At 45.3% G+C, this 288358-nt stretch overlaps 3 protein-coding genes across 18 annotated transcripts; 1 reads left to right on the forward strand and 2 right to left on the reverse strand.

The window, feature by feature from the left end:
- Nucleotides 1-3117: 3117 nt before the first annotated feature.
- Nucleotides 3118-216905, reverse strand: SAMD4A (sterile alpha motif domain containing 4A). Of its 10 annotated transcripts, none has more exons than XM_050952579.1 (14): nt 216812-216905; nt 214862-215502; nt 83215-83733; nt 50890-51153; nt 39963-40072; nt 37873-37959; nt 33297-33591; nt 29455-29540; nt 21918-22036; nt 15578-15779; nt 14720-14846; nt 9786-9869; nt 6834-6926; nt 3118-5665 (listed from the first exon to the last, which is right to left on the reverse strand). In XM_050952579.1, the coding sequence occupies exons 2-14, from the start codon at nt 215055-215057 to the stop codon at nt 5637-5639; spliced, it is 2211 nt and encodes a 736-aa protein (XP_050808536.1). In that variant the 5' UTR covers nt 215058-215502; nt 216812-216905; the 3' UTR covers nt 3118-5636. The 10 variants fall into 10 exon arrangements, with proteins under 10 accessions (XP_050808536.1, XP_050808537.1, XP_050808538.1 ...); XM_050952580.1 differs by lacking the exon at nt 216812-216905 and adding an exon at nt 215879-216042; XM_050952581.1 differs by lacking the exon at nt 216812-216905 and adding an exon at nt 215826-215898.
- Nucleotides 216906-243139: 26234 nt separating this feature from the next.
- CGRRF1 (cell growth regulator with ring finger domain 1) lies at nt 243140-266266 on the reverse strand. 3 transcript variants are annotated; one of them, XM_050952710.1, is made up of 7 exons: nt 266042-266083; nt 258434-258494; nt 257285-257424; nt 255581-255758; nt 255236-255383; nt 247935-248042; nt 243140-245558 (listed from the first exon to the last, which is right to left on the reverse strand). In XM_050952710.1, the coding sequence occupies exons 3-7, from the start codon at nt 257346-257348 to the stop codon at nt 245283-245285; spliced, it is 774 nt and encodes a 257-aa protein (XP_050808667.1). In that variant the 5' UTR covers nt 257349-257424; nt 258434-258494; nt 266042-266083; the 3' UTR covers nt 243140-245282. The 3 variants fall into 3 exon arrangements, with proteins under 3 accessions (XP_050808667.1, XP_050808666.1, XP_050808668.1); XM_050952709.1 differs by lacking the exon at nt 258434-258494 and having other exon boundaries at nt 266042-266266; XM_050952711.1 differs by lacking the exons at nt 258434-258494; nt 266042-266083 and adding an exon at nt 259878-260743.
- Nucleotides 266267-266457: 191 nt separating this feature from the next.
- On the forward strand, nt 266458-283263 carry GMFB (glia maturation factor beta). Of its 5 annotated transcripts, none has more exons than XM_050952766.1 (7): nt 266458-266516; nt 271946-272042; nt 272681-272730; nt 273708-273757; nt 274596-274678; nt 276035-276108; nt 279001-283263. In XM_050952766.1, coding segments are annotated over exons 2-7 (330 nt in total). In that variant the 5' UTR covers nt 266458-266516; nt 271946-272041; the 3' UTR covers nt 279073-283263. The 5 variants fall into 5 exon arrangements, with proteins under 5 accessions (XP_050808723.1, XP_050808720.1, XP_050808724.1 ...); XM_050952763.1 differs by lacking the exon at nt 266458-266516 and adding an exon at nt 267464-267567; XM_050952767.1 differs by lacking the exon at nt 266458-266516 and adding an exon at nt 267869-268809.
- Nucleotides 283264-288358: the final 5095 nt, after the last annotated feature.

A 288358-nucleotide genomic window follows, 5' to 3' on the forward strand; every position in this document is an offset into this window, starting at 1 on the left:
GGAGCAATTCATAGATTCCAAAGCCAGAATAGAGCACTGTGATCATCTAGTCTGACCTTCTCTATAGGCCAGGCTAGAGAACATCCCAAAATAATCCCTAGAGCAGAGCTTTTAGAAAAACCTCCAATCTTGATTTAACAATTGTCAGTGATGGAGAACCCAGCACAACCCTTGGGTAAACCATCCCAATGGTTAATTACTCTCATCATTAAAAATATACCCTTGATTTCCAGATTAGATATAGCATTTTCCAAATATACATAGAAGAGAAGCTCTGAGCGTCAGGCCAAGCTTTCCAATTATTTTAACTGCTTTGCTAAGAAGTTGGAAAAAATACAGAAAAAAACAGTGGCTAGAGATCTGTCTTGTAGAGGGTGGTAGATCCAATGATGGTGCTACAGAAGACAGGGTTTATAGAAGAGCAGGATGGCTTGTAGACGCAGGTCAACAGAACCAGAGGTTCCTGAGTTCCAATCCTGGCTCTGCTTTTCACTTCTTGTGTCTCCTTGGAAAAGTGGATACTGATTGGTGCCTCAGTTTCTCCATTTGCATATGGGATTACTACTTTCTGCACCTATCTCGCAAGGGATAGTTAGCTAAACATTTGTGCAATGCTTTGGAATTCATAAGCCCTAAAAGACCAGATTCTCAAAAGGTATTTAGGTGCCTAAACAATGAAATCAATGGGAGCTAGGCACCTCAATACCTTAAACTGGGCCTAAACCGCAACCACGGGATTTTTACATAAATATAATAAAACTTTTCTACAAAACTCAACAGCTGTTTTTCTTCATTCCTTTCAGCCACAATGCTGGCTTAAAAAAAAAAGGGAAAAAGGAAAAAGAAACCAGATTTCACCTCCCAAACAAACAAACAAACAAACAAATAAAAAGACTACACACCCCACTGTTACAAAACCTTGTATTAATCATCTCCCTTCACTTTCAATATAATGTTGATATGAAATATAGCCATGATCCTAGTTACATGGGAGGAAATGAGTAATAAATACATTGTAGCAAGTTTAAATCACAAGGGTGTTTCACTGGTAACAACATTTGAAAACTGTACACTTGCAAAGAACAGCATCTTCAAACATTAGTATTTCTTTATATCAGGAAGCTTTTACATGTAACAAACATGCTATTTCCATATATGACAAATTTAAAAAATATGCATTGCTTGGCAACATTAACTAGGCAAAAATATTTCTTTGTGCGCTAACTTTATACAGAAAAAACAGGACTAAATGCATGCATGTACAATAAGGAACTGCCAGAAGATGGCATGCAACAAAAGAAAGTCCAAAGCTTTTTAAAGTAAGCTTACGTTATGCATAAATACATAAGGGTTATATATTAATAAGGGAGGAAGTATTCTGTTTAACATTATTAACATTCCTGTTTTCTTCCTATTCCTCCCAGAGGAATACACATTCACCTTTAAGTAAAGATAAAGGAATACAAAAAATAAAACTCACTTTGCAAACTCTGATGACTTGTATAAAATCAACTTTAGTGTTATCATAACTGTGTGCAAATTATACTTCTGCAGGGTCTACTTTTCATCAGGCACATTCAGAAAGCCTAAAATGGGTCCTGTTTCTGCACCCCAAAGTTGACAACAGACATATTTTTAAGTGCTGACTAAAATCTGAGCTCCGGTTCTCAGTCCTATGTTCTTATATGTGTAGAACAGGGCCTGCATGATACTCGTTCTGCACCATGTGCATGTCCCTGATCTACTTGAACAAAGCAACAGTTCTGTGAAGGCCTGTTGGTGACTGGGGGAAAATCCCCGGACTTCCACCATCTGAGAAAAACAGGCTGATCCCCAGCTCAGGTACCTGCATTACTACTTAGACAAAGGGCTTGTCCGTGAAAGGGTTAGCTCATGGCACCTCAAAGGAAAAGCAGGGTTTCCTCAGTGTCATGAATACTTACTTGTCCCTTACCAGGAAGGTGGGAGGAAAGGGGCAGTTTAGCCCTAATTTGGGATGATTAGAAGGCTGTGTCCACTGCAAAAATGAGCCGTGTTTGATAACAGGGTGACACTGTCAACATCCCACTCTCAACAGGTGAATGCTTGTGTCTAGCTGAAGTGGTCAAAGTGAGCCCCGTTGAGCACTCATTGCATAACACATCTTACTGCTGTTCCTATTCGGCAAAGCATGTGCTTAACTTTAAACCCATGTGTAAGTCCCCTGGAAGTCAGCGGAACTTAAGCACTTGTTTAACAGATGTGCTTTCCAAGAAGGGGTGCCCTGTGGTGAATCTGCCAGGGGCCTGGCACACTTGGCTACCAGTGCTGGACTCTGCTGATCCTGTCCAGCTCATCAGGGCAATCCAATGGGTGGGGCAGCCAAGCTTGACCCGGGGGCAAAAGAGGTTCATTTCTGCAGTGTGAACACAGCCAAGGACACTTGGATAGACGGAATTTGTTAGCTTCTCAGTGCAGACAGCATCACCAAGCAGATAAAAGCTATTTTGTTTTCCTCGTTGGCCGTCATTCAGAAGTGAAACCTGAAGCAGCGAAAAACCATCAGCAGCGTTTCATTCCTTGTATGTCTCAGCCTCTTGTGTTTGTCTGCCCCCTACTGTTAATAACTGTAAGAAACCGCCAAGGATAAAAGCACCAATAAAACTTCATACATGATAATAGTGTAACAAACTACAGTCAATGGAAGAGATGCTTGCAGAGATGCCAAGTACACACCGCTTTAGTGAGAAAACAGAAAAAAACCCATATTTATATGTAGTGAAATATTTCTTACTCTGAGATTTGAAATTATTTGATACTTGATTATAAAACAGTTGCATTTGGGGTAAATGGGTAAATACAAAAAAGAAAGGCACTGCCGCTTTATTACTAAATATTTGGCTTCACAGCCTTATGCATGCAACTGGTTTTTATAAATAAATTTATTTTATTCTAGAATTTGATTTTTCAATTGAGCTCTACACCTGCACTCAACACAGGCTTCAAAACGGAGCTGGGAAGGACTTCCAAAATGGAACCGAAGCTACTTTTTAATTAAAACAAAAAACAGCAAAACACAACAAAGTCTATCATTAACCTATACACTCCCAATGGAAAATAAGCTTTTTTAAAAGAAAAGAAAGGAAAAGAACAGAAAAGAAAAATTGAATTATGTGGTTGTTAATAACAGACATTATCATGGTTACCAGCCATAGCAAGTTAATAAGTAATATATCCAAAATAATATATCTAATAATCAGATAACCTCTGTTTCTATATTCAGCAAAGGAATAAATAGAATTTCAGATTTGTAAATACTTTGTCTTCCTTTCAAAAGATTCATGCTAAGGTGATTGTGTTCACAAGTCATTTTCTGAAGCTGCACATTGTACATAGCTATGAATGCTCAAGATGCAACTCAGATTTGAATACCTTCTCATTTCCTATCCAAGCTGTGTAATACTGCAGTTCATTATCCTCTTCATTAACTTTGTTTTAAGCTCCTTCTAACACATTCCAAAGTCCCCTCCTATCGTCTTCCCTTATTACTCCACCAAATCATGCTCAGTTACATTGTATCATGCATTCTGATAAACAGGAAACCAAGAAATATCAACTTTATGTCAATCAGCATGAAAAATTGCATTTTGGCACTTTTTGTTTTTATAAAGTTAAGTAAAAATGCTGCATCTAAATTGGATTTACAAACCTTATAGTACATGTAAGAACACCTCTTTGAAGCTGCAGTTTAGCCCTTAGTCCCCCCTTTTAAAATAGTCACGTTGAATGTTTGGCACTGAAAATATTTGCTGCTTGGAGCAATTCCGTAACTACTTTCAGAGAATGTCAACCACCCAAACAACGTTAACCGACAGAACTGATTTCTGAAGTATTGTACAGATTCACATAGCCATGGTATGCATCAATATTACTTTTCTTTATATAATAAAGAAAAATTGCACGCACCAAATCATTTCTTACTTACACCAGGGTGAATCCGGATTAACTTCACTAAAGCCAATGGAGATGCACTGGGGTAAAATTGGTCTAAGTAAAAAAAAGAAAAAAAGGAAAAGAACCAGGCCCTCTGTGTGTCAAGCAAGCAATGGGGATTCAATAACCATGTGTTACTGAAATGTTAGGTGAAGATTCTGTTTTCATTTGGGTGTAAATCTGGAGTTAACCCACTGAATTCAGTGGAACAACTATGGATGTAGGCTGGTGTAAATGAGACTTGATTCTGGACTCAGATCTCAGTTTAAACACTTGCTGGTTCAAAGTTATATCAAATTCATGTATGAAATGAACCAGGGCCACCCTTAACTAAGTTATAAAAAGCAAGGTGTGATAGTTACAGTTCTGGGATGACATCAGCACAGAGATAGATGTGCATCCAAACGACTGGCTCTTAACTCTTTAATCCACCCACATGTTGACCTTCCTTCCCTTACATTTATTGTCCAGTTTAGCCTGCTTATTACTCTCTGGCCACATGCCCGCTCATTATCTGTCAGGACCAAGAAAAAGGCAGCAGTGTTTGTGAGCCAGTATAAACACTGAATAGAGCGTATTCACTATTCATACTGAGAGCTGCAGTCCAGCACTGCTTACATTTTGCTGCTCTCCCGCATGGTCCCTTAGCACAGGAAGCCCATGCTTTCCCCTTTAATCCTTCTCTACCTCCGCACATCAACTTGTTACCTCCCAGGGCAAGAATAGGCCCAGCCCTCCACCCCCTGTAGTTTAGCTGGCAAACTGTAGCTAGTTCTGAAAATGATCAAGTCAGTCTGGGATGTAGTGGCAGGTCTGTAAAAGCCACGATGCAGCATCTTTTAGGTATTCACATACACAAGACAAGAAACAAGAAACTGATCCCACTTGATCTCCATGCCCAATCACATATAGTCCCGCCCACTCCACGACATCCCTCCTCTCTTCTCTGATGTCCTCGCCATCCCAGCTGATAAGATGAAAATCCAAGGCCTGCCCCTAGAAGCATAGCTTGGTTGCTATGTAAAATGCAAACCTGCTGCTATTAGCAGAAGTAAAACAAAAATATCCTTTACAACAGGAATATGAGACAAAGGCTTACCAGACATTTTTACACACTTATGTACCCTTTATATCTGCTCTTATGTAAACAATATACAAATTGAAATTTAGTTGTTTTAAATTTGGTTGAAAGGATGTTTGGTGGTTGTTGTTGGTTTTTACTTTCCTTTTTGACTGCACTGCAGCTCCAGTAGATGTTTGAGCTCCAGTGAAATACAAGAGTTGTAAACTTTGAACAATAAGTTACCCCCTCGTTTTTTGGTCACACATGTGATATTTGTTAATTTCCTCCTTCAGAAACAGGGTTTGCCTGGTGCTCTCCATCCTCCCCAGCTGGAGATTAACACCTCATTTATCAGCACTTTGCCTTTCCCCCACACTTTCCCTCTAGAGAGGATGTGTAATAAATGACAAAACAAAGTCCGATTCTAATGATATGTTCACAAGGACAATCTACACATTCACAAAATTAAAATGAGAGCAAGAGGGAAAAAGAGCGAATGCAAAATCTCTTTGAGAATCCTGTGCACGTCTGGAGACTGTTGCCACTGGACCTGCAGCAGTCATTCTCACGGCCAGCGCTGTCACCGGTACACATTCATCTTCTATATCGTAGAGGTTCTATCAACGCCGTCTGAAAGATTTAAGTCACAATCAGAAGTAGCCACATGTCACTTTAAATTGCATTGCCTCAATACTACCATGATGGGCACGTTACAAATACCCAATTTAAATAAAACACAGCAGATTGGCCTGAATCCAATCGGTAGATCCAAATGTTGGGGAAATTCAGCTCTGGATCCAAACTTGGTGGCTCGGATCCACCTACCTACCTTCCATATCTGTGTGCCAGGGCACTGCCATACCCTCTCTAGTTGTGAATATAATTTCTATGCTGGTATGCAGTAGGGGCTCAAATTTATCTTTACAATCTGCTCTGAGTAAGGCATGTGGAGTTCTGCTGCTTCAGGAGTAGCCAAGGGAATGCAGAGTGACTCAGAGTCACCATGCATGACCTGGTACCTCTTGCGCACCAGGAAGGAAGCAATCTGCTTCTGGTCTGTTGCCCATTTCTTCCCCACCCCCATTTGGTGTGGGTCAGGGAACAGTGGCCATGCAGAGCTGTGCAGTGACCTACAATGTAGAGGGCCCATGCAAGTACTTATTAGCCCCTGGCTCCACGTACCAGAATATAGCAGAAGAGACGGTGTTGCCCTAAATTAATAGGCAAGGGTCAGAGTTGGAGGTGCACATCTCTGTTATCGTGTGCACTCTGAGCAGGCAAAACTCCCCTTTATGGCAGAGTGAGAGGGACTGCAGGATGGGACCCAGTTCTAGGAGCGTTTGGAAATGCAGCCCTGCCCAGAGGAATGGCAGTTGCTGAGTGGCCTGGGGTTTAGTTTGCTTTTAAAATGCAACAGAACTAGGACAAGGAAGTGAAAGGAACAATTAGAAATAGAGGCCAGTAATGTCACAGAGGAAGCTTTAATGCCATATCTGGGGCACGGACTCCATCTCATTTCGGTGGAAGCCAATGGGGCTCCCTCAACAAGTCACAGGGGCCAGGACTGAGGCGTCTGGAGCTAAATTCCCCTCGGTTCATTTCTGGCCTCCTCTTTCTAAGGCTTCCTGACAGCCTCCTGGTAACATACTGTTCCTGACTCTTTTCACCTGGGGCCCTATCCCATCACAGCCCAGGAGTCAGGATATCTAGAGACTCGGTGGTTTGGGATGAGGGGTTGGAGCAGAAAACTTCTCAGATAGGGGTGATGTCTCAGCAAGGCCTTAACGAGCCAACTGACCAGTCAGAAAGCGCTGAGAGGTGTGCGTGGGCTTATCATGCCTGCTCCCGCCAATGAAATCCACAGTGCCTATGACGCTCCATGCACAGCTCTCTACAAGGGGACGAAGTACGGAGAGAGAGAACAACAATGAAAAGCCTGGGTGAGGATTAACGCTGCAGAAGGGTTTTTAACCAGACATGAATTATGACAAATGCATTCAGGGTGCAAGCTTTTTACACAGATTCACTTCTTTGAACACGTATTCGTTGACATGGCTCCTCTGTGCTCAGTTGTGCACAGGCTTGTGAATGCATTAGGGTGGCTTTTAGAAACACAATAGCAGGCTTTGGGCTATGGAGAGGCTTCATCAGAGATAAAAACATTGTATTTCCAACCCTACCTGGAATTATGGATGTAGGCCAAAGATGGGCATGATCTGAAACATCAGATCAACCTGCCACTGCACCCCCACCCTTCAGACTTGGGGGCAGAGTGGATCCAAATTCAGTGGCTGGCTCATCTCTAGGATGGGCTGAGCCAAAACCTGGATCCAAACACCTGCAAGGCTCTGGGAAGTTCAGACGCTGTTCCTGGCCCCTCCCCGGCGTAGGCACAGTAAGATGGATAGCCCAGCTCGGATGTGCCCCTGTTCGGGGAGAACGACATGAGCGGTAGGCTGTGGGGTGGCTCCTGCTGCAGCGCTGTGCCCAGTGCAGCCTGAGTGTCAGAGGTGGAGCAGAGTGATGCAAGGTGACCTAGAACGATGACCCTGGGAGAGCCCACCCCTGTTGAACATGGAGAAGGGTATCAGGCTGGTGCTGCGAATGGCAGAGACGCTCAGCCCAGAAAAGCGGCAGCTCCCCACTTCCCACCTTGCCCCAACGTCATCCCACATAATGCAACCCATTTAGCGCATGAGCGAGGCCTAGGAAGTACCTAGGAGGGCTGCCGTGATGGTCCGACTTCCAAGAGACACAGCAGCAGCTGGTGTCAAGACACTGGTTGTTTTGTTACAAAGCTAGAGCTACGTGTAAGGGCAGCAGCCCTGCATGCCACAGCCCACCACGTTACTGCCTTTGGCAATCGTCGAGTGAGCTATTCCCAATGCAGGGCCCAGCACACTGCACTCCCTGTTCCCCTGCTCAGCTCCTCATGGAAACCGCCTCAGACACACGCTTCAGTTCCTCCTCTTGGAATGGTAAGACTAAAACCAAACAGGTTTGTTAAGCTCTGCTTTGTCTGTTTATTTAAAGCTATTTATAGCACTTTTCATGTAGAGAGGCCTGGGCCAAGGCAATGCGGGTCAAAACCTTAAGTGGCCTGGCCCCTCCCAGCCTGAGCATCTGCCTCTCTCCCCACAATATACTGCCAGGCGGGGGCTGCTGACAGGATGTTCTCCACCCTCAGATTCCCCTCTCCTCCCTGCCACAGGCCACGGATTTCTAGGCATGCTGCACAAACTCTTTGTGTGAGGGGGTTGGAGGAGTGGTTTGAACAGTTGCGATTGGCTGACTTGATTCATTCTTTGTACATGGATAGTTTTTTCATAGCTGGGTGGCCCTGCTTTGGGAGAGTCACGGCCAGTTCATTGCTAAGGGCACCTGGAGCGTTGCGCAGGGATGTTTCGTTTTGTTATCTACATCGAAATAAAACAACTCACAAAACCTACGTGTGCTGTGATGCAGTCAGATCTTCCTCTGGCTTTTGCCAGACCCTGACCCAGCTGAGACGTCCATCTTTTTGCTAAGCCGTTGGTTCTGGTACCTGCTGCGTCCGCCCACCTCCACCCCATTTGTCTGTTTTGTCCATCAGCTGTGTCCTGTCTGACATCAACACTGTGAGCTCTGTGGTATTTATGGTATCTAGCACAAGGGGCCCTGATCCTTGACTGGGGTTCATAGCCGTTATCCTGATACACAGTAACAGTAGTAACAGTCAGGGTTTTCTCAGTCGAGATCATGGGCCTCACATTCCCCAGAGCTCAGCCTGAGACAGAATCCTTAAGGGCCTGTGGAAGATGCATCTGTTTAGAGTTAAGTTACCACAGTCGACTATGTCAGACAGCTAACGTGGCTCTCCCTGTAATAAGCTCCTGGCATCCGATCCCTGAGGAGAATTCTCCCTTCTACTGGGAAACTGACAGCTATCAGTCCGTAGGGCACTCACACGATGATGATGAGTGTTTTCAGAAAGGCACAGGCTAAAAGAACCATACCTGTATTCGGATTTACACTGGATTTAGTGGTACTAGAATGGAAAGGTCTTTTGGGAAGCCCAAGTTTCACTAACCTGCCTCTCCCCTCCATGATGGCAGGCTCTTGCAGTGATATAGAAACCGCATGCTCAGGTCAGATGCCCAAGTCCACACACAGGGCCAGCTCCTCAGCTGTGTAAATCAGCCTACATCTATTGACTTCCATGCCAGTTTACACCAGCTGAGGGTCTGGCCCTTAGAGTTTAATCCAGCTCCAATTTTAGTCCATATGCTAAAGCTCCCACCACATGCCCTTAACAATAGTCTCCTGATTTTCAGGGGCGCTCAGCACTGTCAGTGCCCATTAGCTTCAAGCGGGAGCTGCCGGTGCTCAGAATTGTTGAAAGGTTCTCTCATCTTGGTGCCTAAATTGGTCACCATTTTGGCCGGGGCAGCGTAACTCTCCTTCGCTCCTCACCTGCTTGTTAGCGGTGAGCATGTTCCAGAACATGGCTTGGCTGCTGGCTAGTTCCCTTTCATTCTATTTGCTCCCTTTTCAGACAGAAGTGCCCCTACCTGCACCTCAGTAACTTAATGGGCAGCACTGATTAGTTCCCACCACAGTCTTGTCCTGCCTCCTTCTGTCAAGGGGATGGTGGCTGTGACAGACAGCGTCCAGGAGATGAGGAAAGAATTTAAATGGGGAATCCTCCTGGCTGTGCCAGAGACAAGGTGGCTGACAACAGAATGGAGGGAAGGGAAAAGAGTGCACTCACCCCCCAGGGCATGTTCGGTCATACTCAGGCACAAGGACTCCAGCCTGTTGTTGATGTCAGGTTCTGTCACTGCTACCTGGAACTCTGCAAAGGAAATCGAACAGACTGTTACTCCGGAAACCCACAATGGCAGAAGCAAAGTCACAACAAATCTAAAGGGTAAATACAATAGCTGGGCAGGTGGGAATCTGTTCTGCACTGATATACGCCCTGTGTAAACCCAATGACAGGAACCTTACTTCACTTGTGTCCCTCTTACAGCTCCCTCTAAAGATTGCAATCGAGCTTTCATTCCCAATATTGGATGTTTTTATGCTCATTTATACATGCAAACACATTGACTTTCTTACACACACATACACTCATGTAAAACTGTTTAATATCAGTTTTTATTTGCAAATACCATCCCACCCGCTAACTAATGCCACTGATGGAGAGTCACACGTTTGCAGTGATGTAGTACAGAATCATGAAACCCAAACCTTAGATTTGTCTACAGTTTTATACAGACTGTAAGCTCTTCAGGGCAGGGACTGTCTCTTTGTTATGTGTTCATACAGCACCAAGCCCAATGGCCGCTACGTGCTACCATAATAATTGCTGATGATTAGAGGCTTGGGTTCAGACTCGCCATTGCAGGGCAAGGTGATGAGCTGTAGGTTAGGAGGCAGGAGTTTAGAAGGAAATAACCCCAGCACAATTAGGGCAAAACACTCAAATCCATTCATAATCCAGTAACTTTGTTTTACTCCTATGAACTGAAACAACAAGGCTAACTTCATCCTTTGCTTGAAGATTTAGGCCTAGGCAGAGAGACAGAAGCCTAAATACCTTTGAGGCTCTGAGTCTAACTTCCATTAATTCCTCAAATACCCTTGAGGATCTGGGCCTTGGCCTATATACCATGGGCCTATAAACTGTTTTATTGGACTACTAAACCAGGACTGAGATTTCAACCCTACTAACTTTCTAGCAGGGACTGTTTTTTAAAAATGGGGCACACTTTTCTTTAGCAGCACTTTCAGCATGAGAAACGAAGGATCTGAACCTCTGTTAGCGTACACCCGGAGGAATTCAATGGAGCTCCACCAGAGATGAACTGATGTAAGTGAGAGGTTCAAGGTTTGTATCAGAAAGATGCTCACGTGGTTTGACAATACCACAAAGAAAGGGCTTTGCAAGGCCAATGAAGGAAGACAGTCAAATGTCCCTGTTATGCAGGTGCTGATCCACGGGTACTCAGAGTTGCTAAAGGAATTGTGAAATCCCATCGCTGGGCATTACTGAAGGAGCACCAGTGTCCTCTAAGCCGTAGGTCTGCCAACAGCTGAACAGAATGGTACGTGTGCATTGTAAGGCCTCAGAGCTGCATAAATCAAAACTCCCTCATCAGATCATCTGTAAACACAGCTCCGGAGTAAAAAGGCAGTACTGAGGCATAGCTGCCTGAGGATGTATTCTATCTGCGCCTCTTATCCCAAGGTCCCTAGAGTTTTGTGGACTGGGTCAGCAGTGACAGTGCAGTTCTTAAAGGAAACTCTCTCCAGGCAATAGCTGAGCTGATTTTCCCTGGGGAAATACAGGGCATGGGGTTTGCATGAACGTAACTGTTGCTATCAGATGAGGACAGATGGTCTTGTAAGGCCCTGGAGCAGGATTCAGGAGAGCTGGGTTCACTCCCCGCGTGACACTGAGCAAGTCACACGGCTCCACATCCATGAAGGTAGTTAGGCTCCTAACTTCTGCTGAAATCAATGGGCTTTGGAACCCTACATGTCTCTGAGGATCTGAACCCCAGCTGCACAATGAATACAAGAGTACTTCCTTTGTCTACCTTGTCTAGTTGGACTGTATGAGGCAAAGCAGAGACCCTCCCCCCCCTCACCCCAGCCAGGACTCTGCTCTGCCCCGCTAACACTGCAGCCACCAGACTAGGGCGCACTGGCATACAGAGCTAATCCCCAGGACAGCCAGCAGGAGGCGCCGCAGCAGTGGACCGAAGCCCATCACACGGGGTTTCGGATAAAGAGGCGTATACTGTAATTGATAATATTGTTATGATTATGCTCTAGAACTAAGTATTTTATGCCTAAAATAAAAGTGAGGCAAAATATTGGCTATTCCCTGTTTAGATGTAGTTTGCGGTCAGGCTGATTTCATTTGCCATAATGTGTGTAGAGACCAGGTCTTGATTTTTTTATGAACTTGAAAGTTGCACGTAGGGCAAAATCAGAAACTCCTCTGTGCCAGGGACACGAGGGCTGTAAAACTTGTCTGTACAAATGACAGAAGTGAAACTAAAAATAAGCTCCATTGCTGGGGTCATTTGAAACCATGCTGGACAAAGCCCTGGAGAACAGACGGTGTAGGTGCCTGATGAGGGATCTTTTTCCCTTCCTCTGACGCATCCTGTGTTACCATGGAGATCTGGGCTGGTCCCCAAGGGATGACCGAGGCGTGACCTAAGAGGTCTTCTCCATTTTTAACTTCTCTGATTCATATGGAGATAAATATATCCAGCAGGAGAGACGCCCACCACACAGCTTAAAAGGAATGTGATCTTACCCCAGACATCTAAAGAAACATCTCTTGAGTTAAATGGATTGAGGATATCTAGCATTTTATGGGAGCAATATCAAGATTATTTTCTTTTCACCCCCTCCATGCACAGCAGGTGGAAGGAAAGAGCTTGTTTATCTGAAACCATCATTTGCAATTTAAAAATGTGGCATGCTGCAGCCGCGTACCAAGTAAGGTTGTGAGCTAACTGGGAAAGTTTGTGTTTTAGGGATACAAATCAGCCATCAGATGACTGGAAATTAAAGGCAGGTGGTGTCCCCAACAGGTCTGAAGATGAATTAGTGGAATAGCCCACTAATTTATATGACCTGCTTCCCCTCTTTCTTCCAGATTGCCTTTTAATCCGGGCTTAATGCACATGAGATGAAGACGCAGGCAGTATGTCCTTAAATCCCTCCTGGACAGTCATCGACGTGCATTCCTAGTTCAGGTGATATTTTAATCCCTGGTAGAAACAAGTTTTGGTGCTAGTTTTAAATAGCACATAAATTTAGAGCCAACATTCTGCTCTCAGATGTTTGCGCCCAGCTTGCAGGAGCTGGGGGACTGTTCTAGGCAAGAAATTGGCAGCAAATTCTAAGAGCTAAGTATTATTATTATTAAATTTAGCATTTCTGGGATGGTTTTGCCTCACTCTTATGGCTTTATTCTTAATTTAAACAATCCCTTTAGATTCCTCTCCTCCGTCCTGTCACCTGGGTTAGGTCCCTCCTGCTGGATTCTCTGCAGGAGGGGGCTAGAGGATCAGAAAAACTCCCCGAAGCTCCCCTCTTTGAGTTCTTTGCAAACAGTTCTCCTCAAGGGAGAGAGGTATGACACCCTGTGGAGTTTGCAGGATCCCACAGATCCATGGTAAGGGAACTGAGACTGAATGCTACAAAGCCAGCAGAGTTAGATCCGCTATGATTTCTCCCCATGCAGCATTCTGCTTGAACAAAGAGACCAGCTTTGTTCTGACTGAACAGACATTCACATTAAATGCATCTCAAGTTTACATTAACGAGATGTAAGAAGTAAGGCTGACTAGATGTGACTGTGCAGTCTAATATTCAGAGCAGAGACAGAGTCAGGATTCCTGGGTTGCAATTCTAACTTCACAATCAACTTGCTGTAAGACTTTGGGCAACTCAGTTAATCTCTCTGTTCAGTTTACCCCATAAGTATAATACTTTCCTACTTCACAGGATTGTTGTGGGGATTAATTCATTAGTGTTTACAATGTGTTTTGAGATCCTCCAATGGAAAGTGTTGTATAAATGCAAACTATTAATAATAATATCAAATAAATGCATCACTTTCTTGGGTACGCTACAAATATTTTTTCCGGCAATGCCACTTTCCCGTCCTCTAGAGTCCTCATCACTTGCAGGCTAACATACAAGAACTTATTTCTTATTCTGTAACATTTACTGAACTTTGCCATTACACTGGGCTCTGGATGATACATAGAGGGAGCCGCAGTCCCTGCAACAAGAGGCTTGTAATCTAGGACGGTCAAAACCATGCGGACACATAATACATGAGAAGGCTAGATGGAGGCCCAAGCTGAAACAAGGGTGTAAGTTTCTGGTGCGGTAAACTTCTTTTGAGTGTGATTTGTTTCTATGGTGAATTATTGCTGGAACAATGCAGATGATGAATACAACTGTACATTGACAGAAAGGCTGCATTAAAAGGATAGTGGAGCAACATACATAGTTAAGATATACTAGAAAAAACACACTAAAGTCTCAGAGCTTTTCTTTCTGGATTCAGATGGACACTCAGCAAACCAAAATAATGACAGGATGTTCTTACACATGGAAGGCTATTAAAAGTGTGCAAGGAAATAATTAAAATCCCCGTGTGTTTAAATTCTGCCTCAGAATGTCTCTCTCGAAAGAATTTCCCTAAAACGCATGAAGTCATTTCTCTTCTGCACTGGATTTTCCAGTCCATGTAAAAGCAAAAAAGGTGATCCAAGAGTTGCAACATTCCCCATGTAACACAAAGCCTTGCAGAAGGAAGCTATGTTGGGCACTAGCACAGTCAGTCTGTTATTTATAGGGTCAAAATCCCTCCAGTGATGTCTCTGGTTTAATCAATCCAGTAATCTGACTAGTGTCAAAAAATATCTTGGTCGGATTGCGACAGACAGTGAGCTTGCAGAGTCTCGCTTGCTGCCAGCCCACCACTGTTCATGCTTGCAATGCACAGTTTAAAAAAAGAAAGCTTCCTATAAGCACCCAAGAATGTATGGTGACAGTTGAGGCTAAGCATTTATAGGCAGGGTTCACTAGTGCAGCTATTTGAATATACTGTACTCTCAGATGACAAGTGGATGAATAAGCAAAAGACAAATGACTTCTTCCTACCTGGCTGCTGAAACATCAGCATGGTCTGTGGGGATGTGTGGACAGGCAGGGAACGCGTCCTCTGCACTGAGCTATGGGTCCGGCTTGGCATGCTGTTACTACCCCCGGGGTTTGCGAACCAAAGATTCTATGGAAAACAAACACACCAACGATACTGTAAAACAAATGCCAGTGCCATGCTAATGTAAGACAGTCTGGGTGTGTTAAAAACCTCAGCATGGTCTGTATGCTAATGCTTTCCTGATCTCCTCAGTCTTGCACCTTCTAGTCACTGGGGTCACCCTCTCCCTGCGAAGGGCTTTTTCTGCGAGTGACACTTACTCTCCGAGGGATGTATTTATAAAAAACCCTTGGCTCATTTCTCTTCCTCCATCCCTCTCTGAAGCCTGATTTGTCCCTCTCTCCAAGCTCTCCTTGTCCCTTTTCAGTACCCCGCTACACCGAAAAGAACAAAAACAGGAAATGCCTGCAGACTGTTCTCACTGGGTTCGCGTGTAAAATAGAGTATCCAGACACATTAGTCAGATGAGGAAAATCAGAAAAATCATTCCACGCTAACCTTAGCAAAGAACCAATTAACGTGTTTTCTTTAGTAGCAGTTTTCTCTTCAGCCATGGGGAAGTAAATAGCTACATTTGGACCAATCCCTTGTCATGTATATGGGCCTGACCCTGCTAAGTCCTGTAAGCCACCCACACCTGACGAAACTGGCAATCAGGGGTGCTCAGCATCTTGTTGGATCAGACCCAAAGTATTTCTCAGCAGGCACAAAAAAATATAGACCCTCCCCTGCAGCTAACAATCGTCCTGCAGCACTGGTGGTCTGACATGCAACAACACAGACAGACTGACACACACCTGTCTTCCTTGTTTCAAGATGGTTGGGTTGGCAGCTGCGCTGCGTTGTGCAGCACCTAGGAGTCCACTGGGGCCCAGCAGACCCAGCCGGGTGGGGGGGAGATTCCGTGAGGGAATCTGGAACTGGCGTGGGTTCCGTCTGCCCATTCCTGCACCGACAGATCCAGCTGTTGGTAAGGAGTTTGACTGGCCAAAGCCTCGACTGGAAAGAGGAAAAAATAACAGGTCTGAACATTCAGAATCTTACCCTTTTAAAATGCAAGCATGAGCTGACTTCTAAATACTTTAAGAATATATTCAAATGGCACGTGGTTAGTAGTGATTAAAGATGGGTTTGGAAATCAGCACAGCCTAACAAGCTTCAGCCTTGACCCTTCTCCCACTAAAATCAATGGAAAAACTCATACTGACTTCAGTGGACAGGGCTCTCTAATGCCAAATTAGCCCAAGTGTCTTACCGAGGATCGCCACAAGAGGGAACAGAATTGCTTTCATTGGATTCAGAGGACAGCTGCATATGTAAGCCCTGTGGCTAGCATTAAATTTTGGTTTAGCCCCTTGAGGCCCTATCCTGCTTACCATACTCCTGTGAGTGAGTCAAAGCAGAGTCCATGGAGAGAGGCAGGAGGGATTTGCTTGATGATGGCTGGTGAGATGTAAATGACCTTTTAAGTGCTAAACAGGGAGAAATCCAGAAACTTAGCCTGGAGAAGTATATGGATTCTGGTGGTGCGCTGGGGGTTTTGATATATTCTACAGAATGTCAGTTTGCACTGATATATTGGCACTCAGCAATCCGCGGCTTGCAAGCCCCATGCAGCCTTCTCAAGATGCCTGTGCTGCTCTGCATTTCCCACAGTGACAAAGAAGGGTCCTAAGCTGATTCTGGGTTCCTCTGTGAGCTATATTTGCTTCCTAGTTTTCTCTTCTCTTGTGGCTCTTTACTTACTGAGGACCTGACGCCGTGAGTTGCTGAGCGCCTTTGCCTCCGATGAAATGAGAGTTGACAGTGCTGAGTGTGGTGTATGGAAAACAAAGTTAAAATTTTAAGCCATCACTTTAATTTTTAAGGGTTTCCTGGTCTGGTTTGCAAGCTAGAGGGCTCTGTAGGAAAGCACCAAGCACGCAGATCTGTCAGAGTCAGTTTGCAAGAAGGCAGCCTAGAGCAAGTGAAGTGAGTTGTGCCTCTGTGTTAGGGAGCAGCCTGCTTTCTCTCTCTCTGTTTTTGGTTCTTGGGTGTTACCGCTCTAAATTCTAAGAAATAAAGTAGTGTTATGTTGCCACCATCCAGCACAAGTATTTTATGTTTTTAACCTAATTTCTCTGTGTGCATGGTGTGAACATAACACTCAGCATCTCAAGCTTCGGGTCCACAGGGCCAGATCCAAGCCTCTTTGAAGCCTCTTGCATTCCTGCTTGTTTCTGGTGTGTCCGTGTTTTTCCTTTCTTTGGCTTACTTAAAGCTTTAATTTCCCTCATTTCTATATTTGGTTATGTATTAGGAGTTTGAGGTTTACATTTTTGATTTATTTGGCTGGTTTAAAATTTGCTCATTTTAAATGAAAACTTAAAAAAAAAGAGAGAGAAAGAGAGAGAAAAGAAATGATGAATGTAGACAACTTCTGCACAAAAAGGGACACAGGCATTGCACCTGGTATCAGATCTTCCTGTGGATTGTTTGTGCTTGTGTGGGTGACAACCATTAGAAAAGGGCTTGTCAGTCTCAAAGGCTCCATCCACACTAAGATGTCCAACTGCATTAATACCTCCCGAGCAAGAGCCTGGTTTAAACACAGTTCTTTAGAATAGTGCTAACACAGTTTGAAAACCCAGAGTAAATCGGGCCAGAAAGTTTGCAGATCTCTTAGCCCATTTGGTTGTGAAAAGCACTTTCTCTGTAAACCAGTATGATGCAGTCTTGGTTGGGTTGGCAGCCTGACACTAATGGAGATGGGGAGCAAGTGGATAACAAACGTTACCTGCTTAGAACCAGATTCCTATCTCAGTTACAGCAGTTTGAATCCAGAGTAACTTCACTGAAGTCAGAAGATCAGTGGCTGCTCCTTAGACTATGTGTAACCACATATAGTCAAAATGGGTTGTTTTTCTAAAAGATCTGCTCTAGTTCAAACAGGAATTATTCTGGGGAAGTTCCCTGGCCTCTGTTATGCAGGAGGTCAGACTAGATGACCACAGTGGTCCCTTCTGGTCTTAGAATCCATGAATAAAAGTTCCCACGACAAGTTGGGTTCATGATTCTGACTCTCAGGGCCTGCTTCTCATCTCCCTGATTCGGATGATACACCAGTGTTAGTTACTTCACTGATTTTAGCAGAGTTATTCTTGATTTGCACAGGGGAAGGGAGTGACCAATCAGGCCCTTAAATCTCATTCACTCACCTCCCTCCACATGTATGGCAGGAGCAACAGCCCAATAAACTCAATTATTTTACTTAGGGGTAACAGGGCATGATGATGAAAGTGAGGGGCGGTCTGCACAACAGATGAACGAGGAGTGGAATTTGTTTTCATTTGCCATGTGAAAAACAAGTGTTTGCAGATTCAGTTTCTCCCACAGTTTGATGGCGCTAGCATGGAGGCATTTTGCAGTAGTGAAGTTGAGGGAATTTTGGTTAATATGTCTTTTAAACACACGTCTCTAGTGGCAGGTCATTCTTGGGTTGTAATTAGGACATTTTACCCATTTCTATGTAACACCGTTGGTTACTGGTATGCCACATTGTGCGTTGTTTCAAAGCAACAGCACCAAAAAAATAGAAGAACTGGTTGATCCCACAGAACAAATAGATCATGCAGATTTCACTGCAGTGTAAAGTCTTCCTCGTGTTCTTGCCCAATTGTTTTAAATGATTACACACAGAGATGGGTAGTTTTGCTGTGATACTTATTATTTACCGGCTGATGTTTGAAACATGACAAATTTAGTTGGGGATTGGTACTGCTTTGAGCAGGGGGCTGGACTAGATGTCCTCCTGAGCTCCCTTCCAACCCTGATATTCTATGAAATGAGAATACCTATTTGGAGATTAACAACTGCTATCACTTGTGCAGTTCCTGTATCGCCCTGCCCCTTCTCCAACCCTTGACGTTTCAACTCACCTTCCTCTTAGCCCTAATCTCTCCTGCCTGTGCATGCTACAGTGAACAAGGCTTCAAAAATAATACGATTATGTGATCCAGACCAGTATAAATCTACCCATCATGACACACAACCAAGTTTCTTTAAACCTCATGCAGGAAGTGATTTTGCCATTATACCTATGGAACTACGTGAAAGGCAGAGCTGCACCGTTGCATTCTTAGCCTGCAGCTTCACCCAGACTGGAAGAGCAAAGAAAGTCTAAGAAAATGACACACTTGATCTAGATCAGCAAGGGTGAATTTCACACCTTCCAGTCTCGGTCGATACCCCACTTATGCCTTATTTTGAGCATTCAAGGCATGACATTAGGTGGCACACCTGCTGTATGCTGCTGTTCTGCACAGGGGTGAATCTCACCCTAATGAAGTGTCTCCTGCTAAGTGGCTCTCTAGCCACGGCGCTGGTCTGTGGTGTAGCGCTTCTCCAGCCACAGTGGAGGAGCAAGTCTCAGTCTTCAACCAGTGAAGATTCCAGTCATTTGTAGCCCTCTACAGGGCCCTCCTGAGGTCTTCTGATCAACTAATCTAAACAAGCCCAAGACCCTCGCTGCCCCCTTGTTGATTGCTTTTTCTGGTATCTATCCAACAGTGATTAATCGGCAGATGACACCAAAACTGGAGAGGCAGCAAACACAGGCGAGAAAACCAAACTGCCGAGAGGGACAGTGCTGTTATTACTTTTTAACAGGGCTGTCGATTAATCATAGTTAACTCATGCGATTAACCAACCAAAATTAGTCGCGATTAAAAAAATTAATCGTGATTAATCGCACTTTTAATCGCACTGTTAAACAATAGAATACCAATTGAAATGTATTAAATATTTTGAATGTTTTTCTACATTTTCAAATATCTGATTTCAATTTACAAATAAATAACTGGAGATATACCACTCTCCTAGAACTGGAAGGGACCTTGAAAGGTCATCGAGTCCAGCCCCCTGCCTTCACTAGCAGGACCAATTTTTGCCCCAGATCCCTAAGTGGCCCCCTCAAGGATTGAACTCACAACTCTGGGTTTAGCAAACCACTAAGCTATAGTGCTCACTTTAGATTATTTTTTATTACAAATATTTGCACTGTAAAATTATAAACAGAAGAAATAGTATTTTTCAATTCTCCTCATACAAATACTGTAGTGTAATCTCTTTATCACAAACGTGCAACTTACAAATGTATTTTTTTGTTACATAACTGCACTCAAAATCAAAACTATGTAAAACTTTAGCCCCCATAAGTCCACTCGGTCCTACTTCTTGTTCAGCCAATCACTAAGACAAACACATTTGTTTACATTTGCAGGAGATAATGTTGCCCTCTTCTTACTCATAATGCCACCTGAAAGTGAGAACAGGCATTTGCCTGTCACTTTTGTAGCTGGCATTGCAAGGTATTTACGTGTCAGATATGCTAAACATTTGTATGTCCCTTCATGCTTCAGCCACCATTCCAGAGGACATGCTTCCATGCCATTGATGCTTGTTAAAAAAATAATGCATTAATTAAATTTGTGACTGAACTCCTTGGAGGAGAATTGTATGTCTTCTGTGCTGTTTTACCTGCATTCTGCCATATATTTTGTGTTATGGCCCTCTCGGATGACAACCCAGTACACAGTGTTCGAGTTAAGAACACTTTCACTGCAGATTTGACAAAATGCAAAGAAAGTACCAATGTGAGATTTCTAAAGATAGCTATAGCGCTTGACCCAAGGTTTAAGAATCAGAAGTACCTTCCAAAATCTGAGAGGGACAAAGTGTGGAGCATGGTGTCAGAAGTCTTAACAGAGCACAGTCAGATGTGGAAAATGACCTATCAAAAAAGAAAATCAACTTTCTGCTGGTGGCATCTGACTCAGATGATGAAAATGAACATTGTCAGTCTGCTCCGTTTCGGATTCTTATCAAGCAGAATCCATCATCAGCATGGAAGCATGTCCTCTGGAATGGTGGGCGAAGCATGAAGGGACATATTAATCTTTACCGCATCTGACACATAAATATCTTGTGACGCCAGCTACAACAGTGCCATGCAAACTCCTGTTCTCACTTTCTCCTTAAACAAGAAGGAGAGAATGCCTGTTCTCACTTTCTTCTTAAACAAGGAGTGGACAGTATTATCTCCTACAAAGGTAAACAAGCTTGTTTGTCTGAGTGATTGGCTGAACAAGTAGGACTGAGTGGACTTGTAGGCTCTAAAGTTTTACATTTTTTTTTGAGTGCAGTTATTTTATTGCACGTAATTCTACATCTACAAGTTCAACTTTCATGAAAAAGAGATTGCACTACAATATTTGTATTAAGTGAATTGAAAAATACTATTTCTTTTTTCTCTTTTTTACAGTGCAAATATTTGTAAATAAATATAAAGTGAGCACTGTATACTTTGTAGTCTGTGTTGTAATTGAAATCAATATATCTGAAAATGTAGAAAACATCCAAAATATTTAAATAAATGGTATTCTAATATTGTTCAACAGAGCAATTAATCACACGATTAATTTTTAAAAATCACTTGACAGCCCTACTTTTTAATCTTTTCAAGTGCTCCAATTTCTGTGGGGAAAGTGTAGGCTTGGGAGATGGGCAGGTCAATCAGAAGCCCCAATTTAAGGAGGGAGCCACATAGAGGAAGCACTGTCTTGTTGGTAAGCCACCAAAGTGGGACTCAGGAAATCTGGGTTCAAATCTCAGCACCGTCACAGGCAGCTTTTGTCACCTGGGGCAAGTCACTGAATCTCTCTAGACTTAGGTCACCATCTGTAAAATGGGACAATGGTACGTTTTACCCACCCTTTGGTTTTGTCTATTAATACTGTAAGCTCTTTGGGGCAGGGACTATCTCTCTGTTTAACATCTAGCACAATGGAGCCCTGATCTGAGCTGGAACCTCAAGGTGCTAGTATAATGCAAATCAGAGCTAATAACTAACAACAGGACCCACTGCTCTAAAGTGACATTTGAGAGCTGCCCGTGACATACAGAATTAAAACAGAACAAGGTGAAATATCCCAGCCCTGCCTGTACTCGAGATAACTGGCCTCATGAATCAGACGCATCGACAGTTCCAGTCAGCACAGTGTGAATGTGAGTGTAATTATCCCCTTTGGTGTAGTCTTGTCCAAGATACCAACCCGCAAAGTACAATCATTGCATCAGAGAGATGAAATCCCAACGTACTTTCTTTGCTGCCGATATCCTGATATGTCTAGAAGGGATTTCCGAGGGAAAGACCTGAAGAGTTTTTGCACCTGCTGTTTCCATGACAACAATCTTTTCTTCTGTGTCTCTGTAAATGCCTGCCCCCCAAAAAAAAGGAATTAAAAAAAAGGTAAACATCTTATGGATGATGCAGTTGGGTATAAAAATAAAGAAAACAACAGGCAGTTAACATTCACCCAGAGTAGAGAGCTGAGCGAGCCAAGCTTCAGGCTGCAAACACACAGAAGCCCTGAATGGCAGGTTTAACTCCTAGAAGAATTGGCTCAGCCCATGCACTTTTGAAAAAGACAAACTGAGCACCAGGCAGTTTCCTATGCGTAGCTCTTTCCAATGAAATCTTAAGAGCAGAGATCCTGCTGTGCCTGGGTGTTAAAGATCCCATGACACTTCCTGAAAGAAAACAGGTTTCCCTGGAGTCCTGGGTCCTAATTTCTGCTCTCGACATCACTGTGAGGCATGCTATACTATTGCCTGGCTGCCCACAACCCCTACAATTCAGTGGTACTGTGTATGTGTGAAGTGCTGTGGGTTCGCCAGGATGACAGATACATAAAGGTCCGATACAATTATTATTATTATTCCTACGTCATTATGGATGCCAAAATGTACAACACTTAGGTGATGCTACAAAAAAATCCTACTGATACTACGAAGTCAATTCTTTTTACTTCTTTCACTAACTTTTAATCAAAATTCATGTTTATTTAAAAAACAGAAAAATTAGCAAAGTACTGAATGTTGCCTATGAGAAGAAATTCAGTTATACTGGAGCTTAGGGACAGATAATGGTCATAATTATTTCATGAGGGTTCCTTCTGACCTTGAAGTCTATGATTCAGATCATAGTATGTATATAAAATTCCCTGAGTGCTCAGTTTACTGATAAATGAATGCTCCTGATCGTTTAATAGCTATGCTCTATTGAGCAACTTGCATTTTCATCCCGCAGTGCAGACCCTAAAATTTTCAAGAAATCTCCAAAAAGAAACACAAACATCCGAGTTCTTTAAAAACAAACACACACCCAACCTTTTAAAGTAAATGTTCATGAAAGGCGCTGGCTTGAAGCCCTGGGAACTGATGGCTTCTGGCTCAGGTACTCAACAGGTCCAGTGTTAGCGTTTTGGAGCGCAACATAACATATGCTGTCCTGACAGCGTGCCTTGGCTGGACCTGGAGGGACCTTCTCCCATGATAACAACAGAGCAAAATCCTCAATCTCCTTATTGACGGGAGCTGCCAGCCAGAACCAATTGCAGTGGTTTCTGAGGATTGGACACTTGTTTCCCAGGAAATAGATTGAGACCTTCCATTTATTTTCCATTCCGTTTGAGGTTTTTATACCACAGTCTATTTCACTGAGACCAAAGTGCCTTGAGATTATAATGGCATTTGGTGCTACTGCCCCAAGTTGGAGTTAACTTGAGCTTGGCAGTGGAAGTCCCCTTACTCCACCTACCAATATCCTGAGCCATCTGGGCCCCCAGAGCTCCTAACACATTATTATGTGACTGTTTTCATGTGCATGCCCCACGATAGCAGAGACCGACAGACAGTTATTAACTATAATAAATATATTTATGGGCAGCTTAACTAATACTACATGAGCCATTTTAATATTATCCTTTTGACTGTCACATTTAACGATCAATCTACTTACCTTGCATCCCAGTGATATTAACATATTCTTACATAACGCAAATGAAAAACTTTGTAGACATGTTGCTGTGGAGCAACTCACTTTAGCTCTGGTTGGAAACCAATGAAAAACTGTTCGCTTTGGGAATACATGACTCAATCAATGTTTTCTCTCCAGTGTCTCAGATTCTGACCTCTTTTCAACTTATCTAGAGAGAACTGGGCTGGGTTTCATTCCTGGCTCTGTCACTGACCTTGCTGGGGACCTCTGGCAAGTCAGTTTGCCTCTATGCCTCAGTTTTCCCAACTGCAAAATGGGGATAAAGATACCTCCTTTGTAAAGTGTTTTGAAATCTATGGCAGAAAAGTGCTAGCTAAACAAGAGCTAAGTAGTGTTGTTATTACCTGTCACACACCCATCACCACGGGATCTGAGCAAGAAGCCTATCCAAGATTCACCTGCATAAATCACCTCCCCCTCCGGCAGCTAAGACTATGCCCCTCCCTTCCCAATCCCTTCACTGGCTTCCTCTCACATGGCACATCAAGCTCAAGCATCCAGTCCTCATCTTCCAGGCTCCCCGTTTATATCTCTTCTCTCATGACTTCCTGCTCCCTCAGCAGTACTCCGCACTACCTTCAGGAGTACCGGGCACCATTTCCAACGCTGGTCCCACCCCATACGTCAGAGACCAGGATAGATTATGGAATCAATGTTCTCATCCCTCCAACCTGGCGAGGAGCCGAATGTCACAAGCCATTCCACAGCTCCCACTCTAGCTGTTACAGCGATGGCTCTGGAGAGTCTGGTCATTTGCCCGGGCTACCAAGATGGTGACTTGCCACACGGAACCTCACAAAAACCAGTTACTACCTTTCTGTAACTGTTGTTACAGATGCCCATTCCAACGCAGGTGTTTGTGCATCCCGAGTGCAGCTGCCGGAATTTTTTCCCTTCGTGGTATCTGTTGCCTGTGCTCCAGCGCCCTCTCGTGTTGTACACTCATAGCACTGGTATAAAGAGCCCTGCGACCCTGCTCCCCTTCAGTTTCTTCTTGCTGACCACCTCTGACAGAGGGTGGGTTTTGGAATGGACATGTGCAACGCATCTCAAACAACAACAGCTACAGAAAGGTTAGTAACTGTTTCTTCTTCTTGTAAAAGCAGCAAAGAGTCCTGTGGCACCTTATAGACTAACAGACGTTTTGGAGCATGAGCTTTCGTGGATGAATACCCACTTCGTCAGATGCATGTGCTTCTTGTGCTTGTACATGCCCATTCCAACGTAAGTGACTCGCAACAATTGCCCCGGAGGTGGGTTCGGAGATCAAGGGCAGGCTAAATGTAACGCCGCACTGCTGAAGCCGGCATCATCTCTAGCCTGCTGTGTAATGGTATAGTGCGTTGTGAACCAATGACCAGGTTGCCCCCCTGCAGATGTCCTGAACTGGAACTTGTGCTAAAAAAGCAGCAGGGGAGGCTTGAGATCTTGTAGAGTGAGCTGTTAAGTGAGCAAGTGGTGAGATGTTCGCGAGGTCGTAACAGGCCCTGATGCACCAAGTGATCCACAATGAGATTCTCCATGCAGAAATGGGGAGAATCTTTCATTCTTTCCACTATCAACACCTAAGTGGATCCGCAGAATGCTTTGGTCCTTTGTATGTGGAAGGCCAGGGTCCTGGCATATATCCAACGAGTGGAATATCCTCCCTGTTTGCATGTGGTTGCAGGTAGAACACTGGCAGAAAGATTGCTGGACTGCAATGGAATGGTGAGGCAACTTTTGAAAGGAATGACAGGGTGGTCACAACTGGACTTTGTCTTTAAAAAAGACCGTATATGGAGGTTCCAAAGTGTTTCTTCCTGGGGACCGGGGAAGATGATCAGCACCAAGAGTTCTGGGGTTTTGGAGGTGCACTCTGCACCGAGGCTGAGGTACTCGGTGCCAAGTCCGAGTGCAGCTCCGAGGCTGATCTTAAGGCTGTCTCTAAGAGGACCATCAAACGTGCAGCATGGTTCGGTCCTGCTTATTCTGGGGCTTAAAATCCCTGCAAATTTGGCAGTAATCTTTCCTGTGAGCTTCCCTTGAGGCAGCTTGAGTGAGGGTTGCTCAAAGGCACAGACCTACTGCACGAAATGCAGAGCTTGAAACCCGTTGACCGACGCAAGCCCCAGCAGTGGGATGGTGGACCACTCTGCTATCTAAGAGCGGAGGTGTTCAAACTAATGACACTAACTACTAAAAACGACACAAACTATTTACACTGCATTTGTCAGAAAACCACTAAGAGAACGACTGCCTAAGTGATGAGGAGTTCCAGCCGCCGTAAGAGGCGGTAAGAAGGAACTGAAGGAGAGCAGGGCCCTTTATATCAGACTTATGAGCGTGCGGCACCAGAGGGCACTAGAGTTGACCCAAGAGCTACCACTGAGGGAAAAAATTCCAGCAGCTGCGCTTGGGGTGGGCACCTACATTGGAATGGACATGTGCAAGCACTCGAAGAAGGAGGTATGTGTCTGAAGTATGAGGGGAAAGGAACTGCCCCTTTCCTCTCAAGGTCTCCAGCTGGAATCAAGCTTTGTGACTGAAAACTATCCTCAATCTGATGGCGGTGAAGTAGCAAATGTGACATGAGTTTGGTGCTCTCTCCCTAGCTCCCTGGGGACCAGTGTCCACCAAAAACCCCACCACTGTGACAGCTGGCAGTCATTGGCACCTCGGTGGGCAGTCTCAACCCTCCAAGAGCTGAACGGAGATGAAGAGTGAACTATCCTCTCCCCCATAAAAGGTGGTCTTTCCAGGGGAAGGTTTAGCCACACTGGCTGGGTGGTGTGGGGAATTGTGCACAGCCACTGCCTGTGCTGGGTGTGGTCAGAGGGTAAAGAGAGGTCTGCGGTCTCTCTGCCTCTCAGTCCGGCACCTTTCACACTCTACATTTTATGTATAATATGCAAGGAAAAAGCTGGGGCTTCATAGGGCATGGAGCATCTATCCCCTTCCACCCCTACTTTGCCTGGGAGGAAACGCTGTTCCACTTAAGACATTTCTTGAAAATACCAACAAGCACTTCCCTTATACCATTGCAGCTAGAGCAGTGTAACACTGTTTATATCACCCAGAAAATGAGTTTGGAGTTGCACCCTCCTGTGCAGCTGGGATGTGCCCAACCGGAATCACATTTCAAAGGCCTAGTCACATTCTGATAAAAGCCTGATCTTTCTTTCTTAGTGATTTGGTTAATCTCAGAAATATAAAGAAAACAGGAGGGAAAAGACTAGGCTAGGATGGATGCAGTTCATAATGCTGCATTGACTTCAAGACTCATCATGAAGCAATCAAGGGGAAAAAAATCTTGCTATGTCTGGAAATACTTGAAGAACTAAAGTGAAAGGAGCTTTTCATGTGATCTCCGTGAACCTGGACTTAGGTGGAAGAGGTCTTGTACACTCACATACTAGAAGCTTTGGTTATATTTAAACTATGTGACTGGCTCAGACAGAACCACTGCTGAGGTGGGAAAGCAAACTAACCACTCACTTCATAGTAAAATTAAATTTCCCAGTGCAGCTGCTGTATATTTCAGGTGGCAAACTGTATGTTGACAATGTATGCTGACAGTTCACTACCATTTACTGAAAACTCTTGGCAAACTTGTAACTATTGTGGACAGAAGCATTCTGGGAGAATAATGTTTGTTTTTTTAAACCATGAATGTCAGTGACTTCCCTTCAGAGCTGGAAATCTCTGTCTTTGTCTCAGATTCAGGAAAACCCTTCAGAGATTCCAGGCCACAACAGACCATTGTGATCATCTTATCTGACCTCCAGTATATCACAGGCCACAGAACTTCTTCAGAATAATTCCCTTTGAATTAGAGAATATCTTTTTAAAAAAATCCAATCTTAATTTAAAAATTACCAGTGATGGAGATTCCTCCATGGCCCTTGATAAATTGTTCCAATGGTTAATTACCCTAAGCAGATACTTAGTGCTTTCCTGAATCGGAGCCTTTGTGAGAATGGGAAATGCCCAAGAATCAGTAGAGAGCTCTATTATTTAGGCAATAGCTTCTCACATGGTCACAGTAAACTGGAGGATTCAGAACTCTGTAATTTAATCCTTTTTTCTCCTAGCATACTGCATATACCTATGTTTACAGCAGTCAATGTACTTTTGCCAAAATGCTGCCACTCCTTTTCCTGTAGGATAGTACAGATTTCTTAGTGATTCTTGACTCCACTTTTATACACAAGTGACCATGTAAAGACAGTGAAACTATAGATCTTTTGACACTGGAAAACATTTACCGATCCATCCAGATCTCAGATGTATGTCCATGTAATGCCATGAATCTTGCAAGATCAGGTGCAGCACATATGTATACAAGGTACTCCTGGGGGAATTCTGCACTACTGCGCACATGAAGAATTAATGTCTCCCGCAGATTTTTTTTTTCCTCCGTAGAATATAGATTCTGCTGGAGAGGCACTGCAGTTACACCTTTCGCCTACCAGGGGCTGCTATGGTACCAGAAGAGATGGCAATTAGCCAGAGAGGCTGCTTTCCTCACAGTGGGGTCATGGGAGGAGGCACCAGACGGACAGAGTGGGGCACGCAGGGCTGCTGGGGGATCACAGACTGGGGTTCAGAAGAGCTAGTGGGGGACAGACTTGGATGCAGGCTCAGGAGCTAGTGGGGTGATAGCATTGAGCCAGGGGCTGGATGGGAGGTGGGCTGAAGGGCCACATGGGGGCAGAGGGTAGAGAGGGGCTGCAGGGACACACGGGGATAAGAGATGTGTCTGACTGAATGGGAAAGGTTAGGGGTCAGCCAGGGTCTGCAAGAGGGAGCTCCCCAACTCCCTCACTATCACTGTCCCCCCAAAAAACTGTCCCATACTTCTCCCACCCACACCCAATAACCCTCCAGGTTTACTCCAGGCTCCTTCCTCTCCCTCAGCTCCTCTGTTACTCCTGAATCCCCCCAGGCCTTTGCACTGCTTCTGAGGGGTGCAGGAAACACATTTCTGTATTGTAGTTTAGATGAATTACTCAGAGTTCTGTATTCATATGCCTAGTAAGGAATCTATTTGTCAAAAAAAAAATTCCTGAATCTTTTTTTCCCCTGTCTGTATTGTTACAGACATACTGGATGACAGGTATTTGAAATCAATTACCAAAATAACTCAAACTGGTGTGATTATATCGTGTTATTCTGACATACAAAATATACAGAATTTTAAAATATTCTGCGCAGAATTTTTAATTTTTTTGGCACAGAATTCCCCCAGGAGTAACAAGTGCAGCAGGAACTTGGTACACGTAAGGGGATAAATATACACAGCAGGGTTTGTGCCCTAGATCTATGGCATATGGAGCTCAAAATATGTTTCAGTCACCCTGAAGGACACATGGTAATATACCTTTTAGAGAAAGTTACAGTGGAAAATAAAAATCCATAAACAAGCAGGTTTCAGGAAGAGGCACACAGAATGGTAGGTGCTGAATCACAGAATATTTGCTACAAAATAGAAGCTGGAAATGCTGAATGATAGTTTAGTCTCTCTGCTAGAAACCCCATGCACATTCATCCTGGGTTTTTCTGTCATCCAGCTGTTGATCATAATGTCACAAGCACCATGAATTTCTCAATTCCAGTTCTTTGATGTTGTACAGGGACAAAGTGACCTACCCTTCTGTGCACCACATTGCATTTACAGTCTGCTGCAGTCTGAATTACTATTAATACCGCCAAAAATATTTGTGTTAGAAACCAAAATGTTTACATAAACAGAAACTTTGGAAACAGTTTCTAAGCAATGAGAACAACAGTTTTATAAGATCTGACACAACTCACCTCATGAATTAGACATTTGTCTATGAGCTGTAAATAGGAACTTATATTCTCCTCATCAGGTCTGGAAACTAAAAGTTGTGTACATACTGCAAACAAACAAACAGAAAAAAAAAAGGACAGCTAGCAAAACACATGGTGACCAGGAAACGGGACTGAAATCAATGTGCTGTTTTTAAGAATGGTCTTAAACTTCCATTACAATTGTCTGAAATGAGTCATCAATGGAGCACTTGTGTATAAAGACACCCTTTTACAATTCCAGCCATGCCAATCTATATTTAGCCATTATATCTGCTCTCAGTTACATTGCTGTGAATCCAGAGTAACTCCATTAGCATTATATTTGTGCAAATCAGCAGGAACAGAGTAGGATCTGGTTCCCCCTATCTTATCCTATTCTCACATGTGAAAAGCACTGTCACACAAAGAGTGTGGTGTTAAAATCAGTTGCTTCCAGGGTCAAATTCTGGTCTCGCTGAATTCAATGGCAAAATTCCCACTGATTTGACTGACAGCAAGATTTTGAAATAACGCCACAAAAGTGTGTGCAAATTAACGTACACAATAAGACGGTGTCTGCATTGGGGGAATTTACCAAAACACTCCCTCCCATTCTAACCCTGGCTCAGCTGAACTGGTGTTAAAGTCCATAGGAGCTGCAGAATTCTAACTGCCATATTAGTTAAAGCTGCTGGAAAGCAAGCATAATCAAAACAACTGGTCACAGGAACCTTCTCTACATTATGGCTTCCATCAATTTTAATCCTCATGGTGACCACTACATTTCCCTAGTTTTCAGAGAAGGCCTGGGAGTGTGCCTCCTAACAATCAGAGGGATAGCCGTGTTAGTCTGGATCTGTAAAAGCAGCAAAGAATCCTGTGGCACCTTATAGACTAACAGATGCATGCATCTGAAGAAGTGGGTATTCACACACGAAAGCTCATGCTCCAAAACATCTGTTAGTCTATAAGGTGCCACAGGATTCTTTGCTTCCTCCTAACAATGCCATTTCCCCAACTTCTACTGATAAATCTCCGTACCACTCAACTTCATGCATTATGGACGTGCTGGTCATGGCACCAGAGTTAGCAGTGAGGTCTGATATGGGCTTAAAATGGGGCACAAAGAACCATCTTTCTCAAAGTAGGTGGCCAATCAGTGTGAAATTACACACTGGGCTCAATTTTCTGCCCTTTTGACATTTCTGTGTAATTTGTATTTTATTTCTATTCATACATTTTAAACAGAAAGTGCTGGAAATGGACTGGGCCTGACATTTCTCCATGGAACTCTGACCCCCCCCCTTTTTTTTTTTTTATAGACTACCCCTCACGTCCCCCCATTACTAAACTACTCCATTCTCCACCCAGCAAGCTGCTACACAGAACAATCCCCACCCAGTGTTGGGAGTGGGCCGACTGAATTACCCAGGAGCGGTGAAGCTCTGGGGAAGTTATGCAGGTCCTCCCAAACGAGTGTGAAGAGAACCTTTCTAGCACCCCATCACGTGCTCTGTATACACCGCTTTTATTACAGAAAAGCTATTTTAGGAACGATTTAGAGATGTTTACATGGTTCAAAAATCAGGCTGAATGGACTCCCCCATCCTTCGTAGATATTCTTTTAAATCATTCCTCAGTTCTAGAAACTAGTTTTGGTTTGTACTGACCATAGCAGGTCAAATTCTCTGCTGGTATAAATGGGCAAAATGCTGTTGAAGTCAATGAAGCCATTACACCAGCAACAAAGGATTTTGCCCGGTATGATTGTTCCTCCTGTATTTCAAAGTGCAGTGACTGTGGTGGGGCAGGGACACACAGAGGCCAGAGGGCCGGGACAGGCAGAGACCATGGGAAGCACTCCTACAGGAGCTCAGACTGCTTGGGCAACCTGCTTTAAGGCCCCAGTTCAGCAAAGCACTTAAGCATGTACAGTCAGGGCCCAAGACACCAAGGAAAGTGTTTTTAAAAACCCAACCCTCCCACAACTTTCACATTAAAGAATGCCAGTCCCAGGCGCTCTCTCTCTATCCGTGTCACATGATCATGGAGCTAAAGGAAGCGACTGCTCTGTACGTGCACTGCCTCGTACTGCAAGTCGGGGCTATAAAAAATTCCACAGGCGTACGTTGGGACCGGTGAGCAGCAGGGGACAAGGGCTGTCAATGAGAGCAAGCAGCCAGACCGAAGGTAACCCCAGAGCAGCCACTCGATTCTAGGATTGTGCACCACAAAGAGAAAGATCCTTCCACGGGCTTTAAAAAATAATGGTGCACAGTCAAACGCTAAAGGCTCATTCTGATTCAAACTTCCAACATACAGGTCTCTCGCAACTTACGCGTATTTAACATGCGCGATTTCAGCTTTACGCTGAAAGGCCTGGAGTCCGGGAGGATGCGTGGCCTTGAGTAGAAGAGGCGTGGCCTCAAGATTTAAAGATCCTGGGGCACCAGCTGTGGCTGGGAGTCCCAGGGCCTTTAAATTACCCAGGTGGCTCCCAGCTGCAGAGGTGGCTGGTAGCTTCTGGGGTGAACTAAAGGGCCTGAGGCTCCAGCCACTGTGGAGCTTCGGGCCCTTTAAATGGCAGCCCTAGCCCAGCTGCCAAAGCTGTGGGCGGGATTTAAAGGGCTCCTCCGGGCTCCTCACTGCGGCAGGAAGCCTGGCGGAGCCCTTTAAATTCCGCCTGCAGCTTTGGCAGCTAGGCCAGGGTGGCATTTAAAGGGCTCCACTGGCCCTTTAAATGCCCTCCCCCTGGCCCCACCGCTGGAGCTGCGGGCAGGATTTAAAGGGCTTAAGGTTTTGACTATATGCGGTTTTTGCTTTACGTGATAACCGCGGAACAGAACTCCCGCCTAAGATGCGACAGACCTGTATCTATTTGTATGGGGCTCAGCTGTACCTGCTAGGGCCGGCCTAGTTATGTCTACCCTGCACCCTAAGCCTGGGTCTGTGGGATCTGCGCTTGTGGACTCAGGGGTTCCAAGCTCATGCCTGAACATCCACACTGTCTTGTAAACCAGGATTTACACTTGCTGGACCTGGTCTCGGAGCCGTGCTAACACGTCCATACTGCACCATTCTGACTCATGTCTGCAGCTTGACCTGTATCCACATTGCAAAATGACAGGACTTGGCCCTGAGTTGCAGTGGGACTTGGACTCTGACCCACCCCTGTCGCAGGATCTGGTGGGCTTGCTGACCTGAGTCAGACTGATCCGTGTGGACAGAAAGGGGTCTTGTTCTTGGGCTCAAACCAGGGTCAGAGCCCAGGCTTAGTGCGCAGTGTAGACATACCCCCTAATGCTGGAGGTGGTGCAGTAGGCTCAGGAGGCTTTGTGACTCAGACAGGCATGATGCCTTCTGGAGCTCCTCAGCACCCAGGAGAAGGAAGGACCCACCCCCCCATAATGAGGGGCAGTGAGCTCACCTGCCTCTCTGGCCAGCCAGCTCTACTGCCTGGGGAGAGAGTGAGGCTACATCCCCATCTCCTCCTGACCTCACCTTTTTGCCAGCACTAGCCATGAACAGTGCCTGAGCACATGTGAATGATGGCAGCAAGGTACAACAGGACTCCGGAGAGCTGGGTGCAGTCCTGTCTCTGCTGTGTCCCCTTGCGTACATCGTTTCACCTCTGTCCGTCTTCCCTACTTAGACTGCATGCCTTTTGGGGCAGGGACTGTCTCTTACTAAGTATTGGTACAGCTCCTAGCACCACGGGGCCCTGAGAATATTATGAGTGGGACAGAAGGAGGGTGGATGGGGACCAGAGCTGCTATGAAATAAACGCTGTTCTTAACCATCCACTCCTAACAGAAGGAATAAAGACAATGGGAGCAGCTGACCTTTCCCCATGACTCTTGTGAACTGCCCAGGAAGATCCCCTTCGGGCAAAGGTGCCCCTCCAGACTCGCTCTCGCAGCCAGGCAAGTGGTGCTGCTGTATGCACCCAGAGGCAGAGTCCTTGCAGTCAGACCCTTGGCTGTCCGAGCCGATCAGAGAAGGCAGGTGGTCGGAATCCAGGTCCCGGCTCTGCTCATCTGTGTTTGAGTTCTGGGAGCAGTAGGCTTTGATCGGGGTGAGGATCATTTGGTGTAGCTCCTGCAGTGGGATGCGCAGGTTGCCACCTTCCAGGATGTCCTGCAGATTCCAGACAACAAAAATGATTAGCAGCTGGTATGTCTGCTATCTCAATATGCTGCTAGCTGCCCTGAGCTCAGCCATGCCGCCTCGGCTCAGCTGGAACACGAGGACATTGCTTCCGGAAAAACAACCTCCGCAGAAGCCTCTTCTATTGTTCCTGCTCCAGGACTTACTTGTACTATGTGTTCCATGTTCAGTAAGTTGGTCCGTTTAATTAACTGAGGCTTTCACAGAACCGTTTCAACAGAAACAGGTAAGAACTAGAACTTCAAGTCTGAAGCCACCTGCAACCTCCCTGCCCCATTTTCAGGTGTGTGCGTTCAGATTAGAACTCCTGAATCTGAACCCACCTCATGAATCAGGTGGGATCCAAAACCGGTTTAAGTCTGGCGTCCAGATCCAGTGCAGATGCAGCCCAAGAGGGGTGAAATCCCTTGAGAACGGCTGATCTGGTGAGATTCCCACCCTTCAAGAAAGCAGAGACCTTGCAATTTCCACAGGAATCATATGAGAACAGCACACAAGATTTCAGCGCTGTCTGCCCTGCACAAGATTCAGTCTCTAACCTAATCCTATCCTGGCTCTGGCTCCAGGGCTGGCGCTTCCATTAGGCGACCCTAGGCAGTCACCTAGGGTTCCAGGATTCGGGGGGTGGCATTTTGTGTGCTCCCTATGGGGCGCGCGGGAGCTCCCGGTTCCGCTCCTGTCACACCGCCAAAGAAGGACCTTCTGCCGACGTGCCGCGGAAAGCAGGGACAGGCAATTGAGCAGCTCAATGACTTCCCCTGTCGCCTGCGGCATTTCAGTGGAGGGTCCTTCTTTGGCGGCGCAATGGGAGTGGAACCGGAAGCTGGCCCCGTGGGGAGTGCACAAAATGCCACCCCCCGAATTCTGCCTGGGGTGCCAGAAACTCTGGTGCCGCTCCTGTCTGGCTCTCAGTACTGCCTTCCTGGCCCATGTCTGGCCCATCCACATACCTAAAGCCCTTCTCCAGGTTCTTATCAACTTGTGTCTCAGATGCTGCAACACGCTTCTCTCTGGACTTGACAAATGCAATCTTGCCCTGCTCATCTCCACTCAAAATGCTGCTAAGATCATTTTCCTACCCAGTTGCTTTGACCATGTTGCCCCTCCACTGGCTCCGCCTTCTCTATCATATCAAACATAAACGGCTTGTCCTCACTTGCAAGGCCACGCGCGGGCTAACGCCAGCTGATCGCTTGTCTCTCATTCGCTGTTGAAAGGCTGGTTTCTGCCTCCCATGATGCCAGCCTCCATCACCCACTTGTTACATTTTCAAGCAAGCGCCTTCCTGTTTTCTCCCATGCTGCCCCTCGCCCTGGCAGGAGCTCCCTATAAACATCCACATCTTCATTCTCCTTCAAACCCCGGCTTGCTTCACAGTGGTTAGGCTGCTGGTGCCCTGCGACCACTACCTGTCATATTGACCCATGCTGTCTCCTTGTCCTTCCCGTCTGTTTCTATCACTAGGTGTCTCTCATCTTACATTTAGACTGTAAGCTCTTTGGGGCAAGGACTGCCTTTTTGTTCTGTGATTGTACAGCACCTAGCACAACGGGTGCTGGGAGGTATGGTAATAATAGTACCATCACCAGATACGGTTTCTCAGCTTTGAAGTGGCTGGGGCAGTATTACTGTAGCCTGTGTGTGAAGGTACAGCTGGTCATTTCTGGTGAAAGAGGAGTGGGTCATCTGGGTCATTTCTGGTATATGACGAGTGATTGGAGAGGGAGGTATTTCACTGGAATACTCCATGGGTGAAATCCTGGCCCCACTAAAGTCAATGGGAATTTTGCCAGTGGAGCTAGAATTTCACCCCATATTTCAAATGCGATCTTACCCCCCCCACAAAAAAAATTTGTATTCCTTCCAGTGGTTCAGAATGAAAAATCTTGGCTTCTTAAGCCTGTCAGACTGCATATGTGTGTGTGTCACAGCTGTTCTCCTTCCGCAGTTCGGGTTCAATCCTTCCTCCCTCTCCCAGGGAAATGCCAGCGAGAAAGGTGAGAAGGACGCATCTTGTTCTTAATATGGGCCAGACTTGTCTCCACTTTCTCAGGCTACCAGGTCCCACTCAAACTGCTCTCGAGGCATTGTTTCCGACACAAAACCAGAGCAGACAAGCTCCCGGGGAAAGCGCTATGGAGGCACATATGAAAGATACATTAAGAGAAAGCATATGTGGTATCACCAGCCAGCCTGAGCTGTGGGGTGATTGTTTATTTTTCCCATCACTCTTCACCATCTGCACTGCCGGCGCCACGGCTCTGAATTACATGGACTCAGTGTGCAGCTAGTTGGGGACCCACTGTGTTAACCGGGTGCAGCTCCTTTATGGGAAGAAGGAAACATACGCAGGAGATGCTTGCCCAGAAGATCAAGTCACACACATGCTCCTGGTTAGTTAAAATAAGGAAGGGAAACTTGAAAACCAGAGACGCATGCTCCTAAGTAATACAGCCCATGGCCAGCTTTTACTCATGGGCCCCACTCAAGCGATCCTCAAAACCACAGCCCCAGAGTCCAGGCAAATCCCACTGTCTGACTAGCAGTCAACAGCAAACTCTACTATTTATCCCATCTTATTGGATAGCCGGTGTAGCTCATTGTGTCAGCCAAACTCAGGTTACATTCCTGTAGTAATGACAGTCAATCAATACCATATTTCAAGCTTCATGAAGAGGAGGGGGAAGAAAGGCTGTGAAATTGCCTAGAAAACACATCTACAAAGCAAACTCAATCCAGTCACCTGTCTCTTGGATGTAATGATTGTTATTAATGTACAGAGGGAAACACGGCTTTACTAACTCCTACAGTTCCATAAATAAAATCCGTAGTTTAAACATGCAAAATACAGTGGTGAGCTAACCAAAACGCTAATAAATAGCAATGTGTAGCATAATTACTGAACAGCTCCTAGTCGAGGCTGTGCACAGAATGATCGATGCAATATAATAAAACAGCGAAACGACAAACAGCGTGGTGTTGGACTGAGTTGATACTGGTGGGTATGCTACGCTGGTGCTTTTCTGATGACTCCATCAGTTTCAGTAGAACTTAAAACTTTCATTACAAAGAACAAAAAAAAGTTTGACCTCTTCTGGCTGCCAAGAGAACCTGCTGAATGTGAACTGACGCAGTGCTGCTTTCCTGAGTCTTCAGCCACCCAGCCTAGAAAACTCACTGTGATAGGCAAGTAATGCTCCTCCTCTGCAATGGGGGCCTGCAGACATCACAGAACCAACTCTTTCTGCTGAGAAAGAGGGGGAGGGCAGGGCTGTGGAATCCCACCCAGGGGTCTTGTATCCCATGCATGCCAAAGCTCTGCTCACGGGGGCTCTCTCCTCCACAGTGTATACGAGGGAAGAGAGCAGCAGAGGGACCTACAGGTGATCATGTGGCTTCATCTCCCGTGTCACATGTGAGGGGTGCAAGTACCAGTGACATGAGTGACGTGGAGTGGCATGCCCTGGCTCGCACAGGGTACATCTACACAGCAGCTGGAAGGGTGAGTCCCAGCTCGGGTAGACATACACGTGTGTGAGCTCTGCTTGAGGTTGCACACTAAAAATAACAGTGTGGCTATGGTGGGACGGGCGGTGGCTCAGGCTAGCTGCCCGAGTGTATAACTAGGGGGTTGGGCACAACGGTTCTTGGGTCGCTTGCCTGAGCCACCGCCTTGGTTGCCATGGCCACAGTAGTATTTTTAGAGTGCTAGCTCAAGCAGCACTAGCACGTGTACATCCACCCAAGTTAGGAATCATCTTCCTCGCTGTTGTGTAGACATACTCACTGAGAGTGGGCAGGCAGGGTCAAGGAAAGGGCGGAGCAGTGGTTTCAACTCCAATTGGCCGGGCAGTGCCAGGGCATGTACGCTGTGCTCGGCACAGGTTACAACCTCCTGGAGCTGGGGAGAGAACCAGGAGGCAGCTTATGCCTCTGTACAAAAGCCAGGCAGTGCCAGGGCATGTACGCTGTGCTCGGCACAGGTTACAACCTCCTGGAGCTGGGGAGAGAACCAGGAGGCAGCTTATGCCTCTGTATAAAAGCCAGTGGGCAGCCTGCTGATAAAACGCAGTGGTTGGTACAGCATTGGGTTTGTGATACAATTAACCAGATGTGGCCAAACCAACAAAGAAAATGCTCAATGAAAAAGATGCACTATATGGGAAATACCCAGCAATAATCCAAAAGGACTTTATCTGAGAATAAATTCCTGGCTATTATTTTAATTAAAAAGCAGCAGAAATAACTTACCCTTTCTAAAGACTTGAGAAGATTCTGTCTCTCTTTCAGCTTTTGGATACTGATGACTATTTTGTGTCTTGCACCTTTGGTAACATTCTGCAAAGATATAGTACAATGTGACATTAACATCTCCCCCAGCCAGAAGGATGCACAAAAATCCTTTCATTCGTAAGTGAAAAGGGCTGCTGTTAATTCAAGAAACCTCTCAAGTCAGGGATTATCAAAGAGGCACAGGGTCTAAGGAAACAGCTTAGAAACCCATTGAAGATATTGATTTCTCACTAGCTTGTGCACCCTCCTTTGGAGTGGCAATATTTATAAGTGATCACAAAGGACGAAAGGTCTTCTCAGCCACTTAAGAAAAATGTTTTTAAATCCAGTGTCAGGTCTGGGAGCAGAACTGCAGCTCTCAGTGACAGCATATGGTTTTCTGTGATTCAAATCAAACAAACACTTGGCCGAAAGTGAAAAAATTGCCCTCTGCCACCTGCTGCCTTTGTTCACAGTTTGTTTGCGGTTGTTCACAGTCCTCTAGGGAGCTGACTCGGCAAGCCTTTCTCTGGCTGAGTAGAATGTACTGTACACTGACACTAAGAGAAGGCCCGCTGACTCTAATGGGACCATTTGTGTCATTAAATGTACAGATCTCACTACAGTTTTCAACTATTTTGCACGAGGCGTGGCAATGCTGAGAAAAGCAATCCTCAAAAAAAACCCTCTCAGAGTTAGGAACCAAAATAGCAGCACCCAGCCTTATTCACTACCGCGGTACTCCAGTTTTATGATGGGGTAACTCGACAGTGTTATCCCACCTCCACATTGGGGTATCTTCACTCGTACCCTGACATAAAACTGGAGTAAGGGTGTGGTGAATCAGACCCACTGGCTTTAAGAGAGGTGTGAGAAGCTTAGGCCTGGCCTACACTTAAAAATGTCATGCCCCAAGCACTATAGTTAGGCAGGCCTAAGATGAGTGTAGACACAGCTAGGTCAGTGGAAGAATTCCTCCATTGAGCTAGTTACCGCCTCTCAGAAGGGTGGATTAACTCTACCAACATGCCCTTAGAAAGCTGCCAGGCCCCTTTCATTTTAAGGAATGCTTGGCTCAGACATTGTCGGTTTCCTTCCTCCAGTGGAAGTCAGTGTTCAGCACACGTCTACACTAGCACTTATGTTGGCAAAACTTTTGTCACTCAAGGGAGTGAAAAAAAAACCCACATCCCTGAGCAACGTAAGTTTTGCCAGCATAAGCGCTCGTGTGCACAGCGCTGTGTTGGTGGGAGACGCGCTCTACTGACATAGCTACTGCTGCTCGCTGAGCTGGTTTTATTCTGTCGACGGGAGAACTCTCTTCTGTCAGCGTAACGCAGCTACACGAGTGATCTTACAGCGGCACAGCTTGTAAGTGTAGACATGGCCCTAGTGAAGGCTCTAGAAAGTTTAGAAGGGGCTGAAGAAACTGGAAGATAAAAAAAAGACCCTGTCAAAAGTCAGCTGAGCAACTGTAAAGGCCTTGAACCCCAAAAGACCACAGAATCCCTCTCCTGCAATGAAAGTGTTACCAGACCATTAATTCCACCAAACTTTTGGAATCATAGCTCAGAGGAAAATAGAATCCATTCGCAACATGGGAGCAGCATTCTATATATAAAAATGCTTATCAGATCTATTTATTCCAGGGATAGCATGGAAAGCAATCTATTAAGGAGATTTTTGAAGGAACAAATAAGTCAGTTACCAAATTCCCATTGATTTTCAATGGATGTTGGATGTCTGAATGCCATTTGTTCCTCTGAAAGTGTATCCTCCTTAAAGTTCAGTGGTAAAAGCCAGGGCATATCTCCCATTGACTTTGATGAGACTAGGATTTCACCCTAAGACTCCGCTGAGAAGCTTTTGGCCAGGTCATTTTTGGGTACAAAGTTTTGTTTGCCCCTCTCCCTCAGCATGGTTTTGGCATTTTTTTGCAATGTTAACTAATGATGCAAGGTTTTCAGGGCAACCTATCAACAAACTGAACAAACAGACCATTTTTAATCGTGACAACACTAGAAAAAATGCAATGTGACTAACTGTTTCATAGCTAATTTGAGACATACTTGTGCCTCGAGTTGGCATTCGGTAAGTGCCATCATTTCTTCGTACGTCATCTGGGAGAAAAGAGCTGCATACTTGTGCAGGCGGAGACTCTTCAGCCAGGCAGGAACATCTGCAGCACAAAGGCAAGTCGACAAAACGCCCTGTTATTTGATGACACTATTTAACAACGTAACATAAAATCAACAACAACATGAGGAGTTTATTAGGCAACGGATTCCTTGTGTTTTCCACAGTACTGTTGTACTGATAGCTCCAAAAGTTTTATTGCACTTTGATGTTAGCAACGAAGGCTGGTACGTGCCTAAGGATATACGTCCCAAGTTCCCACTGATTTCAATGGGGTTTCAGATGTATATTCATTGGCAGGATCAGTCCCTTGATGTGGGGCATTTCCTATTAGATTTGATTGCCGTTTATGAGCCACAATGAAGTCGTTTACTGTCTTTTGAAGATTCTTCTTGATTCCCTGTTCACATTATTGTTTTTTAGATACTAGTGTTACATCTTAGAAATATATTCACAGCACTGAGACAAGACAGAGGAGATGATCAAAGGGCCATGTCAAGAGTCAGGTCTCATAGGGTTGCAAACCTGGCAAATAAATAATTAGACTCAGGGCCGGCCTTAGGGAAAATGGTGTCCTGGACAAACTTATAGTTTGACTCCTGCCCTTAATGCTTCCCTCAAAGTCCCAGTGCCTGCCAGGCCTGGGCAGCCTGGTTAATCCCCTCCACGCCTCCATGACAGCTTGACTTTGGCTGAAGAGCTAAGTGGTGATGGAGACCGCTGACATCACCATGCCCCAATCCCATAATGGCCCCATAGACACACTGAATGGGGAAGGGGCTCCTGCAGTGCGGCACACCCCATTGCAGAGCTTTATGGGGCCACCATCCCCTCCCATTGGGGCACTGAGGGAGCCCAGATTCTGATGGTGCTTGCGGGAGCAGAGAGCCAGCCCCGCAGGGAAGCAAAAGGCAGACCCGGGGGAAACAGAGCTCCATGACCACATGCGCCCATCCGCTGGGTGCTGCTCTGCATTGCTGCTGCCCGCAACTCTCATGCCCCCTTTGTTTTGCTGCTACTGCTGCCTCATGCCTCTTCAAGGCTCACTGTGTAAAGAGGCGGCATGTCTTCTTGTTCCCCTTGTCTTCCTCACCCTCTGCTCCTTCCCTCGTTTGCATGGCACAGGGTGGCCTGTCTCCGCTCACCACTCTTCTTCCTCACCCCCCCAACTCCACTTTCTTTGCCTCTCTCTCCTGCTCAAGGAATCACTAGCTCTTGAACAAAATCCTTTTCCTCGACGTGCCTGTCCAAAAGGTCTGCAGCCCAGAGTCCCATTGGGGCCCCCTGCCCCCAGACTCTCCAGGCCCCAGCCCTGTCCCCCAAACTCACCAGTCCCCAGTCCTGCTTCGCCACAGCACCCCCTTCGGTGGTCACCCACCCCTCAGGCCTGCCCGTAGAGTCATGGGGCCAATTGGGGCTTGATCCAATACTCCCTGAAGTCAATGGAAAGGCTTCCATTAACTTCAGAGGGCTTAGGACCAGACTTGGGATGGGCGTCATCTACATATTGAAACAGCTGTCGAAGCCCTAAATGAGGGCTAAGAACTCATAAAACTCCACTGTTGCACAATGAGAAATCAATGCCCGGATGACCCCCCTACTTTACGCGAGCGCAGGGTGCATCTACACGGAGCTTGTGTTGGTGGAGTTACATCAGAGTAGCTACAATGCTGTAAATACCCCCAGGAAAGGGAGGCCCTTCATTTCCGTATTTTCTGGACTCTGAGAAATTACTAAGTAGGTTTTAATGAAAATGAGCAAGAGTATTTCCACAACCACTTACGCTCACACACACACACACAATGATTGATGAACGGGGGGAAAAAGTTGGAATAACCATTTAAAATGGTATAAGGAATTCTTAATTTTTTTTCTGTGTGGAAGAACCACACGCTGTCACCGCTGGGTGTGTAACAAAATTCAGAAGTGTAGCTTAGTATCAAATCCAATCTCCATCATATTACCTGAAACATGCTTTCTTCCCAGTTCTAGTCTGCTGTACAACATCCTACAGCCCTGGTTCAGCAAAGCACTGAAACACATGCTTAAGTTCCACTGTTGTCAGGTATATACCTAAGTACTTTGCTAAGCAGGGATGAATTTAAGCATGTGCTTCTGGCTACGCATGTGCTTAAATGCGTTGCTGAATTGAGGCCTAACATCAGAACCTGAATCTACCTATTTTTGTTTTAGCATCACGTGTCCTTTTAGACTATTGACATTTCCAACAAACACCCTCTTTACAGAGTTTTTGACAAAATAAAAGGTCGTGATGATTTCTTATTTTACTCTATTTTTTTTTCAAGTCACTTAGAAATGGTATGGTTATAATGGGCGATGGACTAACTCCCAGATCAAGCAATAAATGCACATAGAAATGGTAGGTAAAAAGCCACTGTGGGAGGAGGATACTTAGATCTTTGGGGATTGTTTGCAGTCTATTCCTGTCAAGGGTCAGGGTGAGCTCATCCTCGAAGATTCCCCACCTCCGACATATCCAAATGGCTCCATGTCACTATGATCTTCCTTTGGGAAAGGAGGGCTGGACAAATCTCCCTCTGCAGAGGTGTTCGGTATATTCCTGGATTGAGACACCAAGTGCTCCCCCTACAAAGAACCCGGCACACGCTCAGCTCACAGCAGCCTGGAAGCTGAATGGACTTTTGCTTTGATCCTTCACTTACTGAAATCAATGGGAAAACTCCCTCTGGTCTGAATTGGAGCCACGTGGGCATTCTGATTGCTGCAGTGTTACTAGACCGTCAAGTCTTGTATGCTGGTAGGGGCAAGTCCTCTCCTTGCTGGAACTACTCGGGACGGGTTCTGCTGCTGGTAGCCTGCTCTGGATGGGGGAACACTCCATAGTGCAGACACCCATACTGTGGGCACGCCTTCTGTGCTGCCACATAGGGAGAGTTTGGTGACGGGCTGGGAGAAGATTAGGGTTAGGAGTGAGGGGTCTGCAACTGAGTGGGGATATCAGCCTATTTCCACCCTGGCAAAGAGGGGAGACTCCCACAGCCCTGATGCTGCAGTAAGTATTTGAAGATATACCTAACTCACAGAGCTGGAAGGGATGCTGAAAGGTCATCAAGTCCAGTCCCCTGCCTTCACTAGCAGGATTAAGCACTGATTTTGCCCCAGATCCCTTAGTGGGCCCCCTGAAGGATTGAGCTCACAGCCCTGGGTTTAGCAGGCCAATGCTCAAACCACTGAGCTATCCCTCCCCCCACTAACAGCTGTACAGCGGCTTTGCAGCATGTTGGGAAGGACTCCTCCTTACCCTGGTTGCTTGGACTATTCGCTAGAGTGTGCTAGGCCCTTCATGAAATATTTCTCAGGAGGTTGTAAATTATAAAGGCATGTTACAGCTGCAGACAGTTCAACTTTAACCAGTTCCAGCAGCGTCAGAAGGGCACGTTCCCACAATCTCAGACTCTGAGTCGTGATTCCCTGGGCTGAAAGTTATCTAGTGCTGGCTGTCACTGGGGTTGGAAAGCCTTGAAGTATGTTTCTTACAAAAATGGTTATGAGACGCTCAGTTAACCTAACATTGCAGAAAGATTCAGTGGGGTGAACCTTCAAATGCAGCCACCTAAATTAGGCCCACACCCCGGGTAACTTTGTGCACAAACACATGATGGGGCACATACAAATACGGTGTTTAGGTGCACAATGGACAGAAGAGCAACTTAAGCTTGTTCACTTGACAATTTCGCCTGATATGTCTAACCCACCCCCTGCCTCCACTGGAACAACCATCTCACAGCACCTTCCTCACCATGTCATACCAGTGTAGCTATTTCTCCAGATTTGGGTACATGGAGAAGTTTACTATGTGTTCTGTGCATTAGCCCCCCTTTGAATGTCTTCCTGCTTGACCTTGGCTCTTGCACATAGAGGAGCTGTTTGCTGAAGGTCTCACCCCAAACTCAATTTGAAAGTAAACAGAGGAAATGCCAAGTAGCCCAGTCAGCAGTATTTAGCTCAAGTTCCTTGGCCTCAGTCACCATCTCAGGTCATTTAAATTAAACGACTTAAATGCTAGATTTTGAGAGCTAAGGAAGAAAATGATAATTGCAAAGCAAACACGGGAGACAGGTACACACCAATCCTGGAAGTCTAAAGTAAGCACTATTCCAAAAGCCCTGACATGCAACCATTTTACAAACAGTCCTGTTGGGCCCCTTACCCCAGCTGCAAGCTGGAGTACAGCAACAGAAAGCCTCTGGTTTCTAGTGTAAATGGATGTAACCCAACCCAGCATGAGCACCTTTTTTAGATAGTGGAGCTACATCTGTCCCCATGTCCCCAGTGGGCATCTGTCCTCAGCATACGCTGCCAGTAAAGCATGTTGGGACGAGTCAGGACGAAGGTTCCAGCTTGATGCACACGATTATTCTCCATAAAAGATGGCACTGAACCTCAGGTGGAACCACCCTCATACTCTGCAGAACTTCAGCCCGCAGCTGGGGCCCATCTCTGCCTGTGATGGGGCCCTTCTCACTGGTGATGCTTCCACAGAAGTCCAACATGTAGCCTTGAGGAAAATGGAGCGGGAAGGGTCAGACGGTGCTCACAGCTCTGAGCCCATCGTAAGGGGCTGCAGTGCAGAGTCACACGACCCCAAAGGGGGGCACCAGAGCTCTTCAGCTCCCCTGTGCGCACAGAGAGTGTGCAAACCGCTACTTCCCTGTCGCAGACTCAGCAGACTCCCCCCACCCTGCACGCCAGCTCCAATGGGGGGCCCATAGTGGTGGTGTTATAATTACACCTTAGGGCATCACCTGCTTTCTTGAACTAGGCAGGGGGAATCCTTGAGTTCCTCTCAGTCCAGAGTCTGCAATTCTATGAGCTGGGGGAGGGGCAGAGGAAAGCTCCTTACTCCCCCTTCCCACTGTGCACCGGCAAAAGGGCCAGATAGGCTCTAGCCCCATGAAAGGAAAATAGGATGCAAAGGGCAGAGATTACAAGGTGTTGAGCTCTTTAAGACAATGTAATGGCAGTACCTGGAAAGTCACCATGCAGGATACAGTTCTTACTCTCTAATGATCTGCAGTGCTGCCAAGTGCCGAGTGATTCTGCACACACGCAGGGTTACTCCTGACTCACCAGTTACTAATAGTTCATTACTCAGTCACCCTGTGATAGTTCTGAAACACTGTGTCCAGCTTTAGGGTTTTTTTCATGCCAGATGTTACTAAACAGTTATTCAGAAAACTTGTCATCTACATTTCAAACAGAAGTCTGGAGCTAATTCTGCTCTCAGGCCTCGTCTACACTCCGTGGCTGTGCTGGTATAGCTATACCGGGATAATCGTACCAGAAAACCCTTCTAAAGTAGGTGCACTTGTACTGGCAAAAAAGTGCTTCTGACAGCGCAGTTTATTCTGGCTTGGTGAGCAAAACCAGCTTTAGTCATAAGTTCTCCTATGCCAGGAGAACTGCATCTACACTAGGAGTTTGGCCATAGTTATGCCACCAAAATAATCACACCCCTAACAGACTTAGCTAACCGCACTATGAACACTCATGACTATTCTCAAACCCATACCAACCTCTCCTCTCAACTGCCCCCACCCCCCTAATCCAACCCCGAGCAGAGTTTAGAGCCTGTAAAGGGAGAGGTGCCAGAGACTCCATAAAATCCACTAGAAACTTCACTTTTGCTATTGATTTTATATAGAAGGTACTCAAATGGGCGTCAGTATAAAACCCTAAGATAGACAGATAGGGTATGTCTACATTGCCATTACACCCATGGACATTAATCATGAGCTATGAGTCTGTTTAATTGTAGTGTAGATGCTCAGGGGTCCCAGAGCCTGGGCTCCAGCACGAACCAAAATGTCTACACCACTATTGATCAGTGCTGCAGCCTGAGCCCAAGTCAGCCATAGGTGTTTAATTGCAGTTAGACAAACCCATAGATATACTGGCAGAGATTTTAAGTGTAGACCTACCCTCAGATACATCAGTATAAATCCAGAGGAAATCCACTAACTGCTATAGCAAAGGTAAGATAATCCTATGGTATAAAACTAAAGTAATTCAGGAGAGACCCTGGATTTGCACCAATATATCTAAAAGTAAAGTTTGGCCCACAGCATGTAGTTTCAGAACAGGCCACACCTTCCTTTAGCTGGAAGGCAGTGTCTACTGCAAGGGAAGGGAACTGGGTGGAAGATATTACATTATGGGGCTAAATCAGTGACTCTCACCTGCACTTCTGCTGCAGCTGAATCAATACATATACAGAGACATACCTATCTCATAGAACTAGAAGGCCATTGAGTTGAGTCCAGTCCCCTGCCTTCACAGCAGGACCAAGTAGTGTCCCTAACAGATTTTGCCCCAGACCTCTAAATGGTCCCTGAAGGATTGAACTCACAATGCTGGTTTAGCAGGCCAATGCTCAAACCACGGAGCTATCTCCACCCCCAATTGTTGGCAGCTGCATCTTAGAACTCTGTCTTTTCACAATTTCAAAGCCACTCACGATGCACCATTTTTATTATCCTCAAATATGAAATGGACATCGCTGCAACGAGCTGGGATCCAGTCCTGGAACCCTGATGCACACAAGCAACCCTTACTCACATGGGCAGTTCCACCAGCTTCACAGCTACTCGTGTGAACAAAGTTCACTCAGATGAGTTTGGGTTGCAGGATTTGGCTGGTAATGGAACGCTAGACTTGGAAAATTCACAAGTTGCATTTCTGAATGAATAATGCATCTCATTGTATGTTGCTGATCATAGAATCATAGACTTTAAGGTCAGAAGGGACCATTATGACCGTCTTCTCTGACCTCCTGCACAATGTAGACCACAGAATCTCATCCACTCACTCCTATATCAAACCTATGTCTGAGCCACTGAAGTCCTCAAATCATGGTTTAAAGACTTCAAGGTGCAGATGCTAATCCACTTAATTTTTCTAATTCTTAGGGGGTAGATTTCATGCTGACAGCCCAGTTACACATTGTAGCAGTGCATAATCTGATAGCTTAGAGAGGATAATGGAGAACACTGGTTTGCATCAGCTGAGGATCCAGACAATATTTAGTTCCACCAAAAATATGATCAAAATGCTAGCATTGTAACTCAGAATCTTGACTTCTCTTTTTGATGTCCATTTCAGAACATGCCTAGAGTGCACAGGAGAACTGGCAAGCATATCCTCCTGAACTGAGACTACTTGCACACAAAACTCAGAGACTACGGAACTTGGGAGATAATGCAAAATATCCAGTTCCTAGTGACAACCACTGGAGCCAGTGCCTGGCACTAACATGACGAAAGATGGAAGCCCAACATCAGGATAGGTAGATCTGAACGTGCAGAAAGTTACAAAACTTTTGAACAGCAGTTCTCAAACCACTACAGTATTTTTTATCAGAGGGGTAGCCGTGTTAGCCTGGATCTGTAAAAGCAGACGAAGTGGGTATTCACTCACGAAAGCTCATGCTCCAAAACGTCTGTTAGTCTATGAGGTGCCACAGGACTCTTTGCTGCTTTTACAGTATTTTTGGCAGCTCCCACTGTATGGTTGGTGAGATTCTGGATAAAATATCCATACACGGAGCTTCCTGTTCTGCTTGCCTGTCCTTCATATTATTCTTTTTATTGGTATATGTTTTGCTGCAGCCTGATGATGAGCTCTAGTGTCATATAACAGCTCAAGAATATAGCAGAACCAGAAGCCTATGTTTAAAACACCATCGCCCTGCTGCTGTAGATGAGGAAGCTGGGAGGTAACATGCTGAAGAAAGGAAAGAGCTAACGGGTACATTTACTCTGTTGAGCAGTCGCCATGAAACAAAGGAATCTGAACATCCTGGCTGAATGCAAGAACAACTCTGTTCCTAGACCGTTCTAGGAGAGGACCTTGGAAGAACTAGGCAAGGAAGCAAGGAGTTGAAAGTGTATCTATTTATTCTTGGTCAGTGCTGAATCCAGTGGTTGTACTTGCTGACAAACAAAACAGTCTCGTAAATAATGTTTGCCTTGAAAAAAGGAGAGGGGAAATGAGTTTCCTCTCGCTAAGTTTGTTTCTCTTTGGAGCTGGTAATTTCTTTATTTTTGTGTACCAGACAATGCTGAGCACATTGTTGGTGCAAAACAATGATGATGATGACGGGTGGAGAAAGAGGAAGCAATTTCTACCCCTTTGTCTTTATACTACATACATATATAAATAACTAAAATAGGGAAAGAACCAGTTAAGAATTATTTAGACAAGTTCGATGTCTTCAAGTTGGCAGTGGCTGATGCAATACATCCTAGAATGCTTAAGGAACTGGCTGAAGAGATCTCTGAGCTATCAGTGATAATCTTTGAGAGGAGGATGGGAGAGATCCCGGAGGCCAGGAAAAGGGCAAATATAGTACCTATCTATAAAAGGGTGAAAAAGAACAACCCAGGGAATCGCAGACCAGTCAGCTTAACTTTTGTACCTGGAAATATAATGGAACAAATAATCAAACAATTGATTTGTGAGCACCTAGAATATAATAAGGTGAGAAGTAAAAGACAACATGGATTTGTCAAGAACAAATCATGTCAAACCAACCTAATATCCCTTTTTGACTGGGTAACAAGCCTTGTGGATAGGAGGGAAGCAGTAGATGTGAGGTCTCTCAACTTAAGTAAGGCTCTTGATTCTGTCTCACATGACTTTCTCATAAACAAACCAGGGAAATATAGCCTACACCAGGGGTTCTCAGACTTTTGTACCTGGTGACCCCTTTCACACAGCAAGCCTCTGAGTGCGACCCCCCCTTATACATTAAAAACACTTTTTCATATATTTAACACCATTATAAATGCTGGAGGTAAAGCGAGCTTTGGGGTGGAGGCTGATAGCTCGTGACCCCCCATGTAATAATTTCATGGCCCCTTGAGGGGTCCCAACCCCCAGTTTGAGAACCCCTGGCCTACACGAACCTACTATGAGGTGGGTGCACAATGGTTGGAAAACCATACTCAGAGTCGTTATCAATGTTCACAGTCAAGTTGGAAGGGTATATCAAGTGGGGCCCCACCACACTCTGTCATGGATCTGATTCTATTTAATATCTTCATACATTATTTGGATAACGGCATAGAGAGAATTATATAATTTGCAGACGATACCAAGCTGCGAGGGGTTGCAAGCGCTTTGGAGGACAGGTTCAGAATTCAAAATGATCTCGACAAACTGAAGAAATGGTCTGAAATAAATAGGATGAAATTCAATACGAACAAATGAAAAGTACTACACCACTCTGCTTCCTCAAGAGTTCTTGGCTTGGCTAATGGCAGCACAGCTCCTAAAGGAATCAATAAAGGGACCCTCCTCTGTTGATTCTGATTCGCTGCTCCGCACTGATCTCTCTAGGCTCCTTAGTACGTGCTGTATTTGATTATTACTTAGTGTTCATATTATAAGAACAACTGGAAGTCCTAACTGAGATTAGCATCTCATTTTGCTGGGCACTGTGTGCATCACAGTGGGCTTGTCTACATGGGGAAATTTACTGACATAGCCATATGGGTAATGCAGAATAAGAATGTCCACACAGGGAGTTGCACTGGTGTAACTATACCAGTAAATCTCCCTGTGCAAATAAGCCCTAACACACAGTCCCTGCCTCAAAAAGCTTATAATGTAAATAAACAAGACAGATAAAGGGTGGAAGAGAAACAGAGGCAGGAAGTGACTTGCCCCAGTTCACACAGCAGGGAATAGAACTCGCTAATCCAAAGCAACACTAGTGTACAGAGCCAGTGACAGGAAAAGGTGCATGTCAGAACTAATGTGAAACTGAAATGAGGCCAGCAGGTGATATCATAGCTGAATCTATGAGATATTTCCAAGCATTTGGTGTGCAGCATTCGGTCAAGCTCAGTAAAGTATTGCCATTCTCAAACACAGTATCATTTAAAAATACATTCTATGTAGTAAAAAAACCAAAACCTTACATTTGAGGCCCTAATCCTGCAGGCAGGCCCACCCTGCAGATCTGATTGCCGGGTAGGGGCCTTAATGGGTTACTTAGAATGCTGCATCCTTTCTCAAAGGATAGTTATTTTTATTGCTAAAAAGCAGTTAAAAATGCAGGCGTAGTGGAAAATTCAACTAAACTGCACAGAAGAAATTCAATTCAAACAAATATCCTTTCTCAACTACAACTTTTCCAAATACCTGGTACTATTCTTGTTCCATCAGACGCCACAATGGTAAATCACACATGGCATGCTAAGCTTATGCTATATCACTTTAGACAATAATAAAAAACAAAACAATACAACCCCCCACCACGCCCAAGAAGATCAATTCTGAATTTAAGGCTGCACACTATAGAGATACAACCTAGCTTTTCAAATAGCTGATGGTGTGAAGTGAATTGTGGTAAGATGGCATATTGGCACATCAGAGCATCTTGTAATACACCATGAAGGCGGCACAGAGCGAAGAACACACCTTGTGTAGAGAAATGCCCCCTTGCTACACTAACCCTGTGGTATTGGGTGGCACTCATTTGCTTAGCCTGAAACTAATGATAAAATGAAAATAATCTTTTGCAAAGCAATGTTTATTTCTCCACTCAAATTAAGCTTTGTGCAAAGATCCTGGTATTAAAACATTAATAGCACTAGTACAAAGAGCACATAAATGTATCTTAAGTATACACTGGCTGGATTCTCAATGAAAATGAAGAAACGCTGTCATCTTACGGAAAGTTAGGGGAATATCTTTTCCTTCCATCTATCTCTGTCTTGCCATCTTTTCTTTTCAAACTATGCAACCATATATAATTGGAGCAGAGCCTGTTTCTGGGGGGCGGGGGCAGCAGGGTGTCTCATTTTCACTCACCTTTCATACCACTCCCTTCTTCCTGGAATGTGTTACGAGCAGAAGGCTGATCTTCTAAATGTTCACTCCCACCACTTCCCGAAGAGGCTACACTGCTCTGTGGAGACAGGGGGGCGTGATCGGAGGGGATGCACTGGGGTCCTCTAGCTCGTAAATCCTCATGAGACATCCATCCATGTCCTAGAGGCTGGTTTGGCACATTCATGGGTGGGGTAAGGGACACAGATCGTTTCAAAGGGCTGTGGTGTGTCTGGCCTGAGAGAACTGAAAAAAAATAAAATTAAACAGGTTATTCCCCCCCCTCACGTTGTGGGATGCAGCAGAATCCCCAGTGAAGCTAATTAGTTAATCATGCTGTGTACTGCTTACCTCCAGAACTACAATTTCATGACTGGCTGGCTGCTAGTAACTGAATCATAGCCTGAGCTGTCTTTTGCTTGCTCAGAAACAGAAAGATACAACATCTCAAGCAGGATGGGATCACACGATTCAGATCTAATCGCTTAGGAAAAAATGTTGCATGGATTTGTTTTCTAATTTTTAAAAAACTGGTAAGTTTTTCACTCTAAAATTATTCTTCCTGGCATCAAGGGTACAATTACACGCAGGATAGAAAACACAGGTAGTATGAGGCTACATATATTTTGTTGCTACCATTTGTCTTCATTTCTGCACAGACGATTATCTGTCTTGCATAAAAGATGCAGTGGTGAAGTTTTAGATGGAGCAGGAATTTTCAGACAGCTACATGTAGGAGCACAGAACTTGCCACGCTGGACCAGACGCATACTCCCCCTAGTTCTGCATCCTCTCTAGCGGCCTGCACCAGATGTTTCTGAAGAAGGTGAAATAAAATCCCCATAATGCAATTATGCAACAACTTGCCTATAGAGGAAGTTTCTTCTTACTTCCTTTAGGCAAGTGGTCAGCTTATGCCCCAAAGCATGACCATTTACATCCCTTATAGTTGTTATCCTATCTAATGTAATTGGATGGCTCATTATCCATATAAATGTCTATCCCTTTTTGAATCCTACTAATCTCTTAGACTCAAAGGGTATGACTACACTGCAAAGTATAGCACTGAGTCTTAGACCTCAGGTCAATTCACTTGGATTTGTGGGGTTTGGGCCGCAGTGCTAAAAACAGCAGTGTAGACGTTCCAACTGACGTTGGCGCCAGGCTCTGAGACCCTCCCCTCTTGTTGGGTTTCAGAGCCTGGGCTCCAGCCCGAGCCTGAATATCTACAATGCTATTCTTAGCCTGTCAGCCCGAGACAAATATCCCAGGTTCTGACAGTCCGTGCTGTGGGTCTTTCTTTGCAGCGTAGTCATACCCAATCAATCTATGATTAATAATGAGAGCATCACAACAGAGAGGAGCCCAGCAGGTGGGCTATAAAGTGCACCTCTTTCAACCTTCCAGAAAAAACAGACATCAAACGTTGTGCTATAAATATGCCTAGGTGACAAACAGATTAATCAGATTCCCAAGAATCTCTCTCATAGAAACCTTTGAGGTTTTTCTCTCCGGTTATATACGTATTTACATTTTCCCTGACTGATATATTAACATGACCCAGTTCAATTTGGTTTTGGCAAATAACATTTACAACACTAGGGAAAAGAAGAACAATGCAAACTCCAGTGATTTGGGATTATTTCTTGGAGAGTTTTAGCAACATCTGAGAGATTTCAAAGCTGGGTGTGTATTCACTTGGCTTTGAGTTTAAAGAGCAATGCAGATGCTCTTGCTTGGGAAGTTAATAAAAAAAGAAGTTTTAGGATTTCTGAGACTTTTCTGGAAGAGTGTTTAATTCTGACTATAATTTAAATGCAATTATTTTTATTGCAGGATCTGAGTTTCAGGCTACTACTCGAATACATGTCAACATTTTCTCAGTGCCCTTTCAAGGTACCATCTAATTAATTTTTAGGTACCTGTCAATGAGCCTCTCTCATCAGTTCATTTTGGTTGTAAATAGGGGCAATTTGAAGTGTGTAGGGGAGAGGAGAGAAACTAAGGACTTATCTCTGTTTTCTATGGGTGAAATATATCTGAAAAGATTGCTCTGTTTGCTTCAGAAAATTCAAATTCAATTATTTGTATAGGCATTAATTTGACACAGACTGACAACTACAGAGGCATTTAATGTATTTGTTTTAATCTAGATAAGTAAGGTTTAAATGTCCATTTACACATGTTTTATTAAAGTGCATTGAATGGAATTGGTCAGTCTTGGGTAGTTGGCTCCAAGTCAAAAATACTTCTTGATCAGCTTGCTTGTGGGTTCTAGTAAACTGCTCTAACGCGTGATACTGAGTTCTAATAGCAGTCTCTAAGTGGCACATCTGTTAAAACAAACAGAACAGCAGAAAATTTCAACTGTGCTGGGGAAGTCTGTTTGATGGGCCTACTGACAGACTGGCCAGCAGAGATGTAGTTAACTTTCTTAATATTTAACTACTGGCAATTAGTCTTCTGTGTTTAGAACCTCAGGCACGAGTTCCTAAATTGGTCTGAATACAAACTCAAGACAGGATGGGTTGTGTGGTGATGGCTACCAGAAACGGCTTTTATTTATATATTTCCAGAGGAAAGCTTAATTTGTGCAGAAAAGAGCAAATTCTGCAGGAAGAAGCTAATTACACAACACAGGCAGATTCCTTCACATCCCTGATTTCTGATGGCTGTAGATGTAAGTTTCACCATCAGGATGAGAAGAAGAGATAGGCAGTAAAAATATCCCAGGTTTCAATTTCAGCTATTGCTCTGGTGAAAGCATGTTACCAAAACATTCCTGACTGACCAGAAGCACAGAGACAAGATGAACAAATAGTGGAAAAAGGGGGTAAAGTGAGTGAGAAACTCAGTAACTTTATTTATTTCACGGCTGGTCTTATTTATTAGGCACTCATTTAAAAGTAGCCTGCTACTGTGCACAGTCCAACAGACCACAACACGAGCATGTAGACTCCTCCAACTTCTAAAGAGTTCCTTGGTCTTCAGGTTCGTACTGTAAGAGAATCTGATGCCTCTTGAGAACGTAGCAGAACACTGTGCAGGTGGAATAATAATTGATTCTCTCTTGATTAAACAGTTTCAAGAAAGTGACTCCCCTCAAACTTTTCATGACTCAGTAAAAGACGCGCTAATGGGTACTTGGTATTACTTGAAGAGCAATGATAAATATTAAACTGTTACTTCCTGTTACAGTGGTTCTTTGAGACGTGATGCAGATGTGTATTCCATTTAAGTGTGTACGCACCCAGCACGCTGGAGCTGGAGGTTTTGTCTAGCGGTACCCGCGGAGGGGTGATGCTTGCGCGTTCTGGCTGCAGCCCCCCTCCTCTGGCTATATGTGGCAGCACTGCTCTGAACCCCTCCTTAGTTCCTTTGCACTGAACACCCATGAGAGGGGACTCCGATGCAGAGGAGATAGAGTGTGGGTCGTGGAATACATGTACGCATTACATCTCAAAGAATCACAGTTACAGATACGTAACCATTCCTTCTTCTTTGAGTACATGCAGATGTGTATTCCACTTAAGTGACCTCCAAACAGTACCCCTCCCAAGAGGCGGAGCTCGGACTCTACTGAAATAAGGATCTCCTTCTGAAGTTTGTATCCACTCTGGAAGATGCAGTAATGGTATAATGGCCTGCAACTGTAAGGATAGAGGACGATGCAGCAGGCTTTCAAATATCCAATATGGAAATGTCACTGAGGACCATTATTGACGTTGCTTGCACTCTTGTTGAAGGAGCTTGCGTTCACGGAGGAGGCATTGCCGAAGCTATTTCATATGCAGTCTTGATATAGGATGTTATTTGTCTAGAGATGGCCTGTGAAGAGACTGCTTCATGCGCTTTGCATATGACACGAACAGGCGAGGTGAAGCATGAAATGGTTCAGTCCTATCCAGATAGAAAGCTACACATCTCCTGACATCCAAGGTATGTAGAGGCTGCTCCTCTGGAGATGAATGCAGTTTAGAAAACAACACAGGTAAATACACTGCATGGGGCAAATGAAACTGAGAAACCACTTCAATCAAAAGTTTAGGGTGTGGTCATAAAGTCACCTCGTCTTTAGATAACTGCGTATAAGGAGACCCTGCCATCAGAGCCTGAAACTCTCACACCCTCGATGCGGACATAATCACTATCAGGAACTCAGTTTTCTGACACAAAAGGGGCAGTGGACAAGATGCCAGGGGCTCGAATGGGGGACCCATTAGAGCAGTGTTTAGGTCCAACAAGGGCACTGGCTCTCATAGCAGAGGATGCAGATGTAGATGTAGAAGCCCTTTCAGAAATCTCATCACCATGGCATTGGGGAAGACTGATTTTTCCCTGTACATGGGGATGGAATGCAGACACTGCTGCCAGATGCACTTTCAATGAACTAAGTGCAAGACCCAACTTCTGAAGGTGTAGCAGGTACCCCAAGATGTCCTGGGTAGAGGTCTGCATTGGTTGGATCATGTGGGCCAAAGACCACTCTGAAAACCTCTTCCGCTTTGCTAAGTAGGCCATCCTGGTAGTGGGACAGCCACTGTGCACTGCTCTTATTCATTCAACCATGCAGCAGCCACGCTATGAGATGCCGGGAGCAGAGATGCAATCATGACTCTGCGTGAGCAGGTTGGGATGGAGAGGAAGCAAAATGGGAGGCTGAACTGACAGTGTGAGAAGGTCAGAGAACCAGCACTGACTCGGCCATGCCTGGGCAAGGAGACTGAGCTTGGCCTGATCTGCCTTGAGCTTGAGGATTGCCTAAGAAATTATCGGGATGGGGCAAAGGCGTATAGGATAGTTGACTGTCAACTGCAGTGGAAAGTGTTGAAGGGGGAGCTTGGACTGAAGCCCTCACCCCGAGAGTAGAAGAGGCGACATTTCCTGTTCTCCCTTATAGCAAACAGGTTGATTGTGAGAATGCCCCACAATGCAAAGATGACCCGCAGGACATCTATCTTCTGGGACCACTCGTGATGGTCTAGGAGATGATTATGTACCCCGAGCAAGCGGGCGGCTGTTGGAGTAATGTTCTCCTCAATGCAAAACTGCCACAGATTCATCACCTCTAGGCAGAGCGCCCTGGAGTGCGCTCCCTTTTTTTATTCACATAGTACATCATGGTGGTATTGTCAGTAAGTATGTGAACCACTGCGTGTTTGATATGGTCACGGAAGCTGCAACATGCCTTGTGGATGGCCTGAAGTTCCAGCACATTGATATGGAGTGAGGCCTCCTACTCAGACCACAGTCTCTGTACCTTCAGCGATCCCAGGTATGCCTCCAACCCAGCAGGGAGGCGTTGGTAACAAGCAACTTGGTTGGTGATGGCCCAACAAAGGAAATGCCCTGGCAAACATTCTGTGGATAGGTCCACCAGTGCAAAAAGTCCAGGACCGGTGGTGGGAGAGAAACCAGTCTGTCCAGAGACTGAAGAGTAAGACAGTAGTTTGTCCTGAGCCACATTTGAAGGGGGCGAGGGCACATGCAAGAGGACATGTGGTCCAACAGTCTCAGACACATTTGAATGGTCGTGGAAGGCTGAAATTGCAGACTGAGGCAAAGATGTCGAATTGTCTGAAAACAGTCAGTCAGCAAGAACACTCTCGATGTCATGGAATCTAACAGGGCCCCAATTAACGCAATTTTTTGAGTGCGAACCAAAGATGATTTTCTGGTATTTAGAATGAGATCCAAACACAGACAAGCAAGTGCAAAGTGGGACTGACGTGAGCGAGAACTTCCTCTCTGGATCTGCCTCTTGGTAACCAGTCATTAAGATACAGAAAGATGTGGATTCCCTTTTTTCTGAGATATGCCGTAATCATGATGACACTTTTGGTGAAAACTCAGGGGTGGATGAGAGCCTGAAGTGGTCTCTCATATACAGTCGGTACCTGCATCTCCCTCATCCTTACCAGACTCGAAGGATGCCCGGAGGCCAGAACTGGAGTCAACAGTACAAGGAAGGGTCAAAAGTACCCACATTGTCCTGCACGCTGGCACCAGCTCTGTGCCAGTCCGTGCTTTTCCTGAGGGAGGCAGAATAGTCAGCCCAAGACCTGGCGAGATCTTGATCGGTCTTATGAGATCTCCTCCTCGGCGCAGTCAATGGGGAAACGGCTTCTCCATTTCTTCAGAGAGGAATCTGCTTCAGAACGTCAAGTGACAGAGCTCTCAGAGCCCGAGGGTCACCTTCCACCTGATGAGGGACTCAGTACCGGATCAGGCCACGTGGCCTGTCCGAGGAGGTGGTGCATGAGGTGAAAGTCCCAAGCTACCCGAGTTCTTTTCTTGAACAATCTACAGATCATGAAATGATCCTTGAGGTGAGCTGTGCCGAGACAGAGGAAGCACCGCGTGCGGGGACTGCTCCTCTACAGTAAGGACAATGTTTAACCCTCAGTGAGTGCATCACCGCGGAAACAGACTACTAACACTAACTACTAGCTGTATGCAATAATAAGTGAGCCCAAGTCTATTTAGAGGTTGTGAGGTTAAAACCACACAGAGCTCTGATTCCAACCACAGGCAGAAAGAAGGAACTGATGGGGGTTGGGGCAGTGCCGCCTCATAAAGGTAGGGGAGGAGTCACAACCCCGAGGTGTGAGCGCCACCCCCCTATGCGTACTGCTAGACAAGATCTCCAGCTGTGGCACGCTGGGCGCGTACACATATAAGTGGAATATACATCTGCGTCTATCTCAAAGAAGAATTAAATATTCCTAGGGGTTGTGCATTTCTTGACAGGAAGCTAGATACATTTAAGAAGCTCTGGTTAGACAAGATGGGTCAGTGAGCCCTGATAAAAGTGCAGGGAAGATGAATGAGACATCCTTGCCTTTGCAATCGTATTCTGAAAGTTAGTGACACACTTCAACTCTGCAGTTGTCCTTGTTGAACCTCATCAGATTTCTTTTGGCCCAATCCTCCAATTTGTCTAGGTCGCTCTGGAACCTATCCGTACCCTCCAGGGTATCTACCTCTCCCCCAGCTTAATGTCATCCGTGAACTTGCTGAGGGTGCAATACATTGCATCATCCAGCTCGTTAATGAAGACGTTGAACAAAACTGGGCCCAAGACTGACCCCAGGGCACTCTGCTTGATTCCGGCTGCCAACTAGACATCGAGCCGTTGATCACTACCTGCTGAGCCCGACAATCTAGCCCACTTTCTATCCATCTTATAGTCCATTCATCCAATCTATACTTCTCTAACTTGCTAGCAAGAATACTGTGGGAGACTGTATCAAAAGCTTTGCTAAAGTCAAGTTATATCACATCCACCACTTTCCCCATATCCACAGGCCAGTCATCTGATCATAGAAGGCAATCAGGTTGTCAGGCATGACTTGCCCTTGGTGAATCCATGTTGACTGTTCTTGATCACCATCCTCTCCTCCAAGTACTTCAAAATGGATTCCTTGAGGATCTGCTCCATGATTTTTCCAGGGACTGAGGTGAGGCTTTAGTTCCCCAGATTTTCCTTCTTCCCTTTTTTAGAGATGGACACTATATTTACCTTTTTCCAATTGTCTAGGACCTCCCCCAATCGCTACGAGTTTTCAAAGATAATGACCAATGGCTCTGCAGTCACATCAGTCAACTCCCTCAGCACCCTCAGATGCATTTGATTTAGACCCACAGACTTGTGCATGTCCAGCTTTTCTAAATAGCCCTTGACCACTGAGGGCTGCTCACCTCCTCCCCACACTGTGCTGCCCAGTGCAGCAGTCTGGGAGCTGACCTTGTCTGTGAAGACCGAGGCAAAAAAAAAAAAAAAAAAGAAAAAAAAAAGAAAAGCATTGAGTACTTCAGCTTTTTCCACATCACCTGTCACTAGGTTGCCTTCCCGATTCAGTAAGGGTCCCATGCTTTCCCTGGCCTTCTTCACGAGATACTCATGCATCCTGCAGCAGTACATCCTATCACTCTGAATGCTAGCCAAGATGGTGGACCAGGTTATTGCTCCTCCTGAATCATTCTGGGGAAACTTTCCTCAGATACTCTTTATTTGGAGTACTGGTGTTTAATGGGGCAGGGCCCAGAGCATGTAGATCGTTGTCTGTGGAGAGGTAAACCATTTGTTTGTCAGTCCTAATTTACATCATTAATTCATTTCTCTGTTGCTGCTCTGATCCTGCAACCCACACTCATGCCTTCATGAGGAGCTTAGCTGTGTGTTGTTGACACACCTGGCCCTTATGAGGGTGTAGTGTAGCTTCCTTCCACAGCATGGTGAAGGGATTGGGCAAGGGTGAAAGTAACTTAAAGGACTTACCGATATGTCGGAGTCTTGAGCAGGGGGCGTGGTCTCAACCAGAAAAGGTGGGGCCTTTAAATCCCCGCCCCTTTAAATCATCGCCGGAGCCCTGCCGTCGCTACCCCGGGGCTCCAGCAGTGGGGCTTGGGGAGTGATTTAAAGGGCCTGGGGCTCTGACTGCTGCAAGGAGCCCCAGGCCCTTTAAATCGCCAGCCTGGTAAAGCCGGTCCGGTCCAGCACGGCATACTGGCATGCCATACCAGACTGCACTGGCTTACTTTCACCTCTGGGATTGGGGGCCATAAGCCAGTCTTCCCTCTGCTGTGATTTGTTCTCCAAAGGGTGCTGGCAGGCAGCCATGAGGAAAGCACATGCACTGCAAATGGGCCTGTCCTCCGCACTTGGAAGAAGCTGAGAAGGGTCAGTTCATGCCCCCAAACGCACCCTGAGGTACCTAAGCAAAGGCCAACCACAGTCTGAGAATTAATCATTAATTATGAGAGCCTAGATGGGCTCATTAAATGGTTTGTGTCCCAGGGAAAGTTGCACTAAATGATCTGGAGCCATTTTTCCCCAATGGTGTTTGGAACTGCCAGATACTGCAGTCTCTCTCAGGTTTCAGACCCATTTAGACTTAAAATTAATAGAAACCCGCCCCCCCATGACAATGCCCTGACCTACTCTAGATACTGCTGGGATGCAGAACTCTTCCTAGCAGGGCCAGCATTCTGAACGTACTGTAGCGAAGAGAGGCAAATAACTTCTTTTCCAGAGGGCTGAGGCTATGGTTTACAACAGAGAAGACATTTTCATCTGGTCTGTGGAAACAGGTGCTGGAAAAAGACTTGAAATTTGCAATCCTGTATTCAGGAAAACTGGTGTGTGGTCACTGGTACCCTGTCAAGGCCAGCTCCTCGGCTGGTGTCAATCAGCATAGCTCCTTTGGCACGTTAGATAATACTAACTGCATTACAGTTAAAAGATCGAGGTGCAGGAAGATCCTGAAACGTATTTAGGGCAATTCTGAGGTGGGATGGTTTATCTCTTTGATCGCTTCCTCTGTGAAACAGACTCTGTTCGCTCCTAAACTGACTGTAGCTCTTTATCCCATACTGTTGATCCATGTAGGACGTGGGCCATGCAGACTGGGGTTTGTTTATTCTCTCTCCCTTTTTGAAGTGGAGATGCCGTTTTTTATACACCAGGGCTAATTTCGGAAGCATTTTTCACTAATGACCATGAGGAACAGCAAACGATGTTTATGCTGCGGCTTCTTGGGAGGGCAGACCAAATGTTCAGAAGGCAAAAAGCAGCCACTCCCGTAATCAGAGGGTTCTAGAAATCGGCTCTGCCATCGATGCAATGTGTAGCCTTGGACAAGTGGCTTAACTTTTCTCTGCCTCCATTTGCCCATCTCAAAATGTGGAGAAGAGTATTGTAAAGTGCTGAGTATCAGAGGGGTAGCCGTGTTAGTCTGGATCTGTAAAAGCAGCAAAGAATCCTGTGGCACCTTATAGACTAACAGACGTTTTGGAGCATGAGCTTTCGTGGGTGAATACCCACTTCCTCAGATGCATGTGCTGAGAGATTCTTGGCACAGTACAATGGTGCAGATATTAGTGACTCCATCACTAAGATTTACCTCTAAAATGGAACTAAAAATTCCTCGATGTTACGCTGCAGTGGCTGAATTTGACACAAATGGCCTGATTTATGGTCCTCCCAGGCCCCACTGTGTCTCCCCAGCTCTGGCCCCTGGGGGAAATCCCACGGTGCAAGGAGGTTCGCTGGGTGGTGCGGAGCTGTTGGAATGGCTCTTTGCTTCTCCCATCCTCAGAACGTCCAGGGTAAGGGGCTTGCCAGGGCTATAGCTGGGGTAGGGAAACCTGGCCAGACCACCCTGGGGCGTGACTATTTTCAATTGCTGGACGGCTCCTGAGGGCCATTGCAGCCACGCATAATTTAGAGTGGTCCTGCAATTGCTCTAAACTATGTGGCTACAATGTGAAATACAGTTCTCCAGTTGATGGAGTAAGAAAACACGATCCAAAACACATCTCTAACCCTACTGGCACCTGGGTTGGGTTTTTTGTTTTTGATTTAAGCAGCAGTCTGCCCCCTCAGGGAATGGGTGTAAAACCATGTTTCCTTAGGATATGTCACCAAATGATGTTGTCCTGTTAACTACTATATTTTTTTACTCTGCAACTGTGTGGTTATAAGCTAAATCCCAGTAAAACAGACACATAACGCAGCAGTTTGATGCCAACTAGTTTCCCATTTGAAATCACTGTGTTCTCAGCCCGTCCTGGCTCCCTTGCACCTCTATGCACTGCTCAGTTTGTGGACCAGAATGGGACAATACTGACCAGCTCCTTTTGTTCATTTGCAAGGAAACAGCAAGTTCTGAACAGAACAGGCCCTTTTCCCCTGGCAGCTATTCAAATCATTAGGAAGAGTCTGTTCCAGGAAACGCACTCTGTTAAGGCAAACAAATTGCTTGCCTCTTTCACAGTTTCTCCTACTTTCTCTAATGAAGAACCCAGAAACAAAAGCCAGTATGAATCATACAGGGTGTCCTGCTATTGGTCCCTTCTCCTGCAGTAGTTCATTCACATAACTAGTGGCATACAGACGAACGGAAAAGCTCAGGCTTGTATGAAGCAGATCTTGATGAAACAACTGTGTTGAAAAATACATCCCCTAACCCTTGAGGCCTCCTCTTTACGTTTCATGCTTCGGCTTTTGTTGTTGTGATTGTAACTTCAAACATCAAAACAGCAAACTCTGGTCTCTGAACCATGCCAACAGCTGAGGGGAATAAAATCACAACCCAAAACCCAAGTTAGCATTCCACAGCTCAACTTTTTCAAGCAAACCAAAACCTGACTCTTTTAAACGATGGCATAGTTGCCCATTCAAGATAAAGATTAGTTAGATACAGTAGTGGTAACGCATGTGTTACTAGTACTGCTGATCTTTTCAAGCAGAGCCTGTAGGGCCTAATCCAACATCCACTGAAGTCAGTGAGAATCTTTGAAAATACGATAAGCAGTGATTTCTTACCTGGTAGTTTGGTTTCAGTTGCAACTCACTGCACAACTAGTATTATTATTGTTTGCTTATTCATATGATGGCAGCATGCACACGCCCCAGTAAGGACTAGCACCCTATTGAGCTAAGCACTGGACAAACACATACGCTGACACTACACTGTCATTGACCTGATACATGGAGCAAATCCATAATCACGGCTAAGTCTTTATGTCCTGGTTGCTTCCAAAGGCGATACATCTACTCCATGACTGCAGTAAACAAAAAGTAGCAATCTCTGGAGAGGGACCCTGTAAATCCTACTGAGCAGTAGAGGTCTTGTAATATTCTAATCTACACAGATTCTTAAACCCACACGTATCACTATATATCTAAAAGTCTTCCAGTTGTGCATTAATGTGACTAATATCTGTCAGTTTTAAATTCAGATGATTATTTAACATGTGGGATAAAAGACAACCGAAAGTCTCAGGATGAACTCCTGGCTCTACTGAAAAACTCCCATCGACTTCAGTGGGGCCAGGATTTCACCCTCCACTTTCTGGGTCAGTATTTGGTGACTAGATTATGGGCATTATGGGAGTTTTGCAAGAAGGCTCTATCCCCGTCCCTGCTGTATCTGTTCTGTGGATGAAAAGAGAACCCTAGTCCTCAGGGCTGTGCATCTGGCATCTTATACACACTCAAATCCCTTTAAAATAGAAACTAGAGTTGAACACTGTGCATAAGTGGGGAGTCCCAGTTCATTAACAGCAACATTTCATTGTTAACCCAAGTCTCAATAATTGCTCCACAATTTGTTGATTTTTCTGTTGGTTCCTAGGGAGGGTTCCTACCAGCTTGCTGACCAAGCTCTCCTAATTAAACTGACTGGTAACTCAGCAAGTCTCCTCTCATCTTCTCTTTCCACTTAACAGGTGGAGACTTCAAAGGACAGCAAATTCTGTGTCACTCCCTAGAATAGAATCAGAAACACGAAGAGTTGAAAACTCCTGCAAGGTTCCATATGGAAGTGCTACCAAACTACCTGTTCTTACTTTAACTTCTTCATATTACCTTCCCTTCACGCATGACCTTCCCTCACAGCTGTCACTCATAAGCAACTTGGGGTTTCTCTCTCAGAAAGTTGCACCAATATAACTTGAAGTGTGAATTTAAACTGATACCTAAACTGGTGCAAAAGTCTTTGTGGGTGCTCTTGTTTCAGTATAAAAGTGGCTTATTTTGGTTTAGCTAAAGCTGATTAGGAATAGGTTTAACTAAATAGGGATAAGTCACTCATATCCTGATATAAGAGTGTCCACACAGACTTTTACATCAGTTTAAGTATACCAGTTTATAATATTAGATAATACCTGGCTCTTACATGCACTTTTCATCAGTGGATCTCAAAGCCCTTCATAATTCTTTATATTCAAGTTATACCACAATTTTCTCACCAAGTCCTTAGTCCCCTAGTCACCAGGGGCCATATTTCCAAAGGTATCTAGGTGCCCAAAGATACAGATAGGTGCTCAGTGGGATTTTCAAACGCTTCAGGGCAGGTCAGGCACCTAAATCCCACTGAAATCAATAGAAATTAGGCACCTAACCTGCTTAGATGGTTTTGAAAATTCCACTGAGCACCTATCTGCATCTTTAGACACCTAAACACCTTTGGAAATCTGGTCCCATGTGCTTTGTGCTGACGTGTTCCACACTCGAGCTTACCAGCCCACAAGCTTCTGCTGAGGATGCTACACATCAGGCTGAAGGGACTCACATCACAAAAGAAAGCTGAGGGAAGGCTAGTTTGTTCTTCCTCCTCCCAGAGGGAAGCTTCTAAATCAAATTGTCTTTTCCCGCAACACTGCATCAACATTTAAAAAGCTCTAACCAGAGATGAAGAGATTCTGGGCCACATCTGTGGCTTGTTTACATCAGTGTAGTTTCACTGAAGTTAATAGAGCTGTGCCCATCTATATAGGCTGAAAATCTGACCTCTCGGTTATTAAAGAAACTTGGCAGGCTACTGGTGATGAGGTATTGGGTACCAGTCCCCACCACAGTGGCAAGTGAAGGCAAAGGTGCTGATATTTCATGCATCAATCACTTGCTGGGGACTGCTTAACAAAAGCTCCATCTTTGAGAAAATGTTTCCCCTAGAACAAGAGGTAGATTTGATAGCATCAGCTTCTATACTGGAATACACTTTAGATGGACAGCCCTGCACTGCGCCTCCCCCTGCCCCAGGAAAGCTACACAATCATCCTGGAGAGCACACAGTAGGGTGGAATTTAGAAATGTGCCTGTACACAGCATTGGGCAACCCTTGGTCCATTCCCATAGTGCCTGAGAACCATAAACAGACATTAACATTCACGTAGAAACAGGCTAAAGTGGATGGACTACTTGGAAAATCCACATTTTTGACAGTAATGAACCACTGGAAAAAAATGATGTCTGCATAAGTCACATCATATACAACCATCTAGGAAATACCACACAGGAAATTACATGAATTTAAAAGAATTACTGCCTTTGTCATTTGTCCCATTAAATCATTCTGTCCTCCTCTCTTCCAGTCTACTTGTTAGTTTTTCTTCTTTATTTTGATTCTCACACTCTCACTCTGTCCTGTTCTCTTGCATTCACTAGATCAGTAATTCTCAAACTGTGGGTCATGATCCCAAAGTGGATCATGATCCCATTTTAATGGGGTTGCCAGGGCTGATGTTAGACTTGCTGGGGCCCGGAGCTGAAGCTGATGCCCAAGCCTGGGGCTGAAGCCGACGCCCGAGGGTGGAAGGACTGGGCTTGGTCACCCCTGTCTGGGACAGCAGGGCTTGGGAGGGCTCAGACTTTGGTCTCCCCTCCTTGGGTCGTGTAGAGCAATGATGTTTGAGAACCGCTGCACTAGATGCACTGCCCCAACTGTGTGTGTTCTGTTCCCAGCAGGGTTGTTATCTGTCCTTCCTGACCTGCTGAGGCTTGTTAGATTCCCTTGCATACATCTCCTGCTTCAAAGGGGGCTCTGAATAGACAATCACATTATATAAGTTAGTGTTGGGAAAGATCTGAGCCCTTTCCCTGGCAAATGCAGGATACAGTCCCTCACTAGAGGACGTGAGAGATACTTAACTGATACGACACATCACACTACCCAGGAAGCTAGTCTGAGTCCATCTGTTGTCCCAGATGCTGTCACAAACAGCCCTGGTTGGTAATGCTTCTTGATAATCCCCAACTCCATATTTAACATGGATATTTGGTACTTCCACTGGTAACTCCAGCCCTGCTGTCCGACCTACCACAATACGCGTATCAGTCTGTACTCGGTAGAACCCCAGCCAAACTCATTGACATCCTGCTACCTTCTCCAAAAGATGAGAGTTTACAGGTGTAAAAAGTCTGCCCTAATCTCTATCAGCATTGCAGATTTCCTCACGCTAGAAGTTGACGCAAACATGTATCTGCTGTGTAACAAAACAAATTCTCAAACTATATTGATCGGCCAGTTGGAAAGTTGGAAGTCACAAGAGAACACTGAACATCAACCAGCATCTAACTACATAACAAACGAGAGCAACACACTTAATGCAAATAGTTCAACCTCTTGACTGCCAATAACGAGCCATTAATTGCCGTGCATTTTATCCATTTGCATTTGGATAGCGCTGCTTTGAATCTGAGACAGACATGAAGTCTTAATATAGCTGGAAAGGAAACATCCTTGCTGCAGTCTCCCAACTGCACTTTGATAGGAAGCAGTCAAGGAGCAGATGTTGCTTATACAGAGTATGGAAACATCAAATCACTAGATCTATTATCCAACCCTCTTTTAGCAATTTGAAAGATGTGATATCAAGTAAGCATAACAGCAAATATTTTTTCCCCAAAAGCATCTGAAAAGGGGAAGGAAGCTATAATTATGGGAGCTGTTAAAAGTCTTAGTAAATGAAGCAAAATAACTGTTTTGTACGCTGCTTCTTTAAACCATATGTCAGAGGTTAATTCAGTGTGTGTTACTGAATCAGTGTAATGCAGCCATTCCAAATGTTACTGACAGGCAACATTTGATGGCCAAGATCCAGTTTGGTCAAAACACTTTGAAATTAGAATTTTTTTCAACCAGCTCTAATATTTGTACATTTTTCATGCCTTTTGCTTGCCTCGCAGTTCAGCAAAATACAACATGGGGGGAAGAGTTCCTGGGGATTTCCAACCAGACAAACTGGGATGTGCTGGAAATGTCACAGGAAGCCAGTTCTCACGACATTGCCAGCAGTTTGCTGTCGGAGGGAATGCTAGGGGGATGAGAAAGGTAGCTCTCTGAGGACCAGATTATGCCCAGCTGCTGCACAGGTGTGCAAAGGCCAGGTGTGTGTTCACAAGCCCTAGCACCCTTCATGCACCAGCCACAGATAATCATAGTCTCTGTACTCTGAAATCAAAGAGGCTGCTCCCTCTTAGTGCCCTGAGCATGTCAGCCATTCCATGGGCATCTCACAAGCTAAGATGGTCGATCTGAGCCAGGCCATGAAAGGCAAAACCAGAAGCAGACCTACCTGCTACCTCAGTATAAGGGGGAGACGAACATGGTTTTATTTATTTGTAGGTTTATCAGTCTCATTCATCCAGCATTCTCTGGGTACATTTAAAGAGCTCAAAATATAACATAACATGCTGACCAATGTCTGTTCTAAGCAGCCTCCCAGGATAAATGGAGCATATTCCTCACCCACACCAAAGCCTGGAAAGGAACAGATGAGTGTCATAGCAAGCCTTCTGGCTCCATTAAACCAACAAGGGAAGTGAATGTCCACAGCCAAGGGCCCTCCATTGGGGATGCCCAGCCACCATTCCTCAGATATTCAAATCTAAGGCTACGTCTACACTACAGCCTATGTCAGCAAAACATATGTCACTCCGGGATGTGAATATTCCTCCCCCCTGAGCGACATAAGCGTTTGTGTGCACAGCGCTATATCAGCAGGAAGGCTTCTCCCGCCAACACAGCTTATGCCGCTCATGGAGGTGGTATTTTTATATCGACGGGAAAACTCTCTCCCATCAGCATAGAGCATCTTCACCACATGCACTGCTGCAGCTTAGGACATATAGACATGGCCCAAGACTTAGCAAAACCAGGCCAACAAAACCAACCCATCTGATCTCAACTGTCATGTAACGAAGAAGGAATGAGGTGGTGCTTAGATAGCCAGGACTCAAACATCATCAGGCTTTACAGATCAAAATCATCACTTTATATTGCACAGCAAAGCAAACTGGAAGCCAAGGAGGGATAGCTTTAATGTGCTCCTTATGGCTAGCTGCACTAATTAAGTAGATCCTGAACTCTGCATTAAATTTAGCTTCTGAGTGGAAGTCCAGGGTAGCTCATGCAGAATACATTGCAATAATCTGATCTGCAGCTCAAAAGTGTAAGACTGGTGGGGAGAACATCAGCAATAACTGCAATTTCCTAACCCAGTACAGATGGATAAAGGTGCTTTGAGAGCAAATGAGGACCTAGAAATTTCCCCAGAATGCAGAGAAAAGCCAGGAAGGCATATCCCCTCATTTTCAGGGGCAACAGTTTTATCTGGAGTGAGTCCCACTGCAGCTTACTGTCATCCATGCCACAATTTCTGCTAGTCACCAGAGCAGCTGGGAAAGTGCACCACGGTTCTGAGAAAGATCCATCATCTAGGTGCATCTCAAATATTCTTTTCTCCTTTCCTAGTAGCCTCAGGCATGCACTGAGGAGTGACAGAAGATAAACCTATGGACCCTTGTAAACAGCAGGCTGCTGGGGCAGGCGAGCATACTGATGTCTATGCTTTTTGGGGGCTGGAGAAAAGTTGTGAAAACCTCCTGGTCAAAGGCACCGAAGGCTGCTGAGGGACCTATAAAGAATTATTGTGGATGGCTGACATCTTTCCATTGCTAGGATGTCATCGACCAACAAAACTAACCATATCTGTGCCATAGCCAGATCAAAAGCCAGTTTGACAGGGGTCAAGAAGCCAGAGGACTCAGAAGCAACATCGTTACCTCACTATTCCCTTCTTAGTAACCTTCCCCTGAAAAAGGGAAGTTAAATACTGGGCTACTGGGTGGCAATGCTAACAGACAGTTTCTTAAGCATGAGCTTAACAACCTCTCATTTGAGGGCAAACCGGCACTTTCTGTATTGTGGTAGTGCCCGGAGGCTCCATCCCCATTGGGCTAGGCTGTTTAAACATAAGTCAAAGAGACAGGCCTTGCCCTGAAGAGCTGACAGTCTAAGGCGCTATGAAATCATGTGGGAGTTGGGCACCTACCATGTTTAGGCACTTCTGAAAACACCATGAGGCCTCTCTCTGCATCTTTAGAAGCCTAAATATCTTAGAACTTCCGGCCCAGTGTGACTGATAAATAAACGGCTACCTAGCACTTTGCCCATCCTGTGCTTCCCCAGTCTATTCTCCCCATGCCAGTTTGGAAAGTGACTGGAATAATAACAACCCCTCTCGTCCGTAGTAATTTGTCCAAATCCCTGGCAATTACCATGCCACTTCTTCTGCCACCTGTCACTGGTCATCAAAGCGTTGCAGTCGTCAAAGCTGGAGGCCCGAGTTATAGAACCCCAGAGACAGTAGTGCAAGAACCGGTCTGTTACAGCCAAATAGAAACGCAAACCAGTGAAGCATTCCTCTAGGGAATATGTTTTGTCCACTCCATAATGCCTTCTTTCCTCCATAGCAAACACATACCCCACTCTCACTTGACCTCTTGCCCTGCCCAGAATGGTATTTTCATACAACTCATTACCCTGAACATCTCTCACATGATTAGCTCAAACCAGGGATCCATTCTTGTGCCCATTCTTGGCCAATGAGACCATGAACTGGACAGGGTACAGACAGATGCTGGATACAGTGGGGCACGTTACCCTTTGAAAACATCAACCTTCTAATGGAATCAGCAAGAATCGCGGTACAACTGCAACAACTGAACCAGGGTGGATAACAAGTGATGATTTAAAAAAAAACAAACCAATAACAAATCATATTTTTTAAATTTAAATTGGATTTTTGGACTTATTTTTAATTCAAACTAAATAAAGGTTTATTTTTTTTAAAAAAACCCATTTAAGCTAAAAATGAAATTGACAACTTATCTTGAGGCCTAAACTAATTATAATCATTTAAATTAAATACAGTGAATAATATGAAGAAGTACACAATTAGTGCCAACTTTTAAAGAAAATGGTGGAAGTCACTGGCTAAGCAATTGGAACCTGAGTTTGCTGAAGTGCTAAACCAGCTTCTGACAGCAGTAGCCTCTGCTGGAGGTGCAGAGAGAATATTTTCTTTACTACAGTTTATTCAACTCTATCAGTTCAGTGGCTAGTTCATTCAAAGTTATGAAATCAACTGGCAGTTTAAAAACCTGGAAAGCTTGTTTTCCTCTTTCAGCCTGTGAATGAAAACTAGATGTGAGGGGATGAGATCTACTAGCCCTAAAATCTTGAAGGATGCAGTGACTAGAAACAATCAGTTCAATTCACTAATTACAGATAATGCTTCCTTTGTTTAATAAATCACCTACGCTTTGCTTTTAAAATTGTTTTGACAGACTTTTTTCCAGCACATTTAAAGTAATTTTATCAAATAATTTTAAAAACATGCTGGTTTTGTGCATTTTAATTGAATTTAAATTTCCCTTCAAATAGAACTTGACACAAATCACAAGCAGAAAATGAATCATAATCTAGTAAAAAGTTAAGCTACATAATTGATTAAATAAATGTGTACAGGACATAGTGTATGCTCCTGGATAGCCAAAAGAAGCACCACATTTAGTGTTAAGGCTATGTTTAGCTGCAATTCAACATGTTTTAATGGTTACCAACCAATCAGACCAACTTTTCTTTAGGAAAATAAAAACGTACAACAAACACAAAACATGATTAGAATCCATGATTTAAATGGAGGTTTCTGGCTTGCTGGTTTTAATTGGTGATTTAAATTACTTTGTTTTAAGTCAATCCACTTTAAATAGAACTGATCTGAGGGCAGGGGCAGAGATGCAGTGGACTCCCCTGAGCACCTCTGGTGATGCCAATATAAACTTGGATGTATTATTGTTTATGTTATGAATGCTGCTCATTTAATATTATAGGTTGTGTGGTGTGCCAAGTTAACACTGTAGGAGAGGCCACAACTTTAGGAATTTACTGAGTTCAGTGTTTGGTTTCTCAGCCTGGTTGCATGGAAGAGTCTTTTTTGCATTTATCCTCATATTTATGCCCTCCTTAATAAACCAAACGGACTTCTTGCACGGCCAGGCACTACTCATTGCGAGTGAGGCTGGCAGACATTTACTTTAATTAGAGCATTTGGGAGTAAATTATTATTCTCATTACAGTAACGTCTAGAGGCCCCACAGCGCCAGGGGCGGCACATACACAAAGTGAGACAGTCCCTGCTCCTTCGACCTTACAGCCCACTGCTTATTTTAACACTGATTTCAGTGGGAGCAAAGTGAGGCCAACAATAAGCACTTGTGAAAAATCCCTCCCCAAAAAGACGAAGGAGGCAAAATTATTCCTATATTATATATTGGGAGTAGGGCACTGAGCAACAGGAAGTGTCTGACAGAGGTGGGAACAGAACCCCTAACTCTTCAGTGTCAGTCTAGGGTGTTACTCACCCTTTCTCCTGAAGGCAAAGGGTTTAGAGTAAATTTGCTTCTTAACAGTGAATGTGGAGTTAAACTGTACGATATTTCCAGTTGACAAATGAAAACTCTTATGCAGCAAGATCATTTTCAGGTGGAACCAATTACATAGGCAAAAAAAGTGAGTGCCCGAATGTAATAAACTATTGGTCTGGAACTTTCATTTCTTACCTCCGTCATTCATCTTGAGAGAGGAGCCAAAGGTTTGCACTGGTTTTATTAAATTGAGTTTTTAAAAGACTCTGCTCATTCCATTGCCAGTTGCACAGCAAAATATTTAATGATGCATTAATAACTTTAAAAGGAATTGGGTTTGTGTAGGTACAAGAACAGAGAGTGTAAATTACAGATAGTTTGTCTTCGTGAAGGCTGGCAGAGTAACAATCACACTGAGAAAAGGCAGCTCTTCACAACTGCCCCTTTGCTTTATGCAGAAAGGATCTTTAGTTTTCATTGCTTCATGTTGGAATTTTTTTTAAAGCTCCATTTACACTGCAAATGCAACCGTGATTTTGTAACCAGGTCATTTTATAATTATCCTCTGACTCAGCCGCAACAACCATGGCTGGGTCTATACTGTCATTTTTTTCCATAATGCAACCATGTGTCGAATGAGTTTCCAACCCACATCAATCATCCTGCCTGTGTCTGAACCTGTGCATTCTGGGAAAAACTGGGCATCTACCCCATAATGCCTCAGTGTGGGATAGGGACATGCACACGGAATGGCATCAGCCACAGCCACACATGGGGCAATGCGCTCTGGGGTATTTTATTGCACAGAGAGCTGGGAGGAAGGAGAATCAATCAAACCAGTTACAGAGACATTAACGGGAAAGGGTACACTCCTGTCTACACTGCAAAATAACAGCATTGTGATCTGTGTAGAGGAAGTCAACCATGTACTAGCCCTGTAGGAATGACACATGGAAGGTGCCATGGTTACTAACCAAGCATTAACATGTTGTGTGCAGACAGAAAGCATGCTTAGAGTCAAACATATCATTAACTGGTTAACTTGCAAGCTCAGGTAAGAACTGAAGGATAAGACAAGACCTAAATGTCTTCCATGGTCTGGCATTTGACATGCGATAACTGAAATTTTTAAAACAACAGACTCTTTATAGTCTTGTAAGGAAACTGGGAGACTGTGAGAAAACACAGAGCCAGATTCTGCTCTCAGCTACACTGGGGTCAATCTGGAGTAACTCCACTGAAGTTAATGAACCAGATTCTGCTCTCATTTACACCAGCGTGAGACCACAATCAGACCCAGTGGGTGTGCACTGGTATAGCTGAGAAGAGTCCAGCTCATGATCTCCATTTCTGGACTGCTGAGAAGAATAATCCGACATCATAACTGTCCGATTGTACTGGGACACAAAATTGATGATGTCAATGATCCTGAGAACACAGCAGTGCCTTGAACTATTGTACCTTTAAGAGTCCTATATGGACTACCCTTCCTTATGCTTTGTTCTCTCTTCCTCCGACTCTTCAATTTCCCTTTGGCATCACTTTTCCCTAAAATTGCTATTCAGTCCCCAGGCCAGATCAATGTTCTTCATTCAATTGTATTCAGTCTTTACCCAGGTGACCCTCTGGCCAAAGTCAATGGGAGTTTTTCCTGATTAAATATGGACTTCATAATTTTTCAGTCGCTTTTTCAAAGGGGCGGGTTTGCTGCATGGCATCCTGTCACACGCCAAGGACCGGAGGGAATCTGCACAGTCTGGGAGCCAGGCGGTGACATTCTGATAGCCTGAAACAACAGTGACTGTAGCAAATCTATAAAGAGCTCCCAGCGCTCTATCCACAGTCAAGGGCCCTTTGTTTCTTCCTTCCCTGGGGCCTACTGGAAGTTTTGTCTAATGTCCACGCCTGTTCTCCAGCCATAGAAACAGATGCATCTATTAATGGGACACTGTAAGTTAAGTACAGAGGAAAAACTGTCACCTACTATCCTTCCCACAGACAGTTTGGATTGACCATTGCCAGATTGTTGGGACTGGCTGTTAACATTGGGTTGGATTCTCATAGCATTTACATTGGTGCAAACCTAGAGTAACTCCATTAAATAGAGTTAATCTAGATTTACACCTGTTGGAATGGAGAACAGAATTTGGCCCATAGTTTTTGTACTAATACATGTAATACCCATTACTGGCCATTTTCTCAACTCTGTGATCACATAAGACAGCAACAGTAGTGCAAGAGAGCGGTGTGACGTTCCCAAGCCTGCTGAGCCACTCGAGAGGGCAGAATCTGATCTCAGTGTGTCACTCTGGGTCCAGATTGAATCATGGGGAAGTATACAATATTGGAACACCACAAAGGGGATTCTTTAATGGACATCAATTGATCATATTTAAAACCTGAAACATAGCAGTGTTTAATAATAATAAGCCACGGCACCAGACTAAGTATCCCTAGAGTGAGATCACCACTCCATGGAGAAAGACTTTGACCAGATTTGACATCAGAAACAAGCAGTACCTTTGTAGAGACGGCATGCTGAAGTCTGTGCCCTGGAACACACTGTTTAGACTACCAGCAGGACAGAAGCTATTACGGATAAAACGGGAACTTTAAAAAAAAAACAAACTAAACAAACACTAAGTATTTGAGGGATTTGCTTTGGAATAGAAGATTAATGGGCATATTGATTGAATCGAGGGGCTGGGACAAAGGCTGACTAGCCATGTTTATTTTTTAGCATCTGTTTGTGGACTTACGGTGCTTCATGTCCAAGCAAATATTGTATTAAGGAAGGTTATGGACGAGTGTATGAAGTACAATTGGGTTGTTTCCAGCTGTGCCTGCAAATTGTCAGAACATGTTGCTGTTAAAAAACATCAGCAGACTTTGCCACCTCAACTCGGCTTGAATGTCAGCACCTTACAACACCGCAATTCTCATGTGTGATCCAGTGCAATATGCTAGGGGAAAGTGACTGGCTGCCGCTGCCCTTCCAGCGGTTCTCTGCACGGAATACGATGTGCTTCCTCAATGGAACATGTGGTTATATAGATACACTGGAATAAAAACACAGGACCATAGCTAGAGCTCAGTGTTACACAGGATATCAGTAAACCAGTGCAGCCATTACTGAAAATGTTTATCAAAGTTAAAGCGTAACATTGAAGGTTGGAGCTGGGCTGAGGGAACATTTAGATACATTGCAAACCCACTTGGCTTCATAAACCTGTACACTAGCCCCTGGCATTAAACTCCGTGAAAAAGTTCCATGAATACAGACTCTATAAATCTTTCAGCGGAATCAGAGCAGTTTGATGGCAGGCGTGAGGGCTCTGGCGATGCAAAAAGAAGTCATTGTAATGTGCCAGGAAGTAGCTCGCCTGGGAGAAGGGTGTTTGTGCAGGAAAATTATGTGAGGGAGCGTTGATGTAAAGGAGAGGCAAGCCACAGCAGTGCAGAGGTGAACTAGGAGGAGGGAGCAAAGACAAATGGAATAGGAAAGCTTAGCAGGGAAAGAAAGACAAGAATGGGGGCTTCGCAACAAAAACCAAGGATGAAGAACAATTCTGAGGAATCCAACCCCGCCAGATCCATCCAGCAAAACAGGCTTCTGCTAAATCACCTGGGATGGTCTGCGGAGTTAGATGCTTTTTTGCACTCTGTGTGACTTCAAAAAAAGTCTCAGCGTTTCAGAAAATGGAGGAATTATTTATAATTCTCTCCTTGTTTATTTCTATGCATTGTGGCAACACTTAAAGGTCCCAATCAGGATCTGAGCTAGGCTCTGTGCAAACATAACAGAAGGAACAAGTCTTTGCACCAAATCGTTTAATGGTTTCTTTTGAAAAGAGGGCTGAGTACTTTAGAAAAGACAGTTACCTTTTCCGTAATTGGTGTTCTTTGAGATGCGTTGCTCGTGTCTATTCCATTGTGGGTGTGTTTACTCACCACATGCACCGGTGCCAGAAGTTTTCCCCTCAGCAGTATCCGTAGGGGACTGGCTCTGGTGCCCCTCTGAATATGCCCCTGGAATCACTGCCAGGTGTAATAGGTCCTTATGCACAAGGTGATCCAATTGGAAATCCTCTATGAGGACCCTTCATCCTATGCGCTGTAGCGATGAAGAGTTGAGTTGATTTATGGAAAGGGTTGGTACGTTCTAAGTAAAAAGCCAAGGCCCGCCGGATATCCAGGACATGAAGACGCCTCTCCTCACTGGTCTTGTGCGGTTTGGGAGAGAACAATCGGGAGGAAGATGTCCTGGTTCATATGGAAGGTGTAGACCCCCTTTGGCAGCAACTGAACCATACCTTTGTAGAAGACAGTGTATGGTGGTTCTGAGATCAAGGCTTTAATTTCCGAGACCTGTCTCGCTGATGTCACTGCCACAAGGAATGTGACCTTCCATGACAGATGGGAAAGGGAGCAGGACCCCAGCGGTTCAAAGGGCAGGCCAGTGAGCCTAGAGAGGACCAAGTTAAGATCCCACTGTGGGACAGAAGCCTGCACCTGTGGGAAGAGTCTCTCCAGCCCGCTCAAGAATCTGACTGTCACGTCATGGGAGAACACCATCTGTCCTTGGATTGGCGGGTGAAAAGTAGAGAGGGCTGCAAGATGAGCTCTAATGGAAGAGCGTGCCAGGCCCTGGTTCCTCAAATGGAGCAAGTAGTCCAGGACAGCCTGTATGGTGGAACCCGAGGGAGAGATGCTCCGTTCAGATGCCCATAGGGAAAACATTGTCCACTAGGCCAGGTAAGTCAGGGCTTCCTACTTTCCAGGAGAGCCTGTTGGACTCCTTGCATCCACTCCTCTGGGTTCAGCCATGCAGCATCCATTCCGAGAGGTGGAGGGACCCGAGGTTGGGGTGTAAGAGCCAACTGTGGTCCTGCGACAGCAGGTCTGGTCGGTTGGGTAGGGGTCAGGGAGAGGCCACTGACAGGCTCATGAGCGTGTCAAACCAATGCTGGTGAACCCAGGCCGGGGCAAGCACGATAACCTGCCCCTGGTCTCTCTTGATCTTTGCCAGGGCCCTGCTGATGAATGGAGGGACGGAAATGCGTACATCAGGCTCCATGACCACGACAGAAGGAAGGCATCGGGGAGGGAGACCTTGCTCAGACCCTTTCGAGAACAAAATTGGTGGCATTTCCTGTTCTGCCTGGTCCACTTGGGGAATTCCCCACCTTTGGAAGACCATGCAGGCTACCTCTCTTATGGAGCAACCACTCGAGCGAGACTGTCTTGGTCGGGCTCTTGGGGACAGACAGCGTTCAGTGGCTCTGCATCGGACACCCGGTGATCCGTGCCTCGTGCTACTCGACTGGTACTGGGACGTCAAAAGGGACGGGAGCTAATACGGACCAGCTGTTGAGAGGATTGCCCTGAGTAGGGCGACCTCCTTGCAGGTGATTATGGCTCAGTGACTGGCGGTCCCTGGTGTCCAATTAGTCCTGTGATCAGTACTGGGCCCTTGGAGATAGTCGGGGCTGGTCCCAGAGTTGTTGCCAGGTGGCACGTGCCCCAGAGGGTCTGTGCCAATCTACCAGCGAGATACACCTCAAGTCCCTCAATCGATGCCCCCAGTGCGGGGACTGAAGAGGGCTCCACTGAGCCTATCTGTCCAGTCCTGAGGCGTGATAGCTTCGGGGGGTGAACGCTGGCTGGATGTAACTCTCGATGGGGATTGGTACCTCTGAGGCAGGGACACATGTATAGGTCCCAACGTGGGTTTCCCCCCCCCAAGACTGAGGTACCGCAGGAGTTGGTGAGGGCGGCACTGGGAAAGTCAGGATCTCTTGAGCCACTCAAAGAGCTTCGGGTGTCAACAGCACCTGAAGCTGGCTAGGGCCGGCACCACTATCCGGGGTTGCAGGCAAAGCACATGGGATGGGCTGCCCCACTCGACTTGAGATGGGGCCCGACTTCCCAAAGGGGGCGTTGAGCTGCCCGGCATGGGTTATGGTTCACCCCCAGCCCTCTCCTATCCCTTACGGGAGGTAGGAGATCTTCCCCTCCCAGTCTTTTTCGGCTTCTTCATCAGAGCTGTGGAGGGGAACCGGTGCCGGCTCGTGGCCGGTACTGGCGGAGGACTGCACACAGAGGCCACAGTGTTCGGTACGGAGTCAGACCACTACTCCGGTGCTGAGTGAGGGCCGACTCCATTAGAAGCACTTTCAAATGGATATCGCGCTCCTTCTTCATCCTAGGTTTGAAGGACATGCAGATACGGCACTTGACACTTTTGTGGCCCTTCGCCTGAGCACCCTATGTGGTCTGCGGATCACTGATGGGTATAGGCCATTTGCAGCGATCGCAGGGCTTAAAGCCTGGGCACCGGGGCATGCCCAGTCCCCAGGCTGAGTCCCATTTGGGACAATGAAAAGTTGAGAACTACTGCTAAGGGTGACTAAGACACTACTAACTATATACAACTATATTACAGGTTTTCAAAGTTCACAAGAGCAGGACACGAAACAACACTAGCCGAAGCAGCAGATGTTCCAGAACCGTCACTGGTGGCAAGAAGGAACTGAGGGTGGGGGGAGCCATGCGGGCGCCACTCTAGGGGGCTTCAGAGCCGGTCCCCTATGGATACTGCTGAGGGAAAAACTTCCAGCAGCGGTGCATGCGGCGAGCACACACACCTAATATGGAATGGACACGAGCAATCATTTGAAGAAGAACTTAAAACTTCTTGCCGGGTATCTCCACCTGCAATGATTCACCTGCTGCAGATAGAATGTTGTAACCATCTTCTCAGAAGCTTCTTCCCCGCCAACCTGGTTTTGCCTTATTCATGTCTGTTTTCCCTTAGGTAAATATTCTGATCATCACTCTGGTCTCAGGGCTCTTCTTCCTTAGCAGACTTTGAAGCAACTGCCTTTCAAACCAGATGACCAATGCCCCCAGTCTGTCTGTTCCTCTTCAGCTACTCAGAAAGGGCATCTACAGCAAGCTCTTCTCCCTTCTCTCCCAGAGACTAAACTTGTCCCCCGTGTCATACCTACCCCATTTTCAGCCCATAACATAAGGGACCTGTAACAGGGTGCTGGCTTCAGAGGCATGGAACCAGCCCGTTAGCTCAGAACCTGCTAGCATAGGGGAACTGGCTGGAGCTGGCCGGATGCGGCTCATTAAAGGAGCCTGAGAGCAATCACCTGGGAGCCTGCTTTCTGCTAGCAGGAAGGAGGTAGGAGGGGAGGAACAGGAAAGTGAGGACTGACGGCCTGTTGCTCCCAGCTGCTGTAAGAGCAAGCTGTTCCCTATGGGGCTACCTGACTGGTATTGCATTGTATATAGCTGTATATACGTGGTGGTGGGAAAATACTGGGAAATAAAAGGGCACTGGTGTGTGAAAAGGTGGTCTCCAGCGAATTTGTACCCTGAGCAATGAAGCGCTAGCTTACAGGACCAAAGCACTGTGTGAACATATCTCTTATAATTTCAGCATTGCCAACACAAAGCATTCAAGAACCATGAGTCAGGGCCCCCTCAAAATCACAAGATTTTTAAAACCAGTAATAAATTTAGGGATCTTTTTATTAGCCTTCTTGTTCTGAGCCTTTCCAGCACACATCTGCCGGCTGGCCTGGTCATGTCTGCCAGCTTTCCAGCACAACTAGGAAGGCTAGGAATTTGCTTTTATTTAACGAAAACTGAGATTCTCCCATGCTCAGCAAAGCAATTTCAAAGCAAAGCCGAGATTCTCGGAGCTGGGTATTTAAGAAGAATGCCAAATATTGCGAGATTCGTGATCAAATAGCGAGTGCTGGCAATGCAATCTCATCTAGCATCATTCCAAACCTGCACACACTGGGCCAGACGGTGCATGCACCATGTCGGGAGAGGCATTATCCTTTCTGGAGCTTGCCCATACAGGGAAATATGCTCACTGTGCCACACCTAAGGAGGGTGCAGAAGGCACTCCCTGCGGGTCAGTCAGGGGGAGGGATGACCCTATAGTCTCCCTCTCACTTTGGGGTGGCTCACACCCTGGTGGAAGCTAGCAGGGTTTAGTCTCTGGGATCAGGAAACGGCAGGGACTGAAACTGTGCCTGGTCCCTGGGATGTGCCTAGTGGAGAAAAGCTCCCCCTTACGCATTTTTGTGCACCTCCGCAGAGGACAGGCACAATATGCCCCATTCATTTGCTAAAGAGAGAATAAAATGCACATCTGCCTGTCAACATGGCACTTTCTCTCCATGTACTGTAGACACTCCCCCTCTCCTTTAAATCTCTCATGCATTTAAAAACCTACAGGGTCATCTTCATCACCAGAGACTGGTTAGACACGTTGGTGTAACGCCATGGATACTGGAGGGATGTGACCAGTGCTTGCTAGCTCAGTGCAGAGGTGTAATGAACATATATTTTGTAGTGGCTAGTTTAAATCCTTCATTCAATATAGGCCTCAATGCAAAGACAGTACCTGAGAGAAGGGCTGCAGTAACATTCAGGACCATTAGGAAGCTAGTGTGGCAAAAGTGAAACTGGCTGTGGTCATTATTAACTTAGGAAGCACTGGCTATGCAACTGGATCCTTCGCACGGCTATTTTCACGATCAGCCTCTCACTCACCTTCCCACCAGGGCCTAATGAAAACCTCTTGGGTGACTAATCTGTGAAACAACCTAATAGAATTTTCTGCACAGCAGGGACTTTCAGCAAGAGCCATTTCATTTCTGCACTAGCTGAAGATGCAGAAAAGTGGGGAAGTTGGATAGGAATCTCAACATACATCATGCCTGGAGCACTTGGGGTCTGATCCTTCAGCAAAGAATCTGTGCAGCAGGAGAGCGCAATGTTCCTGCCACATGGCATTCTATGCACCAGCCAAATATACATAAGAACGCCTACACCCCACGGGATGGGCACTTTAGCAATGCACGTAATAACGGTAATTCATTACAATCATTGGGGATTTGAAATTCCACCTGAAAGAGGGCACTAGTTACAAGAACTAAGGAGAGAAAGAATAGCCTTTCTTTCATCCAGTTACTGACCCATGAGAGGACCTTCCCTCTTCCCGTGACTGCTTAGTTTGCTTAAGTGCCATTGGTGAGGGACCCTGTCAAAGGCTTTCTGAAAGTCCAAGTACACTACACCTCTACCCGATATAATGCTGTCCTCGGGAGCCAAAAATTCTTCTTATAGGTGAAACCGTGTTATATCGAACTTGCTTTGATCCGCCGGAGCGAGCAGCCCCGCTCCCCGGAGCTCTGCTTTACTGCATGATATCCGAATTTGTGTTATATCGGGTCGCGTTATATTGGGGTCGAGGTGTATATCCACTGGATCACTCTTGCCCACATGCTTGATGGCCCCCTCAAAGAATTCTAATAGATTGGTGAGGCTTGACTTCCTTTTACAAAAGCCGCATTGACTCTTCCCCAATATATTTTATCTACGTGTCTGATAATTCTGTACTTTACTATTACTTTCAACCAATCTGCCTGGTTCTGAAATTAGCAGGATCACCTTTGGAGCATTTTTTTAAAAATAGGTGTTATATTAGACACCCTCCAGTCATCTGGCTCAAAGGCTGATTTAAGTGACAGGTTACATATCACAGTTAGTAGTTCTGCAATTTCATATTTGAGTTTGTTCAGAACTCTTGGGTGATACCATCTAGTCCTAGTGACTTATTACTGTTTAATTCAACAATTTGTTCCAAAAGCTCCTCTACTGACACCTCAATCTGGGACAATTCCTCAGAGCTGTCACCTAAAAGGGATGGCTTGGGTGCAGGGATCTCCCCTATATCCCCTGCAGAGAAGACCAATGAAAATAATTCATTTAGCTTCTCCGCAACAGCCTCAATTTCCTTAAGCACCTTGGTCATTCAGTGGCCCCTGTTTGGCAGGTTTCTTGCTCTTGATGTACTTTTAAATAAATGTGCTATTATTTATTGTATCTTTTGCTAGTTGCTCTGCAAATTCTTTCTTGGTCTGCCTTGTTATACTTTTACACTTGACTTGCCAGAATTTATTCTCATTTCTCCTCACTAGGATTTGATTTCCAGTTCTGAAAGGATGCCTTTTTGTCTCTAGCCACCTCTTTTACTCTGCCGTTTAGCCATGGTGGCATTTTTTTGGTCCTCTTACTGTTTGTTTTTTAAATTGGGGTATACATTTAGTTTGAGCCTCTATTATGATGTTTTTAAATAGTCTCCATGCGGTTTGCAGGCATTTCACCCTTGTGACTGTTCCTTTTCTTTTTAACTAGCTTCTTCATTTTTATGTAGTTCCCCTTTCTGAAGTTAAACGCTACTTTGGCGGGTTTCTTTTAATTACATTGTGGTCACTATTACCAAGCGATTCAGCTATAGTCACCTCTTGGACCAGATCCTATATTCTGCTTAGCACTAAATCAAGAATTGCCTCTCTCCTTGTGGGTTCCAGGGCAAGGTGCTCCAAGAAACATTTAGTCAATGTGTCTAGAAATTTTCTCTCTGCATCCCTTCCTGATGTGACACACACCCAGACAATATGCAGATAGCTGAAATCTTGCAATATTATTGAGTTTTCTGCCTTTGTAGCCTCCTTAATCTCCCACAGCGTTTCACAATCACCATCATCATCCTAGTCAAGCGCTTGGTGGCATACGCCTACTGCTATACTCCTATTGTTTAAGCATGGATTTTCTATCCACAGAGACCACAAAGTCTTTAATAACTATTCTAATGCTCTCAGAACTTTTCATTGTGGATTTCCACAGGTTGACAGACAAGTAAGTTTCTTTACTGCAAGCCGCTTTCCCTCCAGAAAGCTACCTCTACATTTTGTACAATTAGTGTGTTCAGAGTCATCAAAAGGGATGACCTGGAACACTTTCTAAATCTGCTCCCCAGCGAAGGCCTGAAGACGTGTGTGAGAGATATTTGTACAATCAGGGGATGAGAGAGGGTGGGCTTGTCCAAGGGCATGTGGAGATGGATGGGTTAAAGGAGTTGGGGGGGGGTAAGGATGAGGGAGGGGGAAGGATGAGTTGAAGCTTCCTATTATGGGAGCAGGGGTGTTTGGGGAAGGATGTCACCTTCTCCATTAACAGTACAGGCACTAATGCTCACGTAGCAATAGAGAACACGGCCCTGAATATGAAGGCCAGCACTCAGTTGGGCCCTGGGATCATTTTGAGGCATGGGAGGTGGAGATGGAGGTGTCCATCAGTGCTAGAAAGCAAGAGCACTGGAAGCAGGAGGTAGTAAAGGTTGAAGGTAGGCAGGGGAGCAAGGAAAAGGTATCGCAGGAGGTAGGGAGAGGAGGGCAACTGTCTGATTTGCTGATCCCATTAAAACTGAGACAGAAACCTGGTTTTGGAAAAAACTAACTGGACTGTCTTTGTAAAACCCTGGTACCCACTATACGAAGACACAACAATTCCTTGTAATGTGTCTTACGGAAGGTCTCTGTGTACAGATTGCCCTTCATCAGGGTAAAAGGCATGCCAGCCCCCGTAACATCCTTCAACACAAACAGCAAGCGCCAGTCAACAGAACAGGCTCCAATCATACTGTGAAAATGCTACATTTTTTCTCCACCCAAGATGTAAGCGGGCACAAAAGTTTGGGTTGGGAATAAATCTTTACACAAAAGCTACATAAATCTCTGTTTAAAAATGCCAGTTTCAATGCCAGGGCATATCTGCACTATCCAGTTCTGGGGCCCAGAGAGCTGCAGTACCACAGCCTGTGTAGGTCCCACTGAAGTCTGTGAAAGCTTTGCACGGGGAGAGATTGCAGAATTTTGCATCATTAGAAATAAGGAACACTGAAGACTGCATGGCTAAGATCCACAGGTTACGAATAAGAGTCATATTTCTGCCTAATAGGGATAAAGGCTAATGTTTTAAAAAGCGCTCATCTGAATTAGGAGCCATATCCCATTTTCAAAAAAGGACTTAGGGACTTGGGAGTCTTGTTCAATTACTTCCAATGAGACTTAGGCATCTAAGTGCCTCAGCCACTTTTAAAAATGGATCTTAGGCACTTCTGAAAATGTTACCCAAAATCTGGGTTTAATAGCGTGAAAGGAAAGTGGCAGCCTTCAACAACAGACATTATTGCTCTTATAACCTCTTAGCTGTTCAATCTTTGTTCCAAGCAGCTTCGTGTTCAAAATCCTACAATACGCAAAACAGCAAAATGACAATTCTGGCAATCAGGTATAAAGAAGAGTTTTTCCAGAGCCAGGCTAAAACTGGCTCTTCTTCTAATATGATAAGTGCTGCAAGGAAATGTTTTCCTGTGGGGCGGACGTGCCACAGAAACATGGCTCTCGGCAGTGGTTTACGTTCATGGTACTTACTTGTGCTTGTATTAGTTCCGATAGTATTGATAGTAGTTGGGACAGAAGAAGAAGAGTAGAGGGGCAAATGGCCGTTCTCACACCCCAGGTTTTTGTCCTGCCAGCTGGAAGCACTGACGCATATCCCAGAATCTCGAGAGTTCTGCCACCCGTTCAGCTTGTCATCAGAGTTCTGTCTTTGGTGATAGTAATGTGTCTGTCCATAATCCACAGAATCAGACCGACCTCTGTTTTGGCTGCCAAAACTACCCGATGTGCGATCCTCTAAGTGATTGAGCCACATGGCCAGAGCGCTCCTGTCTTCCAGTGAAGTGGCAGGATGGATCAAGGCATAGGACAAAAGCTGCCTGCTCTCTTCTATGTGTTGGTTGTGTTCAATTGAATGAGCGAGGATTTTAGGCAACAGTTTCATGTATTCCACTTTTGCTTCAATGTTTCCTGGTTTCAATAAAGGCAGATGGGTTAACAAGAGGGAGATCACTTTATCCTTGGATTCCTGTTGCCATTGGTTAATGATTCCTGTTGGAAGGATAAAAAAAAAAAGAGTTGTGAAATCAGCAAACAAATAAAATAAATAAATAAATAGATAGATTCCTACGAGATACATATAACATTACAAAGAGATTCCTTTGCATGATGCCCTACGTTATGTAGAGTTCTCTTTTATGGCACACATTTAAGTAACTGTGATTTTGGGTGCCCAATCTGAAACCTCTGAAAGAGATCTGGTTTTGAGGGGAAGGCTCAGCACTTTTTGAAAATTAGGCTCCTTCTAAGATATCTCAAGTTGGACATCCAAAATTACCTGTAATTTTTGAAAATCTTGATATAAGAACATAACATAAAAATGTCCATAGAGGGTCAGACTAATGGTCCATCTAGTCCAGTATCTTGTCTTCTGACAGCGGTTAGTGCCAGATGCTTCAGAGGGAATAAACAAAACAGGGCAATCATCAAGTGATCCATCCCCTGTCATCCAGTTCCAGCTTCCAGCAGTTGGAGATTTAGGGACACCTAGAACACTGGGTTGCATCCCTGACCATCTTGGCTAATAGCCAGTGATGGACCTATAATAATATAAATAAATAATAATATATGGAGATATACTTATCTCATAGAGCTGCAAGGGCATTGAGTCCAGCCCCCTGCCTTCACTAGCAGGATCTCTAAGTGGTCCCCTCAAGGATTGAACTCACAAGCCTGGGTTTAGCAGGCCACTATGCAAACCATTGAGCTATCCCTCCCCCTCACCATGAACGTACCTAATTCTTTTTTTAACTCAGTTCAAAACCCAGTTTTGCCCTTCACAATATCCCCTGGTAACAAGTTCCACAGGTTGACTGTGCGTTGTGTGAAGAAGTACTTCCTTATGTGTGTTTTAAACCTGCTGCCTATTAATGTCATTGGTGACCTCTGGTTCTTGTGTTACATCAGGGGGTAAATATCACTTCTCTTTCTCCACGACATTCATGATTTTATAGACCTCTATCATATTCTCCCTTAGTCTCTTTTCTAAGATGAACAGTCCCAGTCTTTTTAATCTCTGCTCATGTGGAGAATTCGTCTAGCAGCCCAAATTCTGCCCTCAATTACTCTACTGACTTTAATGAGTTTGCACTGATGTAAGCAACAGCAGAATTTGGCCCAGCGTTTTTTAACATTACATGTTATACGGAAAATAGTTTCAAGTGCTAATGCACTGAAATACACCTTCAAAGACATAGTTTAAAAATTACATTCAGTGAGGGGAAAAATGAACACTATTAATGCATGAAGTCCTAGAGTCCTAGAGTTTAAGGCCAGAAGGGATCACTACATCTTCTGGTCTCACCTTCTGTATATCACAGGCCACCAAAACCACCCAGCACCTACACACTAATAGCAAAATTTGTCTCCTCTGAAAGTTATTTATAATTGTAACTGAAAACCATGGAAATATTTCACTATGGAAGCACCAGCTGATTACTTCTTTGTGAAAAAAGTGGACAGTTTTGATACAGAGAGAACCTACAACATAGAAAACACCTACTACTACACATGCCCGCTACCTAGCCTGTGTAAGCTGTCAGTGGAGCTCCACCGATCTATGTCAACTGAAGATGTGGTCCTGTGTTCGTAAGAATGTCCACAAAGCTTCGAACTAATTCTCCAGAAAACACAAGCTTTGGTACTTTCAGTAATTTAAATATTCCTGATTGGCATAATACAATTATTGACCTGAAGAAGAGCTCTGTGTAGCTTGAAAGCCTCTGTCCTTCACCAAAAGAAAGTGGTCCAATAAAATATATTACCTCAAATATAGAAAGAGTCACTCCAAATCATACTATTAAAGGCTCAGATTCTGCTATAGAATATATGCAAAACTGGGCCAAAATCTGTGCTCTACATTTATATTTCCTTGTACGAATGTTGACAGTTTCTCAGAACATAACACACACTCTTACCAGCTTCAGATTCCTGTTTAAAAGCAAACAACTGTTTCAGCACAAAACCACTAGATGGCTTTCTGGAAACACTGATCATTCCAACTCAAACTTTGTGCAGAGATATTTCCTTCCCTCACCCCAGTGTAACTCTACACTTTGGATTTCTTTGATATCACTTCCAAATTGTCTGATTTCTCTTTGCATATCAAACTGACAGAGGTTGAATTGGACTGAGTGACAAAGCTATACTAACTTGAGCGAAAAAGAAAAATGTTTCATTGGGTACCAGAACTGTGATTTGAGTACCTTGCATGTGTGTATAGGCCAGAAAGGCCAGCAATTTCCCTTTTGCACACCATTCCGATTGTCCCAGTGGGCTCCCATTACTCAGAGATAGTGACTATAAGCATACAAGACAGTATCAGTACAAAACTGTGGGGATGAGTGGTGGGAAGAGGTCCATGGGGCAGGGTTGTTCATGGAGAGAAAGATGAGCAATTTCCTTTGATTTTCCCTGTGGGAGTGTTCTCTGCATCTACTATGACCCACTTCATTTCCATAATCTCTAATTGATGTGGTTTAGGAACAAACTACCCTCGTGAGCTATTTATTCTGGAATTGTCTATACAGGGTTTCTTGCACCTTCCTCTGATGCAGATGGCGCTGATTGTTTTCAGAGACAGGATCCTGGACTAGGCAGGCCATGGGTCTGATGCAGTATGGCAATTATTAAATTCTTATTGTCATGTAATACTTTATATCCACAAGCCAAGAGAGTGAATGTCACACTTAGATCCCTGCGCGACAGGGTCAGCTTCAGGCTTTCTGCCAACACAAGCGGCAACAAAATAAACCCAAAAAACCAAACCAAAACAAAAAGCCGCAGCAGCGCGATCGCGCAGCTCCACTCTTCGGCGGCAAGTCGGCGGCAGGTCCTTCGCTCTGAGAGGGACTGAGGGACCTGCCGCCGAATTGCCACTGAAGACCCAGACGTGCCACCCCAATAGCGGCCAGAGTGCTGCCCCTTGATATTGGCCGACCCACGCACCTGCTTCTTTAACTGGTGCCTGGAGCTGGCCCTGCTGCACGGATACAAAAAGGTGCATCTGCATCCGATTTGTGACCTGCAAAAAACTGTCTGTGGATTTCCAGGGCTGTAAACAGCTCCACAGGTCACTGTGCAGCAATGGTGCTGGAATGGGGGGGGCGAGGGGAAGGCACCTTTTTATAGGGGCAGACCCCTCTCCCTTCCCCTCTTCTTCCCCCTCAAAAGGACCTCCCTGGCCAGAGCAGTGTGGAGCCCAGCCGGGGAGCTCAGGCAGCCGTGGGGAGCTGTCGTGGACCCTCCACCTGCCCACAGTGCGGAGGGAGGATGAGAGCAGCCCTGGCTGTGTCCCTGCCCCCAGGCTCCCCGCACGGCCGAGAGCACTGAAGGGTCGGCGACTCCAAGCCGGCTCCCCACCTGCCCTGGGTGGGAGGCCTGGGGGGCAGGGACACAGGCTGGGGGCTGCTTGGGCCCCCTGCTCAGGGCAGCTAGAGAGTCTGCTGCTGCTTTCCACAGCTGCACATCCAGCTCTTATCATGGCTGGGCTGCGGCTCCAAGACCCCCCCTCCCAGCCGGAGCTGGGATGGGGAGATCAGCACTGGCAGCTGTGGGGGAGCTGCTGTCCCCAAAATTGGTCCACATATATCCACATCTGATATCCATGGATATAAAGCAGATACCCGCAGATTTGAAGGGCCCTAGTCACAGTCACTGTTGTGGCCTATTCTCATAGGAGCACCTCTCAACGCCTCTCTCTACCCCGAGTCCCTGCGGAATGACTGGAGGTACTCCCTCCTGAGTAGACCCCCTTTTCAGCACTCACAAGTTACTTTAGCTTGAGTCCAGTGATCAAGAGACCCCAAATGAGATTGTCACCCAGATCTCGTACGCAGCAGGGCGAGATCGACCCCTTTTTGGAAACGCTAGTGCAAGACGAAGAGCCGCTTGGCACTGCATTGTGATAGGTCTGTGTCATAAACAGATAGCTAAGGGTTAATGTCTCTTTCACCTATAAAAGGGTTAACAAACAGTGACCTGAAACACCTGACCAGAGGACCAATCAGTAGACAAAATACTTTCAAAACTGAGTGGAGGGAAGTTTGGGTGTGAGTTCTTTGTTCTTCTCTCGGAGGGTCTGAGAGAGACCAGACATTACTACAGGCTCTCTAAGTTTCTTTTCATAGAGTAAGTAAAACAGGCAGTTTAGGCTTTTTAATTGTTTTAACTCTATTTGCAGTTGTGGATCTGGCTGGTTAACTTTTATATGTGTAGTTGCTGGGAATATTTTGATTTGTATTGGTACTGGTGGGAAAGTCTCCTTCTGGTGTCTGTAAGCTATAAGACCCTGTAATATTTACATCTTAAAGTTACAGAGATAATTCTTTACTTTTTCCTTTCTTTTATTAAAAGATTTCTTTTTAGAGAACCTGGCTGATTGGTTTTTCTCTGTTTCCCTTGTTTTATCCCAGGGGATTGGGATAACTCACCAGGATGGGTGGGGGAGATAGGGAGTGATAAAATCTCTGTTTTCCTTGAATCTGTTTGCCTCTTTTGTGGAAGGGAAGGGAGATGCTTCTCTGTATGGTGATTTAAGAGGTTAGATCAGTATCTCAGGATAGCCCAGGGAGGGAAATTCTGGGAGGGGGAGAGGTGGGGAAATGGTTTATTTCTGCTTGTTTTAAGAACCCAAGGGATCTGGGTTCTTGGGGTCCCCAGGGAAGGTGGGGAGGTCAGAGTGCCCCAAAACACTATATTTTTGGGTGGTGGCAGCCTATCAAATCTAAGCTGGTAATTAAGTTTAGGGAAATTCATGCTAGTATCTCATTTTCTGGACTCTAAGGTTCAGATTTGGGAAAGATTGCTAGGACAGTCTGACAGCGGAATAATGCGGTGACTTGGCAGCACCCAGACTACAGAAAGAGGGGTTTACTTCTGTTTTATCTTTGTGGTCACCAGAGGTGTGAATTAAAACTAGTTTAGTTATTTCAGTGCATTTTTGTGCACAGGCCTGCCTTAAGGTCCTGTCTAGATTAGGAAAACGAGGTGGCACTGCAAAAGTGTCAGCTAACAGCTGTTAGTTAACATGCTTTTAAACACCATTTACCACCTAGTGTAGACAAGGACAGTGGCTTGACAGACTAACTATCATGTTTTTAAACACAATCATCTCTGGGCAGGTGTGCACTGCAGTCGGAGATGTGACTGCATCTTGGGTAGGCGTATCTGCACTAACTAAATTCTAGCTAGTGTGTCTAAAAGTAGCAGTGAAGATGTGTTGGCATGGCCCCTGCATGGGCTAGCAATGCAGGTATGTGCCCAGGTACAGCCGGCGCTGAAGCTCGTCCTGCTGCATCTTCACTGCTGTTTTCAGCTGTGCTAGCCAGAGTATGTCTATGGCATAGGTATGTCTATGGCAGTGGCTCTCAAACTTTTGTACTGGTGACCCCCTTTCACAAGCAAGCCTCTGAGCATGACCCCCCATATCAATTAAACACGCTTTTAAATATATTTAACACCATTATAAATGCTGGAGCAAAGCGGGGTTTGGGGTGGAGGTTGACAGCTTGCGACCCCCCTATAATAACCTTGCGACTCCTTGACAGGTCCCAACCCCTAGTTTGAGAACCCTGGCCTATGAGATCTGCAATCACACCTGTAACTGCGGTGAAAACACACCTTTTGATACAGCAGGTGTTAAATGGTGTTTTAAAATGTGTGAACTTCAATATTTGCTGTACACATCTCGGTTTGCTAGTCCAGACAGAGCCTGCAAGTTGGCGCCCATAAAATATGCCCCAGTAATTTTCCCACATGCATCTGAATTGCAGTTGCACAGGCAGCCATAATTATTTGATTGTGGGCAAAATGCACTTTGATTTGCACCACAATTCTTGCGGGCACACAGTTGCAGGCTTGGAGGCACACAAGGGAAGGCTGGGCTCATACTTGCTTGAATGCTGAATCTAAATTGGAATGTTCATATTCTTAAAACTAATCTTAGGGTGGAAGAAAGGAGGACAAGAAATGGAGGCAGCGCAGATTCTCTCAGACATTGAGCCAGTTCCGATTATTTCAGGCTCCTGTCCGAAGAAGCCACTGGGGCTGGGCCATCCCCACTTGTAGAAAAGTAGGGACTAAAAGGGCACAATTTTACTTTACCCTCATTTTACAGAATATTTTCTATTATTTCTTGCCCACAAGAGTTTAGCATTATTGTTTGGAAAATTCAGCAGAGAGACCAGCTTTCTACCTGGTGGGGCATTCCCAGTGGTCTGCCAGCTAGATATTTGAAATTTCAATACATCATTGGCATGCTGTCTGACTGTTACTGCTCTGGTTGCTTCCCACCTACTATCCTCTTCCCACCTCAATTCCAACTGCCGGCCCAGCTGCGCTGCCTGCCTGTCAGCTGCCCACCTCCACGCTGAATTCTGAGTATGCTCACATGGGATATCCTGGATTATGTTCCACACTCCCTTGTGGTAGCATGCTCAGAATGCAGCAGGGAGGCAGCTGCATCTAGGGCCAGGGTTAAGGTGGGCAGAGGCACCGGAGATAAGTGACAACAGAAGGAAGGAAGCTGGAAGGCTTGTGTGAAGGAGGAGAATCCTGAGCACTCCATCTCAATGACATGTGTCTTCCTTCCGGCCATCCCCCATTTGACATGTGCCTCCAACCTATCTGCTCCCCCAACACATGCGCCAATTTACAGAGCGTCTTCTGCACTCTCTCCCTAAAACACTCAGTCCCTTCCCCGCTGCACTTCACCTTCTCTCTTGAGACAGTCTGAACAAGGACAGTGTGGTTTTCTGACCCAGGAAACAGTGCACCATGCATGCTGAAATAAACTGGGATTTCAAAAAACCTTCAAAACGCCTGGCACCACTGACAAATAAAACATAGACACTGATAAACAGAAAGAAAACAAACAGAGCCTTGGCCAGACACAGCCCAGGGACTACGGGAAGTTCTAGAACATGGTCAGAAAGGCTCCCTTACCCCTAGCATATGTATAAATCAGGGGGGAGCAGCGTAGGCCAAAGGAAACACAGCGGCACCTGCGCCCTGAGATCCTCTCTGAGGGATGGAGGAAGGTTGATGCTGAGAAGCTCAGACTGGAGTGGGACTGGTCTCCAAGAGACCCAGAGGTTCAATGCAACATTCCAAAATGACCTGATGTGGCTCTGAACCTCTCTAGTCTGCATAACGGGATCAGAAATCTTATGAAAAAAGGCCCCCTGCTCTGCAAAGGCCCAGTGAACTGCAAAATCCTTTCTGCTTCTTGGCTGAATTTAGCTGAAATGTCAAACAATTAGCTCAAAAGGATTTGGTTCCCTCTGAGTTCAGGGCAAGAGACGGGCCTGTTCTGTTGCCCACTGCTAGCAGGATATTGGGGCAGGGAACGTGATGGGCATTGGGAAGGAGGGAAGATAGATGGGCAGGGCAGTGACTGACCAGGGAGACAGGAGAAGCTCACGAGCATGTTCACCTCCCAAGGAATGCTCCTGCATCCCCTCTCCTGGTGACAAGCTCCCAGTTCCACCCAGTCCCAGCAGCAAAACCAACTGGTACCAAGTATCAGAGGGGTAGCCATGTTAGTCTGGATCTGCAAAAGCAGCAAAGAATCCTGTGGCACCTTATAGACTAACACGTTTTGGAGCATGAGCTTTCGTGGGTGAATACCCACTTCGTCAGATGCATGTAGTGTCATAACATTTCCTCCCAGATCTGAAAAAGTCTTGTTTCCTGATTGGTCCTCTGGTCAGGTGTTCAGGTTACTGTTGTTACCCCTTTACAGGTAAAAGAACATTAACTCTTAGCTATCTGTTTATGACACAGACTCACTCTCACCTCCCACAGGAGCCCCCAATTCAACTCCCCACCAACTATCAATCACGCCCAAGTACACATGTCCTGATCCTTCCTTCCCTTCAGCTCCTAAACCCCTCTTCTCAGTCTGGCCTCCCAGAGTTCCCCATCTCCAGCTTGGCAAAACAATGTTAAGCAAAGTACCTCCATTGCCTGTTTCAGAGATCTAGTCACTCTACCCAAGCAGTGTTTTATAGCAGTTTGTCTCCAAACGGACACTATTCATATTACAGTATCTCTTTCCCTCATTATAGGAGGTGTTAGTAGCCACTTGGCTACCTAACTTCCATTACAAGATTCATAGACTCATAGACTCATAGGTCAGAAGGGACCAATCTGATCATCTAGTCTGACCTCCTGCACAAGGCAGGCCACAGAACCCCACCCATCCAATTTTATACAACCCCTATCCCAGGACCGAGTTCTTGAAATCCTCAAAAATGGTTTGAAGACCTCAAGCTGCAGAGACACCACCAGCAAGCGACCCGTGCCCCACGCTGCAGGGGAAGGCGAAAAACCTCCAGGGCACCTGCCAATCCGCCCTGGAGGAAAATTCCTTCCCGACCCCAAATATGGCGATCAGCTAAACCCTGAGCATGTGGGCAAGAGTCACCAGCCAGCACCCAAGAAGGAGTTCTCCGCAGCAACTCAGTACCCATCGCATGCAACATCTCCCCGCAGACCATTGAGCAGACCTGTCTGGTGGTAATTCAAGATCAATTGCCCAAATTGACGATCCTATCATAACATCCCCTCCATATACTTATCAAGCTTTGTCTTAAAGCCAGGAAAGTCTTTTGCCCCTACTACTTCCCTCGGAAGGCTATTCCAGAACTTCACTCCCCTAATGGTCAGAAACCTTCGTCTAATTTCAAGTCTAAACTTCCTAATATCCAGTTTATACCCATTCGTCCTCGTGGCTACATTAGTACTAAACTTAAATAATTCCTCTCCCTCCCTAACGTTAACCCCCTTGATATATTTATATAGGGCGAGCATATCCCCCCTCAGCCTTCTTTTGGCCAGGCTAAACAAGCCAAGCTCTTTGAGTCTCCTTTCATAAGGCAGTTTTTCCATTCCTCGGATCATCCTCGTAGCCCGTCTCTGAACCTGTTCCAGTTTGAATTCATCCTTCTTGAACATGGGACACCAGAACTGCACACAGTATTCCAGATGGGGTCTCACCAACGCCGTGTACAACGGTACTAACACCTCCTTATCCTTGCAGGAAATACCCCGCCTGATGCATCCCAAAATCGCATTTGCTTTTTTAACAGCCGTATCACATTGGCGACTCATAGTCATCCTGCTATCAACCAGTACCCCAAGGTCCTTCTCTTCCTCCGTCGCTTCCAACTGATGCGCCCCCAACGTATATCCAAAATTCTTATTATTAATTCCTAAATGCATGACCTTGCACTTTTCACTATTGTATTTCATCCTATTTCTATTACTCCAGTTTACAAGGTGGTTCAGATCTTCTTGAATAGTATCCCTGTCCTTCTCCGTGTTAGCAATTCTTGCTACCTATTTTGAGAAGCTCTATGCCCTCCATTGTTTGAGCAGAGCTTTGCAATTTGTTGGGGACAAAATCCCAAGGCTGGAAATGTGCCTTTTACGTGTCCCATGAAATTCTATTTAAGTTTGTCTGAGAACAGGGCTGCCCAGAGGATTCAGGGGGTCTGGGGCAAAGCTATTTCGGGGGCTCCTTTCATAAAAAAAAAGAGTTGCAATACTATAGAATACTATATTCTCAAGGAGGCCCCTGTGGGCGACCCTGGCTGAGAAATAAGCTTTTGAAAATAATATTTCCCCATTCTGTCATTTTAATTGCTCAGGGACATCAATAACCAAACATGAACGTTCTAAAGAGCTGGGCTCAGCCCACAGCCAGAGTTGCAGCACACAATATACTGGGTATGCCTGGGAACTCTCAGAGCCGATGCAGCCAGAGGGCAGAGTATGTGGGTAAAGAGATGCCACTTTAGTTTGCAAAGTCAAGCACTCAGATGTTAGGAAACGCCACGTTTATGGCTGCCTGTGCAACCTTAATTCAGTCTCTGTGTATATATGCATTATGATACATGTTAATTACATGATCACATACAATGATTTCCACATGACCCCTGCCACGTTCAGTGCCCAGGATGACTGTACAAGGAGGCAGAATTAAGGTTACCTGGGCAGCCATTTCCTAACTTTTGAGTGCTTTTGCACCTTTAGGTAACTTTGCAACCCAAATACAATTCCTTTAACATATTTTTGCATGTAATATACCTGCATAGTAGGAGAACAACAAGGGAAGGAGAATTGAAATGCTAAATTTTCACTGTTCAATTCCAATACCTACCCTGCCACCATCTTCTGTTCCCCATGGCTAGCCATCAAATACGACAATGTCCCTCTTCCAAGGCTTTATGAATAGGAATATCATCCACATCTGGAGACTATGAGAATATAAACTTTTGCTGACCATAAGAAATCAATTCCAAAAGATCATCCCAAAGTGGACTGCCATGTAGTCACTCTAGCCACATACCAGACGTGTGAATTTTCTAATGGCCCCAATGAAAGAGACCAATCACAGCAGGTCTCTATACTTTTCACAAGACAAAGGTCCACCTGAATGCATGAAAAATGTCGATAGACACATGGACACACAACTGTTTGCACAGTTACTGCAAATGTGCATGAAAATCAGGCCAACATACGTGCAAGTTTGGTGCTACGTAGTGATTTGTGCTTGCAGCCCAGAAATTTGAAGATGCAGATGCACCAACCGTGAATGCATGGGGGCACAAGCATATTTTTTTCTTTTGCCTGGAAGCCTCAAGCTTTCATTTTAAAAATATCGGCCCTGCACGGAAGAAAGGAAAGAGTAGTAGACAGCATGCACACCGAGAGATTCATCTCATTAGATGAGTCACCTGAAAAGGACCATTTCAAAACATTAGACCACTGTGAAGTGTTTTTTAAAGAACTGCTCAACACAAATCCTGTCATTTTCAAAACAGAATGGAAAGTTTTGCAGCAGAAAGGAGGCTATCCTCAAACTGTCATGTATGGTTTATCAGATTTCACACAGAGAGCACCCAAATACGTCATCTGGGGTATTGACAGAGAGGTAAAAATTAATGATTTGCAATTTATAAAACTAGATGACATCTTATAATAAGTAACAATGACTATAATTAAAGACTATGCTGATTTTTAAAACTATCCAAGGACTCTCGGAGTGGGAGAGAGCATGTTTCAATACTAAGTCCAGTATTATTACTGCACAATGGCAAGTCAGTGCATTTAAGGGCTCCAGATGTTAGTAAATTACACTTATATTGCTGTTTTAATTATACTCCTGCTTTCAGTTTAATAATATTTCCTATAAAGGAAGGCTCACAAGTGCATTCAGATAATTTGTTCAGGGAAGAAATGGCTAAGAATTAGATGAGCGCATTCCAAAGTTATTGGCTAAATGGAATAACCGAACAATATTGCTAAATGGCAACAAGATTCCAAGTGGGATGCAATCTAAGAGAAAAAATAGAAATTGTATTAAAAATTCAATGAAAAAAATTAAACTCTAAAAAATATGCATCTTGGCAAGTAGTCCCAAACCCTCAGGAGTGATTCCAGAACAGCCATGGCTTGCCTTTCCCTCTGTTTGCATACCCCCTTCAGGCTGGGATCACATCGTATCTTGTAAGCTAAGCAGTGCCACGCCTGGCTAGTAGCTAGATGGGAGTCCTAAAAGGAAAGCATACACATACCAAAGGGAGTGGAACTGGTGATATAGTAGTTAGCACTACCAGGCCTGATCTACGCTGGCGTTTTAGCCAATGGTGTAGCTGCAATGGTGCAAACTACTAGTATAGATACTATCTGTGCTGGTGCTATTTTACCCCAATTTCAGTCTGGTGCAGCACTGGTGTAAACTGTGTCTACACTAAGGGTTTGCAGTAGTGGTGAAAGTCCCAGTGTAGACAAAGCTTTACTGAGTAGGGCCTGATCCTGGGAGGTTCTGAGTGTTTTCTTCAAGGAGCTGGGTGCTCCCAAATGCCACAATTTTCAGCTCCCTGCAGGACTGGTATGGTGTTAGGGAGGACTGTGCTATTGTATGTACCACCTTTCAGCTGAGGCATAACAATAATGTCCAGACCACTTGTGGCCATTAAAGATCCTCTGGCATTGCACAAGTATTTTGATTAACCTCCATGGGCCAAATCCTCAACTTGTGTAAGCTGTCATAGTGACACTGAAATCAAGGGATCTATAACAATTTACACCAATGAGGATCTGGCCCAGTCTGTCTAAATTCCTATTACATTAGGTAACTAGCCACCTTCTCCCTACCTAATTCCTGCTGCACTATCAGTTAGATATAGAATTCTTCGCTGCTTGTCCTAAATTCTTGTGTACTATTGCTATATACTGTTAAACAGCTGCCATATTCCACGCCAGGATTGGCTGAATTTTGATGATGTATGAAGAAAAAAACTGGCATCCAGATAAAAATATTTAAATTATTACTTGTTATTATTAATAATAATTATTAGTTATTAGTAACTGTTACCACCTGCATCTTGAACTTTTAAAATGTTATATTTAGCATGGGTGAAATGGTGTCTCATCTTTTCTTCCTGAGTTAACTTGACATCAAAAGAGCAATGTTAACGAAATGAGAATAAAACGAATCAGCTAAATCTTTTAGAATCCCTCAGTATATCCATCCAGAACATCCCTTCTTTCTCTTGTTGAAAACTATCAATTCTTCAGCTCCATAGAATAAAAACTTCAACTAGTGCCTTTTCTGTACTGTATTTGACGCCATTTAAAACAATCTTCATGTTACAAACTCGCCAGTCACACAATATTGAGAGATAGCAAAATTCGATGCACTTAATGAAACTGATTTTTAAATGTCTGTGCCGGGAATACTGGGGACTGCTTCTGCTTCATCAAAGTCAATGCAAAATTTCCACTGAGAGCAAAGGGAGCAACATCCGGATCCAGTGCACTGACAGCATTTCTAAAGCAGTCTGTGTATGCGGCCAGACAATGCAACAGTGATGCATAAGGTGGTGTAACTCAGCTCCCACTACACTCCTTAGGGCTGCTCATCCTTGCACTGGAGCTGAGCTGAGCCCAGCGTCTAGGGACCTGGATCCTTCATCACTGAAGTATTGCCATTAATTTCAATAGATACAAGTTGAAGCATTGGAGAGAGGGTGGCTTTGTGCCACCTTTTCGGCTACTGTATCATGGGGGCCAAGTCAGTCCCCACCTCAGGTTACAGTGTAGCAGCTGTGTTAGTCTGTATCCGCACAAAGAACAGGAGTACTTGTGGCACCTTAGAGACTAACACATTTATTTGAGCACAAGCTTTCGTGGGAAGCGCACTGGCTCAGGGGCTGCTCTAATCTGTGCCAAAACCAGCCAGGGGCCATTCCTATCCCTGACCAATGACATGGCCAGTCCCAGCAAATGTCAGAGGATCTGCCAGAGGCCAGGGATATCTGTTAGAGGCTTGTTTCCCTAAAGCCCCTCCCCTGCAGGTCTCTCACCTGCCTGCAGACACATGGAAATATCTGGACCTATATGAGAAGAGTAGGCCAAGATCCCTTACCAGAACGAGCCTCAAGCCTCACTAAAAGCGAGTAGAGGCCAGCAGAACTCAGTAAAAAGTATCAAAGAGCAGAACTGTTCATGGAATGTTAAAGAAGGTAATTAGGGCTCTATTGTTTACCTCCCAAACCTCTCCTATGTAGATTTATGAACCCATGAAGGAATTCACATTGGCCCCAACTGGCCATCTATGTGACTGTCTTTCTGTAGCTCATTACAAGAGTGACTTCATTCTTTTTCTAACCTGTCTGTTTTTGGACATGTTAAGCATTTAAAGAGTAGGTGCCGTCTTTGAAAAATAAGTGTGAATTGAGTTATCAATACCACAGTGAGAGGCAATATAGATAGATAATACTGCACAAACTGACACATGAAAACACATCCACACAGGATTGGAATCTGCATTCTGCAACAGCAATTCCAGCAACCTCACACTGTAGGCCAGTGACTCTTAAAACTGCATCCAAGGGCCACCAGTGATCCATGGAAAACTTGCCAGTGATCTACTGGCAGCTATCTGGTCACACGGTGCTGGCCCTTCTCATTTCCAGCTGCTACATCACATTAAAGGAAGCTAAAAATACATTAAATACTTTCCTAATATTCCTTTTCCACATAAGCAATTGCTACAGTTGCTGCAGAGAAGTTAGGCGACTGCAAATGGGAGGAGAGGTGAATACGCTATGGAGAATAGCAGGGCAAGTGGTCTAGTGCTAGGAAGATGGACCATTAGATGTGGTCCATGCTAAGGAGGAGTTTGAGAGCTCCCTACTTTAGGCTACCCAGATAGTAAAACAAAGACGAGCTGAAAGCAAACAAAGACAAAACGCTAGAAAATCTATAATAGGGAAAGCAGCAAAGAATCCTGTGGCACCTTATAGACTAACAGATGTCTATACAGACTATAGACTAGTCTAATAGACTACGTCTGTTAGTCTATAAGGTGCCACAGGATTCTTTGCTGCTTTTACAGATCCAGACTAACACAGCTACCCCTCTGATACTACAGTAGGGAACACTCCTGAACGGACATGAGCACAGATCAGATCATTTACTAAAGCAGGTCATTTCAGACTTTAACTTCCATGGTGGTTCTATGATTAAGAAGTTTCATATGTGTTAATTACCAGAATAAGCCCTGATATCCCTTTGATTGTTAAACATATTGGCCCAAATTCATTCACTGAAATCAATGGAGTTATGCTAGGGATGAATTTAGCTCATAGGTACTGTCAGAAAGATACCATATGGGCATCAGCAAAATCTCATAGTTGCCTGATGTAGTAGTTATACATGTACAGAATATATGTACTATACATTCACTGATGCTCCAGGAATGTCCATGTAGACATAGAAATATACAGACAAATGAGTATAGCATCATAAACAGGTATGTTCCCTATATATATATATATATATATAATGAGACACCCTATATATATAGGGTGTCTCATTATAATTTGTTTATGAAAATGGAGTTATTGAAGGTAGAATCTAGGAGCAGTGTCTGAGGCTAGCATCACACAAGCAAGCTTGTTGATGTGGCTCTGTCAATGCACCCGAGCCATTTACCCTACAACAATCCTGCTATTCCACTCCTGAAGCTATGTGTCAGGCTGAGTGGTGTTTTCACGGTGTGTACAAATATCCACCAGGACTAGAGTAAGATCAGCAAATTCATTTTCATTTTTGAAGCTAGGTATGGGGAGATGAAAAGCTTGGTTCTGTGCTGCTGGGAACTCATCTTTCCCCTAAGTTCTCCAGGGCAATGATAGTTAGGGCCCAGGCCAGTATCCCTGACACATGGGGGTATTTCTTACTCCCATGAGACGCCTTACTGATTTTACATGAGGAAAGCCTGGAGGAGCAGCCCTTTAACTTACTATGTTCAGCTTGAACCTCGGTTGTTGGGATGTTTCAGCCAGAAAACAGCAAGTCCAGGGATGATAAAGACAAAGGGTAAGTCACTGAGGCCAGAGTGAGGAAAAAAGCCATGAGGACTCTTCATGAAATTATGTCCCAGATAGCCTCATAAACAACAAATACTTAACCATCCCAGTGAACGCACAGATGTAGGCCTCAGCTGGTGCTGAACTAGCCAATGGAGGGAGCTCATAGTTCTTCATCAAGAAAAAAGGTATTATGAAGAAAAAAATAACTATTTTGTTACATATTGTATTAAAGGGCAGAACCTTCAGTTTGTCCCTCCCTTCATACAGACATCCACAACCACAAAGTAATCTGGTTCTGTTGTACTGCAATGTGTGCAGAAGAACAAGGATTTTCCTACTTTTTGCTATATTTCCCTCCATAATTAGCAAACTTAGCAGTGCTCATGTTATTGTAAGGTGGTCTGTGTAACACCAGAAGGAATGGATTTCCAGTGCTTGTTAATGGCAAGCTACAATCAGCTTCCCCATTAAGTGTGCTTCAGGAGAGAGAGAATACCCATAGCAGGATTTTTTCTTTTCTAAAGTGGATACAGATACTATGATTTTCACTCCAAAAGCAGAGATTTTCAGGAAACCTGGAGGGTTTAATACCAAACCAAAACATATGGATACTTTGAATTTTCTTGCCATGCATCTGATGGGAAGTTTTATCGGTCTGTTTCTAGGCCAGAGTGTGGCACCCTTTTGCTTCAGATACCATGAAAACGGGACAGTTACTTAGAAATAATACTCTAAGCTTGGCACTAGAATGCTTGGATGTGACGTTTGCCAGTGGAGAGCACCTCAGGGCATCTGGCTTACTCACAAAAGAGAAAAGACATGCTCGTAAAATTTTCTAACGCACCCAAATCACAAACTTTGAAACAGGAGTAGGGCAAAGTGGACTGGGGAACAATTGGTTCATGGCACCAATGTCCGGACAGACACTGAAGGAGTGGCAGGTTAGTGTGATGCAGATTTACACCCCAGCTTGCTGCAGACTAAGTGTCCATGCAGCAAACCCCCAGTTGCTTTCAACATTTTGCCTGTTCTCTCTCCACGGGCTCCGAGCACATCACGGGAGAGATAATCCTCTGCACTAATTTCACAAGCTGTGGCCCAGCAGACAGGGTCCCTATGAGCAGTGGATGTGACAGTGAAAAGTGTTGCTAATATCTGGAGAGGAGGGACAGCACACAAACCTGAGCAACAGACGGAGAGCCTGAGAATTCTGCCCAAGTGATCAGTGCACTTACCGCTGCGAGCTGCAGCAAGGTGCAGGGCTGAGCCAGAGGCGCTGAAGAACATCGCAGTTGCCAAGAGGCTAGAGTGATTGGCTGGAAAAAGCTCACTGTCAGAAATGAATGTTCTAAACGCGACAGGCCAGGCATCTAGGGGGTGATCCAAAGGTCACAACTCGCCTGGAACAGCAGCAATTGTGAGCCTGAGAGCTAGATGGGCTGAAGATCTCTCTGAAGGGTCCAAGCTACTCCCAAAGCACAGGTACAAAACAGCATAGATTGTGAATCAGACAGAAAGATGGTGAGAGAGCAGCTTTCCTTTAGACTCCACAGAAATTGGGTTTGTTTAGTTTGGAAAAGAGAAGACTGAGAGGGGACATGATAGCAGTTTTCAGGTATCTAAAAGGGTGTCATCAGGAGGAGGGAGAAAACTTGTTCACCTTAGCCTCCAATGATAGAACAAGAAACAATGGGCTTAAACTGCAGCAAGGGAGATTTAGGTTGGACATTAGGAAAAAGTTCCTAACTGTCAGGGTAGTTAAACACTGGAATAGATTGCCTAGGGAGGTTGTGGAATCTCCATCTCTGGAGATATTTAAGAGTAGGTCAGATAAATGTCTATTAGGGATGGTCTAGACAGTATTTGGTCTTGCCATGAGGGCAGGGGACTGGACTCGATGACCTCTCGAGGTCCCTTCCAGTCCTAGAGTCTATGAGTCTATGAGTCTATGAAATAACTTGGACTCCAGGATCATTCTGAGGGACAGATGACTAGGAAAAACTCCCCATTGGATTTAAGACAGACAGCTTGATACCAGGCAGTGACGAACAGCGACAATACCCACTTTCTAAGCGAAAGCAGAACTAGGCCAACCTTGCTAGTCTCCCAACCAACATCATCTTTTTGAGGACAGAAACATTTCCAGCCAGTGACAAACAAGCAGCCTCACTCAGAGGCCTCTGTCATCCCCAAGAGAGCTGGTCTCCAACAGCAGCACGAGACCTGCAGCAATCTGTTGGGCACAGGAGCCAGTGTGGGTGTCTTTGCCTTGCTGGACCAGCAGCCTAAGGAATACGCCCACTTTTACCCACAAAGTCCTGTTGATATTTCCTCAACACTTCCTTGGGCAGGCAACTACTGTGCACCAGGGCCATCCTGTTTCTAGCCTCAGTTAGGTGAGGAGGGTTCCTTCCAAACTATAAGGTGCTTAGCTTGATCCTTCTCACTCAAGGCAAATGGAGGCTGAAGAACAAGTGTGGTCCAGTTGCGTTCTGGGCAGCGGCTGTGGAATCACTCAGGTTGATACGTTCTTCTGCTTCAGGTGATCTGCACAGGAAAGAGGCACTGGAACACAGAAAGCAAGAGCACCAGTGCCACAAGTGTCCTTCCCTGGAGAGGTAGAAGGAAGGATGTCACAGCACATGCAGAGAGCAATCTAGAAATGGCACCAAAAACTTTACTTTGGGTGGGCTGCTGCCCTCCGACCCTTAGAGGAGGACAAATCATTTACCAGTTTCCAATGAATATAGTGAGGAAGTGGAATGATCAAACATGGGATGTCAGGCCTGGTGGACTGGCTACCCCTGGCCCAACAGAAGAAAGACATCCATTCTGGCTCCTATGTCGAACAGCTTTCATTGGCTGGTGTGCAAAGTGCTACAAAGCTATCTTAGACTGAACAGCATTCACCTTAAAACCATACACGACTCTGCCACGCCCAGAAGGCATAGCAATAGACCAGGTCAGAGAGGATTAAAGGCATAATTGAACAGCCATTTTTACAGAAAGCTTCCATAAGTCTCCATGACGTCCTGGAGACAATGCACCTAAGCAATGCTACAGATGTCGTTTGCCTTGCTGCTTTAAGGCGCACTAGAAGAACCAGATGTATATGAATTCCCTCTCCACTTTTCCTCACATCAGAACTCTACTGTCCTATATGCCCTTGCACTAATTTAATTTCAGATTTTTACAGGAACTTTGTAGAATCTAAGAACCTGAACTGTATTGAAAAATAATGTGGGGTTTCTAGATCCCTCATCTAAAACTAATCCACAAAAATGATAAAAACCTTCATAGTTTTCAGTGGAATATAATGTACACAAATACATGGCACACAGGAAATATTCCTTTGGCATTTTTATAGTCCATACAAACTTTTTAGTAACAGCTCCAGTGAAACGCAGACACGTTTCTTCAAAGCCTAAAAAAATTATCTGAATGTCAGTAGTGCATTGCCTAACATGGATAAAGGATTTAGAAGGGAAAAAAGTAATACTAAAAATAAGATATGAAGGGTATGAGAGGTATTGATATACAGCACATGGTTTAAACTGTTAATCATTGAACAGATTCCAGTATAAAAATAAAGAGTCTGAAGCTGCACATAATTCAGGAGCTGGTCTATTTATAAACCCTTCTGTGTAAAGGGCAGGCAAATGCTGGAGACTAGGGAGGGATCACCAATATATTGATGTAAAATAAGTAGACATTTTAGTGTTGTAAACAAAATAAAAGTGAGTTGTAAAAGAGACTCTGTACTACAATCATGTGATCAGCATTCACTGCTCCCCTGCATGTGACTGTCCTCTCAATTTAGCTAGTAACTGACTCCATTTGACCTGTAATAACACCACTCCCAAATTAGAGTCCTCAATTTGACTTGGCCACAGTCCCTCCCTCAGAGCAAAATACAGCATCCGTTTTTGTTGTTGGTTTGTTTTTTTTCTTTTTTGCACATTCATAATACTCTCTTTGTCAGCTGCCAATTCAAAGCTCTGCTGGAGTCAGATTTAGCTTTTCCAATACATTTTTTTTTCTGGGTAGTGAAATAGCACAGTGGAAAACCACCAAGAGATGAAAACAAAAACAAAATCGGACAAAAATTCCAAGTAAGTGACATTCAGCTGGAAAAGCTCAATGACTCACACGCAAATAAAATCAGCCTAAATTCACTGCTGTATGACGCAAACCACTGGCTACAACATACAAAGGGCAGAATGAAATCATCCACAATTAAATTCATCTTGGAAGACTGGAAAAGCAACGACATCCACTAGACTCCCCCAGTTAACAAGAAACACAACAGAGGGAAGTTAATTGTAGTGAGAACATCCCCAGCCCTCCCACAGCTCTCTCCAACCCATTCCTCATGCTATCACTCATCATTCTTAATAATCTGCATGATTCGCTCTGTCACATACCAATCTTTGAAGCTGTTCTAAAGGACAGGGACCCAGAGAGAACATTGGGCTGCCAATCTCAATGGGCTTTCCTAGCAAAATATTTCACAAATAAAAAACCCCCCTATGTATATGTAAAAAGGGAGTGGGTAGGAGGACACAGTCCAGCTTAACCTCAAACCCACAGTGCAAAATCCTGGTCCCGTTCAAGTCAACGGCAAAACTCCCTTTGCCATCAGGGGAGCCACTGACTTTGCATTATGGATTCTTTTGTAATATTACCGAGCAATCCCATAATACTTCACAGTCTCAAACACTGGGCCAAATCCTACTCATCTCTGACTTCAGTGGGACCATGTAAATGAGCAAGGCAAGCTGGATTTCACCTAGTAATTGAACCCTTACCTATTCCACAGAGGTGTATTCAATCGAAGCTATGTAAAATTCTTCTCCTTCTACAGATAGACCAAGGGCCAAATCCTGCTCGTCTTGCACGTAGTTAGTCCCACCGGCTTCAGTGCAACCACTCGTGAGAGTAACAAGCAGAATTTGAGGAACAGAGAAGTTGAATGAATTAGCCACGACCGCAAAGAAAGTCAATAAAGCAAGGACATGTTTATACTATACATGTACAATGATGGGGTCTAATTTAGCTGTTACCACTCAAGAAAGATCTTGGGGTCATTGTGGACGGTTCTCTGAAATCATCCACTCAATGTGCAGCAGCAGTCAAAAAGTGAACAGAATGTTGGGAATAATTAAGAAAGGGATAGCTAAGAAGACAGAAACTATCATATTCCCTCTATATAAATCCAGGTACGCCCACATCTTGAATACTGCATGCAGATATGGTTGCCACATCTCAAAGATATATTGGAATTGGAAAGATACAGAAAAGGGCAACAAAAATGATTAGGGGTATGGAACGGCTTCCGTATGAGGAGAGATTAATAAGATTGGGACTTTTTGGCTTGGAAAAAAGACAACTAAGGAGGAGGATATGATAGAGCTCTATAAAATCATGAGTGGTGTGAAGAAAGCAAATAAGGAAGTGTTACTTACTCCTTCTCATAACACAAGAACTAGGGGTCACCAAATGAAATTAAGAGGCAGCAGGCTTAAAACAAACAAAAGGAAGTATTTCTTCACACAACACACAGTCAACCTGTGGAGCTCTTTGCCAGAGGATGTTGTGAAGGCCAAGATTATAACAGGATTCAAAAAAGAACTAGATAAGAGGTGTCCCTAGCCTCTGGCTGCCAGAAGCTGGGAATGGGCGACAGGGGATGGATCATTTGATCATTACCTGTTCTGTCCATTCCCTCTGGGGCACCTGGCATTGGCCACTGTCGGAATACAGGATACTGGGCTAGATGGACCTTTGGTCTGACCCAGAATGACCGTTCTTATGTACTACAAGTGAAGGTATGGCTGTACAATGGGTGGATTTACCCATCTTAGCTTTAACATAGCTATCTTGGGTAACAATAGCAGTGCAGATGGGCTTCAGCACAGGGCTAGCCGCCAGAGTACAAGCCTGCCAGGCCAGGGCCCGTGGATATGAATTCTGGTTTGTTAGCCCACACTGAACCCTGTGCCACCACATCTACACTATTGTTACCTGCGCTAACCAGATTAAAACCAGCTTGGGAATGGCTACCTATGCGACAATCACACCTTCACTTGTGGTGCAGACCTACTTTAGGTGTGTGGCAGAACTGGAAGTAGAACCAAGAGGTTCCAATATCCGCTACTAGGCCCTGCTGCCTTTAGAAAGCCAATCTAAATAGTCTTGTATGGAAAAGATCAGGGAGGTCCTCACTATTTTTCATAGTGTGATTCCAGGTCCGTTTACCAACCTGCAAACCAGTTCTCCTCAGATGTATCCCCCAATTTTTTCAGTAGTCCTTGGGAATGGTGCAAATGAGATGCTGATATTTAGGGGCATTCCTGGTTTCTAAGAAAGCCAGGTTGCAGCAACAGGGCAAACCCACTTAAGTGGGGAATCCAGAAACAGGAAATGAGAACAGTCTGAGCCCCACAGGGAACCTCAAGTGACCGGCTTTAGAGGTTATGATTTAGGAGATTGTCTTTTTTCAGCAGTTTCTAGCTCATTCGAGGTTCCCTGCTTCCACATAGACTTTTAGTGGATGAAATGACATTCAGAATATATCAGTGAGTGCTCATCCAGGCATGGGGGAATGGCTCCCAAGGCACACACAACTGTCTGCAGTCAGCAACACACTGAGAAGAGTCTTACACATACGTATCTTAGACTGGGATTTTAACGCCGCTGCCAAACTCAGGTGCCCAACTGCAGCTGGAATTCAGTGAGAGCTGGGTGCTTAAATCCCATAGGTCTTTGAAAATCCTTGGTGTCTTCAACCACTGAAGCTAATCCAACCACATCAGATTAACCCCATCCAGGTAGCCAGCTAATCTGAATCATGTTTGACTAATACCACATTAGCAATTACCTCACCCCATTTCTCCTTGAGTTACTATTATACAACAATATACATCAGGCAATCGGAGTCAAAATCAAACAGAGTTTAGAACTTTTTCCCGATGGGTCATTGGCTTTTCAGTACTACCGAATGCAGTGGGCAGTTTTGGAAGGCCTCATCTGCACTTCGAAGGTTGCATGGAGTTTTGAGCTGCTGGAAGTCCTCTCCTATTCTGCAGGTTGCTACATTTAATGGCTCTATGTAGGTACAAATATATGCAAATATGGCGGCATTATCAGTCTCTAGCTTCCAGGTGTGAATCAGCACCCAAACGACCCTGTTTAAGCTTCAATTAATTACTCTAAATATTTGTGAGGATCTCTGATTTCTCAATCTTCAAGGATGGAAAACCATTATTAAAACCACAGTCTCTTTCCTTAAGGATTCAGCTTAAATTTTCTACCCCACTGCCTGCAAACTGCTCCTCAGCAGATCCCTTACCAGTTTTCTAGTGTCTCATCCTTGATCAAGAGGCAGAATACTCTGTACTCCCTCAGGCTACCAAAGCTGAGGCAGAAAGCGAGGCGGAGGTAGGTAAATTAACAGAGGACAATCACGGTGACTACATAATTATCTTGGGAAGGTCATGGCCCAGGAGTAGCTTTATTTGGGTTTTATATTAGCCATATCTGGGCAGTTACTAGATCGTTTGTTAAAAGTAACACTCCCCATTTAAACTTCCAGTGCGTGGATTCACTCCAGGGTCTACTCCACTGTTATTATTGATTTATAGTGTGGTAGTGTCAAGAGGCCCCCAACCAAGATCAGGGCCCCACTGTGCTTGGTGCTGTACAAACTCACAGTAAGAAACAGGCCCTTCCCCAAAGATCTTGCAGTCTATATGGACAAGAGGTGGGAAGGGAAACAGAGGAAGAGAGAGATGACGTGACATGTCCATGGTCACACATCAGATCAGTGGCAGAGCTGGGGAAAGGTCTCTGGTTATCTCAATCCCAGCCCAGTTCCCTGCCCAACAGACTGCACTGCCTCTGAGAGGAAGCAAACACAGGCTATGGCGTAGGGTCCCTGGCAGTAGAAAATCCAGCTGGAGGTGGGCTGTGGCAGCACAACATTCTCCTCCCTTCTACCAAGGACCCCACAGGAAGCTGATGTGGCCTAGAAAGGGATGGGATTGGGCTGGTCTCTTCAGGGCTCCTCCCTTGTGCCTGCCTTGCCCTGGGATGGACCCCCCAGGCGTGGCACTCCTCACTGATACAGGCAGGTGCAATATGCACTTTCCTGGGTCAGCAGGGCTGACTCGGGTCCCAGGTGCCCAAATGGTTCTTAGATGTGTGCAAGTAAAGCCCCACAAGCCTCCGGTTAGTGCAACTGGCACGTGGAAGGTGAGGTTAGCCCTGGTGTAGGTCTTTGTTTAATCCACTACAGCATCCAGGAAAATCAGACTAACTGGGCATCCTCATGGAGAAGCAACACTGAGCTCAATCTCTGACGGGGTGCTAATTCCTATCACCCTACCTGGCCCTCATCTCATGTAAGCTTAGGCCAGTGTATATGTATTTCCCACTTACTTCTACTATCCCCCTCTCCTGTCACCTCCCACTTATTAAAGGAACCCCAGCCATAGCTCTTGTCCGGTTCTCCAATCATGGATCATTTACCGGCTCTCTAGAGTGTGTTCCACAATAAGGACATTTAGCGCTGACCCAGCATCTTCACAGCGCTTTGCAAACATTCATTAACTTTTCCCCGTAACACCACTGCAAAGCAGGTCTCGTAACTTGTTCAAAGTCCCACAGGAAGTCAGAGACAAGACTGGAACTCAGGACACCTGGGCACTAATGTCATGCTCTGTCCATTAGACTGCACTGCAGTTCTCAAGGCCGGGGTCCATCTGTGATGGGCATAGCACAAAAGGTTCAGTTAATTATTCAACCCCTTTTGCTGAAATTTCAAGTGGTGTCTGGATCGGGCGGAAAAAAAAGACTGCAAAAAATAGCCCTTCCTATGCTTGTTTTACTTCTTGCCCAAACCAGGAAGGGCAAAAATTAAAGAGCTCACCAAACTTTTTTAAACACTGGTAAAGGTTGTGGTTCAGTCTGAGGTTTGGCCTGGTTCTTAATTCATCTGAACCCATCTGTCTATCCCTGCAAACCACAGGGTCATGGAGTCTATTGCTACACAACGTTGCCACAGTGCTATAATCTATTTATTCTGTGTGTCTTTCTCCAGCGCACACGCACCCCTGACGTATACTGAACACAGGAGAACCCTGACATGCAGAAACAGACCTCTACAGCCTGATTCTGCACATGCTAAACAGTGCGAGCTACCACTAAAGCACAGATATTTCACTGCCAGGCTATCTGGCACCTGTACACCTCAGTGAAAATGTCCCTGCCAATTAGCAAACATTTCTGTAGAATAGTGACTGAGCTGTAAACTCAAACCTCAGACCATCGGCCCGGCCATGACAATTTTGCCAACTCTCATGATTTTATTGCGAATCTTGCAATATTTGGTGTTTTTCTTAAAGTCCTAGCTCCCAGAGTCAGGTGATTACAGGAGACTCTCAGCTTAAAATTTTTTTTAAAAGTAAGTTTCTTGCCCTCATGGTTGAAAAGAAAAGCTTGAAAATGTGCACCTAAAAGCTCAAAACCCAGAAGGCATATAAAATTAACTAAAATGTATTCTTTAGAAATCTAATGATTTTAAAGATTTTGGAGGGGTCTGATTCCTGATTTTTGAATGTTTGGGGTTGAATATAGTATTCTAGTAAGGATGGATTAGCAGTGATAAGGTGAGTCTATAGCATCAGTTTGCTTTTTCTACCAAGGTGCACACAGTCCCATCCACATACCATTAGCTCAATATTCTCATTTGGCTAATGAAATGGAAGACTTAAGATGGGCCTTAAAAACCTCTAAGGATGGAGATTCCACCACCTCCCTAGGTAATCCATTCCAGTGCTTCACCACCCTCCTAGTAAAATAGTTTTTCCTAATATCCAACCTAGCCCTCCCCCACTGCAACTTGAGACCATTGCTCCTTGTTCTGTCATCTGCCACCACTAAGAACAGCCTAGATCCATCCTCTTTGGAGTCCCTTCAGGTAACTGAAGGCTGCTATCAAATCCCCCCTCACTCTTCTCTTCTGCAGACTAAATCAGCCCAGTTCCCTCAGCCTCTCCTCATAAGTCATGTGCTCCAGCCCCCTAACAATTTTTGCTGCCCTTTGCTGGACTCTTTCCAATTTGTCCACATCCCTTCTGTAGTGAGGGGACCAAAACTGGACACAGTACTCCAGATGTGGCCTCACAAGTGCCGAATAGAGGGGAATAATCACTTCCCTCGATCTGCTGGCAATGCTCCTATTAATGCAGCCCAATATGCTGTTGGCCTTCTTGGCAACGAGGGCATACTGCTGACTCATATCCAGCTTCTCGTCCACTGTAATCCCCAGGTCCTTTTCTGCAGAACTGCTGCTTAGACAGTCAGTCCCCAGCCTGTAGCGGTGCATGGGCTTCTTCTGTCCTAAGTGAAGGACTCTGCACTTGTCCTTGTTGAACCTCATCAGATTTCTTTTGGCCCAATCCTCCAATTTGTCTAGATCACTTTGGACCCTATCCCTACCCTCCAGCGTATTTACCTCTCTCCCGAGCTTAGTGTCATCTGCGAACTTGCTGTTCCATGGTGAACCAGGACCAGGGATGAAAGTAACTTCAAGGACTTACCGGTATACCGGAGTCCTGGACAGGGGGCGGGGCCTCAACAAGAAGGGGTGGGACCTTTAAATCACGGCCCAAGCCCCCGTGCAGCTACACAGTGGGGCACATCCCCCTGTGCAGCTACGCAGTGGGGCAGAAGAGTGTGTTAATAAAGAATTCACAGGAATCTTCCAGAGAGATTCAAGGAAACTTTCCTGGAGGCAATCGACAATCCTCTGCTGAAGATTCCTTGGCAGAGCTGCTGTGTTCCTTCCCTCATTGTAGGAAACTTTCCTGCACCAATCGGCAATCACTTGTGCAGGGACCAAAGCAGCACACAGGTGAGCAGCCAAGGAACGTGATCTGAACCTGCATGCATGCAGGAGATGCACCCTTACATCCTTGCTTACCCTCAGAAGTGAGATATTGGTGTTAATGAGCGTTGCCTGTGAAAAATGGTGGCAGAATTTACAATTTTGTCCCTAATTTCTTGCGGTGATCCCCTTAGAAAACTATCAAAGCCTCTTTCCCCAACTTGAGTGCTGGCCCTCGGCCCCATGGTCCAAACTCACCATAGTTGGGGCATTCGCCAAGCTGCGTGTTGCCAAGGCACAGTGAGAAAGAGGTGTATTTTACTATAATGATGCGATGCTGTGAGGGCACTAACAATCATGCTTCTGTTTATTGTTTCTTGTGCTTCTCCGGATGTGGCCTTCAGAGGAACCCCCTACACACTGGCGGAGCATCTCTGCCAGATAAGGAAGCAACCAATAAGGAGCAAGGAAGACATGTTTTGAGAGGTGCTCCAATCTTCTGATGCTTCAAAACTAGAACACAGGGCATGTGTTAATGAAAATGATAAAATACACAGACTGGAGAGGAAGGAGAGCCAGGAGCACATTTTAGTGGGCCAGGAGCAGATCATAAAAGTGATGGGGAAGTAAATGGAGATGCTGAAGTCCCTAATCACGCTGGAGAAAGAATTCATCTGTGCTCTCCCCCTCTACAGCCGATACAGAACTGCTTCCATGCCCTCCCCAAATTACTCCCACACATTCCTTACCTCTTCCTGGTCCATCACAGTACCCTGTTCGCTTCACCCCAGCTTCCAAAATGGCAGCTGGAGTTACACACAGCTATGAGAGCCTACATCAGGAGACTGCCCTTCACTGTAATCTCCCTTTCCACCAAGCTTCTTGTATGTGTTGTTACTTGGTATTTAATAAAAACATACTCTCTGAAAGATAATCAATCTTTATGTGTCTCCCACACACAGTGATTGCTGCTGGAATTAACACACCGTGGCAATTGGAACATTTGCAGACTACAAATCATGGTCAGGACACAATCAACAAAATTTTCATGGAAGGAAGCAAGTTAACAAAGCATGGAGAGTGCTTTATAGAAAGACACATTACTGATGCTCATTGTCAAAACAGTGTCTCGAAGCCTCCTTGATTCAAATAGCCTCCCATTGTGCCCCTCCATTAGCCCTTGTATCTTGCTGCTCAAAATCAGCTGCTAAGCGATCTGCGTCTGCACTCCACCTTGGGGGAAACTTTTCACCCATAGCCTCACAAATATTATATAGCGCAGCAGGCTACTATGACCATGGGAATATTTTCCTCATTCAGGTCTAACCTGTCATAAAGGCAGTGCCAGAGAGCTTTCAATCGGTCAAACGCACATTCAGCGGTCATTCTACACCTGCTTGGCCTATTGTTGAAGTGCTCCTTGCCGCTGTCCAGGTTTCCCATGTAAGGCTTCATGAGCCACAGGAGTAAGGGGTATGCTGAGTCTTCCCGGATCACTACGGGCATTTCAACATCTCCCATTGGAATCTTTTGGTTTGGAAAGAAAGTCCCTGCTTGGAGCTTTCTGTACAGGCCAGTGTTCCTGAAGATGCCTGCATCGTGCACCTTCCCGGACCACCTTGTGTTGATGTCAATGAAACACCCACGGTGAACCACAAGTGTCTGAAATACTATAGAGAAGTACCCCTTCCTATTAATGTACTCAGCCGCAAGATGGTCTGGAGCCAAAATTGGGATATACATGCCATCTATCACCCTGCCGCAGTTAGGGAATCCAACTGCCGCAAAGCCATTCATTATTTCACGCACATTTCCAAGAGTCACAGTCCTTCGCAGCAAGATGCGATTAATGCTCCTGCACACTTGCATTAATGCAACCCCAACGGTGGACTTCCTGACTCCAAATGGATTCACGATTGACCAGGAGCGGTCTGGAGTTACCAGTTTCTACGCAGTGATCACCACACGTCTTCACCAACAGGGCTGAGATGAGCTTTGCACACAGTTCCAGAAACGTGGCTTTCCTCATCCAAAAGTGCTGCAGCTACTGCTTATCCTCCCAGAACTGCACAGCAATGCGATCCCACCACTCAGTGCTTGTTTCCCAAGCTCAAAAGCAACTGTATGCAGCTGCTCCATGAATGCCAAAAGTAATCTGGTGTTATTTCTTTCCATGGCACACAGCAGGTCAGGCAACGCTGAGTACTGTTCTGTGGGGAGCTCATGATATATTGCATGACCATCTGCAATGTGTTTCTAACAGTGACCACAACAGTAGAGAGAAGTTTAGGATCCATCTTTTCAGGCAGAGACAGTGGGTGCACAGTAAACAGCGGCCATTGAGAAATGGCTTGAAACATAATCCGAAGCTCATGGAATGATGGGGCAGAAAAAACTGCATTGTGGGATATTGAGCCTGCACCCATGATGCACTTTGATTCACTCTTCCTTCCCACACCTCTTAGCTGCAAAAGGTGGCGAGTTGCACAGTGGGATAACTACCCACAGTGCACTGCTCTCACTGTTGACGCTAGAGCACCAACCGTGGACATGCTCCACCGATAGAAGGAGCGATGTGTGAACATGCAAAAGCAATATAATTATAGCGGGTTTTGATTGTTGGCGTAACTTGTGTCGATGAACTTCTAGTGTAGACAAGGTCTTAGAGTAAAGTGCACGTTTCATGTCACTGCTGCTCTTATAGGCTACTCAGAAGAGACCAGACTAGCAAGGTGTTCTGTACCCTGAGGGCTATGGTTAAAATAACATCATGACAGAGGGCTGCTTCCAAATTCCTAGAGCCTGCCAACTGGAACCCAGGAACTAAAGCTGGCTGTGCAACATGAAACTACAGACAGCTACGAGGTCTGTTCATCATCATCTAAAAACCTCTGTAATAGTAACGGAACAAATGCTAAAGACAAAATGTCCTTTAACTGATCTGATCTAAGATTCAACAGGATTTCCTCTCTGGATAAGAAGCTAAATATTTTGCTGTATCTGTAAAACGTGATTAAATCAATACTGTGGTAGTCCAGCACACAACTCAGAGAAATGGACAATCCACCACACAAGACTACATTTTGTACCCAGAAGTGCAGCAGCCTATACAACTTTCTTTTTACATCATTGTTTATTCACATATCCATCCTGCCAGTGCCATGTATGAATACATTTCCCATTACAAAATACTCTACAAAGCCAGTAATGAGTCATCGTAATGTGCAACGTGGAGTACTAATTTTCCCCATTTTTATCCTACACAAAAATGACAACTCCCAGGGGGGGAAACAGTTGAGTCAGCTATTACAAGGAACAGGCTTTATTAAAATATGACATCTGTGTGTGTGGGGAAGGAGGACTTAATAGATGCATTTGTAAAAGAAATGTTTTATTTTTTTTCCTTAGGACAGCAAAAACCTTGATTGAATACTTTAATACAGTTTTAGAGCAAAGAGCAGGCTAAAACTAGTTAACAGTTTGTAGCAGAGCAACTTGTTAAAGCCACTTAACTTGTTTTATGTCGTCCACCTGTTTCATTTTCTACTTTAGGGCCCCTGATCCTAAAGCGCAGCAGATGCCTGCGTCCACACAGAGAAAGCTGCAGGATTGGCCGCAGACTGTAAGCTCTTTGAGGCAGCGACTGTCTTTTTATGGGCATGTCCACACTGCAGCTGGGACCATGTGTGCCAGCCCACGTAGACAGACTGCGTCCGAGCTAGCACACTATAGCAGTGTGGTCACTGTGGCCTAGACAGTGGCTTGGGTTAGTCACCCAAGCTTGGACCAGAGTTCAGGTGGGCTTGGACTCAGGTGGGCCACTTGGGTGTATAACCACTGCTGCTATTGCAATATCTACACTGCAATTTTTAGCATGCTAGTTTGAGTGGTGCTAGCGTGAATCTGCATATCCAGGCTAGAGGGCTTGCTCCCAGCTGCAATGTAGACACACCTTACTTGTACAGCACTTGGCTAATTGGGAATCTGATCCTTGATTGTCGCTGCTAGGTGTTACCGTAGCAATAATTCTAAAGGCAAATATGTGAGGTTAAAACTCATCTTTCACTGCTCATTCAACTGCGTTTTAGCAATGCATGCGGATTGGAGCATGAGAGGCCGGGTCAGTTTCACATCTGTTTACAGACAGTTTCACTTTCTAGTTCTCATACCTAGCTGGATGCTTCAATGCTTGAGTTGCAAATCAAAGGGGAATGTGGTTCCTTTAGAACTAAAAAGTTTGTAATTGACTTTTTTTTAAACGTTATGTTTCATGGAACTATTTATTGATGCTGAGCTGTGAGTCAAGTTTTGGGGCTAAACGGACCTGGTAGTGTCCTTTTAAAAGTAGTAATAACTGTTTCGTTAGGAACATTTCCTAATGATTTTATAAAATTTGGAACATTAAATTACATGAGGTCAATGGGAGGATCTAATTAAAAAGCACAAAGGAAGATACTATCCCTACATAATTAAATGCTCCTGATGTTTTGCTGTTTGTTTTTGCACTGAAAATGTGTGTTCATTTCCTCTTGCACTCATGCCATCATCACAACTTCCCTAGAATAAAACACACACCATTCAGGTGTAAATCCAGAATTAAGACAGAACACAAACACACAAACTTGACTTAAACCTACCCAGCCTGAATTTGCCCTCATTCATATTGGTGTAAATCAGGAGTAACTCCACCAGCAGTAGATGGAGTAATACTGGTGTGAACTCTGTGTGGGAAGAGTCAGGCCCATCACATCTAACACAGTTAATCCAGCTAATAAACCGTTTGATTTTCAGGGTAGAGGGGAAAGAAGGAATCAAAACAGAGCTGATCTAGTCTACGTCTTGCACTTGTTCAAAAGCTAAAGAGAATTTTTCATTCAAAATATTTTTACAATTAAAAATGGCTTTTTCATAAAAAATGAAGATTTCTATGGGAAATGTCTGCTTATGACTACAATTGCCATCTAAAACCCCCAAAAACGTTTTGGTTTTTGACTAGCGAAACCTAAGCATTTTCATAAATTTGTTGGTGCATCGCACCTGAAAGCTGAAAAGTTTCGGCCAGTTGGGTGATCCTTTTCAGTCAGATTCATTTTTTTTCCTCCGAACTGACTGAAACTTTCCAGTTTTCAGGCACCGAAAAATGTAAAAGATGTTGAAAATTTTGTGGATTGGCATATTCCATTTTTGGATAAAATCCTCCCCCTCCCCAATGGTAGAAATTTTTCAACAGAAAATAAGTATTTTTCATTTTTATTGATTTTTTTGGTGGGGAAAACGTATTTCCTTGAACAGGTCTTGTCATTAGTTTCCCATAGGCAATGGGAACTGTCAGAAGACAGGATACTGGGCTAGATGGACCACTAGTCTGACTCAGTATGGCCATTTTTATGCACTGTCCATCTCCTCAACCCTGGACCAGCCTCTCCTGCCATCCTCAGAAAAGGACGTGATGATTTTTTTGTATTACACGCTCCTCCAAAGGAAGGACTGTACTCACTGCCCTGGGGCCTTTACACTAAACACAATTAAGAGTATTTCTCCTTTCGGTTCTAGCCATTCTGGGCACACTGGCATAGGTAAGCCTTCAACAAACAGGCGTTTGATCCTGCCACCTTTACTCATATCGGTATTCCCATTAAGAGGGTTACTCACATGAATAAGGCTTACAAGGATTGGGCCCTAGTTTGTGCTACTTTTATAACCAGCACTTCATATTGGAGCACAGTGAAAGAGCAGAACGTTTGACATGAAAAGCAACTAAGAGCAAGTGCCCTCACAGCCAACTTTCTCCTCCTCCTTGCTCCTTCGGGGACATCATAATCCCGTGTTTACAACTGCCTAGTCTCAGCCTGGTGGTTTCACAATGTTACAACCAGAGCATAATAGGTTTAACTGGAAAGATCAAGTAGAATAGGGAAAGTACACTAGAAAGGAGCAAAGAATAAAGCCACAAAAATATATATACATACATATAAGTAAACCTATATATACATAACTGTAAGGAAATATACACACAGTGTCATGATAGAAAATCAGTAAGTGCATCAGGAAAAACTATGAAAAACAAACAAACAAACGAGAAGGGTTTTTTTGCAAACCTGACACGCTGGAAATATTTGTCCAAAGTGTGAAACCCCCTTGGTAATATATGGCGGGTCAGTTCCTCAGCTGGTGTCAAATGGTGAAGTTGCATTAACTTCAATGGAGCCATGCTGATTTACAGTAGCAGAGGAGTCAGACGTGGAAGACAGCAGGATGCTGAATGACTCTAGTCTCTGACCCAGTATTATGAAGTTTGGAGGTGGAGGGGGTTGTTTTGGGTTTGGTGGTGGTTTTTTTTTGGATAAGTGGAAAATAGTATTTTGAAGAAAGAAAGAAAGATAACCAATCCCTGACTTGATAAAGTAACCAATCTAGAGCCAAACTTAGGTTTCAAACCTTGTAACTGCCGCATTTTACACGCACAGAAGAAAGTTATTTAAGGGCGAAACCTGATCTGCTTTCAGCCCAGGCAGCAGGAAGATCTAGAAGAAGCGTGTCGCTGTTCTTTCTCGGATGCAGCTGCCAAAGACCTATGTAAATCACAGAGGCAACATTACCTATGCCAGCACAGCTGCTCTCCTCCCCGACAGCCTCCTCTTCCTCCACTTAGCAGCAGCACACAGTGCCCATCTGAACACCTTGATGCAACAATGCACCCTTCATTGCCAGGCACCAGCTTTTATCGAATTTGACTTCTGTTTAAAGGCTTGACTCTCCACACTCTTAGGGTACCTCTACACTGACATTACACCAGCAGCTGGCCCATGTCAGCTAGCGTGGGCTCACGAGGCTCAGGCTGCAGGGCTGTTTAACTGCAGTGTAGACACTTGGGCTTAGGGTGACGCACAGGAGCTGGGACCCTCCCTCCCTTTGTGGGGTCCCAGAGCCCAGACTCCAGCTCAAGCCTGAACATCTATGCGACAATTAAACAGCCCCGCAAACCCAGGTCAGCTGACACGGGCCAGCCACAAGTGTTCAACCACAGGGTAGACATACCCTTACATGAGTGCTCGCTCTATGGGACTCGTTCTGTTAGCACCTGAACCAAAGCCAAGAAAGTCAAGAACAAGACTCTCATTGATTTTGGTGGGCTTTGGATCCGGCCCTTAATCAGTAAAGGTCTATAGGATCGGGCCCCACAGCATAAGCAAGGCTGCTACTAAGTACACTGAAAACCCAGCCAGCTCCAGGCATAAAGGACTGCATCTGAACTGCACAAAGAAGGACAGACGGCATGTAAGACAGCCTTTATTTTCTCCATGCATCACAGAGGGACTTGTACGGCCTGTACTATTTTCCAATTGTAGAAGCACCTCTAACAAAGGGCCTTTTCTGTGTTTCGGTTAGGAGCTGGTAACAGTTCATGGCATGTTAAAAACATTGGACTTGTGGACTCTAAGAGGCATATTCTGCCCTGGGATGCGCATTCACGTACACTTCCCACTGAAGTCTGTCTGAATTATGCACACCTGCATCCAGAGGCTTCCTAATTGTACATACATGAAGGATATACAAATAAGTGTTCTGTTTTCAGTGCTCTAATAAAAACCAACACAAGTACAGATTTAAGACAAAGGGCTTTTTTATGTAACCAAAAAAACCAGTCTTCAAATACATGTGCCTACTCATTGTCCTAAGAACAGCCGTGCTGCGTCAGACCACAGGTCCATCTAGCCCAGTATCCTGTTGTCAGAGTGGCCTGAAAATTCTTCCCACCTAAAGAATTTCCACAAGGAAACAGATTTTCCCTCTGATCTTCCTCCCACCCTGGTGTTACACAGAATCTTAAAGCATGCACACAAGGTTGCAGAAACTGTACACTTTAGTGTCACAGTTTCACTAGTGCAGCCCAGGTTCCAAGCACACACTGGGCTCTTAGCCAGATGTGGAGTTGAAGTCAGGCAGTTGCACTAGTGTATTTCTCAGCTCTCCTATCAAACATCAGCACTTGTCACCACAGCAGCAATTCAGGCCAATTTCTGTGACAAACATACTCACGGCCAGTGGTAATATCTGCCTCTCTTCAGTTCCGCACCAGCAGAATACACAGCACCTGCTCGCTCCAAAAAGCACATCCCTGGCTATAGAAGAGCACATGCCAGAGGATATGAATTGTAAGTGTGGCAACAGGATGTGGGAGGTTTGGGTTTTGAAATAAGGAAAAAATGTTAAAACACATTATTTTTTTCATGAGCATCATCAGCATGGATGCATGTCCTCTGGAATGGTGGCCAAAGAATGAAGGGGCATATGAATGTTTAGTATTTCTGGCACATAAATACCTTGCAATGCCAGCTATAAAAGTCCCATGCAAATGCCTGTTCTCACTTGCTGGTGACATTGTAAATAAGAACCGAGGAACATTATTTCACACAAATGTAAACAAACTTGTTTGTCTTAGAGATTGGCTGAACAAGAAGGAGGACTCAGTGGACTTGTAGGCGCTAAAGTTATGCATTGGTTTGGTTTTGACTGCAGCTATGAAACAAAAAAAAAATCTACATTTGTCAGTTGCATTTTCATGATAAAGAGATTGCACTAAAGTACTTGTATGAGGTGAACTGAAAAATACTGTTTCTTTTGTTTATCATATTTACAGTGCAAATATTTGAAATAAAAATAATATAAAGTGAACAGTGCACACTGTTTTCTGTGTTGTAACTGAAATCAATATATTTGAAAATGTAGAAAAACATTCAAAAATATTTAATACATTTCAATTGGTATTCTATTGTTTAACAGTGTAATTAAAACTGCAATTAATCACAATTAATTTTTTGAGTTAATCGCATGAGTTAAGTGCGATTAATCGAGAGCCCTAAATGGAACGTTTGGTACACACTTACAGAGGATGATCAGGCTGCCTGATGATGCAGTTGCTTCCAATCCCCATTCATGTAACGCCCAAGTTAAGCTACTTCTCATTATGTAAATACACCTACTAGGTAAATATAATTTATGGGCTAGCGTTGTTAAAAGAGATTAATGAAGCATTAATGCTTCTAAAGAGAAAACACCTTTCCAAACACTTCTTATGCAAATATTGCTTGTTCAAACTTTATGCATTACTCCAGCATAGCATTTCAGTGCTCTCAATAACTTTCCATTAACGCCTTCCAAGAACTGTGGGCCCCTGCCAGTGCCACCTGGGGCAGGGAGCAGGGCAGAGAAGCAGTCCTTTCTGCCTCTAGGAATTTGATGGCTTCTTTTCTCTAGGATTCCCAGGATCTACACAGTTGTGAATTCCTGACTCTCCCAACCCCCACCATCCAGAGAAACCCTCTTATCTTGTGGGAAAATTATCAGGAAGCCTGCTGAATTGGTTATCCCAAGTGCCACCTCCCTGAAGGATTTTCTGTAGGAAGGGATGATCCAGCCCTTTTCTGAGCATGGAGAGCAAGACTGAGGCCTCATAAAGGTCTCATTGTTACCTTGTGCTGCCTCTGTCTGGTTGTTGTATCCACCTCTTGTCTCTCCTCTTAGACTTACACTGTAAGTTAACGTCTTTTTTTCTGTGCCTATACAGCACCAAACACAACGGGACCCTGATAAGTGCTGCCATCATACAAACAAACAATAAATAATAATAGAACAAGACTAATTTGGCTCTCTTTATTGACAGCATGTCAACCTGTGTAGCAAACAGATGGCGACCCAGAGGTCTTGTTCAACCCTTGTCTGCTTCAGGTTCAGGCTAGAAAGCTGCAGCTTCTACATCTGGAAGTGGAACTCCCTGCAGTCACCTTTAGAGTGGGTTAGAGCAATGCACTGAGAAAGGGACTGCATCTGAGGAGCTTTTGGAAATGTCACCTAGTGCAGAATGCAGTTGCCTGTGTGCTCAGCAATCCTTAACACAGGTGCTGCTCTGAGCTCTGCACCGGCTTCCAGGTCTTCTCCAGGAGCGGTTCAAGGTGAGCAACAAAGCCCTAAATGGTTGGAGCCCTGCCTGAAGCCCTGCCTGAAGCCCGACTCTCTCTTTAGATTCATAGATTCATAGACTCTAGGACTGGAAGGGACCTCGAGAGTCATCGAGTCCAGTCCCCTGCCCTCATGGCAGGACCAAATACCGTCTAGACCATCCCTGATAGACATTTATCTAACCTACTCTTAAATATCTCCAGAGATGGAGATTCCACAACCTCCCTAGGCAATTTATTCCAGTGTTTAACTAACCTGACAGTTAGGAACTTTTTCCTAATGTCCAACCTAAATCTCCCTTGCTGCAGTTTAAGCCCATTGCTTCTTGTTCTATCATTGGAGGCTAAGGTGAACAAGTTTTCTCCCTCCTCCTGATGACACCCTTTTAGATACCTAAAAACTGCTATCATGTCCCCTCTCAGTCTTCTCTTTTCCAAACTAAACAAACCCAATTCTTTCAGCTTTCCTTCATAGGTCATGTTCTCAAGACCCTTAATCATTCTTGTTGCTCTTCTCTGGACCCTCTCCAATTTCTCCACATCTTTCTTGAAATGCGGTGCCCAGAACTGGACACAATACTCCAGTTGAGGCCTAACCAGCGCAGAGTAGAGCGGAAGAAGGACTTCTCATGTCTTGTTTACAACACACCTTTTAATGCATCCCAGAATCACGTTTGCTTTTTTTGCAATAGTATCACACTGTTGACTCATATTTAGCTTTGTGGGGTCCTGTAGCAGCAAAGGTGTTCAGGCAACCAATCCCTTAGTTCAGTGGTTCTCAACCAGGGGTCCGGGTCTTCTGGGGGGCTGTGAGTAGGTTTCGGGGGGCCGCCAAGCAGAGCTGGTATTAGACTTGCTGGGGCCCAAGGCAGAAAGCCGAACTCCCACTGCATGGTGCTGAAGCCCAGGGGCCCAAGTCTTGCCATCTGGGGCTGAAGCCGAAGCCTAAGCAATGTAGCTTCATGGGGCCTTCTGTGGCATGGAGCCTGGGCAACTGCCCTGCTTGCTATCCCTTAACACCGGCCCTGGCTTTTATATACAGAAAAGCAGTTGTTGTGGCCCAGGTGGGATGTGAAGTTTTTATAGCATGTTCGGGGAACCCCGGTGTGACAGTCCATGCCCCTAGGGTCAGGGCAGCGTGGCCTATCGGTCACAGTCTATAAAGTCACCCTTTGACTCCACTGGGCCCCAACCCAGGGCCCTAACAGTGGCGTAGCGGCTTGCCACTGACTCAGCATGGGGGTCCTACCGAAACACTCTGAAGTTTCCCAGGTGGTGGGTACCATTCCGTCACCCTCCCTGGGTCACTTCCTACCAGGGTCTGTGTTGGGGTCTCCCATGAGATGTTGAGTTCTGTGTGGTCAGGGGGGCCGGTCGCCTCCAATGGCTCCTCCAGTCATCGGGGTGCAGGTGGGCCCAGAGCGGCTCTGATTCCCGGCATAGTTAGGGGCTGTGGCTGGCCCTCCACAGGAGCTTCCCAGGCAGGTCCTTCCCCTGCGGCCTCCAGCCCAGAATGGAGGTGGGCTCCCTCCCTTTATACAGCTTGAGCATATGGCGCATACTTAGTATCACCAGGGAGGCGGGACTTCCGCTGTCAATAACATGGGCTCAACCCTGTCTGTGTTAGTCTGGGGTAAGCAGACCCCATCACACCCGGCCTTAGTTTACATGGGTAGCTGTGTTTTCTCAGTGCTAGTCCTTCACCCTGCAACACGCTTCCCACCTTGGTCTGACAGAGCCGGAGTTTCCTGAGCCTCAGGGCATTCTGCAGGGCCTACCTTCTCCCTCAAGCTGTTGAGGGAGAGGTAGGTTTGGAGGGCATGTGTGGGTTGAAGGAGCATGTCCTGATGGGACGTGTTTGTTATTTCTTACTGGCCGATTTCATAAGATCCAAGGCTGCTGTTTTGGCACAGGCACCGACGGCACAGAGGTCGGTACACTTTAAACAAAAGCAATGCAGTGCAACTGTCTGCAGTTAGAGAGATCAAAAGTTTCAGTTACTGATTCTTTCTCTACCTAGATGTCAGTAGAAAAGATACACTCAAGAGCCACCTCTGAACCCAACACATTACAGCTGCCCCCCTGCAGCCAGGAAATGGTCAGCATCAGGCATGGCAGCCTCTCAGTAAATATTGCTTTTCCATAGGGACTGTGATGTGGGAAGACTGGTCCTGTCTGGCAGAAAATTATTTGGAGGGATCCTCAGACAATTCACACTGCAGTGGATCCAGTGCAGAAGAGAAAGGCCTTTCAAAGCAGTGTATGACTTAGTCCTGCCTTGAGCGCAGGGGACTGGACGAGATGACCTACTGAGGTCCCTTCCAGTCCTACACTTCTATGATTCCATGACAGCTGTATGCAGACGAGCTTCTCTACAGAGAAGGGACGGGTGCTGTTGTTCTCTAGGGCACTGGAGACCTAAGTAAGTGAACTCAGTGTGCTGTTCTGTCTAGCAGGGACGTGCAGAGCAAATTTGTTCACACTCTTCACTCAAGACAAATCTGCCAGTGGACTCACAGTCTGTCAGACAATCATGCTCTCTCGTATCCCCTCAGAGCTGACCAAAAGCTGCCATGCCAGACAAACAGGCATTAGGAGGGAGGGAATAACAGTTCTATGTCTACATGAACTCTCACCTAACATACACTGCAAGAATTTGCTGTTGATACTGGTTTATGCCTTCAGCGACCCGGGTGAATTCTGTCTGTCATCAACAAAATCTAGCCCAAGGGAAAAGAAGAAGAAAGTAATCAAAAAGCTCACTTCTGCTACTGAATTTCTTTAATTTCTTTACATTACTGGTACCCTATGAATGCACCCTAGTCGGCTACCACTGTCCAGCCAATAGAATACTGGCATTTTCCAGACTGCCAGCAAAATGGGATCAAGAATGAGAACTTTTTCATTGACTCTGTCTCTAGACAGAATACACGATGGTGTGGTATAATGGTTTTATCAGCATGAATTTGGGATGGACACATTCCTCACAAGCAGTACAGCGGATTATACAGATCCACAAGTGCAGATGAGTGCAGAAAACTAATAGGATTTGTGATGCTATATCACTTAGAAGGTTTTGAAAATCCCCCCTAGAATATTTGTTCCACACCATCCCTTCACCATTATTATTTATTTGGCGAAAGAGGTTTCAGTGGCGTGCCAGGAGTGGAAGCTGGAATAGAGAGGGGTTAGGATGGAATTGGAGGAGAGGAATTCCAGGCACAGACTGTAGAGTTAAATGAGTTTAGAGGTGAAAAGGAAAAGGGGATATGGGACTGGAGAGAGAAGTGGGGTCAAGGTGGGGGGGAATGTAAGATGGAAGAGTCTAAAGCATGCTTGTATTGTGAGGGAAAGCAGCCAGATGAGAGTGAAGGTTTAAAGAGAAGAGTAAGGGGGGGGGATGAGAATGAGCTCCAGGGAGATCAGATGGGATGGGATATACCAAAGACTTTACAGAAAATCTTATTTTAAAAAATCTGGGGATTATATTTTACAGCCTTCCTCTACAAGTGGGCTGGTGCTTAGTTACTACTAACCTAGCAGGACTAGGGACTTGTAGGTGATGAAAATCAGAGGTGGTTGAGAAATTTTTTTTTGCTCCCACCTAAAATGTCAGCCTTTTAACTCTTGGATTTCTATGTTAGCCTCCAATGGATGAATGGGGAAGTTCACATCTCTCAGAGGATTGTTTCTGATTCTGAAAACAGACAAAAGTCACTCCATCCATTACACTTGTGTCACATCTTCCAGGCTCCCAGCAACCGTAACTGCTAGAGACTTACTTTTTCTTTTTAAATGAAAGCTTAGATTCTGGAGAACAAAATGGCAGCGTGAAAGAGGTGCCAGGGCACTGTATTGGCTGACTCTGGGCCTTACATTAGTGTTTATGATGGTGAAGGATTAACAGTGCTTTGGCGTCAACTGACCATAGTATGACCAAACAATGTGGTAAATGCTTTTCAGTTTTACATTGCAACCCTCCTGCTGTTCCAGTCCTCAATGACAGTCTCAACTGTCATTGAGAAAACATCGTTAACTGTCTTCCTGGAGAGAGGAGAAAGAACAGGAGGTACAGACAAATACGAGATAAGAATTATGTAGATAAAGTCAATTCAAGATTTCATCTCAGTGAGATTAGTCAATTGATCTCTGCCAGATTTGAATGCCCATTCTCTAGAGATGAAAAGAATAGCACATCTCTCTTATATGTCCATGCTTTGGAATGATCTTAACTTACAGGAATGTGTATAATTCAGAATCAAAATTTCCCTCTCTTCTTCTTTAGAACAGTTTGCAGAAATGCAATCATTTAAATTGATGCAATAGGAGCTTCAGGTTTTTATAATCTGACTGCAATGAAAGCATCACAGAAATGCATTAAATGGCTTACACTTGACAAAGAAAAAGAAGAAAAATTGATTCTTCCCTGAGTATCTTCTGGTGCTAGAAGCAGGTCATGTTTTTCCACAAGTCTGTGGGTATGTCTACACTACAAAATTATGTTGACCTAAATTATGTCGACATACAGCCACCACAGTAATTAAATCACTTCTGCATGTCCACACTACGCTCCTGGTGTTGGCAGTGTGCATCCTCACTAGGAGCGCTTGCACCAATTCAACTGTCAGCGTGGGGGATTGTGAGATGGCTTTTGAAAGGCAGTAACAGTCAATACAAGCAACACAGTGTCTACACTGACACCGCATCGACCTAAGCGCTACACCTCTTGTGAAGGTGGAGTTGTTAAGTGGATGTCGTGAGCGAGTTACGTCGGTGGGAGCTGCATTTTAGTGTAGATGCTCACAGAGTTAGGTCGACGTAAGCTGCCTTACGTTGACCTAACTCTGTAGTGTAGACCAGGCCACACTGATCTCAATCCTGAGATGGGAACCACCAGTTTGAGCCCTAATGTCCACAGAAAGTCCCATTATCTTCAACAGTGTTCTCTTCAACAGTACTCCATGCAGGTGTAATATGCATGCTGGTGGGTACCTTAGCATCATTCATCTACACATGATTCCAAGCTTCAAAACATTTTTGTGGTGTTGTGCTGGTGCTGGTCTTGTCCCACAATAGTCTTATCAAGCCTTGAAAGTTGAGAATGAATTTCATGATTCTGATAGGGCCCTTTGTAAAGGCGACAAATACAAAGAGCATAAATTTCCTTTCAGTGTTACGTTCAAAAGCGTGGGCAGTTGTTAAAGCCCCTCCCAAAACAACTTCCAGAGTGGATATGTCTTGGGCCCATCTCTGCTGATTTTCATTCCTGCTGTGCGCCCTGCCCACAATCTCATGATTATGGACAGTATTTTCCGAGATGTTTTGATACCAATTAAAGGGTCTGTTATCTTTTTTGCATTATGCATATATGTTACTCTTTGTCATCTTCACAAGATAAAAATACCAATCCAGCAAATAGTAATTGTTAACCAGCTTCCACAGATGCATGTGCCAATCTTGATTTTCCTGAGGATCCTGCAATGCAGCAGTTGATCTGCTCCAAGTGCAACAGGCAGGGGCGGCTCCAGGCACCAGCACACCAAGCGCATTCCTGGGGCGGCAAGCCATGGGGGGCGCTCTGCCAGTCACCGCAAGGGCGGCAGGCAGGTTGCCTTCAACGGCATGCCTGCGGAGGGTCCGCTGGTCTCGCAGCTTCGACGGACCTCCCGCAGGCCTGCGGCCGAATCCGTGGGAGCGGGGACCTCCCGCAGGCAAGCTGCTGAAGGCAGCCTGCCTGCCGTGCTTGGGGTGGCAAAATACCTAGAGCCATCCCTGGCAACAGGAACATGTACATTTTCGTATATATTTCTGAAAAAACTGATGTGAAGTGGATCTCCATTCTAAAAACAGAATTAGTATGCAGGTAGAGTCTCTCAAATGCATTGAAATCCCTAAGGCTAGACTCTCAACACTTTAAACTGGTATAGCTCTATAGACTCCAATGCAGCAATGATGATACATGTCATCTGAGGATCTAGCCTAAAATGGCTTAAAGCATATGGATGGTCAGACCCTTAGAATCAGCGAGGTTCCGCATCTACTCCGTTGCTCACTTATAACCCCAAACAGAATATTTACAAGTTCTTTTGTTTAGAATTTCAGTTACAATTATTTAAAAAAAAAAAACAAAGACCATTTTGGCTAAACTTCCTGAGACATGTAGGTTTGATTAAAATGCACAGGTGTGCGAGGGAAGCCTATTGATCAAGCACAGGAGGTGATAAGGTGACATCACAAGGGCTGGAAAAATAGGTTTACAAAGCACTGGCTCCCACACTTTAATGTGACCAGATAGAATGACTAGCCAAAGAAATTCTGCATTTCATAGGCAATCCAAGTTTTACTTGGCTGACAGACTAGAATGGCTTTCTGTTTTTAACTGCAACATACGTCACTCTGGAGAAAGAGATTTTGCCTGCATCGTATTTTAAATGAGTTAATAAAATGTAATTTAAAGGAGTTACTATTAAAAGGTTGGGGGAGGTTTCTCCATTCCCTATTTTTGAGTAAATCTTATACTCCCATCCGTCTGGAGTTGTGCAAAGACTGTATTGAGCAGCTCTTTGGAATATGAGTTATCCCATATTGATTAAAGTTTGATTTCCATCAGTCAGTGTGCAGCTACATTCTGTTTTATAGCTATACCACTGGCATATTCTTTGTATTATGTTGACTATTTCTTTGAGATCTTCATGTCTGTGCAGGTAATATAGCAGCCTGCAGATTAAAATCTGCATGGGGCTTGCATTCAGTTAGCTTTCATTTGTTCAACAGAAAAAAATAGCTCTTGCATGATTCAGTTTCATTCCATGAAACCTTGTTTCAAGTCCACAAGGGTTAAAGGAACACCAACATCATGAAAATTATATTTCTGTCTGAGAATTTTGCAGCTGCCATAGCTACAGTTAACACTTAAGAGCTCCATCACTGAAAGATGTTGGTGAAAATGTTTGTTTACTTTGTACATCTAATTAATTTCACTATTTCCCGTTTTATTGTCAGACAGTTTCTAGAAAAGAAAATAACTTTACAAAGCGGAGCAGAAAAAGCTCTTACAGAGAAAACTGAAGGGCTTTATTTGTTTGTTTTACAATGCAGTATTTAATGTGTGCACCATCAGAAACTGAATTATTTTAAATAAGTCAATTAAAAACATTCAAGTTGACTATATCCCATTAAGGTTTTGTTTTGTTTTTTTTAAATAAAGCCTATGCGTAAAGAAAAGATCCATCAGAATGACAGTCTGAAAGGAAAGACCACTTCCATTTGACTGGAAGGGGAAAAAGGCAACACAGCACACCAGATATAGCAAACACATGACTGCAGTTCTACAAATATGCTCTTGGTATCAATACATGGCTAAGAATAGACCCAGGATGGGATGGGCCCTTTGTAATTGTGCTTCGTTTTATCTTTACAGGCCTGCCAGGGCCTGCAACTTCAGGAAACTAGTGTTGGGAGACAAATCTACAAAATTTAGCTCCAGCTTCACATGGAGGCGAAAGGAAAGGTACATCACCTGTGACCGGGCAAATCCAAGCAAAGGGTGATTTGGCAATGTCAACAGCATCGGGTGCACCTACTGCTTCACAGGCCAGCAACATTTCTCCAGTAATTAGGGGATTACAGGTAATCTGGGATAGAGGCCTTGTGCACTTAGGTCATCTGCCCCTCTTGTGCTCACACTCGTACCTTCCCATGGCACTGCTGCTGAGGAAGATCACAGCTTTCTTCATGCCCAGGGCCAGTACACAGTTTGTCCCATTCACAGTTCTCTGCATCCCTTGAGCACAACAGCACCAGCCAATGCCTTCCCCAGACTAAGCAGTCAAAATCCTCTTTCAAGCAAAGAAGTATTGATTTGCTTTTCACAGAGCAGAAAGAAAAATGGAAAATGCAAGCTGGTGGGAGCGTACACACTTGGGCACAGAATATGCAGTAAGACCCTGACAGATGCAGTAAAAAACATAAACTTTATAGGAAAAAGTTAAAAGAGAGAAAAAAGTTATCCAACTTCCAGGCCAGCTTATAGTCCCTCCGCTGTGGTTCAGCTCCTCTGCCCTGCTTTCAAATGAACATGTACCTAGAAAACCCCCACACTTACCAGACCCTCTGCCCTTGATATGAAGCTGCCAGTATTGACAAATATGTTTAGTGCCTAGGCCCCAGTGTGGTGTCAAAATACATGTGGGCTGTGGAGTGAGGCATCCCTTTTACTGAGGTTAGGGAGAACAGTCATAGATTCATAGGCCCCTAGATAATAAGGCCAAAAGTGGCCCTTATGATCATCAAGTCTGACCTCTTGCATAACATAGGGCAGAGGATTCTACCTTGATTCTTGCACCAAGCGCATAACTTCTATTAGAGTTATAGTGAATCATTAAGACAGACATCTTATCTTGATTTATATGTTCCAAGTGATGGAGAACCAGCACATCTCCAGGTAAGTTGTTCTAGTGGCGTTCTCTCATTACTCTCACTGTAAAAAACTGACATCTTATTTTTAATCTGAAGCCGCCGAAGGGAGCCTACCTGCCACCCTTGCGGCGACTGGCAGATCGTCCCCCGTGGCTTGCCGCCCTAGGCACACGCTTGGAGCGCTGGTGCCTGGAGCCGCCCCTGGAGGGGGCTCAGGGCTGGGACAGAGAGTTGGCGTGCAGGGGGGGCTCCAGCTGTGGGATGGGGCCAGGGATGAGGGGTTTGGGGTGCAAGCTGCCCCAGGGCTATGGTGGGGAGAGATGACTCCCCCCAGCAGCACCTGGGCTGTGGGGGAGAGGCACCACTCCTCACCACAGCAGCTCCGGGGCTGGGCTGGACTGGGCTGGCACCAGGGAAGGTGGGCCTCTGCCCTGGCCACAACAGGTCCGGTCCAGGGCTGGGCTGGGGCCAGCGGGGAGAGACGTCTCTCCCTGCCGCAGCCCCGAGCGCCTGTGTGGCGTTCAAAAGGCTGCTGTGTGGCAGCTTAGAGGGAACTTAAGTCAGGACCCATGGAGAATTATAAATATACACACCAAACTCAGCACAAATTGGACAGTCACACCAGAGTCAGCCACCTGCCTAAGCATCAGTGCTTCAAACAGTTGATTCTCTCCAGGTTAGAAGGCAACACACTCCTCACTGCTACTTTAAGTCGAGACCCTTTCACAAAGCCTGGTTTGGTGCAGGAGAATATACTGTGGCGATCAGAAGGAGAAGGAATCCACCCCGTCCCTCAGCTGAAAGCAAAGCATGGAGCAACTGTGCATCCCCAGAACCTCAAGTGCCGATGTAGGAGCAGGTTTCTGTGGCTCCTATACTGTCAAGTGAGTCCCACCTAGACCAAATATTCCAAATGCTGCCTACCAGCCTCTGTGGGGCTGGCGGTGAAGGGAGACAGTCCCAGCAGTGAAAGAGGGACACCGGTTACCTCTTCTCTCTCCCCTTGGAAGGCTCTGGCACCTGCTGGCCAGATGGGATGGAGGGGCACTGCCCTGTAACCCCTGCACTGGAACCAATTAAATGCTTGGTTAGGAGAGACTGGGTGATAAGCAGCTAGCGCCCCTCTCGTGTTAAAGTTTAATACAAGCTGCGGCCTGCCTCTTAAATCCATCCATGTGTCCACCCCCATTTCACCGCTGTGTCCACAGCAGTTGTCTGTAGAGCTTCCTGGCTCCAAAGAAACTGATTCCTGACCCAGGGAAAGAATGAACCTAGCCCGGCCAATTGTCATACAAGGGAAAGGCCCAAAACCTGACCTTGGGACTCCGCATGCCCCAAGCATGGCCACAGCTCTGTGGCCCAGCTGGGCTCTTCCCCTGCAGAGTACTAGGGAAACCCCCCATCCCTGTCATTGGAAGGGGAGCTGCTAGACCTCTAGTCTAGAGGCTGAGTGCCCCCACGTCTCCCCCAGCACACAATTCACCTTAGAGCGCCAACAGTGCATCCAGCGAAAATTCAGGAATGATAAAAAAGCCCTCAGGCTTTCAGGGCTTTAGCCAACCTCTAGAAAGAGACTTTATTGGGGGCAGATTACCACACATCTACCTACTCTGGGGTAACTGCACCTTTTGTCAGCCAGTGAGACTTCTGAGCAGCCCCTCTGCTTCATGAAGCAGGGCCAGCTGACAGCAGCAGAGTTGTCAGGGAATCTCTTCCCAGAGGCATTCATGGGACAGGATGGCAACACAACACACCCATCCACACCCTTCCCCCTTACTTGACTACGCCTCACCCGACAGCTAACCTCTCCTGGGGGAGTCTGAGTCTCCTGGTCACTAGCCCCTCTCCCCCCTGCTCCATGGAGGGGAGCTCCAGGAGCCCCATGCTGGCAATAGTCTGGGTGGTCTTTACGATGCAGGAAAGGATCAGCGCTGTCTCAGTGAAAGGGGCAGAGAACTCACTGAAACAAGCTGCCCTCTCTCCCCCCGGCGCCTCTCCAGAACCCTGTAGCGGTACTGTCACCGTCTCAGACTGACAACCCTGGACATCAGGGAGGCTAGTGCAGCTTCCTTACCCTCCATGGAAGCAGGGGACCTCTGTGCTCCTTAGTTTCTGACTCAAGGCCTCTTGGGTACGGGTGCATGAAGAGGCCAGCTTGCAGCATAACCACTTGGCTAGATGCTGGTGGAAGACCGATGGAACAGAGCAACAGAATGGCTAGTGGCAAGTGCTGCTTAGAGCTTTGTGGCCGGAGAAAATTAAGGGACCAGTTCAAGTACACAAAACCGGCTACAAACAGAGTGATGCTGCACAGCAACTTGTGCTGCATCTGTGCTCCCAGACTCAGAGCTAAACACTGCGATCGGAGGGAGAGCAAGGAGCCGAATGTGAAACGGCTGTGAAGTGTCTGAAAATAGAACATTTCAACAGCAAAAAATAAAAACTAGGTCAATAAGATAATGGACTCCATTTAAGCGAAAATCATAGCATCTGTAATGGGCTAAAAATGGCATCAATGCGTCGCCGAGAAGGAATATAATTAAGCGTATTTTTAAAGCAGCGTTTCCCCACCCCAGTCATACAAATCACAGCACACACTAGCAGTATTCCTTCCACCTCACAGTATTGGAATGTGCTGGCATACCACAAGTTGGCCTTAAGAATGTGGAGTTTCCGTAGCACTTGAGAAGATCCCAAATGACAGTGGTTAGCCACATTCTTTCACTTTGAGATCACTGTTATCCATTTATAACACCAGGCAACGGAAATAGGTTGGGGATCTGACATTTTAATTCGTTTAGCATTCAACAAAGTGGTACAAAACCATGTGTAATCAATTGGCTAAAATCACACGACTGAGGGAGACATCACTTATCCAGCACTCTCCAAAAGCTTCCCAGAGAGGGCCTGGGTGTACAGAATAAATTCACCTTTCAACAGTGTTCATTCAACAATAAGCTTCTTGGAATAAAACTCTGGCATAACTAGGTGCACAGTACAATTATACACACCAGGGACATGATTCAGCGATTACTAAGTGGAATTCTATGGCCTGTGTTAGGCAAGAGGTCAGACTGGTCCCTTCTGGCCTTAAAACTACAATTTCTCAGTTCAATGTATTAGAAAGATATGAATTCTGTGATGCAGAGACAGGACAAGGGAGTAAAGGTAGCCTTGCCAACCCCATATTCTGGGGTTGGAAAAGGATCCACTCAGTTACCAGTGTAAATCAGAGCAACCTCAGGGCTGTTCTAACGTATCCTCTAGCCTGACTTCAAACCCTGGGCTTACACTGAAGTCTAGACATACCCAAAGAGGCCTCTGCTCAGGTTGTATTTTCAGGGGGTCATTTCCACTTACTTTACAGCCTGTTAAATCTACCACGGACAGGTGTAAAGGGGCCTTAGAGTGACAACCAGGCCCAGAAAGTTTATTCTTTTGACTGCTTTCATTGTTATTCACATGGACATTGCAGGGTTAGTGGCTTTCAGCTTAAATAGATTTGACACTGCAGATGCTAGTGCACAGCCCCATGCATTTATATATTTAGGGTTAGATTATGCCTATCTCACCATCGGTGCTTAAATCTCCTACTGTGATAGGCCCAAAGGCCTATCATGATACCTGTTCCTGTGCCCATGGCCCCTAAAAGACAGGAGATACTAACACCAAGAGTGGCAGTAAAAACCCCACTGGGGATCAGTGAGGCAGTACATACTGCAGCAAGTTACAGAGCGCAGCTGCTGGGAGAGTCACCCCAGTGTTCGTGCAAGTCTCCAGGAGCTGTCAGCCAATGGGGTGCTCCTCTGCACCCTCCACACCGGCAGTGGCTCCCTGCCAGAGCTCAGCCCTGAACAGACTTTGCTTTATTACAGGCACCTGTAAACTACATAAAAGCAACTCCCTGAAACGAGTTCATCTCTAGCTGGGTAGTCACTATATTTACTAAGTCACATGGTATGTTAAAAAGAAACACAGTTGGGTGGGAGGGTAGCCATGAGTGCGTTACATAGCTCATCATAACTGCAAATGCAGCATATAATGCAGATAATCTATGTTAGAGATGTTTTCCATTTTATTTTGTTGGCACACCCACATACCCACAATCCAACCCTCTATCAATGATACTTTACATGATCCACCAAAACAACTTAGGATTTTTAATCCTCTGGAAAGGCTAACCCAGCCGCATGTATGCGCTCTGACCAGTAGCTGTCTCTGACATTCACAAAACTGTAATGGGAACCCTGCTTAGTATACAAAGAAAAGTACAGCATAGAGAAGGAAATACATTCCTACTAAATTCCAGGTGCTCATGAACAAATTTCCTGGAGGAAAACAGAGGCAATATCGTAACCAGCTGCTTCTTATTTGACATTAGCCCAATCCTTCTCCCTGTGCTGATGTAAATCAGGAATAAGTTCCACTGAAGTCAATGGCATTATTCCCACGGAAGTGAAATAAGAATAGGGCCAACAAGTTTTTTAAAGGTATTTTCATTTGCACAGGGCTGGGTAAGTAAAATAAGTAAAGTGCTATTTTAAAACTTTCAGCATCAGCATGGATTGCGCTAGCCAGCTTAAAGAACAGTCAGGATATACTATGAATGCTCTAGAAAAAGCCTACAACATAAGCACAGTATCTGTAATTAGACAGGACTTCCTTCCTTTTATCTTGTTCCGACTGAATTATAGATGCTCCCATTCATCTCGAAGAAAAAGGCTTTTCTACACCGGGAAAGTGCCGCTGGTTTAACTGAAAGTGAGATTTTTCAACTGATTTAGCTAAACCAGTGCAAAAGACTGTGTGGACACTTACTGCAGTTTAAACCAGGTTTATTTCACTTTTTCTTTGCTAAGGAACAGATGTGAGCTCAACTGAAATAAGTCAGTCTCAATCTCCACACTGTGAGATGGAGATCTATATTCCAGCTCAAGGACACATATCGGTGCTAGCTCTGATCAAGCTAGTGTGCTAAAAACAGAAAGTTGCTGCAGCAACACAAGCAGCAGGAGGGGCTAGCTGCCCTGAGCACATATCCATCTGAGACACTTCACCTCCCCTGCCACTTGCACCAGGACAACTACACTCTGTTTTCAGTGTGCTAGCTCCATCAGAGATAGGGCAGGTATGCCTCCCTGAGCTAGAATTTACACCTTCCAGCTCAAAGAGTAAAGATGTGCCCTTACACTGAAAAAAGAGCATCCACACAGGGACTTGCACTGGTATAACTAAATCAATTTAAAAATCGATTTAAATTAAACTGGTGTAATTTCTGCATGTACACAAGGCTTTAGATAAACAAACTTCTAAAGGGGCAGCATGAAAAGACTCATTCAAAAACCATTATCACGATTATTTGCTACCTTTGCTTGGAATCTCAGCAGTGAAGCCAGGACTGAACAGCAATGGGGACTGTGCTCTCTTCCCCGCACCGTGAGGTGGCACCTCCAGATCAGAGCTAGGGCACAGGAATGGAGTAGTGTGGGAAAGCTTGCATGCCTATGCTATGTTCTGTGGCTAGAGGACTTTTTGGTACTGCAAATCTGGTAACTTGATGGACACAATTTGCAAACTTGGGTATCTTAAGGTAGGCAATTTAATTTGTATTTAGCTACCTTAATAAGTAGCCTGATATTCAGAGGTGTTAAGCACCTGCAGTTCCGTGCTACAATGTTTTGGCCAGCAATTCTTTGTTTTACACACACACACACACACGCACATACGCACACACGCACACGTTTGGATGCATTATTTTTCCCCACAAGACTTTTTACTTGAGACTCAAACTGAATTTCAAAAACTCTTTTTCCTTTAGACTGTTGTTGCTATCGCTGTACCCATCCACATGAGACAGTCTGTAGCTCCATGAAGTTTTGTGCAAGTGTAAATACTTCACTGCTAGAATTTAAATGAATTGGAAAAAAATTAATGCAAACATTATTGGCATATATAACTATTTTTATATGGAAAAACCATGCTATGTGATATACATTGGGACATCTCCAAGTCTCTGACCTTTAAATAAGCAGTCAGGACAGTCAAACAACTATGCTTGACGATTACATATACATGTAGTGAAAAGGAAGTTCAGATGTTTTCCAATCCTTATACAAACAAACCACACACAATTTTTTTAAATCTCCTGTTTTTCTTGATTCTCACATTTGGGGAAACAGCAGCTAAAGTCAACAGTGAACACTGCATTACTCAACCATACTACATATTTAAGATGAAAATGATAAGAAATGCTATTTCATTTCACATGGGCTTTGAGTTGGATAAAGTGAAAAATCTTACTTTCTCACTTCATTTATAAAAAAGACCACTTTACACCACTCTGACAGTGCAAAAGGGTCTTAGAGTGGGTGCAAATGGATTACACTCACACTTCAGGGCCAAAGAATCCTGTGGCACCTTAGAGACTAACAGACGTTTTGGAGCATGAGCTTTCGTGGGTGAATACCCACTTCCTCAGATGCATGTAATGGAAATATCCAGGGGCAGGTATATATATGTTAGCAAGCAAGCTAGAGATAACGAGGTCAGTTCAATCAGGGAGGATAAGGCCCTGTTCTAGCAGTTGAGGTGTGAAAACCAAGAAGTCCTGAACCAGACTTCAAAGAGAAACTGCTGAGCTTCAGTTCATCTGCAAATTTGACACCATCAGCTCAGGATTAAACAAAGACTGTGAATGGCTTGTCAATTACAGAACCAGTTTCTCCTCTCTTGGTTTTCACACCTCAACTGCTAGAACAGGGCCTCATCCTCCCTGATTGAACTGACCTGGTTATCTCTAGCTTGCTTGCTAGCATATATATACCTGCCCCTGGATATTTCCATTACATGCATCTGAGGAAGTGGGTATTCACCCACGAAAGCTCATGCTCCAACACGTCTGTTAGTCTATAAGGTGCCACAGGATTCTTTGCTGCTTTTACAGATCCAGACTAACACGGCTACCCCTCTGATACTTGACTTCAGGGCCAGTTTACATTAGATTAGTATGAAGAGGGGTCTGAGGTCTTGTCTATCCTGTGGGGTAGTACACTCTATGGGGGAATTATTTCAAAAGCACACTACTGTGTTGCCATTAATTGGCCCACGTAGACTCTGTAGGTGAGCACCAAGAAGACTCCCTAGTGCACCTGAATGTTAAAAGCGCACCAGCAGGATCAATAGAGATCAATCAATGTGCACCATTAATCAATGCGCTCTAGAAATCAACCCCCAGAGTGCATTATCCCATCATGTAGACAAGCAAAAAGTGTCAATGAGAATCAAGCCCTTTGCTGTTATCCCAAAAAGAAAAACACATGTATTTAGTTGCAACATGGTACACGACACTTAAATGGTTCTCTCTGGAAAATATGTATCAGAAGTAACATACATTTGAACATTTCCATTCTTCTTCATGTATAGTAGCTGCATAGCATTTCCAGTTCTTTGGAAAAATAGTTGCAATGGGAGGAGAACCTAGCTTGGCAATGAAAACAAGTTTCCATGAGTTAAATGCTGAGGGATGATTTCATTTCAAAAGTGAAATGTGGAAACCAGTGAAATGAGTAAGATACGGTCAAACACAGACACACTAGTGTCTATTTTTAAGTCCGATTTTTTTTTTTAAAAAATGGGTTTCTAACAGCTACTGGAACAAGTTTATCTGCTGTGTATGGGGAGAGGCTGCTAAAGAGAATTCTTGAAATATGTTCCATTAAGTGAACACTTATCAAGGTATTTTTCCAGAGTCGTTCAAATGTTACTCACTGCTCTTTTTAATACACCACTGTGAGGCTCCCCACTGCAATCTCTCTCTTGAGTTGTGCAATTTACGGGACCCATCAGCAGCCTGTCCAAGTGCAGAACAGATAGTTGAGCTGAGTGGTGACATCTCCCTGCCCCCTCCTCAGGACCATGAAGACCTGGGTGTGAGCTCTGCTTTCTTGAGAGAGAGAGTGGCTAGGAATGGCAGGAACAATGCGAGGTGGAACATCTCTCCCTGCCAGTGCCCCACTCCAAATATCCCGCAAGAAGACACGGCAGACCCCTGCCCGCCATGGAACCTGGCTCCAAATATGCAGACTTCAGAGAGGAAGGGCTTGTTCCTAAGCAGGGAGCCAATGGGAGCACGGTTGTAGGCGTTTTGCCAGCCAGAGCAGAAAACATTTTTGGTGCCCTTTAGAGTGGCTGTGAAAAAAAGACAGACAAGCAGCCCAGTGATGTGGCACCCCCTGCTCGCCCATGCCTAGAGCCGGTTACGCTTACTACCAAGGGGGAGTGGGCCAGGGAGTAATGCTGAGGCAACAGGGCCCTACACAAGTGAGCCAGCCCTCTGCGAGCACCATGAGAAGCAGGGATTACCGAAGGGTGATGTTATTCCTGCCAGCATCTCCCAAAGAATATGGGATCTGACAAATGAAGCAGCATATTATTTCTTAACTGGTCATCCAAACACGCATGCAAACCCTACAGCCACCACTGGGAGCTCTGCCTGAATTAGAGCGGAGTGAGGACAGCAGGACATAACAAGTATGGGCCAGACAGTGTGCAGCAAGGGGTGGAGAAAAGAGCTCAGGAGGCTTCTGTACCTTGGACACCCATCTGGGCAAAAAGAACTGCCGCCTGTGCTAGCTACCAAAAGGAAGTAGATAAAGGTGACGTAAGCTGGCCTGAGGTCCTTTTCTGCACTGGCTGCTGGAGTTGGCTGGGAGACACATCACCCTTATTGCAAGGCTGGTGAAGCTATTTGCAAAGCATGCACTTCCCAGGAACAGTCCCAGGATTTCCCCAGGACTGGAAACAGAATCCCTCCCATGCTGCACCGTGGCCTCTTTCTCCATGGGGTACAGGCTACCCCTGCAGCTGCTGAGGCAAGTGTAGAACAGCCTTTGTTGCTACGAAGCATGACTGAAGCCTAGCGAAAATGCCTGAGCTAAAAAGCCATGTCAGTGAGATGCACAAAGAGACTGTAATTCAGCCATGAAGCCAAGCAATGGGCAGCTGTGGAGAACCAGATACAGTAGAACCCTGTTTAATGGAGCCTCCATTATCCAGCTCTCCATATTTACAGAACCACCAGCTGTGCAGGACTGCCAGCAGCAGGGCTTGGGCTGTCAGCCCCGGGCAGCGAAGGCTCAGGCTCCCACTGTCAGCCCCAGGTGGGTGGGGCTGAAAGCGCAAGTCCAAGACGCCTATTCTCTGGTTATCCAGATTTCTGGTTATCCGATCTGGCCTCAGTCCCAGTTAGATCAGATCATTGTGGTTCCGCTGTATACACTGATCCCTCCCTGCTAATGGACAAGAAAAGTGGGTTCAAGAGGTAACTGAGTCTCCCCCGCTTTCTCTAGCTGGTGGAGATGCAGCAACAAGGCACACACAACACTGATAAGATGGTTACTCACCTTTGTAACTTGTTCTTCGAGATGTGTTGCTCATATCCATTCCAGTTAGATGTGCGCACGCTGCATGCACGTTCGTCGGAAGATTTTTACCCTAGCAACACTCGGTGGGTCGGCTGGGCGCTCCCTGGAGTGGCGCCGCTATGGCGCCGGATATATACCCCTGCCGAGCCAGCCACCCTTCAGTTCCTTCTTGCCGGCTACTCCAACAGAGGGGAAGGAGGGTGGGTTTGGAATGGATATGAGCAACATATCTCGAAGAACAACAGTTACAAAGGTGAGTAATCGTCTCTTCTTTTTCGAGTGCTTGCTCATATCCATTCCAGTTAGGTGATTCCCAAGCCTTACCTAGGCGGTGGGGTCGGAGTGAAATGTGGCAGAATGTAAAACTGCTGAGCCAGAGGCTGCAGCATCTCTTGACTGTTGAACCAGAGCATAATGTGAAGCAAAGGTGTGGACCGAGGACCATGGAGCTGCGCGACAGATCTCATGGGTAGGTACACGAGCCAGCAAGGCGGCAGATGAAGCCTGAGCCCTGGTAGAAGGCATGGTGATGTGGCTTGGGGAAATATGAACCAAATCATAACAAGTGCGGATGCACGCCATCACCCAAGATGAGATCCTCAGAGGAAACGGGTAGGCCTATCCTTCAGTCTGCTACCGCAACAGAGAGTTGGGGGGGGTTTACGAAGTGGTTTTGTCCGTTCAATATGAAATGCAAGCACTCTACAGACATCCAGGGAGTGCAATTGTTGCCCCCATTGCGTTGAGTGTGGTTAACATGAAAGGCCAAAATCACCTTAGGGAGGAAAGCCAGGTGTGGCCGTAACTGCACCTTGTCTTTGTGGAACATAGTGTACGGCAGAACCACCATAAGAGCCCTGAGCTCGGAGACTCATCTGGTCGATGTAATGGCTACGAGGAAAGCTGTCTTCCAAGCCTGGTATAGCAGCGAGCAGGTCGCTAATGGCTTGAATGGAGGAGACATAAGTCAGGTTAAAACCAGGTTGAGGTCCCAGGTTGGGGCTGGGCAGCATACTTGAGGGTATAAGCGCTCCAAGCCCTTGAGGAACCTCGAAACCATAGAGTGTGAGAACACGGAACGTCCACCTTAGCCTGGGTGGAAGGTAGAGATGGCTGTCAAGTGTACCCTCAGCGATGACACCGCTAGGCCCTGCTGTTGTAGGCCAGGGGTAGTCCAAATAGAGGGGATGGAGACCTCAATAGGAGTAAGCTCGAGCGTTTCGCACCTGTAGGAGAAACGCTTCCACTCGGCCAGGTACGTTGACCAGGTGGAAGGCTTCCTGCTACCCCGGTTTAGCCATGCAGCAGACACACCATGACGTGAAGAGACTGCAGGTCCGGGTGGCGAAGCCAGCCGTGGTCCTGAGTTATGAGGTCTGGGTGGAGTGGCAGGAGAATTGGGTTGGCTATCGACAGGTCGAGCAACGTAGTGTATCAGTGCTGCCTGGATGATCATAATGATGCGCGCTCTGCCCCTGTGGAGTTTCAGCAGGACTCTATGAATCAGCGGGAATGGTGGGAAGGCATAAAGGAGTTGGCCCTTCCACGGCATCAGGAAAGCATCCAAGATCGATCCCGGGAAGAGACCTTGGAAGGAGCAGAACATCTGGCATGTCCTGTTCTCGCTGTAAGCGAACAGGTCTATATGGGGGAAAAAATCCCCACTTCTGGAAAACAGAATGCATTACATTGGGGCAGATCGACCACTTGTGAGACAGGAAAGACCTGCTGAGTCAATGCGCCAAGGTGTTCCGAACACCTGGGAGAAAGGACGCTACCAGATTTATCGAGTGGGCTATGCAAAAGTCCCAGAGATGGATGGCCTCCTGACAAAAGGGGGAGGACCACATCCCTCCCTGGTTGTTTATGTAGCACATGGCCATTGTGTTGGCTGTAAACACTGAGACACCACGGCCTCGCAGCTGCTGCTGGAACCCCTGGCACACCAGGCGGACTGCTCTCATTTTTGGACATTTATGTGGAATGCCAGCTCCTGAGAAGACCAAAGGCCTTAAGCTCGAAGGTGACCAAGGTGAGCACCCCAGCCGAGAGATGACGCGCCCGTCGTCAGGGACATTGAGCGCTGGGGCGGATGGAACGGCATCCCTGCCCATACCAGGGAGGGAGTTAGCCACCATTCTAGGGAGCCTAGGGTGCTTGAGGGAATGGTGACTATCGTGACCATTGGGTCCCTGTCCGGGTGGTACACTGAGTTGAGCCAAACTTGGAGAGGACGGAGGCGGAGCCTGGCATGTTTGGTTACAAACTTGCAGGCAGCCATGGGACCCAGGAGACCGAGACAAGTGCGAGTCAAGGTCGTTGGGAAAGTCTGCAGACCTCGGATGATTGTTGCCATTGCCTGAAACCGCGGCTGTGGTAAGCAGGCTCCGGCTAGATCGGAGTCCAGGATAGCTCCTATGAAGTCTAACCTCTGCGTGGGAATCAGAGTGGATTTTTCTATAGTGAGCATCAGGCCTAAACGTGTGAATAGGTCCTTGATGATGCCCTCATGCTGAGTACTTTGCGTTTCGGAGTCTCCTCGGATAAGCCAATCGTCCAGATACGGAAAAATGCATATCCGACGTCGGCAGAGGTAGGCAGCGACTATGGCCATACACTTGGTCAATACCAGTGGGGCTGTAGAAAGGCCAAACAGCAGGACTGTAAACTGGAAGTACTGACGGTTGGCTAGAAAGCGGAGGCATCTCCTGTGCGGAGGGAAGTTGGCGATGTGAAAGTACGCGTCCTTCATATCGAGGGTGGCATACCAGTCTCCAGGATCCAAGGACGGGATAATGGCTCCCAGGGATACCAAGCAGAACTTCAACCTTCTCATAAACTGGTTGGGTCCTTGCAGGTCTAGGATAGGTCTGAGACCTCCGTTCGACTTGGGGATTAGGGAATAACGGGAGTAAAACCCCTTGCCCCTTTCATCCATCAGCCTCTGCACCTCTTGTAAGAGGAATTGCTCGTGAGAGGGGTCCCTGAAGAGGGACAGGGTAGGAACAAATTGGAGGTGGTACCCATACTCCAGCGTGCGTAGGACCCAGCGATCTGAAGTTAACTGGGAACTCGCCAGGAGGAAGTAGGAGTGGATCCCGGCCTGTAACTGGTACGCCACTCTCAGGCGCACCTTCGAAAGTTCGTCTTTGGTCCCGGTGGTGGTTGCGAGGGACCTTGATCTTGGCCCTCTTGGGGTCCTGACGGTCCTCTGCGACCATCTCGGCCGTGCCGCCTGCCAAAGTCCTGTCTCTGGCTAGGCACAGAGTACGGCAGTGTGGCTGGAGACGGAAAGGCCTGCGTTTGGTCACCGGAGTATGCACGCCGAGAGAGCGCATTAGGACCCTGTTGTCCTTCAGGCTTTGCAGCCTGGGGCAGTCTTTGCCGTGAAGAGGCCTTTACCATCAAATGGTAAGTCCTGAATGGCATACTGCAGCTCCGGCGGGAGGTTTGAAACCTGAAGCCATGAGATGCACCTCATGGCAACACCCGAGGCCAGAGTCCTGGCTGCTGAGTCTGCTGCATACAACGAGACCTGGAGGGAAGTTCTGGCCATCTTTTTCCCTTCCTCCAAGAGGGCAGCGAACTCTTGGCGGGAGTCTTGAGGGAGAAGCTCCATAAACTTACCCACCGCCACCCAGGTGTTATAATTATAGCGGCTAAGCAAGGCTTGTTGATTTGCCACCCAGAGCTGTAAGGCCCCTGCAGAGTACACCTTGCGGCCGAGTAGGTTCATTCGCCTAGCCTCCTTCAATTTCGGGGCTGGCGCCTGCTGGCCATGCTGTTCCCTCTCCTTAACGGACTGAACGACTAGTGAGCAGTGAGGAGGACGGAGATACAAGTAGCCGTACCCTTTAGAGGTACGATCGACTCTCCTGGCCGCAGGAGGGATAGAGGCTGGGGACTGCCATACAGTACCGGCATTCGCCTGGATGGTCCAAATAAATGGGTAGGGCCCCTGTAGCGGGGCATCCGGCGATAGAATGTCCACTACCAGGTCCTCTACCTCCGGGACCTCCTCCACCTGGAGGTCCATATTGAGTGCTACCCTCCTTCGGAGGACCTGATGGGCTCTCAGGTTGTTGGTAGGCACATCAGAATCGCGGTCCTGAGCATAAGAGCTGTCCGCGTGGGATGACACTCATGTGTGTCCGGATGGCAATGGAGGTGCTGAAAAGCCATGGGCAGAGTCTCTGTCTCTATCAGACCTCGCCCAACTCGGCACCGGCGTACCGGTACCTGGAATGAGATCCGGACCTGCGCCAGAGTGGTGCCGGGAGGTTGACCGAGATCTCGAGGTCGGGAGCGGCTACGGGAGTCACGGTGCCTGTAGCGGTGCTGGGAGCTGGAACGGTGCCAAGAGTAGTGGGTCGGCGAATGGGATACCGACCAGTGCGGCGAGTGCGACCAGTACCGAGGAGGAGAACAGCACCGGGACTGCAAGTGGCGTCGGGAGCAAGAGTGCCGACAAGACCTGGAGCGTCTGCGGGACCATGATCGTGAACAGTGCCGCTTGGCAATGAGATCCCTCACCGTTGGGAATGTCTCCGGCGTGGAGGGAGCAGTAAGCTCAACCACAGCGCGTACCGGGGAGCTGTCAGGCACCGGATTCGACGGCCCTTGTGGGACTGGGATCAACGGTGCCGACGTCGTCGGTGCCTCGGCAGGTGTCGGTGCCGGGCGATCCGACTTAGACACAGAAGCAGGAAGAGTCTTAGGCTTTCTCGACCTTGGAGAGAGGGAGCGGTGCCGAGTCGACATCAGTGCCGGCAACGGCCGGCGCTGAGAGGCCTTGGCAGTACCGGTGCGGTCCGGTGCCGAAGAGGCACTTCTGCCAGCCGAGTGACCAGCATTCGGTGCCGAAGGCAGAGGGGTAAGTGAAAGTCCCACTCTTTTTTGTTCTCGGCTTAAAAGCCTTGCAAATGGGGCACTAAGCTGTCAAGTGTGATTCCCCGAGGCGCTTCAAACAGGAGTCGTGCAGATCTCCTGTTGGCATCGGCTTGTGGCAGGCCGAGCCCGGTTTGAAACCCAGTGAGCCGGGCATGGGCTCCAGCACCGGGTGCGGGGAACGGGCTACTCCCTGAACCCCGCTAACTATTACTAAACTAACTATGCTAGTAAAGAAAAAAGTATAACTCTCTCTCTATATATATATATAAATATAAAAGGATTATAACTATATAACTATATACACGACAATGAACGAGAACTACGAGTAGCTAGGGAAGTGGAGGTCAGCTAAGCCGCGCTTCACTGTTCCAACGACCGACATGGGCGGTAAGAAGGAACTGAAGGGTGGCTGGGTCGGCAGGGGTATATATCCGGCACCACAGCGGCGCCACTCCAGGGGGCGCCCAGCCAACCCACCGAGTGTTGCTAGGGTAAAAATCTTCCGACTAATGTGCACGTGGCGCGCACACACCTAACTGGAATGGATATGAGCAAGCACTTAAAGAAGAACTATAGGTGCGCTGGAGACAAATGCCAAAGCTATTCCTTTCCAAACATAAATATCTGCTTATAAATAACACAGCTGTTCAGACTTCCTGACCAAAATGCATCCTTTCTTGCACAGACGAAGGAGGATATGATGCCGACACCAAGAGCTGGGCGGCAGCGGTTGAACCCTGAAACCTGCTTGCTGTATAATGTAAGCGGAAGCAAAGGCCTGCTTAGAAAAGCGAACTGTGTAAAAAGACTTTCATGCTATTCGTGGTATGTGTGTGTGCGTCCTTGAATAAAACGTGCACTGCAGATGTGTGGCCAAGGTGAGACAAATTAGGCACTGTTTTCTTTATTCCTGCTGTAGAAATAAAAGTCTTTGGAGGTCATAGAACTGGAAGGGACCTCAGGAGGTCATCTAGTCCAACCCACTGCTCAAAGCAGGGCCAATCCCCAACTATCTTTTTTGCCCTAGATCCCTAAATGGCCCCCTGAAGGGCTGAACTCATAACCCTGGGTTGAGGGGGCCAATGCTCTAACCACTGGGCTACCCCAGAATCAATCAAAGGATAGATTCTCATTTCTACTAAGGCTCTTTAAGGTCCCTCTGTACTTCCAGAGCAGCATAAAGGGGCCTGACTGGAGATGATAATTAAGCCCCACATCCTGAACAAGGGGCCAGATTTCACTACCGGCTTCCATGGGCACAGGGGACTCAGACCTGGCAGACCAGGGAAGATGGGGGAAAAATGGGGCAGTGGTGTCCATGGAATGGCTCCCTCTTTCCCAGGGCTTAAATTCTCAGAGTATTTCCCAGATCCCCGGGGCTTCAGCCTTGTGGGAGGTGCTGGGGCTCCTGCCCTGCAGGTTTGAAAATATTTACTGGAGCGGCACTCGTACACACAGTGGCGTGCACAGGAATAAAAATGTGGCTGCTTTTGGAAGGGCACTTTCTGCGCTCCCCCGCCCTCCACACCCAGAGGAGCTGGCTTCCCCCTCTGCCCCCACCCCATGGCCAGAGGACCTGGTTCTCCCTGCAGCAGCCCTGGGGCCAGTGGAGCTGGTTCTACCCCTGGCAGTGGCAGGAGCTGGATCTCCCCCTGAGAGCTGGAGGAGCTGTTGTCTCTCATCCAGGGTCAGAGGAGCTTGCTCTCCCCCTGCCCAGGAGAAGTTCTGTTCCCCAGCATTCCCGCCTGGCATATGCCCCTGCATACACATACCACAGGAAGGTAAGAATATCATGCTGAATTCCCTTGTTAAATCCTTATTCCTATTCTTTCTTGGATGAGCCTCCAAAGTGATGCTGTGTGTCCTTTTGGGCAAACCACATTATACATCAGACAGTCTGTCAACAACAAATATATATAGTCAGTATGGTGCACCTTGTTAGCCTGAGGAGAGAGACGGTAATCTCCCTACAATTCTGTGCTCTCTCTGCTAGATCCATGCTTCTAGACTGAGCATTTCTCACTCCACCCCCTGTATCCTCCCTCTTCTTGTGCAGAATCCTTGGCCAGCTCTTTTGAGGTGGAGAGAAGCTGAACCACATTCTTCCCACAAAAGTCGAGCACTAGAAACAAACAAAAAGCATGAAGAAACTGAAGCCAGGGGCTCTGAGTCACATAGGTAGAACCTTGGCTCGTCTTTTCCTCAGCTCCACCTATCCTGAATGAGAGGTTATGACAATCTTATGGAAACTCATGTGAAGGGAGGGCCGGGATAGGAAAATGACTCAGGGATCTGCTACGGCACAGTGATCTCGCCACAGAAATGCTGCAAATGACAAGATACCTTATTCGTGAGACTTCAGTAAAAACCTGTCTAGACCCGTGGTTTTCAAACTGGGGGTTGCGGAGGCTCTGGGCAGCACCGCTGACTAGGCCATTAAAAGTCCTGTTGGCGGTGCTGTCCGGCAAAGGTGGGTTAGTTCCCACCTGTTCTGACACCGCGCTGCACCCCTGAAGCAGCCAGCAGCAGGTCCGGCTCCTAGGCAGGGGGCAGCCACTGGACTCCGCGCTGCCCCAAGCACCAGCTCTGCACTCCCATTGGCAGGTTCCTGGCCAATGGGAGATGAGGGGAGGGGGTGGTGTCTGTGGGCGAGAGCCAAGCGGAGCCACTTCTGCGCCTCCACCTAGGAGCCAGACCTGCTGCTGGCAGCTTCCAGGGAGCAGCATGGTCCACGGTGCCAGGACAGGAAGGAAGCCTGCCTTAGCAACCCCACTGCACTGCTGACCAGCAGCTGCCCGAGGTAAGCCTGTGCCCCAACCTCTGCCCCAATCCCCTGCTCCAGCCCTGAGCCCCACCCCAAACCCAGAGCCCCTTCCTGCACCCTAAACCCCTCATCCCAGGCCCCACCCAGAGCCTGCATCCCCAGTCCACAGCCCTGACCCCCTCCCTCACCACAACCCCCTGCCCCAGCCCAGAGACCCCTCCCACACCCTGAACCCCTCATTCCCAGCCCCTCCCCACAGTCCTCACCCCGACATACCAACTCTCTGTCCAGCCCTGAGCCCCTCCCACTCCCCAAACCCCTCCATCCCCAGCTCCGTTGGGTCACGGGCATCAACAATTTTCTTCAACTGGGTTGCCAGAAAAAAAGTTTGAAAACCACTGATCTAGACTATTAAGAGGCTCAGATGGCTCTTGTTGGGTGCAACTCAAGTCTAAAGATGCAACCAGGTTCTTCGTTGGATTTACAATAGCACCTATGCAGCTTAGGCACCTAATTCCCATTGGTTTCAATGGGTGTTAGGTACTTAACGTGCTTAGGAGTTTTTGAAAATCCTACATGATGCCTATCTCCATCTTTAGCTGCCTAACTTCTCTTGAGAATGTGGCCCTCTGTCTCTGGGGCCATGAGAATGGCACCTTTCATGAGTGCCCAATTCACTAACGGCCAAATCGTGGTCAATATTAAAATTCTGACAAAATAACATGAGCCAGTAAATTCAGCCAGATATTATAGGAATAACAGAAACATGGTGGAATAGGAGTCATGACAGGAGCACAGGTTTTGAAGGGTATGTGTTGTTCAGGGAAGACAAAAATAAAGGCAAAGGTGGTGGAGTAGCATTGTATATTGGTAATGAGGTAGACTGTAAAGAAATTAGAAGTGATGGAATGGACAGAGTCTGTTTGGTCCAAAACCACTTTGAGGAAACATGCTACTCGAGATTCCCCTGACATAGTGCTTGGGGTATGCTACAAACCCTCAGGATCCGATTTTGATATGGATAGAGACCTTTACTATTTTTAATGAAATAAATACTACTGGGAATTGTGTAATTATGGGAGACTTTAACTTCCCAGATATAGATTGGAGGACAAGTGCTACTAATAACAGTAGGGCCCAGCTTTTCCTGGATGTGAGAGATTATAGATTTCTTCAACAAATAATTGCTGAACCAACAAGAGGTTTTAGATTTGGTACTGGTGAGTAGTGAGGACCTCACAGAAGATTCCTACCACCACAGATCAAGAAAGATTAGTCTTGCCATCCACAGAGTGCAAAGACAGACACCTCTTTGCGCAAGCCTTCTTGTAATAGGGTATACTGGTCCTTTAGTAGTAGAGGGGGCCAGAAGACCCAATTCCTGGGAGTTGGAATGAACAAAGGCCCAGGAAATTGCCTAGTAGGGGAAGAGAGGAAGCAGTCCTGGGGAATTAGGAACAGTCGGGGGGGGACCCCAGAATCAGGAGCCCTGTACTGTAGGGTGGGGCAGGGCGCCCCTCTCTTCCAGCCAATCAGGAGGAGTTCTCTGGAGGAAGTCAGTATATAGACCACCTTCTCTCTCAGATAGGGGAAGACATTCGTAAGAGAAGGAAGCCAGGCCAGAAGGCTAAGCTCCAGCAGGAGACAGCTATGAGAACTGATCCTGTGAAGAGCCGGCTGAGACAGGGAAGAGTTCTGTGTTGATGGCAGAAGAGCCAGAAAGCGTGAACCTCTGAATTTCAGTGATGGACTTTACTGGCAGGACTGTTTGGAACTGTTTGCAGTCATTTAACCAGCCCCAAGTGGAGGCTGGAGGGCAGGGGTCTGTAAGGGGCCCTGACAAGGGAGGACAGAAGGAGGCTGCTGCTGCAGAGGAAGCTCTGGAAATGAGAGGATTGCTCACTAAGCAGCAGCCCTGTTGCACTCCCCTTAATAGCAACAGCTGCAGAAGGACTGGCCCTGGCTCTTCTGCACACACTGTGAGAAAGCCTGCCTCGACAAGTGGCATCAACAATCAGAGATGGGACGGAACGGATATTCTTTTAATGTTCGGTTATGGCACTAACGCACCACAAAAGAGGATGCTCTGATGAAGTGGTAAACTCTGTGTTTACACTCAAACAACCCCAATGAGTTCAGTGGCGTCGCACAAGTGTAAATGAGAGCAGAATTCAGCCCAATATACAAAGCTCTCTTTAACACCTGCTATTGGGAATCAAGGTTAGGTGATATTGAGGCAAATATCTGGAGGTATTTGCCAGGCATTACTGAAGGGAAACAATCATAATAGATGTGACAGAAGGAGAAATCATTCCTCCAAAGGCTGAAATCACACTGATAATCTGAAAGGGATTAATATGCCTTTGGAGTCACAATTAGAAAAATGCAGTCAAGACCAGCCAAATGCTAACACTAGTTGTTTTCTTGAGTTGCATAACCTCTTGAAAGAATGATTAAACTGTGTATGCTATAAACATATCTTTTTGCAGAGAAGGTGAATTTCCGAAAGAAGCAATTCAGTAATGTGGGTAAAAGCAGAATTATAACACGTGGATGAAATACAGCTTGCAGGGCTCTAGTCAGTAAATTAAAACAAAGGACATGACAATAGCAAGAGAGCAATTTGCTGTGTGCACAAGATGTTTCACAAAAAGTACCATAGCAGACAGATTCCTTGCATTTTGCGATCTGGAATAATTTTTTTTTGCTGAAGGCATCACTGATACACTGTGCATTTTTCTCTGCTCTCTTTTTTTAAACTACAGAGCTCTCTTGTTTAGATCAGGGCTGTGCTGGTTTATCATGAATGGTCATTTCTTGGTCACTTTTCAAAAGAGCTCTCCTCTCTTCCTCCCCAAAGAGTCTGATGTTGATCATTAAACTTGTTGTTTGAATTTAGACACTAGTGAAGCGATGGGCACAGCACAAGATTAGCTAGCCAGACAGAATTAACTGAGGAAACATGTTGAGCAATACTGCAAAATGACTTTTCTCCTGGGCCAAAATCTGATCTCAGTTACCATGGGTGTCAATTTGGCAAAACTCCATTGACTTTGACGGAGTTAAGCCAGATTTATATCAGTGTAACAGAGCAGAATTTGAGCCAGTGGTTGTTCAAAGTCTTCAGTTAGTTACTCATCAGGGAGCATTCAGAAGTGCATACAGCTAAAAACACAGAAAATGAGTGCCTGTCTTTAACGCAAGATGGGTATGTCAGGTGTACTCACTTAAATTAGTGCTGGGAAATGTTAGTGTTGGAGGGAAACAAGTGAAAAAACAAGATCAGTTGATCTCGGGAGGTCTTTAGATGTTACCCTATGGTTCCATGCCTGCTAGCTCTTTTCACATGCCAAACCATTCTGCAGCAGAATGGCACGATGGCCGAAGGGCTTTCCCAAGAGGAAGAGCCAGTATCTACAGTTAGCAGAATATACAGTTAGCAGACACGCCCTCGGCAGCTGCGAATCTCTCAACTCAGCAGGGAAAATCTTCACCAAGGCTTCTGCATGTGACTGTCCATCGTATCCGAGGATGACATCACAGCATCTCGTGTGTTCTCTTGTGGCGGCACAGTCCCATCTGAGAAGAGCAAAGTCATAAACAAATGTTACATCGTACGTGTGGGCTCTCACTGAAGACTTGGCATGATGCTTGGCCCCTTTTTCAATCAGTTTTTTCACATCTGTCTTTCTTGGAAGTGTTTACAACGTTTATTGATAGTTGCTTTCCATTCAGGTGTGTCCTTGGCTATATCTTTGAAGTGATTGATATTTACGCTGCATGAGTTGATATTCTACTTATGGGTGTCTCTGAAGCATGTAGGTGGATAGCCCTTCCTGTGTTTTCCAAGTGTCAGCTCTCCATAGTGGACTTTCTTCAGGAGTCTGGAATCACCCATTCTAATGGCATGACCTGCTCATCTAAGATGAGTGTTGATAATCAGTCCCTCAATATGGTTTGTTTCTGCCCTCTCAAAGATGTTAACATGTGACACTTTGTCTTGCCAGTGGACCTTCAGAACAGCCCAAAGACAGCACATGTGAAATGTTTCAAGTTGCTTGATGTAGCTGCAGTAAAAACTGTCCATGTTTCACACCTGTATGAAAGGGATGCTATCCCTGTTGCGCTGTACATCATAGATTATTAGGGTTGGAAGGGACCTCAGGAGATCATCTAGTCCAACTCCCTGCTCAAAGCAGAACCAATCCCCAAATGGCCCCCTCAAGGATTGAACTCACAACCCTAGGTTTAGCAAGCCAATGCTCAAACCACTAAGCTACCCCTTCCCCTTATCGTTGACAGTTTGGTGGTATGCTGGTTAATAATCTTAGGAAGAAGTCTTCCACAAAAGCCTGGCTTGCTTTCCATATTTTGTTTGATATTTCCTGATCCGGGAAACCTCACTGGAGATGGTCCTGCCTAGTCGTGTAAAATGATCTCCGTTCTTTAGTTTTGTACCATCAATGGTGATGATTGGCTCAGCAGAAGTGGTTGATGGGGATGATTGGAAGAAGACTTCAGTTTTTCTCAAGCTGTTAATGCAGCCAAAAGCCCGGACACAGTGAAAATGATGTCTGGGTCCTCTGAGCAAGCTTTCCTTGTCACCAGTGGTTTTGGTAAGATATAAGGCAGAAATTTTGGAGCAAGTTTTAAAAAAGCATTCGCCATTGGCCTAACTCTGCCCACACTGAAATCAGAATGAAGCTCACACTGAGTGCTTTGTGGGTGAACACTGGGCACGAGAGCTACAGATACTTAGGCCATGTCTACACTACAGGGATGACACCAGCATAATTACAGCGCTGTTACTTTTTCAGCATAACTCCGTAGTGTAGACACAGCGTACAGGGACAGAAGAGGTTTTCCCATTGCTGTAAGAACATTGCCCCCCCCAAGCGATAATAGCTAGGTCAGCTGAGACATTTTTCTGTTGACAAAGGGTACGTCCACACTACCCGCCGGATTGGCGGGTAGTGATCGATCTATCAGGGATAGATTTATCGTGTCTCATCTAGACACAATAAATTGATCCCCGAATGCTCGGCCGTCAACTTCAGAACTCCACCATGGTGAGAGGCGGAAGCGATGTTGACGGGGGAGCTGTGGCTGTTGATCCCGCGCCATGAGGACAGGAGGTAAGTCAATCTAAGATATGTCAACTTCAGCTACGCTATTCTCGTAGCTGAAGTTGCGTATCTTGGATTTATCCCCTCCTGTCATAAACAGATAGCTAAGGGTTAATGTCTCTTTCACCTATAAAGGGTTAACAAACTGTGACCTGCAAACACCTGACCAGAGGACCAATCAGGAGACAAGATACTTTCAAATCTCGTGGAGGGAAGCCTTTGTTTGTGGGTTTTGGGTTTGGCTTTGTTCTCTCTGGGTCCTGGACGGGACTAGAGGTGCAACCAGGTTTCTGCCAATCTCCCTGCTACAGTCTCTTATCTATTCAGAATTGTGAGTAAGAAAAAAGGCGGTTATAGTCTTTTAATTTGTTTTCTTATTTGCATATGTGTACTTGCTGGAAGTAGCTTAAATTGTGTTTCTGCTGGAGAAAGTTTCTTTCTATTGTTTATAAGTTGAAAGACCCTGTAACTGTTTACCATCTAAAGTGCAGAGATAAACCTTTTACTTTTTTTTTTCTTTCTTTCTTATTAAAAGTTTTGCTTTTAAGACCTGTTGATTTTTCTCTCCTAATTAAGGCTCAAAGAAATTGAGTCTGTATATACCAGGGAATTGGTGGGAAGCAAGGAGGGAAAGGTAAATTTCCTCTTTGTGTTAGATTCAGGCAGCTTGAATCTGTATTGCCTCTGGGTGAGGGGGAGAGAGAAACTTGATCTCTCTGTGTTGTGTTTCAAGGAATTGATTCACGGTATCTACTAGTATACCCAGGCAGGAAAGATCTGGGAGGAGGTAAAGAGGTGGGAGGGAATGGTTTATTTCCCTTTGTTGTGAGACTCAAGGAATCTGGGTCTTGGGGTCCCCTGGGAAGGTTTTGGGGGGACCAGAGGGTATCAGGCCCTAAAAATTCCTGATTGGTGGCAGCGCTACAGAATCTAAGCTGGTAATTAAGCTTAGAGGACTTTATGCTAGTACCCATATCCTGGACGCTTAGGTCCAGATTTGGGAATTATACTTGACACCTCCCCCTCAGTGTAGACCAGGCCTTAGACGCATCTACACCTGGAGTTAGGTCAGCCCTGGGTGTGGATTTTTCATACCCCTAAGCACCGCAGCTATGTCAACCTACATTTTAAGTGTAGACCAGACCATACCCACCAAAATCTATGTGCCCAATCATCCTCTCTGCAGGAAGAGCCCAAGATAGGAGGGCCACGAAAATCTGAGTTTCAACTCACAGAATGTCCTGCAAATCAACCAGTCTTGGGGCAGGATTACACCCCCACAGAGCAGGCTTAAGGTGTGACCCATCTACAGGAGGGGTTATGGACCCCTTACCTTTCACAGCACCATGGCTCTCTCAGGATCTGTGCTGCCAATGGAGCCCCACTCCTGTGTGACCTCCAAAAAGTGTAGGGTGTGACGGTGTATTGGAAAATGCAGCATCACCTTATGCAGGGAAATCCTCAGTGTGCTTACGGGGCTCATGATGCTGAGGGATGGTGGCTCTCTCCCAATCTCATCCCATCCCTGCCCTGCCACAAATCTCATAATGCAAGGTCTCAAACCTATTGCAATTGTACAATTTCCCTGACACTAGAGGGAAAATGCAGGTGCTGCCTCATTTTGTCCTATCCCAGACACAACTGGAAGCAGTTCATCAGGTTTCCCACATTTTCCTGCTCTTGATGCTTCTAAGGAAATGGGCTGATTTGGCCCTAAATCATTCATATGCATATGTACGATTGGCTTGCATGTCTGGTGCTCAGAAATTCAAGGAACAAATGGCACAGGCAGACTTCAGAGGAGCACCCTGCACATATCCCTCTGCAAATTCACCTCACTCCTAACTTCCAGTGCCCTCAGCAATCCTGTTCTGGAATTTTAACATCCAGTCTCACCTTTCACACCCTGATCCAGGACATCTATTATCCTATATTCACTATATCTGGAAAATTCAGTGCAGTAACGACCCATCACTGAAAGACCTTTCAAGTGGCCATGACTATAACCCTGGGAAATTCTTTTTATTTATTTTTAATAATTTGGGGGTATTTTTAATTTTTTTGTTATCTCGTTTAATCCATGGGGGGCTGGGGGTGGTCCTGTCCCTGAGGTGGGAGGTCCAGTGGGGACTGAGGAGGTGGAGAGTGAGCCCACCCTCCACTCATCCCACAACAGAAGCTTCTACAGTTCCTGTCCCATGGGGCTAAGCTGGGCTCCCTGCTCCAGGCGCTGTAACCTTGTGGGGGGTTTCAGAGCAAACCCACCCCATTCCCATCCCACTGCGACAGCTCCCATCCTGCCAGGCCCGGTTTCCCACTCCAGGTGTTGTGACCTGGTGTCCAGGGTTTCAGTGCTGCTCAGGTTTGGCCCGGGCACCCCTATGTCATGACGGGGGTGGTTGGGCCAAACCTGAGCAAGTGGTGTTGCAACCCCATGCACCAGGCAGCAATGCTTGAAGCAAAGAGCTGGGCACAGTCACATATAGGACAGGAGCCGTATGTGCTGCCGCTGTGGGGTGAGTTTTTCATTTTAGTTCACATTTGCAAAAAACAGGGGGCTCTAGCCATGAACCTCCCACAGGCAAAGTAAATGTAGTGTCCTTAAAGATCTGCAGGACACTTGAATAGAAACAGAGAAAAAGAGACTCGGCCCCTAGGGCTGAAGTGGATTTCTGACAGCAGTTTGGAGATAAGAACAACAATTTTCCACTCTCAGCTTCTGCTCCTTCATTCTGAACTACATGCAAAAAAAGACAGAAGTACTGAAACAAATGAACATATATACCTCTGCCCACTCCTATGGAAACTGACAATACCAGAATCTAAGGAAGCAGCAAAGAATCCTGTGGCACCTTATAGACTAACAGACGTTTTGGAGCATGAGCTTTCGTGGGTGAATACCCACTTCGTCAGATGCATGTGAATCTAAGGGAATACTTAGGAATTACATTGGTTTTGCACCATTAAGCCACAGCCCAATAAATGATGCCGTTAAATCATAAAAACTGCAAAACAAACGTTATTTCTACAAAAAGTTACTTGGAGATGAAAGAAAATTGTGCAAACAGAGCAAGAATTTTGCTGCTGAAAATCCAGCCCTTCAACTTGTTCTGTTTTCACTTTGAAAGCTGTAACCGTTTGAACCATTTCTCCCACCAAGGAAAAGATTTGTGATATTCCTTCCCTAAAATGAAAACTTTGCTCATCATGACTTCACAGCAGCAGCAAAGAAAATAATCTCTGTTATCTCACTCTGTCCCCAAAGAGATCTGTTTCATTCTTGATGCTCTGGCACATTAAAAGCTCTTGGAATCTGTTTCTATCTTCCTCCAAACTTCAAGGATATTTTTCCTGCCAAAATTATGCAGTAAAAAGCAACACAAACCCTGCAGCTTTGGGGAGGAGGGCTAGGCCTATAGCCTTTATTATCTTTGGATGGAAAGTACAGAAGAGGAAAGACATAGCTAACGCCTTGGGTATTTCTAGATCCTAGCTCTGTCCTTTCATTTCAAAGTCAAGTTTGAAACAAAAATGCCACTTGAAATTCCATACGGAGCATTTAAAAAAATACAGAAGTCTAATAGGCTTTATTATCTGTGCTCACAGCCTCTCTGTGGTAGTCAGCATAAGGACTATCCTGTGATTATGCAGCTCAAGTGTTACTATTTAAAAATTCAAACAGGAAATCTGGGAGTTGAAAAGCACCAAACCGTCGCCTGGAGGTCATGTCTTCAAAACAACTCTCAAATGTCAAACATTTTATGGACTCGAACAGTTCCTTCCTTTTGTGATCTGACATTATATGCAGCCTCAGCTGCACACATCAGGCAGAAGGAAAAGGCTAATCTTAGATTTGATGGAAGAGATCTGAGGCCTTTGCAAATTGCTGTACGTAAACCTTGACGTGTATGCAAACCGATGTGTTTAACTCACAAGCTACTAAGAAGCATCTGTAGTCAACTGAAAGCACAGTACCTCCCCGCTCAGTCTCTTCTGCCTTGTTAAATACAGGCAACCAGCTATTGCAGGGCCAGAGTGTGACCCTCCCAAAGACTTGTCTACACACAGGGTACGTCTACACTGCAATGCGAAGGTACAACTGCAGCACCTGCAGACTTACCCAAGCTAACTCAAGTAATAAAAGCAATGGAGCTGCAGCAGCACAGGCAGCTGTATTGGCTACACTAATCCCCCCCCCTCTGAAATCTGGGTACATAGCTGAGTGCCCACCACCTGAGCTGTCACAAGCATCATTGGTATTTTCACTCAAGCTAGCTTGACCTAGCTAGATCAAAGCTAGTTTGGGTATTTCTACGCATGTTGCGGTCACACCTCTGAGTGCAATGTAGACATACTCACGGAGCTGTTCCTGATCAACTCCAAGTGTAGACACACTTATTCCGGAAGAACAATACCTTGTTCCTGCTTAGCTTAACCCACTTTAAGTTAATCTGCGTTAACTTTCAGGTGCAGATGGTCCTTACACAGGTGAGCCATTACTCATGCAAGTAACCCCCTTGAAGTCAGCAGGGCTCCTCATGTGATTAACTGCTCACCAATCTGATTAAAGCCTGTAAGATTCAAAACAAAAGCCGCACAAAGAGAAGAATGAACTGCAGGGCTAAAAGATCTGTTGGATTAATTACTTAAAGTTGTACAGTGTCTTGAAGATGCAAAGTGCTAAGTAAGTACTAAGCACTGTCCATATTATGCCTAGCCCCTAGACTGGCAAAACATAGAATCTGTCAAGTACAGGCCATCCCTTGACACATCAGCAGCAGCAACTGCTGCTTGATAAAAAAGTTGGTAAAAGACAACATACTTTTAACAGAAAAATAAACTAAAAACAGGATGTTATAGGTTATAGTTCTCAATGTGCTGGACTAAAAATTAAAGACCAACAAAAAACAAAACAAATAAAACTAAGATTTGTTTTCTTCAGGATGAAGGAGGATACTCTTAAAAATATTTTGCTTAAAAATAAAGGAAAAGTAGCTCAAAGAGCTTCATTTCTGATTTTTGTTTTGTGCTCTTGGTCCCCCAAACAAACATAGTTACCACATCTAAGTCCTGTAATCTTATTACGAAAGAAAGCGCAGAGTAAGTGTGAGAAACAAGAGGTTGGGCAGAACAGAAAGAAAATTCAGTTGTTGTAGTGGACCACACGTTTCATGGTTCAGCTATTAGTGTGTGTGTAGTGCTCAGACTGAGGGGAGGATGGTACGTACCAACATGCAACAATGAACAATGTGGGTGTATCATAATCACTAATACTCCTGCTATCCCCCAAGCAAATTTAAAGCACTGTTTGTGTGGAAGCAACACCTCAGTAATTATACTGCTTCAGCCGTCATAGAACCTCCTCTACTGTTGAAAGTGCTTCCTGTAACAGTTATATCTATCCATTTTCTATTTGGAAAGGAGCAGGATGATGTACTTGTATCATAAGAGGATGATGAAGTACTTTAATATTCTTCTTAGTTACCAATGGACTGTAAACAACAATTACTAAGAATAAACATTTTTAAAGTAGCAGGCACAGATAACTTACACCGAAAAGAGTCCTAAAAGAGCTGGCTGAGGAGATGTCTGGCTTGCTGATGTAGATCTTGGAATAATGGGGAATTTCCAGAAGGCTAGAAGAATGCTAATGTCATGCCTGCATTCAAAAACGGCAAGTGAGATGACCTGAGTAACTATGAGGTGGTTAGCCTGAAATCAATCCCAAGAAAAATAACAAAAAAACTAATAAAGGATTCAACTGATAAAGAAAGAATGGATAGGAGTACAACTAATGCCAGCTAACATAATTTTATGGCAAATGGGTCTTGTTAAACAAACTCGAATTCATTCTTTGATGAGATAACAAGTTTGGTCATTAAAGGTATCTGTATAGATGTAATGGCCTTAGCAGGAGCGCCGTCATCTTTTTTGGCACCCTAGGTGGCGGAAGGTCCCACCCCCAAAATACCGCTGACGACTGTGGCAGCCGAAGATCCGGCCACCACAGTCGCCGCCCCTCAAATGTTAGTGCCCTAGGCGACCGCCTAGGTCGTCTAATGGGTTGTGCCGGCCCTGGGCCTTAGACTTTGTAAGGTATTTGAGTTAGTACCGTACAACATTCTGACTAGAAAATTAGCACTACACAATATTAATCAAGCACATGTTAAATGGATTATCAAGTTACTGACAAATCTCAAAGTGGTCACCAATGAGGAATCATCACTGAATGGGGTTGTTTCTAGTGCAGTTCCACGGTAACCAGTAGGAGCTCTGACACTAGTCAATATTTTCATCAATGATCTGGAAGTAAATATAAAATTGCTGTGGATCAAATTTGTGGATGAAAAAAGTTTGGCAGAGTGGTAAACAGTGATGACAGGGAAGTCATACTATGCAGTCTGGATAGCTTGGCAAGATGGGCCTATTAAACAAAATACATTTTAGTACAGCCAGATGCAATGTTATGCAGCTAGGAATAAGGAATGAAGGCCATACCTACAAAATGATGGACAAACCTAGAAAGCAGCTCCTCTGAAAAACATTTAGGGGTCACACTGAACAGGCATGAACTCCCAGTGTAATGTTATGGCAAAAAAGGGCTAATGCAATTGTTCAATGTACACCTCTACCTCGATATAACGCTGCCCTCGTGAGCCAAAAAATCTTACTGCGTTATTGGTGAAACCGTGTTATATTGAACTTGCTTTGATCTACTGGAGTGCACAGCCCTGCCCCACCCCGGAGCACTGCTTTACATCCAAATTTGTGTTATATTGGGTGGCATTATATCGAGGTAGCGGTGTATAAATAGAAGTAGGGAGTTAATTTTATTTCTGTGTACAGCATTGGTGATACCAATACTAAATTACTATGTGAAGTTCTGGTGTCCACATTTTAAAAATGATGTTAAAAAACTGGAGAGAGTGCAGAACAGAACCCAGAAATTATTTGAAGATTACAGAAATTGCCTTACAGTGAGAGACTTAAAGAGCTCGATCTGCTTAGCTTATCAAAAAGATGACTGAGAAGTGACTTGACTACTGTTTGTAAGTACCATCACGGGAGCAGATTCTAGCTACTAAAGAGTTCTTTAATCTAGCAGAGAAAGATTGAAAAAGAACCAGTGGCTGGAAGCTGAAGCCAGACAAATTCAAATTAGAAATTAGACACACAGGTTTAACAGTGAGGATGATTAACCACTGTAACAAGCTACCAAGGGAAGTGGTGGATTCTCCATCTCTTGCTGTCTTCAAATCAAGACTGTCTGACTTTCTGGAAGTTTGCTGTAGCTAAATACAAATTTCTGGGCTCTCTACTGGCATAACTAGGTATAATGTAATGGTCTGTAATATACAGGAGGTCAGACTAGATGTTCTAATGGACCCTTCTGGTCTTAATCTCTACGAAACTCTGTGGCCTTCATCACCTTCATATAAGAGTGCCTCAAATACATTAATGAAACAACATTCTTTCAGCACCACTTAATAGAGGGGGAACTGGGGTTCAGAGAGGCTAAATGACTTGCCCAAGGTAACATAGGACATCTATGGCAGAACCATTGTGAAGGGGTAAATTAGGCCAATTAACCTGTAGGCTGCACCTGGAAGAAAGCCAGGGAGTGCTAAGACCTAGTTGTTGATGAAATCCTGTTAGGGGAGGAGCTGGGCGGGATTTATAAAGAAAGGAAGTTGGCAGTAGATGCATGGGGGGACCATAGCGAGGAACTTTGCAGTCACACTCCCTGATACAAAGGAGTAGGAACCTGGGAAAGGCAGGGCAGGAAGCAGTCCAAGGAAGGAGTGGTCAGGTCTGAGAGGGTTAGACCTGAAGTGCCAGTTCAAAGGTCCCTGAATTGGAACCTGGTGCAGAGGGCAGGCCTGGGTTCCGTACCAGCCACTGTGGGAATGGCGCAGTCACCACAGAAGTGGCGATGAGGTGCTGATAATACCTCAGGAGGGGAGGATGATGGTGACTTGGCTGGAGGGCTAGGTTACGAAGGCAAGGCGCTGCAGCTCCTGACCAGTGAGAGAGGTGCCGCAAGGCGAGTATCACAGAAACTTGGTGGAACAATGATAATCAATGGGACACTGTAATCCCGAGTACAAAATATATAGGAATGACAGAGTTGGTTGCACTGGTGAGGGAGTAGCACTATCTGTGAAAGAAAACAAAGTAAAATTTAGTAAAGATCTTAAATGAATCAAACTGCACCATAGAATCTCTACGGATAGAAATTCCATGCTTGAATAATGAGAGTGTAGCAATAGGAATATTCTACCAAGCAGGTAGACCTGACCAGGATGGTGACAATGACTGTGAAATACTCAGGGAGCTTAGAAAGGCTACCCCCCCCCCAAAAAAAATCAACCCAATAAGAATGAGGGATTTCAACTATCCCCATATTGACAGGATCCATATCACTTCAGGATGGAATGCAGACACAACATTTCTTCTTGGAGCAGCTAGTCCTGGAACCCACCAGAGGAGAGGCAATTCTTGATTTAGTCCTAAGTGGAGCCCAGGATCAGGTCCAAGAGGTTAATATAGCCGAACTGCTCAGTAATAGCAACCATAATTAAGGCTCCATGACTTCTGCAGCAGCCAGTGCTGCTGGCTCCGGGGCTGCTCGAGCAGATCACCAGCCACTGCTGGGGCAGTTTGAGTGTGGGAGGGGGTTCAGGGCTGGGGCAGAGGTGCAGGGTGGAACTTACCTTGGGGGGGGGGGCTCCCCGGAAGCAGATGGCATGTCCCTGCAGCTCCTAGAGGCCAGGGGGCTCTGCGCACTGCCTGTGCTCGCAGGCGCCACCCCCGCAGCTCCCATTGGCTGCGGTTCCCAATGAGAGCTGCGGAGCCAGAGCTCGTGGTGAGGGTAGCACGGGGAGCCCCTCGGCCTTCCTTCCCCTTAGGAGCTGCAAGGACATGCAGGGCTGGGTATGAAGCCTGCCAGCCCTGCCAACCCTTCCCACCCCCAGCACCAGCAGCGATCCTGGGTCACACGCCACTTCCTGGCCCCACTCCACCAGCACCAATGGGGGTCTCAAGCCGCGCACCACCTCCTGGCCCCACTCCCCCAGCACCAATAGGAATCCTGGGCCACACACCACCTCCTGGCCCCACTCCACCAGCAGCAATGGGGGTCCCAAGCCACACACCACCTCCTGGCCCCACTTCCCCAACACCAGCGGGGGTCCTGGGCCATGCACCGCCACCCTGGTCCCCTCCCCCAGCACCAATGGGCATCCCAGGCCGTGCACAGCCACCCAACCCCTCTCCCCCAGCACCAGCAGAGATCCCAGGCCGCATGCCGCTACATGTCCCCCCCACCCAGCACTAGCAGGGATCCCGGGCTGTGCCCCACTGCCTGCCCCTCCCCAGCACCCACGGTGTCCCCAGACCACCCTCCCAGAGCACCCACAGCCCAAGGTTTAGTCAGGGGTATATAGTCCAAGTCATGGACATGTCAAGGGCCGTGAATTTTGTTTACTGCCCGTGACCTGTCCATGAATTTTACTAAAAATACTCGTGACTAAAATGTAGCCTTAACCATAATTAAATGTAATATATTTGTGGGGGGAATAACAAAGAAACCCACCACAGTAGCATTAATTTCAAAATGGGGAACTACACAAAAATGAAGAAGCTAGTTAAAGGGAAATTAAAAGGAACAGTCACAAGAGTGAAATGCCTGCAAGCAACAGGGAAACTTTAAAAACACCTAACAGAATGTTGGGAACCATTAGGAATGGATAGAAAATAAGAAATAAAATATCATAATGCCACTATATAAATCCATGGAATGCCTACACCTTGAATGTTGCACACAATTCTAGTCACCATATATCAAGAAAGAGATTAGAACTGAAAAAAGTACAGAGAGGGACAATAACAATGATTAGGGATATGGAACAGCTTCCATATGAGAAGAGATTAAAAAGACTGAGACTGTTCATCTTAGAAAAGAGACAACTAAGGGGGATACGATAGAAGTCTATAAAACCATGAACGGTATGGAGAAAGTGAATAGGGAAGTGATATTTGTCCCTTCACAGAACCCAAGAACAAGGGGTCACCCAATTAACTTAATAGGCAGAACGGTTAAAACACACATAAGAAAGTACTTCTTCACACAACACACTGTCAACCTGTGGAACTTACTGCCAGAGGATGTTGTGAGGGCCAAAAGAAAACTATTAGATAAGAGCATGGAGGGCAGCTACATCAATGGCTATTAGCCAAGATGGCCCCATGCTGTGTGTGTCCCTAAACCTCTGACTGTTCATTCCCTTTGAAGTGCCTGGCACTGGACACTGCCAGAAGACAGGATATTGGGCTAGCAGGACCACTGGCCAGACTCAGTATGGACATTCTTATATTCTTATGTACATTCTGATTATTGTCTATGGAAATATTTTTCCTTGGTTTGTGTAAAATTGATGTTTACCAACATATACCAATAAAAACCTTTCAAGCCTACTTATACTTGGAGGGTTTTTCATAGATTCCAGAGCCAGAAAGAAGAAGAACTGGGATCATCTGATCTGCCCACCTTCATAACACAGACCACAGAATTTTCCCAAAATAATTCCTAGAGCATATTTTTTAGAAAAACATCCAATCTTAATTTAAAAATCACCATGACCCTTTGTGAACTGTTCCAATTGTTAATTACCCTCACTGTTAAAAATTATACCTTTTTTTTCCAGCCTGACTGTATCTAGCCATTGGATCCTGTTATAACTTTCGCTGCTAGATTGAAGAGCCCTTTATTAAATGTTTGTTCTTCATGTACGTACTTACAGACTATAATCAAGTCACCCCATAACCTGTTTGTTAACCTAATCAGGTAGACTCGCAGAACTCCGTCACAATAAGGCATGTTTTCTAATCCTTTAGTCATTCTCTGCTCTGAACCTTCTCCCATTTATCAACATCCCCCTTGAATTGTGGACACCAGACTGGGCACAGTAATCTAGCAGCAGTTGAACCCCTACCTGAGATTCCCGTTTACGCATCCTGGGATTGCATTAGCTCTTCTGGTCACAGTGTTCTGACCACACTGGGACCTCATGTTCAGATGATTCTCCACCACAACCCCCAAATCTGTTTCAGTCACTTCTTCCCAGAATAGAGTTCCCATCCGGTAAGCATTGCCTACATTCTTTGTTACTGGACGTATTGATTTACATTTAGCTGTATAATGCTTATTGTTTTGCTTGAGCTCGCTTACCAACCTATCCAGATTGCTCTTTACGAGCAACCTGTTCTCTTCATTATTTACCACTCCCCCAATTTTTGTGTCATCTGCACAAACTTTATCAGTGCTGATTCTGCTTTCTTCTAGGTCACTGATTAAAAATGGTAAATAGTGTAAAGCCAAGAACCAATCCCTGCAGATCCTACTTTGTAACGTTCTCTCTGCAGATGATCACGTCTGCCTACATTCAATACTAACAATGCAAAAGATTCTAGATTCCCCTCTATCATCACATTGCAATGGGCCAGATCAATTTAAAAAAATAAGAATCAGGGACTCATCCTGTAGCTCTTATATATGTAGCCTCTTTAAAATCAGTAAGGGTTGTGGAACATAAACCACATTTCTTTACAAGTCGTTGTCTCATTCCTCACCAGTTCTGTGGTTCAGCTTGGGCATTTGGATTTTGAGCATGTGTCTGATGCTGTGAATGGACGAAGCCCTTTGGGGCAAGTACTAATGGCACCGGTGGTCTGGATGTCCCCACATGTAATAATCCTTGGTCTGTGTGAGCTATGTGTGAGTCTAAGCAGGGCCCACCACAAAGCTCATGACCAGTAATACCAAGATTGCAAATTGAGTCATCTGGAGAGAGGGGGAGGCACTTGGGTTAACGTCCAAGTCTGAGGCCTGATATTGGTAGGTTTTTGCTAGTAAATATTGTTGTAAGAGAAAAAGAAATGTACTATGTAATCACATTCAGCATTTATAAGCGCTACATACATTTGCATTGTTCTCTTAGCTTTTATAAAGCCCTGTACAAGGAGGAAGCTTGGGGCTTGATCCAAACTTCATTAAGTCAATAGGAGTCTTTTCATTGACTTTGAGGGCCTCTTGCTTAGGACTTATTGAGCTCAACCGACACCCACTATCCAACTTCACCCAAGACAGTAGTGGATCTAGTCTTCTCTGGTTAAAATGACGGAACACATTACATCTGTGCTGTGTTTGCTGAACTGGCTTTCTGCATTTGCTGACAAGTAGAATTCAAAATTTGGATTCCTCTGGCTAATGCCCTTCACATGCTGGCACTACTGATTTTTCTCACATCAGACAGATCACTTGGTCCCAAAGATCAAACGTCCATCCGTTAAGAATCAGACTTACAGATCTCATGGTTTGGGGAACTCTCCGCCACCCACGCTCTGATGCTTTTGAGTATTCTTATTAACAAAGTTGAGAAGTCTCTGGTTAATTAAGCATATAGCTGGGTTTGTACTAATGTTACTGAGTTTCAATGTAAGTGATTCCAGCAAGTTCTCCAGTAGCTTTGTCAGACTTCGTCGGCGATCTCTTGCAAAAAGCATTAACTCTTTTCAGGGGCAGCATTACATTCTTTAAGGGCTCGCTTCTATTGAGTGCTGTACTCCCAATGCAGTACTTAAGCATATGCGTCACTCTAAGCACGAGTGGCCTCGTTGACTCCAATAGCACTATGTATAATTTGTATATGTTTACATGAACCAGGGTCACAGTGCTCAGCACCTAGCAGCATCACGTCCTGAGACAGCTATTCATTAAATTTATGGAATTAATAAGATCTCCCTCTCTCGCATACTTAGCTAGATGCCAAAGATTAAGGAGGGCACCTGTGCTGTACTGAATGCAGATTAATTTTGAATCCTCACCCCAGCTATTACTTATGTCATTTATACCAAGCTTTCCCTGGATTGTGCAACCAATCTTTTCTTTCCACTGGTGTTTGAGGCTTGCCCTACTTCAAGGGTAAGTGGCAGAAGTGAAAAACAGATGAGTTGAAGAGAGGTGATGGGAGCAAAAGCAAAACTCGCAGTGGAACAGCTTCTACCTGGTGCACAACGTGGTGGGTCTATGAAAAACCATTCTGAATGCACATATATCAGATGCCTAAATATGCCTAGTCTTCTTCTAAAGGGCATCTGGGTGTATTATACATGCACTTGGCTCATGAGGCTTTAAACAGAGTTTAAATCTGTCATAATCTAAGTGACACTCAAGGAGATCTAACCCCAACTATTATTCATTAATGTATGACCACAGCAGAGGAGTCCCAGTCACAGACCACAACCCCTCTGTGCTAGGCATGGTACAAACACACAGCCAAAAGACAGTCCCTTCCTGAAAGAGCTTACAATCTAGGTATAAGACAAGGGACAATGCTGAAGTCCTTGCTTAGTTTAAACTTTGCCTGAGTAATGACTGAGTAAAAACTCCATGAAGACCTCAGGATTTGGCACAAAGAATGTTTTAGTTATTTACTCACAAAAGAAACCCTGTTTTCATACTGTTCTCCAGACTCCAACCTATCCTGATACTGGTTTTACTGCCTAACCTGATGAACACACAGAGATGTAACAATTTCAAGCTGCTAGGAGTGTAACATTTAAAGTCAGGTTTACACTAGGGATAAATTTTGATAGAACGTAACATACACACACTGTTTCTGAAGCAGAACATAGCTGGATCAGTAGAACTGGTGTGGGGGAAAAGACATTTCAATGTGTGAAAAAGTGTCAGTAGGGGCCAGGAGAGGAATGGTCATTGAGGGATAAAATAAACAAATAAGTCTGAAACACTGAAATCAGATATCAGAGGGGTAGCTGTGTTAGTCTGGATCTGTAAAAGCAGCAAAAGAATCCTCTGGCACCTTATAGACTAACAGACGTTTTGGAGCATGAGTTTTCGTGGGTTTCGTGGTATTCACCCACGAAAGCTCATGCTCCAAAACGTCTGTTAGTCTATAAGGTGCCACAGGATTCTTTGCTGCTTTTACTGAAATCAGAATATTCCACATCCAATATTCTGCTGAAAGGGTTGATAGTCACACACGCACACTGACAGTTCCAGTTAATGGATTGTGGGACAGCACCAGGGTCACAGAGATAGGAATGACAGTGGAAAAAAAGGAAATGAGAGCATGACAAGGAAAAAGCATGTGAGAACCCATTAAAAGAGACTCAGAACTGGTTTTTAATGTTCTGGACCCAGCGTTTCTTGGCCTGAGCAATGGAACACAAATAATCCAGCCTTCTCAGTAACAAGCCAAACCCTGTGGAATTATGTGTTTGAATATTCTCTGTAAATAAACCAAAAGCTGGGGAAATATAGCTTAAGCAATAAACTGAAACAAGGTGGCCATTCTCATCCAGCCTGGCTCCCCTTGCAAAAGCGAGTGCAGTTACAACATTTAACAAGAAACTATTTTACTTCGTATTCTGTCTGTTCTAAACTGGCCAGGGATTTGGCACTAACACTTCATATGACATTTGCTCCTTTTGATGGTGACCAACAGCTCCATATGGCTGGGGACACCTAGCCATCAGATTTGTGTGGCAAAGGGGAAAGCACAGGCTTGAGTAACATTCACTTCCCTCTTTCTTGGGTCAGACAGACTTAGGCCAAGTCTTCACTACCCGCCGTATCGGTGGGTAACAATCGATTGCTCGGGGATCGATATATCGCGTCTCATCTAGACACGATATATCGATCCCCGAACGCGCTTATATCGATTCCGGAACTCCACCAACCCGAATGGAGCTGCGGAGTCGACATGGGGAGCCGCGGACATCGATCCCGCGCCGTGAGGACGGTGAGTAATTCGATCTTAGATACTTCCACTTCAGCTACATTATTCACGTAGCTGAAGTTGCGTATCTGAGATCGATTTTCCCCCGTAGTGTAGACCAGCCCAGAGAGAGAGAGATGAAAGCTCTTATCAGTGGCCCTGGGGCAAACAGCATTCCCAGCCTGTCAAGCTTTAGACGTTAGAAGCTACTAGCATCTCATGCTAAAAGCAATACCTGCAGCTGGTATCTGTCATCAGCAATACTAACCACACTACAGGTTTTTTCCCCTGCTGGGACTGCATATCAACCATTCCCCAGGAGAGGAAAAAAAGCAAAAATTTACCCATTTTGCAGATTCTATAGAAAACACTGAAATAAGATTTAGCTCTACCAGAAGGGCATGGATTTGATGCAGGAATTACTTATTGGGTGAAATTCTCTGGCAAGTGTTATGCAGGTCAGAACAGATGATCCTAATGGTCCCTTCTGGCTTTCAGAGCTATGAATCTAAGTGTTTTTTGTGCAGAAAAATAAAATTAAATGAAATTTTAAAAGGTCAGATATTAAGTTGGGCCTGACACACCCAGGGTGAAATTCACCCCTGTTCAAAAAGTACCAGAAAAGCATGTATGCATCAAGAAAGTCTCAAAATAAGATTTCAGAGGGACATCAGTTACATGTTGGCTTCATGCAGGCCCACTGCATAGGGAGAATTTGACCCATTCTGTATTAGGCTATCAGAATTCTGTGATGAAAGCACATCTCTCCTCCCCTTCGTCTACAGAACTATCACATTAAGAACTGCCAAAGTCTAGACAAGTCTGTTGTATCCTCCCTACTTCCATGATGTGCCCAAAACAATTGTTAAACTGCATCCAGACACCTCCACGCTCCTTTGTTTACAGCCAGGAACATTCCAAGCCATTCTGACATAAAAACAGGAAATTTGTTTTTTCTACCCAGAGAAACTTTAAATCCTCATTGCCCAATGACAGGAGAAGGCCAAGCTCACTGAGGAGTTGTACATTTTTGTACTAGTCAGATAGTTAAAAATAAATAAACAAACAAACAAACAAACAATCTTTCAAATCTATGCTGTGATCAAAGAAACATGACAAAATTCAGAATGAAAGGCGAAAAAAACCTCACCTCAGAAGGTAGAGGTCAACAGAGTAGCACTTGACAGATTACCCTTCCCATATTCACACTTCAACTTTACAGCTAGTTTTTAGCAACTATGTTAAAGGATAAATTGAGATGTCAGCACATTTTATGTACACATGTGCACACTATATGTGAGTATTATATAGTATTGTGAATACACTCAAACTTTGTACTTATGACAGCACTTTGTCTGAAAAGCCCAGCATGCTTTAATGAACATTTATTTAATTTATTAAATCTCACAACAACTTTGTCAGGCAAATTATCCCCATTTCACACAGAAGGAAACTGAGGCAGAGAGCGAGAGTGTGTGTTCTGACTCACGTAATATGCTGGCAGAGCCAACAATATAACCTTGGTCCCCTCACACACAGTCTCATCTAAAGCACAAGACCATTGTTTTCTCCATAGGACACAGCGACCAAAATGTTATTTGAGATCTCTATTCTATAATGAACTCAGTGGTGCTCCATGCAAGTATAAAGGTTGATGTTATCAAATCCCACACCAGAGCATTGGTTAATACAAGAGAGGATAATAACCAGCATTTTGACCATGCTTCTTTAACTTAATTCTGCTATTGGAATTACATGAGATTAAAAAGTCACTTAAGCTTTTATGTAAAGAACTGTGCAGACCATTGGTAGTGTTCTTTAAAGTGGGAAAGCCCCATTTGTCTTTGGCATGCAACTTTACGTACGTATTTATTTTTTAAAAAAGCTCAGCTTCCAATATGAAGACCGCACATACAGGGCCATGATCAACAATTACCCGTATCCTCAAAACACAGTGACATGTTGATATTCTGACTCAAACTCACGAATCTGGATGTAAAAGTTCTAACAGACTACACCAACATACATAACAGGAGTTAGTCAGTTCTCACCTGACAACGTTTTAGATCTAGAAGAAATTCATTTTGTAGTACAAGGTGCTTGTGTCATAAACAGATAGCTAAGGGTTAATGTCTCTTCCACCTGAAGCACCTGACCAGAGGACCAATCAGGAAACCGGATTTTTTCAACTCTGGGTGGAGGGAAGTTTGTGTCTGAGTCTTTTGTCTGTCTGCCTGCTTTCTCTGAGCTTTGGAGAAGCAGTTTCTACTTTCTAGTCTTCTGTTTCTAAGTGTAAGGACAAAGAGATCAGATAGTAAGTTATATGGTTTCTTTTCTTTGGTATTTGCATGAATGTAAGTGCTGGAGTGCTTTGATTTGTATTCTTTTTGAATAAGGCTGTTTATTCAATATTCTTTTAAGCAATTGACCCTGTGTTGTGTCATCTTAATACAGAAAGCCCATTTGTATGTATTTTTCTTTCTTTTTATATAAAGCTTTCTTTTAAGACCGGTTGGAGTTTTTCTTTACTTCAGGGAAATTGAGTCTGTACTCACCAGGGAATTGGTGGGAGGAAGAAATCGGGGAGATCTGTGTGTTGGATTTGCTAGCCTGATTTTGCATTCCCTCTGGGGGAATAGGAAAGTACTTTTTGTTTCCAGGACTGGGAACAGAGAGGGGGGAAGGGAAAAAGGATTATTTCCCTTTGTTGTGAGACTCAAGGGATTTGGGTCTTGGGGTCCCCAGGGAAGGTTTTTCAGGGGGACCAGAGTGCCCCAAAACACTCTAATTTTTTGGGTGGTGGCAGCAGTACCAACTCCAAGCTGGTAACTAAGCTTGGAGGTTTTCATGCTAACCCCCATATTTTGGACGCTAAGGTCCAAATCTGGGACTAAGGTTATGATAGCTTGTGTGGCAACAGTTCAAAGAAAAAACTCAGTGATTTAGGTGCACAGCTCCTGCTGACACTGAAGGCATCAGATCCCTAAAAGCCCCCACAAACCACTTTTAAATGTTTCCTGTTTGTGTCATCATATGCTCTAAACACAGGCAAAGAAAATTCCTGATGGCCTCCCTTAATGTAGAAGTGAGTGTTTAACAGGTAAAATGGAAATAAATATTTGAGTCATAATTTGGATTTTACATTTTAATGGATTCAAAATTATTAGCAAACATAGCACCTGTTATTACCAAAACCATGTTCTTATCCTATTCCCTGGCAGGCATTTACAATAGAATGCTGTGTGAGCTGTCTACTAAATATAAAACAGCTAACAGACAGACGCTTTGAAACAACAGCCAAACCTCAAAGTTATTCGCATGTTGGAGAAGGGAATGAATATATTCCTAAACTTTCCTTCAGTTTCTCTTCAAATCTTGGGAGAAGAGAGGGGTAACACAGGGGGAAAAGACCTTTTCTTCTGTCTTGGCAATTGTCACTATTCCTCCGATGCTTCTCTCACTAATGTGCTTGGATAGAAAACCAAGCTACAATGTGTAACACATGAAAATTGTTCATATCTGTAACTGCATTCACAAGGAGGCTATCCTTACTGCACCTTTTAAAATAAAGCTTCAACTTAAAAATCACACGTCTGTCAAACTTATTTTCCTGCTATTTTTGGAAATACATTAAGTGACGATAATGTAACAAAAAGAGATAAAAGAAAACAATTCCTTGTTTATTTTATGAATTTGACAGCCCTTTTTGTGTAATCAGGGTCACTTTTTCCCTTGGACCATCAGGTTCCCCTGTTATTTGCGTGAGTCTTTCACACAACAGGGGTGAGAAAAACGCTTTCATAACAGGAATGTGTGTTTGCAAAAATTGGCAGACGATGTTTCATTAGCAGTAAGTTATGCAGCTGGCAGCCAGAGTTGTAGGAAATAGATCTTTATGGAGACTGCCTAAAGGCCAAGTATACACACTGAGGCCTGTATCTGTCCAGTAGCAGCTTGGACTCAGCTTGTAGGCTCTGGCCCCTGGTGTCTCACCAAGCTCGGTTCCTCCTGAAACTTAACCCTCTTTCTCCAGTCCCACTCATAATACCACAGGGGCTCAAGGGCAAGTGCTGTATCTGCAACAACTTTTCACTCTTTTTAAAAAAGATTTCAAGTCAACAGTATCCTGACAAAAAATATAATAAGATTTTCTTTTTGCTGTACATTTATCTGCTCACAGCAATGTAGATGTAACCAGGGTCTGAAGCCAAATCATACCCATGCATTTCAACTGAGTTAAAAATCCTGTGTTCATGTGCTCCCAGAGCTGTTAGTATGGCTCTTTCATTGCTCCTCTTCCTGCCAGTAGGAAATGAGGGGAAGCATGTATTGTTTGAGGCCATGTCCAGACTACCCGCCATATCGGCGGGTTAAAATCGATTGCTCGGGGATCGATATATCGCGTCTAATCTAGACGCGATATATCGATCTCCGAGCGCGCTTATATCGATTCCGGAACTCCATCAACCCCAACGGAGTTCCGGAATCGACAGGGAAAGCCACGAACATCGATCCCACGCGGTGTGGACGGGTGAGTAATCCGATCTTAGACATTCGACTTCAGCTACGTTATTCACGTAGCTGAAGTTGCGTATCTAAGATTGATTTCCCTCCCTCCCCCCCGTAGTGTGGACCAGCCCTGAGTCTCAGGTTTCCTCCTCCAATGCCTGGAACAGTACTTCTGAACCTACTGCCCCTGGAAGTGAATAGATCTGTTTGAGGTACATACCACGTCTCTGTCACTTGAGGGCAGGTCCCCTGATCTAAGCACTTCCCATTTGCCTGATGGAAAAAGCTCACAAAGTTTAGCTCTTCCTAAACATAAGTCACTCTCTCCTTAGCCTCCAATGATAGAACAAGAAGCAATGGGCTTAAACTGCAGCAAGGGAGATTTAGGTTGGACATTAGGAAAAAGTTCCTAACTGTCAGGGTAGTTAAACACTGGAATACATTGCCTAGGGAAGTTGTGGAATCTCCATCTCTGGAGATATTTAAGAGTAGGTTAGATAAATGTCTTTTAGGGATGGTCTAGACAGTATTTGGTCCTGCCATGAGGGCAGGGGACTGGGCTCGATGACCTCTCGAGGTCCCTTCCAGTCCTAGAGTCTGAGTCTGAGTCTATGAGTCTCTCATGGTCATCTTTCTGCACAAGAGGGATCCTCTTGCTGGAGCTGAGAGCTCTGGGTGATTTATACACACTCCCAAAGGTATTTACTTGTCACACTTTACCAAGTCAAGTTGCAGAAGGTGACTATCTTCTCATCCTGATAAATGCTAATTCCCATCTGCCCACCGCTCAGGCCGGGAGGCTGGCTTCTGATATTATCTATATCAGCTGTGGATTTGCAGGAGGTTTCCCTAGTAATTTTTTCTTTGGAAAGGCTCCAAAGCTATGAGTGAAGAGCTGGAGATGACACTATCAACAAGATAGTCCTCTTGAAAATCTAACTTCCCAGGACAGAGGGGGATGGAGCTGCAAACACTGACAAGCGGATCTTTCCTTGTCTAATGAATCAATGTCTAGCTTCAGAAAACTGTTCTTCAATAGCAGAATGAATCCTTTTCAGGTCAGAAATCAGATCCTGGCAAAAAAGCCTAACCCAGTGGAGAATGCAAGGTCTAAAGCAGCAGATTAGGCCAGACCTTGTTTTTTTTAACAATCTAGCTATAACTACTGTAGCCAATGATTTTAATTTATGGTTCACTGATTGTGTGGTTATAATTAATTAAAGTTATGTTATATATAATCATTGTATGCTACATAGAGTTAAATTATACCATTATAGAAATATAAGATTGAGCAGCATGTAGAGGGAAAGATCATGTATTAGCTATCTAAGTAAGTAGGGCTGAAATGAAAGGCCTGTAGGCTGAGGCCTCCAAGATTTTAGCTTAGCTATTTTAGTCCTTGGAGCTAAGAAATGCTGAAATAAGTAAGTGACCGAAGAATAATCCGATGGTCAATGGTTATGGGATAAGAGATACCAAGTGGTAATATTGCAAAATATTAGCAGGAAGGTTAATTTTAAATCATAAAAATTTGCCTTAACCTTAACCACGGGATACAGGTTGTGTGTGAATGCTAATGAGAATACAGAGAGCCTACACGCAACCTATAGAAATCGGGGTCCCTTAAGTTTCTAGGTGACATCAGACCAGTAAGGAAAGAGGGCTGACACTTTTATGGACATACACAGAATGTACATATAGACAGAATCACATTATAAAAAGAGGGTACCCAGAGCGGGAAAACTGAGCTCCCTATGGAAACTCCAGCAGGACCATCCCTCTACTGATGATCAATCCACGAGAGACCCATCAGACCCTAACACCATTGTTAAGGATGTGAGCAGAACTGTATTTGTAACTTGTGCATAGGTCTGTATAGAATTTCTATATGCTTGGGTAACCATAACTTTAATAAAACTGGTAAAACAGACAAGACCCTGTACTTCTGAATGTATCTGTAGTCACTACCCTTGGTCTTTGTGTGTTCCTAGAGACTCTAAATCTGAAGCAGGCAGCAGACGTGACTTTCACTCTGTTACGCTTGAAACTGTAGGGACGAGAGCCGAATCCATGGTGGTGTAATACCATATTACAAAAATTCACTTTAAATAAAATTAAAAAGGCTAGACTATAATAACTAGAGAGAGGGAACTACTCTTCGTCACTGTCCTGTGCCGGCCCAGTGAGTGGGAGAACTTTCCCCAGATCAAAGACCTACGGATGGGACTGCCTTGGAATGGCAGCCTACAATGACCACCTTTCAAAACTCTTCATCTTTCAAAACTCTCCATCAAGATATATGGCTATGTTCAGTCTGTAATAGCTAATGAGACCGGCTGCCTCCCCTGTACAACTCCTGGGAAGAGACACCCCATATCTTCACCTCTGAAGTTGACACTGTCTTAATAGGATAAGTTTTTACTCCTAGAGGTCACCTGGGCCCACAAGAATCCTCATGATGTTACCAAACAGGACAATGCCATGTTCTGTTTAGGACCCCTGAATAAAATGGGCAAGGTTCATGAGAGAATAGGGAGTCACTCTTCTAGACTCAAGGTGGAATGAAGAGACCGCATTAGGGAGAAAATGGGGAACAGCCATGACCATGCCTTGTCTTGGTAGAAAACCAAGTACTGACCCCTGTAGGAGAGAGACTGCAACTCCTCTTCTCTTCTCAATGAGCCACCAAGAACATGGTCTTTAGAACCATTAGACAGTAAGCTCTTCGAGGCACAGACTACCTCACACGCTGAGTCTAGCACGCTGGCAACTCAGTCTTGGTTGGGGCCTCTAAGTGTTACAATAATATATAGTAATTGTAACCTTCTTGAGGCTCAAATAAATCAATCAGGATCAAGTTGAGATCACAGGGGCTGATCCCACAGTGAGGGTATTTGCATTCATTTTAAAGGAAATTGGAACAGTCTCCCAATGTGGAATAGGAGGTTTGGTATTGTTCTCTCGGTAACATGGGCAGTCACCTCCTGAGAGCCCCCTTCATGTCCAGAGTTCCCTTTGCTATGGCCTTCATCCATTCCCCTTCTTCAGTGCCCTTTCAGAACTCCACAGTCCCCAAGTAAATCAAACAGTCCTCACCAAGTGTCATGTTCATTTTGTCCTCTGACCACACAGTGACTCTGCCTCTCCCTCGCAGTAGCCCAAAATAACGCAATCTTTGAAAACAGAACACAAACTTTTTGTCTTCATCCCACTTTTAGCTGGGCACAGCCCCTCCTCCCTGGGGGTCTGTTTGCCTACATCTCAATACCTGCTGCCTGGAGTTTGTCCTTCTCCACATGCGTTCTCATCTGGTGCATTCCCACTGCTGACTCAGGGCCTGCAGGACGCTCCTTACTACTCCCTAAAGAGTCTACACTCTTAGCTGTGGTTTTCTAAACTTCCTCCCCTTCGCTACAACTTCCTGCTCCTTTTATGCTGCAGCCACCTGACTCCTCTGAGGTGAGGCTTATTCTGTAACCAGGGTTGGCTTAACCCCAGGCTCTCCTCCCCAGCTACCCTGTTACACTCCCTTTTATTTCATTATGTTTACATGCTAGTACCTCAGATTAAGAAGTATTAAAACACACACACATGCTCACACATGCGGGTGGGGGGAAAGCAAAGGCTACAAAACAGACATGTCAATACACTGTATGGGGAGAAACTACCGACGGGGAAAGAAAAAGCAAGAAGACCTTGAACATCTTGAGTATGATCCAAATACCCGATAAAGCACTAAACATTATTCTTAGTGACAAGAGAATCTATAAGAAAGAAACATTAAGGTATACAAGGAGCCATTACAGATTCAGCTCAGGTCAGATGATACAATATCAGAACCATCTTCATATTACCCCAGGAATCATATTGTTTGTTATTTCAGACAAAAGGAAAGTTTCTCCTATCATGATGATAATAAAAATATATTGTTTCTGATCTTTGCGTGGCCTTTAGCACTGACGAAAAAAGGACTGAAGCTAAGAAACACGAAGCTATAAATTGAACCCTGAACAAGTACTCTTTACAGCTGACTGTGTGGCCCTAGAAACATCTAGGATAATACGAGTTTTCTTATTATTAAGCAGAATTTTCCCTTCCACCTTTCCTCCCACACAACCTATGGTACATTACACCTTCCCAGTCCAAGGTGCATATAAAAGCCACAACAGTAACGCAGAAGGAAATTGATTTGTCAGAAAATGCACACACAGTACTTCTCCTCTACCCGGTATTTGATATATGAGGGGAGAGTTGAAATCCTCTGAAGAATGTAACAATAAAGTGGCAGTATCAGCTGACTCCACCATTCCATATCTGAACACTGAGTTCTTAGGGCAGCCTATTAAGGACTAGGAGCTCTCCTCCACAGAGAGAACACTGGTGGGAATGGATTTCTGCTCCCCTAGGGTCTCTGCTAGAGCTCCCACTGCATCAGGAGAGAAGAAACTGGCTTGAAGGAAAGCCTTCTGCAGGCCTCCGCATGACCGGCACTTCAACATCCCCACCTGGCAGCCACGGCAGTGCCACAATCAATGCACTATAAACCCTGGGAGACTAAGCACCACGGGAAGTGCTGCTTACAGAAGACCGGATTGGCAGCACCTCCACCTGCCCCCCAGATTGGTCCAGGCACACTGTTTAAGCGTGGAGGAAGTTCCAGGAAGCTGCCCATGCAACCCAGCAGTACTTGACCTGCTGCTGCAATGAACCCTGCTCTTGTTCCCTGCTTCAGACCGTGGCTCTGTTCTTTGGCTGTGGCCCTTGGCTTGACTCCTGATCTCTGATCTCCAACTCGACTCCTGATTCCTGACTGGTTCCGAGCTTGGCTTGACTCCTGGCTTCTGACACTGGCTCTGACCCTTGGCTTGACTCCTGATCTCTGACTCCACCTACAATCTCCAACTAGACTCCTGATTCCAGTTCTGATCTTCGGCTTGGGTCCTGGTCCCACCCACTGTGCCAGGCCATCCATGTCCCAGTTGTGGCAGCCTGGAACTGGAATTCAAGGTGACCTTGGTTCTGAGGAAGGGCAGGTCAGCTCTCTTGCCTGAGGAGACTGCCGCACACCATTCCTTGCTCCTGGGTTGTGGAGCATCTTCTTGTGAGATAAGAAGTGTCTGTTCGATAGCTCAACAACAGCTGCTCTCACAACTAAGGACCCTGATTTTCTCAGATTCCCAAGGACCATGATCTGCCCGGGGAGATCAAAAGCAGGAACTAGTATCTTGCACCCAAGCCACTATCCCCAGCCAAAGAGTTCTCTGTCAAATGGGGTGGGGGGAGAAAACCCGAAAGTTTTCAAATCTGAATATAAAACTGGGGGGAAACTCATCAACATAAAATAAAAATACCCCAGCAACTTAGGACTAAAAACAAAAATAGCCAAGGCAGCCATCAGACCAGTTCCTACCAGCAGGAGACAAGAACAAACGGCCAGCAAGCTCCATCTATGGGGCAGTGGCCTTATCACAGGTCTCATCCTTTCTCCATCAGAGTTCTCAGCTTGTCTCCTCCTGCTGGGTGGGAGGTATAAATTCAGTATTGAGGCTACTCATATTAGCATGATCATAAACGTTTGAGGTAGATTGTTCTGGATGACCAAATGGACAGTACCAGTAAAGCCAACTTCATGGCAATACAAAGAAGTCAGCAAACATAGGCCTTCTAAAATTAGCACTGTGGAACTAGGGAGGGGGGAAATAGCATTACATGCATTTCAGAGGTTGGTTAACTTTTCTGACTGCAAAAAAAATGGTCTCAGCAATTTGCCCTTAGCAAATACAACCAAATGTGTCAACCATTATTTTGTGCAATAATCCAGTCACATATTCTCCTCGGTAAGAGATAACTCATTTTTGGAACCTTCTCCTGTAAAATCATTAGTGTTGATGAAACTTTCGTTTTTATTTCTAACTATAAAGTACCCACTTATGTGCATCCTGAAGATTATGGAAATAAAAAAAGCACTCTTTTTAGACTAAGCGAGCACAGAATGGTAAGACTCTGTGTCATCCTGCGTCTGAGCACCAGTACAAGCTAAATGTCAAATTCTCTGTTAAAGAAAACAATCTGCCAGGATCATTATACCAGAGGTTGTGCTATGATAAAGGGTGTCTTATGCAAAAGTACTTGTTAGTTGTACTGCATTAACAATTACTTTTAATATTAAGTATATGATAAAAGACAAAAACACCATATTGCCTGTAGGTGAACAATTTTCACAAAGTGATCATTCAATATCTGACTTCTCAGTCCTCATCCTCAAAGGAAACCTGCACAACACGTGCAAAAGATGAGCCTGGGAGCTCAAATTCATAACTTTGCCAGATACTAAAAATCATGGACTGAACAGAGACACTGGATTTATGTCTTATTAGAACAATTTGTAATGCAATTAACTTTCCCTCCAGTTTTCCCCTTCTCCTCCCTCCCTTCCCCCTCACCCCATGACTGGACAGGTGACAAGAGGCCACTTTACCTTGAACGGTCTCTTGAAATACATGTTAACTACTTATGAAAAACCATCTGTTCCACCTTGTATTTCACTGTGGCCAGGTCTACACTACCGGGGAGAGATAGCTCACTGGCTTAGCATTGGCCTGCTAAACCCAGGGTTGTGAGTTCAATCCTTGCGGGGGCCATTTAGGAATCTAGGGCAAAAAAAAAAAAATCTGACAGGGATGGTACTTGGTCCTGCTGTGAAGGCAGGGAACTGGACTCAATGACCTTTCAAGATCCCTTCCAGCTCTATGAGATAGGTATACATACAATAAAAAAAACCAGATTTATAATGCCATCGTTAAGGGGTGGAAAAATTCATACCCTGGAGCAACATCGTTACACTGTCCTAACCTTCCCCCTCCACCACTGTGTAGAGAATCAACAGAAGAGCTTCTCCCATCGACACAGCCTCTCAGGAAGGTGGATTAACTATGCTGATGGGAGAAGCTCTCTCATCACTGTAGGAGCATCTTCAGTACAGCTGTGCCAATGCTGCATTTTAAGTGTAGACCTGCTCTGTGACACCCTGAGTATGTTTCCCAGACCTGATGAAGACTCTGTGTATGCTCAAAAGCTTGTCTCTAACCAACAGAACTCCAGTAAAAAACAAAATCTTCACATGTTCAATCAGGATGAGACTCCAAAGCTTAGTGGAGGAAGCTTCTGTAGAGCCTAAATAATTACAAAAGAAGGCAAGAAACAAGGAGCAGCTTTCAAACCGCAGAGGAGGAGCTGGCAGGTAATACAAGTATAAAATTTTTCAATAGCTAAGATGTGCACACATACAGATCCATGGAGAGCCACAAAGACATAGCCAGCAGAGTCAGAAAAATCCTTCTTCACAACATGCAGGGCACCTCAAATGATCAAATAAGAAGTAATAGTTTTAATCATACTTATTCAAATGGTAACACATTAAGAAGAAGGAGAGATGATATGCTACTTTGTTTCTTTATAGCTTGTACCAAAAATTAATTCTAATGAATGAGAAGTGTAAAAACAAGTCAAAGAGAGAGAGAACACACCCTACATGATAACACATTTGCTGGAAATATACAGGACCAAAGTAAGTGTGGAAAATGGTCACCTAATATGTACGTTTCCAGTTCTTCAGGACTGACTTTGAGTGAAATCTCATCTCTACTGAAGGCCACAGAAAAAAATCTATTGATTTTCAATGGGCCAAGATTTCACCCTTTGTCTTCTTACTGTTTGTAAAAGCACCTGGCATACTTTTTTGGCACTCTAAATATATATTCATTTATATTAATTTTATCACTAAGAAGTGTAGTTTCTCTTCCATCTACTGAACTCTGCCAAACCTGTTTCTGTATGAAACAGTGTGCTAGAGTGTAAGAAGCACCCAATTGCTTCCTTGAAAGTATTTCTCTTCCTTATTCTCCATCGTGGTAGATTGGATGATGACTTCACGGGTGACACTGCCTGAGCAAAATGTAACAGTTCTCTTTAGTCGTTCCTAATTCAGACTAAAGTTTAAAGTTGCAGTTGTTGCTGAAACATTGTTATTTGATGTCTCCCATTTTTTCTCAAATCTCAACATCTCACATATGGTTGGTCATATCTGAATACAATATAATACATGCTGATTAAAAAAGAAATTAATACAAATATTTTCTTAGAATTAATCTTTCTCCTCCATCTATAATCTTTCAGCAGTATACAACTAGAGGATTCAAATATATATATATTGGAATTACTTACATTTAAATGTGCGTGCGCGCACACAGAGACTATGACATACAAGCAAACAGCTGTGAACATTGTCAAGCATCCCCATTTTATCCGCTTGTTAGAAACCTTTATGGTATAATAATAGGAAGAAACAAATAATATCCTTGACATTTACTTCCCAATGTAATATTAAAATATAAACTAAGGCAAACCAAATGGATTCTAGATGTTTTTAAGGCAGGAAGTGCTTGAAACAAAATGAAGCTGAGAACTTAATCACCATATATGAGTTATTTTGCATGTATTCAAAATAAAGTAGTTTATAAAGAGCAGTCAATCACATACTGGTAATGAATCAACAATACAAAGGAAAATGCTGAAGATTAAGCACTAAGCAACATTTCATAGGAGTTGAAAACGTTAATGCCATCTGAACCTATGGTGGTAAATTAGAAAGACCTGGACAACACCGTCTTGCAAACTTGAAATCTTTCATTTCCATCTGTTACTAGTCATGGTTACTAGGACATAATGAAGAAACAGTGAGTTATTTATTCAATAGAGCTAGTACAATTAAATGTGATCAGATAATGGTGAGCCCCTGAAAGATCTATCTTAGGAAAACCAGAATATTTGCAAAAAAATAAATGTAGAATCAGAGATATTTATCTTTAAAGTCATGCTGCTGTCTGGCCTCAATACATAATTACTTGATGTAATAAACTGTCAGGCCACATGATAAATTGCATCGCCATCCTATAAACTGTAAATATATCACACATGTAAAATACACATATTATAGAATGAAAAAATTATGAAAGTGTAGTGTGCTATACAGTGTTATCAGCATGAGTTTGAGATACCCTCATTATTCACAAGTGGAGAAGACAGGGATGACTTTTATGCAGGTCACCTGCAATGAGTACAAATAAACCATCATAATATCATGTATTCTGTGTGTGTCACATAATTCACAAAAAAAAACTATTTTAGGAACATATTAGATTTTGAAAATCATTTTGATACTGTTTTTCAAATAGGTTACCTCAGCACCAGACCTCCTGGGAAACAGAATTAAAGCTGACTTTAGAAACCTCTGAAAATACCTTTTCTACACACAATAATGTCATGATCTTAAGCTCTGATGTCTTGATACCCCCAAGAGCTCCAAAAAATCAATGGGTGACCCATTGTGAAGCCCAACATAACGCTGTCCTTGGGAGCCAAAAAATCTTACCACATTATAGGTGAAACCGCGTTACATCAAACTTGCTTTGATCCACCGGAGTGCGCAGCTCCACCCCTCCAGAGCACAGCTTTATCGTGTTATATCCGAATTTGTGTTATATCGGGTGGCATTATATCGGGGTAGAGATGTATTTGTATTACAGGAGCATGTACGCATAAAAAGAATCTTGACAATGGTATTGGTCCCTTACTAAATGAATATAGAAGAATTATCAATAATAATGCAGAAAAGGCAGAAGTGTTAAATAAATATTTCTGTTCTGTATCTAGGGGAAAAAACAGATGATATAGTCTCTCTGATAACACTTTTTTTGTTCCAGTAGATCTCTGGAGGATGTTAAACAGAGACTACTAAAATCAGACATTTTCAAAACAGCACATGTATATAACTTCCATCCAAGAGTTTTAAAGGAATTGACTGATAAGCTTTCTGGATGGACTGTTAATGTTGCTTTTCAACAAGTCTTGGAGCACTGGGAAGTTCCAAAAGATTGGAAAAAAATCTAACCTTGTGCTGGTTTTTAGAAAGGGTAAACAGGCTGAGATGGGTAACTATAGGGCTGTCAGCCTGACATTGATCCCTGTCAAGATAATGGAGCAGCTGATATGAGACTCAATTTAATAAAGAATTAAAGGAGGATAATGTACTTAATGAAAGTCAACAGAGGTTTATGGAAAATAGATGTTATCGGACTAACTTGATATCTTTTTTGGATGTGATTATAAGTTTGGTTGATAAATGTAATAGTGTCAACGCAATATACTTAGACTTCTCTAAGGTGTTCGATTTGGTACTGCATTACATTTTGATTTAAAAAGCTAGACCCATATAAAATTAGCATGGCACACATTAAATGGATTAAAAACTGGCTAACTGATAGGTCTCAAAATGCAATTGTAAATGGGGAATCATCACTGAGCTGCTATGTTTCCTGCGGGGTCACAGAGGAATCAATTTTTGGTCCTATGCTATTTAACATTTTTATCAATGACCTGGAAGAAGACAAATCATCACTGATAAAAGTTTGCAGGTGACACATAAATTGGAGGAGTAGCAAATAACAAAGAGACCAGGTTGCTGATTTAGAGTGGTTTGGATGCAAGCACACAGTATGCATTTTAATACTGCTAAATGTAAAGATATATATTTAGGAACTCAGAATGTAAGCCATACGTACAGGATGGGGGACTCTATCCTGGGAAATGGTGACTCTGAAATAGATTTAGGTGTCGTGGTGGATAATCAGCTTAATATGAGCTCCCAGTGTGACACTGTGGCCAAAGGAGCTAATGCGATCCTGGGATGCATGAACAAGGGAAATTCAAGTAGGAGAAGTTATTTTAACTCTATATTTGACACTGCTGCAACAGTTGCTGGAATACTGTGTCCAGTTCTGGTGTCCACAATTCAAGAAGGGCGTTCAAAAATTGGAGAGGGTTCAGAGAAAAGCCACAGAAATGTTTAAAGGATTAAAAAACCTGCCTTATAGTAATAGTAATATAGTAATCAATCTATTTACCTTAAAAAAGAGAATCTAACGGTGACTTGATTAATCAAAAAATATCTATATGGAGAACAAATATTGAATAATGACCTCTTCAATCCACAGAGAAAGGTCTAACACAATCCAATGGCTGGAAGTTGAAACTAGACAAATTCAGACTGGAAATAAGGTGTGAATTCTTAAAAGTGAGGGACGGGTAATTAGCATGTGGAACAATTTGCTCAAGGTCATGGTAGATTCTCGATCACTGTCAATGTTTAAATCAAAATTGGCTGTTTTTCTAAAAGCTCTGCTCTAGGGATTATTTGGGGAAAGTTCTATGGCTGTGCTACGCGGGAGGTCAGACTAGATGATCACAATACTCCCTTCTGACTTTGTAATCTATAACACTCGGAAACTTTGCAAAAGAAATTACCCAAAGTAAGCAGAGTGACCCCAGCAGTGGGAGATCCATTCAGCAAGGCACACTGCACAAATGGCAAATTACCTTGATGCGGATGTATCCCTTTTCTGGTAGCCAATAAACACCACGAGTGAAATCCTAGATCCACTGACATCAATGAGAGTTTTGACAGTGTCTTCAATGAGGCCAAGATATCACTGAACTTCACCCACTCTGTGGAAGTCACTTCACTGGCATTACAGGGTAAGACTGTAAATTTGGGGGGGCAGGAACTGTGTTTTTGTTCTGTTTTTTTTTACAGCATCTAGTTAAATAGTATACTGGACCATGACTGGGACATCTCTGGTCTATGGTGGTAATACAAATAAATAAACTAAAATAATAATAAAAAAGGAAAGAAAACTTGGCCCTGAGTTCTTGTTCTGAGCAAGTTTATTTAGGCACTATAATAAAACAGCAAGAGGCCAATTAGTTTACTCTGAGATGGGTATTTCTGAACTAGTTACACTGAAATTCTGTTTAAGAGGCACATTCTGATTGGCTCGGAACACTGCTTATTTTTAGGGCGAGACTTCTCCTTCCTCAAATCAGCGCTCAGGCCCCCTTACTTCTGATAGCCCCAGAAGTCATCTGACCCCTCCCTAAGAGGATGGATCTAGACTCAGGGCCGGCTCTAGCAATTCGCCACCCCAAGCACGGCGGCACGCTGTGGGGGGCACTCTGCCACTCGCCGGTCCCGCAGCTCCGGTGGACCTCCCGCAGGCTTCCCTGCCGGGAGGTCCGGTAGTCCAGCGGCTCCGGTGGAGCTCCTGCAGGCATCACTGCGGATGCTCCACCAGAGCCACGGGACCAGCGGACCCTCCACAGGGAAATCTGCGGGAGGTTCACCAGAGCCGCGGGACCAGCGGACCCTCCGCAGGCATGCCTGCGGGAGGTTCACCGGAGCCGCGGGACCAGCGGTCCCTCCGCAGGCATGCCTGCGGGAGGTTCACCGGAGCCGCGGGACCAGCGGTCCCTCCGCAGGCATGCCTGCGGGAGGTTCACCGGAGCCGCGGGACCAGCGGTCCCTCCGCAGGCACACTTGCGGGAGGTCCACCGGAGCTGCCTGCCGCCCTCCTGACAACCGACAGAGTGCCCCCCGCGGCGTGCCGCCCCAAGCACGCTGTGGCCTGGAGCCGGCCCTGTCTAGACTGTTTTTAGAGGTACCTGATGACAGAACAAGGAATAATGGTCTCAAGTTGCAGTGGGGGAGGTTTAGGTTGGATATTAGGAAAAACTTTTTCACTCAGAGAGTAGTGAAGCACTGGAATGGGTTACCTAGGGAGGTGGTGGAATCTCCTTCCTTAGAGGTTTTTAAGGTCAGGCTTGACAAAGCCATGGCTGGGGTGATTTAGTTGGGGATTGGTCCTGCTTTGAGCAGGGGGTTGGAGTACATGACCTCCTGAGGTCCCTTCCAACCCTGATAGTCTATGATTCTAATCCTTACTCAGCCTAAAGCAACATTCTCTGTTGAGCTCTCCCTCAGATTCCCTGGGCTTTGGAGAACTTCCCTAGGTCCCCTCCCCACCTTAAGCTTTTACTAAATAAGATGTGGTTTGAGTGAATTCCTCTCCTGTACTGTTAACCAATTGTCTTGTCAGTAAACAAGGACCAGTATCCCCACCATTGGGTGGGATTGGCCTACATCTGTAATTTGCTAGAAAGTTTCATCGGCTGGAACACGTCTCCAGCTGCATGCCCTTCAGATAGCAAGGTAAAAAACGAGTCAAACTATCAAAAGCTGATACCATGGATTAGCCTCTGCATTTGCTCATGCAATTAGCCAACTGCATGCGCTAGTTAGACGGGCTGTTGCAGACATATCTGATCTGCGGCATAAACTTGGGGGTTGTGGGCAGTTGTGCTGGCACTAATTGCAACAGGCGCACCTACCGCTGAAAACTAGGGCACATAAGCACCACAGGCTGAGTTAACAGTCTCAGGTGTCGCCCCAAGGAACTGAGTCTCCAAATGCTTACTCACCTGGGCAGCCCCATTAGCTGAAAGCAGACTACTCACATGAGTAATGCTCCACAGGATGGAGCCTGACGCCCATGTGCATTTTTTAGCACAGTTTAAAATATAAAGCCACAACCGTAACATTTTCCTAACTTTCTGGTATTTTAAATTTTTAGAAAAATCAAAAATTCCAACCAGCTCTATCCTGGGTTGAACACCCGCATCCATACGCACACAGAATCACAAATATCACTGTAAAAAGTTTTCCCTTCTTTCTTCCTTTCTGTTTGAAAATTAAACTTCTAATGAAGAATTTCATGAAAGTGTGAAAATTTGGAACATTTTAACCAATTCTAAGTATTTTCTTTAAATTACACCCAGTGTTTAATATAGTTTTTACTGTTTGAGAGATTATAGCATGTGTAGTAGTTGCCTTGGTCAACTGCACCTTTAGGAGGGGTCTTTTTATCATATTAAATGCCCGCTGTCAGGTGTTACAAACTCTAGTTTCTTCTGGAATCTATTTAGTATTTTTTAACATTACTGAAACTCTGTCATCTGTAAAGTAGTGATTCAGAACAGATTTAATTGTAGCGATTGACCCACTCTCCAGTTTAATATCAGATTATTACATTAATCTACAGTGACGCTGACACCACCAGTAAAGTCACAGTTCCTAAAGCAGCAAATCTCAGCCACTTCCTCACTATTCAAAAGGAGCAATGCAGCTCAAAAGTTATCGCCATCATCCATCCTAGGATCTGGAACTGCATCGTAAACTAGACCCGAAGAAGAGTTCTGCGAAGCTTGACAGCTTGTCTCTCTCCCTAACAGAAGCTGGTCCAATGGAAAATATTACCTCACCCACCTTGTCTCTCATAAACCAAAGGGAGATCTGTATTCCCATAGAACGGATGCAGCACTGTTTATCATACTAGCCCCACATCCACAAACAAGTGGTATGTAGGGTGTTAACTACCTAACTCATGCAATGGAGCTGTGTCATTTCAAAATATTGTACAGAGTCATTTTAATGTGATGGAGATTAAAGCCTATTGAGATAGACTGCGACTCATCCCGAGAACCCACGAGGTGGGTAAAACGCCACCTCACTCCACTGGCTAACTACATAGCAGGTAGCAGAACAGACAGAGCAGCGTCCTCCACAGAGCAGCTACTCCTCTTCCCATGCAGGTGGGTTGGGGCGTGGAACAGATGGAGCCCAGTTCTGCCCCGCAGCATAGTAACTGACACGCAAAAGGGGTGGATGTTGTGCCAGGAGATGGGAGCTGTCACAGTATCTCCCCACCAGAGTCAGAATGCAACTCTCGGGATCCTAACCTGCCTTCCGGGTCATTCCTGAGACAGTGCAACAAAGCACTGCCCCATATGTGGGGCTTGTGCCAGAGCCACAATTTAGCCCACTGTAAGCAGGTGTGGGTGCACAACTCCCTCAGGGCATTCCCCTCCTTATCTGAAAAACACGCAGAGTTTTCTTTCAAACATGGCATTGTTTACACTTCCATACACATTCGCTATGGTTATCATCAACTTAAGTTGTGATTAAAACTCCATATTCATAGTCTAAATTTTACACAAGCTGCAACTAAACCAAAACATATCTGCAGGCAAATGAAGTGAATTAAACAGAGTGCAAACAAAATGAAGTACAGTCAATAAGAGTTTTATTTTTTTCTGGTTATTGTCACACAGGTCACTAGGCTCTCTGCTAAGAAGACGTGGTCTTTGCTTCTGGTGGCTTTGGCTGTGCGTGACTGTCTCCAGCTCTTCAGTCATCATGCCATTTGAAAAGGAAAGTAATATGATTGTGTCAAATAAACATAGAATATTAAGGTTGGAAGGGACCTCAGGAGATCATCTAGTTCAACCCCCTGCTCAAAGGAGGACCAATCCTCAGACAGATTTTTACCCTAGTTCCCTAAATGGCCCCCTCAAGGATTGAACTCACAACCCTGGGTTTAGCAGGCCAATGCTTAAACCACTGAGCTGTACCTTCCCCTGCTAATGTGTTAGACAGAAGTCATACATGCAATAAAGAAGGTGTTGGAAATTGTTCCTAAATTACCACAATTATGTATTCTAGGAAATCCTGGAATGTTAAGATGCTACACGACAGATATAAATTCTCTGTTACTACTGCTAACGTTGGCCAAAACAACAATCTTGTTGGCGCAGGCAAACCCAGCAGGACCACACAGGACTGTATAGCTCAACCAAGTTATTGGGCTCAAGGCAGGGGTAAATGGGTGGAAATCTCTGGCATGTGCTATGCAGTAGGTCAGACCTAATGACCATAATGATGTTGTCTGGCCTTAAAATCGAGGAATCAACCTGATCAGAGTAAACTTTATAATGGAGCAATGAAAACAGTTTGAAAAATAATAAAGAAATCCAGCGCTTAACGTATGACTGGGGCTTCTAGGCACCACAAACCATATCAGAAACAGTAACCGCAGCACAGTGGCAGGGCTTATAAACCCAGGGCCGGTGCAACCATTTAGGCGACTTAGGCGGTCGCCTAGGGTGCTAGGATTTGGGGGGCGCCATTTTCTTCGACAGCGACCATGGCCGGCATTTAGGCAGAGGGAGCTGGGGCAGGGGAGTGCGGGGAGGGCCGCCTGCAGCAAGTAAACGGGGGGGAGGCAAGCAGGGGAAATCCCCGCCCCAGCTCACCCCTGCCCCCCTCCTCCCTGAGTGTGCCTTGGCTGCTTCACTTCTCTCGCTTCCCAGGCTTGCGGCGCCAATCAGCTTAGGCGCCACAAGCCTGGGAGGTGAGAGAAGTGAAGCAGCGATGGCGTGCTCAGGGTGCTTGTGCTCGGAGCAGGGGTGCGCTGGGGCGGGGAGTGTGCCTCAGCGTGGAGGGTGGGGAGCTGCCGCGGGGGGGGCCTCATGGCGAAGAGGGGGAGCTGCCACGGGGGGTGGGAGTGCCTCAGAGTGGAGGCATGGGGGGGGGGGGCGCAGGGTGGAAGTTTCGCCTAGGGCGTGAAACATTCTTGCACCAGCCCTGTATAAACCAAGGCCCTGATGCTACAATCATAGCCATGTGGGCCCAGGATAAGGGCACACGGCATCACTGGGACCGCGTGAAGCATGAGACCCAACAAATACAAGAAAATGAAACAAATCTTTCCCCTCACCACTCAGCATTGGAGACGGCCCAGGTCTGCTTATACTACACCTGTCAGAACAGCTTGGAAATGCCCAAGGTTATTATGAGCGATTTGTTATTTTTCCAGTTCCCACTCAAATAAGCATCCTGCTCTCACTTACACTGGTGCAAATCAGGACTAAGATAGCAGAGTGAGAAGAGAATTAGCCTTGACAATTTGGTTCCAATCACAGAATGACAAGGACTCTGCGGGCCAGTTCCCTGCTTCACAGCCCTCGTTGGGCCTTCTCATTCCCCACCTCCCTCCCCATGTTGGTGCTTCCTTTGCCTCTGCTACTGGACCCATTTCTGTGATGGGTCTCTCCACGCTTCACTACTGCCATGTGCTCTTCTTCCCTATCCCCCAACCCACCCCCATCTCTTCCTCTCTCACCTGTCACACTCACAACAACACAGCACATCTAACCACCACCCGCCCCCACTACCAGTGGGGTTCCAGCAGCAGTAATTCATTGACTAGGTTCCTGAATGGCCGAGAAACAACAAAATCTCTGGTGGAAGCTAGTGCAAGTTATCTTAGAGCAGCGATACTCAGATGGAGGCTCAGGAGCTGCAAGTGGCTCTTTAATACGTCTCCTGCGGCTCTCTGCAGCACATGATATTAAAACACGGTGTGACTGAATTATTAACCCATGTAAACTATTAACCAATCAGGATGCTTTTACTATGTTATTAACCAATTGTAGTTGATAAAATAATACTACTTACTCAGCTGCTTTTCTGTGAGAATTATATATATTTATATATATATATATTATATAAAATCTAAATAGTCCGTCGTCATACTGTTTAAATCAGAATATACAGTACTATAGTAAACGAAACCATGAATTCACACTGTGTCTTCTATGGGTAATGCTGATCGCTAATTTGGCTCCTGAACCACTGAGGTCTTAGAGCAATCTGAATTGTTTTATCTCTGGGAGACCTTCATTGGCAATGTGTCAGCTGCCTCCTTTGACCGCATATTCCATTATCTAGAGTACTCAACCTTACTGCTAGAAATTAATTCCTAACTTAAGGCCAGACTGGGGACAGGGAATGCCACAATTCCCCATCCACAGATTCTATGGCATCACAGTGTCAGGAAGCAAGGTGTGCATGCAGAGCTGTCCCCTACACTCACAGACCTCTTCACACCACAGAGGCCAGGGACATCAGCACAGTGACTGAGTGCCACTGTAGTATTTCCAGCCCCGCTACTCTCCGTGCTGCTGAGCTCCCATGGACTTCCCCTCCAGCGAGTGCTCCCAGAACTTCTTTCCAGGGGAGGAAAGGGCAGGTGAGTGAGGTAATGTTAAGTATGTTAGAATTAGGTTACTCATGTATTTCTCAGGAGCTTCTGGAAGTACGATGCCATCACGTGGATCTCCTCTCTCTTATACTGCCACCCATCACCATAGCTTCTGAGCACCTACCAGCCCCAAACCATCGTGCGCCTGTGTCACAGCCCTCCCTGCTCACAGCTGAGGATGAGAGGGTGTGGTCAGAATGTTCTTACCTTCTCCCACCATTCCCTGACTTCTCTACAGGCCCCTTAGGCAGCTCTTAAGTAATCGAGGGAACCAGGCTGGCACATGGGTGCCCAGGTCAGTGGAGGGCAAAGGCTACCTCTGTGTGTGTGTCACACACACACACAATGAGCAGTCAAATAATAGCTAAGAATGAGGGTCTTTGTGTCTAGTCATGGTCACTTATTTCTTCTGTACAGTCAGTTCCCCAGCCCATGTGGGTCTTTCAAATGGCAAAAGCAGAGAAAAACAATATTTAAAGACAGGAAAATGTGATGACAGTGAAACCATAAAAAGTGACAGGTGGTGCAAAAGGCAGGTGTAGCACACAAAACTTATCAACTTATTTGCTGAAACTAACAAGATTTCAAATTGGGAGTCTCCCTTTAAGTGCTTTTGGGTGAGAGCTACACGGGAAACTGTGCACATTGAAATGAAAACTAGAATATTAAAGGGCTCCCTCTCTCCTTACAAACAAAACAAGTGTGTATTTTATCTGCAAAGATTCCAGTGGTCTCATTTCCTGTAAAGTTCTTCTTGAAAACAGAAGTATTGTTTCACTAATTGCAAGTCTATTGAGAAATGGAAAATACTGTGCATATAAATAGCAATTAACCTCGCTTAGCGTGACCCTATATTATTTTAAAGTGCTGCAACATTAAAAGAAAATTAAAGAGTGACTTCTTAAATCCTATAAAAGATAATGCAACCCTATTACTCTGACTCCACATGCAAAAATTAAACTCTTACAAATCACCACTAGCACTTAATGCTGTTGGATTTAGTTTCATATTTGAAATGCATTCACTTCCATTTTATTTGTGCTATCAACATGCTAACTTTAATACGCTCTCCTTGTGAAAACTGCAACACACAACCAGATTTTCTTACCCTACAGAACTCTCAATGCCAACAATGTTCTAAACATAAATTGATGTTTCTTAGCGTACCGATTACTAGCTTTTAATCCTCACTGCCAGAGACAGATCTTTAAACTCTTCACATACAAGATTAATAAAACAAAGTGGAGTATGTTATAATGGTAAATTAAACCAAAATACGCATATTAGATCAATACATCTCAATTATATTTTGTAGAACTCATAGTTAAATAAATTTAGAGTCAAATGCTGCCCCTAGTTACTCCCAATTTACTACACTGACAGATTCAATTCAAATACTTATCTGGGCCTCATCACCCACTATTTGTGCACAATCAATCATTAATGGATTTTATCCTTCCAACACCCCACTGAGATAATACTTTCCTATCTCAGGATCATAGAATACTGGGGTTGGAGGGAACCTCAAGAGGTCATCTAATCCAACCCCCTGACAGATTTTTGTCCCAGATCCCTAAACGGCCCCCCTCAAGGATTGAACTTACAATACTGGGTTTAGCAGGCCAATGCTCAAACCACTGAGCTATCCCTCCCTTCTAGTGCTCTGAGGCTGGGTAGTTTAAGTGACTTGCCAAAAGTCATACAGAAAGTCTGTGACTGAGTCAGAAATTGGACCGAATCTCGTCCAGCACCCTATCCACTAGACCCTTCTTCCTCCATTAAAGTCAGTGGAGCTACACTGATTTATATCCACTGAGGATCTGGTTCACTGACTTCACATTACACCAGTGTAAATGTGAGTGGAATTTATCTCAAACAGAGGTTCTACTCTGGACAAATGCAAAGAAAGTCACCTTCTTAATATAACTGCTCTCTGATTGCGTCTAGAGTCAGATCTTTTTACTTAACGACAGAAATAACTTATTATCTTTCACGCCTGTTGGCACTTCACAGACAACAAGGCTAAGGGATGCTGGTTTGGGTTTTTTGCAGTACTGTAATATCTTTTTTCTGGGGGGGGAGAGGGGGAGGACTCCAGTACTGCAGGGTTTCAGGCTAAGCCGCAATGGTGTTAGTCACTTCTGGCATTGACACAGTGTGTCCGCACTAGGCGTTTGCAGTGATGCAGCTACAATCAGGTCCTGGTCTATGACTGAGGTTCCTAGGAGCCATGATATTGCAATAAATAAATAAAATAATACATCATTGGTGCATCTACAGAACTACAAAAATCCTCAATTTAGATAAGGCCTTAGCTCCATATGCACAGCCCATTATTGTCCTCCTAAACAAGCTGGTGGCCTCACTTCTATGCAATATGGCCAGCACAACAAGCAGCAGCAAATCACCGTCAGTTCTCTCGTGGCCCTGCCTGGGAGAGAGGGCCTGCCACCTGCCAAAGCAGAAGAGAGCTAGGGCTTTGCAGTGTGCCAGGCTCCTTGATCCTCAAAGGCTGCTCTTCGATTAAGTTAAACAAGCAGAAGAGCCAACCAATTACTATTCTTTCATCAATCTGTTTTACAGTAACTCCTTGTTTAACGTTGTAGTTCTGTTCCTGAAAAATGTGACTTCAAGCGGAACGATGTTAAGCAAATCCAATTTCCCCATAAGAATTAATGTAAATGGGGGGGTTAGGTTCCAGGGAAATTTTTATCACCAGACAAAAAACTATGTATTATATAGATAGACACACAGTATATGTTTTATACAAACAATTTAATACTGTTCACAGTTATGATGACTGTGAAGCTTGGTTGAGGTGGTGAAGTTAGATGGTGGAAGAGGGTGGGATATTTCCCAGGGAATACCTTACTGCTAAATGATGAACTAGCACTTGGCTGAGACCTCAAGGGTTAACACATTGTTGTTAATGTAGCCTCTCACACAAGGCAGCACGAACACGAGGGAGGAGAGACAGTATAGAAGACAGAGACAGACACACACCTTGTGTGTGGGAGAGAGAGAGAGAGAGAGAGAGAGAGATGCACACTGCCCCTTTAAATAAGCTGACCCACTCTTAGGCGCATTGTCTTTTTAAGTAGATTAGGAAGTTGAGACAGCAGCTGCTGTCCCAAGCTCTCAATGTCTCTCCATCTGTGTCTCCTCCCTGCTCTATATGGAGAAGGGGAAAGCGAGGTGCAGGAGGAAGGGGAAGGGGGACACCCTGGCATTAGCTCCCCTTCCCTCCCTGCACAGCAAGCAGGAGTCTCTGGGAGCAGCACATGGCAGTGGGGGTGGGACAGCTGAACTGCTACGATAGCCTGCTGGACAGCTGCAGCACAGGGAACTTAGGGGAGTGCGGAGCTGATAGACGGGCTGCCGGTCCACCCTGGTTACAAGCCCCCACCAGCTAGCTGCAACGGGCTGCTCTTCCTGCAAGCAGTGGACAAAGCAGACAGCTGCCAAAGACGCTATAAGGAAGCATTGCACAACTCTAAACGAGCATGTTCTCTAATTGATCAGCAACGTAACAACAAAACAACATTAATCGGGATGACTTTAAGTGAGGAGTTACTGTATTTATAAACTCAGGAACTCTGTGATCCACCTTCACGTAGGATGTGTCCGCTGCCACAGAGCCCTTCGCCTGCAGATTTATGAAGGAAAAATCCTGACAAGACCATATCCAGGTTATCTGAGAAAGCCAGTATCAATTAGGAGCAACTTCAATTAAGTTAGTGGATCAGATTTGGCCACAGAAATCCAGAATGAGTCCTTCAAAGTCCAGGGGCAGAGGGGAGCTCTCCATGTACAACAGTACAATGAAGAGCACAGCTTGACCCAGTAGAGTAACAAGTGCCAATCTGGGGTAAATGAAACCAGAATCAAGCCCCACTCATCTTAGGGCAACACTCAGAAGCTCTTACTCACATCAAATAGTATCTCACCCCAGAAGTAGTATCCTTAGCTTCAATCGGATCATAGGTGGAGTAAACCTGAGTCAGGGTCTCAGAGTATGGCCCCCCATTGTCATGCTCCTCACTGAGGACCAGATTTTCATGCCCTTGCTCACACTGTGTAATATCTTACTCCATGAGTGATCCCACTGAAATCAACACGTGGAGTGAACCACTACTCAGCTTGAGCAAAAGCAATAGGGCTGGCCAGTAATGAGGCTGGCTACTGCCACAAAAGTAAATTGCAGGATGCAAGAGATAAAGCTAAGGACATTTTTGGTGACATGGGCAGGGAGGAGGAAATGGAAATCAAGTGCAGGAAAAAAGGCAGCACACCGCAATTGCTTAAAACCCAGTTTCCTGTCTAGGCTAGATGTGAGAGCAAGACAACGGCCCTGGTGTTCTGCAGAGAATGAAGAAGGATGGATAGGAATGGTCAGGGTCAGAGGTGATCTCAAGAGGGAAATGCCTTACAAGCAACTCCGTACTGTGATGGGCTTTGACTCTCCCATGATGCCTCTGGCCTGGAAAAGGCCTGCCAAGCTATTGTTCTCCCACTGTGGAGCTACAGAGGGGACTTCTCCCTATCCCAGCATACCCTCACTGCCAGCCGTGGGAGGGAGCTCTAAGCTGGCCCCAAACAGGCCCGGGCATAGGACAGGTTTGATAGCAAGCAATGGGAGGGCCCCGACCCCTACGATTTGAGACTTCACTGATTCAGTGACACTAACACCCCGCCTAGGGGGTGCAGAATGATAACTACCAGGGATGCACAGGGGTTCTTAGGGGCCTGGGGCAAAATCTGAAACTGAGCCGCCTCCTGCCCTGCCCCCAAAACTGAGGCCTCAGTGGGGTGTGGGGGATGGGGACTGGAGAGAGAGCCTGCCCCACACTCACCCCACACAATGATGGCTCCTGTTTCATAGGGTTGGGCCCAGCTCCCTACACATGGTGTCGCAACACCACATCACAATGTCGCTCAAGCAAACTGAAAGGGTTTGAGGGTCCCTCTCAAATGGGGGGCCTGGGGCAACCTGGGCAGCCCTGATAGCTACCCCCAGAAAACTGGAGTAGCAGCTATGATGTTACTGCAGAGTGTACCCCTTACAGTAGCCCGCTAGGCTGCATGTGCTCATGCCTAGAGGTTGAAATGAGAGTTTTGCCTACTGGTTAAAGCTGGGTTCCAGGGGGAAATAGTCCAGGAACGAGCCATGGGTCAGCACCGGAGGGACAGCAGCCGAAGACCAGACGGGAGCAGAGGATCGAAGCCAGGAGTCAGAGGGGAACAGGGACTGGAGCTGGAGCAGGCTGCAGGGGGTGCAGGTTTGGAAACAAGGCCGAAGCAGGCTGGGAACCAAGCAGGAGCGGGGACTGGAAGCAGGAGCAGGGCAAGCGCAGCTGTGGGCATGGTACACGTTGAGCAGCCATTGATCTGCTGTAGAGGCCACACTTATCAAGGGGCAGAGCAGCTGGGCTCACTGGTTGCCTAGCAGCAAAGTTAAGAAGGGAGCAGGCCAGCAGCTGGTCCCAGCTGGTCTCATCCCTGACACTTACCAGGGGGAGGGGCAGGGTGTGTGGGGGTGAGAAAGAAAATTCCCTCATCCCCACACCCTACTTTCTGCACACAACCCAAGGAGTTTCAGAGACATCGCTGGAGGCTTCTAGGAATGGGGAAAGAGCCAGTATTGTTATGTTAGTCATTTTTAAAACAGAAATCTAATTTTCTCTAGCGAAGCACTCTCATGGCTTTTTTAAATACGCAGTAGGAGACATTCCCAGGAAAAGATCTGCTGAAGCGTTTATTGAAGGAGATGCAAATGCTGAAATGAGATGTGCATCTCTTTAATGGATACAGCAACGCAAAGAGTTCTGTCAGATTCAAACTAGAGGATGGAGGGGAAAAAAGAACCTGCACTAAAACAGAGAAGTGCATAAATATTTCAAACCTGACTGACAGCTATCAAAGTCTCTCTCCTTCCTGCACAGTCCAGGCATCCTTTTTGGTGACTGCTCTCACGCTGAAACCTTTATTCCTACAGCAGAAGACACTGCAACTAGTAAAATGGATTAACTAGCAATTGGTCTTCTGTGTGTGGGTTTCTGTGTTATTTCATTCAGGGGGAATCTGCCCATTGATAATTCCCTCCCTGCTGTAACTCTCTGAAACCCAGTGTGTAAAGGGACAGGCTGGGCAAGCCATTTATCAGGTCTTACACACACACTCTGACACTGGGGAGGTGGGCTCTGCAGTGGTTCTGAATATACTGACAGAGTTCAAGGCTAGTAGGGCCATTGTGATCATCTAGTCTGACCTCATGCATAACACAGACCATAGGACTGTACTGAATTAACTGTTGTTTGGCTGTTTTTCTAAAAGATCTGGTGTAGTTCAATCCTGATTTAAAAATTGAAAGTGATGGAGAATCCACCATGACCCTTGGTAATTTTTTCCAACGGTTAATTACCCTCATCATTAAAAATGTGCACCTTATTTCCAATCTGAATTTGACAAGCTTCAACTTCCAACCACTGAATCTTGTTATACACTTTGTCTGCTAGACTGAAGGGCCCATTATCAAATGTTTTGTTCCCCATTTAGGTACTTATAAACTGTGATCCAGTCACCCCATAACCTTCTCTTTGTTAAGCTAAATACATTGAATTCCTTGAGTCTATCGCTATTAAGCATGTTTTCTAATCCTTTAATCATTCTCACAGGTCTTCTCAGAACCCCCTCCAAATTATCAACATCCTTCCTGAACTGGGGACACCAGAACAGGACACAGCATTCTAGCAGTGGTCACACCAGTATAACCTCAGAGAGGTGTACAGTAATGGCTGCAAACAGAAATGTGTTTGACTTTATGGGTCTAAATGAAGTTGCATGTTCAGTCCCGAAGTCTTGGATACTCTGACTTGAAGGGTGACACTCTTCAGTACTCCATGGGCCATGCTTTAGGGCCCCTACATTGGTAGCTCTCTTTGATATCGTGTTTGCTCAGGAAAAATCAGATAAATGGTTATATTTTAAAATCAGAAAATAACTAAACATCAGCGGCGACACTGAATTTGGCTTTAAGAGGGATTTAAAGCAGTGACTTCACACTCTTTAACCTCTATTCCACACTTAGGGTACGTCCACACTACCCATTTTTCTGTTGACAAAGGGTACGTCCACAATACCTGCTAGGTAGTGATCAATCTATCGGGGATTGATTTATCGTGTCTTGTCTAGACGTGATAAATCGATCTGTGAACACGCTCCCCCTTGACTCTGGAACTCCACCAGGGCAAGAGGCAGAAGTGGCGTCAACGGGGCAGCTGCGGCCGTCAATCCCGCACCGTGAGGACGGGAGATAAGTCGATCTACGATACGTCAACTTCAGCTACGCTATTCTCGTAACTGAAGTTGCGTATCTTAGATTGATCCCCCACTAGTGTAGACCAGGCCTTAGACATGGCCAAAGTATATTTACTTTAACAATGAAAAAGCAACTGATTATATTTTTGCAACTCATTGTATAGAGCAAAGGGTTAATCTGAAGAACAGTTGCCAAAATGCTGAGAACACAGTTGAACAATAGCTTCTCTGAAGAAATTCCTTCACTCCACAGAGAAACCCGTACCCTCCAGCTGCTGTGACTTGTCCAGAAAGACTTCTTAGTGTTTATCCACTCCCACAAAAAAAAAAAAAGAGAGGAAAAACTGAAGCTACAAGTGGAATTTGAAGAAAATGAATGCAGAGCCTTGCACTTTAACCACAACACAAAAATGATATTAATGCAACATTTGCTTTGCGTGAAATATAAAACCAGGACCTCAACCAAAACGTGTGAATACAGGCCACCTGTTACATACTAGTAGAGAGACTTACTAGTATAGAGACCACTTTTAGCAGCTCTGCCACACTAAATATTCATTCTTTGTGGAAATCTCTTATAGGTCATTTAAAAGACTGGGCAGTTTGGCTGGACAGCTGATATTATAATAGCTGTTACCCTTATATATTTGAATGTAACATACACGTTTATTTATAGAGGTACTCTTAACAAGGGAGGTTTGAGATGTACTATACAAAGCATTCAGTGCCAAGCTGATTATTTCAGAATCCTTTTATGATGAAAGGTTACTAAATGTGCCATCCAAAATGTGTTCTTCGTGCAATACTGACAGTCACAAAGTTGTGCACTGCTAAAGGGACACTGTAAACTTGAATTTATTTTAGCTGATGAACTGCAAATAATTAATTTCCTGAGAACATGCTATTTAAATAGCATGACCTGAATTTAAAAAATTATCCTTCAAAAATTGTTATAAGGGTATTTCTGCCCTCCCTCCGCCCCCGGATATGTTTAGAAGACTCCTTTGGGAAGGCCTGAGAAGAACAAACATAATTAGCATAATTAGGACCTCCCCTTCTCTTCCCATCCTTGTTCTCTCTGTTCACACCCTTGCTGCCCATTCACTTTCCACTTCCAATTCTGCCGCTGGTCTTACTGCTAAACACCCAATCATGTAGAGCCCTGGCAAGAGTGTGCACCACCCATCAGCAATGAAACTGACTATACGCAAGGTACTGTCAAAAATCTAAAGTAAACAAACCGGAAAACAGGTTAAAAAAAAATCACTTGCTCACAGTGACGTTGGAACAATTTGTATAATGGGGCTGCTGGAAGCCATTGAACAAAACAGTAAGGCCTCTATATGATGGAAACCACTTCAAGCCAGGCAGTGCTCCTGTAACCTCAGCACCCCTAGTTCCCGCCCCATTGCTTGCTCATTCAATCTCTGTTAGCTCTGGTACGGAACTTCAGCAGCTATCTGTAACAACACTAGCTACAGTTTGCGGATGAAAGTGTGATTTTTTTTTTTAAGTTGGCAATGGCCCCTGGATTTATATGCAAAAACTTTGAAAAACACCATTCAGTTGGGGACTATGTGGGGCTTTAAGTGCACAGTGACATCAGAAATGTAAAAGACTTTGAAACTGCCCATAACAGCAACCTACATCTCCTCCAGTGATGTGCACAGAAGGCTCCAAATATGCATCCTAACACCAACAGCTAACTTGTGCCTTCCAGCCCAATAGCCGCTCTAAGAGATAGGAGCTAAGTAGATGCAAAGGCTCATCTATCTGCAGGAAGTGCAATCCCTAGTGTTCACCATTCAACCTCACCTGCATGCATGCGCGCACACCCTGTACTGTGTACACTTGCGGCCTGGCTGGACATACCCCTTTGGGGCACCAAGTGCCATCAGCCATGCTCGCCAGCCCACTTTTGTGCTCGGGGAGCTCCAGCACCCAGATGCTGTCAGGCCCTGTGCTGACGCTCCTGGTCCTGGCAGTAGAGAGGTGAACATGACGCCCTGCATACTTTTCTCACCCACAACCCAATCCAACACCCACTGAAGTCAGTGAAAAGACTCATGAACTTCAGTGGGCACTGAATCACCACCCATATCTGATCCCGTAATACTGAAGTCACTGGACTCATTACCATGGGTGCAGAATCAAACTCCAAGAAGCCACAATTTGGACTGTAGGAGTGAAATCTTAACCTCGCTGAAATCAATGGGAATTTTGTCATTGACATTAACGGAGCCAGGATTTCACTCTAGGTATTTCAGGAGGCGCTCTAGCATTTCTCAAGATATTCAGAGTAAGCGATAATAAAATTCTTAAGGGTCCAATCCTGAGCTGAGTATTTCCCACCAGAAGCTAAGGGCCCACAGCACCTGGCTGAGTCAGACTCTTATAGATCAAGCATCATAACCTCAAAGAATGAGTGAGAGGAGGAAGACTGGGGTACTGGCTATGAACTGAGCAGACTGTTATGCAAATAATTTTTTCTAGGTTTTTTTAAATAATTCTTATCAGGTTAACATAATACTGCAAGTCAATAACAATTCTTATCTGAAAGGGTCATGCAGGTAGTTAAAACAACATCTCATCAACATTCACATTATCTGGAGGGAAACAGCCTAAGGTTTCTATTTTTAAAATCCACTTCTTTGGCACTACAAGGTGTGGTGTTTTTTCAGTGAACAAACCCCCTTTTCGGAGCTGTGCTGACACAACTGGCAATTCCAATGCACAACTAGACAGCAGGCAAAAAAATCATGCTGACTTGTGCTCCATGATTACTGCTTGGGGATATCCCAATGGCAGGAAAAGCCAAAATCTGTAAGGAAAACATTTAACTGTACACTAATACTATTTGAGAAACAGGAAGTAGTTTCAAAAACCAAAAAAAAAAAAAATTAATTTTTCAACAAAAACAAAAACCTGACTTTTTTTGGCTTTTTCAGATTTCCCCAACCTTTTTTTCCCCTTTGCCACTCGGGAAAAAAGCAAGAGAAAGACCAAAAACTAAATAAAAACTGAAAAAGGTTTTTTGTTTCATTAAAATCAGAAATCTAAAGTAAATTTCTGTAAAAATCTTCATTTTCACAAAAAGATTGAAACTTTTTTTTTCCAGTGAAAAACAAAGGAGAAATTTTTCACCAGCTGTACTTTGCACATCAGCATAGGGAGTAGCTGTGTTAGTCTGTATCCACAAAAACAAAGAGTCCGGGTGGCACCTTAAAGAGTGACAGATTTATTCGGGCATAAGCTTTTGAGAGTAAAAAACTGGACTCCTTGTTGTTTCTGCACACAGCGTTATAAAAAGTAACAACGAAACAATCACTAACACAACAAAGAAGCATATCCAAGTGCAGAGCAAGTAATACAAAATGGCAAACAGCAGGAAAACCAACACGCCACAAGCAAGGCCAGGTTAGTTATCTGACTGACCTAAAGTTTAGAAGAAAATCTGGAACCAATCATGTGCTAAGAGTAATAACAAGACAGAGCTAGAGTTCTGTAGTGACCTATATTTGCTTCCACCCTACTCTAGGGTTATCTATTGCTTTGGAGCACAGAGCTGAATGAATCAGAGATGGACCCTGCAGATGATACTTGAAGGATAAAAAAAAAGAAATAAAAAAACAAAAACACACTTTATCAAGCATAGCAGCTCAACACAGGAGAACAGATCCAGCTGCCATTGAAGTCAAGGGGACCTTTTCCACTCAGGTGAAAGTTGGTTCAGCCCTGTAGCGCAACAGCACTGTCAGAAAAACACAACCACATCTTACAGAGATTCCTGTATCCATATCACTAAATGACCACGTATCTGCTGATGCTTGTCATTAGCCATCAAGCTGCAAAGGAGAAAAGGCCTCATACCTCCCGGGTGCCTTATTGTAGACAATAAGAGAAACATCTCATGCTTCCAACTCCATTATTTCATAAACATCACAAACTGGTCCCAAGGGAGAAGAGCCACAAGAACTCGGCTCATCCACTCTGCCAGGGCACTGTATACAGACCACAGTAATAAACCATTCCTCCTCCAACAGAAATTGCTCCTGAGAACCTATACACCTTAAAGTCACCATATCTGGCTGGCCCAATCCATCTCAATCAGACTGTGTGAGACTATTCAGAGGTCTCACAAGTTCCATGGCCTAATCTTAAGAAATGTTGAGCACCCACAACTCCTGCTGACTTCAACAGAAGGTCAGGTCACTTGGCACCTTGCAGGATCACAGATAAAATTAACAATAGCACAATGGTAAATCACCATCCAGGGCTTGATCCAAAGCTCACTGAAGTCCACTGACTCTGACTCAAACCTGTAAAGAGGGCACAGACTTGTTACAGGTGAGGGCCCTGAACCTGCAAATTAAATTACGCAAGTTGCTTAACTTTAAGCACATGAATCCTTCCTCTTATGCATGTAAAAAAGTCTTTTCAGGATCAGGGCCTAGAACAGAAAAATGCTGCTATTTAAAAAGCCCCTGCCAAAATCTTTGATACAACAGTATCATGAAAAGAAGTCACTACATGCAAAATAAATGAATTAATCGATTACAAGCTGTTAGCCAGGCATCTGATGTGTGAATTCCTGCCTAGAGAAACTCTGCACCTGTATCAGCTCTCTTACCTGAGACAAATGCAATTGCCTTCTATCTGGAAAGGCCAATAAATGACTCTGAACTCCACTCAAATTTTAACTCCAGCCAGGTAAAACAGAGGATATTGTATCCCACTCCCACAACCATTTCTTCACGCCCTCCCTCCTCCACTCTGAAGGGTCTCCTCACTCCACACTTTGCAAAGGGCAGGGTGTGTTAGGTACCAAACAATAACCATAACACCCGGGCTGTAATGTACTGTTTTGTCTACAAAACTCCTTTAAAAAATTCCGACTTCATAGTCTGTCTCCAAAAGAGAAATAATTTAAATCATATTTTGGTGACTCTGCTTAAAGCCCACCTTAAAGGGAGCCAACACAGAGACTAGGAGGGGATGGAATTGTCCATAATAATCCAGAGGCAGGACAAATGCACTGTCAGATTGGAAGCCTGCACATGGGATTTGTGGGTCCAGGTCATGAAGCCACTGGCCATCAAACCTCCAACCACCGTCGCACTCCTGCTGGGTGCTGATCTCTGCTGTTTACACAGGGAGTGTGCAAGTTTCTCCTATCTCAGACTCTCAGTGCAAAAAGCAACCACTGTGGTTCCACTGATTTTCTGGACCTTCCACAGATGCAAAAAGCCCAGGTGGATTTGGTCCCACGTATCTCTTGTTTCTAAATCACTCCAATTCTCTCAAATCCTACAACAGCAGTGATCCTGCCTCCTCCAAACCATTAGGAAAACATGGTTGAGCAAGGGCTCAGAATGGGACTTTGCACTTACGTAGCACTTGGCCACCATAAGTAACAAATGTCTCTGTTCTAGCTTTCCATGCTACAGCCTGTGGGAGGGTCTTCAGGGTGGCCACCATGGCCAGTCCTAGAGGCATTTTGACACTCTTTGCCCTGAGGTAGCCAGAACACCTGGGAAAGGTCATGGCTACATCCCTCACTGATGCAGGTCAACCCCTGCTCCACTCCCCTCCGGTGGCTGGTACTGCTACCTGCTCTGTACACCCACCCGCATTGTCTTGCACTTTGGATAGCTGTCCTTGTGCTCCTAATGTCCCCTTTGGCACCTGCATATCACTATCAGTAGTATCACAGTATTGTATAGGTGCCCCAACAGAGTCTGGGACCCCAATGTGCTAGGCATCACATATATACACACATGGCAAGAGATCATCCCTGTACCAAGAGCTTACAGCTGAGGGGCAGAGAGGGGAAATAATTCGCACAAGGTCACACAGCAGGTCAGTGGGAGAGCTGGGAACAGAGCCCAGGTTTTCTAGCTCCCAGTCGAGTTCTCTATCCACTAGACAATGCTCCTTCCTCCTGCCATTGTCTGTGCGCAGATACACAGCCATGGTCTGATCCAGAGCTGGAAAGGCAAAGATGGGGCAAACAATTCATTCCCCCAAACACTGGGGTGTACAAAAGAACCACACCCGGACAGTGACTTCTAGATGGTCTGGATAATATTTAGTCCTGCCTTGAGTGCAAGGGACTGGACAAGAGGAACTCTAGAAGTCCCTTCCAATTCTCTCCCTGTGCAAAATACAATTCTGAAAACTGCCATGAATATTAAAGTCCTCTCAGCTCTGGCCACGTTGCTCATGGAAACCTCCATGCCACGCAGCCTGCTTTAACCAAGCAGTTGTGCAAAAACTCAAACCCAAGCATACGGGCTGAAATCTCAGCAGTTTATATAACTGCCCAATTAACATCTCCTGGACTGACACCAGAAGCCGTAGGTCTGTCCCTCTGACCTAATCAAATACTACATAAAGGAAGCACCCAAGTTTTAAACTTCTAAAGCTCCCAAGAGGAGGCCAACCCCAACAGCCTCGTGGCAGGTCTGTGCACTACCATGCAGAAGTAGTACAGCTGGTATAGACAGAGGCTGGGGGAGACACGGATGCAGATGCTTTGTAGGAAACCCAGAGTTACAAAAGAAATATGTTCTTTGTATTTATCCACTCATAATCATATAAAAAAGAAAATGGGCAACATGCGTGCAAGATTCATGTCAGGCTTAACCTTGAAAGTCGCACTCAGTGTCAAGTTCTCCCATCCATTTCTTGAAAACAGGGAGGATAAAAGCCTGGTGAATCCGGCAGGGCGAGAACATGCTCCATGGCCTGCTCCTCCCTTTTCCCAACCCTACTGTCACAGTTTCAAGGTAACTGCACCTGTGTTCCCCCTCCATGGTCCACTCCAGGAGCTCCCAGCTGGGTCTTATAGATTCCAAGGCCAGAGGGGACCACTGTGATCATCCAGTCTGACCTCCTGTATAGCGCAGACCAGAGAACTGCCCTGACAGAATTCCTAGAGCAGATCTTTTAGAAAAACATTGACTCTTGATTTAAAAATTGTCAGTGATGGAGAACCCACCATGACCCTTGGTAACTTGTTCCAATGGTTAATTACCCTGGCTGTCTCCAACCTGAATTTGTCTAGTTTCAATCTCCAGCCACCTCTAGCCATCACATCCCTTGGCAGGGATGCTTGTCCCACTCCCATTTTAAGGCTGCACAGATCCCTGCCTTACACTGTGATATCCCCAGCAAGTCAGTCTGCCTAACAGCCAGCGCCTGTGCTTTGCTTTCTCTCCAAGAGCTATGAACAGTGTGCTGCCAGCAGTTACAAGTTACCATACAGCTTCTTCTGAGCAAGCACCTTTATTAAGGCAAAAGCATTACACAGAAAATAGAAAATCCAGTAAGCAGATTTAAACACATACTAAACATACCAGGAGCCACCCATCTGGCTAATGGCACCCTAGTACGCCAATGTCTTTTCCCACCCTTCTGTCAGTGTTAGGGCTCCATTAGAAGGTCCTGTCCGTTTGCTGGATCAGAAAAAAGACCTTGAGTCAGTTTCAGCTCATCCATTTATATCAAAAGCTATTTCTTTGTTTCCTAATCTCTGGAAAATCCAGCCTAGCAAACCACTGCAGAAGGTGGAACTTCTCCAGAGTTGTTTTCAGAATTAGTGGTAATCACTCTACACTGCTTTTAGTACTCATGGAAGCTGTGGTAACATAAGAACGGCCATACTGGATCAGACCAATGACCTACCTAGCCCAGTATCCTGTCTGCCAACAGTGGCCAATACCTGGTGCTTCAGAGGGAATGCACAGAACAGATAATCATCCAGTGATCCATCCTCTGTCATTCATTTCCAGCTTCTGGCAAACAGAGGCTATGGACGCTTCAGAGCATGATTTTGCATCCCTGCCCATCCTGGCTAATAGCCATCGATGGACCTATCCTCCATGAACTTATCTAGTTCTTTTTTGAATCCTCCCCTGTGGAATAGAACACAACCATACATAAACCATTCAAAACTTAATTATAATGATCCCCAAAGATACTGCATGGGACTGCAATATTTGTCACATCTACAATCAACCCTCAATGGGGAGAATGGGCTTCAGGCAGGGAGAGGAGGAGGAAGAAGGCCAAGAAGAGGCAGTTCTGGAGGGACAATCACTGTCTGCAACCTGTGTGGATACCAAGCGTAAGTTAATGCTGTCCTTACCACCACTGGTTTACACAGTTCCCTCACCACTGAGTGACCCCTCCTTCCTGAGCGGGCAGCAGCCAATCCGAGTACCTTGGCAGCTCTGCTTCTTCCATGGGGGTTGGGAGAGTGTGAACTCACAGGTGTGGGTGGACCCTCTGGCAGGTCTTGCCAGGATCTGAACATTTTAGGGAGATTGTCCCCTTCTCATTCTGGGACGGGCAAACCCAACCCTCTCCGAGGGCAATCAGGTAGACTGGGGTGGGCAAACTGGCCCAGGGCACACATCCGGACCTTCAAACGTTTTAATCCAGCCCTCGAGCTCCTGCTGGGTAGCAGGCTCCAGGACTTGCCCTGCTGCGGCACTCCAGCCGGGGGCTTGCCCCACTCTGCATGTGCTGTGGGTCTGCACGGCTCCCGGAAGCAGCAGCATGTCCCCCTTCCAGCTCCTATGCACAGGGACAGCCAAGGGCCTCCGCAGCTCCCATTGGCTGGAAACCATAGCCAATGGGAACTGCAGGGGCACCGCCTGTGGATGGGCAGCGCGTCGAGCTGCCTGGCTGTGCCTCCGCATAGGAGCCGGAGATCCCTGTTTCTGGTAAGCGCCGCCTGGAATGTGCACCCTGACCCCCTCCCCCGCCCCAACCCCTTGCCCTGATCCCCCTCCCATCCTCCAAACCCCTTGGTCCCAGCCCAGAGCACCCTCCTGCACTCCCAACCCCTCATCCCCAGCCCCACCCCAGAGCCTGTACCCCCCAGCCAGAGCCTTCACTCCCCTCCGCACCCCAACCCCTTGCCCCAGCCCGGAACCCCCCTCCCACACCCTGTACTCCTCATTTCTGATCCCAGCCCAGAGCTCGCACCCCCCAGCCGGAGCCCTCAGCCCCTCCCGCACCTCAGACCCCAATTTCATGAGCATTAATGGCCTTCCAGACAATTTCCATACCCAGATGTGGCCCTCGGGCCAAAAAGTTTGCCCACCCCTGAGGTAGACAATCCATGGCCCAGATCCTCAGCTCTGCCAATCAATATAAGTTCTTTGATATTGATGGAGCTACGCTGGTTTACGCACCTGAGGATCTGGGTTATGCTTGAATCCAACTCACAAAATTTTCAGTCCCTGCAGAAGAATAAACCATAGATGGGGAGATCTGGCCCATAAACTTTAACTTGCCAGGAGGGAAAGCGGTGTCCCTACTCTCTAAATAGTTCTCTGCAGTGACATTAGATACAAGTGTGAAGCATGGAAGCTAAAGTACTGACTACTACATCTTAAAATAAAGCAAGCATTCATACTAATTACTATTTCAGTTCCTCTGATTGCAAACAGAACTCCCGGCCCGGAACAAATCATGTTCATGGACCACAAAAACACCTAAGATTTCAGGAGAAAGGAAAGCCGGGCTTGAAACCTAGTAGGAACGCAGGAATTACCATAGTGCATCAGACCACTAGTCCATCTGATCCAGTACCCTGTTTCCAGCAGAAGCCAGTACCAGCTGCTTCAGAGGAATGTGCATAAAACCCTGAAGTAGGCAGTTGTGGGATAACATAGCCACTGGGAAAGGTTTTTCCTGACCCCCAGTAGTTAGAGAGTGGCATCAGGTAGGTTTACATCACTTCCAAAGCTAGTAAGCATTTTTTTTGCTCCCCTGTCCTTCTTAGTGGGAGAGATGAAGGCCTGCCTAGGTGTCTTAGGTTGGGCACCTAAAAATTGAAGGCTCCAAAATGAATGGATTCTTTCAATAATTTGGGCCTGAATAAAGAACGTTCTTCCAAATGCACTTCTGCTAGGATCGTTTGGATCCTGGAAGCCATTTACCTAAAAACAAACGTATCAAATACAGGGACCGACTTGGTGGACAATTCTGTTCAACTGTTAGCTTCTAATACGTCCAATACACTAGCTATACTGTGCAGCACATGTACAAACTGTCATCCACTGGCAAGAATTTTGACTGCACTCACGGACAAGCTACCCCATTCTCCCATTTAATCTCATCTTAAGAGAACTCAATTTACAAATACACTGCGAGCACTTATTTTAATTTAAAGCACTGAGGTTTGCCCTTTTTAAACTACCAATCTAAAACAATTCCTGACCTAGCCCATCAATCTGTAGCTTATCAAATTCAAGACCGCCATAAGCGACTGAGCTCCTATTGTCGCTTCCTCCTCTTTACATTTAATTTCCTCAGCCATTCTTCGTCCATTTATGCAGAGAAGCAAGTAGATTTAGTTCTTTTCATTTTCCAAAAGAAAAAGCATAACAGAAATATATCAGAGTAAAAATATTTCACTTGGAAGGAAGCCAACTTAAAAGAAACTAGGTCATGTATTGAATAATACTTTGCACTTTTCCTCTAAGGATCCCAAAGCCCTTTACAAACATTTCAGGTGGGATTTCAAAAGCATTCAGCATTAGCCTAGCTCTGCACCCACTGAAGTTTGTGCGAGTTTTAACACTGTCTTCAATCCCACTCTTAGTTTCCATGCACACCTGTGATATAGCTCACTATTTTATCTATTCTCTAGTTGGGGAAACTGAGGCAGGAAAGGGCGTGAGTGACTCAAAAAGCATCATCTTGTGAATTAGGAGCAAAGTAGGGGATAGAACACCACTCTCTAGATTCACAGGCTTGTGCTGCCATAACCACATACCGGTTCCCATTTTGCTAGGGATGAACAATTATTTTTCTATTACAACTTTTTTTTACACGTGCAATGTTTCAGATCAGATATTAAATATGCATTGAATGCAATGCACCCATCAGATAATAATCTGTTTTTGTGCTGCTAATGGGAAAATGTTACAGGATTTTTTTCTATGTACCACTCACTAACTCTGAAATATGAAGCAAACATTCTCTACTACGGCCCCGATCCTGCAACTTTTTCTGCCAGCATGGCTCTCAATGCAGTCGTAGGACCTAGGCTTGCATTTCCCACCTTTGGGAACTTTTGATTGTTAATTAGCCATTGAGGGTCTCCTCCAGTTTTCATGAATGTAACAGAAACAGACTGAGAATGACCAGGAATAATTTTTTTTAAAGAAATACAATACAGAGTTGAATACATGAGCCACAGAGTTCAAAGAAAATATTTCCTCTAGTCCATATTGATATCTATAAGCATTGCAAGCTGATTCTCTTCTTTCAAATTAAAAAGAGGGAGTAGGAAGAAGAGAAAACATTTTCCTACACTCTAACTACAAACTTATGTACAAATAAGGGCACCTGTTAAATAGCAGAGCTGTTGAAAAACACAAGAAGTTTCACTGCTTCGTGCTATCATTCCAATACCTCACGCAGTGTTGCAAACTCCTGCAATTTCACCATAAGTCTGTTATTTGGTCTCTCTCTTAAAGCAACTCTCTGCTTTCGTTAAAAACAAGTGAAATTTGTTAGAGTTGTGGGCCAAAAGTTTGAAAATATGAACTCTAAAAGCTCTAAAATCAGTTGGTAAATTAAAAGATCCCAATGTTCATGATTTTTAAGCACATCTCATGATTTAGGAGCGTCTGTCTCATGATTTTTAACATTTGAGATTGGCAATTCTGCTCTGGAGAACCCTTTAAATACAGTCCTATGCATATTGCCAGCTGTCGTAATTTGAGGGCTTGTGATATTTGGTGGTGTTCTTAAAACCTCAGCTCCAGGAGCCAAGCGATTAGATGAAAATCTAAGGTTTTAGTTTTAAAAGAGGCATCTTTTAGTCCTCGTCGTTTCAGAGAAAGAAAGAAAAGCAGCAGAGGCCCGACTAGCCCCACCAATGAGCAGATGAAGAACGGAGATCATGCTGCACCCCCTTAGGTGAGGTGGAAGCACCAGTACACCTTCTATACACCCAGCAGCTTGGGGAAGCATTGTGCTTCATTAAGGTGCCATGCCTCCTGGTTCCTGCTCCATACCACCCACAATGCAGGCCAAAGCCCTAACTGTGTGCAAGAGCTTTTTTTTTTTTTAATGCGAGTGCCGTTGTTCTACCTTGGCTTGAGTCAACACAATGGGTCAGTATAAAGAATGCACTTGACACAGTACATCATAACTCCGAGCTAAAAAATAAGTGTCTTTAAAATAAATGCTCAGGCAACTTTCGCTGATTGCTGGACCCACGTAGTAGTACCCACAGTTCACGTTAAGCTGAGCCTTCCCAGGAGACTGTCTCCAGTCAATCTGCCCCAGAACAATAGACCCAGGCAATGATGATGCTCTTAGCACTTGACATAGATGGCTTGTGTGAGATAAGGATGAGAACCTTATAATATACCCAGTAGTCAGTGCACTGTGCAAAAGGCAAAGAAAGGTTCTTGTCCTTGGGAGCCAAGCACTTAAAAGTCATTACACTGCGTGATGAGGTAATGCAAACCCCACACTAGACAAGGGGTTAAGGAGTTGCTCTGGGCACACCTGGCCCCACTCTGCCACACCAGCAAGGAACACACAAGCTGGAGGGGGAGTTTAAAAGGGGAGCAGAGCCATTCACATATGGGCAGACCAGGGATGTCAACAGATCTTCGGACCTCAGCTCCTGAGGAAAGGGCTGACTGAAGGGCAGGAGCTTTCCAGACAACCACCGCCTGGAGGCCCCTCATCTTGGGACACCCTGAGAGGGAAGCATTCCCCCTCTCTCTTGTACTGACTCAATTTGTTTGAATGAGTTCCCCTTGCTTTTTGTTCCCAGACTACCCAGGAAGGGGAGAGACTGGGAAGTGATCTGGCCGGAGGGCGTGCCTCTGCAGAGGTGGAGCTGCTACATCACACCCAGCCATGAGGGGCTAGCAGTGAGTCTCCTCCCTTCCTGCTCTGTTATTAATGACGACTGGGTTCTTTGGCTAATGGAAGGTTTGATGACTCCCAGGGTAGTTGGGGCAGCGCAGATACAGCTATGGACTCTCTCTGCTCTGTCAGAGTCTCATTTATGGCCATGGCCAGTAGGAACTTTCCTTTATTAGGTGTTGCACCTGATGGGAGCAAGAGTTAGATGGAAGCAATAGCCTTTTGTTCTCTTTCTTAGTGCCTGGTCAGCACAGGTCTCAGAAATCAAAGGAAAGAAATTTGATGGACTGATCGAGTGTAGGGTGCTCAGCACTTCAGAGAATCAGGTTTTTCAGTCATTCCATGGGGACTGGCCCAATAGCCTAGAGTAAATTTGGCATGATGCAGGCATCTGGCCACTAGATAGGGAATTTCAGAGCAGTCAGGAGGTGGGGGCACTTGGAAGGGAAAGCTCTAAACTCCAGCAGGACATAAATTCCCACAGTGGCCCCTACTGGCCAGCCCACAGAAAGAGGAAGCCTGGTTATGTCCTGCAGATTCCACCATAGGCCAGACCAGATGCACAAAGAGACGTGGCTTTTTTACTACATGTTCTAAATCCTAGTGCCCTATTTAGCTTAGCACAGCTCTATGAAGGGGAATCAACAAGGGGAAGCCAGGTAGAAGAAACATCAATTCTGCAGTCGTGAGGAGTGACTGCAGCCCATGCAGACATACCTTGGCTAGCTTTAATCTAGCTAGTTCAGATACCCAAGCAGAAGCATCAGCAGCACGGGCTTCAGCATGAGCTAGCCACCTAATTACCCAGGGCTCCCACTGGGTTCATACCGCCTGCGCTGAAGCCTGTACTACCAAGGTATCCAGCACATGAGCTCTCTCAATATAAAGCTAGCTTAGGCAAGTCTATGCGAGCTGTGATCACATCCTGTGATTGCAGCATAGTCATACCCTGAGTTAGAGACCTCCCTATGTCCAAACCAAGACCCACCCTACTTCAGTCTCCATCTGCTATCTCCTCCCAGAGCCCTGCTTTCCCAGTCCTCATAGTAGAGTGTTTTCAACTATTAACTGAGAGGGGATAGTCACTTTTAGGGCAAAATGCCACTGTGCAGAGAGTCAGCGTAAGATCTACATACCACTTAATCCCTATTCGGAGGTCATACATGAAGCAGAGCCCTTGTGCCCGCTTGCTGCATGGGCTGGATTTCACTCCTCTAACCTATTTATTTGTGACTCCAAGATGTTTATGTCCAGACAGCTCTTTCCAGCTGGGTTTGAAGCTACCCATGTAGCCCTGTTACAGGGTATAGCCGGGCCTGCCCTTAGTCCTGCCCTGCTCTGTTCCAAAAACCACTCAGAGACCTTCTGGCTCAGCAATCACTGGTGCAGTTTATTTACAGCATGTAATACCACCACCTTCTTACCATTGAGATTTTGGGGGTTTCAGCCTTAAGGGCTTCTCAAGTCTCTGCAGCCAGGAGGGAAGCGCTCCCACCTTCCTTCCACACTCTGGCTTCCCCCTTTCTATCTGGCCACCCCTGCCTGCTTCCTTCCTCTGAGGTTTTTGTTGTTGTCGTTGTTGTTGTTTTACAGCCCCAGGCTAATTTGGCAAAGTGGAAACAGCTACCAGCCTATCAGGCAAAGGTTTTCTCTAGGTAGCTCCAATCTACCGTAATTGGAGCTGGCGTGACAAAGGGTTGGCTCAGCAGTTGCTGCTCAGCACCCTGTCACAAGCCCCCACAGAAAACCATGTTTGAAAACAAACAAACAAAAATGTAAATGATAATACTGAAAAAACAGTAACTCTCAGTGGGAGAAACTTCTGGTTTCTAACGTGGTTTCCAACACCCCCCCCCCTCCACACACACACACAAAACCGTTCTCATTCATTAAGTCCTGGTGAAAGTATCTTGAATTCCTCACTGGTGCTCACTGCACACCCAATCCTGTTCTCAGTTAAGTCAATGGGATTCTCCTTGTTATTACACCTCTACCTCGATACAATGCTGTTCTCAGGAGCCAAAAAATCTTACCGCGTTATAGGTGAAACCATGTTATATTGAACCTGCTTTGATCCACTGGAGTGTGCAGCCCCATCCCCCAGAGCACTGCTTTACCGCGTTATATCCAAATTTGTGTTATATCAGGTCGCGTTATATCAAGGTAGCGGTGTACTTATATTACCATAGCACCTATGAGCCCTAGTCATAGACCATGACCTCACAGCGGTAGGCACTGATCTCAATGACCGCAGGAACAGGTCTCACAGTGGCCTCAGATGGTTTTCTTCGATACTGCTCTTCCGACTGCTCACATCAGCCTGGATTTATTTGCTCGTTTTTTGGTTGCTGTTTCTTCCTTACTAGCCCCCCCCAAGCAGTTTGAGTGTTGAAGAGCCAAAAAGGTTGTTTGGGATTCTCTCTACTTTGTTTGATCTTTGTGGATTTCAAAGTTCCATTCTACATATGTTACAATCGTTAAAGATCTCTGACATGGATTGTGCATCTTATCCAACAGTGACCTGTAGGGATTTTTTGCATTGCTTTTTTTGTTTCCTATCAACCACCAGTAATTTCAAAGAAGACATTTTCATGAGGTTTTAGAGTGACACATACATTCTCTGTGGCACCTGCATCACTTCTATGCGATGTGCCTCTGTTGCATCAGAGACGACAGAGTAGCTTTCAGCCTGGGAAAGCCTATGGAGACCCCTGTTCTAAAGATTCTGTACACAGCTATTTTGTCTGTTAAGCGCCACTGGTAACAAAATGGCAGCAGGAACAGTAGGTTTCTTAGAAAAATCCCTTTTTGAGAGTTACGCTGTAGCTGTGCATTCCAACCAGATTTACATTTTACATGTCAGGTGCTACAAATGAGAGCTGAATTTTCATTAATAGGCAAAGGAAAAACCTATTAAAGAAAACCACATGAAGAAAACAGAAAGATGAAACTCTGCCAAACGTGCTTGTTTCAAATAAAACCAATCAGTTTTAAAGAATTAATTTTTGTTCAATATTTTTCATTTCATCTTCAATACTTGCGAGAAGCAGCAGGAAGACAGCACTTAAGACTGGAGTCCACACAACAGAGCAACAACAACAAAAAACCAAAATCCATCTGTGAAAGATCAAGTTCTCTCCCATTGCCCAGTCAATATGCCTCAAGCCCTGTTTTGTGGGTCTTGCTGGTGAGAAGGTACTTTGCCTTCCATGTCTATTCAGCCATTGGCCTCTCTGCTGACTCCAATTACCTAGGATAGTATTTGTGAGGTGGACATCGATCCAATAAGAAACGTGATGAGTCAACACACTCATTTCAACAATGATCAGATAGAGTCACTATCCATTTCAGGCAGATTTTAACAAGCAACATAGGCTCTGTGTCCATAGAACAGGGGTCGGCGACCTTTCAGAAGTGCTGTACCGAGTCTTCATGTATTCACTCGAATTTAACTCGCGTGCCAGTAACACATTTTAACGTTTTTAGAAGGTTTCTTTCTAGAAGTCTGTAATATATAACTAAACTATTGTTGTATATAAAGTAAATAAGGTTTTTAAAATGTTTAAGAAACTTCATTTAAAATTCAATTAAAATGCAGAGCCCCCTGGACCGGTGGCCAGGACCCAGGCAGTGTGAGTGCCACTGAAAACTAGCTCGCATGCCACCTTCAGCACACATGCCATAGGTTTCCTACCCCTGCCATATAATGACTCTTTTCCCATGGGAGACCAACTTTAAAGTCAATTCAAACATTCACACTGGCATGTTAGACTCACATGTTGCTTTCACACTAGCTTCACTGGAGAAAATAGGACCATTTGTGCCTTCGTCACTATATTTTTGTCTTTTTACTGCACTGAGGAAGCTAGAGATAGCCTGGAATTTAACTGACAGTAGGATTGATACACCACATGTAAAGATTTATGGCCCAAACCTGTTCCCAAGTTACAGCTCTGATCCCAAAACCTCTTGTACTTGGGTAGATTGCTGCACCCAAGAGGAGACCCATTAATTCAAACACAGAGGCAAAGTGGCCAGTTTCCATGCAAGAAGTTGCATGATCAGGCCTGTGTCATTGGCAAATCTCCCACTAAGGGAGAAAAAATTAGGCCAAAAAGTAGGGGGCAAATTGATATCTTTAAGTATTGCTGACATCACCACCAGTCATGGAAGAAACAAACCCAGGTTAGTTGTGTAAATTGTGGAATTCAAGCAGTAACAGCAATTAACTTCTTATTGCTCTTGTTAGACACAAGGTAGGTGACAACTTTTATCTGACCAGATTCTATTGGTGGCAAGTATAAACCTTCAAACTACAAGGAGTTCTCCAAGTCTGGGGAACAAAATCAGAGTGTCCAAGCTAAATACAAGTTGGGACTGAGAGTTAAACATAAGGGGTAACACATGTCATAGGAGGTCATTTGAGATGGAGTGGGCAGTAAGGGTTGCTATGCAAAAGGGGTTTGAAGTGGGCCACAAAGGGTTACCAGGCAGGTGTGTGTGACAGATTGTTGTAATGAGCCATGAAATCAGTATCGCTGTTCATTCCCTGGTTTTGGGCATCTAGCAGCATTAAGTTGTGGTTGTTGTGAGAACCTGGTGTGATTTCATGTCTAGTCAAGTGACAAATGCCATGGTATGAAATGTGTGGTGAATAAGGGCTATTTAATATAATTTCAACAGGAGATCTCAAAGCACTTTAAAAGACAGGTGGTTTTACAAAGTACATAATGTTAATATCAAACTAAAAGTCACTTCCTATCATTTCTTCATTGCCAAACACAGAGACCAGGCATTCCTCTCTAACAACAGAACCACCTTGATCAAAAAGTAAACACCTTGATTCTCTGATGCAGAGGCATGTTTGCCTTATGTTTACCAAGCATCAAATTTACAAGAAGAAGAAATGGTTAGTGGTATCAGAAATTTAACAAAGGTTCTCAAGTCTTGCTACTGAGCCTATAAAAGCCCTAAAAGAACAGCTGATTATTAGAACAAAACATCTAAGCAAGTGCTATCAGCATCACAAATGTAATCATTCAGAGGCAAACCAAGGGCTCGATTCCATAAGTTTTATTCTCAGGAGTAATCCTTATACTCATTGGGGTCAATGGGATTAGTCACATGTGTAAGTACTGGTAGGATCAGGACCTTCGTTTCTACTACTATTTTGGCAAGAGACTGATCATTATGCAGAAAGTCCTTTCATTCATACATGACCTAGTATTTGGATGGGCTTTAGATGAAATTTTTCTGTCATAATTTAAACGGGTACGCCACAGCTACTGCAGTCTGCAGATAAATCATTCATGTGTAATCTTTTGACAAATACATGTGACGTAACTATTACAGGAAATCCAGGTAAAACTAAAAACCAGAAGTTTATACAATGGTACATAGTCACATACACTACTGGGAACCAAAGATAAACTGTGCTAATGCACGTAAGAGGAAAGGCGATTCTGTTCTGTGGAAGATCAGTTTAAAAGAGTGTGCTCTCCTTCCCAATTTATTCTTAGTTAGGCCTCCACCCGCAAATGTATGAGGTTAGACTGTTCAGCTGTTTATAAAATGTAGTATTGCACTGAAATGTACACTGCAACATTCCTCCTGGGCACTCATACGAACTATATAAGGAAATATCCAATTCCAGTGTGTTCACCATTGTTGTGATAGAGCTCTGTACACTGGAACAGCCCCGAGTTGATTTCCTAAAGGCGTACTTAAATATATCCTAGCCCTAACAACATTTTACTGGACGTTGTCATCAAATGGCAGCATAGACAGCTGCCAAATCTTGCAGGCTCAGTGCTCTAATATGGAACAGCTGGAAGAGGACCCTGCATTCTTTTCTCTCAGTAAACACTGGGGGCTCTGTTCAGTATCCTACTGCAATAAAGCCTAAAGAATTTCACCTATCAATTGAAAGACTTTCCCCCCCTCCACAGACTATGCTTTGTGTGTTCTTTTAACCATGTGCAGAAGTCCAAGGTGTACATATTTAATCCTACAAACTATATTAAAATATCTGAGACAAGAACAGGAGGGATTATATTTGTTTTTGGAGAGATTTTTTGCAAACAGAATAAAACTAGGTAATTTAGCTGTGTATTTAACCTCATCTCTGCAAAGAGTAGTTTGGAGTTTTATTTTGGAAGGTTTCTTTAAAAGAGTGCGTGGTCACACTTGTGCACACACACAAAGCATGAGTTTAATTTCATTTACACCGTTTTAATTCTCCTAACTTTCACTGGTGTATAAATGAGATCAAAATCAGGCCCATATATATTAAACGTACATCCCTGGGACAGTACATGCACAGTATACACTAACTGAATTATGTATAGCAGCCCTAAATGGTCTACTAATATCTTCCCACAGCTCCTGTGGAATATACAGAGCATTCAGAGCGGCAGAAAAAAAAAACTGTATTCAAACAGGACCTGAATGATGAAACAAATTACCATTTAACAAAATGGTAAGATACCTCAGCTAGCCACAGATCAGCAAAACACTCGTTTGTATTAGATAATGAGGAGATTCTTCTGCATGTTGCTTAAAGCAAAGCAAGCCACGTTGTCCAAAAGAAGCCTAGAAAATCCAGACTCTACGTGACCTGACTGACTTATTTCATAGGAAACTGCATGAGAGAAAAATCAATCATTCATGCTACCGTAGTTACACCACTGAATAGACTGTAGTAGTTTGCTGTGAAAAAAAATCAAACTGAAATAAGTCATCACTCGTCTGAAACATAAAATGTAAAAAGAGAAGCTGTTAACAATGAGGCTGGTTCATTTGGAGCCCCAGCTCCCTGACCTCCGCTTTTTTGCCATCATTAGGGTATCAATCAGAGAACAATGTAGCATTCAAAATGGATTGGTTGCACCAAAACTTACCAGGGTTGTTGGCTTCCCCTTCAAGAATGTGCAGCTCAGTGCAATCTGCCAATGAATGCTCCAGGCAGAGCTGGAGGAAACGGGCTTGGGTTCGACTCACCCGCTTCAACAAGGAGAGCAAAGCAACAGTCTGCTCGCATTCATTCCAGCCTTTAAACCAACCAGCCAGCACTCCAACCTGATCTCGAAACATCATGATTAGATTGGGGTGGGGGAGTGGAGGGAGAAAAAAAAAAAAGCCTCTGCAGGGGAAAAAATTCCCTCCAAAGTTCTTTTCCCCGTGTCTGTCTCACGATTTTATTTATTAATCAGATGGATTTTTGGACACAGCCGTCAGCTCAGATGTGGGTCTGGTTTCTCTCCTTCTCTTTCTATCTTCAGTTCAGTGTCCTGATGGCTTCTTGTTAAATTCCCCAAAGATGATGACACAAAGTGGCACAGGGAAATAGGGTTGGGAAATTGTATATTATATATACACACACACATATATATATATATCTCAACAAGGCACAGGAGTGGATGTATAGCTTCTTCTTCTTTCCCCTCAGGTTATTTTAGCCTAGCGTCGCCAGCTCTCTCCTCCCCTGGGTGGCAAACTGGACCATCCACACCCGCATTCCTCCCAAAGCAAATGTTCACAACTGGAAAGAGAAAAGAATTGCTGATGATGACGACACACTGTGCAAGGAAACGCTATGATTCAGCATGACAGCAGCAGAGCCCGTTTCCTAACCTACCGAAGGAGATTTCAGGTCAACAACACAGGGAAGGGTAACGGGGGGGAGGGAAAAGGCGAGAAAGAAAGGGGAAGGGAGGAAGACACCAAGCCTCTACAAATTCAGCCTCCATACACAGCAACTGAAAGATGCAGGCTTTGCAGCTAATGGTTTAAAGAAAGGAGGGAGCTCCCTGTTGCTGCCATAAAAGGGTTCCTAGTGTTTGGGCAGGTTCTTCAGGGACCTACCTGCTTTAAACTGCAACTGCTGCAAGAGACGATTCGTGCAGAAGAAAACTTACATTGCGGCTATAAAGCTCTAATGCAAAGCAGGAGCAGCTCTGGTGCCTTCCTCTCCACCTCCTCCTCCTCCTCCTCCTCCCCGGGAAGTAGCCGAGTTGCTGCAGCTCCATCTACAGCAATCAAGCATCTCAAGCCAGCCCCTTTGGATTGAGGCCCTAAGCAGCAGCAGCGTGAGACAAAAATAAACTCTACCCACCCCCGACTTCATCACACAGCCCGGCAGGCACAGGCCAGCCCAGGGAGTCTTCGGGTCCCCCTCTCCCTTTTTAGGCTTCCTAAAAAATGATCACATCATTCCACCCAGCCCCAGCTATTTTCCAAGTATCTTCACCAATCCACCGCTCTAGCGGGCGGGAGGAAGGGGGGTGTCTGTCTCTCTCTCCCCCTCCTTCTGTCCTACTGAAGCGCTCATGAAATCCACCCGGTTGTACATACGCGTTCTCCACATTCAAGGCATCGCCTTGCGACCGAAAGAGCGACCTGGTCCATTAGCCTCAAGGGAGCTTTGCAAAATGCAAACGAGCGCTGAGCAAGGAGCCCCTTCCTTCCCCTCCTTCCCAAAGTTGGGCTGCTGCGGCTTTTCTGCTTCACCTAGGATGGCTCTCAGCAAACACCACCCCGCTGTTACCCCCCAGCCCATGGGGGTGCACAGGAGTGGGCAGGGCAGTGCCAGCCCACTCGGGGCTCTAAGCACTGCAGCGATGTTTTGGGGAGCCCCCCACATGCAACAGATAATTAATAAGCTCCCACCCCGGAATTGCCGGGGACCCCCAGCTAGTGCTTAGTCTGCCTAAGCCCAGCGCGGAGCAGGGCACAGACCAGCCCCTGGGCAGGGAGAGGAGCTTGGTCCAGCCCCAGGGAAGGCACGAGCCCTCCCGCCCCGCCGCTGCCAGCTCCCCGCGGCACCATCGCGCCACGCCCCGGGCACCCACCTGGCTCACTCCCATGCTGCCCCCCGGCTGTCTCGGGAGGCTGAGGCAGGTGCCTCGCTGCTGTCAGGCGGGCTGCGGCTGGCGGCGCCCCGGCCGTGCCATGGCGGGGAGCGGGCAGGGGCGATCCCGGCGGGCGGTGCAGCAGCGCCGAGCGCCTGGCTGGGCGAGACTGAGCCGCGCGGAGCCCCGCGCCCCAGCTCCCCACATGCTAGTCATTAGCATAACCCATTACGTCATGGCCTCGGGCGCGAGGCCCCCGCCCCCCGGGTCGGGGCAGCGCCAGGGAAGCCCGGAGCGGGCCGGGCCCGCGGCCGCGGGGCGGCTCCTTCCCGCCTCGGCAGGCCCCTGCTGCGGGGCCCCAGCACCCCGGGCGGGGCGCAGCGCCCCCTGCCTTACCCTGCCCTGCCCTGCCCTGGCCGGGGCGTGAGACTGGGCCGGGCGGCCCGCCGTGTGCCGGGCTCTGTGTGTGTGTGTGTGTGTGTGTGTGTGTGTGTACCGCGGCGGGGCTTCACACTCCCGGTGTGTGTGTGTGTGTGTGTGTACCGCGGCGGGGCTTCACACTCCCGGTGTGTGTGTGTGTACCGCGGCGGGGCTTCACACTCCCGGTGTGTGTGTGTGTGTGTGTGTGTGTACCGCGGCGGGGCTTCACACTCCCGGTGTGTGTGTGTGTGTGTGTGTGTGTGTGTGTGTACCGCGGCGGGGCTTCACACTCCCGGTGTGTGTGTGTGTGTGTACCGCGGCGGGGCTTCACACTCCCGGTGTGTGTGTGTGTGTGTGTGTGTGTGTACTGCGGCGCGGCTTCACACTCCCGGTGTGTGTGTGTGTGTGTGTGTGTGTGTGTGCTGTGAATGTACCGCGGCGGGGCTTCACACTCCTGCAGTGTGTGTGTGTGTGTGTGTGTGTGCCGCGGCGGGGCTTCACACTCCTGCACTGTGTGTGTGTGTGTGTGTTGTGAATGTACCGCGCCGGGGCTTCACACTCCTGCAGTGTGTGTGTGTGTGTGTGTGTGTGTGTGTGTGTGTGTGTACCGCGGCGGGTCTTCACACTCCTGGAGTGTGTGTGTGTGTGTGTGTGTGTGTACCGCGGCGGGGCTTCACACTCCCGGTGTGTGTGTGTGTGTGTGTGTGTGTGTACCGCGGCGGGGCTTCACACTCCTGGAGTGTGTGTGTGTACCGCGGCGGGGCTTCACACTCCTGGAGAGAGTGTGTGTGTGTGTGTGTTGCAAATACACCCCAGCGGGGCTTCACACTGTGTGTGTGTGTATGTGTCCTGCAAATACACCCCAGCGGGGCTTCACACTGTGTGTGTGTGTATGTGTCCTGCAAATACACCCCAGCGGGGCTTCACACTGTGTGTGTGTGTATGTGTCCTGCAAATACACCCCAGCAGGGCTTCACACTGTCTGTGTGTGTGTGCTGCAAATACACCCCAGTGGGGCTTCATACTGTGAAGATGCTTGATGCTGCAAATACACCCCAGCGGAGCTTCAGACTCCCCGAGTGTGTGTGTGTGCTGCAGATGTACCCCAGCGGGGCTTCACACTCCCTGTGTGTGTGTGTGTGTGCGTGTGTGCGTTTCAAATACACCCCAGTGGGGCTTCACACTTCCTGAGTGTGTGTGTGTGTGTGTGTGCTGCAAATACACGCCAGGGGCTTCATACTCCCTGAGTGTGTGTGTGTGCTACAAATACACTCAGCGGGGCTTCACACTGTGTCTGTGCTGCAATACACCTGAGTGACCTTCACACTCTGTGTGTGTGTGTGTGTGTGTGTGTGTGTGTGTGTCCATGCGCACGCTGGAAATACACCCCAGCGGGCTTCACACTGTGTGTGTGCACTGCAAATACAACCCAGCGGGGCTTCAAACTCACTGAGTGTGTGTTTGTGTGCTTGTGCTGCAAATACACCTGAGCGGGGTTTCACATTCAGTGTGTGTGTGTGCTGCGAATACATCCCCTGTGGGCTTCACAGTCACTGTGTGCTGCAAAAATACACAGCAGGGTTTCACATTCTGTGTGTGTTTGTGTGTGTGTGCTACAAATACACCCCAGTGGGTCTTCACTGTGTGTGTGCGTACATGCTGCAAATACACCCCAGCTGGCTTCACACTCATATGTGTGCACTACAAAGACACCCCAGTGGGCTTCACAATCACTCTGTGTGTGTGCTCAAATACACCCCAGCGGGCCTTCACACTGTGTGTGTGTGTGTGTGTGTGTGTGCGCGCACGTGCATGTGCTGGAAATACAACATACCAGAATTCACACTCTTGTGTATGCTGCAAATACACCTTAGCAGGGCTTCCCTTCAAACCCTGGGATGGGTGGGTGTGCTGCAAATTCACCCCTGCAGGCTTCACACTGTGTGTGCGCACTGCAAATACATCCAGTGTGGCTTCAAACTGTGTGTGTGTGCATGCTGCAAATACACTCCAGTAGGACTTCCTGTCACATCCAGGGTGTGTGTGTGCTGCAAATACACCCCACTGGGACTTCCTCCAAACCCGGGAGGTGTGTATGTGTGCTGCAAATACACCCTATTAAATCTTTACACCCCACTGTGTGTGTGTGTGTGCGTGCGTGCTGCAAATATACCACCAGCTGAGCTTCACACCCACTGTGTATGCATGTTGTAAATACTGTACTCCCAATCACCTGAGCTTCTCCTTGCACAATATATTTATGTTTTCCGAATACTGCAACTGGCAAAGCTTTCCTTTCCACACTTCTGCAGCTGTGTTTGCACGTGTCTGTAAAATGGGGCAAACACCACCAGTGGACAGGGATTCCCCTTTGCACCACTGGATGTGTGCTGGTGCAAATGTTGCCACAGGCTAAGAACTTTTCCCTTTGCACCACAATCTGTGAATCGAATTGTGTGTGCACATGTGCAGAACATAGGTTGGTGGCATTCATCAGCAATCCTTCAGAACCCTGCTTTAGGAGGATAGGAAGCCCATGTTTGGACCATGACTGTAGATACTCTAGGACTCTTTTAATAAGGGTTTATTGCAAATATCGACTGTGAACGAGCTCTCCTTTCATGCCAGTGTGTGTGGGTTACACATTGCAGCACTTGTCAATAGGCCACTGACCAGGGAGTGGAGGAGAAATGTTCTTTCCTCTTCCTAAGTAACAAAGCTGGTCTGTAAAGACCTTTGACTGCCCTTTAAAGTGACTCAGGAAAGCTTTCTGGGTGGCTGGGAGAGCAAGCCTCACCTCTCTTGCTAAAGGGAGAGGGTTAAAAATCCACCCTCTTTTACCCCAGCGCATCTCCACTGGGTTCAGAAAGCAGGCCGGCGTGGTTGTGGATGGGGCAGGCGGGGTTCCACACTGTTGCCATTGGATACTCATTCAAAAAATATATAAATAAAAAATCAACCAAGCAATGCCTAGAGCCTGAGGCTTGAGAAACAATGTACCAAGTGTAAGTAGGAGCTTTGCATGAGAATCACATAGGGTGTATTCTCTGCAAGACTGTAACAGCAATTCACAAGGGAAAACGAAAAAGGGAATATCACTGCCATCTACCATTATCAGCAAATACAAGGGTGGGAGGGGGGAGAAAGGGTGGGGGGAGAAATGGGGAAAATGCTCATATAAGGATGTCCCAAAGCATTGCAATGCAAGCACATTGGCTTGGAGCATCTCTGTCGATTAAGCCACTTGAATGAAGCAGGGAAAACTTGCCACTATCTGGGTGGAAACCATTCTGCAAAGTACACACGCCCTGTGGCCTGGGCTGACTCCTCGGTGCAGTGAAATGATGCTTTCCAGGGTGTGCAATGAGTTGTTGAGGGTGATACAAATCAATCTGTGTGGCATGTACAGAACAAAAAAATGTGAATGAGATCAAAATAGTATGGTGTAGGAGACCAGCGTGCCTGTGGAAATTAATCAATCCCATGCTCCATTGTTGTTTTTAGATGGACATTAAAATAACATTGAATTTTCACAAATGTGCTTGTTTCAGCGCATGGGTCAGGCTACACTAGTGTAAATTCGAAGGAATTCCAATGACAGCAGTGGTTCTACTCCCGATGTACACCCATGTAACAAGAGCTAGGCACTATGATAATACCAATAAATAATAATAATGACCCACTACATTTCAGTCATATGCAAATATTTTTAAATATGAAATGAGAACTTCATATTTTGTACGCATAGAGGATTTATACACAAACAAACATAATAGAACCAAGAGGCTCCAATCACAATCCAGGGCTCATTGTGAGGGGCTCGGTATAAACATGTAGCAAAAAGATCATCTCTGATCCAGACAACTCACGATCCTGGTTAACGACAAGACCTCCAAAGTGAATAAAACAAACAGATGGGTAGAGGTGGGAGAGAGGGAAGACAAGGCGTGAGGATCAAATGAGCATATTTTCACCGAGACTAGCTGTACGCACATTGTAACATGCCACCTGAATTCAGCTGAGCAGGCAGAAATCATAACTATGCAAGCAGTTTCAGTCTCACTTGGCTACGATTTAGGTGTCAAAATATCAGCCGAGGGTTTGTGACTGGTGCATGTTTCATTGATACCAATTGTAAAACTGACTCCAATACGTTTTAAATGAAAATCAACACGGTGAAAGGATTGTGCAAATTTTCCCTAGCTGGTGTTATGATAATGACATAAAATAGAGCGTGGGCAAAGCCAAGAGGATAGGGTAGTTTTGTAGCAGTGGTAAATGATTCTGCTGCCTTTATCTGTAGGGGTTAGTTTGAATCCAGCTTGTAACAATAATGACCAAACGGTGCCTCCAGATGAAGGCCATTTGATAGTCTAGGTACATTGAGTTGAGTGATTTCAGCCTTTTCCCCCACCCACGAGTGTCTGCATCATAAAAACCACCAACACAATTGCCACTTGTTGCCAACCGGGCTAGCCAACTCAGCAGAAAGGCTGAGGAATGAATGGGAACCATTCTGAATATAAACAGGCCAAAAGTCAAAACCGGTAGTGGGATAGTCATTTTGTAGGGAATGTGATTCTTCCCCTTGGACTTTCTAACCATTCTACAGAATGCTTCCGCAGGGATTTAATTTTCTGTTAAATTCTACAGGATGAGCCAAACAAAAACCCAACCCTGTAAAAAACTAAAATGCCGTAGGATTTTCCCATAAGCCAAGGAGTCTACATTTAGGCCTAGCCTCCACTTACAAATTTTGTCATTATAACTAAAACAACAAAAAACTTTCCTAGCATAGGTGCAGCTTATACCAGCAAAAAAGTGCTTTTCCTGGCATAGCTTACACTGGTTTGGCAAGTAAAAAGCCCTTCTATGCCAGCTGTGTTGACACCAAGGCTTTTTTCAGCAAAGAAATGTCACAAAGCTCCCATCCCTAACTGACATTGATTTCCAGCAGAAAGTTTCTAGTGTGGACTTGGACTTAGTCTGGTCCCTGGCACCGGTTCCCCCCATCAGGCACAGGCTGGTGGAGGAATTTGAATCGGTGTGCCTGTAGCTGTTCTGTGGATAAATGGAGGATTTCCATCTCCACCAATGTCGGTCTAGCACCTTTGATGAGCAGCAAATTCGCACACAAAATTAACAGTATTCTAAAAAACGCCAAAATATAATCTCCAAATCAACTCCCTGGATGCTGTTAGAGGAAAACACCATCTAGTGGACAGCAGTAGTAATCACACCACTGATAGGTAAGACAACAGAGTGTTCCCAAGTTCTACACACTGGGAGGGAACAGATTTAAACATTTTATTAAAGTGAATGTTTGAAATTAAATATACACAAGTTGAGAGGGAAGGTACTGTACATCTGGGGTCAGGCTTGGGTTATGGGGGGTTACAGATATTGTTTGCAAGAATGAAAAGATACATACAAATTGCATAACCGGCATAGACCAAGACTGGGGTGCAAGGGTTTTTAAAGTGTCAGTAGATAAGGGGGCTCAGGTACGCCACCCATGGAATGAATAAGGAGTCCAAGTCACTATCGGTGGAGCAGATAAGTACATGGGTGGGGTGCGTCCCTTGGTCCGTCAGGGAAGGAAGCGGGTTATTTCCCTGGTCAGCTGTCTCGGTTACTCGGTGTGGTATTGGCGGTGTCCGGTGATGTGTTCGGTATAAATGTCTCTGGACCACCTGATGGTGTCAGACACCATGAGCTGTCTCATGAGCCAGGCGTAGTGTTGACCGACCCCGCACGCTCTCAGAACTGGCTCATTGCGGGGGTCCCACGAGCCCAAGGGCGTGTACCTGGACTTCATAGCCCTGGGGTCTCAGGGTCTCGGCCAGCGGGGCGTACTTCGACTCCTTCCGTGCTCGGGCCTCATTAATGCAGGCCCACCTGAGCTATATCAGGTAATAACCAGACACCCCTAAACAGGGAAGATCATGCACTTGATGTGAGCTTCTGGTCTCCGCTTTCTCGCTTCAGATATCAGTTTCAGGGCAAGACTTACAAACCAGATGTATTGGGAACTGTCTGGCTAATGCATTCTGGTTTCAGAAGTATGGCAGCACAAATCCCCACATGCTCTGTGCCCTTGGCCCTTGATGACATTGGGCTTTCTGGAGTACCAGGCAGGTTCAGGAAGTGAAGAAGTCTGGAGCTGCTAGAGAAAATGATGGTACTGGGAGGATGAAATAATGGGGTTGATGTAGGACAACCCAAGGCTTGGTCCCAGACATCATAGCATTGTATACAGAGGGGATCTTTTACTATCCCCGTGGCTTGTGTTTTCTTATCATGCCACACAGAGAGGGGCTCTGGAATGACAGCTGGGAGGCAGATGGGGTGGTAGGCAGTGCTGGGTGATGGAGGAATGGCCTGTGAGCCAAAACAGTGGATGTAATTGTGCAAAGCTGCAGTTGGAAGGTGGAGGAGGTGGGAAGTAGCGGGAGAGAGGTTAGATCAGGTAGAAAATGAAGCTGACAGCTGAGACAGAGTGGCAACTGCAAGTGGAGGGGAGAGACCGATGAGGAAGGATGCTTGAAAGGCCACTGGACATAGAAGAGCTGGAGGGAAGGCGATAGGGAGCTAGAAGTCAATAGGTCCCCAAGGGTGGGGGGGAAACAGGCATCTGGACAGTGAGGGGATCTGGAAGGCGGGCCAGGAAGAGGAGCAGAACTGAGTGGGGCAAGGAAGAAGTAGGCTACATCAAAGGAGGGGGGTGCAGGAGCACTGCTGAAATGGTGGACTTCAGAGAGGAAGGGACACACTGAATGGGTGACACCCACAGCTTCCATCTGGCCCATTTTTAACAGGTGAGGCAGCACATTACGGGTCATGGCCTGATTCCACCTGAGAGTGGATGCAAGGCACAGTTGACCCAGAGGGTGAGGTTGGTTGGCTCTTAGACCCAAATACACAAAGGTATTTTGGCTCTTAACTTCCATTGAAACCAGTGGAAATTAGAAGCCTAAATATCTTTGGGGATCTGGACCTATGACCATGTCTACACTACAAACTTTGGTTGATGCAAGTAATGTCAGTGTAAAGCCGCTGCAGTTAGCACATTGCTCATTCATATGCATACTTGACTCCACGCGTCGGCGTTGATAGCACTCAGCATGGGTGCTCGTGTTGATGCCCACTGCAGTGCGCCATGGGTAGGTATTGCCATGTGCAACTCACCATCATCCAGCACAATGCCTCTTGGGAAATTCTGGCAATGCACAGTGGGGCAGAAATGAGTAATGCAGGAGTGAGTAGGAACCAGTGACCAAGCTATCATCATGCAACTTTCTCCATCTCATAATGCCATACATATCCCATCATTTTTGTGCTTTTTTAAAAAATCCCACAAACCTGTGTGGCACATTTTGCTGTCTGCCATCTCTGACAGAAGGATGGAGCCTGTGCAGCTCTGCCCTATTGTGGTAAGCATCACAAACACAGGACATATGATCCAACGGTAGTTGAAGAGCCACAAGAAGAAATGCAGTAGCAGGAGATATAATGGTTTTGTGGAAGACAGATTGCTGTGGGCTACAGCAAAAACCAATTCAGGGTTAGTGGTGGTATTCATGGAGCAGCTGTAGATGGTGGAGTGCTGCTTCTGGGCCTGAGAAGCAAGCACTGACTGGTGGGATCTCATCATAATGCAGGTTTGGGAGGATGCAGAACTTTTTGATACAAAAGGCCACGTTCCTTGATCTGTGTGCTTAGCTCAGCCCACCCCTCTAACACAGCAACTCCAAAATCAGAGCTGTACTAGCAGTGGAGAAGTGAGTGGTGATCGTGCTGTGGAAGCTTGCAACACCAGATGCTACTGGTCAGTAGGAAATGACTTTGGAAGTAGAAAATCCACTGTCAGGGCTGTTTGTCATGCAAGTGTGCAGGGCCATTAATTGACTCCTGCTATGCAGGACTGTGACTCAGTACTGAGCAGGACATGGTGGAGGATTTGCAGCAATGGGGTTCCCGAATTTTGTTTGGGGTGATAGATGGCATGAATATCCCTATGTGATGGGGTGTACAAACCCCACACTGGGCCAGAAGGGATTAAAGGACAGCACTGGGCCCAGATAGTTCTGCTCCTCCAGCCCTGCAGAGCATGCTCCAATTGGAGGAAGGGTTGAAATGGGAGCAACCCAGCTCAGAAGTGGGGAGGAGGATGGATCAACCCTGAAGGTTACTGACAAGGGCTTTAGAGAAGTCTCCCCAAGGGGATATGACTCTGCTGAGCCTGGTTGGGGCTGGCAGTTTGGTTCCCCTTTTCTTTTTCTCTTTATGTTGAACTGGAAGCTGGGAGAAGAAAGCAGAAGGAAGAAGTGACCCAAGGAGGGTAGCTCACAGGGCACTTTCGGAGGCCAGGCACTGTTGACCCTCCTAGGTCCCTGGTCAGAGCATGGTGGAGTGGGTTGGCCCGGGCTCCCCTACCACTGCCCTATGCCCAGAGGGACCCAAGCCTCTTGCCCACCTCTGATTAAAAGAGGGTCTGGGCCGCAAGACCTACCCACTGGGAGGGGGCGCTAAGTGTGCTAACCACTAGGCCACCTAACCCACTGAGGACTCTATTATACCCTATTTTGGCACCAGGCCACCTTGCCACAAAGTACATCAACAGGAAGGGCAACTTTTCTATGGTTATGCAAGCATTAGATTACTGGGGACACTTCACCAAAATCAATGTTGGCTGGTCAGGGAAAGTGAATGACACTCACATCTTTAGAGAGACAAAGTGGGTGAGGTAATATTTTTTTATTGGACCGACTTCTGTTGGTGAGAGAGACAAGTTTTGGAGCTTACACGGAGCTCTTCTTCAGGTGTGGGGAAGGAGCTCCAAGTGTCACAGCTAAATGCAAGATGGGAACAGATTGTTTAGCATATTCTATGTGCTAACTACTTATGCTAAACAATCTGTTCCCTCCATTGCATTTAGCTGTAATGCTCAGAGTCTCTTTCCCAGACTTGAAGAAGAGCTCTGTGTGGCTCGAAACTTGTCTCTCTCACAAAGCGAAGTTAGTCCTATAAAAGATATTACCTCACCCACCGTGACTCTCTAAATCCTGGGACTGACATGGCTACAACTACACTGCATATTCCCCTCTTTAAGAGCACTGGACTGTTCAGAGAGCTACAAGCAGGGACTTTCTTTCCTGACCGCTGAATTACCATGGATGATGTTGAAATACCCATAGTGATCCTGGGGGACCCAGTCTACCCCTTGCTCCCTGGCCTCATGAAACCGGACACCAGCCACCTCGACAGTACCAAGCAAAGAGTCAACTACTGGCTCAGGAGGTGTAGAAGGACAGATGAATGGGCTTTTGGTAGAATGAAGAGACGCTGGCGTTGATTACTGAGAAGATTGGATCTCAGTGAAAAAACAGGGTTGCCAACTTTCTAAAAGCAGAGAACTGGACACCTTTGTCCCACCCCCCACCCTGTCCCTTCCCCAAGGCCCTGCCTCTTCCCTACCCATTCTCCAAGACCCTGCCCCCGCTCACTCCATCCCCCGTCCCTCCATCACTCGCTCTCCCCGACCCTCACTCACTTGCTCATTTTCACCGAGATGGCTCAGCGGGTTGAGGTGTGGGATGGGCTGAGGGCTCTGGCTGAGGGTGCGGGCTCTGAGGTGGGGCCAGAAATGAGGGGTTCAGGGTATGGGAGGGGGCTCTGGGTTGGGGTGTGGGAGGGCTCTGGCTGGGGGTGTGGGCTCTGGAGTGGGGTCAGGGATGAGAGGATGGAGGGTGGGGTCAAGGGGTTTGGAGTGTGGGAGGATGCTCCGGGCTGAGATAGGAGGTTGGGGTGTGGGTGCGGGTATGGGCTCTGGGTTGGGGGTGCAGACTCCAGGGTGGAGCTACAAATGAGGGGTCAGGGTGCAGGATGGGGCTCTGGGCTGGAGCAAGGGGTTGGAGTGTGTGATGGAGCGAGGGCTCTGTCAGGGGGTATGGGCTCCAGGGTGGGGATGAGGGGCTTGGTGTGCAGGAGGGGTCTCTGGGCTGGTGCAGGGGGTTGGGGTGCATGAGGGGGTGAGGGCTCTGGAGTGTGTCCGGGGATGAGGGGTTTGGGATGCTGGAGGGGGCTCTATGATGGGACTAAGGGGTTCAGACTGTGGGAGGGGGCTCAGGGCTGGGGCAGGATGTTGGGGTGTGAGAGGGGGTGAGGGCTCTGGGAGGGAGTTTGGGTATGGGAGGGGGCTCAGAGTTCCGGAGGGAGTGCAGGGTGCTTGTTCTGGGAGGAGTTTGGGTACTGGAGGGGGCTCAGGGCTTGGGCAGGAATTTGGGATGTAGGAAGGGATGAGAGGTGCGGGCTTTGTGTGGTGCTTACCTCAGGCAGTTCCCGGCATGTTCCTGGCATGGCCCTTCAGCTCCTAGCGGGAGGGGTGGCCACAGGGGCTCTTCATGCTGCCCTCGCCCACAGACACCAGCCCAGCAGCTCCTATTGGCCATGGTTCCGGGCCAATGGAAGCTGCGGAGCCAGAGTTTATGGTGGGGGCAGCACACAGAACCCCTGTGGCTGCCTCTACACCTAGCAGCCAAAGGGACATGCTGGCCACTTCCTGGGAGCTGCACGGAACTGGGTAGGGAGCCTGCCAGCCCTATGCCAACTGGACTTTTAACGGCCCTGTCAGGGTGTTCTGGTCAGAAACCGGACACCTGGCAACCCTAAGGTATGTGCGCTTCTGACAACTCCTCCGTAGTTGTACCTGCACAGCCTCTTCTCCTCACAGCCCTGGAGATCCAATGCCTCCTGTCCACTCCAGCTCCTCTTGAGTGTGTAGCGGCTTTGGTCAGTTGCACACAACACGGGAGAGCTGCTGAGTGAGGGCACCAGGCTGGGCAATCAGGAAGAGGCATGCAAAATCATGTGGTGGTTTTAAAGGAGTGGAGGTGGCTTCTGGTCTCCATGACCCCTGGGTAGGGGGTGACCAGATGCCTCGATTTTATAGGGACAGTCCCAATTTTTGGGTCTTTTTCTTATATAGGCTCCTATTACCCCCCACCCCCTGTCCCAATTTTTCACATTTGCTGTCTGGTCATCCTACCCCTGGGCAACGGAGTTAACAATTGTGACCAGAGTGGACAGTGTTGAGCATTGTAGGACAGATGCTGGAGGACTGTTAGAGTTGCCATAGGTCACACGGTGTCTACACTCAGACTGCATTGATCACAGTATGTTGACCATGGCTCAACACCATTCAGGAGATGGTTTTAATGCACCACTGTAATGAAGCACTTCACCCAGAGACAAACTGGAGTGTAGACGTATGCAGATATAGGCTGACAAAAGGTGACTTACATTGACCTAACTCTGTAGTGTAGACCAGGGTAGTACATTTAGATCCCATGGAGCGGTGTGGGGGCATAGTGCTATCTGTGCCATCCCAGCAGATGTGTTAGAGTGGTTGATGGCCTTAACTCAGCAAGGACTATTGATCTCCCTGGTGTTTGAGGCCCCGTCTACACTAGAAAAGCTTTGGCAGTTATAGCTAGGCACTGTGACTATACCAGCAAACCCTCTTAGTGTAGATGCAGCTTATAGCGGTTCCCTGAACAAAATAAGCTATATTGGCAAAAGCATTGCCAGTATAGCTGAGTCCACAGTAAGCCTTTTGCCAGTATAAAAATGTCATAAGACATCACACCCCACTGACACAGCTCTACCGGCAAAAGTCTCTAGTATAGATGCAGCTTTTGTCATTGTCAGTTCAGGGTTAATAAATTCACGCCTACTGTCTTACTCCAATCACATCTCCATCCCACACTGCCGTCTATCTGTCTGTCTGCTAATGACTGAGCCTGGGAGAGGAGCATGTGCAAATGCCAATGACACCGATGTATGCAGTATTGTTGTAGCTGTGTTGGTCCCAGGATATTAGGGAGACTAGCTGGGGGAGGTAATACCTTGCATCCTACAGAAGAGCTCTGTATAAGCCATAGGCGGCGACTTCCCCTCTGCCCGGTGGATGCTCGCCCCACCCTGGCCTCTGGCCTTGCCCCTGCACTGTCCTCGCCCCACCTCCATTCCACCCTTCCTCAAAGTCCTCACCCCACCCTGCCTTTTCCCACCCCAGCCCCGCCTCCTTCCTGCCCCCATTCCACCAAGTCCTCACCCCTGTGCTGCCTCTTCTCTGCCTCCTCTGCTGAGAGTGCATCCCCGCTCCTGCTCCTCCCTCCCAGAAAGTCCTAAGAGCTGCCCCGCAATGTGAAGCGCTGGGAGGGACGGGGAGGAGCGGGTCGTGGTGCGTTCAGGGGGTAAGGAGGTGAGGAGGGGGGAGCTTGGCGGCCAGTGAGTGCGGAGGACCGGCTAATTTTTCCCCATGGGTGCTCCAGCCCCAGAGCACCCACAGAGTCAGCACCTAAGCTCAAAAGCTAGTCTCTCTCACCAACAGAAGCTGGCCCAGTAAAAGATAGTGTCTCATCCACCTTGTCTCTCTCATCATACCGGTGACGGGCAGCCTTCCTCTGCATCCTATTCTGTGGAACACAAGCTCCGAGTCTCCCAAAAGCAGTCCTGCAAAGATGAGGAGACCAGGGTTTGCCACTGTGGCCAATAGCTTTTCCTTGGAGCCATTCTGAAGTGTTAGAAAGTGGAACAATCCGTGATAATAATGCCGTGCCCTTACATAACATTTTCATGTAAAGCTCTCAGAGCACTTTACAGACATGCACAATTCCTTTGCCTTGTATTGCGGATCAGGGGAAACTTAGGCAGAGGGGTGAGACAGCTTGCCCAGGATCACATAGCGAACCAGGAACAGAATCCAGGTTGCTTGAGTCTCAGTTCTAATCCCAAGCCACTAGATCAGCACTGCCTCTTGACAATGCGGTGCATTGATTCTACTCAGTACAGAATCAATAACATTTTGCCTGGCAAGTGTTTGGGGCTCGAGTACTGGGGGAAATAGTTCTGATTCTGATGTTTACGTTCCAACCACTCTAAGTCAACTTCTGCTCTCACTTATGCCACTGCAACACTATTGAATCAATAAGGATAGAGGGCTTAACTCAGCACTGGGGACAGTGGGGCTGCAGGGGTGTAACTGAGGGCAAGATTTGGCTTTCAGGGTATTGATTTACTCCACAGATTTTAATGTACCTAGTACTTGGCTGCTGGACAAAATAAATAAGCCCCGGCAGAAGGAGTCTGAGCACTGCGCTGCAAGTACATTAAAGAATTCAGCAAATATTTCAAATGCAGAAGCGGAAATCTGACGAGAACTCTGTACAAATAAACAGAAGTTTTAATTATTTGTCTCCCAAGGGGGCACAGCGGAAAAATATGAAACATGGAATCCAAGTGTAAGCAGAGTCAGGATGAGCTCTACCCTGACATCTGGGGGAAAGAATTTCAGAGAGTGTATTTGCATAGGCATACCTACCCCATCCCAGACTGCCGAGCTGTGGGACTGCTTTGTGACAGAAATGACTCAACCTCAGTTGGGTGGTACTTGCTACACAAGTGACATGGGTTCCAAAACCCAGTGAATTGAGAGAGGCTGGGGACAGGTATCTGTGCCTGGTGGTGCAGTCTCCTTGTGGAGCCAGAAGCACCAGTTCCACCCCCTCCTCTCTCCACTGTAAAATGTCAGAGTTGATTTTTTATTCCCTTAAGAATCTAGATACAGGTTACTGAGCTGAACTCACTTTGGGCTAATGGTGCACTAGCACTGGGGCTCCCCTACTAAGAGCTGAGATCACTAAGAGTTGAAATCACTAAAGAGCTGGAATTACTGAGCTGAGAGCACTGAGTACTGTGCTAACTAGTGGGGGAGCCTGAAGCTATACTGTGGAACAGAGCAGCTGGCAGAGTGGTGTGGAGCAGTTTGTGGGGACGGCTGGAGTGGCCCACGGAGCGAGTGGAGCCGAGCAGTTTGCGGGGACAGCTGGAGCAGCTCACGGGACAGCTGGTGGAGCAGAGCAGCTGGTGGAGCGGAGCAGTTTGTAAGGACGGCTGGAGGAGCAGAGCGGAGTGGCTGGTAAAGCAGAACAGTTCGTGAAGAAGGCGGAAGCAGAACCCCACGGAGAGGCAGAGCAGTTGGCCCCGGACCACGTAAGGTGCCCCTTTCTACCCAGGCTGGGGGGAGGGACGTCTGCAGATAGACTCTCGAACTTTGGGGCTGCACTAACCCAGGACAGAGACTTTTGGATTGTGGGTCTTTTGGGACTGTGGGTGATTTGGGGGTTGCTGGACTCAAGAGCCCAGGAAAGAGGACACAGCCCAATTTCCTGGGATGGGTCTTTGCTCACGGTTTGGTCTTTGAACTCTAGTTAAGGTGTTTTCCCAATTTAATGCTTGTTGTTTATCTCATGTAATTAAACCTTTTCTACTACACCGAGACTCTGTGCTTGCGAGAGGGGAAGTATTGCCTCTTTGAGGCGCCTAGGGGTGTGTGTAAGATTTTCCCAGGTCACTGGGTGGGGGCTCGAGCTGGTTTGGCATTGTGTTACTGAAACGAAACCCCTGGATACTGAACCCGGCCCTTGTTGCTGCCAACTCAGAGGGGCAGAAGGGTTACACAAGCACTGCTTGTGCTTCATCATCGTAATACCATGGGGCACCTCAACAGCCTCTTCCATCTCAGGATCTTACAGTGCTTTTCAAACAGTGAACCTCAGCAGCAGGAATTACTATCCTCCCCTCCATGTGGAAGGGAAGTAGATGGAAAAAGTAAGGCACAGATAAGTCATTTACGCAAAAATCTGTGGCTGACCTGGGAACTGAGCCTAGCACGGTGCTTTCTCCACGTCTACCTTCGCCGTTAGCATCGCAAGGGAAATTCATGACACTGTCTAGGCCAGGGGTGGCCAACCTGAGCCTGAGAAGGAGCCAGAATTTACCAACGTACATTGCCAAAGAGCCACAGTAATACGTCAGCAACTCCCCCATCAGCTCCCCCACCCCGCTGCCAGTGCCTTCCACCCGCAGGCAGCCCCGATGATCAGCGCCTCCCCCTCCCTCCCCACACCTCCTGATCAGCTGTTTCATGGCATGCAGGAGGCTGGGGGGGGGCGAGGAGTGAGGGTACTGCGGGCTCAGAAGAGGGAGTGGGAAGGGGTAGAGTGGGGGCAGGGCCTGTGGCAGAGCCAGAGACTGAGCAGTGAGCACCCCCCCCCGGCACCATGGAAAGTTGGTGCCTGTAGCTCCAACCCCGGAGTTTGTGCCTGTACAAGGAGCCGCATATTAATTTCTGAAGAGCCGCACGTGGCTCCGGAGCCACAGGTTGGCCACCCCGATCTAGGTCTTGATTTAAAGTAATGAAACTATATGCAGCCATCCCTGAAAGGGAGAAAATGATTGCCGTAAATCTTACCATCAGGGAGATAAGGACTCTAGTCAACCAATGAATGCATTAGACCCCTATTTTTCAGGAGGTTTATATTTGGGGATATGACATCCAGTCAGGAACTCTGTTATATGAAATGTACTTTCCAACAACTCCCTATACACCCCACATGAAAGATCCATCTCACAGACACGCTTGTGTATCTGCATGTAACACGCTTTCGTTTTCAATACGACTTGCAGCTAATTAAACAAACATGAAACATTCCCTGCCAACAAAATGGAGCCATCTGTTAATCCTATAACTCAGTCTTAATAAATGGTCAATCAAAGAATCTCCCATTTCCTTACGTTGGTGCTGACAGAACTCATACAGTTATAACAGGTTGACGAATGGCAACTGGAGCTGAAAGGATCCACCATCTGCTGGGTTTGCGTGCACATCTTGCATAGGAACATATTACAAGGGATAATAAACTATATTCATCAACAAAACAGTGAGCTCAAGACAGAATGCCTAACATCAAGAGTTCGCTCATAGTTACATAGCACTGGTTTACTAACAGCTGATCTGGGGTTGGGAGCTACTCCTATGAAGTTTTACAGTTTGCCACATTTGTGGAAATACTAATCCATTGCCCTTCTGCAACACAAATAAATAAAGTAATAATTATCACTATTATTAATAAACCATTGTGCCTATCATCTGAGGAGCTCAGGACACTTTATAAACACTAATTAATTAACCCTCACAATGCCTTGGTGAGATACATACCCTTATAAAAACAAATACGGGGCTCACCCACAGTAGGAACCCAAAGCACTGCCGTGCTATTGTTATACCGATGAGCTTTTAAATCATGACTGTAGGTGTTTATGGCTATTTTTAAAACAGAAGTGTTATTGTCACATACAAAAGAAATACCCTGGTGCATAATTGGCTGGAAACAATCAGCTCAAGTGATGCATCACTACGGCCCAGATTTTCAAAGGTATTTACGTGCCTAACTCCCATTGGTGCCCAGATAGTAGGAAAAACTTTCTAATAGGAGTTAAATGGAAACAATTGCTCACCTCCGATGACACTATATGACAGCATATCTATGTACGTAGATGTGTACCATGGTGTCCATCACATCAGGACCCACATGTCTGATCTCACTAAAACCTAACATTAATAAAAATATTAGTACCTGCATAATAAACTAACGAACTACAGAACCTCCTGCCTTCACTACTGGAATGGAGGACAGGGAACGGTTGACCAAATGCCAGGGCTTTCCGTTTAAACAACTTTGTATTCTGAAATTAAAATATATACTCCATACAAAAATGCATACCGAAGAACTACAGTAAAAGAATAATCAACTTGCAAAGTCAAACCAACAAAGTCAGAAAAAGCAACCTTAACTCCTCCCCATGGTGCATTATGACACAGTCCTTAACATGATCACGTGCTATTTTTTCCTGACGGATTCCTGTCTCATTACGTGTGCAATTCAACTCCATTGAGAGAGTCGGCAAAAGGTCTGGGCCCCACTTAAGTCCCCTGGAAGCCTTATTTTTGTGAAGATTTAAGTTTCAGGGGTGCGTAAGCCTTATTCTTATTCTGTGAACAGGGCTAACTTTCACCCTCAGTGCCCAAGTGGGATGAGACAGCTGTTCCTGATTTATTTTCATCGTGTGGCCCATACTTTATAGCCTGCAATCCCTTCAATCCACAGGGAATGAGGCAGTGAACTTATGAATTATTTTTCTACTATTAAAGATGATTATTATTTCTGTTCTGGCAGTACCTACACACCTCAATCGTGCACTAAGGCCTCCTGGTGCAAGGCACCTTACAAACACAGAACAAAAAAACAGTCCCTGCCCTGACACGCTTGCAATCTAATATCAAACAAGCGATGAAATGGAGAGAAGGAAATGCCTGGTGAGGGGGAGCACATGGAGATGGTGAGGTGGTACTTGACAGCAGGACAGGCTGTGGTCACAGTTCACCTATTGCCAAATCATTGTCAAGTAGTTGTTTTGTTAACCCCTGCCTCATGGACCAGAGTTCCAGCCTTTCACGGAATGTTTGTCTCTGCCACAAGCCCGTGGTAATTCATTGGCATAAGGTTGCTCATGAGAAGTGGGCTACTGACGCTTAAACAAAATGAATAGACCAACTGGACACACAAAACATCCCTCACAAAAATGTTCTGGACAGCTCTCTAATATGGTGATCTACGCAACCCCTGATTAAGAGAAGCTAAGGAAATATGGGCTCTGATGCATTTATTTAAAGAGGAGGTGTGTCATATTTTGAGCTTCCAACTTCAACAGTCCCCCTAAATTTAATCACAGATGTGGGCCCCGAGTGTGCCAATACTCTTGCACGCGCTTAACTGTACCCAGCTGAGGAGACCCATAAAGTCAAGCACGTGCATGAGTGTTTGCAGAATTGGGGCCTTCGTGCCTAGGACATGCCTGGTAGCAAGATGGCTAACTCCCATATCCTCTCACCATGGTTACACACGGTAGTCTGATTTTTCAAAATATCTCCAGTCAGCTCTGCTGCTAGTGACAGCAGCTTGTCTGAGGATTCGGAGCTGAATGTGGGTATGCTGCAGGCAGATGGGCTTGATGAAACAAGACGCTGATCTCTCCTGAGGCACTGTTCAACTGAACGCTTGAGGCTTTGGGCCCAGCTGTTCCCAAAGGACTGAAAAATCTGCACAGGCTGGGAAATCACTCATGTAATAGCCCCTTTGTGCCAGCAATTCTCTTCGGAAGCTTGGTCCACTCTATCTTGGTAAACAAATGAGGGTGGCACCAAGCACAATCAGTGCTTTCTTAATTAATTATTAATTAAAGGATGGTAATGTGCTTGGCACTGTACAAGACAGAGAACAAAGGCCGTCCCTGCTGCAAAGTGGTTATAATCTAAGGGGGAAATTCCATAGGAGCTGCCAGTCTGGATCACCCACATAACCTATCCAGTTGCCTGTCTCTGATGGCAGTCAACAGCAGATGCATCAGCTGTGAGATAATCTGTCCTCCACTCAGGTCCTTCAGCTCTTTAATAGATAGATATCGTCTTAAGTCCTGAAGCAGAAGGTTTAATACACCTTTCAAAATCTGTGTTATCATGAATTATTTTAACTGGATATGCTTGATATTCATATAATTATCCAGTCTCATTTTGAATCCTGTTAAGTTCTTGGCCTCAATGACATCTGGTGGCAATGAGTCCCACAGTTTAATTGTGTTGTGTTCTCCTTCTTTATCAAAAGTGGGGTTTTTTTCATGATAAATTGTTGACATTGTCCAAAATTTTCATTTTGGGTGAAAATTTTCATATTTTTTATTAAAAAATATTCTTGAACTAGTTACTGGGGGTTTTGTTTGTTTGTTTGTTTAATAAAAACTGGGCTTGGCTCCTCAAAAATGCCAAACATCATTTTGATAAAAAAAATGTGGAAAAAAGTTTGATTAAAAAAATCCCTGCAAAATTTCAAAAATGTGAATAATTTGTCTATTCTGAATCCTTTCAAATTAAATCAATGTTGAAATTTGAAACTTTTGTTGTAAAACAAGTTTTTAACCAGTTCTACTTCTGGTACGCATAGGTCTGCACAGAGAAGCAGGGTGAGTGAATGTGACTCAGTGGAAATAAGACGACAAGACCCAGTGAGGAGCCCAGTGGAACGAATAACTTTGAGCTACGTTTTTCCGTTTTGTGAATGCCTGGTAGAAGTGAGGGTTAAAGAGGGTCTTGGCTGTGAACAGACTATTAACTAGACTAGCAACTGGGAGAGGAAAGCCACTTTATGCATAGGAGGCAGAGTGCAGATGGGAGATAGAGACAAGATTGTTAAATCCTGTTCTGCAGAGATCTCTCACAGAGTTTGTAGCGAAGCTGTATACATTAAATTATGACTCACTCCTGTTCCACATTGCCAGGAATAATGCCTCTTTGCATGGATATGGAGGCTGTTTTTCAGTTACTCCTCAACAGGGCTGCATAAGTGGTGGCTGGCACTTCTGCGTGACAACAGGCACAGAAGCCGCAAACAGCAGACTGGGCAATGCCATGCTGGATTTCCTCACAAATAAGACCTGATGCTCACATGTGTAAGACTCCGAGGACTGCCTACATTGGTGCCCATGCGTTCAGCTTGAATCTTGTATCACATGTTGTTCACCCTAAGGGTAGGTGGTAAACAGTAACATGTTTATACACCCCTATTCATGCCTCTCTAACATCCAAGCTCAGCTGACTCTCGGCTACTCTCCATGGCACATTCCTTGCACCAGATGGAAAACTCAGCAACAACAGAAACAAGCCCATGGAACCAAAGCCCGGCTTATCCAATCACTGTGGCAGTCAGATGATGGGGTAGGATGCCGGCCAACAAAAGGATGTCTGATGGCCTTCCACAGGCGTCCAACACAAACGGGAACATTTCTCCTCCCTGGCAGCACAGGGGTGGTTGTTACATATCCATTAGGCTGTTTGCTTTTCCCCCCCTCAACTATATTCTTGCACATCTTCTCGAGGAAAGTAAAAGGCTGAAGGCATTATAAACAGGACACGTTTGATTGCAAAAAGCCATGGCGGGTGATTACTTCATTTTAAATTCTCAATCTTGTTTGTAAGGCATCATCCAATCTTAGGACTTGTTAATAGGCAGCTTTAACTGTATCTGTTTAGAAACGGACCTAATTAAAGTAGTACAACCCCCTCCTTAGTGTGGATGCAGTTTTATCGCTGTAAAGGTGTCTACACCTGTCATAAACAGATAGTAAAGGGTTAACAAGCCAAGTAAACCTGGCTAACACCTGACCAGAGGACCAATCAGGAGACAAGATACTTTCCAATCTCGGTGGAGGGAAGTCTTTGTTTGTGCTTTCTGTTTTTTTAATTTGTTCTCTCTGGGTTCTGAGAGGGACCAGACATGTAAGCAGATATCTCCAGGTTTCTGAAACAGCCTCTTCTGTTCAATTTAGTAAGTACTAGTTAGAAAGGCGGTTTAGTCTTTTTGTTTGTTTTCTTTATTTGCAAATGTGTATTTGCTGGCAAGATTGTATCTCTGTTGCTGCAACTTGTATTTGTACTGGGGGGAGGATTCTCCCTGGTGTCTACAAGCTGAAAGACCCTGTAACATTTTCCATCTTGATTTTATAGAGACAACTTTTACTTTTTTTCTTTCTTTTATTAAAAGCTCTTCTTTTTAAGAACCTGATTGATTTTTGGCTATCTTGTGCAAGACCCAAGGGGAGGGAGTCTGCACTCACCAGGGAATTGGTGGGAGGAAGGAGAGAAGGGGGAAGGAAAAGCCTGATTTTTCTCTGTGTTAAGATTATTGTCTCTCTCTCAAGGAGAGTCTGGGAGGGGGAGAGAAGGGGGGGAAGGTGAATTTCCTCTCTGGTTTAAGATTCAAGGAGTTGAATCACAGGGTTCTCCCAGTGTTACCCAGGGAGGGGAGAATCTGGGAGGAAGAAAGGAGGGGGGAATGGTTTATTTCCCTTTGTTGTGAGACCCAAGGGGTTTTGGGTCTTGGGGTCCCCAGGGAAGGGTTTGGGGGGCAAAAAGTGCCCCAAAACACTATATTTTTGGGTGGTGGCAGCTCTATCATTTCTAAGCAAGTAATTAAGCTTAGGGGGGTTCATGCTGGTACCCCATCTTTTGGAAGCTAAGGTTCAGAGCGGGGGTTCATACCATGACATGGTGTGCAGCGTGTGGGAAAAATAGAATCCATAAGCCAGTAGGATTTTTTTTCTCTCTTCTCTCTGCTAGCTGTTTGTAAGCAGGAGTGAGAGGGGTTTTTAAAAAAGCAAAACTGAAAGCAGGCTAGAGGAGATTGTTTTTAAAAAGCAAAAGTCTGCAGGGTTTTTTTCTCTCTTCCTTCTGAGCACTCTGAAAGCAGAAGGTGTTAAGTTCTTAACGAGGGTCTTTTGTTAGACAAAGCAGGCTTAAGCTGTCAGCAACAGAGACCAGCAGAAGTCATTTGCAAATCAAGTGTTTTTTGTTTCTTTTTAACTCCGGCAACCTAATAGCTAGGAAGTGTTAGAGGGACTCTGTTGCTAAGCAACCCTAAGGAGGCAGCAGAAAAGCAGCATTTCTGGCAGTAAACAGCAGAGGGCGCATCCAACACAAGAAAGCAGGAACCATGAGTTCAAGGGAAGCCATTAGACAAGAACGGGCAAAGCTAGAAGCCATAGAGAAAGACAACGAACATAAGAGACGGATAGAGCTAATTAAGGCCGAAATGGCTAAGGAAGAGGCGGCCCACAAAAGAGAACAAGAAGCCAAAGAGGCGGCCCACAGAAGAGAGAGAGAGCTTCAGAGGGAGGCCCACCGGCAGGCCCTGGAATTAGAACAGGCTAGGCAGAAGGACACAGCCAATCCTAACAACCCTTCGCCAGTTATTTTTCCCCATCCCAAGAAATTTCCCACCTACAAGGCAGGTGATGACACTGAGGCCTTCTTAGAAAATTTTGAAAGGACCTGCCACGGATACGGCATCTCTGAAGACCAGTACATGATAGAGCTGAGGCCACTGCTCAGTGGACCCTTAGCAGAGGTGGCGGCTGAAATGCCTAAGGAACACATGAACGATTATAAACTGTTTCAAACCAAGGCCAGAATCAGAATGGGGATAACCCCTGAGCACGCCCGTCGGCGGTTCAGAGCCCTAAGGTGGAAATCAGACATGTCATTCACTCGACATGCCTACCACATTGGAAAGAATTATGATACCTGGATATCAGGAACCAATGTTAAATCGCTGGATGAGCTGCACCTCCTGATACAAATGGAGCAGTTCTTAGAGGGTGTTCCTGAGGAAATAGAAAGGTACATCCTAGATGGGAAGCCCAAAACTGTAACCGAGGCAGGGGAGATTGGAGCCAGATGGGTGGAAGTGGCAGAAAAGAAAAAAGCTACTGTCAAGGGGAGCGAATATCACAGGGGGCACACAGACAATAAACCCTATCACCGAGGGCAGCACAAGACCCCACCTACAACCCAAGGAAAGCCCCAGACTCCCTACTCTCCCACCTCATCAATCTCCAGTAACCCACCTCGGCCCAGTGACCAGTCAGCTGGGTGATGCTTTAAATGTGATGAACTGGGACATATAAAGGCCAACTGCCCAAAGAACCCCAACCGAGTGCAGTTCATTACACCACCATCACCCCAAAGATCCCCAGGCCCAGATGCCTCTCAAATACCCTCAGAGCAAAGGGAAATTTTGAGAGTGGGCAGAAAGAAGGTTACCGCGTGGAGAGACACGGGGGCACAAGTGTCAGCTATCCACCAATCCTTAGTGGACCCCAAATTCATCAACCCAAAGGCCCAAGTGACAATTTATCCCTTCATGTCAAAAGCTGCAGACTTGCCTACAGCTGAACTGCCTGTCCAGTACAAAGGCTGGTCAAGAATGTGGACTTTTGCAGTCTATGACAATAATTCCATCCCCATGCTACTGGGGGAAACCTTGGCCAACCAGGTAAAGTGGGCCAAGAGGGTGGGAATGGTTACACGCAGCCAAGCCAGGCAAGCTTCCAGACCAATCCCTGTTCCTGAGCCGTCCTCAAGGGCCCCATCGGTGTTACCAGAGACCCAGACGGAGGTAGTGGACCCGGATCCCCTGCCAACGACTGCAACAGCCCCGGTGCCTCCAGTCCCAAACCCGGAACTGGAAAAGCAAACAGCACCAGAACCATTGCCAGCACTGACGCCAGCACTTGCAAACCCATCTTCAATCCCAACGCCAGAGGGTGCCAGCGAACCTGGACTGGCAGAAGCAGCAGACAACCATACCCAAGAGGCTCAGCCAGAGCCTGAAATACCACCTGGTGCACCAGCGGAGAGTGGTTCACCAGCAACGAAAACAACCCCATCACCTACATCGCTTCCAGAGGGATCAAGCCCAAGTCCACAGCCTCAAGGGAACAGTTCCAGACTGAGCAGGAAGCAGATGACAGCCTTCAGAAAGCTTGGGCGGCGGCACGGAGCACCCCACCGCCTCTCAGCTCTTCTAACCGATCCCGGTTTGTTGTAGAACAAGAACTTTTATACAAGGAGACTCTTTCTGGTGGACACCAGAAAGACTGGCATCCACAAAAACAGTTGGTGGTTCCAACTAAGTACCGGGGGAAGCTCTTAAGCTTAGCCCATGATCATCCCAGTGGCCATGCTGGGGTGAACAGAACCAAAGACAGGTTGGGGAAGCCCTTCCACTGGGAGGGGATGGGCAAGGACATTGCCAAGTATGTCCGGTCTTGTGAGGTGTGCCAACGAGTGGGGAAGCCCCAAGACCAGGTCAAGGCCCCTCTCCAGCCACTCCCCATAATTGAGGTCCCATTTCAGCGAGTAGCTGTGGATATTCTGGGTCCTTTCCCAAAAAAGACACCCAGAGGAAAGCAGTACATACTGACTTTCGTGGACTTTGCTACCCGATGGCCGGAAGCAGTAGCTCTAGGCAACACCAGGGCTAACACTGTATGCTGGGCCCTAACAGACATTTTTGCCAGGGTAGGTGGGCCCTCCGACATCCTTACAGATTCAGGATCTAATTTCATGGCAGGAACCATGAAAGATCTGTGGGAAACTCATGGGGTGAATCACTTGGTTGCCACCCCTTACCACCATCAAACCAATGGCCTGGTGGAGTGGTTTAATGGGACTTTGGGGGCCATGATACATAAATTCATGAATGAACACTCCAATGACTGGGACCTAGTGTTGCAGCAGTTGCTCTTTGCCTACAGGGCTATACCACATCCCATTTTAGGGTTTTCACCGTTTGAATTTGTGTATGGCCATGAGGTTAAGGGGCCATTACAGTTGGTGAAGCAGCAATGGGAGAGGTTTACACCTTCTCCAGGAACTAACATTCTGGACTTTGTAAGCAACCTACAAAGCACCCTCTGACACTCTTTAGCCCTTGCTAAAGAAAACTTAAAGGATGCTCAGAAAGAGCAAAAGGCCTGGTATGATAGACATACCAGAGAGCGTTCCTTCAAGGTAGGAGACCAGGTTATGGTCCTGAAGGCGCAACAGGCCCATAAGATGGAATCATCATGGGAAGGGCCATTCACGGTCCAAGAGAGCCTGGGAGCTGTTAACTACCTCATAGCATTTCCCAATTCCTCCCTAAAGCCCAGAGTGTACCATGTTAATTCTCTCAAGCCCTTTTATTCCAGAGACTTACAGGTTTGTCAGTTTACAACCCAGGGAGGAGATGACGCTGAGTGGCCTGACGGTGTCTACTACGAAGGAAAAAGTGACGGTGGTGTGGAAGAAGTGAACCTCTCCACAACCCTGGAACATCTGCAGCGGCAACAGATCAAGGAGCTGTGCACTAGCTTCGCCCCACTGTTCTCAGCCACCCCAGGACGGACTGAACGGTGACAACACCGGCATAGAATATTCCCATAAACGTATAGGAAAAAATGGTTACCTATCTTTTGTAACTTGTTCTTCGAGATGTGCTGCACATGTCCATTCCAATTTAGATGTGCGAGCGCCCCGATAAGGGCTGTCGGAGATGTTTCCCCTAGCGGTATCCGCTGGACATGCTAGCGCTCGAGGAAGAATAAGCTAGAAGGGTGTAAAGCCCCTGTACACTGGTATAACTGCATTCTCTAGAGGGGGTTGTACTGCTTTAACTATGATTTGTAAAGTGACAAAGATAAAGTAGTACAAACCCAGCCCTTATACTGCAAGAAGGGCTCAGGTCTGGTCTGATGGACAGGGCACTAGAGTGGGACTCAGGATGCCTGGGTTCTCCTCCCAGCACTGGTACTGAGCATGGGTGGTAGGGGAAGGCTGTGCCTCCTCAAAGAGCCTGGCGTGGCTCTGCCCAACCTCTGCCCAGAAGACCCCCTCCTGCTTGCCCTAATGCCCTTCCCCTTTGGCCCCAGCCCAGGCAACCAGGTCACTCATCTTCAGGGAAGTGTTCTGGGACTGGGGTCAGGGTTGTGGAGGCCATGGCTGGCCTGTGGCTGGGGCCTCCGAGTGCTGAGGGGTCCCCTGGCAGTGGGGCTGTGCTGCCCAGCACTGGTGGGGAGCTGCCTGCCCTGTGCTTGGGGGTACTGGGGGTGGGGGCTGTGCACCTCCTGCCCAGCGCTTGGGGGGACCATGCACTGCCTGGTGCTTCAGGACTGGGGGGGCCATGCACTGCCTGTCTGGCACTCTGGGGCTGGGAGATGCATGTCACCTGGCCTGGTGAGCTGCAGGGAGGGGCTAGCAGCCGCAGAGAGGGGAGGATTCTGGGCTCTGGTGGGGCCTCAGGCAGGACAGGTAGGAGCTAGCCTCCCTGGGCTGACGGGTCACCTGCTGCCCATGGTACTGACCTACTGCGTGTCCTTAAGCAAGTCAGTTCATCTCTCTACACCTCTACTTGTATTCCTGTCCTTGTCTATTTAGATTGGTATCTGTTCCCAGCAGGTTATGTGTATTCACAGCACGCAGCACAATGGGGCCAGATCTCAGCTGGTGCCTGTGGATGCTCCTGTAAAATAAATAAATAGCCCCTGAATCAAGGAAGAGAAGCTACCTGTATAACCAAGTGGTAAGGGGCCAAGGGGGAAACACTCCTTGTGAAAAAACGAGGAGTCCGGTGGCACCTTAAAGACTAACAGATTTATTTGGGTATAAACTTTTGTGGGTAAAAAACTCACCTCTTCAGATGCATGTCCAAAAAGAGCATCTGTAATGCAGGGCACAGGAGGCTCAATGTCCAAAGAGGCTAACCCTGCCCAGGGAATCTCAGACAAGTGGCTCTGGGGCACTGCAACTTTGTCTCTGGGAGCACACTGAGGGATGTTCTCATAGTCAATACACAGTTAAATTAGAAGTAAGAACACTTAGCATCCAGCCAGCACTTTCTAGTCTCAAAAACTCTTTGCAAACATCATTCAGTCCTCACAACACCCCTGGCTATTATCTCTGTTTGATACATGGTGCAAGTGATGTTTCCTTAAAGTTACCAATGGAGTGACGGGGAGCCAAGATTAGAATTCTAGAGGCAATCCCAATACTCACTTTAATAAACCATGCCACTTCCTAATAAATCACAGGTGGCCTAGTGCATTGTCTCTCAGCCTCCCAAAGACCACCCATGGCTTCTTGGCATGACCTTCCAGCTCCCATAAACCATTCCGGTCACAAAGGTTTTTGCAATTGGAATCATGGCAAGAAACTGCAGATAATTTAGGGCTCTGGATTGGGGACTCCTTCTGTGCAGTGCTCAGTTTAAGGGAAGCACCAGTAAAAGAGGCTGGGAGATGCCTCTTGAAGCCAGGCTTTCCCTCCACAGAGTGAGTGCTGTGTGGAGGGAAGGGGGAGGCCTGAGAAGCTGGTCTGGGAATGGAGGGGCTGGTGGAGCAGTGGCAGAGCAAGGAGGAGGGAGCAAATTTCTCCTTCTCTCCAAGCCCATCTCCCATAGTGAGGGTGGGAGTTTGCTGTTTTTACTTTGGTGTCTCACCCCACCAGAGGAGAAGTCCTGGCCTAGAAGTTACATCATCCTGAATTACATTAGCCTTTCTTGTATTAAGAAGTGAACAGCATCATTTCTCTTCTCAACACCCATTTTTATTATTTTTTTTATTTTATTTTTTTGATAGATGACAATTGTGTTTTCTGCTGTCTTTCAGCTCCTTTTCTTACTAGTGATATGAGGGAAGGTAACATGGTTAGCCTGTTCTCATCCACATGGAGGTAATGAAGGATATGGGGGAGTTAGCAAACTCACAGACTAGGCTGTCCGTGTCATGGAACAGGACATGCTGCCAAATTCACATCATCTACAAAATAATTAGTCTCTTCTCCTTGCAAAAGTTAGCCCTTCAGAATCCATAGCTGTCACACTAGCAAGAGTTAAAGCCCTGTAAGTGCAGTGTGGCAGTCCATACACAGTGAGCTCACTTAGATGTTCTACTTGCTTGATAGTCAGTAGGAGCCTGAGATAAAACTCACTAACATCAATGGGAATATTTCCAATCACTTCGAGGGCTTTGGATCAGGCCGCGTGCACGCAGAAAATCTCTTCCAAAGCAGCAGAAACAGAATACAATTACAGGAGGTCCATTCCCATTAATGTCCTGAATATCCTTAACTCCCAGTAACTTTAACAGGAGTTGAGCAGCCCAGCACTTCCCATGGCCAAGTTCGTCACATACAAAATAAATACATACGGATTTATACTGAAACTAAGAACAGATTCTTAAATATTTGGTTTCCTTCATTTTTCATTCTTTAAAGTGCTAAATATCTAAATTATACAGGATTACAATTATATTTTTTTTCTAATTTCACATTTAAAACCTATATATATAGGAAAAGTACTTTTCAATTTCAGTTGTATGTAAGCCTTTGTTCTTTTCTTTCTAAAGTTTAGCTCACCTAAATCTACTTGTCAAAATAATCTCTAATACTTCATGAACATCCAGTCAACAGTTATCAAAAAACTCATTCTTCACACATCTCCTACACACTTCTTCTGTCCATATTACCAGTGCATATGCAGCGTTCCAGTAATGGTATGCAGTGTGGATGTGAAAAGGAGGCTTAAATTGGTCTAGTAACTAACAGCAAAACCATACAGTTACACTGCAGATCCTCCCATGGACAGAAAATGCTTTAAGTTCTACATCACGCATTTGAGAGTACAACTTGATAATTCTTGGCTTTCCACTAAAAGTCTGCTCCGTGGGGAACATCCTGGAAAATGTGTTCAGGTTCATCTTGATCTTGCTCCTTTTTACTTCAAAGTGGAAAAGATTCTTGAACAAACTGCCTACACATTGGACACTGTTGAAAATATTTCACACACCCATCACACAGACACGTATGCCTGCAGGGCAGGAGGACCCAGTTCACTGTTCCATTTTGGCAGACGACACAGTCTTTACTGTTTTCATCATGTAAGTCTGATTCAACTTCGGCCAGTCCAACCTTTTCCAGCAAGCTTTTGTCAGTGCTGCTCTCTCCAGAGGCATTGCTCAAGGGCGGGACACTGTTGCTTGCAGACATGAAGAGTTGCTATGGACAAAACACACACAACCAAGTTTCAGCAGAATTCAGTAATTGCACATTGTCATGTGATCTACTATAGAGCAAATGCGAACTAATGGGGCCTTTCTTCTCTCTACACACATGCTTCCTATTCAGTTCAACACTGGATAGGGTGACCAGACAGCAAGTGTGAAAAATCAGGAGCGGGGGGTGGGGGGAAAGGAGGGATTGGTGCCTAAATAAGACAAAGCTCCAAATATTGGGACTGTCCCTATAAAATCGGGACATCTGGTCACCCTAACACAGGACCAAATTCAGCCTTGGAGTGAACGGCCACAACTCCCCTGACTTCAGTTATGTGTATTTTGGGAAGATAAAAGGTGCAGAAACACTAATGGGAAAATTAGAGATAAGAGACCGGATCCCCAGCTGCCACAAGGCAGTGTAGTTCATGGACTTCAGTGTAGCTATACAGGTTTACAATGGATGAGGTTCTGCTCAAGGCTTTGTACTTTCTAGCATGCTGCTCCATATGCCTGGAGTGATGTCCTTGACCTCTTCTACCAAGCACATACTCTCTCTCTCCCTTCAAATCCACCACATTTTATCATCTCTTGTGCTTTCCTGTCTCATTTTATCTAGACTGCAAGCTCTCCAGTCCAGGTCTTTCATGCTTGCAAAGGGTCTGTGATTGCAAAGAACTACCTAACACTCATGATGCTATATAAACGTTGTGGGTAAAACAACAGCATCACCGACATATGTCAAACATAGCATCCCAAGGCACTGGAAAAGGAACACCCGTCTCATTAAGAGAATGGGTAACACTGAAGTCTACATTAACTTCCTAAAGTGTCCAGTTGCAAGGGCAAACAGAACTTTTTGAAGATATCTGGCTACTGACCTATCTGAATGGAAACCTGCTCTTATATTCTATTCTAAAAAGCAGTTACAATACCATATACACAGAGAGTGTATATCTATGAGTCAACAGTGTGATACTGTTGCAAAAAAAAGCAAACATCATTCTGGGATGCATTAACAGGTGTGTTGTAAACAAGACATGAGAAGTCATTCTTCCGCTTTACTCTGCGCTGGTTAGGCCTCAACTGGAGTATTGTGTCCAGTTCTGGGCACCGCATTTCAAGAAAGATGTGGAGAAATTGGAGAGGGTCCAGAGAAGAGCAACAAGAATGATTAAAGGTCTTGAGAACATGACCTATGAAGGAAGGCTGAAGGAATTGGGTTTGTTTAGTTTGGAAAAGAGAAGACTGAGAGGGGACATGATAGCAGTTTTCAGGTATCTAAAAGGGTGTCATCAGGAGGAGGGAGAAAACTTGTTCACCTTAGCCTCCAATGATAGAACAAGAAGCAATGGGCTTAAACTGCAGCAAGGGAGATTTAGGTTGGACATTAGGAAAAAGTTCCTAACTGTCAGGGTAGTTAAACACTGGAATAGATTGCCTAGGGAAGTTGTGGAATCTCCATCTCTGGAGATATTTAAGAGTAGGTTAGATAAATGTCTATTAGGGATCATCTAGACAGTATTTGGTCCTGCCATGAGGGCAGGGGACTGGACTCGATGACCTCTCGAGGTCCCTTCCAATCCTAGAGTCTATGAGTCTATGTATATAAACACAAATTTGTACACACAATTCAAAATGGTAGTGATTATTATTTGTTTATTGCCAACAGTATGTTTTATGCAGTAATAATACCCACACCATAAAGCTTATGGGGATTTCTTTTGGGTGGATTATGTGGAGCAAATATCTACCACACAAATTCCTGGACTTATTGAGATAAATCTATTCATGGTTTAAACTTCAAGTCAACTGAGTTCCATCAAGGAATGAAGTTGGCCCATTCCTTATAATTCATAGATACTATATAGACATTATCTGTGTATTAAGTATATTGTATTTTACTGTTATACTATAAAAACAAAGACTTTAGAAGTTATCATAAATTATTGTCAACATCCATTTTCAGCATACTGATTTAATGCTGCACATTGGGCCCAATCCAATCTCACGGAAGTCAACAGAAGCACTCTCATTCACTTGAATGGGCTTTGGATCAGGCCCATTCTGAATACTCTGTAATATCTGCAGCTATTATTCCTGTTAATCTGTTACTACCTGGGATTGCCTGGAATATAAATATATACAAATAAGGGATTTTCTGTAGGAGAGGTCAAACATTTTCAGAAGTGAATGTAGGTTGCATTGTAAGTCTGCATGGAACTAATTTAGTGACAAGATAAATTTAACCATCATCCAGCTCCCTGCATAATACCAGACTGAAAAAAACAGACACTGTACCAATTTAGGGTGACTGTAGTCTACACAAACTAAATGAATACTGCAATCAGAGTGAAGTAAGACTCAGAACACAGCTTACCTTAAGGTCATGAAATTGACCTTGGGCCAGAAGCAGATACTGATATAATATTCTGCAGGAAAGTCTGTAACTCTCATCGGGAATATGAATTACGGATACCATTGAAATCTAAAAACAAAGGTTTTATTTAGCACTATCTCCTTCCTTGTTGATTTATATACGTGCAGTGACATGCACATCACATACAAACAATAGGGAGTCTATTAAGAGATTAGACAAGGTAAAACAAGTATATGGTTCAGTTTATGTCTCTTCATAGCGTGTTTAACTGTTTGTCTTGTTTCTAAGGGTTGCTGTCCCAGATAGCTGTTGAACATGTGATCAAACAGACCAACCCAAGCGTCAGATTCTACAGCCACTCTGTGCTGCGTAACTTCTTCTGTGGCTAATTCACAGCGAAGATTATCTTACTACAGCTCCCAGCTAATGGACTTGGGCCCAACCAGAAAAAAACTTAAGCACATGTAGTCAAAAGCAGACAAATGCTTAAATACCTGATGACTGTAACCTCTTTGGGACAGAGGCTGTCTTTAAGTTCTGTGTTTGTACAGCACCTAGCACAATGGGGTCTTGGTCCAGGACTAGAGCTCCTAGATGCCACGATAATACATTACTGTTTACTATGGTATGCGCCTCATGCTGGACCTCTGAACAGCAATGAATTTCACCCAGAGAGAGCATGACTGAAATTGTGACTCGCTCTTGCACAAGGGCACACAAAGAGGGAGTGCGGGAGTGAAACTCCTTGAGTACCCAGTAAAAGCCAATCACAATCTGGCCTTAAAGAACCATAAATAGTACAAGTCCAATATGACTTGCTCTTCTGTGGCTGGATTGTATCCTGCCTTGGATAATAGGAGTAACCAGCTAAGTTCTGACTGCAGAATGTCTGTTACTGATGATGTAAAGGGAGAACACCTCCACTGTCACTTTCCTATTTGTGTTCTCCTTGTACCACAAAACACTCAGATCCCAGATGGCATTTAGAGGTATCATCATTCAGCCTGTACACAGAGCAAATACAGGACATAAAAGTCACTGAGAAGAACAAGATATGGAACCTGCAGACTGATTTTTATGGTCACTTTGCTGAGAATAATAGTATTTTATGCTTATGAATTGTTTTCAAACCAAGAAAACAACCAACCAAGCAACCATAATGGATTGTAAAGAAGAGAGAAGCCCAATATTATTGCAAATTCCAAAGCTCTCGGAAGAAAGAGGAATCTATAAGATGTTTTTTGTTTAAAGTTATTTAACAAGCTTGGGGATCAGACATGCACTTAGGATACCTCTAGTTAGCTAATGCAAATATAAAGCATGCAGAGATTAAATGAATTAAACATATGTATTTATACTAATCACATTTACTATGCCCCAGGGCTAGCTAGAGCCTCATTTTTTAATCACAGTATATTTTATATCTTAATAGTGATCCATTTGTTTAGTTTTGGAATCAAGATGTCCCTAATACTCAGAATGACAGATTTGGTATTAGATAACAAGGATTTAAGAACCAACAGCCCCAGTTCTATTAGTGCAATTACGCTGTGTCGATTTGCAATAAGCAACGATTGTTACATAGATCCCTGCTTAATAAATGGGACCTGGTCTACAGCTGCATTATCAAAACTATGTTTTAGTTCACAAGAAGAAAATATATAATAGAACAGTAGACTATATTGAGTAGTATCCCTTAAAATAGTACGCAAACCCTCTGTGGGTATATATACACTGCAATTACAAATCTACAGCTGGCCTGTGCCAGCCGACTCAGGCTCCTGGGGCTTGGGCTGCAGGGCTGTTTCATTGCAGTGTAGACTTCTGGGCTCCGACTGCAGCCTCACCTCTGGGACCCTCCCACCTTGCAGGGTCCTAGAGCCTGGACTCCAGCCTGAGTCCCAGGACCCTGCGAGGTGGGAGAGTTCCAGAGCTGAGTCTGCAGTCTGAGCCCAGAAGTCTACACTGCAATGAAACAGCCCTGCAGCCCAAGCCCCATGAGCCTGAGTCAGCTGGCATAGGCCAGCCATGGGTGTCTAACTACAGTATAGACATGCTGTTAGGGTTCTCACTATCCTCTGTATTTCAGAAGCTGCTAAAAAACCCAGGAGAAGCAGCAGTGTATATAGATTCATAGAGTTTAAGACCAGAAGGGACCATTAGCCCTGACTTCCTGGATATTACAGGATGTTAAATTTCACCTAGTTACTCCAGTATTGAGCCCAATAACTTGTTTGACTACAGCATAATGTGCATTTGGCTTAATCATATTTTCCAGAAAGGCAACCAGTCTTGAAGACATTAAGATATAGAAAATCCACCACTCCCCTTAGCAGATTTAACCATCACCCTCACTGCTTAACATCTGTATTTAATTTCTAATTTAAATGTCTCTGGCTTCTGTTTTCTAGACACTGGTTCTTGTTCTGCCTTCTCCACTACATTAAGAGCATTTAGGTATTTCTCTCCCCACTAAGTACTTACACACCGTAATCAAACCAACTCTCAGTCAGTTTCAGCTTATCAGAAAGATTAAGCTCTTTATGCCTCTCACTATTGCATTTTCTCCAGCTCTCAAATCATTCCTGTGGCTCTTTTCTGCACCCTCTCCAATTTTTCAACTTCCTTTTTTAAATGTGGACAGTTATTGCTCTTCACCAATGCAGGACACAGAAGTAAAAATCATTCACTTACTTCTAACTCAGTACTCCCGTGTTTCTACATCCAAGGATCACATTAACCCTTCTTGTCACAGCCTGGCACCGGGAGCTCATGTTAAGTTGCTTGCTCACTGTAAACCCTAATTCCTTTTCGGAGTCACTGCTTTCCAGTAGGTATGAGCTGCATTTCTTATCTGCATGTGGCTGTATTTAAACACATTTTGTTTGAATGGGGCCATCTTACCAACCAATCCAGACTGCTCTGTATGATCCCCCTGCCCCCATTGCTATTTATTGTTTATGTATTGTGTGATATTCTGATTAACTAACATGTCACGTCATTTATAGTCACTGTATGTTGAATAGATTTAAGAGCAGAATTATCCAAGTATAAAGTTGACCAGTAGTCAGAAGGGATACGTATGTATTAGGCACCTAAGTAAGTAGGATTGAAATCTAAGGCCTACAGGCTGAGGCCTATAAAATGTCAGCTTAACCATACTAGGGGCTTGTCTACATCAGAAAGTTGCAGCGCTGGTGAGGGAGTTACAGCGCTGCAACTTTGAAGGTGTACACATCTGCAGGGCACCACCAGCGCTGCAACTCCCTGTTTGCAGCGCTGGCCGTACTCCCGTTTTGTCTCGGGTGTAGAGGATCCAGCGCTGGTGATCCAGCGCTGGTAATCCAATGTAGACACTTACCAGCGCTTTTCTTGACCTCCGTGGAAGGAGGAAGCCTCTGGTAATCAAGCTGGTCTCCTTTCCCGGTTTGCTCTCTCGTTCCCGGAACCCCGAGCAAGCAGGTCTCCTTCCCTGCGGTTTGCTGGGTGGCTCCGGGAACGCGAGAGCAAACCGCGGCGAAGCGGGTCTCCTTTCCCGGTTTGCTCTCTCGTTCCCGGAGCCCAGAGCAAGCAGGTCTCCTTCCCTGCGGTTTGCTGGGTGGCTCCGGGAACGCGAGAGCAAACCGCGGCGAAGCGGGTCTCCTTTCCCGGTTTGCTCTCTCGTTCCCGGAGCCCAGAGCAAGCAGGTCTCCTTCCCTGCGGTTTGCTGGGTGGCTCCGGGAACGCGAGAGCAAACCGCGGCGAAGCGGGTCTCCTTTCCCGGTTTGCTCTCTCGTTCCCAGAGCCCAGAGCAAGCAGGTCTCCTTCCCTGCGGTTTGCTGGGTGGCTCCGGGAACGAGAGAGCAAACCGCGGCGAAGCGGGTCTCCTTTCCCGGTTTGCTCTCGCGTTCCCGGAACCCCCCTTGAAGCCGCCCAACAGCGCTGCAGTGTGGCCACATCTAACACCACTTGCAGCGCTGGTTGCTGTAAGTGTGGCCACTCTGCAGCGCTGGCCCTATACAGCTGTACTAATACAGCTGTAACAACCAGCGCTGCAAAACTTTAGATGTAGACATGGCCTAGGCCAGAGGCTTAAGCAACACTTGACATAAAATGGTGACCAAAGAATAAGCCAATGCCACAAGATTACGGGAAAAGATGTGCCAATGAGTGATACTGAGAAAAATTAACTGCAAAGTTAATTTTGGACTTCAAGGTACCCAGTAGTTAAATTTCTACTAACAAATGCCCTAACCGATGTGCGTAAATGCTAATGAGAACAAAAGGAACTATAAACAACCTATGAAAAATGGGATTCCCAGTATTCTTAGGGGACACCATGCAAATAAGGAAAAAAGGGTGGACACCTTCATGCACATGTGCAGAGTATTAGGTGAAGTTAGAATCAGAAGATAAACTAGGGCTCCCAGACTGGGTAAAATGAGTTGCCTATGGGAAAACACCAGCAGGAATCATCCCTCCACTGATGATCAATTGGAAGGAATCCATCAGACTCTAAGAATATTGTTAAGGATGTGAGTATGACTATATTTGTAACTTTAGCATAGGTCTTTATAAAATTTCTATATGCATGTCTAATCATACCCTTAATTGTAACTTCAATAAAACTTGTAAAGCAGACTAGACCTTATACATGTGAATATATGTGGGGTCACTGTCCCTGGTCTTTGTGTGTTCCTAGAGGCTCTAAATCTGAAGCAGATAGCAGAGGTGATGTTCACTCTGGGCTTGAAACTGTAGCCACCAGAGCCAAACCCACAGTGGTGTAATATAACATTACTATATTCACTTCAAATAAAATAAAAGGCTAGAGTGACATCCACACATTTTATTATCAGCAGTCATTTTATATTTACTTCCAGATCCCTGATAAAGTGTTGAATAGCATCAGGCCTAGTCCCCATCCCGTTGGAATCCCTCTAGAAACACCCCCATTGACAACTACTTTTGGAGATCTGTCAGCCAGTTCTTAATCCACTTAATGTGTACTTTTCTGAGATTGTAGTCCTACTTTTTAAAATAAGAACGTTGTGCAGTATTAAGTCACACAACTTACAAAGAAAGTAAATTACATCTACACAGTTACCTTTATCAACCAAATTTGCAATCTCAAAGAATGAAATAGGTTTTGTCAAACAAACCTATCTTCCATAAAACCATGTTCACTGGCATTATATTCCTATCCTTTAATTCTCTATTAATTTAATCACATATGGAGCTGGCCCTTGCATCTCATATATAGTTAGTAAACATGGTTATTTGGATCCCATTCTGCTCATGCAGTTGCTTCATTTTACCGATGTTGTGTAAATAGCAAGTGATCCAATAAAAACTTATCTAGCCATGATAATGGAGCAAATAATTAAGCAATCAGTTTGCAAACACCTAGAAGATAAGAAGATGATAAGTAACCAGTCAGTTTAAATAATAAACATATTTTAAATGTGTTAGCTGAGATTTCTGATAAATACATTTCATTTTCTCCACGTAGATGAGACCTTTGATTCATGAAAACGCATGATTCCTACAATCCCATGCTCAACTAAAAACCCCACACATTATTTGAGTACACTTCTACCCCGATATAACACGAATTCGAATAAAACACGTTAAGCAGCACTCCATGGGGGTGGGGCTGCGCACTCCAGTGGATCAAAGCAAGTTCGATATAACATAGTTTCACCTATAATGCGGTAAGATTTTTTGGCTCCCGAGGACAGCATTATATCGGGGTAAAGATGTACCAACAAATGCCAGTTGTGTGACAGCTATTAAAAAAAATCAAGCATGAGTTTGCAGGGGGACATACCAGAGGTTTACCTTGGATGTATTGTTAGACTTAAATATAAAAATGCTTCCTTAAGATTTGTACATATCAAAAATGTTTTTGATTAAGAATATTTCAGCATTTACCATTTTCTTTTAGTGATTACATTTTTGAAGTTTTGCATCAAAGTTAGATTCAGTCCTTCCATTTGGACCATGAAAAAGACTAGAATCTGTTTCTGCTTTTAATTTACAAGTAGATTCTGCTTCTGCTGCTTTGGCCAATTGAAGGGTGTTTGACAATGACAATCAGGAAGAAAAACTATCAAAAAAAAATAGGAAAATAAAGTGGGTTTCTCCCCCGGTAGGTGATGCAAAAAATGTCGTGTTAAACAATCCAGCTTTCTCATGTTAGTTTAAGAAATCTTCTTGCACGTTTGTTAAATCTACATTTTATCTTTATTAAACTAAACTGAATTATAAGCATACTTGGATGTATTGACTGGGGAAGGAGCTGGATACATTCTGCTGTTGAGGCCTTTATGGTGGGTAGCAGGAAGCTAAGGGATAGGAATAGTTGGAAAAAGTGGGGATGAAACTATGTGTAAGTTTTCCTGGGTATTATTTTGGCCATGACTGATTTCTATATTAGTATGTAGAGAAGGTCAATCGTATTGGGGAGTTTGCCTTCAAATGTGTATGACTCGATATACATTAGTATTCATGTAACTAAAGCTTTTGGAACAAAATATAACATTTAAACTCAGAAAGACACTGGATAAATATACATATTGCACATTGAACACTCAGGAACTGAAATCAATTCCTTTGTGGGGAAAAAAAGTTTTGGAAGGGACATTAAACCTCCTGCTTCAGCATTTAAGCTAATCTCTAACTATTAGGTACTAGGAGAAGATTTTCATGGGAGTAGGTTACTGAGTATCCATCTACTGTGTGATTTTCGCAACTTTCTCTGCAACATCCAGTGTTGCCACTGTCAGGACAGGATACTGGAAAAGATGAATAATGGGTCTGATCTGGTATGGCAATTCTTACAGTCCTAATCCTCTCCCCAGAGATCAGTCTAAATAGTTCTGCCAGGTACTGGGGTGAATTCCTCTTCTTGACCCACAGAAGTTACAAAGGCTAAACCAAATCAAAGGCTCCACAACATTCCATATGATAGGGGAAAGGATTTGCAGTGGTTGATACCCGGGCCTGACACTTCCTTAGCCCTCATGCCCTGCTCCAATGTGCTGGCACAGAAAGACCTTCATGGATATGAGCTCTGTGTTGTGCAGAGGATGAGCACTTCCTGAATGGCTCACACATACATTCATCCCGACCCCATGCTCAGCAGGACCACCAGGTTCCTCTGTTTAAGGAGCCATCATTAGTGCAGAGGGGAGGCCTACATTCTGTTTTCGGCCAACATGAGAAGAGAAAGCCAGTCTTTCTACTCAATCCTAATGCACGTTCAGAAGCATCCAAACACATCAGTATGGTGCCCTGCTATACATTCTAAAATTACTCACAATGTCGTATATTTCTCTGTCGTCTTCGTCAGCTAAAGTCAACAAAGCTACCAGTGGGTAACGAGATCTAGGCACTGGGCCAAAGCCTGCAATTTGAGCATCTTCTGGCAACTGACAGTATTTTTCTTCCTTGCCAGTTTTTTTAATGCTTTATTTGTGTAAAGGAAAACAATCAATGTCACTGCAATTGAAGACAAATGTGGCACTTGCACTAAGAGTATTCTCAATCTTATTCATTCATAAATACACGGTGCCAAAAACTGCAGACTGCTCATGAGGTTCAATTCTCACTGTGCCAGAAAATTAGCATAGTTTGTCAAAATATTTTTTTAAATAAAAGGATACAAATACTGCTGTCGATACACGTATTCGCTGTAGAGAGCATCTTCTAGTGCCTGCGGAGTCTTTATTCTGAAGCAATAGACGTGTTTCCGCAAAGCTTCGTGTAGTTTTTGAACACTGCACCCCCAGTAGCATGTAAGGATACAGTCTTCCAGACAATCAGGTGTCAGTGTTATGCCCCCTTAGAGAACAATATATAAGTGCATGAAAAGAAAATGCATCCCACACAATGCAAGCTCACCAGTATATAGAAATCCTGAATTTACCAACTGTAATTCCTTAAAGGCAGCAGAGGGAAAGCAATGCCAGTACCCAGATTTTTTTTTTAATTTAGAGTGGCTTTAGAGCACTTGAAAGGGGAAGGTCACAAGCTCCAACAAGCTTTTGCTGCTCCAAAGGCACCTCATGCAAGGTAAGATTTACTGCTGACAGCATTATATGTACTAGCTCTTTAAGGGGGCTGAGTATGACTCCTACCCAAAAGACTATGCCGTTTGGAAAATGATATTTAACTAGACTCACAGCCTAGCACGCTCCTGTGCTCGATGGAAGAATCAGGCCCCATTGCGTGTGCACAGTGGGGATGAAACTATGTGCCATGTTTCTTTCCCCACTTGTTATCAGTGCAGGAGACAGCAATACTTAGCCATTAGGGACTGATTTTAAAAAGAGATGTAGGTCAGACTTTCAAGAACTCAGCTCCACAGCTTGGGACAGATTTTCAGAAGAGCTCAGCTCCCACTGGTGGTCAGACTCAGAGAAGCACCCAACACCCAACATGCTGAGCAGTTTGGAAACGCTGATCAATTATTCTGGTGCCTGAATGGGAGTTGTCAGTGTGTCTGGAAATTCTGGCCCTGTAATACCAAGACTCTTTGTGGGAAAAGGGATGAGGAGACTTGAGCTCATTACTGCAGTGATTTTTATTTGCATACAGGAAGGTTTTACAGGTTTGCTGCCCAACTTTGACACAGGCTGGGAGAGGATCTCCTGAATTCTGCGGCGGCTCTGCAATGGACTGGATGTGGGAACAAAGCAGCACTTAAAAAAAAAAAAACCCACAAACAAACTGCAAGCCACCACTTGAGTTTACATCACAAGCACATACAAATATCTTTCTTCTTTGGCTGGTGTGGACAGCCATACAGGAGGAGATTGGGAGTAAGGGGGCTGGGCTGAGACCTGGCATTGCATCTACAGAGATCCAGCTCCCCCAGCACTTTGTGCAAGGAGCAAGAAGGGGCTCCTATACCAGCTCATAAGCTGCAATAGCACAGTGGAAAGCTGCTCATCAGCTGAGCTCACTGTTCCCACTTGGTGCAGAAAAGCACAGATCCCCTGCTTCTCTGCAATTCACCTGCATCGGGCCCAATTATTTCGATTTCAAGTGGATGGGACAGATTTCACAATGAATGAAGTTGTGTCCAGTATTTTATCATCTCCAGTCGTTTTTAATCATTGAAAATATTTGTTGCTAGAGCAGGTTTTATTAATGAAATTTATATCACTCAAAAAAATCTAATTTTTGAGCCCCACAATATTGACAGTGCCACTTTAAAATACACAACGTTTTGGTAAGCTGCATAAGTATAGCTATTTCTATGGTAACTGTGTAAGGAAACACGTTATGGCAATGAAAGTGAGGGCTGAGAGCTATAGGTGGGGAAAGGGCACTGAATAAAACCTAACATGAAAAAATCCACTGACTTGTTATGGAAACTGCAGCAGGATGCGGAATTTCTAAGCCAAAAGGATTCTTCACTTGTCTCATCTGCTTTTTGGATACTCTTACGCTGGATTCTATTTCTTCTGAATTTCGCAGGATCACAGGAACATCCCAACCAAACCTAAGAGACATGGAACCACTAGATGTATAAGTGGGCATGTGTTGGTGCTAGCATATTTGAACTGCCTTTCAGATCTAAATAACAAGCAACACAAAAGAACTACAGCTTGGAATTACAGAATATTTGCTAGGATGCATGCATAGTATATACTGTCAATCAAAAACTGGATCCATGGAATACAGTGGTTTACAGTAATAAAAGTGGGAATCTTTAACACTAGTAAGAACATAAGAATGGCCATACTGGGTCAGACCAAAGGTCCATCAAGCCCAGTATCCTGTCTTCTGACAGTGGCCAATGCCAGGTGCTTCAGAGAGAATGAACAGAACAGGTAATCAAGTGATCCATCTCCCGTCCCCCATTCCCAGCTTCTGGCAAACAGAGGCTAGTGACACCACCTAAGCCGATCCTGGCTAATAGCCATTGATGGATCTATCCTCCATGAATTTATCTAGATCTTTCTGAATCCTGTTACAGACAAACTTTTGAAGAGAGAGTATTTTCCCTCTTTTTCAAAGTTCTGCAGAGGTAAAGTAATGAAGATGATTAGTGCCCTCTAGTGGTAACATTTTGACTAAACTTCCCCAAAGCCAGATCTATAGGAGCTGCGGCTTGCTCAGTGGCAAGTGAAGTTGTTTTCAGTGTTGGGACAAACCTGATGCGTTGTGTACTTTCAGCAGTAATAAGAAATTAGAGCCTGATCCTGCACCCCTTGAATTCACACAGCTTTTGTTATAGCCACTGGGATTTGCGTTCATGAGGATCGCAAGATCCGGGTTTAATATTTTAATCTTGATTATGAAGATGTTTCTTTGAGTCAGTTTCTGCTTCAGGCCCAGAATAAAAGCCCAAAGAAGCTGACGGGGAGGCTCCAATTGATTTCAACAGCGTTTGGATCAGGCCCTCAAGGCTGAGGTTAGTATGCCAGCCCAAGTGGGGTCATTTGTATCAGTCAGGATCCTTGGCCATCATTTTTTAAAATCACAGCTCCCTACCTATCTTTACTCACAGGCACTGTTAAGCATGATATTCAACCTGAAGGACCCAAGAGAGAATACTGCAGGAGGATCCTATTAAATACAAAATGCAGGATTTTCATATTATTTGACTGCAGCTTTTAAAATGCACCAGCAACAGAAAGCTGTGATGTACACAATATAAGAGCAAAATACACACTCATTTCTGTTTTCAGATAAATTCACCTTTAGAAGTGACTGGGGATGCTGTCCTGGAAACATTATGCTAATTCAGAAGGCAGTTTTAGGGACTGAACAGGAGAAATGTTGTTTCTGTATTAATCTATCCTAGATTTTATACAAAGGAAGCAGCAGACATAGCTTGAAGGGTTTGGGGTTTTTTTGGTCATTCATTTTATATATTGTCATTTATTAGCTCCAGCTGCACCATTAACATTTATGACTTAGTATATTCACCACTGCTAGCTGTAAAGTTGAAGTGATGGCCCTTTTAAAGGGTTTACAATGTTGGTTCACTCAGTCATCAGCATATTACACCCTGGGGAATTCTTCGGGATGCTCTACCTGCTTCTTCATAACAAACTGCCTGATAAAGATGGCATAAAATGTATGAACTTCCCCAGATTTATTGTTTCCATTAAATATGCTACACTAGTTTGCTGTCACAATGAGATGGGTCTCATACAAGCAAATCAAGCTTAAAGGGACATTGTCAGTTTAAATCTAGTCAGTTTTAAAAAGCGCTAAAAAAAGTTTCAGCTACAATGTCTGTCTCTGAGCCTGTCTGAATTTTTGTGGCTTCACAACCAATTTCCCTCCTCTGTCGCTGTGTGAAAGGACCACAAAAAACAACAGGGGAAGCAGAACTATACACAAAGTGCTGGCAAATGGACAACTAAAATGAGATTTGTTTTTCCTCTAGTCTGTTAGTGTTTTATAGAACATAAAGTGTCACTTGTAACAACAGCAAGTAAAGCATCAGACAGAAGTGTGATTTTCAGGTTGACAGTGTCTCTTTAAGAAATAAAACCTTAAGACTGTTCTTGGTAGCAGCAATATGTTCCCAGTAGCTTAACAAAGGGCTCCCAGAACCACTGGATTCCTTAGCCTGCTTATCAGGATTGCGCATAGTCACAGAAGGGAGGCCTAATAGGCTGGAAAAATTGATAGAGCATTTTTATTTAAAAGATGACTGTGTATCATAACCATAATCGAAGAAGGAGACAATACTTGGCAAACAAGCTTAGATTTAACTGCACTTTGTTGGCAACGTTCACCCTTTTTCTATAGTATACTGAGTAACCTGGTAATTCAGCAGTGTTCACCTTGTTCCCAAAAGGCCAGTTCCTCAATCAGCAGTGCTCTGCTGACTTCACTGGTATTATACTGATTTACATTAGTTGCAGTTCTGACCCTGAGGGGGGTGGATTTAATATTTTGCAGGCAATCTCCCCAGCGATTGCTTTTTTAATATACCTGCTCTTTTATGCCACCTGGTTGATTCCAAAGGTAAAAAGCTTTGCTCTTTGAAAGCATTTTGCATGGTCAATAGCAATCAGATATTCACCAGGACAAGCAGACATGGAAAAACAAGTCTCTAGTATAGAGTCTTTTCATCAGCGAAAGGCAAAAACTGTGTTCATCGATAACTAGATGTATTGAATACACAAGGCCCTTCATTTTCAGTTTTTATCTTGCTTAAAGTTTCCCAGGAATTTATCAGGGCTGATTAGCAAAAAATATATAAAGTGAAAAATCTGTGCAAAAAATTAAGTTTGCAGTTTTTTAGGTAAATAAAACTTTTCCTTTTTTTTAAATCTTAAAAGCATTCTGAAACATAGTTGTATACAGGTTTCAGAGTGGTAGCCATGTTAGTCATTGGATGCATGGGTTTTAGCTCATGAAAGCTTATGCTCAAATAAGTTTGTTAGTCTCTAAGGTGCCACAAGTACTCTGTTCTTTTTATAGTTGTACACAGTTTTTCATTTTTGACCCATTTTACCATAAAAAGTAGTTCACTAACTTATTTGCTTTGAATGCTGATTACCAACTTACAGATAAGATGGATAAATATGGAGTGGGTTGGGGATTTGACAACAGTATATACACTAGTGCTTAAGTCATTCCAGTACTTCTAACCAGGCTTCCCACTCTGGTCCAGGTTACTGCGCCACCATCTCTACTTCTGGTGTGGGCGCAGAAGTGGAGGAGGTGGAGGAGACAGTGTGAGAAGATGGTGTCCTCGTTTCTCCCATCTTTTCCACAGCCTCTTCTAGGTGCAGTCCTGGGAGTTACGACACTTCCAAAATTCAAATAGTAGTAAAAACCTAATAATGGCTTCTGTGAAACCAGGGAAAAAAAAAAAAAAAGGTAAAAACTGAAAATGAATACTAAATTCGAAGTTACAATAGCACTGTAAGGAGAGTGAAATCAAGGTTAGAATATGATATTCTAGTTATCAGGGGTCAGATCCTTAACATGTGGAAACTGATGTAGCTCCATTCAAATCAATGGAGCCACATCAACTTATACAGGCTAAAGGTCTGTCCAGGGGTGGCTCTAGGTATTTTGCCGCCCCAAGCAGGGCAGGCAGGCTGTCTTCGGCAGCTTGCCTGCGGGAGGTCCTCAGTCCCGCGGATTCGGCCGCAGCCTGTGGGAGGTCTGCTGAAGCCGCGGGACCAGCAGACTCTCCGCAGGCATGCCGCCGAAGGCAATCTGCCTTCTGCCCTCATGGCAACCGGCAGAGCGTCCCCTGTGGCTTGCCGCCCCAGGCACGTGCTTGACGTGCTGGTGCCTGGAGCTGCCCCTGGGTCTGTCCTCTGATCTTCAAAAGTATAAGCCTTATAATATTGCTCGAGTGACACTAGACTGAAGGCACATGTGAAAATTCAGGAGTCAAAAATCTGTATAACAAGTAAGGCCAACATTTTCAAAGACTGTCCACTAATTTTTGAATGCCCAACTTGAATCCCTTGGGACATCTTTTTCAGAGTGCTGAGCCCACAGTTCCTGTTGGCAGAATTTGGGGATGCAGATACTCAGCTCCATTGAAAATCAGACCCTAGGTGTCTCAGGCATGCTACAAAAATGGAGGCATGGAAAGTTAGTAGATGCTTTTGCAAATGTAGGCCTTAGTGTTCATACGTTGTTCGTGTATCTCAGGTTGACTTGCTTAGTCAGGAACATCTCCATAAAATGGGACTGCTGATTGCTTGCAGAAAATGACTGAAAAACAAGAGACAAACAACATTATAGAAAAGGAGACTGTACCAAATTATTATTTATTGTTTAGATCACACCATAGGCATGCACAGCACTTGACAGATCAAACAAAGGGGAAATTCCCTGTCCTGAGTTTACAATTTTAAATCTTGTTTCTGCAATGAAACACATGCAGAGAGCCCCTGCACTCACTCATAGCCCTTCTGAGGCCAATGGAAACCTGTGTGAGTAGAGGAGTCTGCCTCTATGCACCTAATTATAGGATCAGGGCCTAAATCACACATAACACAGCAAAGGATGACCATGAACAAAAGGTGAGAGGGTAAGTAATGGTTAAAACATCAAAGGATCACAAGATATTGCTTAGGTTTCATGCACATCTTGTTCATTCCAAGTCTAATTTTCCATTTTATTTTTATATATATGTAGCCTGGGTTAATGGGTCTGGCAAAAATGGGAACCAAGCTTGTTGGTGGGTAGATGAGAGATGGGGAAGACTGCAGTGTGTTCACGTCACCAATAGACGGGGGTAGTGCTGAGCCTTGTGAGTAAGTGAACCCTAGGCAATGGAGGGCTGACTGAGCCGATCGGAGAGGGGATGAAAGCTCTGCCCAAGTGGACACGGGCAATCTCCTGCCTCTCTTCCTCTGCCTGAGGAAGTTGCCCATGTTATCCTGAGAGGGGTTTGTTGAACTATTCTGGGAACGACCAACCGGACTTAAACACTGAGGAGGCCCTCCTGCATTGTGGAGACTTTTTCCACAAGGAGTAATGCCTATTGCTGCTGAAGAGAGGCAGCTCCCTAGGCAAATCGGCACCCTCATCACCTCCCCGCACTCAAGCACCTTCTGGCCTAGAATGACTCATCAAGATATGTGGGGTTCCTCCACCTTACAGAGCCCACTGGTATGGAGTAAAACGGACTTGTGAATCCATGGAAATCCACCCTGCAGATAGTGTTACTTGGGAGTTGTATAGTATTACAGATGTACCCAGTCCAAATCAGTCTTCCTCTCCCCTTTATATGTTTCCTCTATATTTCCCCTTGTAGATAAAGTGTACCTTGATTGTTGGTTCATCCATTAGAGAGGTGTCAGAAGAATATATGTATGAGGTATGAAGCTAGCCACAGGGATAAGTACTAGGCGAGGAATAATCAAAATGACATTGGGAGGTAAGGTACGGTTCCTGATTACTGTAAACAGTCAGGTGGAAGCACCACTAGTTAGTGGCTAAGAACCCAGGCCATTGAAACCCACAGCAGCCAAAGCAGAGGGACACTGGGTAAGGGCTCCTGTTGATGATTAGCAGCCCTTAACTCATAAAATCCCTTTACATATATATGCAGGCATGTTTCCACGCACGCACACACATACACACCAAGGAATTGTTTAAGTTGTGATTAGCTGTTGTGAGCTCTTCCGTGTTTATAAAAATATTAAAAACTGATGGAGCAAAAATGTGCTAGAGGTGAGAAGCAGACAACAGTGTTCTAAGATTAACATGTGAGGAGGGAGAGAAGGAGAATGTTAAAAAGGAATCACCACCTTAATTGTGTTCTACCTCCCATGCACACACAATGCTGGGCTTCCATCAAATTTCTTCAGATGATGCAATGCTCCAAGGGAAGAACCACCACGGATGGAAACTGGCAACTCCAGATTGCTATTGGTCAGTCGTGAATCAGTTTGGAGTTGAAGAGTCCACCACAGATTTATCCTCAGAGTGGATTCTGTGATGTTTAATAACGTGACAGAAATGTTATAATCTACACAATTTAAGATAATACTTTCCTAAAATTAGGCCCCATATTCATGCACTTAAATAAGGAGCCTGATTTTCAGAAGGGCTGAGCACCCAGCATCTTCCATTAAGGGAGGAACAACTGATAGGAACCAGAGTGGTGCTTGCGGGAAAAAACTCTATTATAGAAATGCTGTCCCTTTAATCAATCTCTTATTCTCTCCCAATACAGGTTAAATTTAGAACATTGGTATCATCCATGAGGCAGGGATTCCACAAGTAAGAAAAAGTAGAGTTTCTATGACAGCTTTTCCCACACTCAGTACATTTATGGAGGGTCTCTGCTGTGCAGATTCTCTGACGGACAATAAGGTTGGAGTGGTGACAAGCAAGGAAGGATCAGATTCTGCTTTCATTTACACTAGTATAACATGAAGGGAGTTCATAAAAAATGAGAACAGTACTTGATCCAAAAACATACTTGAGAATCCCAGTTGTAGAAAAAGGTTATGCTTCTAATCATTGGAAAAGAAATCAAGAGGGAACATTATATAAAGCTCAAAGGAATTGATGCTACAAGTTTATTTATCTAGTGACTGCTAAATAAGAGGTGATAACATAGAAAGGACATTACACTGAAGGAAAAGTCAAGCAGAATATTTATAAGCTACCAAAAGTACCAATACCAATAACCAGAGTCACTAGTTTCAAAGGATGAGGAAAATATGGAGACTCAGTACTACAGGTATCAATGCTAATTCAATAAAGAGGCAGGATCTATGCTGAGTCAATTTCCTGATCCCAGTGCAAACATGGCTTTCCAGACAACAGCCATCTAGACGCTTTTGATTATTTATCAGTTGACTAGCCAACAGGGAATAGGCTCTGCTGGAATGGCTAGATACTTCATTAGTTGCAACTGCATCACATCCCAGCCAACCACTTGGTTAAGATCTGCATTTATTGCTATGAACTGTAGGAAGCAATCCTGTCTTGGCAGATGTGGTCTAGCCCGTGCTGCCCATCTCCATGGGAACAGTGGTGTCTGTTTCTGAAAGTAGCTGACAGTAAGACTGCTGCTGAATCCTGACTCTACAGGGGACCCTCCATGCTCTATTCACATTCAACAAGCATCAGGCTGCCTCTAAGCTAGACCCACCACATAGGGTGACCAGACAGCAAGTGTGAAAAATCGGGACAGGGGTGAGGGGTAATAGGAGCCTGTATAAGAAAAAGACCTAAAAATCGGGACATCTGGTCACCCGAGCACCACACGCAGGACACTGTCGCCTCTCCACCTAAACATCCACCTCCCACCGAGCTCCAGCACCAGAACAACCGGGCAGCGTCCAGTGACCCCTTAGCTCCCAGCCATCGACAAACTGCCCTGTGCAGGTCCCGCGCTGCCTAGCCCCAAGCCAGTGCCAGATCCCCCACCCCGGTACCAGGCCCCTGCTCCTCCTCCTCCTCCTCTCCCCCGCAAGCCGGTGCCGGGGCCTCAGCACCGCCCCGGCCCCGCGCTCACCCGCCCCGCCCCCTCCGGCCCCGATCCCGGCTCCTCGCTCACCAGCCCCCCTGGCCCGAACCCCGCGCTGACCCGCCCCGCCCCCCCGGCCCCGATCCCGGCCCCGCGCTCACCAGCCCCCCTGGCCCGAACCCCGCGCTCACCCGCCCCCCCGACCCCGATCCCGACCCCGCGCTCACCTGCCCCGCCCCCTCTGGCCCCGATCCCGGCCCCGCGCTCACCTGCCCCGCCCCCTCCGGCCCCGATCCCGGCCCCGCGCTCACCAGCCCCGCCCCCTTCGGCCCCGATCCCGGCCCCGCGCTCACCAGCCCCCCTGGCCCGAACCCCGCGCTCACCCGCCCCCCCGACCCCGATCCCGACCCCGCGCTCACCCGCCCCGCTCCCTTCGGCCCCGATCCCGGCCCCGCGCTCACCTGCCCCGCCCCCTCCGGCCCCGATCCCGGCCCCGCGCTCACCAGCCCCGCTCCCTTCGGCCCCGATCCCGGCCCCGCGCTCACCCGCCCCGCCCCGCCCCCGGCCCCGCGCTCACCAGCGCCGCCCCCTCCGGCCCGGCCCCGATCCCGGCCCCGCGCTCACCAGCCCCCCTGGCCCGAACCCCGCGCTCACCCGCCCCCCCGACCCCGATCCCGCGCTCACCCGCCCCGCTCCCTTCGGCCCCGATCCCGGCCCCGCGCTCACCTGCCCCGCCCCCTCCGGCCCCGATCCCGGCCCCGCGCTCACCAGCCCCGCTCCCTTCGGCCCCGATCCCGGCCCCGCGCTCACCCGCCCCGCCCCGCCCCCGGCCCCGCGCTCACCAGCGCCGCCCCCTCCGGCCCGGCCCCGATCCCGGCCCCGCGCTCACCAGCCCCCCCGGCCCGGCCCTGCGCTCACCAGTCCAGCCCCAATCCCGGGCCCCGCGCTGACCCGCCCCGCCCCCCCGGCCCCAATCCCAGGCCCCGCGCTCACCAGCTCCGCCCCCCCGCCCCAATCCCGGGCCCCGCGCTCACCAGCCCCGCCCCCGGCCCCGCGCTGACCCGCCCCGCCCCGCCCCCCCCGGCCCCAATCCCAGGCCCCGCGCTCACCAGCCCCCCTGGCCCGAACCCCGCGCTCAGCCCCCCCGGCCCGGCCCTGCGCTCACCAGTCCCGCCCCGATCCCGGGCCCCGCGCTCACCAGCCCAGCACCAGGCCGCTGGTAACCAGGAAGCAGACAAACACCACAGCGATGTAGAACAGCGGGGAGTATTCGTAGAGCGTCACCAGGAACACGGCTGCCATGGGGCTCCGCGGCCTCCCCAATACGGGGAGGGGGGGAAGCTGCCAGCGGAACCAGCCGCCCGGCCTCCGAACCGGGCGCCCTCGTTCCAACCCCGACCGCTGCAGCCCTACTGCGCATGTGCACGGCATTTGCGCATGCCCACTAGGAACGTGAGGCCCCACTGTAGCTGCTGCCCTTAGTCTGCCCTGAGTTTGGTACAGGAGCGGGAACAGGGATGGGGACGGCACGTGGAACGCACGGGGCAGGGCAAGGAGATGATCGGGAGGGGTAGGGTAGCATGTGCAAGCGTTGCTAGCTCTTCTGCTTGTATTGGGAGTCTCCCTAGAGGTGAGGGTCTCTCAAAGCCTCAGCTGCTGGAGTACAGTGAGAGGTGAGAAGCTCAGCTTCCATTTTTTTTAAGAAGTAACTGTCTGGCGCTCAGGCTTGGGGAGCAAACTTGGAAACACCACCAGTGACCTCGATGCACTCTGAAGACTAGTCCGAATCAAATGAAATGACTGTCACAGAATTATCTTAAAAATAATAGTCTTGTATTTTTAAAGCAGTTTCATGATTTGTAGAAGCCTTGCTTGTGATTTTTGAATGCTTGGCGTTGGACTGGAACAGGAGGGCAAAGAAACAACTCTTGTGGAGGGTGTGGGCAGATGGAGCAGCTCAGAGGCTGTGAATGGATGAAGTGGCAGATGAGGCCGCATGATGTGGGAGTGGAGGCCAGGAGACATAGCTATGCAGGGGATGTGAGATGCTGGATAAGAGATGGGAAGAATATAAATATATGGATAGGCTTTAGAATTCTGATCTGGGTTTCTAATAGGGAACAAGAAAAATCTAGTGGATCTGGTAACTGAAGACAAGGGGCCCTGGCCTGCAGCTCTAAAGCCCCTTTCGGAATGTGGCCCTGGGAGCACGGGTCAGAGGACTCAGGAGGAGCAGGGGCAGCCAGGGGCTGGAGAGAAGCGGTGTTTTGAAGGGGAAAGCAGCCCGGTAGTCCCTGCCTGCGGGGGTCGGGGCAGCTTCTCCGCTCGCTCGCTCGTTCCCTCCCTCCTACAGCCACCCTTCCCCCACCGCAGCGCTCCTCCTGCTGCACCCCTCAGTGGATCGTCTTGCGCACCCCACTTTGGAGACCACCGCTTAGCGTGGGACCAACCCCCCCTGCCCCGCCTTGGCCGCGCCCGCTGCTCTCAGCACACGGAGCCGCGCGCCTTGAGCACTATCTCCGCTCTCCGCCAGGGGGGGAGGTGTGACCCTTCCCGCGACCCGTAGCCGGGTGAAGACCGCAGTCCGTTCCAGCCGGCCTCGCTGATTGGCTCTGGAGCTGCCCGCGCAGGCGCACTGGAGCCAGTCGCCGGGAGGAGGTCGGCGGCGCTTTCGTTCTTAAAGTGCGAGCGGAAGGGGCTGGTGGCGGCGGCGGCTGCAAAATGGTGAGTGGAGCCGCCTGAGGGAGCGGTGTCCGCCCTGCCCCGGGGGCTGCCGGGCAGGGCACTTGCTGGCAATCCCCCGGCCCCGCCCCGCCTCGCCCGCGGAGGGCGTGGATGCGGGAGGCCTGGGCGCTCGCAGCCGCCCTGCCTTGGGCACCCTTCGTCCCCGCGCTCCCTCCGCTCCCGCGGCAGCCCCAGCGGGCGAGCCCGAGGCGGGGCCTAGCGGCCGCCCCCAGGGCCCGTCCTGTGCAGGGCTGCGGACCCGCTTGTAACTCAGGGCGCCCCCCGCGTGATGCGGCTGGGGGTGTGAAAACCCGTGAGCCCCAGCGCTGGTTGAACCCCGGGACACGCTGGACGGAGCTCTCAGCCCCGCCTGTAGCTGTTTCCGTGGCTTCACAGCACTCAGCAGACCGGGGAGGTTTGGCATGGATGTTGGGGTGCCGGGAGAGTTGTGTGGATTTGTGTTGCCGTGAGGGTCTGTGTGTGCTTGGGGCTATTGTGAGTGCTGGTTGTGTTCTGCTGTGGGGCTTCATGATGAGCTGCACAGGTGATGAGTGGAGGGGTGCTCTGCCCTTAGGGGCTAGGTGTGTTTGGGGTTCTGTGTGTGCTCGTTGTTGACTTGTGTCTGGATTGGGGTGGGGTTCACGTGCACAGGTGGTGAGTGCAGGAGGGGTGCTGCAGTGAGGGGCTAGGTGTGTTTAGTGTTATTGTGTGGGTTGTGTTGGTGCTGAGAGAGTTGTATGGGTGGTGAATGAGACGTGTGTTTGGAGTCATTGTGTGTGTGTGTGTGTGTGTGTGTGCTGGTCTTTAAAGAACTGTGGCAGCTGGGCCAAGTAAGCCACCATCTGTGTAGTCTCCCTCATGGAATCAATGAAACAGTTTTATGCAAATTAGCTGTAGAGTCAGGGTAGTGGTTGGCTGAATTGTCTGATATCACAGTGGCCCAGGAGTCTCGGTAGGTAGTATATAGATAAATGCCTTGCAGTGGGTGTAATTTATAAAGTCAAAATGGCAGAGCAGTTTATAAATTACTGCAAATCCCGGTAATGATTGAACCTAATGATATTTGGAACAGAAAGCTCTCAGCCATGCTTGTAGCTGTTTCCATTGCTTCATGCTGGCTCAACAGACATTCTAGGCTTCAGAGTGACAATCTTGGAATCTTATTGTATAGATGGAGCAAAAATTATACCTGAAACCAAATGGACAGGATCTGAAGAGGACAGGAGAGGTGGAATCCTGCAGGTGTGGTATCTAGAGTCACTGCTAGTGTATCACTGTTTTTCCACACGCTTCCCTTTGAGTTTGCTACTTTGTAATAACCTTTTTTGTTAGGTGGAGATGTGAAAGGGGAGAAAGGGTTCTGAAATGATACTGTGTATGGAAACAAGATTGTAAACTGAGGGCTTGTCTACACTAGCAGTTAACAGTGCTGCAACTTTCTTGTTCAGGGGTTTGAAAAAACACCCCTTGAGCGCTGCAAGTTGCAGTAATGTAACGCACCAGTGTAAATGGTGCTGCGGCGCTGGGAGCTGTGCCCCTTGTTGAGATGGGCTTTTTTTTAAGAGCGCTGGGAGAGCTCTCTCAGCACTGTGCTGTGACTACACAAGGCACATTCAAATACTTTAGCATTGCCAGTGTAGATTAGCCTGAGAAAGCTGCATCCTTTTTTCTTGAAGTAGAGTTCAGAAAGGTCACACAATAAGAAGTTCTGGCTCTGCTGTAACTGAAGATAAATGCTTCAGTTGAAACATGCATTTCTGAGCTTCTTGCTTACACTTGGTGTGTTGCTGGAAAGTGATCATTTGTGGCTGTGTGTGTGCCTATGGGGAAGAGGGATATGAAAACAGTGTGACTAACTCTTAACAGGTTTCCATCTTGCCTTTCTACAGACATTGCAATATGAAAAAAAAATTCTGTGTAAACGGTTTTAAAAAATCACTCTTCTGTGATCAGTTGGGAGGAGGGCAGCTGGCTAAGCTATCCTTTTTGGAAGAATTTAAAGTGTGGTTCTAGCCAGAAAAGGGACATGGGGTGTGTGTGTGTGTGTGTGTGTGTGTGTGACTTGCGCTCTCTCTCTGCATAGTCAGTCATAGATCTGCTGGCTTTAGTGAAAGCATATTTATTTATGTTTACCTCTGGTGTTGGAGAACTAGTTTAGCCAACAGGGAGTGAACTGGATTATGTTCCTCCTGTATTACAAACAGAATGGTTTGTTTAATTATATTTACAGGGCTAATTTGAACCACCCGTGGAACCTCAGGGGATTGCACAAGTGATTTGGCCTGCAGTACTTTGTTTGCTATTTATGTTGGAGAGAAAAGAACTTAGTCTGTCATCCCAAAATGAGTTTGTGGAGCTGGCAGTTGGAAGAAATGTCTTACTTTCAAAATGGAAACACTTGATGTGCAGTATCACTTAGAAACAATTAACATGGATCACAGTGCAAGATTTAATCACTTTCAGAGTAGAACCACACTACTATGACAGCAGCAGAAGTAGATGCTAATACTAGCCATGTGAGTGAGGATGATCCAAAATAGAGTCTGGAGAAACAAGCATGCAGCTGTCATCCTCATCCTTGGAGCAGCCAGGAGCCTGAGAGAGAGTAGAGTGCTATCACAGCAGACTCATAGGTGGTAGAAGAAGTCTCCATTCCAGCAGCCATAGGGAGCAAACTGAAGACACTTTTCCAGAGGCTGATGAAGATGGAGTCCAAGATGCAGAATCTAGAGAGAATGCTTGGATGAAGTTTGCCCTTGCTCCTTTTTTAGGGAGGAAACTCTCCTTTCTTCAATATTGGCCTCTAGTAAGGTGTCTGGTAAACTGCTCGAGGCCTAAGTTTAAATTTCTTCTGATCACTAAACTAGTGATTATTACTTTTATCGAATGATTCATTTAGTGGCTGCCTTCAATAATTTTAAAATTGTTGACTTGTATTTAAAGATAGGTTTTAATTAAAACCTAAGGCATGTCTGAGTACTTGCACGGAAACATTCATGGGACTTCCTCTCCCTAGCTAATTCTTAGTTTTCTCCATAAAGAGGAATTTGTTATCTGTAAACTAAGATAAGTGGACTAGGACTTTGGTGTAGTTGCATATGGGTTCAGAACCTTACTTCAGTTTCTTTCTAAACTCTAATTTATTCCTTTAAGACTTTGCTCTTCATAACATGATCATTTAGCTTTATATATAGATTTTGTTAGCCCTGATTTCTCAGGAGTGAGTGTATAAAGGAAACTCCTATGTATGGTGGCTACAGTAGTATAACTGAGCTACAGAAGGTGAACTAATTTTTCTTCCTTCTGCTTGGCAACAGTGTTCTGGTATGCTTGGCATTCAGTCAAAGCTACCTGTGGTGACAGAACATTTGCTGAGCAGTGGAGCTGACTGTTACAAGAGGGAGTGTGTATAAAGAATGGTGCAGGAAATGGGCAGTGGTCAGTATAGTGCAATTACAAATTACACTTCTACTTCGATATAACGTGACTTGCTATAAGATGAATTCAGATATAACGCGATAAAGCGGTGCTCTGGGGGGGTGGGGCTGTGCACTCGGTGGATCAAAGCAAGTTAATATAACGCCATTTCACTTATAACATGGTAAGATTTTTTTGTCTCCCAAGGAACACGTTCTATCGAGGTAGTGGTGTATATGTAAAATGGTTTATAACTTAAAGGGCTAGCTGTGAAGGAACTGATCACTTTCTTTCCTACCTTCAACAGGATTATTTTTCCAATACTTCATTTTAGATTTCACTAAATCTAAGTTTTTAAAAAAGTGACGTGTAAATATAATAGGGAAAGTGCACACTTTTATCATTTAATATAGTTTGTTAAACACTTTGCGTTAGGCAAAATTTGAAAGTTCAGAGTTCTGCTTTCATACCTAGCACCACAAGGCCCTGATTAGGGCCTCTAAATGCTATTGAAATATTAACAGCTCTTATTACTTTAAATATTCACAATGCTGTACTGGCATTAGTATATTAAATGTGTATTTAATAAGGGGTCTTATTTCAGGACTAAACTTGTAAAATCAGTTGCATATCTGATTCATTATTTTAACCTGTAAGTTGCAGAAACAGGGTTGCTTGATAAGGTAAAAGTATAGAAATTATTTTCTGACTTCAGGAATCAAGAATGTAAAGACATTTGGTCCACCTTTTTCTGATATTTAACTTTCTTTTTTTGGCCCAGTATGAAAAGATAAGACAGGATTTGTTTCTTGTGAACCACAAGTCCATTTTTCACTGTGTTTAATGCTTATGGGTTTTTTTGCACATCTGAATTTTATGCATGTTCTGAACCTTCAACTAACTTCATGTAGTCATATAATTTTGGGAGGATTTTTGTTAACTGAAATTCTTTTTTCTGTAGAGTGAATCTCTGGTGGTTTGTGATGTTGCTGAAGATCTGGTGGAAAAATTGAGAAAATTCCGGTTTCGCAAAGAAACCAACAATGCAGCCATTATAAGTAAGCTAAAATCATTGCCAACAAAAGCAACAAGGTCTTACAGAAAATCTCTTCAATAAGTTTTAGCTGCTGCAGCAAAATGGCATGGACTATGCTTCTACTATACCACTAACTTTGATATTTTTCCCATTCCCTCTTAACAATAGAACAACATTATTTTATGGTATGGAACTAAAGCTTTCAGAATTAAAGCTGTCACACTTGCTGTTAATAGAAATACTTATGTGCTTAAACATTGCTTAAAGTGGAAAAAGTTTACCACTGGCTGCAAGAAGCTGGAGGAAAAAGCCAAGACTTAACCCTCTTAGGTTTGAGTATGTTTGACATTCTTAAAGTAGGCTATTTCAAAATTGCTAGTTTTTTAACAAAGTTTGGGGGGGGGGAAGTCTTGACTGCACTGAAGTTAAAATTTCAGTTGACTTCCGTGGGGCCAGAACTCCACTCACTGATCATTGTCAGAGGGGGCGGGAGAGAAGAGGGAAAGTACAAGATAATGTGTTAGGTGGGTTAAATAAAATCTGATGATTATATGCATGTAATTCTAGAAAAGTTGCAATTTTAACCTTTTAATTAAAGTGTGTGTGGAGACAGCACTCCCTATAGATGCACAGTTCACCTATGTTACGTTTTTATTATAGTGAAGATTGACAAGGATAAGCAGCTGGTGGTACTGGATGAAGAGCATGAGGTTTGTTATGTGAATTATAAATAAGAATATCTTCAGCTTGGCATATATTCTTGCTGCTGAGGTACTGTCTTAGTGTCAAATTGTTCTCAAACTGTTAATCTCATTTGGGTCATGAATCTCCTTCAAATGTATGGTTACTCCGTGGGTGATGCTACTGTACAGCTCAATTAATAGTGTGTCATGCAATTGTTTGGATAATTAGCCATACAAGATGGTTTAAACATTAAAATGTTAATTTTTATTCAAATATAATTTAATTATGTAAAAAGCATCTCTCTCCATTTGCTGGCTCTCTGGAAGAATTCTTGCTGAGCCTGTTGCTGACTTGCACTCTGGACTCTATGTTGACCTGCTATTAGTTAGAAGTTAGGATTGTCTTAATCCCTGTAGACAGGAGAATAATAACTTAATCTCAATCTGCGTAGTGTTGGCTCACACAGGGACAGCACAATCTTATGCAATGATTTAAGAAATAACTTTTTTTTACCTCTCTCCCAGACTGTTAAAAAATGTAATATTTGAAGAGGAGACTATTGGCAACTATGAATAGTTAGGCTTGCTCACTAGTCCAGGAACTGGTCTCTTACAGATGGAGACCAAGGGGTAGATTTCAGGATCAGTTTGTATTGCTGGTTGTAGCAAATATTGCGCGCACGTGTTCAGTAGCAGAGACTGAAATAAGTGGTGAGTGCCAGTATGTCTAACACTAGAGTGAAGCCACAAAACATCAGTTTCTTAAACTGCTAAGGACACTTTTTTATATGAACATTAAATCTTATACAAAATTACTAAAGCAGTTTAGCAATCAATTAACAGTGGAATCTTCCTGTGACTGTTCCCATAGGATTGTTTTCAGTTTAGATATGTAACTGTAGATGTAGCAGTGTCTTACTCCCATTACCCTTGTACTCTAGCCTGTATAGTATGTAGGTCTGAGTTCACCTATTGAAAGACTGCTTGTGTTTTAATATTACTAGGGCATTTCCCCTGATGAACTAAAAGATGAGCTGCCTGAGAGACAACCTCGATATCCTTTCTAATGTTGCTAGTATTGTTTACTGAAGAAAATTAAATTGAAAATGCACTGGAAATTGGGGGAAAAAAATGGAAAATTCAAACAAATATTTGCCCACAGTGGAAATTCTCCCTGTATTCAAAAATTGATTACTTTTCATGATATTTGGTAGTCACATGCCATTTCTTAGTGAAGACTTGTACAATAGTATAGTGAAGTCTCTACTTATAAGACTTGATTACTTTCACCATGTTTTGAATGGCTTTCAGTCTGCTCTTTTGCAGGGCATTCAGCATGTTAATACAACAAAAAGATTTAAATTAATACTTTAGCTATAGGTTCTCCGTTTAAAAGGTTAGCAAAGTACACGAAACAATCCAATGTTTGATGTGCAAAGAGCTACCAACAAATAGTTTGCCAAGAGAGTATGCAACGAGCAGCAAAAATTATCTCTTTAGAAAAAGAAATCTGACTACTTATGAAGTTTCAGCTAAACTAGATATTAAAAACGTTGTGGAGAGAAATAATTGGGAAATGACTTTATAGTGAAAAGGACAATATTGAGAACTAACATTTATTTTGCAAAATAGTCACACAAATCTCAGATGGGGATTATGTTACTGAAAAGCAGAGTAAAGCCTCCAATGGCTCAAACTCAAATCAGAAGAGAAACTGAGATGGAAGCAAGATGAAACTGTACAGAAACTGATGTATGTAAGCATCTTTTAGAACAAACGGCAAAGGGAGATTTATTTTTGCCTATATCAAGCTCCGCTAATGAATGTAAGGATTATGTTCTAAGAGATCAGTGAGCTGTATTTTTTTTTAGTTTCCTTAACATCAGAAAAACATTCATTGTGTATAGTTACAAGTATCAACACGATGATGGAAGAGTTTCTTATCCATTGTGCTTTATCTTCTCCAGTCCAGTCGGTGAGTAAACATTGTGAATAGTAGTTGCTATATCCTATACATGTGGAAGTTCTTCTATCTATGAAACAAAAAAGGCCTAATGCTTAAGATCAGTGGTTTTCACTAAGACCAAATTCATCAGTCCGCGCTCTCTGGCTTAAAGGGGTTGCAAATTCACAGTAATGGCTCCCTGACAAACTTCTTTAGAGGGGAGTTCCTGGCAGGCACAGAGCCAGTGGTATGCTACCTCCTACAGGAGTGTCAAATATTCCTGTATCCCAGCTGCCAGAACAGCTGTTGCAGCTGGGACCCACACTAGAGCAACTCTCAGGCTGCCTTAGTCCATACCAGGGACCGAGTGGCCCTGAAGAAATCTAGGAATGGGGAGGAAAAAAGCAGACTCAGCACCCCAACTTTCTTGCAAGCTTTGTTCAGACACGGGGAATGAATTGGCCCCTTGAGATCAGTCTGCACTTTCTGATTGCAATAGGGTGGCTTTCTGCAGCTATTAAATTATATTGTAATCCTTGAGGGGGAGAGAGAGTGCATTGTTTTACCCTTCACTACTCTGCTTAACCAGATGGGTGTTAAAGTTTAGCAATAAAAGTACGGTAAAAGGTGTGGATCTTCAGTAGTTAGTTTGCTTAACAAGTTATAAGCCATGCCTACAGTGTTAGGTTCTGCTCTGTTGTAAGATGCTTCCCGGGAGACCTCATCTAGAATTTATTTCTGTAATTATTGTATCTTAAGATTTTGTTTCTAGAAGTTCCCCTCTATTTTCAGTGTCTAGTTAAAACTACTACAAAGAATCGGGACATCAATGGCTTGCTAAATGAAATAAAGCTGGTCAAATTTTTTTTTTGTCCAATCAGTTTATTTTTCTTTGTCTTGCCCTGAAAGTTATTGTACAAGATTAGTGGCTAGACTCAGATAAATGCATTCCTTGTATAAGACTGCATCTGTGGTTCAGGAAGAAATGGGAATCTATTAGAAACAGCAGCAAAAGTAACTTGCTTTCTGATCGATCAACGCTCTTGTAGAATATAAGATAGCGGGAAGAAGTGATGGGTTTGGCCTCTGCTTTGCTGGCTGTGCAGTTTGAATTATGATACAATGAAGCTTAATAGTTTATCTTCCTCTCGAGTACAGTTTTAAGCAGAACTAGAGAGGCAGCTAGGTATGGCCTCCGACCCAGCCCACTTTCACATCACTTTAATATAGTCTTGACAAGTACTAAACATTTGAAGCAAAACTAAAGATGATACTGTGTACAAAGACAATTGGGTCATTCTGTTGGTTGGAAACTTCCTGCATACAAGCTGAATTTGGAAAAAAATAAATCTTTAACGGATTTGCTTTCCTTCCCCACAACTACAGGATGCAAGCCTGAACAACAGATGATGTACGCTGGGAGCAAGAATAAGCTTGTACAAACAGCTGAACTCACTAAGGTACAATTTAATATCTAGCTGTACAGTTGCAAGAATCTTTCATAACAAGCAGAATGTGAGTGTACATAAGATTGTTCTGTCTTGCTAGTCTGTCACATGTACACAATACAACAGGATCATTATGTTCTTGCATGTTTTTAAATTGCATTCAGCAGGTGTCCATCTTGCAGGAAGCCTAAAAAGAGTGATGGATTATTTTATTTATTTGTTTGTTTGTTTTTAAAGGGACAGTGAGAATAGAAGTACGTTGTCTTGATTTAAAGATTTCATATGGTGTGGTACAACCTCCATCTCTTGATTAAGCTGTAGCAGTGGCTAATTACCCTCACTAAAAATATGTGCTTTATTGTAGTGACCCTTTCATAACCATCACTGAAGCATGAAACACCTTAGGTGTCTATTTTCTAACAATGGTAGAATGGGTATTGCCAACTGAAGAAGTATCCTCTGCTTGGATAGTTGGTTCTGACACTGTTGGGTCAGAAGTAGGAGATTATAAAATCTCCTCTGGACACCTGCAGGACACCTGAAAGCTAATGCTGAAACTCACAGATGCTGTTCTGCTTTCTTTTCCCCTTCCCATCTCGGTTGCTACCTTTGCAAATCTTATACTTTAGCCACGGCAGAATAGGCTTAGTGGTCTGGCCTGCAGTCAGCTCCACAATACATTTGGGAAACACCAAGCCTGGAGAAGAGGCCCCTCCAGTTGGAGGGGAGAAGTGGGAGGAAGCAGGCTTTAGACAGCTGGCTGGTCTGGCAGAAGGAGACTGTCTCATAGGCCTGGAAGGAACTGAGGCATGAGAACTACAGCCTGCCAGAAAAGAGGGGAGACAAGGAGTGGGGTCCCCTGAAGAGAAAGGTGAACTCAGGCTATGCCCAGCTAATCCACTTGGTGAGTGGGGAAAACTGGTCAGGTTTCTCAGGGGCAAGGGAAGCTAGAGACCAGCTGCATGTGGGGGTGCCAAAAAAAAAGGCAACCACAAACCATTTGAAAACTGCCTGGGGGGAGGCCAAGGAATGGATGAGTCAGATCTGATCTTCTGGAACTGACCCCACTCTGTACCCAGGTCTGCTTCAGATTTAAATTTTTAAATGTGCTTTATTCATAATTCTCACTGAAGCTTGATTTTATTCTGGCTCATGCTAGGGCCTTCTCCTGATCTGACTCTTATACATGACTTAATCGACTTACTCCACTTCTTAGCAGCTTGGTAGATTAGCCTAGTTTCTGTTATGCTAGTCTGTGCTATCATATTGATTATTTTTTTTGCATCTTTTACTTAATAAATCAATATGGCAGTAGACAGCAGTGAATAACAGATTGAACATGAGAATGTGTCTGTAGACTGGTCCTGAGAGGATAGTGCAAAAGTGGAAATAAACAAAGGGACGAAATAAACAAAACAAAAACTTGGGGATTACTAAGAAGGTAGAATGGATGGGGAGGAGTAAACAGGTGATTCATGCCCTGCAATGGGTAAATTCACTGATTTTATGTATTTTTATTATTCCTTTTTATTGTCAGCTGAATACTATAGTGTCAACATCAGTACACTGTGTGTGTGTGTACATGTATAGTACAGAAAAATGTGACTCTTACAATTTCACATTGGTCTTAATAGTATGGTCAAAATATCTTGCATTCTTCTATTAGTATACAGTATGTCTTTTCTTGCTAATAATTCAAACTTGATTCTCTGCAACTTCAATTCTTTAACCTTGCTTGCGTTAGATAAAAGAACGTTCTCAAGGCTCTGTGGACATGTTATTGATGCAACATTTTTTTTAATATTGACTTAGCAATTAACTGTCCTAAAAAGATTGTGCATCACTCAAATGAGTTGCAGTGATTCCAATGGGAGTGGAGTAGTGTAAAATTCATCTGTTCTGTGCCATATCAAAATCCAGAGTTACTTTCCTGCTAGGTATGTATTGAGCAGGGAATGGTGTACTTGTTTCTGTTTCATTTGCTGTATCAAGGCCTTACTGAAGACTCTCTTCTGCAAATCTTTGTATGTATTTAATACTTATCTAAGTACACCAATGAATACTGACATGATACCTTTAAGTATCAGATAAGCAAAATATTTTGGTGATACTTTGAGGGTTCTGCCTGCTTACAAGTAAATAATCATCTTGGGCAGAAAAAAATTAAAAGGCTTCGGAGTTAATTCAGCCCAGAATATAGTTATTGTATTGCAAACAGGAAGTACCTTCACACATTATAGTAAATAGATTAGCATCCCTGAGCTGTGACTGACAATGCCACTCCAGAGTCACTTAAGATTTTGTGTTATCCTTATCATATATAATGTAGAACAGGGGTCCCCAATGCGGTGCCCGCAGGTGCCTTGGCACCTGTGGGGGCATCTAAATGCGCCTGTGTCCTGGTCAGCGGTCGAGCATCCGCCGAAATGTGCCGAATTTTGGTGGCGATGCCTCTGAATGACGCTGCTTGCTGCTGACAAGCGATGTCATCCAGAGGCATCGCCGCTGAAATGCCACCGAATTTCGGTGGCATTTTGGTGGATGCTTGACTGCTGCCACGGTCCTTCGTCTGGCACCCGCCAGACGAAAAGGTTGGGGATCACTGATGTAGAATCTTGAGAGCTACAAATGAAGGTAGCAAGTCCCAGAAACAGTAATTATGGCTCTCCATAACTTAACCAAATTGTAACATGTATTTCCATTAGGGTCTAGCGTTTTATTCTAGGTTATTAACCTGTCCTTGCAAAAACGTGCATGAAGCAAAATGCTAGCATGATGATTCCTAGTGTATGGTGACTATTCTTTAAAAGTACACTAATGCATTTTGTCAACAGAACTGTGGTATGTGTTCTTTTCTTCCAAGTACTGGAATATAAATATTTAACCTGATATAATTTTGTTTAGGTATTTGAAATAAGAAATACAGAAGACCTAACTGAAGAATGGCTGCGTGAGAAACTGGGCTACTTCCATTAAGAGAACCTCTGTATTAAGTATTTATATACCATCCTGACAATACTGGAACCAGACATGAATATTTATGCCTAAAAATGCACTATATTTACAGCAGTTTCCTGCAGTATATTTCTCGTACAAAGTTTGGGAAAGGAGAGGAAGATTAGTCTCCGTGAAGTAAAACTTTGCAAAGTGTTTCCTTGTGTATAACTATAAAAGGAAATACTCTTCTGCAGGGATTCTCTTTTTGCACTCTTGTGACTAATATTTCTATAATTACTACAGTTCAGAAACTTAACTATTTACAAACATTTGGAAGCTGACACTAACTTTTCATGAGCTGCAAATACATCCTTTTGACAGATACTATATACTAGCAGTTTATATGTTGAAATAGCATACTTTGTTAAAATTGAGAATTTTTTTTGAATTTCCCAAATTAGTCTATGGAAGTGTTTAATATTAAAACTGAAACCAAGTATTTATATGACAAAAATAACTTAATGTGAAAAATTCTTTTTAGGTCTTTTCAGGACTGATTCTCTTTAATTTTAATGAGTATCTCACTTGATTGAGTCAATTTAAATTTCAGGGCAAAGTTCTATGACCACTAGTCAGTCATAAACTAGTTTCTGTAAGATTATTTTATAACTCTTAAGGGCTTAATTACAATATTGGTTACATGCATTCTGGATTTTTACATGCAAGACTTAATATTACACTATTTATAAATTAACCTCTTCACTCACATTAGCTGTTATATGAACACCTGTTAATACTGTGTGCCTTTAATTTGTTAGCTTTAAAAGGACTAAGAATTTTACACTATTTACTCCAAATTTGGTAAAAACTAACCTTTGTTAAATGGTCTAAGTAACATGTTTTCTAATGCCTAGTGGTGCAATTAAACATTTATAAAATAAAACATACCTGGACTTAAAATGCCAGCTATCTGCTCCCATCAGTGAAGACCTGGGAGTGCAGGAGTTCAGAGCTCTTAAGAACTTGTGAGTGATTTAGAATAGTCTGACTTTTTTTTTGTTGTTGTTGTTGAGAAACCTTGGCCATATATAGACCTTGTATCTTTTTAATGAAAGGAGGTTTCCTAGCTTAATTGTTTGTCAGTCAAAACTACATTCCCGCTAGGACTTCTGCTCATAAGTAACCTCATTCAGTCTTTAAGTTTCATCTCTTTTTGGTAAAACAGCAAAAATTCTAATATGAAAATAGTACTTTTTATAATCTAGCTAAAAACTAACCCTTTAAAGGGTCTGTTTTTATATAAAGTAGAATAGTAGTTTGAGTTGGGATATCCTGTTTAGCCCATGCAGTGGCAAACAGGTACTCCTGTGACAGTATCTCAATTATGACTCACATGAGTGTTTGTCATGCTACTGAATAAGTGGCTTCTCATGAGCAGCTTCTAGTCATGAACAGCTGTAGCTTAAAGTATAGTTACCCTAATAATGTATGTGCTGGTGAGGAGTGAATTAATCAGTTGTTAATTTGGGAGGCCAGTATTTCATTCTGTAAAACCTTTGCTGGGAGAATGCATGGTTTCTTGCAAGCGCATGCTGTGTAAGAGTATTAAACATGACTCTGTTTAAGACGACCATATGGACCCATGCAGTGCTCTTCAGTAGCAGCAGTTCATGTTCAGCTTAACGTATTGATTTATTCCTCCTTCATACACACACACCTCTCAAACATAAGAGGGCTTTTCAGTGTGTACAGGTTATGAAGTGATTGAAAGACCATTAGTTCAGTGTAGGAAAAGTGACTTTAACTGGAGGAAATAAGATACATCAACACAAGGATTGAACTGGAACAACATTATTTACTCATCTCCCTGGACAGAACGTGTATTGATTGTAAAAAAAAATGTTCCTTTGTCTTTTTCATGTGCTACAGATCAATAGAAGCAATTTCTTTAGTGGCAGACTTGTATAAATAAGGCTTTTGTCTTTTAAATTGGCATTACTTTCAAAAGCAACTTAAAAAAAAAAATCCGACTTGAAGGTCTTGCTTCACTTGTATTGCATGAACTATAAGACTTTGTGATATCAAAGTCCAGTAGGGCAGAAAGAAACTGCCAGTTGTGCTGTGAACCTGTGACATTCTTTAATATTCAGCCTAGCTTGTGATGGGAAAACTGGATTTGTAAACCTCTAACCAGACCAATGTGCTTTGTATGCTATGTTGGACTGGCAAAAGCCACCTTACTACTTGCACAGGGTTAAGCAGGACAAATGCTCATAAAGGGGGGGGGAAGGGAAATGTGCCCCATCAAGAAAACTTAATGTGTCTTTTTAAATGAAAACATGGGGTTTTCTGTGCTAAACTTAAAATTGTACTTACAAATTAAGTGATTCTGTGAGAGTCACCTGGGGTGTCACCAGTTCTCTCCACAGAGTCTCCTCCTGCCTTGATTCCCGATACCAAGAGCACTTCCTCCTGTTCAGTTCTTCCCATTCCTTTCTTCAGCACTTCACCATTCCACCCACCCCATTCAGATCTCAGATGTTCCTGCTGCCCTATCTTCTAACTTGCCTTCACTGCACCCCATACCCCAGAGTCTTCCCTTTATGCTACTCCTCAAGAACCTCCATTGCCTAACTCCCAGTCATATGGAACTGCTCTGAAGACTGATGTGATGGGTAGGCCCTACCCAGGCAATAAATTTCTAAAAGGCTTGGTGGATCAGGCAGCAGTGTTGCTCTGTAAGTTGTTGTCCCCTTTCTTCTCAGTTCTGCAGCAAAAGAGAGGGAAGTAACTGCAGCTACTGTGGGGGGAGTCCTTGCAGAGAATAGCCCTAAAACAGCAGCAGATCTACACTTAATATATGTCAAGATACTGTGCAGTCTCCTACTGCTCACTGTCCAGGTCTCAAGGTCCCAGGACTGGCTCTGAGATATGGTATTGTGCAGAACTACAGTACTTCTAAAGTAAAGGCATGACTAACCCCATTCAAATCTCTACTGTGGATGTGAGATTTGTAATGCTGTCATATCGCTGACTGTTGTTCAAACTGCCTGTCTTTACGACTACCCATGAAGATTAGCAGCAGGCCGATACATGGTGTTCGGAAAGCCAGTATATTCTAACTTTGCTTATTGTTAGTTTAATTTATGCCTGTCTGATGTAACCAAACTCCTCTCTTCTCTGCCAGTGTTTCGGAGATCTCTTAAAAAGAACTCAAAATATGGGATAGAGGCGTGCTTTAATTATCACAAGACTTGTTAACCTTTGTAGCTAAAGGTCGCTCAGCATTTTCCATTAGAAACTCCTATTTTTTTTCAGGAGTCAATAACAGCCATAAAAATGTTTCCTGACCAGAAACTTTACTTAAAGCTCTCCAACAAGTGGTGGTTTTTCTGCCACACTTAATTTGGCTGTTTTAAATTTCAAATAGGTGTATGTGGCAAGGAGAGGGCAGGGGGGAGAATCTCTTGTAATCCCGTGTGTGAGAAAAAGCCAAACTGACTAAAGCATGAGCGTTTTTGTATGTTTTCACTTCATAAGATGGACTGGTTCTATTGCATATGTTTGTGGAAAAAATTAAATGCGATATTTGGTGGTTTAAAAGTATTCCTCGTACTATGTAGCCTCCCTTGATAGACCAGAATGCCAATAATGCTTGGACCTACACCTTCCACTGTATTGCGTAAAGGTGCCTTGTACATCCCCACTGAGCTGAGATTTGTGTCTTAAACTATAAAATGACGTTTAGTCCAGAAGTTGCATTAAATTAATGCTAAGGGTCAAAGTTAAATGTGCAAAAGCAAGGGAATTCCGAGTTAAAAAAATGGCTCTGATTTCTCAGTTGTGCTCTGGAATGTGAGCATGTCACAGCATTCTGCTCAGACTGCAAAAGTGAGTTGTGATGGGAGTAAAGGCTGCAGTGGACACTTTCCATTTCTTTCTCTGCATTTATTACATTGGTCAGGTGTACAGTGTTACCTTTGGGTGCTGATTATATATGCCAGGGCAAGCTGCCGGTGCTACAGCTGGTAAAAAGATCAGGAGCCTTGGAAATATTGATGGTCAGTTTTATTAATCTAACAATTCCATGTAACTGTTAATGCCAATAACTGGCGCAACTTCCATCAGGTATTTAGTCTCTGCCAATTCACACTGCATGTTTATTTTTAAACCAAATCGTTTGCTAAGCATGGTGCTTGTACTGGTTTAAATAAAATGTGAATACTCAAATCACTATTCTGGTTCTTGTTTTAGCTCCCTACAGAATGCTGGGCACGTGGCCCACATGCAGGCTAGCCACAATAGGCCTTTATTCCATTCTCCTTTAAGCAGCAGGCACTGTGTGAGTAGCCCATCTGGGGAGAGGAGGAGCTAGTGGACCTGGTGGGTGGGAAGAGTACAAGTGCCATGCCATGATTCTTTCCTCCTCCACCTGTGGGATCAAGGTTGACTGTGGCAATTGGGGAGGTCTCTACCTCTTACCCCTATGAGGCTTCATCTTCCATAAGATAGGGCTAACTTTGTTGCCCTTAACTAACATCGTCACAGCAAGAGGGTAGCAAATGGAATCCTGATTCTCCATTGCCTTGGGTCATTGTAAAAATATGAACAAATTGGAGTAGTAGAACTTTTAACACCTGTGCCCCAGGAGTATAAGATGACACAGTCAAGAATGGGCCTTAGCACAAATAATACTTGTGGCTGTGGGGTTTCAGGGCAGCAGTCATTGACCCCTTTTTAACGGAACCATGCTACCATGGACTAAGTTGATCGAGTTCATCGCTTTGATTCCATAAACCTGCCTCTGCTCCCAGCTAAATTACTCAGAGGAAGCTAACTTCTACAGCATAGTTATGTGTGCACACACACTTAAGTCAGTATAAGTTGTAAGTATGAATAAGCCCCCCCCCCCCGCAGAGCGATGTAAGTTACATCAACCCAAGCACTAGTGTGGATAGCGCTATGTCTGCAGGAGAGCTTCTCCCACTAACATAGCTACTGCTGCTTGCAGGGGCTGGAGTAATTAAGTGGAGGAAAGAGCACTCCACCATCAACATAGTGCCAGCACTAGGAGCACTATAGTGGTGAAGTGCATCGCTGTAAGCTCTGTAATGTAGCCATAGCCAAGCTTTTCCCTTCCTTGCCTACCTCTTCCTTTTGATCTAGCTCTGCCATTGATCTAATTCTGCTGCCCTAGTTCTCAGCCCCCTCCCTGCTCTCTGCCAGAGAAGGTTCAGATGACTTTTGTACAGCCTTCCTCAGTCACCTGAGATGGCAGGGGGGAGGGACTTGCAACATGGCCAATCTAGGGAGTCAATAGAACAATAACCTGCTAACATTCTAGAGGCTGTAAAGAAATGCTGTGAATAAGCACAAGTGCTTATCAAAGCAGAAAACCTGCAGTGAGAACTGTTTGTAGCTGTAAAAATGGAAACTCTTTGGATTTAGTCTCTAGACCTGTGACTGTTTGGCAGAGCAGTCCTGTAACTACTGCATGAAAGATTCCTCACAGTGCACTCCTTTGGTGCTGGAAGCCTGCCTGTTACTCCTCTACAGTGGCGAGCCACATAGGCAATGAGACAACTGCCTTTGCGTGGATCCACACTATCACTTCTTCTGTCCCCACTCTGTCTGGAATTGCAGAATATTTAGAGGAAGAAAGTGAGTGGTGGTTGGGGATGTTATCCTTTATATTGTATTGGGGTCTGAGGTCCTAGCAGCAATGACAGATGCTGCTATTAATGGTTCACATCATTAATGTAGAGTTAAGATTGCCTTATGAAAGCTTGTGCCATTCCAGAACGCTGAGTTTCAAACATCTGAAAACCAGGAAGTACAGAGTTAAGGTAAATGCCTACTGTGATAGTCTGTAGCCCCATATTCATCCCTCTTGCAGGACTGTTAAATTTTGTACAAAGCATACTGTGTAAGGTATCATTTGAAAATTCATGATTTACTGATTGTTGTCACACATTTTACCAGGACAATACTGTATGATATTACCCAGACAAGTTCAACAGGGACAAAAGGCTAGCCAGTGCCTCAGCCAGGTGCCTGTGAGATCAAATGGACCACTGCCTGATTGAGTGGCCACTCTTGGGCAAGAGAGAGCTACATTTTGACAAAGCAGCAATTAAAGTTCCTGGCTATACCAATTTTCTGTCTCCTGAACATCAGCTGGAGATAATTCTTGCACAAGAGAAGGGGCTATAAATGGAGAAGTTAAACCCTCTCCCCCGCAATCTTCTTCCCCTTGCTCTCCACCAATGGCATCATCAAGACTTGAAGAACAAGGAAGCAGGATTGGACTGGAGGGGTGGGGTGAGATCTTGACTGAAAGATGTTCAGCCAGTAAGACAGCGGGAATGTGGTGAGAGAGACCTTTGCTTTGTATTCACTTAGCTTGTTGGTTGTTGTTTTGCCTTTTATGTCCTTGTAACCGATTCTGACATATGCCTCATTACTTGGAGTCGCCTATTAACTATAGAAATAGATTTTAAACTTGTTGTTTTATTCAGATCAGGGTGTTTTGAATAGAAGTGGTTGGGGAAACTCCATTTGGAATAGCAAGATGTGTGCATACCATTTTCAATTAATAATAAAATGATGGATTTAAGATGAGCTTGTGTTGTCCAGGAGTGTGCTGGGCAGTACAAGATGCCCATTTCTGAGAGAGAGTCTGGGAATTTTGCTGATGGTGTTCCCCTGCAGTTTAGTTCATGAGTGGCTGGCTACAGCACTCATACAATGTAGCTGGGAGTGATTTACATGCTGGGGGCTGTGTGAGCTGACAAGGAGTTGCTCTCACAGCAAAGCAGTGTAAAAGGCATCCCAGGTTGGAGAACTGAGGGGACACAGCTGTTAATCAGTCCAGATTACACCCTGGGGAATGTCACAGTAAGTAACCACTCTTGGTAATTGCGTGGGGGTGGTGTTTGGCTCCCTAGAGGTTATAGGAACCAATTTGGGATTGTGGGATGTTTCTGCCAAAATGATCAGCAGCGAAGTCGCTACAGATATGAATGTTTAATTTGTTGTTGTTAGGTTTCAGAATCGACATGACTGAGATGAATGGGCAGTTCACACCCCTGAGCTGTTGCTTATGGTAGACAACACTGGACAGGCTTATGCTCCATTTGTGGTTTTCAGGGTTTCCTTTACAACCATAGCTCTTTATGAATGCTTATATTCTGAAGTGCACTTTGGTGGCAAATTTGACAGCTGTGTAATACATGGGGCTCTGATTTTTGCTTTATCTTGTTCCATATATATTTTTTATTGATCATGACACTTTGTATTGAAAAGTTTAACTGAGCAATTACTCTATTCAAATTTTCTATCAACTGCTGATCTTTATCACTTGTGAAGTAGCAAACTGAGAATACTGGTTCTGGTCCACTTATTGATCTTGATTAGCAGGAGATGAAAAGGCCACTGCTAACCTGTGCAGAAATATGCTTTTATCACTATCCCTTTCCTCTCTTCCCTCCTGTCACTCACATCATAATAGTGTGAATAAAGACTGAAGGGTCTTAAATTAAGATTGTATAAATGCTTTGGAACAAGAGCTATCTATGGTACATCTTTACAGCACCTAGAACAATGTAGTCCTTGGTGTGGTTGGAGGCTCTAGACAGCTACTCAATACACCAGGAATTAAAGCAAACTTTTTTTTTTAAGAGTAGATTTACAAAATAGGTGAGATCATCAGCCTCTTTCACCTCTTGATTATTTCCCCACAACCATTTTGTAATATGCCACTCTTTTGGGAACCTCAAACATCCTTTCAGTTAGGTAATTTTCACTGTTCATGTTGCAGAGATGTCTCCTACCTAAATTAACTGATCCTCATTGAGATTATACCTAATATGACTGCTCTAATAATTTAGCTGTACTAAACAAGCATTCCCCAGCAGGAAGCTAGAATAGCGCAGAGGGTGCGGGCAGAAAAGATGTGGATGTTTGGGATAGGTACATGGTAGACCCCCTCTCATTGCAAATGTAGTTCTGCTCGTGTAGGTAAAAGCAGCATAGGGGTTTTCTGGCAGGAACATACTATCCATCCCTGCTGCTGCGATGGCCTATAAGGCAGCTAGCTCCAGGAGCCTGGCTTCTCTGTTCTCTTGGCACTTAGCTAAGCTACAATGAAACCCCGCTGCAGAGCAACATGTGCTGTAACATTCTCAGCAGTGGAGAAATAGGAAGGGGGGGGGTAGAAAAGACAAGGGAGAAAAACTAAAAGGGTGTGTGTGTGGGGGGAGGATACATCAGCAATTGTTTGTGCAAGGGGGTCAGGAGATAAAGGGGACCCAGCTGCCCACCTGTCTGAAGGGAGCTCAATACAATCAGAATAGGGTAGGAGTGATCCTTTTATGCATCTCCTTATAAAGATTTATTATTTAATACATAACCAGTTGGAAAATCCTAATGCCTGCCCTGCTCCCCCATGCTGTGCCATCTGCTCTGACATCCACAAATCCTGCTTTGATTTGTGAATGTGATTAATTCAACTAGGAGGACTGGCTAGCTCAAGGGATCCCCTAAAGATATTGACATGTACTCTACCCTTAACTGTGAGTGTGCAATTGTTTGCCTCAGAAATGCAAAGCAAACTGCCAGCTAGGTTTGTGGAGGAATGGTCAAGTACATGCAACTTCTATGCAGCACATTCTATCTAGTTTAGATCTTTAGAGGCCCTCTCACCACAGTATCCTACAATCTATAATGTATTTACCCTCACTACGCCTCTGTGAGCTACAGAAGTGCTCTTACCCCCATTTTACAGGTGGGGAACTGAACCACAGAGAGATCAAGGGCCAGATTTGTAAAGGTATTTCAGAACCTAGTAGGATTTTCATTTTGAAATCAACAGAATTGGATGTGTAAGTGCTGCTGGGTATTTACCTCTTTAGGCATCTAAACACCTTTAAAAACGTGACCCCAAGTGACTTGCCCAAGATCATGCAGAAGGCAGAGTAGGGAATCAAACCCAGCTTGCCTGAGTCCCAACTTACACTAACCATTCAGCAATTCTCCCTACAGCTAGCCTGTTCCTTAAACCTAACATATAAGGTAGGTTCTAGAACTCCTCTTCCCTCTACCTTCTCCTCCCTCATTTTTCTCCCCCCAATCCAGCTCAGCCCAATCAGTACAGTATCCCTCATTACTTATTTTGATAAATTCAATGGTTGAGATTTTCAAAGCAGTGTAAGGGACTTAGACGCATTTTCTCTTTGTTTAAGATGTCAACCCAAGGTCCTTTGCCCACAAACTTTCAGTTTTCAATGTGCTGCTGATTTTTCGTATAGAAGGTACATAATTGCCC

The sequence above is a fragment of the Gopherus flavomarginatus genome, chromosome 5 (genome assembly GCF_025201925.1).
Source record: "Gopherus flavomarginatus isolate rGopFla2 chromosome 5, rGopFla2.mat.asm, whole genome shotgun sequence".
Lineage (NCBI taxonomy): Eukaryota > Metazoa > Chordata > Testudines > Testudinidae > Gopherus > Gopherus flavomarginatus.

Excerpts from the sequence above, each read along its gene's own strand:
- CGRRF1 (XM_050952709.1), bottom strand. The coding sequence starts at position 266,145 with ATGGCAGCCGTGTTCCTGGTGACGCTCTACGAATACTCCCCGCTGTTC. Across the intron at positions 257,425-266,041 it reads AGCGGCCTGGTGCTGGGCTG|GTTTGGTTGGGATGTTCCTG; the intron begins GTGAGCGCGGGG and ends CATGTCTCTTAG. Across the intron at positions 245,559-247,934 it reads GTCAATTTCATGACCTTAAG|CAACTCTTCATGTCTGCAAG; the intron begins GTAAGCTGTGTT and ends TTTTGTCCATAG.
- SAMD4A (XM_050952579.1), bottom strand. The coding sequence starts at position 215,057 with ATGATGTTTCGAGATCAGGTTGGAGTGCTGGCTGGTTGGTTTAAAGGC. Across the intron at positions 40,073-50,889 it reads AGAAGGGAGTGGTATGAAAG|ATGTTCCTGCCTGGCTGAAG; the intron begins GTGAGTGAAAAT and ends TTTGTGCTGCAG. Across the intron at positions 29,541-33,296 it reads CACAAGAGTCATGGGGAAAG|TATGTACACAACTTTTAGTT; the intron begins GTCAGCTGCTCC and ends GTTTGTTTGCAG.
- GMFB (XM_050952763.1), top strand. Across the intron at positions 272,043-272,680 it reads CAACAATGCAGCCATTATAA|TGAAGATTGACAAGGATAAG; the intron begins GTAAGCTAAAAT and ends TTTTTATTATAG. Across the intron at positions 276,109-279,000 it reads AAACAGCTGAACTCACTAAG|GTATTTGAAATAAGAAATAC; the intron begins GTACAATTTAAT and ends AATTTTGTTTAG.